Source organism: Dendrobates tinctorius, unplaced genomic scaffold (genome assembly GCF_039654945.1).
Source record: "Dendrobates tinctorius isolate UK_male_01 unplaced genomic scaffold, ASM3965494v1 ptg000010l, whole genome shotgun sequence".
Taxonomy (NCBI): domain Eukaryota; kingdom Metazoa; phylum Chordata; class Amphibia; order Anura; family Dendrobatidae; genus Dendrobates; species Dendrobates tinctorius.
In genome coordinates, this window is record NW_027361678.1 from 12,013,819 (window position 1) to 12,262,500 (window position 248,682).

A 248,682-nucleotide genomic window follows, 5' to 3' on the forward strand; every position below is an offset into this window, starting at 1 on the left:
GCTGGAGACTTGTGGATAGGCTGGAGTGGGCTAGAGGCTTGTGTAAAGGCTAGAGGCTGAGGCAGGCTGGAGGCTTGTATACGTGCTGGAGGCAGAGGATTGGCATGAGATTGATCCAGGTCTATGATCAGTGCTGTCTCCTCGGTGTGAGCCATTACGGTACCAATACCAATGCAGTAGATGAGGCCCGTCCTGTAGGAATCGATGTGACGGCGTGAGTCGAGTGGCTGTACTTATACACATCCAGGCTAATCTGCACGTGGTGTGACGCTCGCATTCTCAGCGCTGCCATGTTGGTTACTAAATAACATCAGGGCATTACTGCCCTGACTGGTGTATGGGGCCCGGTGGGCAGAGGGGGCCCGCATTGGGCCCCATCTCATCTGCTTATCAGGCCCTACCGGCAGGCTAAACTGGGCCCTGGCTAGCTGTGCTACCGCAGTTCAACTCTATTGACGTGCGGGCCCGGGCCCGCACATCAATAGTTAACAGCCGCCAGCCAATCAGAGGCTGGCAGCTGATGTCAGCCACAGCGCACACGTTGCCAGCGTCTGACGTCATTGTCAGTCACCGGCAAGTGAGCGCTTCAGCTGCGTGGAGGGAGCTTCGCCGCAGCTTCGCTTTGGCCAGGTAAGAAGAACGTGTTTTTTTTCAATTGAAAGCGGCAATCCGGGGGCCCGGGGCAGAATGGAAATGTGGGCAGAATGTGAGACACGGGGCAGAATGGACATGGGGGCAGAATGTGAGACACGGGGGGCCGGGGGCAGAATGTGAGACACGGTGGCAGAATGTGAGACACGGGGACAGAATGGACATGGGGCAGAATGTGAGACACGTGGGGCCGGGGGCAGAATGTGAGACACGGGGGCAGAATGGACATGGGGGCAGAATGTGAGACACGAGGGCAGAATGTGAGACATGGGGTAGAATGTGAGACACGGGGGCAGAATGTGAGACATGGGGCAGAATGCGAGACACGGGGCAGAATGGACATGGGGCAGAATATGAGACATGGGACAGAATGTGAGACACGGGGGCAGAATGTGAGACACGGGGGGCCGGGGGCAGAATGTGAGACACAGGGGGGCCGGGGGCAGAATGCGAGACACGGAGGCAGAATGGACATGGGGGCAGAGTGTGAGACACGGGGGCAGAATGGACATGGGGCAGAATGTGAGACACGGGGGCAGAATGGACATGGGGCAGAATGTGAGACACAGGGGCAGAATGGACATGGGGCAGAATGTGAGACACGGGGGGCCAAGGGCAGAATGTGAGACACGGCAGAATGGACATGGGGGCAGAATGTGAGACACGGGGGCAGAATTTAGACATGGGGGCAGAATGTGAGACATGGTGGAAGAATGTGACAGTGAGACACAGGAGGGGCAGAATGTGAGACACGGGGGCAGAATGTGACACACGGCAGAATGGACATGGGGCAGAATGTGAGACACGGGGGGCCAAGGGCAGAATGTGAGACACGGCAGAATGGACATGGGGGCAGAATGTGAGACACGGGGGCAGAATTTAGACATGGGGGCAGAATGTGAGACATGGTGGAAGAATGTGACAGTGAGACACAGGAGGGGCAGAATGTGAGACACGGGGGCAGAATGTGACACACGGCAGAATGGACATGGGGCAGAATGTGAGACATGGGGGCAGAATGTGACAGTGAGACACAGGAGGGGCAGAATGGACACGGGGCAGAATGTGAGACACGGGGCAGAATGGACATGGGGCAGATTGTGAGACATGGCAGCAGAATGTGAGACACGGGGGTCGGGGCAGAATGTGAGACATGGGGGCAGAATGTGACAGTGAGACACAGGAGGGGGCAGAATGGATACGGGGGCAGAATGTGACAGTGAGACAGGAGGGGGCAGAATGAACATGGGGCAGAATGTGAGATACGGGGGCAGAATGTGACAGTGAGACACAGGAGGGGGCATAATGTGACAGTAAGACACAGGAGGGGGCAGAATGTGACAGTGAGACACAGGAGAGGGCAGGTTGCGAGACACATGGTGCAGGATCATGGGGCAGGATCGGGAGATGATAAGGGGGCAGAATGGATACTCATGAGGGCAGGATGAGAGAAAATATGGCTGGAGCCAGGAATGAGACACACGGGGGCCAGGATGGGGGATATTATTACCGTAGGGGCTAATTAAGGGATATTATTACCGCAGTGATGTATTTTATTTTTTGAGGATACTGTTTTAAATGGGGGGAGGTCATGTTACTGCTGTTCAGAGCGACACTATGTCGCCTTTTTAACTTCATCTGGTGTAGTGTAGAAGTTGGGAAAAAATTAAGTAATGTGTTCTGCAAGCGGAGGTCTAGGTAACTGTGTTATTTCCTGTAGAAACGAGCCCTAGCTGGAAGATGTGATGGCGGTCTGTGCTGGATGAAAGATGAAAAGCGAAGCTGAAGGACTTCACCTAGAGACGTCACTGGTGAGTCAGTGTGTTACCTGTACACTGACACTATACACTATATACAGAGATCACTGTATTACCTGTGCACTGACACTATACACTATATACAGATTTCTTGTGTACAATGTCACCAGTGATCACTGTATTACCTGTACACTGGCACTATATACAGAGGTCCTGTGCATAATGTCACCGCTGATCACTGTATTACCTGTACACTGACACTGCATATAAAGTACAGATCTCCTGTGTATAATGTCACTTATGGTGGTAGTATTATTTTTTTTTATTAATGATCAGTATTGTAGTATTCAGTCATCATGTGGTGGTAATATGGTGTCTGGTCATGGTGCGGTGGTATTTGTCCCTTGTATGTGCTATTATTCTGTCACTGTGGTGGTAATATGTGGTCTGGTCATGGTGTGGCTGTATTTGTTCCTTGTATGTGGTATTATAGGTCACTATGTGGTGGTATTATGTTGTCTGGACATGGTGCGGTGGTATTTGTCCCTTTGGATGTGATAATATTGCTCCTTTTAAAAATTGAAAAATAAATAAAAAATATACCTAAATTGTATTGGATATTTTAACAAATGTTTAATAGGTTAGAGTAGAATAGGGCCTGGCCAAAAGAGTTTACCTTGTCGTGGTGGCAGATTTAAAAAATCTTTTGGCCAAAACAAGAGCTGCTGGCTATGTGTGTGATCTGGAGATGGGAACTGTTAATGTGTGATTGGTGAGAAGTGGAGTTTTTCCAAGAGAGAGTGGACAGTTCGAGGGGTGGAGCCTGGGTGGAGTCTCAAGGGGGCCCCGAAAATGTTGCCAGTATGGGGCCCTGAAATTCCTTGTGGCAGCCCTGGCCCCCTCTGTTCCTCCACATGGTTATAGCGCTGATTATATGCCTTAACAAGGAAATAGTACCCAATCTGTGCCTCCACAAGGAAATAGTGCCCAATCTGTGCCTCCACAAGGAAATAATGCCCCCTTCTGTGCCTCCACTTGGTAATAGTGCCTCCACATGGTAATAGTGTCCCCTCTAGGTCTCCACATGATAATAGTGCTCTCTCTGTCTACACATGGTAATAGTGCCCCTTCTGTGCCCCCACATGGTAATAGTGCTTTCAAAACCTCCACATGGTAATAGTGCCTCCTATATGCCTCCACATGGTAATAGTGCCTCCAAATAATAATAGCACCCCCTTTGTGCCTCCACATGGTAATAGTGCCCCTCTGTGCCTCCACAAGGAAATAGCATCCCACCTGTGCCTCAACATGGTAATAGCACCCACTCAGTGCCTCCACAAAGAGATAGTGCCCCTTCTGTGCCCCAAAAGGAAATAGTGCATCCTCTGTGCCTCCACATTGTAATAGTGCTCCCTCTGTGTATTCACATTGTAATAGTGTCCCCTCTGTGCCTCCATATGGTAATATTGCCCCCTAAGTGCTTCCACATGGTAATGGTGCCCCCTATGTGCTTCCACATGGTAATAGTGCTCCCTCTGTGCCAACACATAGTAAGAGTCCCCTCTGTGCTTCCACATGGTAGTAGTGCCCCCTCTATGCTTCCACATGGTAATATTGCCCCCCTCTGTGCGTCCACACGGTAAAAGTGCCCTCAGTGCCTCCACATGGTAAAAGTGCCCTCAGTGCCTCCACATGGTAAAAGTGCCCTCTGTGCCTCTACATGGTCATAGTGCCCCTCTTTGCCTCGACATGGTCACAGTGCCCCCTTAATGCTTCCACATGGTCATAGTGCCCCCTCTATGCCTCCACATGGTAATAATGCTCCCCTGTGCTTTCACGTGGTAATAGTGCCCTTCTGTGCTACTACATGGTAACAGTGCCCCTCTGTGCTTTCACGTGGTAATAGTGCGCCTTCTGTGCTTCCACATGGTAATAGTGCCACTGCCATGTCTCCACATGGTAATAGTGCTATCTGTGCTTCCACATGGTAATAGTGCTCCCTCTGTGCCAACACATAGTAAGAGTCCCCTCTGTGCTTCCACATGGTAGTAGTGCCCCCTCTATGCTTCCACATGGTAATATTTCCCCCCTCTGTGCGTCCACACGGTAAAAGTGCCCTCAGTGCCTCCACATGGTAAAAGTGCCCTCAGTGCTTCCACATAGTAAAAGTGCCCTCTGTGCCTCTACATGGTCATAGTGCCCCTCTTTGCCTCGACATGGTCACAGTGCCCCCTTAGTGCTTCCACATGGTCATAGTGCCCCCTCTATGCCTCCACATGGTAATAATTCTCCCCTGTGCTTTCACGTGGTAATAGTGCCCCTCTGTGCTACTACATGGTAACAGTGCCCCTCTGTGCTTTCACGTGATAATAGTGCGCCTTCTGTGCTTTCACATGGTAATAGTGCCACTGCCATGTCTCCACATGGTAATAGTGCTATCTGTGCTTCCACATGGTAATAGTACCCCATCTGTGCTTCCACATGGTAATAGTGCCCTCTCTGTTCTTCCACATGGTAAAAGTGCCCTCTCTGTGCCTCTATATGGTAATAATGCTCCCCTGTGCTTTCACGTGGTAATAGTGCCCCTCTGTGCTACTACATGGTAACAGTGCCCCTCTGTGCTTTCACGTGGTAATAGTGCGCCTTCTGTGCTTTCACATGGTAATAGTGCCACTGCCATGTCTCCACATGGTAATAGTGCTATCTGTGCTTCCACATGGTAATAGTGCCCTCTCTGTTCTTCCACATGGTAAAAGTGCCCTCTCTGTGCCTCTATATGGTAATAGTGCTCCATCTGTGCCTCCACAAGGAAATAATGCCCCCTCTGTGCCTCCACATAGCAACAGTGCTCCATCTGTGCTTTCACATGGTAATACTGCCCTATCTTTGCTTCCACATGGTAATAGTGCCCTCTTTGTGCTTCCACATGGTAAGGGTATGTGCACACGTTGTGGATTGCTGTGCGGAATTTTCCGCACAGAATCTGCATATTTTGGCAGAATCCGCAGGTCAAAATCCGCACATTTTTATGCGGATTTGGCATGCGTTTTTACACCTACGGATTCCTATAATGAAATGGGTGTAAAAACGCTGCAGAATCCGCACAAAGAATCACTAGCCAATCTGCAACGGATCCGCAGCGGCAAATCCGCTGTGGATCCGCAACGTGTGCACATACCCTTATAGTGCCCCTCCGTGCCTCTGTAACAAGGTGACACGGGGTGGTAGTCGTGAGCGAGTTCACTAAGCAACAGTCCGTGAGCACCCCAACACCTTGCACATGAAAAGACAAGGGAGGTCCCAGTCCTGCAGTACAGTCAGTTACCTCCATCACACGTTCACTTTGGTTGCAGGGGACCACATCTCAGAAAACATCACAAGCCACAGTTCTGTTCCAACGGTAAAACTTTACTGAACACAGTGCAAATAAGACAATTTTTCTTGTACATTCCCTGCAGCCTCGGTATGTCACATGCCACTGACTCGTATCCTAGTCCCGAACCCCGTATTTCTTCTGGGGTCGATCCCGCAAAGCCAGTGTCCATCCACGCTGCCTGTGAGCCTACAGCAGCTGTTTTCCCCTCAATGGAGGGAATCCTCTGTCCTTGCTATGGTGCATGACTATTGACTCGCCCTGGGCAAGGCTGCCCAGGCTCTGCTATGAAGGCAGGAAGTCCTTTCCCTAAGTTCAGAGTCTTTGCACTGTCCCCCTTTTAACTCCTCCCAACTGGTTAACCCTTAGTACTCTATCCCTAAGCTAACGAATAAATTTTATGTTACAGTATTAAACATCACATACAACAGCATTGGAAAACCGCACCTTACATCAATAAGACATTAAGAAACCGCACGTAATGCAGGTGCTCATTATTCAGGAGAGAGAAAGCAATTGAGGGTCCTTGACACCTCCTTACACTTCCACATGGTAATAGTGCCCTCTGTGCCTCCACATGGTCATAACGCCCCCTCTGTGCTTTCATGTGGTAATAGTGTCCCCTCTGTGCTTCCATGTGGTAATATTGCCCCCTCTGTGCCTCCACATGGTAATATTGCTCTCTGTGCCTCCACATGGTAATAGTGCCTTGTGCCTCCACATGGTAAAAGTGCCACTTCTGTGCTTCCACAAGGAAATAGTGCTCCAACTGTGTCTCCACAAGGATATAATTATAATGCCCCCTCTGTGCCTCCACATAGTTATAGTGCCCCTTCTGTGTTTCAACATGGTAATACTGCCACATCTGTGCTTCCACATAGTAATAATGCCCTCTTTGTGCATCCACTTGGTAATAGTGCCCTCTGTGCCTCCACATTGTCATAGTACCCCCTCTGTTCCTACACATGGCAATAGTACCCTCTGTGCCTCCACATATTCATAGTACCCCCTCTGTTCCTACACATGGCAATAGTGCCCTCTGTGCCTCCACATTGTCATAGTACCCCCACTGTTACTACACATGGCAATAGTATCCTCTGTGCCTCCACATGTTCATAGTACCCCCTCTGTTCCTACACATGGCAATAGTGCCCTCTGTGCCACCACATGGTAATAGTGCCCTCTGTACCTCCACATAATAGTGCCCCCTGTGCCTCCACATGTTTATAGTACCCCCTCTGTTCTTACACATGGAAATAGTGCCCTTTGTGCCTCCACACGGTAATAGTGCCTTCTGTGCCTCCACACGGTAATAGTGCCCTCTGTGTCTCCACACGGTAATAGTGCCCACTGTGCCTCCACATGGTAATAGTGCCCCCTGTGCCTCAACATGATAATAGTACCCACTATGTGTCTCCACAAGGAAACAATGCCCACTATGTGCCTCCACACATTAAAAGTGCCTCTTCTGTGTTACCTCACAGTTATAGTGCTTTCACATGGTAATACTGTACCCTCTGTGCCTTCACATGGTGACAGTGCCCTCTTTGTGCTTCCATATATTAATAGTGCCCCCTCTATTCCTCCATATGGTAAAAGTGCCCTCAGTGCCTCCACATGGTAATAGTGCCCCCTCTGTGCCCCCACATGGTAATAGTGCCCCCTCTGTGCTTCCATATGGTAATATTGCCCCCTCTATTCCCCCACATGGTAATAGTGCCCCCTCTGTGCTTCCATATGGTAATATTGCCTCCTCTATTCTCCCACATGGAAATAGTGCTCCCTCTGTGCTTCCATATGATAATAGTGCCCCCTCTGTGCTTCCATATGGTAATATTGCCTCCTCTATTCTCCCACATGGAAATAGTGCTCCCTCTGTGCTTCCATATGGTAATAGTGCCCCCTCTGTGCTTCTATATGGTAATATTGCCACCTCTATTTCTCCACATATTAATAGTGCCCCCTATGTGCTTCCATATGCTAATAGTGCCCCCTCTGTGACCCCACATGGTGACAGTGCCATCTTTGTGCCCCCACATGGTAACACTTTATCTACAGAATATTAAAGGGGTTATTCATACTCAGGGCTGGCGTTAGGGGCAGCTCCCAGTGATGTGCCACTAGCTGGGGGCCCTTGTGAGGTAGGGGGGCCCGCCTGCCGCCAGCGCCGACTCCCTCCACCGCTACATTGAACTATATCGGGACTGCCGGTACAGTTCAAAGCAATGATGGACGAGAGAGCGTCAGCTGACGCCCCCTCTCTCATCATTCCCGCTCTGCCTCTGACACAGTGGGTGCGCGATGACGTCATTGCGCTCTCACTGTGTGCCAGGCAGAGCAGGCTGAGACAGGAGCCAGGAGCAGCGCGGGCACGAGGAGAAGGTGAGGTGTTTTTTTTTTAATATATCAGTGTGAGTACTGGACTGTGGGGCAATTTGGGGGGGCTATAGACCATGCTGGGTTATATACCATGTGGTGCTGGGCTGTATACCATGCTGGCCTATATACCATGCTGGGCTATATACTAAGCTGGGCTATATACTATGCTGGGCTATATACCATGTGGTGTTGGGCTATATACTATGCTGGGCTATATACCATGTGGTGCTGGGCTATATACTATGCTGGGCTATATACCATGCTGGTCTATATACCATGCTGGGCTATATACTATGCTGGGCAATATACCATGTAGTACTGGGCTATATACCATGCTGGGTTATATACCATGCTGGGCTGTATACTATGCTGGGCTGTATACTATGCTGGGCTATATACTGTGCTGGGCTATATACCATGCTGGGTTATATACCATGTGGTGCTGGGCTATATACCATATGATGCTGGGCTATATACCACGTGGTACTGGGCTATATACCATGCTGGACTATATACCATGTGGTGCTGGGCTATATACCATGGTGGGCTGTGCTATATACCATGTGGTACTGTGCCATATACCATGTGCTGCTGTGCTATATATCGTGTGGTCCTGTGCTATATACCATGTGGTGCTGGCCTATATACCATGCTGGGCTATGTACCATGTGGTGCTGGGCTATATACTAAGCTGGGCTATATACTATGCTGGGCTATATACTATTCTGGGCTATATACCATGTGGTGCTGGGCTATAGACCATGTGGTGCTGGGCTATATACTATGCTGGGCTATATACTATGCTGGGCTATATACCATGCTAGGCTATATACCATGCTGGACAATATACCATGTAGTACTGGGCTATATACCATGCTGAGTTATATACCATGCTGGGCTGTATACTATGCTGGGCTATATACCATGCTGGGCTATATACCATGCTGGGTTATATACCACGTGGTGCTGGGCTATATACCATATGGTGCTTGGCTATATACCATGCTGGGCTATATACCATGTGGTGCTGGGCTATATACCATGGTGGACTGTGCTATATACCATGTGGTACTTTGCTATATACCATGTGGTTCTGGGCTATATACTATGCGGCTGTGTTATATACCAAGGGGGGTACATTTTATGCTATACTCTATGGGGGAGGCTGTGTTATATAATATGGGGGATTACATTATATTCTATGGGGAGGTGGGCTGTATTATATTCTATTTGGGGCTACATTATATTCTATGGGGGGGCGTATTACATTTAATATATTCTATGGGGGTGATTGCATCATACTCTATGAGGGGGCTACATTATACTATATGAGGAGGCGACATTGTATTCTATGGGGGCTGCATTATATTCTGTGGGGGGCTAGATTATATTGTATGGGGGCTTTATTATATTCTATGGGGGCTGCATTATACTATATGATGAGGGCTACATTGTATTCTATGGAGGGGCTACATTATACTCTGTGAGGGGGTTGCCATATATTCTATGGAGGGGCTGCATTATTTTCTATGGGAGGGTTACATTATATTCTGTGTAGTGGCTGTATTATACTCTGAGGGGTGGTTGCATTATGCTCTAAGGGGTGGCTGCATTATACTATAAGAAGGGGCTGCATTATATTCTATGGGGGTTACATTATATTGTATGGCGGGGCTGCATTATACTCTGTGGCGTGGCTGCATTATGCTATATGTGGGCTGCATTATACTGTATCGAGGACAATGGGGAATATATTATATGAAGAACTATGGGGTGCATTATACTATGGGAAGTGAATTGTACTACATGGATGACTATGGTGGTGCATTATACTATATGGAGCACTATGAGGAGTGTATTATACTATATTGAGGACTATGGGGAGTGTATTATACTATAGGGAGGACTATAGGGAGTGTATTATACAATATGGAGGACTATGGGGGACATTATACTATATGGAGGACTATGGGGGACATTATATTATATGGTGGACTATGGGGTGTAAACTGTAGATGTGCTGCTGATAACATGATACTGTATGGTGATCTGTTAGTGATCCATTAGTGATTGTTCTGTCCCCATCATTCTTTCTCAGATGGTGGAACGAGGCCGGGAAACAAGTGTTGAACGACTTCAATTTTGTCAATCACATTCATTTAGCGGCCTGAACTCAGCGCATGCAAATACAATCGAAATGCTTCTGAGTGATGTGCAATATGTTAGCATTTGGGGCCCCATTTTAAACTTTGCCTAAAACCGGCTTTGTTCATACTTTGGGTGCTCTCACAAAGTCGCCTTTCAGTTTGCACCCCATTTTCTAGTTTTCCTTCCTCTATGTGCCCTCCACTTAGTGATACCTGACTTTTTATTTTTTCTGGACAGCTGATCAAGAATCACGGACAGACAATATTTTTAGGGACAAATTGGAAAACTGCAATAAGTGATTATCAGTGATCTGTGACAACAGCCCAGAATTCTGATCAAAGACATCAGCTGCAGTCACTGGAATCTGTAAAATGATGAGAATTACAGTCAGGATAATCCGTACACATTTATTCAGCCTAAAAAAAATCACGGACGCCTGAAATGTTTTCATGGACAGTGCCTTATTTTAACGGACTCTTCTGGATTTTCTGGACGGTTGACCATCCTGCTTCCTGGTCCAACTCCTCGAACACATGACTTCTCTCTCCTCCCACGGTCTGCAATCTGCACTCCGAAAACGCAGTCATCATCGCAAAGTGAAGTCATCAAGCAATGTAGCTCCAGGACCTGAGAAAGGCGTCTGCTCTCTACTGCCATCAGATGGTGAAATAGGAGCACTGCACACATACTGTAGAAGAGAAGAGCAGAGCACATTTTAAAGAAGTCCTGCTCTCTGCTGCCATGATGTGGTGAGATATGAGCACAGCACACATTATAGAATACTGTAGATGATCGGCGTTATCGGCAGAAGTAAAATTTGGTAAAAAAAAAATGTTCCATGTCGCTAGTGGAAAAAAATAGGTATTAGACCTACTGGTAATTATGTTTCCAGGAGTCCATCCTGACAGCACCATGGAGGATGTCCTCCTCCTCCTTACAGGTACAGGAAAGCAAACAGAGAGATTGAAAGGTCCCGTCCCACCCACTTTCCCTCAGTGATTTAATGAGCACCACAGGGTGGATAATGCAAATAACACTTTAATGACAAAATCGTATTACAGCATATGACATACAGTTGTGGCCAAAAGTATTGACACCCCTGCAATTCTGTCAGATAATACTCAGTTTCTTCCTGAAAATGATTGCAAACACAAATTCTTTGGTATTATTATCTTCATTTAATTTGTCTTAAATGAAAAAACACAAAAGAGAATGAAGCAAAAAGCAAAACATTGATCATTTCACACAAAACTCCAAAAATGGGCCAGACAAAAGTATTGGCACCCTCAGCCTAATACTTGGTTGCACAACCTTTAGCCAAAATAACTGCGACCAACCGCTTCTGGTAACCATCAATGAGTTTCTTACAATGCTCTGCTGGAATCCTCCGACTGAAACAGGTTCTTTCTGCCCTGGTCCTGGTTGTCTGCTGGGATCTCACCTTCCTCTTCTGGATCGGAGTCCAGCAAGTTGGACCCCTCGTCAGAGCTTGGTTCGGACTCCCCTGGCTCTGCCTCCCACCTTGCGTGCTTGCGGCTGGGCCCTGGGCTGGGAGGCTGCTGTCGTGAGAGGCTGGATATGGAGGCCTGAACTTCCTCACGTATCAGGGATCTCATCTCTGAGAGGAGGGATCGCTGCTCATCTCTTATGACCCTTGATGTACAGGGTCCACAGAGGGTTTTGCCATGGGTGTCTGGCAGTTTTACGCGGCATACAGGGCATCTGATAGATTTTGCTGAGGTCTTGCCGGAGTCTTTAGTTGCGGTTGGGGGGCTGCTGGGGTTCCCTTATCCCCTCCGTCTGCTGGAGCCTCTGATTCCATTGCCGCCGTATCTCCTGTGATTACAGCCAGTCGCTCTCTGCCACGGAGCGCGCTGAAAGTTCAAAGCCGGCATCCGTGACGTCACCCTGGAACGCCTCCACCCGGAAGCCCAGCTGCCTGTGGGGACCGAGCTCCATACCGTGTTCACCGCCTCAGGGGTCCGACGGTCTGATGTCCAGAGCCGAGAGCCTCCCACCGGGAGGAGCGGCTCATCCAGGAGCGTTGTCCTACTCACTGGCCTTTTGGGCAGAGGGACTCCCCACCGGGAAGTTTCGGCCCTGGGCTTCTTGACAGGGGGAAGGATTGGACTGGCCGCACGATCCCCCTGAGCCCTCCGGTAAGCTCTGCGCAGAGATCTCTCGTGTGTCCCTCCATGCAGGGACAGGAAAAACACTGAGGGAAAGTGGTTGGGACGGGACCTTTTAACCTCTGGTGTGCTTTCCTGTCCCGTAAGGAGGAGGATGTCCCTCCATGGTGTTGTCAGGTGGATGTCCTGGAAAGATTGTTCTCAGTAGGAGAAACAAAATAATAATCTTGTAATTATGAGACCTTTTAATGGCAATCAGATAAAATAAGTGACGTCACACAGCAGAGCTTCACCAGGCGTCAGGTACAACGAAGTATCTGAAGAAACCCAAGTATATAGACAAAAAGGGCAGAGAAATAAACTGAGCTCCGATAAGTGGAGTGAAAGTTTTATTGTCCCAATATCCATGTAAGATCAGAGACCTGATGCCTTGGCTGTGCATATCACCGCCCAGATACTGTACATGACGCGGGTCGCTGTGATAAGTAATCACCTCCAGGTATTGTACAGGACATTGGTCACTGCACAGTAGTAATAACACCCCCAGGTACTGTATATGATGGAGGTCACTGTGCAGAAGTAATCACCCCCCAGTTACTGTACATGATGGGGGTCACTGTGCAGAAGTAATCACCCACCAGGTACTATACATGATGGGAGTCACTGTGCATAAGTATTCACCCCTATATACCGTACATGATGGGAGCCACTCTGCAGAAGTAATCAACCCCTGGTACTGTACATGACAGGGGTCACTGTACAGTAATAATCACCCCCCAGGTACTGTAGATGATGAGGATCACTGTATAGAAGTATTCACCCCCAGTTACTGTACATGATGGGGATCACTGTGCAGAAGTAATCATTCCCAGGTACTATACATGATTGGAGTCACTGCAGAAGTAATCAACCCCTGATACTGTACATGACAGGGGTCACTACCGCAATAATCACCCCCCAGGTACTGTACTTGATGGGGGTGACTATACAGAAGTAATTACCCCCCAGGTACTGTACTGGATAGGAGTCACCGTACAGAAGTAATCATCCCCCCCAGATACTTTGTATGATGGGAGTCACTGTGCAGAAGTAATCTCCCCCCAGGTACTGTAGTCTACAGATGGGGGTCACTGTAAAAACGTAATCACCCCCCAGTTACTGTACATGATGGGGGTCATTGTACAGAAGTATTCACTCCCAAGGTACTGAATATGATGGGAGTCACTGTGCATAACTAATCAACCCCAAGTACTGTACATTATGGGGGGTCAGTGTGCAGAAGTAATCACCTCCTGGCACTGTACATGTCAGGGTCACTGTACCGTAGTAATAACACCCCCAGGTACTGTACATGATGGGGGCACTGAACAGAAGCACTCACCCCCCCCCCTGAGTACTGTACATGATGGGGTCATTGTACAGAATTAATCATCCCCCAGGTAAGGTAAATGATGGGGATCACTGTGCAGAAGTAATCATCCCCCGGTACTGTACATATTGGCGGCCACTGTACAGTAGTAATAACACCCCAAGTACTGTATATCATGGGGTTATTGTGCAGATGTAATCACCTCCCAGGTACTGTATATGATGGGGATCACTGTACAGAAGTAAACACCCTCCTTCCCAAGTCTTGTAGATAATGGGGGTCGATGTTGTGAGAATAGGATTTATCTATCTTGACCAACAATAATTAGGGGGCACCACAGGACAATAGTAATAGGATCCACCCGAGGCCTATAAAGACATTAAGTATACACTAAAGAAAAAAGTTATAAGCCATATTGAAGGGGATCACCAAACAATATAAAGATGACAAAATAATTTTTATTGGATACAAAAAACACACGACAACAACAAACATTAAAAAGTCACACATGTGACATAAACAGAACAATAAAGCTCATAATAGAGCTACAGCCATAAACCTGTGACGTGTAAAAATTGATTACATACCTGTGCATATAAGTATATAAACAGCACACCACCTGACATGTAAGAAAAAGAGGAGGTTAAACATAAAGATGTTGGTGGAACCACAGCAAACAACTGATATCAAGCAAGCTGCACATAGCTTAAACACACATGGCAAGTTGAGATACTCACTTAAGAAATGCATTTAAGAGCTTACCCAGGTTATCACCCAAATGAGGCTGAAAGTCCATGTGAGCGCACCCCGATGAAGCCACCATGATAGGCGACACGCGTCAGGCATTTCTTTCAGCCTGAATTGTTGGTAAAATATTTGAAGGGTTTCTGAGGGATGTTATTCTGGATTATCTCAATGAGAATAACATGGGTTTATGAGGAATTGCTCCTGTCAAGAGGCGGTAAAGAGATGAAGAGGTAAGCTATAGACTGGACCAAGGTGAGTCATTGGACGTGGTTTCGCTTGATTTTTCCAAAGCGTTTGATACTGTGCCACACAAGAGGTTGGCACACAAAATAAGAATGCTGGGTCTGGGGGAAAATGTGTGTAAATGGGTAAGTAACTGGCTTAGTGATAGAAAGCAGAGGGTGGTTATAAATGGTATAGTCTCTAACTGGGTCACTGTGACCAGTGGGGCACAGCAGGGGTCGGAGTTGGGACCTATTCTCTTCAACACATTTATTAACAATCTGGTAGAAGGTTTACACAGTAAAATATCGTGTGGTACAGTAAAGGGTGTTTTACTAGATAGGAGCTACATTTCTCCCAGCAGATTAATGTTTGGCCGGGTTTTTCCCTAAAGACAGGACCTGCGATGATGTCATGGTCACGTGATCAGCCCATGTGATGTCTACCTCACCGGTGGGAGGGGTTAGGCCCTATGTAATGGAGGTTGGTGTTTGGCACATGGTGAGTGTGTGTCTGGATGTTACAGGAACTTGGCTGGACTTAGCCAGAACTTGTATACAGGATCCCCGTGCTGCAGGACTACAGCAGCAAGACTCTCAACAACCCTGGGAATGGCACCTGGTGGATGCCGCAGGACCTGGCAGCCGCTTAGTTAAGCCCGTCCCGTGCAAGGGGTGAGTCTGGGACCAGTGGTTCTCCAAGCAGGAGTACATTTATGTTTTTCCCTTATGTTCTGTTAACCTGCTGTTTGCAAAGTGACATTAAACCACTGAAATTAGACTTTGAGCCTGTGTGTAGCCTCGTTACTGCAGCCCTGCCATTACCTACCAGAGCGAATCCCTACACTGGATATTTGGATAAGTTGGAAAGGTTATACACATGGGAAGAAGGAATCAATGTCACCATTACACACTGAACGGGAAACCACTGGGTAAATCTGACATGGAGAAGGACTTGGGGATCCTAGTTAATGATAAACGAACCTGGAGCAGCCAGTGCCAGGCAGCGGCTGCCAAGGCAAACAGGATCATGGGGTGCATTGAAAGAGGTCTGGATACACGTGATGAGAGCAATATACTGCCTCTATTAAAATTCCTGGTTAGACCGCACATGGAGTACTGTGTACAGTTTTGGGCACCGATGCTCAGGAAGGATATAACGGAACTAGAGCAAGTACAATGGAGGGCGACAAAATTAATAAAGGAGATGGGGGAACTACAATACCCAGAGAGATTAGAAAAATTAGGATTATTTAGTCTAGAAAAAAGATGACTGAGGGGTGATCTAGTAACCATGTATAAGTATATAAGGGGACAATACAAATATCTCTCCGAGGATCTGTTTATACCAAGGAAGGTGATGGTCACAAGGCGTTCTCTGCATCTGGAGAAGAGAAGGTTTTTCCACCAACATAGAAGAGGATTCTTTACTGTTAGGGCAGAATCTGGAATTCCTTGCCTGAGGAGGTGGTGATGGCGAACTCAGTCAAGGGGTTCAAGAGAGGGCTGGATGTCTTCCTGGAGTGTAACAATATTGTATCTTACAGTGATTAGGTTCTTTATAAGGATATAGATCTGTGAATTTATTCTGATGAAATATAGGTTGAACTGGATGGACAAATGTCTTTTTTCAGCCTTGCAAACTATGTTACTATGTCACCTGTAGACTGAAACTATATACAGAGCTCCTGTGTATGTCCACTGGTGATCCCTGTTTTACCTGTATACTGACACTGTTATGATTAGGTAACTGCAGAGGATAGCAGGGGAATAGGCTAGGCAACCAGAGAGGTTGGTAGCTTAGCGGATTGCAGTCCCCTAAACTGACAACACAACTAGAATTAGCCGTGGGACGTACCTACGATGCTCTAGACGCCTCAGCACAGCCAAAGAATTTAACTAAGCCTAAAGAGAGAAAGGGGAAAGCTAAACTGCCCCGGAGTAGAACCCCAAAGGAATAGATAGCCCCCGAACATATATTGCCGGTGATACAAGATGAGGCACAAAACACAGGTAGAAAATAGAGTAAGCAAATGATGGGGCCCAAACTGTCTAGATAGAACAGGACAGGAAAGGATACTGTCTGCAATCACGCAAAAAACCCTAAGAAAAATCCAACACGTCTGATAAGCAAAAATACTGAGGCCACACGACCTCTCCCCCACTAAATCAGAATTCTGGTGTGAACTGGACGCAAAACAAAAGATACTGATACAACAGGGGATTAGAAATACTGAAAAGACTGACATGAGCTGTGGCATATGGAACAGAGACCAGCACAGGTTCCAGCAGGGAACAAGGCTGAACTCACAACAGCAAAGCAAAAATCATAGAAAAGCAAAAATGGATCAAATACAAAAAGATTCAAGCAGACAAATAACTTATCTGAAAGATGCAGGACAAAGCAGGAGGCAAGCAGACTTCCAAAATGCTCAGGAAGAAAACCAAATCACCGGCAACAACTGAGGGAAGATTGCTCACTTAAATCTCTCCAGTCTGTAACACCTGACCTCCAATCATCATCCTCAGGTGATTGACTTCTGTCAGCCAGACCAGCTCCATTACCAGCAGCAACCAGCAGAGGGAGCCCAAACTCAGAAGCCAGGTCAAAAGTGTTGACAACATGACACTATATACAGAGCTCCTGTGTATAATGTCACTGATGATCACTGTATTAGCTGTACACTGACACTACATAAAGAGATCGTGTGTATGATGTCACTGGTGACCCCTGTGTTACCTGTATACTGACACTATATACAGAGCTCCTGTGTATAATGTCACTGGTGATCCCTGTATTACCTGTACACTATATACAGAGCTCACATGTATAATTTTAGAACTGACCTCTGTGTTACTTGCATACTGACACTATATGAAGAGCTCCTGTGTATGTCACTAGTGATCACTGTAATATGTTTACACTGACACTATATACAGAGCTCCGGTGTAGAATTTCACTGGTTACCCATGCTATTGTAATGCTAGAGGGAACCTGAGTTAGAGAGTGGACCCTCTGGATCGCAGATCCGGAGCCCCAGGGTCGAGCACACCAGGTGAAGACCGACCCCTATACAGGGACCGTTTGGGGCAGGACCACAGAGGACGGAGGCGCGACAGCCGGAACCAAGAGGGACGGCTCCACGGACAGAAGGACAGGGAAGGCAATGGTACGAAGAACGAGCAGGGACCAGAGGCGCAGGACAGAACCAATACGGAAGACAGGCACGTGGAAAGACCTAGGTGGACTGGAGACGGAGGACGGCACCGGGGATGGAAGACAGCGCCCAGGCAGGCTGGGAGGGAAGGGAGCAGGAGACAGGGAGTGACAGGGAGAGTCAGGCGGAAAGCGGTTAAGCTACAGGAGAACTGTAGAGGCCAGAGGGTGCAGGAAAACTACACAATCATCAGGCGTCCTCCTAACTGCGAGGACGCCTGAAGTACAGCAACCCCCGGATGTGCGTCACCCAAGCCCGCCCCTCAGCGCCGCCCATCGCAGGGGAGACCCAAGTCCGCCCCTCAGCGCCGCCCATCGCAGGAGAGAGAGAGCGGAAGGCGGCGAGCGCGAACCAGGGGGCGGGAACCAGGAGCCGACGTAAGGAGGAATTGACGGCGGGCGCGTGACCGGGCGGGAGCGCGCAGGTGAGGGGACGCTGCAGCGGCCGCCGCAGCAGAAGGGGCATCGGCGGGCATAACCGCCGATGTCACAGTACCCCTCCCCTTACGGCGTCCCTTACCGAGATTGGCCAAAAACTTTTTTAGAATGCGAGGGGCGTTGATATTCTCCCGAGGCTCCCAGGACCTCTCCTCGGGGCCAAAACCCACCCAATCGATAAGAAAAAGGGTCTTACCCCGGGCTTTTTTTCATAGCCAAGATGTCCTTGACCTCGAAGACGTTATCCGAGATGGCAGGAGAAGGAGGGACGATGGAAACTGGTTGGAACCGATTCAGGACTACGGGTTTCAGGAGCGAGACATGGAAAGCGTTGGGCACCCGGAGCGAAGCAGGCAACCTCAGTTTGTAAGCCACGGCATTAATACGTCCAATCACTTCAAACGGTCCAATGTACCGAGGACTCAGCTTGTAAGAGGGAACTCTCAGACGGATATGTCGAGTTGAAAGCCAGACCTTGTCACCTGGATGGTACGGGGGTACGTCCTTCCGTCTTTTGTCTGCATGCTTCTTGATTCGGTCGTTGGCACTTTTGAGCGCATCCCTGGTCTCTCTCCAAATCTGCGAGAATTCTTTAGCAAGAGAATCGGCTGCGGGTACCTCAGTAGAGGTGGAAAAAGGCAACGGAATACCTGGGTTTTGACCGGTTACCACAAAAAAAGGTGACCTGGTGGTAGATTCACTGGGATGATTATTGTGCGAGAATTCAGCCCAAGGTAAGAGCGCAACCCAGTCGTCTTGATGAGCGTTGGTGAAGTGACGTAGGAAGGTGGTTAACCCCTGATTAATTCGCTCCACTTGCCCGTTGGTCTGAGGATGATATGCGGAGGAAAAGTCGAGAGATGTACCCATAAGCCGGCAGAGTGCCCTCCAGAAGCGGGAGGTGAACTGGACCCCCCGATCCGACAGAATCCGCTGAGGAAGACCATGCAGCCTGAAGACCTGGTGGATGAAGATCTCAGCTAACTTCGGGGCGGACGGTAGTCCCGATAAGGGAATGAAATGGGCCATCTTGGAAAAGCGATCTGCCACGACTAAGATGGTGGTACATCCGGCCGAGCGGGGCAAGTCAGTCACAAAGTCCATGGCGATCTGTTGCCAGGGGGCCTCAGGAACTGGCAAAGGGTGAAGAAGACCGGCGGGCAAAGTCCTAGCCACCTTATTCTGGGCACAGATTGTGCAAGAGGCCACGTAGTCCATCACATCCTGGCGAAGCGTGGGCCACCAATAATACCGGGAAAGCAGTAAGAGAGTCTTCTTGGTCCCAACGTGTCCAGCAATTTTGGAGGAATGTCCCCAGCACAACACCTCTATACGTTTGCCTGGAGGGACGAAGGTCTTACCAGGCGGAGGGGTAGCAAAATTCACAGGAGCCACGGTGATCATCCTAGAAGGCTCGATGATACAGGATGGGACTTCCTCCCTCTCTGAAGACTGCAACGACCTGGAAAGGGCATCGGCCTTGATGTTCCTATTACCCGGTCGGAAGTGAAGTTGGAAGTCAAAGCGGGAAAAAAACAGGGCCCACCTGGCTTGCCGGGCATTGAGCCTTTGGGCGGATTGCAGATAGGCCAGGTTTTTATGGTCTGTGAGGATGGTAAAGGGATGTACAGCTCCTTCGAGTAAATACCGCCATTCAGTTAAGGCCATCTTAATGGCCAGTAATTCACGGTCTCCAATGGAGTAGTTGCACTCCGCCGGTGAAAAGACTTTAGAGAAGAAGCCGCATGGAACCAGCCGTCCGGACGAAGCCTGCTGGGACAGGACCGCCCCAGCTCCAGTGGAGGAGGCATCCACTTCCAGGACAAAGGGTCTGCTGGTCACAGGCCGATGCAAAATGGGTGCTGAGGCAAAAGAACGTTTCAGAGTTTGGAAAGCGTTTTCCGCTTCAGGGGACCAGCTGTTGGGCTTCGTTCCTTTACGGGTCAGATCCGTGATGGGTTTGGTAACCGTAGAAAAGTGAGGCACAAACTGACGGTAATAGTTTGCGAACCCAAGAAACCGCTGGATGGCCTTAATCCCCACTGGACGAGGCCACTTGAGTACCGCACCGAGTTTTTCGGGATCCATGCTTAGACCGGAGTCGGTGACGACATATCCCAAGAAGGGTAGTGACGACTGCTCAAAAAGGCATTTCTCGATCTTGGCGTAGAGTTGGTTCTCTCGAAGACGGTGCAAGACCAAGCGTACACTCTTGCGATGAGAGGGCAGATCGGGGGAGAAAACGAGGATGTCGTCCAGGTAGATGACAACACAAGAATAGAGTAGATCCCGGAATACCTCATTGATAAATTCTTGGAACACAGCGGGGGCATTGCAAAGGCCGAATGGCATGACTAGGTATTCATAATGCCCGTCACGGGTATTGAAGGCCGTCTTCCACTCGTCCCCAGCACAGATTCGGACCAAATTGTAGGCTCCCCGCAGGTCTAACTTCGTGAAGATCCGGGCTCCTCTCAGCCGGTCAAAAAGCTCCGGAATCAACGGAAGAGGGTAACGATTCTTGATGGTGATTTTGTTCAGGCCCCGGTAATCAATGCAAGGCCGCAGTGATCCATCTTTCTTCCGGACGAAGAAAAAACCCGCGCCTGCAGGAGAGGACTTTCGGATAAACCCCTTGGACAGATTTTCGTGGATATATTCCGTCATGGCAGCGGTCTCGGCTGGAGAGAGAGGGTATGTTCTACCTCTGGGAGGAACCGCTCCAGGAATCAGGTCGATGGGGCAGTCATAAGGCCGGTGCGGAGGCAGGGAATCCGCCTCTTTCTTGCAGAAAACATCAGCATAGGCGTGATATGGCACAGGAAGACCAGGGAGGTCTGTAGGCTTGCGCTGAGGATGGGGACGGACCAGGGTACGTAAACAGCTTACATGGCAGGCGTGCCCCCAGCGCAGGATCTCTCCGGAGCGCCAGTCGATAACAGGCTCATGCCGCCTAAGCCAAGGTAGCCCCAAAAGAATGGCGTGGGATAACTGAGGCAGGACATAAAAGGCAATCTTTTCAGAGTGAAGTGCGCCAACTTGCAGGTTTACTTCAGTGGTTACCGTGGTGATGAGCCCAGGAAGAGGTTTGCCGTCAACGGAGGTGATTGCTCGAGGATTACTTAGGACGACCACGGGAATCTGGAGTCTGTCAACCTCCTCCTGGTGGATGAAGTTGCCTGCCGCGCCCGAGTCCACATACGCCTCCACAGAGCTACGCCCCCGACCTGAAATAAGTAGAGCTGAAACAGTAAGTGGAAGAGAGGGGGTCGAATCACCTAGGGGGCCCTCTCCTACCTGGCCTAGGCGGATGCGTTTCCCGGTCTCTCAGGACAAGTGCGTATGAAGTGATTGGCCCCTCCACAATAGAGACAGAGTCCCTTGGTCATTCTCTCCCTACGCCGTTGTTCAGACAGCTTGATGCGATCAACTTGCATGGGCTCAGGGGCGGTGTTACTAGGGAGGGCAACGGTGCGCGGAATAGGAGCTTGGTATAACCTAAAGGGCCTCCTCTCCCTAGCTGACTCTCGGGCGCGCTCCTGAAAACGCAGGTCAATACGAGTAGCCAGGGAGATGAGATCCTCCAGGGTGGTGGGGAGGTCACGCCCGGCCAACTCGTCTTTGATTTTACCAGAAAGTCCTCTCCAAAACGCACCAACCAGGGCTTCATTATTCCACCCCAGCTCCGAGGACAAGGTCCGAAAACGGATGGCGTATTGCCCTACCGTAAGGGACCCCTGGCTGAGGTTAAAAAGGGCCTCTGTGGAGGAAGCAAGGCGTCCAGGTTCATCAAAAACCTTACGGAATGTCTCCAAAAAACACTGGATGTTGGTCACCACCGGGTCATCCCTCTCCCATAATGGATTCACCCAAGCCAACGCCTCCCCCTCTAGGTGGGAGATAATAAAGGCCACTTTAGCACGGTCCGTAGGATACTGTTGGGGCGAAAGATCAAAGTGCAACCTGCACTGATTTAAAAATCCCCTACACAATTTTGGGTCCCCACAGTACCTGGGCGGTTTACCGAGACGGGGGGGGGGAGAAGAGACGGTGTCCCGGGCTAGGGTGGAAGCGGCCGCAGAGGACTGCAAAGAAAGCAGCCGATCATCCACGGACGCCATATACCCCAAAATGTGAGACTGTGCATCGCGCTGTTGTGCGAGCTCCTGCTGGAGACTGACTAAGAGAGGTGCGTGTGCTGGGTCTGCGGTCTGAAGAGCGGAGAGCCGGGTGTCCATGGACTTCATGAATGACATGATACGGGTCTGATTTTCTCTAAGGAAGAGTAGTTCCTTTTGAGTGGCAGCCGCGGCACCGGCGGGGTCCATGGCCTGATGATACTGTAATGCTAGAGGGAACCTGAGTTAGAGAGTGGACCCTCTGGATCGCGGATCCGGAGCCCCAGGGTCGAGCACACCAGGTGAAGACCGACCCCTATACAGGGACCGTTTGGGGCAGGACCACAGAGGACGGAGGCGCGACAGCCGGAACCAAGAGGGACGGCTCCACGGACAGAAGGACAGGGAAGGCAATGGTACGAAGAACGAGCAGGGACCAGAGGCGCAGGACAGAACCAATACGGAAGACAGGCACGTGGAAAGACCTAGGTGGACTGGAGACGGAGGACGGCACCGGGGATGGAAGACAGCGCCCAGGCAGGCTGGGAGGGAAGGGAGCAGGAGACAGGGAGCGACAGGGAGAGTCAGGCGGAAAGCGGTTAAGCTACAGGAGAACTGTAGAGGCCAGAGGGTGCAGGAAAACTACACAATCATCAGGCGTCCTCCTAACTGCGAGGACGCCTGAAGTACAGCAACCCCCGGATGTGCGTCACCCAAGCCCGCCCCTCAGCGCCGCCCATCGCAGGGGAGACCCAAGTCCGCCCCTCAGCGCCGCCCATCGCAGGAGAGAGAGAGCGGAAGGCGGCGAGCGCGAACCAGGGGGCAGGAACCAGGAGCCGACGTAAGGAGGAATTGACGGCGGGCGCGTGACCGGGCGGGAGCGCGCAGGTGAGGGGACGCTGCAGCGGCCGCCGCAGAAGGGGCATCGGCGGGCATAACCGCCGATGTCACAGCTATCTGTATATTCACACTATATACAGTGCTCCTCCTGTGTATAATGTCACTAGTGATCCCTGTATTATCTGTACACTATATACCATATAAAGAGCTCCTGTGTATAATGTCACTTTTGATTCCTGAATTACCTGGACAGTATATACAGAATTCCTCTGTATAATTTTACTAGTGACCCCTGTGTTACCTGCATAGTGACACTATATAAAGAGCTCCTGTGTATAATGTCACTGGTGATCACTGTATTACCTGTACACTATATACAGAGCTACTGTGTATAATTTCCCTGGTTTCCTATATTACCTGTAGACTGACACTGTATACAGAAATCCTATGTATAGTGTCACCGGTGATACATGTATTACCTGTTCACTGACACTATATAAAGAGCTCTTGCGTATAAAGTCACTGGTAAGCCCTGTATTGCCTGTACACTGACACTATATATAGAACTCCTGTGTATAATGTCACTGGTGATCACTGTATTATCTGTAAACTGACACTATATACAGAGCTCCTGTGCATAATGTCACTGGTGATCACTGTATTACCTGTACACTTCACACTATATACAAAACTCCAGTCTATAATGTCAATTGTGATCACTGTATTACCTGTACACTTCACACTATATACAGAGCTCCTGTGTATAATGTCACTGGTGATGACCGTATTACCTGTACACTGACACTATATACAGAGCTCCTGTGTATGTCATTGGTGATCAGTGTATTACCTGTACACTATATACAGAGCTTCTGTGTATAATTTCACTAGTGATCCCTGTATTACCTGTACACTTACACTATATACAGAGCTCCTGTCTATATGTCACTAGTGATCACCGTATTACCTGTACACTGACACTATATACAGAGCTCCTGTGTATAATGTCACTGGTGATCCCTGTACACTTCACACTATATACAGAGCTCCTGTGTATAATGTCATTGGTGATCAGTGTAATAATACTTTATTTTTTATATAGCTAACATATTCCGCAGCGCTTTACAGTTTGCACACATTTTCATCACTGTCCCTGATGGGGCTCACAATCTAAATTCCCTATCAGTATGTTTTTTGGAGTGTGGGAGGAAACCGGAGTGCCCGGAGGAAACCCACGCAAACACGGGGAGAACATACAAACTCCTTGCAGATGTTGTCCTTGGTGGGACTCGAACCCAGGACTCCAGCGCTGCAAGGCTGCAGCGCTAACCACTGAGCCACCGTGCTGCCCGGTGTATTACCTGTACACTATATACAGAGCTTCTGTGTATAATTTCACTAATGATCCCTGTATTACCTGTACACTTACACTATATACAGAGCTCCTGTCTATATGTCACTAGTGATCACCGTATTACCTGTACACTGACACTATATACAGAGCTCCTGTGTATAATGTCACTGGTGATCAGTGTATTACCTGTACGCTATATACAGAGCTCCTGTGTATAATTTTACTTGTGATCCCTGTATTACCTGTACACTGACACTATATACAGAGCTCCTGTCTATAAAGTCACTGGTGATCACTGTATTACCTGTACACTGACACTAAACACTCTATACTATGCAGTAATACAGTGTAATAGTAATTGCCTCCAAGTACTATAAATGATGGGTTCACCATACAGAACTAATCACTCTCAGGTACTGCCGTCTATAGATGATGGGGGCTATTATAGAAATCTTAAAATAATCTTAGATAGCTTAATATTATAGAATCTTATATTAATCTTTAATAGCTCAATATAATAGAATCATCTATAAAGTCTATATTCATTATTTTGCTGACATGTAAGATTTTCTTGTGTGGTAATGTATTTTTCCAGAATGTCTGTGTGGGGTGTTCAAGGCCAGGAAATGTTCTTACTTCAAGACATGTGGATGATTTACTAAAACAATGTACTAATTGAAAATATAATAAACTTGTGATGAAAAGTTTCTCTTGTAGCAATGGAAATGTTTGAAATGTATGTAACTTGTATCCTTCTATGTTTATTATAAAAATAGATGTAACCCCAAAAGAGGGAGACACTCTGCTATATCCCTTCTAAGGTGATTTTTGTTTCTGAGCTGTCTCCTCATATATGAGAAATAAATCTGGGTGTTGATTCGACCTCAGTCGTTTCCGGCCATTTCATTCCATGGAAAGGAGATTTTCCTGATAGGTGCCACTGTGTAAAAGTAATAAAACCCCTGGTACTGTACATGTTGGTGTCAATGTGCAGAAGTAATCAGCCTCATCCATCTGTCGTTCTCTTCAGTATTTCACCCGCAGACTAATGGGCAAACTGAACGGTTTAACCCCTTAAGCCCCAAGGGTGGTTTGCACATTCATGACCGGGCCAATTTTTACAATTCTGACCACTGTCCCTTTATGAGGTTATAACTCTGAAACGCTTCCATGGATCCCAGTGATTCTGACATTGTTTTCTCGTGACATATTGTTCTTCATGTTAGTGGTAAAATTTCATTCATATAACTTGTGTTTATTTGTGAAAAAAATGGAAATTTGGCGAAAATTTTGAAAATGTCGCAATTTTCCAAATTTGAATTTTTATGCCCTTAAATCACAGAGATACGGCACACAAGAAAACTTAATAAATAACATTTCCCACATGTTTACTTTACATCAGCACAATTTTGGAACCAAAATTTTTTTTTTTGTTAGGAAGTTATAAGGGTTAAAAATTGACCAGCGATTTCTCATTTTTGCAACACCATTTTATTTTTACGGACCACATCACATTTGAAGCCACTTTGAGGGGTCTATATGATAGAAAATACCCAAAAGTGACACCATTCTAAAAACTGAACCCCTTAAGGTGCTCAAAACCACATTCAAGAAGTTTATTAACCCTTTAGGTGCGTCACAGGAATTTTTTGAATATTTTAAAAAAAATGAACATTTAACTTTTTTTCACAAAAAAAAACTTCAGGTTCAATTTTTTTTATTTTACCAAGGGTAACAGGAGAAATTGGACTGCAAAAGTTATTGTGCAATTTGTCCTGAGTACGCTGATACCTGATATTTGGGGGGGGGCCGCTGTTTCGGCGCATGGCAGACCTCAGAAGGGAAGGAGCGCCGTTTGACTTTTTCAATGCAAAATTGGCTGGAATTCAGATCGGACGCCATGTCGCGTTTGGAGAGCCCCTGATGTACCTAAACAGTGGAAACCCCCCACAAGTGACCCCATTTTGGAAACTAGACGCCCCCAAGGAACTTATCTAGATATGTGGTGAGAACTTTGAACCCACAAGGGCTTCACAGAAGTTTATAATGTACAGCAGTACAATTAAAAAATCATATTTTTTCCACAAAAATGATCTTTTCACCCCTAATTTTTATTTTTCCAAGGGTAACAGGACCCTAAAAGTTATTGTGCAATTTGTCCTGAGTACGTTGATACACCATATGTGGGTGTAAATGACTATTTGGTCGCATGGCAGAGCTCGGAAGGGAAGCAGCGCCATTTGATGTTTTTGGCTGGAATTGAGATCGGACACCATGTCGCGATTGGAAAAACCCTGATGTACCAAAACAGTGAAAACCCCCCACAAATGACACCATTTTGGAAACTAGACCCCCCAAGGAACTTATCTAGATGTGTGGTGAGAACTTGACCCCCCAAGGGCTTCACAGAAGTTTATAAACATACAGCCGTACAATTAAAAAATCATATTTTTTCCACAAAAATGATCTTTTCACCCTCAATTCTTATTTTTCCAAGGGTAACAGGACCCTAAAAGATATTGTGCAATTTGTCCTGAGTACACTGATACCCCATATGTGGGTGTAAATGACTATTTGGGCGCATGGCAGAGCTCGGAAGGGAAGCAGCGCCATTTGACGTTTTTGGCTGGAATTGAGATCGGACACCATATCGCGTTTGGAAAGCCACTGATGTACCAAAACAGTAGAAACCCCCCACAAATGACACCATTTTGGAAACTAGACCCCCCAAGGAACTTATGTAGATGTGTGGTGAGCACTTTGAACTCCCCAGTGCTTCACAGTAGTTTATAACGCCCGGGTGTGAAAATAAAAAAATCGTATTTTTTCCACAAACATGATCTTTTAGTCAACAATTTTTTTATTTTCCCAAGGGTACAAGGAGAAATTGGACCCCAAAAGTTGTTGTCCAATTTGTCCTGAGTACGCTGATACCTCATATGGGGGAGAAAACTACTGTATGGGCACACGTCGAGGCTCGGAAGGGAAGTAGTGACGTTTTGGAATGCAGACTTTGAGGGAATGTTCTGCGGGTGTCATGTTGCTTTTGGAGAGCCCCTGATGTACCTAAACAGTGGAAACCCCCCACAAGTGACCCCATTTTGGAAACTAGACCCTTTAAGGAACTTATCTAGATGTGTGGTGAACACTTTGGACCCCCAGTGCTTCACAGAAGTTTAAAATGACTGGGCGCGAAAATAAAAATATCGTATTTTTTCAACAAACATCATCTTTTAGTCTCCATTTTTTTTATTTTCCCAAGGGTAACAGGAGAAATTGGACCCCAAAAGTTGTTGACCAATTTGTCCTGAGTACCCTGATACCTCATATGTGGGAGAAAACTACTGTATGGGGACACGTTGGGGCTTGGAAGGGAAGTAGTGACGTTTTGGAATGCAGATTTTGATGGATTGGTCTGCGGGTGTCATGTACGTTTGTAGAGCCCCTGATGTACCTAAACTATTGAAACTCCCCACAAGTGACCCCATTTTGGAAACTAGACCCCCCACGGAACTTATCTAGATGTGTGGTGAGCACTTTGAACCCCCAAGTGCTTCACAGAAGTTTATAAAATAAAAAAATCATTTTTTTCCACAAAAATGATATTTTTGTCCCCAATTTTTTATTTTCCTAAGGGTAACAGGAGAAATTGGACCCCAAAAGTTGTTTTGCAATTTGTCCTGAGTATGCTGATACCTTATATGTGGGGGTAAAACACTGTTTGGGCGCATGGCAGAGCTTGGAAGGGAAGGAGCACCATTTGACTTTTTCAACGCAGAATTGGCTGAAATTGAGATCAGACGCCATGTTGCATTTGGAGAGCCCCTGATGTGCCCAAACAGTGGAACCCCCCCAATTATAACTCCAACCCTAACCCCAACACACCCCTAACCCTAATCTCAGCCCTAACCCTAGCCCTAACCCTAGCCCTCACCCTAACCCTAGCCCTAACCCTAGCCCTAACCCTAACCCTAATGGGAAAATGGAAATAAATACATTTTTTTTATTTTATTACTTTTCCCTAACTAAGGGGGTGATAACGGGGGGTTTGATTTACTATTTATGGCAGTTTTTATGTTTGGCAGCTGTCACATGCTAAAAGACGCTTTTTATTGTAAAAATAGTTTTTGCATCACCACATATTGAGAGCTATAATTTTTCCGTATTTTGAGCCACCGAGTCATGTGAGGTCTTATTCTTTGCGGGACGAGTTGACGTTTTTATTGGTACCATTTTCGGGCACGTGACTTTTTTTATTGCTTTTTATTCCGATTTTTGGGACGCAGAATGAACAAAAACCAGCGTTTCATGAATTTCTTTTGGGGGAGTGCGTTTACACCGTTCCGCGTGCTGTTAAATTAATAAAGCAGTTTTATTCTTCGGGTCAGTACGGTTACAGCGATACCTCATTTAGGTCTTTTTTTATGTTTTGGCGCTTTTATGCAATGAAAACTATTTTATATAAAAAATAATTATTTTTGCATCGCTTTATTCTGCGAGATATAACTTTTTTATTTTTTTGCGGATGACGTTGTATGGCGGCTAGTTTTTTGCGGGACAAGCTGATGTTTTCAGCGGTACCATGGATATTTATATGCGTCTTTTTGATCGCGCGTTATAGAACTTTTTGTTCGGTGGTATGATAATAAATCATTATTTTTTGCTTCGTTTTTTATTTTTATTTTTTAAGGGGTTCGCTAAAGGGGTTTACTAATGGGACAATTTTATAGGGCGGGTCGTTACGGACGCGGCAATACCAAATATGTGTACTTTTATTGTTTTTTTGCTTTTTATTTTCAAAAAATGAATTTATTGGGGAATTTTTTTTTTTTTACTAATTTATTTAGCGATTTTTAAAAAAATTATTTTTACACTTTTTTTTTTTTAACTTTATTACATTGTCCCAGGTGGGATATCACTGTCCGGTGACAGATCGCTGATCTGTCACATCACAGATCACTGTGACAGATCAGCGATCTGTCACAGGCACTGCTGCAGACTTCCTCATGCCTGCGCTTTGCAGGCAGTGAGGAAGTCAGCTCCCTACAGGCCCCCGAAGGTCCCCATCGCCATCTTGGATCTGGGAGCCTGTAGGGAAAGAGCCCCCAGCAGCAGCGCTGCACATTGCGCTGCTGTGGGGGGCTCAGGGAAGCACGGAGGGAGCCCCCTCCCTGCCGATGCTTCCCTTTAACCCCTTCACTACCAAGGGTGGTTTGCACGTTAACTCCCGGGCCAATTTTTACAATTCTGACCACTGTACCTTTATGAGGTCATAACTCTGAAACGCTTTCATTGATCCCGGTAATTCTGACATTGTTTTCTCGTGACATATTGTACTTCATGTTAGTGGTAAAATTGCATTCATATAACTTGCGTTTATTTGTGAAAAAAACGGAAATTTGGCGAAAATTTTGAAAATTTCGCAATTTTCCAACTTTGAATTTTTATGCCCTTAAATCACAGCGATACAGCACACAAAAAACTTAATACATAACATTTCCCACATGTTTACTTTACATCAGCACAATTTTGGAACCAAAATTTTTTTTTGTTAGGAAGTTATAAGGGTTAAAAATTGACCAGCGATTTCTCATTTTTGCAACACCATTTTATTTTTAGGGACCACTTCACATTTGAAGCCACTTTGAGGGGTCTATATGATAGAAAATACCCAAAAGTGACACCATTCTAAAAACTGCACCCCTTAAGGTGCTTAAAACCACATTCAAGAAGTTTATTAACCCTTTAGGTGCGTCACAGGAATTTTTTGAATATTAAAAAAAAAATGAACATTTAACTTTTTTTCACAAAAAAAAATACTTCAGGTTCAATTTTCTTTATTTTACCAAGGGTAACAGGAGAAATTGGACTGCAAAAGTTATTGTGCAATTTGTCCTGAGTACGCTGATACCTGATATGTGGGGGGGAACCACTGTTTCGGCGCATGGCAGACCTCAGTAGGGAAGGAGCGCCGTTTGACTTTTTCAATGCAAAATTGGCTGGAATTCAGATCGGACGCCATGTCGCGTTTGGAGAGCCCCTGATGTACCTAAACAGTGGAAACCCCCCAAGTGACCCCATTTTGGAAACTAGACCCCCCAAGGAACTTATCTAGATATGTGGTGAGAACTTTGAACCCACAAGGGCTTCACAGAAGTTTATAACGTACAGCGGCACAATTAAAAAATCATATTTTTTCCACAAAAATGATCTTTTCACCCCCAATTTTTATTTTTCCAAGGGTAACAGGACCCTAAAAGTTATTGTGCAATTTGTCCTGAGTACGCTGATACCCCATATGTGGGTGTAAATGACTATTCGGGCGCATAGCAGAGCTTGGAAGGGAAGCAGCGCCATTTGACGTTTTTGGCTAGAATTGAGATCGGACACCATGTCGCGATTGGAAAACCCCTGATGTACCAAAACAGTGGAAACCCCCACAAATGACACCATTTTGGAATCTAGACCCCCTAAGGAACTTATCTAGATGTGTGGTGAGAACTTTGAACCCCCAAGGGCTTCACAGAAGTTTATAACGTACAGCAGTACAATTAAAAAATCATATTTTTTCCACAAAAATGATCTTTTCACCCTCAATTCTTATTTTTCCAAAAGTAACAGGACCCTAAAAGATATTGTGCAATTTATCCTGAGTACGCTGATACCCCACATGTGGGTGTAAACCACTATTTGGGCGCATGGCAGAGCTCGGAAGGGAAGCAGCGCCATTTGACGTTTTTGGCTGGAATTGAGATCGGACACCATGTCGCGTTAGGAAAGCCCCTGATGTACCAAAACAGTAGAAACCCCCCACAAATGACACCATTTTGGAAACTAGACCCCCCGAGGAACTTATCTAGATGTGTGGTGAGCACTTTGAACCCCCCAGTGCTTCACTGAAGTTTATAACGTCCGGGCGTGAAAATAAAAAAATCGTATTTTTTCCACAAACATGATCTTTTAGTCCCCATTTTTTTATTTTCCCAAGGGTAACAGGAGAAATTGGACTCCAAAAGTTGTTGTCCAATTTGTCCTGAGTACGCTGATACCTCATATGTGGGAGAAAACTACTGTATGGGCACACGTCGGGGCTCGGAAGGGAAGTAGTGACGTTTTGGAATGCAGACTTTGATGGATTGGTCTGCGGGTGTCATGTGCGTTTGGTGAGCCCCTGATGTACCTAAACAGTGGAAACCCCCCACAAGTGACCCCATTTTGGAAACTAGACCCCCTAATGAACTTATCTAGATGTGTGGTGAGCACTTTGAACCCCCCAGTGCTTCACAGAAGTTTATAACGACCGGGCGTGAAAATAAAAATATCGTATTTTTTCAACAAACATCATCTTTTAGTCCCCATTTTTTTTAGTTTCCCAAGGGTAACAGGAGAAATTGGACCCCAAAAGTTGTTGTCCAATTTGTCCTGAGTACGCTGATACCTCATATGTGGGAGAAAACTACTGTATGGGCACACGTCAGGGCTCGGAAGGGAAGTAGTGACGTTTTGGAATGCAGACTTTGATGGATTGGTATGCGGGTGTCATGTGCGTTTGGAGAGCCCCTGATGTACCTAAACTATTGAAACTCCCCACAAGTGACCCCATTTTGGAAACTAGACCCCCCACGGAGCTTATCTAGATGTGTGGAGAGCACTTTGAACCCCCAAGTGCTTCACAGAAGTTTATAACGCCTGGGCGTGAAAATAAAAAAAACATTTTTTTCCGCAAAATTATATTTTTGCCCCCAATTTTTTATTTTCCTAAGGGTAACAGGAGAAATTGGACCCCAAAAGTTGTTTTGTAATTTGTCCTGAGTAGGCTGATACCCTACATGTGGGGGTAAAACACTGTTTGGGCACATGGCAGAGCTTGGAAGGGAAGGAGCACCATTTGACTTTTTCAATGCAGAATTGGCTGGAATTGAGATCAGACGCCATGTTGCCTTTGGAGAGCACCTGATGTGCCCAAACAGTGGAAACCCCCAATTATAACTCCAACCCTAACCTCAACACACCCCTAACCCTAATCTGAGCCCTAGCCCTAACCCTAGCCCTAACCCTAGCCCTAACCCTAGCCCTAACCCTAGCCCTAACTCTAACCCTAGCATAACCCTAACCCTAGCGGGAAAATGGAAATAAATACATTTTCTTTTAGTTTGATTATTTTTCCCTAACTAAGGGGGTGATAACGGGGAGTTTGATTTACGATTTATGGCGGTTTTTATGTTTGGCGGCTGTCGCACGCTAAAAGACGCTTTTTATTGTAAAAATAGTTTTTGCATCACCACATATTGTGAGCTATAATTTTTCCGTATTTTGACCCACCGAGTCATGTGAGGTCTTATTTTTTGCGGGACGAGTTGACGTTTTTATTGGTACCATTTTCGGGCATGTGACATTTTTTGATCGCTTTTTATTCCGATTTTTGGGACGCAGAATGAACAAAAACCAGCGTTTCATGAATTTCTTTTGGGGGGTGCGTTTACACCGTTCCGCGTGCGGTAAAATTGATAACGCGTTTTTATTCTTCGGGTCAGTACGGTTACAGTAATACCTCATTTAGGTCGTTTTTTTATGTTTTGTCGGTTTTTTGCAATGAAAACAATTTTATATAAAAAATAAATATTTTTGTATCGCTTTATTCTGCGAGCTATAACTTTTTTATTTTTTTGCGGATGATGCTGTATGGCGGCTCGTTTTTTGCGGGACAAGATGACGTTTTCAGCGGTACCATGCATGTTTTTATGCATCTTTTTGATCGCGCATTATTGCACTTTTTGTTCGGTGGTATGATAATAAATCATTATTTTTTGCTTCGTTTTTTATTTTTATTTTTTAAGGGGTTCGCTAAAGGGGTTAACTAATGGGACAGTTTTATAGGGCAGGTCATTACGGACGCGGCGATACCAAATATGTGTACTTTTATTGTTTTTGGTTTTTTTTATTTTGAAAAAATGGATTTATTGGGGAATTTTTTTTTTTTTTTTAATAATTTATTTAGCGATTTTTTTTTAATTATTTTTAACACTTTTTTTTTTTTTTTTTTTACTTTATTACCTTGTCCCAGGTGGGACATCACTGTCCTGTGACAGATCGCTGATCTGTCACATCACAGATCACTGTGACAGATCAGCGATCTGTCACAGGCACTGCTGCAGACTTCCTCATGCCTGCGCTTTGCAGGCAGTGAGGAAGTCAGCTCCCTGCAGGCCCCCGTCGCCATCTTGGATCAGGGGGCCTGTAGGGAAAGAGCCCCCCGCAGCAGCGCTGCACATTGCGCTGCCGTGGGGGGCTCAGGGAAGCACGGAGGGAGCCCCCTCCCTGCCGATGCTTCCCTTTAACCCCCGGTACACCGCGATCGCGTTTGATCGCGGTGTGCAAGGGGTTAATGTGTCGGGGGCGGTCCGTGACCGCCCCTGACACATTGTGCCGGGTGTCAGCTATGATAGTTAGCTGACACTCGGCCGCGATCAGTGGCGCTCACCACGTGGGCGCCGCTGATCGCGATGACGTAATATTCCGTCCATGGTAATTAGGTCCATGGTCACATGGACGGAATATTACGTCAATTGTAGGTAAGGGGTTAACCCCCGGTACACCGCGATCGTGTTTGATTGCGGTGTACAAGGGGTTAACGTGTCGGGGGCGGTCCGTGACCACCCCTGACACATTGTACCGGTTGTCAGCTGTGATAATCAGCTGACACCCGGCCGCGATCAGCGGCGCTCACCACGTGAGCACCGCTGATCGCTATGACGTACTATCCTGTCTCTGGGAATTAAGTCCCAGGGCACATGGACGGGATAGTACGTCTCATGGCAGAAAGGGGTTAACCAGAACCTTGAGACTTATCTGAGGTGTTTTGTGTCTGAGAATCAGGTGGATTGAGTTACCTACTTATCTCTAGCAGAATTTGCGGTAAATAATCGTTGTCATGAGTTTATTGGTAAGTCCCCATTTTTCGGGGCATACGGGTTTCATCTTCAGTTCAGCTCCTTAAATAGGAATCGTTCCTCTGGAATACATGACGAGGAACGATTTTCATCATCTATTACGTCTGTGTGGCAAGGGCTTATTGATAATTTGAGGAAGATGGGGTCCAAATCAGGGGTGGACACTGACAGCTTGAGGCCTCTGTGCAAGTAATGTGTCTGGGCCCCCCTCCTTTCAGGGCGACAAAACTATATATATAGCCACACACACACATACATGTATAGTCCCTTATTATACAGTGCCCTCTCTTGTTATGTACTTTTCTAGTGGAGGAGCTGATGGCCTGGTCATCTGGTCACCGGCCGCTCTATCAGCAGTCATTTTATATCTAAAAAGAGAGGTCGCTGTGAATAACAAAATTAACAAGAATACACTATGTAAGAGACAGCACTGTTCATAACAGCAGAGGAAGCTATATAATAAGGGACAGCATCATATATACCTAGAGAGGATGGTACATAAGGAACGGTGTTATACATAATAAAAGAGGAAACTATGTCACTAAGGATGGTGTTATACAGTTGTGGCCAAAAGTATTGACAACCCTGCAATTCTGTCAGATAATACTCAGTTTCTTCCTGAAAATGATTGCAAACACAAATTCTTTGGTATTATTATCTTCATTTAATTTGTCTTAAATGAAAAAACACAAAAGAGAATGAAGCAAAAAGCAAAACATTGATCATTTCACACAAAACTCCAAAAATGGGCCAGACAAAAGTATTGGTACCCTCAGCCTAATACTTGGTTGCACAACCTTTAGCCAAAATAACTGCGACCAACCGCTTCCGGTAACCATCAATGAGTTTCTTACAATGCTCTGCTGTAATTTTAGACCATTCTTCTTTGGCAAACTGCTCCAGGTCCCTGATATTAGATGGGTGCCTTCTCCAAACTGCCATTTTTAGATCTCTCCACAGGTGTTCTATGGGATTCAGGTCTGGACTCATTGCTGGCCACCTTAGAAGTCTCCAGTGCTTTCTCTCAAACCATTTTCTAGTGCTTTTTGAAGTGTGTTTTGGGTCATTGTCCTGCTGGAAGACCCATGACCTCTGAGGGAGACCCAGCTTTCTCACACTGGGCCCTACATTATGCTGCAAAATTTGTTGGTAGTCTTCAGACTTCATAATGCCATGCACACGGTCAAGCAGTCCAGTGCCAGAGGCAGCAAAGCAACTCCAAAACATCAGGGAACCTCCACCATGTTTTACTGTAGGAACCGTGTTCTTTTCTTTGAGTGCCTCTTTTTTTCTCCTGTAAACTCTATGTTTATGCCTTTCCCCAAAAAGCTCTACTTTTGTCTCCTCTGACCAGAGAACATTCTTCCAAAACGTTTTAGGCTTTTTCAGGTAAGTTTTGGCAAACTCCAGCCTGGCTTTTTTATGTCTCGGGGTAAGAAGTGGGGTCTTCCTGGGTCTCCTACCATACAGTCCCTTTTCATTCAGACGCCGGCGGATAGTACGGGTTGACACTGTTGTACCCTCGGACTGCAGGGCAGCTTGAACTTGTTTGGATGTTAGTCGAGGTTCTTTATCCAACATCCGCACAATCTTGCGTTGAAATCTCTTGTCAATTTTTCTTTTCCGCCCACATCTAGGGAGGTTAGCCACAGTGCCATGGGCTTTAAACTTCTTGATGACACTGCGCACGGTAGACACAGGAACATTCAGGTCTTTGGAGATGGACTTGTAGCCTTGAGATTGCTCATGCTTCCTCACAATTTGGTTTCTCAAGTCCTCAGACAGTTCTTTGGTCTTCTTTCTTTTCTCCATGCTCAATGTGGTACACACAAGGACACAGGACAGAGGTTGAGTCAACTTTAATCCATGACAACTGGCTGCAAGTGTGATTTAGTTATTGCCAACACCTGTTAGGTGCCACAGGTAAGTTACAGGTGCTGTTAATTACACAAATTAGAGAAGCATCACATGATTTTTCGAACAGTGCCAATACTTTTGTCCACCCTCTTTGTTATGTTTGGTGTGGAATTATATCCAATTTGGCTTTAGGACAATTTTTTTTGTGTCTTTTCATTTAAGACAAATTAAATAAAGATAATAATACCAAAGAATTTGTGTCTGCAATCATTTTCAGGAAGAAACTGAGTATTATCTGACAGAACTGCAGAGGTGTCAATACTTTTGGCCACAACTGTACATAAGTATGTCATATACTAAGGGACTGTGTTATACATAATAAGTACGTACAATCATGGGCAGACATACCGCATGTGTGGCTGCATCGGGGCCCGGAGGTGGAGGGGGGCCCCTGCAGGGCGGCTAATAATGAGGGCAATCTGGCCTTTTTATCTGGCCCCGAGGCTCCAGGGGGACCCTGGCCAGATTGCCCTCATGTGCAGCAGGCAGGGAGAGATCCCTGCAGCTCCACTGCCTACAAGAGAAAATGGCAGAGGAGCAGAGCTGCAGCGATCTGTCCTGCTTCCTGTCCACGCTTCCTGTCTCTCTCACACAGACAGCAGCGCCGCTGGATGATGTCATCATTCAGCAACCGGCTGTGCCAGAGAGAGGAAGCTGCCGACGATGGGAGAGCGTGCAGAGAGGTGTGAGGTGTGGATAGGTGCTGTGTGTGTTTTGTGTTATTTATACGTACGTGTGTTGTGTGTGTGTGTAGAGTGGTGGTGTGTGCATGCATGAGTGCGTAGCGCTGCAGGGAAATGTGCAGAGGTGAATGGTGCTGTGTGTGTGTAGGTGGGGGAGAGGGCAAAGATGAGGGTGGAGGTGATGGGGAGAAGGCAATGATGGGGTGGAGAATGCAATGATGGGGGTCATGGGGAGGAGGGGGGTTAATTTCTGCACAGTGATCCCCATCATCTACAGACTACAGTATATGGGGGTGATTACTTCTGCACAGTGACCCCTATCATCTACAGACCAGTACCTGGGGGGTTATTACTTCAGCACAGTGACCCCCATCATCTACAGACTAAAGTACATCGGGGGTTTTAACTTCTGCGCAGTGACTCCCATCATCTACAGACTACAGCACCTGGGGGGTTAATTTCTGCACAGTGACCCCATCTACAAACTACAGTACCTTGAGGGGAGTACTTCTGCACAGTGACCCCATCATCTACAGACTACAGCACCTGGGGGTGATTACTTCTGCAGTGACCCCATCATCTGCAGACTACAGTACCTGGGGGGTTATAACTTCTGCACAGTGACCCCCATCATCTACAGACTACAGTAGCTAGGGGGTTATTACTTCAGCACAGTGACCTCCATCATCCACAAACTACAATGCCTGGGGGTGACTACTTTTGCACAGTGACACCCATCATCTACAGACTACAGTACCTAGGGGAGTTATTACTTCTGCACAGTGACCCCCATCATCTACAGACTACAGTACATTGGGGGTGATTACTTCTGCACAGTGACCCCCATCTACAGACTACAGTACCTTGAGGGGAGTACTTCTGCAAGGTGACCCCCATCATCTACAGACTACAGCACCTAGGGGTGATTACTTCTGCACAGTGACCCCCATCATCTGCAGATTACAGTACCTGGGGGGTTTCTTACTTCTGCACAGTGACCTCCATCATCTACAGACTACAGTTCCTGGGGGGGGGTTATTACTTCTGCACAGTGACCCCCTCATCTACAGACTACAGGGGTAAGGGGGAACTACAATACCCAGAGAGATTAGCAAAATTAGGATTATTTAGTCTAGAAAAAAGACGACTGAGGGGCGATCTAATAACCTTGTATAAGTATACTAGATGGAGGCCTGATGCTATCGCATCCGGAGGGCGGTAATGTCACGATGGGGGAAGGCTTTGCAGCGTTGAGAATCTCTCCCTCGATGTGCTCACCCACCTATCCACTCTCTCTTTCCCCATGTGCTGACTTCTCCCATCTGTGCTCTCTTCTTTGACCTGTCTACCCCATGTGCTATCCCCCTTGCCTGTGAGTGTATGTGTGAGAATGTGTGAGTGAGTCTGAGTGTGTCTGAATGTGTGAGTGTGTGTGACTGTGTGGTCCATACGGCGTATAGAGTGTGTGTGTGTATGTGGTGCGACGGTGTTCCGCTGGTGGTATTGCGCAATAGGCTGGTACCAGCAGCAGTTTACATATTGAGACACCCTTCACTTGGGTGTCATAATATGGCGGTCAGTGAACTTCCTCCACTTGGAATTCTGGGATACGGTGACATCTGAACAGAACAGGAAATGAAAACATTACAAGGCAATTATATAAATAGATAAAGTGACAATACAAATATCTCTGCGAGGATCTGTTTATAGCAAGGAAGGTGACGGTCACAAGGAGGCATTCTCTGCGTCTGGAGGAGAGGAGGTTTTTCCACCAACATAGAAGAGGATTCTTTACTGTTAGGGCAGTGAGAATCTGGAATTCCTTGCCTGAGGAGGTGGTGAGGGCAAACTCAGTCAAGGGGTTCAAGAGAGGCCTGGATGTCTTCCTGGAGCGTAACAATATTGTATCTTACAGTTATTGTTAGGTTCTTTAGAAGGACGTAGATCTGGGGATTTATTCTGACGGAATATAGGCTGAACTGGATGGACAAATTGTTAGGCGTCAGGTTCCTCCAGCGGCTCAGCAGGAATCCAGAGCCTCACATTCTGCAGTTTCTCATTGTCTACCGCAGAGGAGATTGCTCAGCAGTCTCAGTGTCTCAGACGCTCTGCCCAGACCTGCTCTGTGGGTCTGGCTGTTGCTGCCACCTTTGGATCAGCAATAGCAATGCAGGCTGTTTTGCAGCAAAACGCTCCAGAGGCTAAGTCCTCTCGTCACGCTACCGGGCATGCTCACGAGACGATCTCCCATTGGAGATAAAGACTCACATGCTCAGGTCCTTTTCCTGATCTCATTGGTCCATCTCAGAGATCTGGAAGGTCCCGGAAGTGCAAGGCTATAAAAGGTCCGCATGGCCGCTCGGCCATGCGCTAGTATAGTCTCTAGTTGCTACTGTGTGAGTGGTGATGACTGCATGAACCTGTGAATGACTCATTAAGATCCCCTCCCTCTGATATAACGAGTGTGTAAAGGGACTTAGCTATAGAGTCAGCGCCAGCCAGTGGCAAGCTTCAAACCACAACAGCATCCTCCACAGTGCGCCAGCTATCAGGCATTGTCGACTAGCGGCAGCGTCTGTCGCCGCACTGCAGTCAGCAGCTCCTCTCGGCGTCTGCAGTTGCGACGCCGCACGCACGGTAGGTCTAGACAGACTCTGACCCTCTGCCTAGGGTTCAGCTCCTGTGACCTTATACTGTCCGTGCACTTCTCTGAGACCTGTGAGTCCAACAGGCTCAGCATTTATGCTAATACCTTAGGCGTCTCTGTGAAGCTAACAGAGTACGCTCAGCGCACACCGGGTGACGTGCAACCCGCGTGCAATAATACCGCCATCGCCATATTTAGTGTCCGCCATTATTTAGCAGCAATGTTAACACCTTCTGCACGGTGGACCCCGAGCGGCGAACGCACTTTATTATTTATTTAGTGTGTTCCGCCGTTCCTAACATTATACTAGAGCCAGGGTCTCCCGTGTGTCCATGTCCACGCTGACAATTTCCCGCCTCCCGTTGCCCGATAAATTTTCTGGTGACAGCGCCACTTGTAGGGGTTTCGTGAGCCAGTGCTCTATCCAGCTCGAGTTACTGGCCGCGCGATTCCCTACAGAGCAGGCTAAGGTGGTGTTTATCGTCTCCCTCCTGTCAGGCAGTGCGTTGGAATGGGCTACGCCACTATGGGAGTGTGTTGACCTTGTGGTACTGAGCGCTGCTCAGTTTCTGAAATCACTAAAGCAGGTCTTTTTAGGGCCCAGGGTCACTCACGACACCTCTCTCCAAGTTATTTGCTTTAACACAGGGATCCCTGTCGGTCAGTCAGTACGCCGTCCGTTTCCGGACACTGGCTTCCGAGCTCGAGTGGCCTGATAAAGCACTCAGCCCTGTGTTCTGGAGAGGGTTGGCTGAGCATGTCAAAGATGCTTTATCTACCAGGGAGGTTCCCGTAAGCCTAGAGGAATTGAATGCGATTTCCACCTGTATTGACCTCCGTTTTACGGAGCACGGACTGGAGTGTACTCAATCCAGACAGAAGCTTGGGTTGGCGCCCGACTTCTCTGAATTGCTTGAACCCCCTGATCTGGAAGTTATACCTCCTGAGCCCATGGATGTGTCTCGTACCGGTCCCAAACCACGTCCGGCACAGGGCTCCACATGCTGTTACCTGTGTCGACAGTCTGGCCACCTGGCTAACAGGTGTCCGCAGCGATCGAAAAAACGTTCGCCTCCAGTAGTAGTAGGTGGGGATCTACCTAATATGAAAACTTTCTCCTCCAAACTGGTGTTCCGAGGGACGTTAGACAGTGGAGCTTCCACCTGGGAGGTAGAGGTCACGGTGGACTCTGGGGCATAAGGAAATTTTATGTCTTCGGCCTTCGCCCAAAAGCAGACTATTCCACTGGTGCCACTCCCTCACCCCATGACCGTCAGGGTGGTCAACGGATCTACTTAAACAATCTCAGATTACCCACCAGACAGCCCCCCTGGGGTTTTTAATCTCCCCATCTCATCACGAGACGTTGTCCCTGCTCAATCATGCCAAAGGGCATCGACCAAGTGCTTCTCGAACTTCCCTGGCTCCGTTGCCATTCCCCTCATATAGAGTGGTCCTCGGGGAGTATACTGGGCTGGAACAAGGACTGTGTGGGAAGGTGCATGGGGGGCAGTGTCCAAGTAGCCTCTGCGGTGGTGCCCACGGGTCTTTCCGCGCCCTCCACTGGGAATCTGAGGTCCACGGTTACGGCCGCCCTTGAATCTGTGCCAAGACCTTTGTCCCACCACACCTGCGGTCCAAGGTTCTCGCGTGGGCACACGCGTCCAGGATGGGTGGTCACTTTGGTTACAAGCGGACCACAAAACTCCTGGCAAGGTCTTATTGGTGGTCGCACAGGGTTCAGGACACTAAAAAATACATTCAAGCATGCGCCTCTTGTGCTCGGAGCAGCTCTAAGCAGAGGCTGGCTGGGTTACTGTCTCCCTTGCCGGTGGTAGACCGGACAATGGAGGCTCGTGACTGTTTGCGTCGCACCCCGCATGTCGCTCAAACCTCTAAAGAGAGAATGAAGACACCCGCTGACACATATCGGTGCCCCGCTCCAACTTTTGCTCCTGGCGACTTTGCCATTCCTAACGCCTTCCATGTGTCCCTTCTCAAACCTGCTCACATGTCCCAGTTTTCCGAGCCATCTGCCGGGACATCAGACTTGTCTTCGGACGAGTCTGAGGCCTATGCCTCTATGGGACACAAGGTGGTACGTGGCAAAAAAATTTATTTGGATTGGAAGGAGGGGGCCATTGTTAGGCATCGGGTTCCTGCAGCAGCTCAGCGGAATCCAGAGCCTCAAATTCTGCAGTCTCTCATTGTCTATCGATCGCAGAGGAGATTGCACAGCAGTCTCAGCGTCCCAGACGCTCTGCCCAGACCTGCTCTGTGGGTCTGGCTGTTGCTGCCACCTTTGGATCAGCAATAGCAATGCAGGCTGCTTTGCAGCAAAACGCTCCAGAGGCTAAGTCCTCTCGTTGCGCTACTGGGCATGCTCATGAGACGATCTCCCATTGGAGATCGGGAGTCACATGCTCAGGTCCTTCTCCTGATCTCATTGGTCCATCTCAGAGATATGGAAGGTCCCGGAAGCTCACGGCTATAAAATGTCCGCATGGCCACTCGGCCATGCGCTAGTATAGTATCTAGTTGCTACTGTGTGAATGATGATGGATGCATGAACCTGCGAATGACTCATTAAGATCCCCTCCCTCTGATATAACGAGTGAGGGACTTAGCTATAGAGTCAGCGCCAGCCAGTGGCAAGCTACTAGCCACATTAGCATCCTCCACAGTGCTAGCATCTGACAGTGCGCCTGCTTCCGGGCATTGTCGACTAGCGGCAGCGTCTGTCGCCGCGCTGCAGTCAGCAGCTCCTCTTGGCGTCCGCAGTTGCGACGCCGCACGCACGGTAGGTCTAGACGGACTCTGACCCTCTGCCTAGGGCCCAGCTCCTGTGACCTTATACTGTGCGTGCACTTCTCTGAGACCTGTGAGTCCAACAGGCTCAGCACTTATGTTAATACCTTAGGCGTCTCTGTGAAGCTAACAGAGTACAGTCAGCGCACAACGGGTGACGTGCAACCCGCGTGCAATAATACCGCCATATTTAGTGTCTGCCATTATTTAGCAGCAGTGTTAATACCTTCTGCACAGTGGACCCCGAGCGGCGAACGCACTTTATTATTTATTTATTTAGCGCGTTCCGCCGTTCCTAACACATGGTTTTTTGGCCTTGCTAACTATGTTACCTGGGGGTGATTATTTCTGCACAGCGACCTCCATCCAGTTACGGACTGGGGCTGGAATTCAGCCCTGGCATTTGAAATCACACAGGTCCATGATGTCCCCGTCCCCAAGCATCAGATGGGATATATCACTACTAATATTACCATGGATGGAGGAAAGCAAGATTTACTTCAAGACCAATATTTCTAATGATACCCGTGGCCTGCCGCGGTAAGTAACTGAGTAAGCAACTTTGTGCTCCATCACAACTCTTAACAGTGTGTGTCTTGAGAACACTGATTCTGTTAACAGCGTAGCAATCAAAGCAGCCCACGACCAGACAGGCCTGCCAGATGGCCAGTCCGGCCCTGCCTCCATCTTCTACAGACTATGGTACTTGTAGGGGCTATTACTTCTGCACAGTGACCCCCATCATCTACAGACTAAGGTACTTGTGGGGGTTATTACTTCTGCACAGTGACCTCCATCATCTACAGACTATGGTACCTGTGGGGGCTATTACTTCTGCACAGTGACCCCCATCATCTACAGACTAAGGTACTTGTGGGGGTTATTACTTCGGCATAGTGATCCCCATCATCTACAGACTACAGTACCTGGGGGGGATTACTTCTGTACAGACACCCCATCGTGCACAGTACATGGGGGTGATTACTTCTGTACAGTGACTCCATTATCTACTGTACCTGGGGGTGGTTACTTCTGCACAATGACTCACATCATCTACAGTACCTGGGGTGATTACTTCTTTATAGTGATCTACCATTATCTACAGTACACTGGAGGTGATAACTTCTGTACAGCTACCCCCATCATCGGTCGCCATGACACAGATACAGGACCTGAGGGGTGATTACTTCTGTACAGTGACCCCATTATGTACAGTACCTGGGGGATGATTACTTCTGTACAGTGACCCCCCCCCCACTGTTATCGGGTGTCCTAGGACCGGGGGCTCCTTCCTGTCCCTGCCACTAAAGGGCTCTTTAGCTCGCCCTGTCTCCATGATCACTTCTGATGGTGAAGAGGCCGGGGCCTTAGCTCCTGAATCCACCTTCAGTCTGTACCCTTCCCCCACCCAGAGAAGAGGGGAGTAGTAGTGTACTGGAATAGACCAACCAGACTAACAAGGTAAGGAGTACAAGGATAAAGGAAAATACCAATCATACACATATAGTCACACAAACAACAGAGATATAAATCCCAGATCTACATCCTTCTAAAGAACCTAATCACTGTAAGATACAATATTGTTACGCTCCAGGAAGACATCCAGGCCTCTCTTGAACCCTTCGATTGAGTTCGCCATCACCACCTCCTCAGGCAGGGAATTCCAGATTCTCACTGCCCTAACAGTAAAGAATCCTCTTCTATGTTGGTGGAAAAACCTTTTCTCTTCCAGACGCAGAGAATGCCCCCTTGTGACCGTCACCTTCCTTGCTATAAACAGATCCTCGGAGAGATATTTGTATTGTCCCCTTATATACTTATACATGGTTATTATATGGCTAAATAATCTTAATTTTGCTAATCTCTCTGGGTATTGTAGTTCCCCCATCCCCTTACCCCCTGTAGTCTGTAGATGATGGGGGTCACTGTGCAGAGGTAATCACCCCCAAGTATAGTAGATGATGGGGGTCACTGTGCAGAAGTAATCACCCCCAGATGCTGTAGTCTGTAGCTGATGAGGGTCACTGTGCAGAAGTAATCATCCCCAGGTACTGTAGTATGTAGATGATGGGTGTCATTGTGCAGAAGTAATCACCCCCCCCAGGTGCAGATGATAGGGTCACTGTACAGAAGCAATCACCCTCTCGCACTGAGGACCCTTCTTACACAGCTATGTAGCTTCCATCTCCAGTAGAACCACATGTTCCAGCATGTCTCCTCAGCTCGAGCTCCCCTATCCTCTCCGCACTGTTCGGGCTCCCGCTCGCTCTGGCATCTGAAGGGTTAACAGACTCCTTTCCCTCTCGGCCCTGAGCACTACGACTTCCAGCAACCCCCGCGCAGCCCCGCCCCCTTGACGCGCTTCTCTCGCGAGGCTTCCCGCCCCCGTGACCTGCTGGCTGCGTCTCGGCGCTCGGTGTCCGTATATAAAGGAGAAGCAGAAGCGAGGAGGCAGCACCGGGGGCCGGGGAGGCTACTGCGGGACATGGCGACCGCGGCCAACGCCAACCCCGTGGTAAGAGCCCCGTGTAGTGCGGCTCAGCCGGTCCCTGAGGTGTAGAGTCCGGTGGTGGTCGGGGCCCCGGTGTGCTCGGCTCCCCCGTGTTCCCGCCATTCTCCGGGTGTGTGGGGGGTTCCGGGGACCACGGCTGTGTCAGCACTCACTGGGGTCCTGTGCTGAGGGGCACACTACTCCTGGATACGGGCCCCCCAGCGCTGAGTCCGGGGCCACTGTCGCCTCTGGGGTCTCCTGCCCTCATCAGGTCCAGGGGTCGTTACATATGTAATGAATGCTGGAATCTGCTGCTCGACATCACAGCCCTGGGGATCCCGAGCCTTCTCTGACTGTAGTGGGGATCTGTGTCCCCTCACTATAGGGGCCCCTCAATGGTCTGTGGGGCTCGGTGACCCCCTTCCTCGGTATTGTAGCCCCTCTATAACTTGTGGAGCTCAGTGTCCCCCCTCAGTATTGTAGCCCCTCTACAATTTGTGGAGCTCAGTGTCCCCCCTCAGTATTGTAGCCCCTCTACAATTTGTGGAGCTCAGTGTCCCCCCCCCCCCCCCCTCAGTATTGTAGCCCCTCTATAATTTGTGGAGCTCAGTGTCCCCCCCCCCCCCCCCCCCTCCTCAGTATTGTAGCCCCTCCATAATTTGTGGAGCTCAGTGTCCCCCCCCCCCCCTCCTCAGTATTGTAGCCCCTCCATAATTTGTGGAGCTCAGTGTCCCCCCCCCCCCCCTCCTCCTCCTCAGTATTGTAGCCCCTCTACAATTTGTGGAGCTTAGTCTCTCTCCCCCCCCCCCCTCAGTATTGTAGCCCCTCTACAATTTGTGGAGCTCAGTGTCTCCCCCCCCCCCCCCCTCAGTATTGTAGCCCCTCTATAATTTGTGGAGTTCAGTGTCCCCCCTCAGTATTGTAGCCCCTCTACAATTTGTGGAGCTCAGTGTCCCCCCCCCCCTCAGTATTGTAGCCCCTCTACAATTTGTGGAGCTCAGTGTCCCCCCCCCCCCCCCCCCCTCAGTATTGTAGCCCCTCTATAATTTGTGGAGCTCAGTGTCCCCCCCCCCCCCCCCCCCTCCTCAGTATTGTAGCCCCTCCATAATTTGTGGAGCTCAGTGTCCCCCCCCCCCCCCCCCTCCTCAGTATTGTAGCCCCTCCATAATTTGTGGAGCTCAGTGTCCCCCCCCCCCCCTCAGTATTGTAGCCCCTCTACAATTTGTGGAGCTCAGTGTCCCCCCCCCCCCCTCCTCCTCCTCAGTATTGTAGCCCCTCTACAATTTGTGGAGCTTAGTCTCTCTCCCCCCCCCCCCCTCAGTATTGTAGCCCCTCTACAATTTGTGGAGCTCAGTGTCTCCCCCCCCCCCCCCCTCAGTATTGTAGCCCCTCTATAATTTGTGGAGTTCAGTGTCCCCCCTCAGTATTGTAGCCCCTCCATAATTTGTGGAGCTCAGTGTCCCCCCTCCTTAGTATTGTAGCCCCTCTACAATTTGTGGAGCTCAGTGTTGTAGCTCCTCTGTAATTTGTGGAGCTCAGTGTGTTCCCCCCCCCCCCCCCCCCCCCAGTATTGTGGCCCCTCTATAACTTGTGGGGCCCAGTGTCCATCTCAGTATTGTAGCCCCTCTATAATTTGTGGAGTTCAGTGTCCCCCTTCTCAGTATAGTGAAGCTCAGTGTCCCCCAGCCTTCCTGTATTGGTGACCCTCTAACTTGTGTAGCTGTTTCCCCCCTCCTCAGTATTGGGGCCCCTCTATAACTTGTGGAGCTCAGTGTCCCATCCCTCCCAGTATTGGGGACCCTCTAACTTGTGAAGCTCAGTGTCCCCCCTCCTCAGTATTGGGGCCCTTCTATAACTTGTGGCGCTCAGTGTGTCCCCGCCTCAGTATTGGAGCCCCACTAGAGTTGTCGAGCTCAGTGTCTTTCCCCCCCCCCCCTTTTTAGTATTGGGGCCTCTCCATAACTTGTGAAGCTGTGTCCCCCCTCCTCAGTATTGGAGCCCCACTAGAACTTGTGGCGCTCAGTGTCTCTTCTCCCCCCCCCCCCCCCTTCCAGTATTGGGGACCCTCTAACTTGTGAAGCTCAGAAGCCCCCTTTCTCAGTATTGTATTGGGGCCCCTCTACAACTTGTGGGGCTTAGTTTCCCCTTCCTCAGTATTGAAGCCCCTCCATGACTTGTGGGTCTCGGTGTCCCCAGTGCTGTAGTGATGGGCAGTCCAGCTCTTTTTGGATCCTAAGGCCTGTTTCACACATCAGTTTTTTGAAATCCGTCAAAATCCGCCGTTGTGCAAAAAAAAAAAAAAAAAAACGGATCCGCCATTTTGCTTGGCGGATCCGTTTTTTTTCCCATAGTTGCATTACCGGCGGATCTTGACGGATGGCCATTCGTTGGATCCGTTTTTTTGCGGATCCGCCAAAAATGTGGCGTCCACCGACATTCCTGAACGGACCATGCAACGTTTTTTCGGCGTCCGGATCCGCATGTGACATTGCGCATGCCCGGAGGATTTGGCTCGCTCGGAAATTTAACCCTAAACTCTTCTGGCGGCGAAAAAATTTTCGCTGTCGTTAAAATAACGGTCCGGTGACAAACGTTGTCATCAGTCCAAGAAAGGATCCGTTGTCCGCCATTTTTGCGGATTTTAACTGAAGCAAAAAACTGATGTGTGAAACAGTCCTAAGTGGATCCCTATTAAATATGTGTTCACAATAGGTGAACACATATAAGCTGACTTTAATGTGGTTGAAACTCCACCCACTTGCTGTTGACCAATTCAATTGATGAGTGGGTGGAATTTTATTGTGGTGGGCAGAGTTGCATCTGCTGAACACTGAGTTTATGCCCAGTGAGAGCCTGTCAGAGAATTTAGTGGCTCTCACTCGGTGCCCTTCGTTCACTGCATGGAGCCGTCTCTTTGTACCAGATCCTCTGCTCATCACTAGTCTGTTGTTGTAATCAAACATTCTGTGACACTGTCTCCTGTCTCCACCTTTTCGTCCCTCCTCCTTGTGATACTTTTGGTCGCTCCTCCTTTTAATTCTTTGGGTTTCTCTCCTCCTTTTGATACTTAGGCTATATGCACACACTGCGGTTTTTGCTGCGGATTTGCTGCGGTTTTGGCCGCAGCAGTTCTGCAGACAGTGTACAGTAGCATGTTATCCTATGGGATTTACATTCTGCTCTGCACATGCTGCGGAATTTTAACTGTGGAAAAGCTGCGGTTTTGAATCCGCAGAAAGAATTGACACAACATGGTAACATAGTTTTGAAGGCTGAAGGAAGACCTTATGTCCATCTAGTTCAGCCTATTTTTAGTGCAGCTGTTCTGCATTGCTGATCCTGGGGAAGGCAAAAAACCCACAGAGTAGAAGCCAATTTTCTCCATAGGGAAAAAAAAAATTCCTTCCCCCTAAGCTGGGTCAACCATCTACCTATAATCTGTTATTCGTAACCTTCTATACTGTTACAAGAAAAGCATCCATTCCTTTCTTAAATTCATTCACTGAGTTGGCCATCACCACTTCCTCAGGAAGAGAATTCCAGAGCCTCACTGCTCTTACCGTGAAGAACCCTCTTCTATGCTGGTGCAGAAACTGTCTTTCCTCCAAACGAAGAGAATGCCCCCTTGTTCTTGTCACAGTCCTTGTTACAAACAGTTCATTGGAGAGATCTCTGTATTGCCCTCTGATATACTTGTACATATATATTAGGTCTCCCCTAAGTCTTCTCTTTTCTAGAAGACTTATATAGGGAAATTGAGGACATGTCAATTCTTTTCTGCAGATTCTGCTGAGGTTTACCATCTCCTCCATTGTAGAGATGATAAACCGCAGGGAAAACCACAAGCCAATCTGCAGGTAAAACTGCAGGTCATTTTACCTGCAGTTCCACAGATAAAAAATCCGCAGACCAATCCGCAGCGTGTGCACATAGCCTTAGGGTCTCTCTCTTCCTCCTCCTTCTGATACTTTGGGTCTCTCTCCTCATCCTCCTGATTTTCTTTGGGTTTGTCCTCCTCCTGTCCCTTGCCTGCCTCTATATACACAGCTGAGGGGGAGGGGATGAGTCTTGCCAACATCAGCTCCCCTCCTCCTGTACATATATAGTGTGTTCTTGTCCTTGTGTACTGCAGTGATGGAGGGAATCTCCTGAGTAACAGCCTGGGGAGGGGGAACAGACTGGGCCACATCCCTAAGATGTAAAAGGAAGAATATTTAAATGGCCCTAAAAGTCAGAGTTTAGTGACTTCTAGTATATCTTGTAATGGTTGGCGTAGCGCCACATGCAACCTGCTGCTGCAGAACCTCTTGATCACAACATTATGAGCTCATGTCTGTCACTATTGGACTGCAGTTTTGGGGTGATCTGGGCAGGTTAGTGCAGCCCTTGCTCTGTTGATTGGTGGGCTCTCTGCTCACAGCGATTTAACTCCAGGATGCCACTTCTGGGGACTTATGAAGGGTGTAGAGGAGATGCTGGAGAGGCTGCCATGCTGGGTACAGTTCTAGGAAGGGCCTCTTTGTCACCCGACCCCCCCCCCCCCCCCATCTCTCTTCCCTGCTGTCTTGGGCTATGTGCCCACGGTGAGCATTTGTTGCATTTTTGACACTGTGTATCTCATTGTCACACTCTTACTGTTTCAATAAAGTGTATGGAATTTAAAGAGCTCTCCAGCCCCTGTGCCCCTTATTAACGCTACGTAAACTCACCTGTGCTGTGCGTTTCCAATCCGCCACATCAATGTCTCTGACTGGTATGTTTTCTGTGTAATTTCTCCATAGACTTACATTAGATGCGGAAAATCTGCAGCAAGAAAATACACATTCGTTTTAGTGTGTTTCTGCAGTGGAAACGTGTAATCTGCACTGAAGCAGAATGCACCTAGTATGTTAACTTTCTGTCAAAGCAAAAAAGCAAGTGCAGCTAAAGCTGATCGTGGGGACGTGGCCTGGTGACAAGATGTGACTATCCACAGTGGCTGGATGCTCCTCATTCTCATCGGCTCCTTCTGCATGGCTTTATAGGCCAACACATTGGCAACGGCAGCTGCTGGGGAGACTGGAGATCCACGATTAATATGGCAACAGATCGAACGACTTGTGGGGGCTGAGGGTTCACTAAAGTTATGTCCAGCCAATCCCGAGATATAATCTCGGCCACAATGTATTGGACTGTCGACACTGGATGCAATTGTAACGTTCCGAATCTCTGATGTCAAATATCAGATGTTTTGAACACTGTGTTAGGAGCATGGGATTTGATGGTGCCGGGGCACTAGTGATGTATGTACTAAAATTGGCACCGCCATGTTGTCAGGTACCATCCCTATGGTAGATGGTGTGGAAAGTGCTGCGGTGCCTCAGCCAGGACTGTGGAGTTGGTGCAAAATGGAGCACCTCTTATCATATATAATACATTGGGTGCAGTAGAACAATGCAGGATGTGCTGTAAATGTTTCCATAATAATTTGGCAAGTTATGAAATATCCTATAAATGTCTTTTCTGCTCGGGACCTCTGCTTTTAGTTGAGATGAATCTGTGCTGCACTTTATGCACACGCTCAGTAGTGACCATGGCGTTGGAGTCAGGGAAACTGAGGAGTTGGAGGTTTGGCTTACTGACTCCTGGCTGCAATTATGCACATGCTTAGTTTGAATGGGGCTGTGGAGTGGGAGGTTTGGCTTACTGGCTCTGCACAGCCTTTCATGCAGGGTTGTGTTCTTGTAGTACTTGGTGCAGCTGGGGATGCGGCCACCTCATTGCATCGTATATGCTAATCTGAGCTCTCTCTTGTGTCGCAGCCTAAACTGTACCGCTCGGTGATCGAGGACGTTATCAATGACGTGCGGGAGCTGTTTCTGGATGAGGGTGTGGACGAGCAGGTCCTGGTGGAGCTGAAGACAGTGAGTACCATACCCCACCCCTCTGCACTGTCCCTGCTGCCGCTCTGACACCTCTTCTCTTCCAGCTGTGGGAGAATAAACTGATGCAGTCCAAGGCTGTGGACGGCTTCCACTCCGAGGAGCAGCAGCTTCTGCTCCAGTCCCAGCAGCAACAGCAGCAGCACCACGTCCAGGTGCACCAGCATCCGCCGCCGACCGCCACTCACCAGGCGCAGCAGGTCCTCATCCCGGCCACGCACCAAGGTTTGATTGCAGCGCCAAAGTGGGGAGTGTTCAGTCTCATGGCGACCCAATCTGCCGCCATCATAGCTCTAATGGGCTGGCATGCAGCTTTCCTTTAAAGGGGATCTGTCACCCTTTTTATCCCCTATTAGCTGCTGGCATAGACATCGGGGGCTTATCTACAGCATTCTGTAATGCTGTAGATAAGCCCCGGATGTAACCTGAAAGAGAAGAAAAACACGTTATATTGTACTCACCGAGGTGGGCGGTCCGGTCCGATGGGTGTTGCGGTCCAGTCCGGCGCCTCCCTTCATGTGATGACGTCCTCTTCTCCCATCCTGAAATGGCTCCGGCGCAGGCGCATTGCTCTACCCTGTTGAGGGCAGAGCAGAATTCTGCAGTGCGCAGGCGCCAGACCTCTTCCGACGCCTGCGCACTGCGGGACTCTGCCCTCAACAGGGCAGAGCAGTGCACCTGCGCCGGAGCCATTACAGGATGGGAGAAGAGGACGTCATCGCATGAAGAAGGGAGGCGCTGGACGGGACGGCGACACCCATCGGACTGGACCGCCCACCTCGGTGAGTATAATATAACGTGTTTTTCTTCTTTCAGGTTACATCGGAGGCTTATCTACAGCATTACAGAATGCTGTAGATAAGCCCCCGATGTCTATGCCAGCAGCTGCAAAGCCAAAAAAAAGGGTGATAGATTCCCTTTAAGACAGTGACGCCACCATAGACAGGAGAATCTGAAGATAAAACTGCAAAAGAGTCAGAGTCCTGTATTTATAAGAGCCCCCTACTTCTGGTCATCACATCTTTCTTCTCTCTGATTTCAGCTTCTCAGCAGCAGGTTCTGATCCCGAGCAATGATTCCAAACTGATCCAGCACATGGCCCCACAAGGAATGGTACGGGGTCCTCTTGGACCTGGGGGGTGTTGCTGATATATTCTTGAGGGGGTAAAAGCTACAATCTGTTTCCTTTTACAGAGTGCGGCAGCCACCGCGGCTACACTGGCCCTACCTGCAGGAGTCACCCCTGTCCAGCAGCTCATTACCAACTCTGGTAAGTCTGGGTGTGGGGCAACGTCGGCACATGGGAATCCTGAAACCCGCTACACATACAAACCAGTAGTGTATATGGCACTTGGGGACCAGGGTACAGACTTCACGTTGAGGCCCAGAGGTTCAGGTTATGCTACTGCTGAGGATTTGTCCTGCTGCTTGGTTATGGGGGGTCTCAGAGGGTGGGTGGTGATGTACTACTTACATTTCTGCTTACTCCTTCACTCTCAGTTTAGTTTTGGCTCGCTAGCAACCAGGGAAGCTCCTTACATGCAGTCAATATCTGTTACAAGCGTCTACTATAAACTTTGACTTCATCTAACCTCTGGCGCCATCAAAAATCCTATGGATAAGGTTCTCAGGGATCCTCTCTCTGCTCAATGATGAGGCTTCGTATAAGTGGAACCTCCTAAAGTAGCTAAAATCTTTGTTGCACAAGACAGGAGCCCTTCGGGTGTCTTGGTCTATGTGAGTCCGATAAACCACCATGTGTGATTTATTCCCACGGTTTAATGGGTTTAGTATATGTTCCACTTGTCCCTCCAGCATCTCGTCATTGTCATGATCCTTTTTGAGGGCTCGAATCTCGCTCTTCTCTAGTCTGTCAGTGTCCGGTTTGCCCATCTGGTGGTCGCCTCTGCCATCGTTGTGCCAGTCTGTTACTTTCCAGTTCTTCCCACAGGTCAGCTCCTGCAGGTGGTCCGAGCCCCCAATGGCGCCCAGTATATCATTCAGCAACAGCAGCCCATGGTCCTGCAGCAGCAAGTAATCCCCCAAATGCAGCCTGGAGGGGTACAAGCCCCCGTCATCCAGCAGGTGAGTAGCTTTTTACGGTAGTGGCTTCCATGACTTCCAAATATTATGGGGGGTATGGCTTTTGTGACCCACCTGTCTTTCAGGTTCTAACTCCCCTGCCCGGTGGCCTCTCACAGCAGACCGGTGTCATCATACAGCCGCAGCAGATCCTCTTCACAGGCAACAAACCCCAAGTCATCCCAACCACCGTCGCTGCACCACAAGTGCCATCGCAGGGGCAACTCTCTGTGGCAAATGCCCAACAGCAACAGCAAGGGCAGCAGCAAGCGCCTCTCGTCCTGCAGGTGGATGGTGCCGGAGACACCTCTTCTGAGGAAGATGAAGACGAGGATGAAGATTATGATGATGAAGAGGAGGAGGATAAGGAAAAGGACGGAGAGGATGGCCAAGTGGAAGAGGTAATCTCAATGCATAAGGCGGCATCCCTTAGGCTGGTGGCATGCTGGTAGTTGTAGTTACAGAACGCACTAGTCTATACACTCAGATCTAGTGATTTCTGTTTCCTCCCACAGGAGCCGCTGAACAGTGAGGACGACGTGAGCGATGAGGAGGGGCAGGAGCTGTTCGACACGGAGAATGTTGTCGTGTGTCAATACGATAAGGTGAGACACCTTAGTAGTGTCACCGGATGCTGCTCCAGTCCAATAGCTAAAACCAGGACATCTGTCACAGCGGTTCACACACTTGTGATCCACTGCAGTGAATTGAACCCTCTCTGAAACATCTGTTGCTGCACCCCGAGATTGCGATTTATTCAGAGGCCCTTATAATGAAGGCTCAATGTGTGCAGCATTAACAAAACAATTAGGTCCTACATCTGTGCTCATGTCGTAAGGACTTGTCATGTGCACCCCGCAGGTTGTCAGAATGTGCCATATGCAGTGTGGCCACTAGGTGGCAGCCTTGTAGAGATAGTTAGCTGTGCACTGTAGCCTCCTGACACTGTGAGCAATGTCTGGCCGTGGCCTAACTACCACCACTGAGACATATGGAGGCCGGACACACTGAATCATGACAGAGGGTCCACCTCTCCGCCGTTGTTGTCGGATCTGATCACGGTCCTGTGCTCTCGGTTGAAGGTGCTTGATATTGATTGCAGATACAGGTTTTTGTAGTTGGCGAGCCTGTGGTCGGAGGTAGCCCATCGCGGACCCCAGGTATCCTCTGCTAATTTCTCCACTCTTCTCCACGTTTCAGATTCACAGAAGTAAAAACAAGTGGAAGTTTCATCTCAAAGATGGAATCATGAACCTGAACGGTCGTGACTTTGTCTTCTCCAAAGCCATTGGTGATGCTGAGTGGTGAGCCTCCTTCGGCCCTGTGCAGGGTTGTTAGGGGGTCAGTGACATTTAGAGAAGAAAACCCAGCTAAATAACTGGTTAATTTTAAAACTGCACCCAAAGTCTGGGAATTTACCCCCTTTCCTGGCGTCAGTGACAATAGACTTACGCTGCATCTCCGTGTGCACCTGAATGTCATGGGACTGATCGCATGGAGTGACGCCGGCCATGGATGGCCACGTGCAGCCCTTGTTTTATTCCCCTTTCCATGTTATATAAGTTTGATCTTCTGGAAAGTTTTACTTAAAAGGTTGTACTAAGTGTTTTTATCGGGGAACACTGACACCTCTGCCCTCATAGGTACCTGATACAACCTCTTCTTTTACCGCCTCTTCCCTGTGCCGCAATCAGCCATGATGTGATGCCTAAATGTCAGGTTCAGCTCTGAGTGTCTTCACATCCTGCCCTCTATTCTGTTTTATTCTTCTGCTTCATCATTAACTGTGCGGCTAACTGCTCCATGACCTGTGCCCCCCACACTGCATTGGGCTTTGTGGGGGCTCCTCTCGGGCACGTCCGTGGCTGGCTGCCTTACTCACCCTCACTCCTAGCAATGGTGATACATAGGGGGCTCCATGTTTGTACTGCCTTGTGTCTAGTGCCTAAAATCACGCAAGCAAGATGCTGAGTGTTAAATGAAAGCTGCGCCTCCTCCTGGCTGCTGGCGAGGTTGCAGTCTTATGCATTTCTGTTTTGTATTGGAATCCTGTGTCTTTCAGCCTGTTGTATGGGGTGATGATTGCAGATGAGTGATCTGGATGTGGGACCCCAATGTATACTTGCTGCCTTACACAGCACATTAATACTATGGGCGGAGCTCTGGATCATGGCCTCGCCCTCTTGGCTATAATCAGACCCTATATGTGGCAGTGACGGAACAGCTTTTGATAAATGTGAAACCCTTTGTACTCAGCTGCTCGGGGGCTGGGATCTCTTTTATATCGGGACAGGTGGTTGCTCCCCTGTCACCTGCTGTTGTAAGTACAGTGCTGTGGAGGGGGGACGCTATTTATTATGTCTGTCTGTAAATGCTGTACAATGGCAGATGAGGCCGCTTTCTTTTAATGCCACGCTTTAGATTCCTCATTAGGAAACTTATTTGATTCTCTTACGTTTTAATATTTTACCTTTGCAAAATCCTTTAATTAAAAGTTATTTTAAAAACTTTATTTTCTGTGTGATGATGCCCCAGGGGGCCTGTGCGTGCTGTAGGTATATTGCCATAGCTAGAAATCGCCTCCTTCTCTCATCTGCAGATTGGAGATGATTCAGAACCAGGTTGTAGAACCTAGTCTGCTGATTTCTGACGGACGCCGTGGCTCGCCCTCTGTGTCACGCTGCCGGGATCATCAGAAATCTGTCCCCCATGGTACAATGATGTACTGCTGTCCGTAGGTGGTCCGTGTGGTGTGTGTAGTCTTTTTTTTTTTTTTTTTTGGTTTTTTTTTTTTTTTTTTTTTTTTTCAGTGTGACACATTCCGTTGCTTGGGGGGGCAGGCATACGGTTAGTGTTGTTCTCAAATGGTGAGTTAAACTCCTCATTGTCACTTGTTCTCCCTGTGATCACAGAGACCATTCAACGATGATGGGAGTTGAGGTCAGCCCCTACTGTGTGTGCGTGTGTATGTGTATATATAATGTGTGTATGTATATACATACAGCTCTGGCAAAAATTAAGAGACCATGGCAAAATTTTCAGTTTGTCTGATTTTTCTCTGTGTGTCTGTGTGTATATGTATATATAATTTTTTTTTTTTTTTGAGTAAAATGTAAATTGCTCTTTTATTCTATAAACTACTGATATGTTTTCGAATGTCCAAGCACTAAATTTTGTATTTTCAGAAAATGAGAAATGGTCAAAACAACACAAAAATGCAATGCTTGCAGACTTCAAATAATGCTAAGTAAACAAGTTCATAAATCATTTAGAAACAACAATACTAATGTTTTAACTCGGGAAGAGTTCAGAAAACAATATTTTGTGGAATAACTATGATTTTTAATCACAGCTTTCATGCGTCTTGGCATGCTGTCCACCAGTCTTTCACGCTGCTTTTGGGTGACTTTATGCCACTCCTGGTACAAAAATTTAAGCAGTTCTTGTTTGATGGCTTGTGACTATCCATCTTCCTCTTGATTACATTCCAGAGGTTTTCAATGGAGTTCAGGTCTGGAGATTGGGCTGGCCATGACAGAGATTTGATGTGGTGGTCCTTCATCCACACATTGACCTAGTTGTGTGGCATGGCACATTGTCCTGCTGGAAAAACCAGTTCTCGGCGTTGGGGAACATTGCCTGAGCAGAAGGAATCAGCTGTTTTTCCAGGATAACCTTGTATGCGGCTTGATTCATACGTCCTTTGCAAAGATTAACCTTCCCAATTCCAGCCTTGCTGTAGCATCCCCAGATCATCACCGATCCTCCACCAAATTTCACATTAGGTGCAAGACACTGTGGCTTGTACGCCTCTTCAGGTCTCTGTCTAACCATTAGATGACCAGGTGTTGGGCAAAGCTGAAAATTTGACTCATCAGAGAAGATTACTTTACTCCAATCCTCTGTGGTCCAATCCTTATGGTTTTTGTTTTTTTTCAAACTTCAGCCTGGCTCTCCTTTTGCTTCTCATTGACGAAATACTTTTTTTTCTAGCTTTACATGACTTGAGCCCTGCCTCTAGGAGCCTGTTACCAACTGTTCTTGCCGTGCACTTCACCCCAGCTGCCATTTGCTCTTCTTTTTATAGGTCACTTGATGTCCATCCTGCGATTGCTGAGTGACATTCGAATAAGATGACTGTTATCCCAGTCAGTGGAGAGTCATTTTCGCCCTCTGCTGGTCTGTAGCTTTCTTTTCCCCAATGTCTCATGCTTGACCTTGTTGTAATGGACTGCCGTCTTAGAAATTTTAAGGCTGGAGGGCAACATGACGCTCATTTTATCCCTCTGCTTGTAAAGCCAGAACTGAGCCGCCCTTTTCCTCACTGAAGACTTTTCTTTTCAACTCCTTTGGCTTGGTTAAGTTTTTTTTTTTTTTTTTTTGTTTTTTTTTTTCATTCCTATTAATAATAATAAAAATAATCTTTATATAGCGCCAACATATTCCGCAGCGCTTTACAGTTTAACACAAGTCATAAGTAACAACGTTAACAATACAATAATTAAAGCAAAATAAGATGAAATAAGACGACCCTGCTCTTGAGAGCTTCCAATCTACAATGAGGTGAGGGAGATAGAGTACAGGTGTGTATTTACAATGAAGGTCCAGCCATCTTGAGGGAGTGAAGGATGGATGGAGAGAGTGAATGGGCTACACACGCACACTTAAGGGGGTTTTACACTAAGCGATATCGCTAGCAATGTCGCTAAAACGTCACCGCTTTTGTGACGTTATAGCGATATTGCTAGCGATATCGCTATGTGTGATACTTGCCTCCGACCGGCTCCCCCGCTGTCCATCGATGATCGCGCGAGAATGTCCGGCTCCATTTCTCGTCGTCTGCTTCCTGCTGTGACTACGAGCGACGCGTGGAGGCGGGCGGGAGGACATCAGGATCGCTGTGTGTGAAAGGTGAGTATCGTGCGCTGCGTCGCTGCTGCATCGCTGTGAGATCTTTCTGTATGAAAGCTCACTAGCGATCATTTAGCGATGCACCAGCGATCCTGACCGGGTCGGATCGCTGGTGCATCGCTAAATGTAAAAGGGCCTTTACACATAGAATGACTTTGATTAGTGAACGTGATAAGCCGCTCTGAACAAATGTGTTTTGAGGGAGCGCCTAAAACTATGCAAATTGTGGTTAGTTCTAATTTCTTCGGGTAGAGCATTCCAGAGGATAGGAGCAGCACGGGAGAAGTCTTGGAGTCGGGAGTGGGAGGTACGGATTAGTGCAGAGGTTAGTCGAAAGTCGTTTGCAGAGCGCAGCGATCGGCTAGGCCGATAGACAGAAATGAGGGAGGAGATGTAGGGGGGGTGCCGTACCATGGAGAGCTTTGTGGGTGAGAACAAGTACTTTGAATTGGATCCTATAATGAATGGGCAGCCAGTGTAATGACTGACGAAGAGCGGACGCGTCCAAGTACCGATTAGCCAGATGGACGACCCTGGCTGCTGCATTAAGTATGGACTGGAAAGGGGATAGTCGAGTGACAGGGAGGCCAATTAATAGAGCGTTGCAGTAATCCAGGTGGGAGTGGATCAATGCTACAGTGAGGGTTTTTGTTTCCATGGTGAGAAAAGGGCGGATTCTAGAGATGTTCTTTAGGTGTAAGCGGCAAGAGCGGGCAAGAGATTGTATATGGGATGTGAAGGAGAGATTGGTGTCAAACATAACACCCAGACAGCGTGCCTGCTGCCGGGGTGTTGTTGTGGTACCACCCACGGAGAGGGAAATGTCAGATTTAGGGAGGTTAGTAGATGGGGGAAGTTGAGTTTCAGATAGAGAGTGGACATGATATTGGAGACTGGACAGACAGTCACTGGCGTTCTTTAGTACAGCGGGGGTAAGGTCGAAGGAAGACGTATATAGTTGTGTGTCATCAGCATAAAGATGGTACCGAAACCCAAATCTGCTGATGGTCTGTCCAATTGGGGCTGTGTAGAGAGAGAAGAGAAGGGGGCCAAGGACTGAGCCCTGAGGTACCCCGACAGCAAGAGGAAGATTAAGTGGAGCCAGAGAACAAAACACTGAAGGAACGGTCAGAGAGATAGGAAGAGAACCAGGAGAGAGCAGTGTCCTTAATGCCTAGTGACTGGAGCCTAGAGAGTAGGAGATGGTGGTCAACAGTATAGAAAGCTGCAGATAGGTCAAGAAGAATGAGCAAAGAGTGGTCACCGTTATGTTTTGCTGTCAGAAGGTCATTGGTCACTTTGAGTGCAGTTTCAGCCGAATGTAGGGGGCGGAAGCCGGACTGTGAAGGGTCTAGAAGGGAGTGAGTGGAGAGGTAACGGGTAAGGCGGGAGTAAACTAGGCGCTCCAAAAGTTTAGAGATGAAGGGGAGATTGGAGACTGGTCTGTAGTTTGTGCAGGATGGGTCGAGAGCGGGTTTCTTTAGTAATGGAGTAACGATGGCGTGTTTGAAGGAGGATGGGAAAATGCCCGAGGAGAGTGAGAGATTAAAGATTGTAGTTAGGTGGGTTGAGACGACTGGAGAGACTGGAGGAGATGTAAGGGAATAGGGTCGGTAGTGCATGTAGTCGGACGAGAAGAAGAGAGGAATCTGGAGACTTCTTCTGTGATAGGATCAAATGTGGAAAGTGAGCCAGGGGAGATGCAGAAAGGGATGGAAGTCACAGCACTTGGTGGTTGGGAGCAGATTTCCTGATGGATATTATCTTTTTTTTTTTTTTTTTTTTTTTTTTTTTACTTTTGGGATATTACTAGCACTTGTTCTGCCATCCAGCTTGTCCTATTGCAAGAGGATTGTGAACACCACAGCACGGTTTTTTTTTATACTTTCCTTTGTGAAATAAGTTTTGGTTCAGGTGCTCACCTAATTAGAAACACATTAAGTAGAATGAGGTGTACTCTGGTTGGAATTCAATTGACGCTGGAATGTAATGGCTGTCAGACATGTAGAAAAGCTGATTTTTATAAAACTGTGCAGTGGTCTCTTAATTTTTGCCAGAGCTGTGTATATATAGTGTGCATTAAATAATTAGGGAGGAAAAAAAACACAGCATGGGGTTCCCCTTCATTTTCCTAACTGAGGGAAAGCTGACCGCCGGAAGAAAATTAAATATTCTGGCAAGGGGCCAATAGCCATAAGGTTCCCAGGCTATTAATATCTGCTCACAGCTGTTTGCTTAGCCTTTACTGGTTATTATAGGGGGTACGCCTACACTCCTAAAAAAGAAAATTATGTGGGGTCACCTCTATGTGAATGTCGGCGTTTAGCCACCCCATAAATGGTGCATCCATTAGATGCGCCAAATCTCTGTTAATAAAGACAGAGTAAAGTCATTTTAATTGAAATAAGGACTTTACTCCCCACCCAACCCTCATTTACCTATTTATTCACAAAAAATAAAAAAGCAAAGTTATACTCGCTTGCCAATAATCCATTAATGCCCATTTCCCACAATGATATGGATGGCTCGGTGAGCAGTAGCATCAATAATGCGACAGCTCACCACACCGTCCGGAACTCACTAAGCATAAGTGCTGCCTATAACCGGCGGTAACCTTAATGACGTCACCGCCGGTCACACGCAGCCTCATTCTCACGCTCCGCTTAGTATGTTCCTACTTGAGTGGTCGCATCACTGATGTGACTTCTCACCAAACCATCCAAATCCTTGTGTGATATTGGGCATTAATGGATTATGTGGGACAAGTGAATGCTGAGTGCCAGATATGGCACATCAAATGGATGCGCCATTTCTGGGGTGGTGGAAGGCTGATGTTCTCTGGGTGGGGGGGGGTATTCATGGCCTTGTCCCAGCCTATTATCAGCCCATGGCTGTCTGTTTTTAGTATTTGTTAGTTAGTAAATATATGGAGTGACCCCATGTGTTTTGTTTTTTTGTTTGTTTTTTTTTTTGGGTGCCCTCCCTCTAATGACCACTGAAGGCTACGCAAACAGGTGTGAGCTGATATTAATAGCCTGGGAACATTTGTGGCTATTGGCTCCTTCTAAGGCTGAGTTCACACGTGGCGTGTTTTTCGCGTTTCCGCGGCGGTTTTAACCGCGAAAAATAAGCATCCCATGCATTCCTATGGGATTCCGCAATGCTGTGCTAATGCTGCGGTTTTTACCGCTGCGGAATCGCTTCGCGGTAAAAACCGCAGCATGCTCATTAATTTTGCGGAATCGCGGCGATCCCGCACCCATAGGAATGCATTGTTCCGCTTACTTCCCGCATGTGGCTGTGCACAACATGCGGAAAGTAAGCAGAACATTTGCGGATGGTACCCACGGTCCGGAGGAGAGGAGACTGTCCTCCGGGCTTTGGGTACCATATCCCTGTAAAAAATAGAATTTAAAATAAAAAATATTGTTATTCTTACCTTCCGGCGTCCCGCACAGCCTTCCCGCCTCTCTCCACGCTCTCGTTCCCAGTAATCCTTTGAGAAAATGCCCGCGATGGCGTCCGTTCTCGCGGGATCGCGGGCATTTTCGCAAAGGATTACTGGGAACGGCTGCGCGGGACGTCGGAAGGTAAGAATAACACCATTTTTTATTTTTTTTTACATTTTATCTTTTACTACTGATGCTGCATAGGCGGCCTCAGTAGTAAAAAGTTGGTCACACTTGTCAAACACTATGTTTGACGAGTGTGACCAACCTGTCAATCAGTTCTCCAAGCGATGCTACAGATCGCTTGGGAAAACGCTAGCATTTTGCAAGCTAAATACGCTTGCAAAATGCTATTTTTTTCGCGGGAATTTAAAATGCGATTTTCCCGCGGAATGGAATTTCGGAATTCTCGCGGTAATTTCCGCGAGAGTTCCGGTACGTGTGCACATAGCTGGGGATGATTTTAATATTCTTAGGCTGTCAGTTTTCCCTCAGCTGGTTATGAAAATTTAAAGGGACTCTATACCGTCTTTTACTTATTTAAACAATAAATACAAGTACAGAAATATATAAGCACGTGAAACGCTGATTAGAAATCACGCTGATCTATTTCTATCTGTTATGTTCCTCATCGCTATCTCTATCTTTTAATATACATAACTTTCTATTCTATGTTGGATTTCACACCATACTTGTCACACTGACATATTACGGACCACTGATGTCCCAGTACTGGTGTTTTTTTTTTTTTTTGTTTTTTTTTTCTAGAATCAAGAGGAAGGGGGTTCCAGCATCCACCTTGTATAATAAAGTTAAATAGGACTTTTAATAATTCCTTTATTTTAATGCTAACAAGAGGACTAAAAGTTCACCTTGAATCGTGCTGACATATGTCCTCCATTTCTTCTCCCCCCTCCTCCTCCTTTTTTTTTTTTTTAATATATTTGACCATGTTCCCTTTTTTTACTTTAATTTTATTAACGTACGTTTTAACCCTATTATATGAGGCGGATGCTGGAACCCCCTACCTCTTTTTGTCTGTTCCCAGGCTGGAGTCACTGCAACGCATATTGTGATGGAGGCTACATTCCCACACTTGGTGAGCTGAATAAATCTCTCCACTGCCCTGTTGTTTTTTTTTTTTTCTTTTCCCCCCAGAGGTACCAGGACGTTTGAAGGAGGCCTAATATAGAGGCTATGAAGTTACGTAGCATCCTGCTGTGGCCCTTGTCCCTACCATCCTGGCGGTTCACCTGTGTACTCATGACTGAGCACCCATAACAGTGGCATTGGACTGTGTGGCTAGGCTGTGCACCTTGTGGCTTGGCTGTGCAGTGCTGCCATAGCGGTGGCTCTGGGCTGTCCTACCCTTGGTTGTGGCCTTGGGCCCTTCACATCTTGTGTCTCAGTAGAGCCAGTACAGAAGTGTGTAGGGTGGGGTATGGCGCCTGGCCTCACTCAGTGGCTCCTCCATATTTTGTAACCTGGTTTTATTTCCTGGTTGTGTGGTGCGAGCTGTGCCAGTGTCACCATGATGGTTGGTGCTATATGGGTGATTTCTCTAGGGCAGTGATGTTAACCCTGTCTGGGAGCGGTGACGGAGGTGGTCCCATCTTCCTAGTTATGCTGTGACACTGGGGGCCATAGTATTCTGAGAATTCCTCCCTCACTATAGAGACCATTCATGGCACTTGCTGACTTTCCTCCTCATCCTTAGCTGCTTTCTTTCTGTTGAACCAGACGAGTCGCTGTAGACCTCGGGCCTCTGCGCACCCGGGGGGACCCACTGAGAGCTCCTTGCCCACGAGAGCCTCTCGGCTCTTTTTTTTTTTTTTTTTTTTTCTTTTCTTCTCCTGTTCTTGTGCAGACAATGCAGCCGGTTAAATTTAGAAATTCTCCTTTATAAGGCTGTGCTCCCATCAACCCCCATATGGATCTTTAACCCCCTCAGTCCTAGAACATGCCGTTGTCTTGATGTGATTGAACCCCAGTAGCGGCGGCAGAATTTCAGATAGATGGCCTCATGTAAACTGAGGGCGACTCGTGACTACTTGTCCCGATTCACACTGGCTACTGCTGCGATACTTGCTCCCCAACCTCCTGCGATGGCTGGGGGGCAGGCATTTACATTTTGATGTATTCACCGCTGATGTTACTTTACTGTATACTGTTGCTTGTAGTCATCGTGGGTTGTGAAGGGGTTAAACAGACCTAAACAGACCTGGATGGCTTGTTGAGCGCTGGAGGTGACGCCCTGATCCCTGCGTGACGTCACCGGGACACTCGCACCTCACTTGCCCAGAACACTGGCAGGAGCTATCACAACAAGCCCTTGGTGTGACCCAGGAACCTGCGCCATGACCACGCACCATCCTGCTGCCGTCCGCCTCCGGGATGCCTCATATTCACACATGACACTGATTTATTGTCAGGGAAATGATGAAATCGCTCCAGATGTTTCTCACAGCGGAGCTACCACATTGTCCTGCCCAGAACCATCAATACCTGTTACCATAGCAACAATTGGCACACTCCTGTCTCCAGGGTTACTGCTGACACATTGTGATACAGTTCTCAACATCACTTCTAGCACAGGATATTCAGATAGGGCCTTGTGTGTAGTGACTATAGGTGGCACGGCGTATGGGGGATATTACACCTGTACCCACTCCGATCGGTGACGCTAGATGTAGTGCAATTATATTACAGAAGATCATCGTATAAAACCTATATGAAATGTATGTAACCAGAAGAATAGTGAGTTCAGCTCTGGAGTATAATACAGGATGTAATGGGATCAGTAATATACAGTTGAAACCAAAAGTTTACATCAGGGCCGGACTGGGACAAAAAAAGCAGCTCTGTCGCACAAACCCCACCAGCCCATAAACTATAACACTGCTCACCTAGTGAATTTTGCTTTACTTGGTCATGCCCCTCACTCTCCTAAAAGGAGATATTTGAAGAACCACATGTGACTGGCGCCACAGTGCATATGATCGATCACAGCTGCATTTACATGGTGCTCTACAGAACTCCGATTTTCAGGAACATAGGGGTCCCAGCAGTCAGATCTCCAGCAATTGGAAAGTTATCCCCTATCCAGAGGAGAAGGGGATTACTTGCGATAATCCATGTAAACAGCGTTTCCAATATTTTATTTTTATTTGGCCATTGTAATATTCAAAATACTAAACCATTATTGACCCTCCCAAAGTCCAATGTCGCCTCTTTGACAACAGGATAGGTGAAGTGGTACTGTGCAGTGCATACAGGGCTGGCTCTAGGTTTTTGTGGGCCGCGGGGGGGGGGGGGGAAGTCTCAGTTGGCCCCTTAAACACATACCACAATTCATAATGCACAGATACAGCAGAGAAATATAGGTATTCACTGCCAAAGATTTCACTTCTTGCATTACAAGAGCGATAACTATTGTACATTCTACAAAAGGTCATAAATCAGACAGTATAGTCCTCCATACATTATTATGGGCACCACATGGTGCTCCCTACAGAATAACATGCCCCATATATTGCTCCATACAGTATAATGAGCCCCATATATTGCTCAATACAGTATTTTGGGTACCACATAGTGCTCCATACAGTATAATGAGCCCCACATATTGCTCCATACAGTATTATGGGTACCGTATATTGCTCCATGCAGTATAATGAGCCCCATATAATACTCCATACAGTATGAGCACCATACCTTGCTTCATACAGAATGGGCCCCATATAGTGCTCCATACAGAATATAATGGGCCCCATATAATGCGCTATACAGTATATGATGGGCCCATATATTGCTCCAAACAGAATGGGCCCCCATATAATGCTCCATATATATTTGGCCCCATATGCGGCTCCATATATAATTGACCCCATATGATGCTCCAGTATATAATGGGCCCCATATTATTCTTCATATAATGCTCCAGTGTATGATGGGTCCCATATAATGCTTCAATGTATGATGGGCCCCATGTGATGCTCAAAACATTGAAAAAAAAACTGAAATCCTCACCTTTCCTCGCTGGCCACTGCTCTGCTCTGGACTTCTCAACATCAGCGTCTTCCGGCTCTCTGCACTGTGACTGTTCAGGCAGAGGGCGCACAGATGTAACGTCAGTGCACCCTCTGACTTGAATCGTCACAGTCAGAAGATGCTGCAGCGGAGGAGCGGAAAAGAGGTAAGCATCGCAAGTGCTGGGGCCCTGAGCAAGCGGGGAGGGGTGGACTCTTTATTAGCCCATATGGCAACATTTCAGTTCCACAGCAGCGAAAAGTTATGTTATAGATGTGAAACGTTGCCACATGGGCCAATAACGAGTCCGACGCTTTTTTCACAACTTATTGGAGTGATATATATTTATACACACACACACAATAAGACCAGATACTGAGAATTAGAGAATTACCCCATGTATACAGGAGAAGTATACACAGCATACATGGCTCCATAATATATACAGTCATGGCCAAAAGTTTTGAGAATGACACAAATATTAATTTTTACAAAGTCTACTGCTTAATTTTTTCTAATGGCAATTTGCATATACTCCAGAATGTTATAAAGAGTGATCAGCTTAACAGCAATTACTTGCAAAGTAAATATTTGCCTAGAAAATTAACTTTAGCCCCCAAAACACATTTCAACATCATTGCAGCCCTGCCTTAAAAGGACCAGCTAACATCATTTCAGTGATTGCTCCATTAACACAGGTGTGGGTGTTGATGAGGACAGGGCTGGAGATCAATCTGTCATGATTAAGTAAGAATGACACCACTGGACACTTTAAAAGGAGGCTGGTGCTTGGCATCATTGTTTCTCTTCTGTTAACCATGGTGATCTCTAAAGAAACACGTGCAGTCATCATAGCACTGCACAAAAATGGCCTAACAGGGAAGAGTATCGCAGCTAGAAAGATTGCACCTCAGTCAACAATCTATCGCATCATCAAGAACTTCAAGGAGGTTCCCTTGTTGCCAAAAAGGCTCCAGGGCGCCCAAGAAAGACCAGCAAGCGCCAGGACCGTCTCTTAAAAGTTTCAGCTGCGGGATCGGGCTACCAGCAGTGCAGAGCTTGCTCAGGAATGGCAGCAGGCAGGTGTGAGTGCATCTGCACGCACTGTGAGGCGGAGACTCTAGGAGCAAGGCCTGGTCTCAAGGAGGGCAGCAAAGAAGCCACTTCTCTCCAGAAAAAACATCATGGACAGACTGATATTCTGCAAGAGGTACAGGGAGTGGACTGCTGAGGACTGGGGTAATGTCATTTTCTCTGATGAATCCCCTTTTCGATTGTTTGGGACATCTGGAAAACGGCTTATTCAGAGAAGACCAGGTGAGCGCTACCACCAGTCTTGTCTCATGCCAACTGTCAAGCATCCTGAAACCATTCATGTGTGGGGTGGCTTCTCAGCCAAGGGAATGGACTCTCTCTTAGTCTTGCCTAAAAACACAGCCATGAATAAAGAATGGTACCAGAATGTCCTCCAAGAGCAACTTCTCCCAACTGTCCAAGAGCAGTTTGGCGATCAACAATGCCTTTTTCAACATGATGGAGCACCTTGCCATAAAGCAAATGTGATAACTAAATGGCTCAGGGAACAAAACATAGAGATTTTGGGACCATGGCCTGGAAACTCCCCAGATCTTAATCCCATTGAGAACTTGTGGTCAATCATCAAGAGACAGGTGGACAAACAAAAACCTTCAAATTCAGACAAAATAAAAGCATTGATTTTGCAAGAATGGACTGCTATCAGTCAGGATTTGATCCAGAAGTTGATTGAGAGCATGCCAGGGAGAATTGCTGAGGTCCTGAAAAAGAAGGGTCAACACTGCAAATATTGACTTGCTGCATTAACTCATTCTAACTGTCAATATAACCTTTTGTTACTCATAATATGATTGCAATTATATTTCTGTATGTGATAAAAACATCTGACAAACACACATAAAAACCAGAGGGCAGCAGATCATGTGAAAATATAATATTTGTGTCATTCTCAAAACTTTTGGCCATGACTGTACTGTGGTAAGGAATGTAGAGTGGAGCTGTGTATATACACAGCTCAAAAAAATAAAGGGAGCACTTAAACAACAGAATATAACTCCAAGTAGATCAAACTTCTGTGAAATCAAACTGTCCACTTTGAAAGCAACACAGATTGACAATCAATTTCACATGCTGTTGTCCAAATGGAATAGACAACAGATGGAAATTATTGGCAATTATCAAGACACCCTCAGTAAAGGAGTGGTTCTGCAGGTGGGGGCCACAGACCACATCTCAGTACCATTGTTTTCTGGCTGATATTTTGGTCACTTGAATGTTGGTTGTGCTTTCACACTTGTGGTAGCATGAGAAGACGGACCCTACAACCCACACAAGTGGCTCAGGTAGTGCAGCTCATCCAGGATGGCACATCAATGCGAGCTGTGGCAAGAAGGTTTGCTGTGTCTGTCAGCATAGTGTCCAGAGGCTGGAAGCGCTACCAGGAGACAGGCCAGTACACCAGGAGACGTGGAGGGGGCCGTAGGAGGGCAACAACCCAGCAGCAGGAACGCTACCTCAGCCTTTGTGCAAGGAGAAACAGAAGGAGCACTGCCAGAGCCCTGCAAAATGACCTCCAGCAGGGCACAAATGTGCATGTGTCTGCACAAAACGGTTAGAAAGCGACTCCATGAGGATGGTCTGAGTGCCCGATGTCCACAGATGGGGGTTGAGAAAGCTTAGCGCATAAAATGGCCAATTTAGGTGTACCTGGAAGCCATGTTAACCTTCTGACTGAGCACTCCACCTTTTAAAGGCTGTCTTTTAATCACAGCAGGGCCACCACCCCTCCACAGAGCTATAGATTTCAGTCTAAGGAGAGGATTTACATAGGTTCCCATACAGATGAAGACTTAGACTAAAGTGAGAATTGGCATTAGGTTAGGGTCCTGGAAAACAAGAAATGCCTTAACATGGATTTCAGGTACACATAAATTGGCCATTTTATGTGCTAAGCTTTCTCAATTTTTCATATTTCTAATGCAGTGATGTAATTCATATTTCATGTTTGCATGCTATGGCGCTACAGTGTGCTTGTTTGAGTGTATATGAGTTGGTGACTCTAGGTTAAGCACCTGTTCACACTTAGTTTATGCTTGGATGTGACAGTCAGTTTTTTTTAAATCTCCCAAGTGTAAGGCTAGCTTCAGACTAGCGCATTTTACATGCAGCGCACGGCGCAGCTAAGCCCCGCCCCGTCCGGTCACTTCCTCCTACTATCGCACACGGCTGCATGCGATCTGCGCACCCTATCTCTAGCATAGGGTGCGCAGGCCGTGCACTAGTAGGATTTTTGCGTGCGCTGCGCACTTTTGAAGGTGCGCCGAACGCACCATGTTGCATTTTGGTGCGCTCGGCGCACCTTCAAAAGTGCGCAGCGCACGCAAAAATCCTACTAGCTCATGGTCTGCACACCCTATGCTAAAGATAGGGTGCGCAGATCGCATGCAGCCGTGTGCGATAGTAGGATGAAATGACGGGGCGGGCAGGGGGCGGGGCTTAGCGGCGCTGCATGTAAAATGTGCTAGTCTGAAGCTAGCCTAAGACATATGAAAGCCCGCATAGAGTTTTCTAAAAAAAAAAAACACATGAAGGACTCCCAGACTATGAGAAATAAGATTATCCGATCTGATGAGACAAAGAACTTTTTGATGATAATTTAAGTGGTATGAGTGGAGAAAACCAAGCACTGCTCATCACCTGCCCAATACAATTCCAACCATGAAACATGGTGGTGGCAGCATCATGCTTTGGGGATGTTTTTCAGCTGCAGGGACAGGACGACTTGTTGCAATGGAAGGAAACATGATTGTGACCAAGTACAGAGATATCCTGGATGAAAACCTCTTTCAGCCTGCTCTGGACCTCAGACTTGGCTGAAGGTTCACCTTCCAACAAGACAATGACCCTAAGCACCCAGCTAAAATAACAAAGGAGTGGCTTCAGAACAACTCTGTGACCATTCTTGACTGGCCCAGCCAGAGCCCTGACCTAAACCCAATTAAGCATCTCTGGAGAGACCTGAAAATTGCTGTCCACCAACATTCACCATCCAACCTGACGGAACTGGAGAGGTTCTGCAAGGTAGAATGGCAGAGGATCCCCAAATCCAGGTGTGAAAAACTTGTTGCATCATTCCCAAGAAGACTCATGGCTGTACTAGTTCAAAAGGGTGCTTCTGCTCAATACTGAGCAAAGGGTCTGAATACGTATGACCATGTGATATTTCAGTTTTTCTTTTTTAATAAATTTGCAAAAATTTCTACATTTCTGTTTTTGTCAGTCAAGATGGGGTGCAGAGTGTACATTAATGAGAAAAAATGAACTTTTCTGAATTTACCAAATGGCTGCAATGAAACAGTGAAAAATTTAAAGGGGTCTGAATACTTTCCACACCCACTGTAGGTACACAGTGACTGCACCAGCAGAATAGTGAGTGCAGCTTTGGAGTGTAACACACAATAAGTAATGTATGTATACAGTGATTTTGTTCTGGATGTACCATGGATGCTCCACCCACATACACTTTGTGACCTTAGATGGAGCATCACTCATACATAGAAGCTGTGGGATTTTAGTTATTAAAAATGTTGCCTACTTACTAAAGGGGCTGTAAAGAATAATAAATGACTGTTTTCTTAATAAGTTGCTGCTGTCACAGATTGTCTAGTGTTTTAGTCAAACCCTGTTCAATTCAGTGGTGTAGAGCTACAATACCAGACACATCCTCTGGGTAGGTGTGGCACTGCCATGTTTTCTAACCCAATACAGCCCCTTTGGGCTAGTTTCACACTAGCGTTTTTTAGCGCTGCGCTTCGTGCGCAATAGAATTGCATCATGCATTTTGTATGCGTTTGCTTTTTTTAGGCGCATGCGTTTTAACAAGTTTCTAGCCATGTTAACGCTTAAAACGCATGCGATTTTAAACGCAGGCGTGCATGCGCATGCCTGCGTTCCCATAGACTGTAATGTGATTTTTTTTTTTCGCATTCCGTGCGCAAGCGGTTTTTTGAGACCGTTCGGATGGACCAAAAATGCAACAGGTTGCGTCCTCCGCGCCTAGGCGCACACTACAAAAAAACACATGCGCACGAAAATGCATACGCTAGACCATGCGCCTCCATGTTAAAAATAGGGGCGCAGGACGCATACGAAGCGCAGCGCTAAAGAACGCTAGTGTGAAACCAGCCTTAGTGACATTTCACATGTAATTACATTGGAAAATATTACTGAGCCTCAGATAGTGGTTATGTCGTGACAGTAGAATGGCGATGCAGCTTTGGTGGGGAGTGGAGTATAAGAGGGTGAAGGAAGTATCTGAGGAGATAATGGGCACATAGGTGGATTCACTATGTAAGGCCGGGGTGACATGATCATATACAGTAAGACAGTTGAGTGCTATCTGATGTTTTATCAGACAGCTCTTCGCCTAGTGTTATTTTATGGGGCAGCTCTGGCCCCAGCCCACCGGCAATCTGGCCCCTGCACTCTGAGCCAAGCGCACGGACACTCTGATCACACTCGCTCAGAGCTGGAGCCGAGTGTCAATAGTATACCGCATTCGATGCTGTACGCTCGTCTGATTCCAGCGTGATGCAGATTGTAGCAGTGCGCCGGAGGCAGACATAGTAGTAAAGACGAGTCCTGACCATGTGATTGCTGGTGATTCTGATTTCACGTCTCGGGCATCTGTTCTGCATTTGATGCTTGAGGTATAAAGTTCTGTTTATCTGGCGCAGATTGCTGTCGTCTCTGGATCTGAGTGTCAGCGAGCGCTCCAACGTTTCACGGGATGCTCTGTATTTTCAGTGATTTAAAGCTTTTATATATTTTTTCTTGTCAAACACGAAATGTTGACTTAGAATCTGGTTGAGTTTGATTCCTTGAGGATTTATTATGTATTATTTCCCCTTTGCTCGCACTGCTTCATTTCCAGGAACCGTCTGCAGGTGACACCCTGCTCCTTCGAGCGGACGCTTCCACTGCTTTTGAGACGTCTTCAAGATGTGCGGAATAATAACATCAAATATCCCTTTTTCCAAAGGAAAAGTGGAAAAGGAAAAACCCTCTTGTTTGTGCAACTGAAATTTTATCTTCTGCGTCTGTTGCCCCCAATCCCGTGACGAGCACGGATGGTTAAAGGGGAAAAAGCAGAAACCAAGTGAATGGGGTTTATTTTTAGTCGCTTTCTATGCGGTTACACAAAATATTTACAGGAGGCACCACAACTTCACTTTCCACCATTACAATGTTCTGTGTGCGGAGCCAGCATCGGTCTCTCAAATCAGACCCAGGATCCAGCTACAGTTATATGAACTTGGTCTGTACCCTAAATCTAAGAGACCACATTGTTTATTAACAAAAAAAGACATCTCCCTGGGAAAACCGCCAAGATGCGGCTCAACGTAAATTCTTGCATGATGGATTGTTGATTGATTTCTGCTTCTGAAAAAGCTGGGTGACAATCCCTATGGTCGAATTAAAGGGATTCTCTGCAATGAAAGGTCAGAGGCACTGATTACGTTGCCTGGACGGCCGGCGGGTATTGTGCACCTATCCTATTAATTAGAGCAGGAATCCTGGCAGGTACCTGTCCAAACACGGTGAATAGAGTCTCGCCTGCTGCTGTTGACCGAGGCACCAGAGAATCCCTTTAACCTGACCTTGTCGTACAAGCATGATAGTCACTAGATGTAAAATGTGTCACTATCTTTCTGTATGTGGGGAAATCCTCTCTATGTTCTGGTCAGTGATGGGACCGATCTTATACAAGTCCATGTGCCGAGGGTGACTAAACCATGGGGTTAATAGTTAGTGGTCACTTGTTCGCACCATGGGTTCCCTGTCCAGTCTCTGCCGGTGGTCAGATGAGGTGGCTGAAGATGCTACAAAACAGTCATGCATCTGTCCTCCAGGAGAGCGCCTTGTGACATCGACGCTACTTGGTTCTCTTTAAGGAAATCTGAAATATTTGCCAAGGTCTGCCCTGTGCCCCCGATGCTCCTCTGCCCATACGAGCCGCCGCTGCTGTTCTTAGTAGAAACTGTCTGTCCACGATAAACTTGTGCCTGATACTCACAGACGCCAAACTTACTGAGAAGGATAAAGACGTCTCTCCGGAAAGTCTTGGTAAATATGGCATAGAGAAAAGGATTGGCGCAGGAGTTCAGCGGGTAGAACAAGACCAGAAGGATTTTCGAGTTGGAAACCGTGATGAGCGGCTTGTTCATAATGGCAGACAAGGCATAGAAGGAAATGGGTGCCATACAAAGGAAATCGGTGAAGATTAGGACCGCCATGCGCTTGGCGATCTTCGTGTCTTTGTCTCCGGACTTGTAATGAGGGTTTCGTACAGTGATGTAAATCTTAATGTAGCAGGCGCAGATGATGATGAATGCCGTGATGTTGAGCATTAAGACCAAGATGATGTAGGCCTGCGCGAGTGTGGTCTCCGTATCCATTGGTAAACAGATGCTGACCTTGATGTAACTGCTAATCCCAACCAATGGTAGGGCTGCCAGAAAGAAGCAAAAAGCCCACCCGCCCAGCATGATGAAGGCTGCGTGTCTGAGGCGGATCTTACGATCCAAGCGCATGGCAAATGTGATGGCGTACCAGCGCTCCAACGTTATCACAGTGAGAGTATACACCGAGAGCTCGCTGGCGAACACCGTGAAGAATCCAGCTGTGTTACACCCTGGCCCTGTCTGCCAGTTAATGGCGTAGTTATAGTACTCAGAGCGGGTGTGAAGGTCTTCAGAGGCAATGAGAAGCAGGTAGATGCCCATGCAGAAGTCTGCAAATGCCAGGTTGCACATAAGGAAGCGTGGCACAGTCAGCTTGTAATGGCTAGTGATGAGAATCAGCAAGACGAATGCGTTACCCAGGATGGCCAAGAGATTCACAAACCAGACCACGATCCTCAGGAAATCGTAGCCCATGATGTCTTCACAAGGGTTAAACTCGTCCGGCGTGGGCGTGCACACCAGTTTCTCGCCACCATCACAAATATCATACACATCGTAGCTCTTAAAAACCGTGGCGTGCTGCTCCTGTGCGTTCTTGATTTCCTGTCCAAATCCAACCTCTTCATCCCCCTGATCCTCAAAGAAGACTGAGAAATGACTGCTGCTGTGAAAAGTTGTAGATTTCATGTTTTCTGTCTGGTCTGGATCTCCATCTATGTAGTCTTGGTAATATGGGCCATTCCCTACAAAGGTTCTGACGGAGCGTTTCTGGTGGCTGCTCTGCAGGTAAGACTGGTTACATAAGAAGGACTCCAGGTCGCTGCGGAGGGAACCAGACAGACAATCAGCGAATTGTGGAGCAAATGTCAAGAGCACAAAAATAATTTTGCAACATGGTGACCAAACAGTCAACAGCAGCATCGCAGCTCCCAGGGAAATGTGCGTAACGTGAACTGTGTAATTGTGAGATGTGCCCAGGTGGCAATCAATGCGAGTGGCACAAATCACTGCAGCACAAAGGACCTGAGCTTTCCCTGATGATTTTAGCTTTGTCTATGGCTACATTGTCATTTGGCGAATGTGGACCGTTCACCAACAGACGGGCAAAGAACTAATGCGGGAAAGGGGTAAGCAGTCGTCCCAGATCTCCATGGGATTTTACTAGCTGCTGTTTGCCGTTGGTTATACGAAATGTCATTGGGCCGTCTCCCTCGTCGTTTACACTCTTCCGCATATTACTTTTATTTAGGGATTCATTATCTTGTCATTTAGTTTTGCTATATTTTCAATTAAAGGAAAATTTATGAAGTGGCATTACCAACCCAAGTCTTAAAGGGGTTGTACCATTTTGTCTATTTTTAGGCTCAATTATGAGCGCAGAGTCGTCATCACCGCTGCAGTCTTCGTTGTTTGGCTGCGCTCTGTTAACATGACATCACCACGACAGCCAATCACTTAGCTCAGCAGCTCTGCCAGTGTAGATGTTTGAAGCCACTGAGCCCAGAGATTAGCTGCAGCGCTGTAGACATGACATCATCTCTAGGGCCAATCAACGACGACCACAGTAAAATGCGACTGGTTATTAAGATGTGCACACTGTCATGAGTTTTGTGCATCCCCAACTGTCCAAGCACCAGAAAATCAGGTGGGGATGATAAATTCCCACCAAAGGCTCTTAAAAGACTGCAGAACATCTCATTTTTAGTGATGAAGCATTCTGTACATATAACTGGACCAGGCTACTAATGTGGGTGTCTCCACGCACTGAATTGGCCGGTGCGGACAGAACCAGGCTACTAATGTGGGTGTCTCCACGCACTGAATTGGCTGGTGCGGACAGAGCCAGGCTACTAATGTGGGTGTCTCCACGCACTGAATTGGCCGGTGCGGACAGAACCAGGCTACTAATGTGGGTGTCTCCACGCACTGAATTGGCCGGTGCGGACAGAACCAGGCTACTAATGTGGGTGTCTCCACGCACTGAATTGGCCGGTGCGGACAGAACCAGGCTACTAATGTGGGTGTCTCCACGCACTGAATTGGCCGGTGCGGACAGAACCAGGCTACTAATGTGGGTGTCTCCACGCACTGACGTAGCTGGTGAGAACGAGACCAGGCTATTAATGTGGGTGTCTCCACACATTGACTTGTCCGGTGAGGACAGAACCAGGATATTAATGTGGGTGTTTCCACACACTGACATGGCTAGTGGGAGCAGGACCAGGATATAAATGTGGGCAGGGTCGGACTGATGCTCCGGTGGGCCCCAGCTCCTGCCTCCTTCATTAGTCCCTGCCCTGCATGTCAATAGTGTCTACAACTGACCGGCAGTGCTGTGTGCAGATGTCAGGCGCACTGGGGACTGGGCACAACTCCTAGACTAGCTGCAAACTCCCCTCATTCAGCTGAGAGCACTGTGCCAGCCAATTCCACATCATCCTATAAATCCCAGCAATGACGTCGCTGGGCTGCTCTGTGTGCACAGGACCTGTGAAGAGTTCACAGGAGGGGAGGAGTCAGGGGTCACATGATCAGGGGCCTCCGTGGATGCAGGACTCTGCTGTGCTGGTTGTAATGGTGCTGGATGAGGGGAAGTTTAGGTGTGGGGTCAGGAGGGGTTTACCGTGTGAATGTAGCAGAGCTGTGTGTGTAGGAGGTGTGCGAAGCAGAGCCATGTGTTTACGAAGTGTGCGGAGCAGAGCCGTGTGTATATGGAGCGGAGCCGTGTGCGTACGAAGTGTACGGAGCAGAGCCACGTGTGTATGGAGCGGAGCCACAAGTGTATGGGGTGTACGGAGTGGAGCCGTGTGTGTGCACGAGGCATACAAAGCGGAACCGTGTGTATGAGGTGTGCGGAGCCGTGCGTGTACAAGGTGTATGGTGGGGAGCATTCATACCTCCCAACCATCCCGGATCCATCAGGACTGTCCCGATTTTTGGTCTGCCCCACTGTTCCTACTGGGAGCTTACTTTTCCTGCGAACACAGGAGTACATGGCGGAGCCCCGAGGAGCACTTTAAAACTCGCACGTGACGTTCCACCGGAAGTGACGTGCTGGAAGCTAACCGGAAATTAGGTAATTTCGGGAGGAGATTGTGACGGAACGATGTAGGCACTTCAGGAAATGCTTCAGATCCCTCACCGTATCCACCTCCGACAGCGAGATTGCCTTGGAATCGGGGATGCCGGCCATGTGAGCGGATCATGATATGTCCTGCACCAGGAGGCTCAGGTGGGTATTACAATGGGAGCAGGGCTGCTATAGTGTCTTTATAGAATCTTTCTTTCTCTCTTTGTTCTTTCTCTCTAATCTTTTTCTTTCTCTCTTTCTTTCTCTGTTTCTTTCTCGCTCTCTCTGTTCTTTCCCTCTAATCTTTTTCTCTCTGTACTTTCTCTCTCTCTAATCTTTCTTTTTTGTTTCTCTTTTTCTTTCTTTCTCTCTGTTCTTTCTTTTCCCTCTTTCTTTCTTTCTCTCTGTTCTTTCTCCGCTTTCTTTCTCTCTCTCTGTTCTTTCTTTTTCTCTCTAATCTTTCTCTGTTCTTTCTTCCCCTCTTTCTTTCTCGCTCTGTTTTCTTCTTTCTCTGTTCTTTCTTTCCCTCTCTGTTCTTTCTTTCTCTCTGTTCTTTCTTTCCCTTCTTTCTCTGTTTTCTGCTTTCTCTCTGTTCTTTCTTTCTCTCTGTTCTTTCTTTCCTCTCTTTCTTTCTCTCCCCCTCTGTTCTTTCTTTCTGTTCTTTCTTTCCCCTCTTTCTTTCTCTCTGTTCTTTCTTACTCTCTGTTCTTTTTTTCTCTCAGTTCTTTCTTTCCCCTCTTTCACTATCTCTCTGTTCTTTCTTTCTCTCTATCTCTGTTCTTTATTTCCCCTTTCTTTCGTTCCCCTTTTTTTTCTCTCTGTTTTCTTCTTTCTCTCTCTCTGTTCTTTTCTCTCTAATCTTTCTTTTTCTCTCTCTGTTCTATATTTCTTTCTTTCTCTATTCTTTCTTTCCACTCTTTCTTTCTCTGTTCTTTCTTTCCCCTCTTTCTTTCTCTGTTTTCTTTCCCCTTTCTCTCTCTGTTTTCTTTCTTTCTCTGTTTTCTTTCTCTGCCCCTGTTCTTTCTTTCTCTGTTCTTTCTTTCCCCTCTTTCTCTCTGTTCATTCTTTCCTCTCTTTCTCTCTCTGTTCTTTCTTTATCTCTCTAATCTTTTTCTTTCTGTTTTTTCTTTCTCTCTGTTTTTTTTTCTCTCTGTTCTTTCTTTTTCTCCCTGTTCTTTCTCTCTGTTATTTCTTCCCCTCTTTCTTTCTCTCTCTGTTCTTTCTCTCGCTAACCTTTCTTTCTCTCTGTTCTATATTTCTTTCTCTGTTCTTGCTTTCTTCTTTCTTTGTTCTTTCTTTCGCTATCTCTGTTCTTTCCCCTTTCTGTTCTTTCTCTCTTTCTTTCTCTGTTCTTTCTTTCCCCTCTTTCTTTCTCTCTGTTCGTTCTTTCTTTCTCTGTTCTTTCTTTCTCTCCCCCCTCTGTTCTTTCTTTCTCTTTCTTTCTCTCTGTTCTTTATTTCCCCTCTTTCTTTCCCCTTTCTCTCTCTGTTCTTTCTTTCCCCTTTCCTTTGTTTCTCTCTAATCTTTTTCTTTCTGTTTTTTCTTTCTCTCTGTTCTTTCTTTCTCTCCCTGTTCTTTCTCGCTCTGTTCTTTCCCCTCTTTCTCTCTCTTTTCTTTCTTTCTCTCTAATCTTTTTGTCTCTGTTCTATATTTCTTTCTTTCTCTGTTCTTCCTTTCTCTGTTCTTTCTTTCTCCTCTTTCTTTCTCTCTCTGTTCGTTCTTTCTCTGTCCGTTCTTTCTCTGTTCTTTCTTTCTCTCCCTGATCTTTCTTTGTCTCTGTTCTATATTTCTTTCTTTCTGTTATTTCTTTCCCCTTTTTTTCGCTCTCTGCTTTCTTTCCCCTCTTTCTTTCTCTCTGTTCGTTCTTTCTTTCTCTCTTTGTTCTTTCTTTCTCTCCCCCTCTGTTCTTTCTTTTTCTTTCTCTCTGTTCTTTCTTTTTCTTTTTTTCTCTCTGTTCTTTCTTTCTCCCTGTTCTTTCTTTCCACTCTTTCTCTCTCTGTTCTTTCTTTTTCTCTCTAATCTTTTTCTTTCTCTGTTTTCTCTTTGTTTTCGTTCTCTCCCTGTTCTTTCTCTCTCTGTTCTTTCTTCCCCTCTTTCTTTCTCTCTCTGTGTTTTCTTCTTTCTCTGTTGTGAGTTCATTTTTCCCTTCACCGTTGAGGTCTGATGAACTCCCTCCTCTGGTGAAGGAAGGTAGTGAGGCTGATTACCAAACACCTGGGCAGCTAGATGATGACTGGGTGGCTGGAATTGAGGACAGGATATAAGGCAGCAGACCCCCTTCTGCCTTGCTGGTGATCCTGCTGGATTCTTGGAGACCAGTCTGATTACTGCGTCTCAAAGCCAAGTTTTTCTGCTCTGCTTTGTACACTTCAGTTTTGTTTTTGTTTTGCCTTGTTTTTTGGGAGTTCTGCCATCCCTGGCCGGGGGTGAGCTGAATTCCATTTTTGTCTCTGATCTGTTGATCTTTTGCTCAGTCTTCAGAATATACCTGAGTGCTGATATAGTCTTTTGAAGCCTAGCGACTTCAGGGCCTGTTTTTCCTATCAGTCGGTTGGCACATTTTGGATAGGGTTTTTGCGGATGGCAGACAGCGGCTTTCCTATCATGTCCTATTTAGTTAGCTTGGGCCCCATCATTTGCTCAACCTATCTTTCTATCTGTGTTAGTGTTTTCATCTTGCTTCACCGTCATTATATGTTGGGGGCTGCCTATTGCTTTGGGGTCTGCTCTGAGGCAGTTTAGTTTTTCCCTTTCTGTCTTTAGGCTATGTAGTTCTCCGGCTGTGATCGAGGGGTCTAGGGCACCGTAGGAACCCCCCACAGCTACTGCTAGTTGTGGATAGGTTCAGGGGTCTGCAATCCGATAGCTGCCAACCTCTCTGGTTTTTCTGGACTTAGCTAGTATTTTGTTTTTTCCTCCTTCGGTGACTCATCATAACATTTCTCTTTCTGTTCTTTCTCTCTCTAACCTTTTTCTCTCTGTTTACATTTCTTTCTTTCTCTGTTCTTTCTTTCTCCGTTCTTTCTTTCCCCTTTCTCTCTGTTCTTTCTCTGTTCTTTTCCCTCTTTTTTCACTCTCTGCTCTTTATTTCTTTCCCCTCTCTTTCTCTGTTCTTTCTTTCTCTCTGTTCTTTCTTTCTCTCCCCCTCTGTTCTTTCTTTCTTTCTCTCTGTTCTTTCTTTCTCCTTTCTTTCTTTTTTCCTCTCTGTTCTTTCTTTCTCCCTGATCTTTCTTCTCTTTCCTTTGTTTCTCTCTAATCTTTTTCTTTCTGTTTTTTCTTTCTCTCTCTGTTCTTTCTTTCTCCCTGTTCTTTCTCTCTCTGTTCTTTCTTCCCCTCTTTCTTTCTCTGTTTTCTTCTTTCTCTCTCTGTTCTTTCTTTCTCTCCCTAATCTTTCTTTGTCTCTGTTCTATATTTCTTTCTTTCTCTTCTTTCTCTCTCTGTTCTTTCCCCTTTCTTTCTCTGTTCTTTCTCTCTATTCTTTCTTTCCCCTTTCTTTCTCTCTCTGTTCTTTCTTTCTCTCCCTAATCTTTCTTTGGCTCTGTTCTATATATGTTTTTTTCTCTGTTCTTTCTTTCCCCTTTTTTTTTGCTCTCTGCTCTTTCTTTCCCCTCTTTCTTTCTTTCTGTTTGTTCTTTCTTTCTCTGTTCTTTCTTTCTTTCCCCCTCTGTTCTTTCTTTCTTTCTCTCTGTTCTTTCTTTCCCTTCTTTCTTTTTTTCTCTGTTCTTTCTCCCTGTTCTTTCTTTCCTCTCTTTCCTTTGTTTCTCGCTAATCTTTTTCTTTCTTTTTCTTTCTCTCCCTGTTCTTTCTCTCTCTGTTCTTTCTTCCCCTTTCTTTCTCTCTGTGTTTTCCCCTTTCTTTCTCTCTGTTCGTTCTTTCTTTCTCTGTCCATTCTTTCTGTTTTTACTTTCTTTCCCCTCTTTCTTTCTCTCTCTGTTCTTTCTTTCTCTCCCTAATCTTTCTTTGTCTCTGTTCTATATTTCTTTTTTTCTCTGTTCTTTCTTTCCCCTCTTTTTTTTTTGCTCTCTGCTCTCTTTCTTTCCCCTCTTTCTTTCTTTCTGTTCGTTCTTTCTTTCTCTGTTCTTTCTTTCTCTCCCCCTCTGTTCTTTCTTTCTTTCTCTCTGTTCTTTTTTCCCTTCTTTTTTTTCTCTGTTCTTTCTTTCCTCTCTTTCCTTTGTTTCTCGCTAATCTTTTTCTTTCTTTTTCTTTCTCTACCTGTTCTTTCTCTCTCTGTTCTTTCTTCCCCTCTTTCTTTCTCTCTGTGTTTTCTTTCTCTCTGTTCTTTCTTTCTATCCCTAATCTTTCTTTGTCTCTGTTCTATATTTCTTTCTCTGTTCTTTCTTTCCCCTTTCCCTCTGTTCTTTCTATCTTTCTTTCTCTGTTCTTTCTTTCCCCTTTTTTTTTCTCTCTCTGCTCTTTTATTTCCCCTCTTTCTCTGTTTGTTCTTTCTTTCTCTCCCCCTCTGTTCTTTCTTTCTTTCTTTCTCGCTGTTCTTTCTTTCCCCTCTTTCTTTCTTTTTTCTCTTTCTGTTCTTTATTTTCCCTCTTTCCTTTGTTTCTCTTTAATCTTTTTCTTTGTCTGTTCTTTCTTTCTCTCTGTTCTTTCTTTCTCTCTGTTCTTTCTTTCTCTCTGTTCTTTCTTTCTCTCTGTTCTTTCTTTCTCTCCGTTCTTTCTTCCCCTCTTTCTTTCCCCTCCTTTCTCTCTGTTTTCTTCTTTCTCTCTGTTCTTTCTTTCTCTCCCTAATCTTTCTTTGTCTCTGTTCTATATTTATTTCTTTCTCTGTTCTTTCTTTCCCCTTTCTTTCTCTCTGTTCTTTCTTTCCCCTCTTTCTTTCTGTTCGTTCTTTCTCTCTCTGTTCTTTCTTTCTCTCCCTAATATTTCTTTGTCTCTGTTCTATATTTCTTTCTTTCTCTGTTCCTTCTTTCCCCTTTTTTCGCTCTCTGCTTTCTTTCTTTCCCCTCTTTTTCTCTCTGTTCGTTCTTTCTTTCTCTCTCTCTGTTCTTTCTCTCCCCCTCTGTTCTTTCATTCTCTCTGTTCTGTCTTTCCCCTTTCTTTTTCCTCTCTGTTCTTTCTTTCTCCCTTTTCTTTCTTTCCCCTCTTTCTCGCTGTTCTTTGCTTCTCTCTCTCACTGTTCTTTCTTTTTCTCTCTAGTCTTTTTCTTTGTTTTTTCTTTCTCTCCCTGTACTTTCTCTGTTCTTTCTTTCCCTCTTTCTTTCTCTCTCTGTTCTTTTTTTCTCTCTCTAACCTTTCTTTCTCTCTGTTCTATATTTCTTTCTCTCTCTGTTCTTTCTTTCTCTCCCTGTTCTTTCTCTCTCTGTTCTTTCTTCCCCTCTTTCTTTCTCTGTTTTCTTTCTCTCTGTTCTTTTTCTCTCCCTAATCTTTCTTTGTCTCTGTTCTATATTTATTTCTTTCTCTTTTCTTTCTTTCCCCTCTTTCTCTCTGTTCGTTCTTTCTTTTTCTGTTCTTTATTTCTCTCTCTCTGTTCTTTCTTTCCTTCCTTTTTTCTCTCTCTGTTCTTTCTTTCTCCCTGTTCTTTCTTTCCCCTCTTTCCTTTGTTTCTCTGTAATTTTTTTCTTTCTCCCTGTTTTTTCTTTCTCCCTGTTTTTTCTTTCTCCCTGTTTTTTCTTTCTCCCTGTTTTTTCTTTCTCCCTGTTTTTTCTTTCTCCCTGTTTTTTCTTTCTCCCTGTTTTCTTTCTCCCTGTTTTCTTTCTCCCTGTTTTCTTTCTCCCTGTTTTCTTTCTCCCTGTTTTTTCTTTCTCCCTGTTTTTTCTTTCTCCCTGTTTTTTCTTCCCCTCTTTCTTTCCCCTCTTTCTTTCTCTGTGCTTTCTTCTTTCTCTGTTCTTTGTTTCTCTCTCTAATCTTTCTTTGTCTCTTCTATATTTTTTCTTTCTCTGTTCTTTCCCCTTTTTTTCTCTCTGTTCTTTCTCTCTGTTCTTTCTTTCCCCTCTCTCTTTCTCTCTCTATTCATTCTTTCTCTGTCCGTTCTTTCTCTGTTATTTCTTTCTTTCCCCTTTCTTTCTCTCTGTTCTTTCTCTCTCTATTCTTTCTCACTCAGTTCTTTCTCTCTCTGTTCTTTCTTTCATTCTCTCTGTTCTTTCTTTCCCCTCTTTCTTTCTCTCTCTCTGTTCTTTCTTTCCCCTCTTTCTTTCTCTCTCTCTGTTCTTTCTTTCCCTCTCTCTGTTCTTTCTTTCCCCTCTTTCTCTCTCTCTGTTCTTTCCTTCCCCTCTTTTTTCTCTCTCTCTGTTCTTTCTTTCTGTCTCTGTTTTCTTTTTTCACAATCTGTTTTCTTTTTTCTTTTCCTCAGTACCAGTCAGTGTGCCCACAATGATAGCCACTGTGCCCTCAGTACCAGTCAGTGTGATAAGCAGTCCTAAATGGGTGTGGTTGGGGTATGTACATGGGTGTGACTAGTTGTGAATGGGTGTGGTTGAGGCGTGGTCTAAAATTTGCAGCAGTGTGCCGCAACCTGTCCCTCTTTCCCTTCTTCAAAAGTTAGGAGGTATGATGGTGGGCCCCAAGAATGATTTTTCTCTGGTGGGCCCAAGGTACTCCAGTCCGACGCTGAATGTGAGTGTCTCCACGCACTGACATGGCTGGTGAGGACAGGACCAGGCTATAAATTTAGGTGTCTCCACACACTGACGTGGCCGCTGCGGACCGGCGCAGCCCAGAATGGCGACGTTACAAACCTCTTCTTTTTGGTCCAGTTGGTAAAAGCACAACAGTGACTGGGGTAGGACAGTTCGGCTGTCGCCAGGTGCACAAAGGTATTTAGTGGGGGCAACTTCTTCAGGTACCAGGTGCTCTCTGCCTTTAGATGCTTCAGGTACTTCAAGCCTTTGGTGGGCAATGAGGAAACTGCCGTCCTGGAGATGTCCCTGGATGAACAGATACAAAAAAAACTGAAGTGACGTAGCCTGACCCCACCTATTAGTCTAGCCACACCCACTTGCCCAGTTATGTGGAAACATTAAGAGGGTGGACAGACACCAAGATAAGGGCCTGATCTGACCTGGTCTCTGCTGTATGGTGGTTACACCTTAGCAAAGTGCATTCTGGGAGTGACCCCAGCCATCTGATCATGGTCAGGGAACTTTTATTGTAGTGTGATTGTGTGGCAGGGGATGGACTTCACCAATCCCAATATTGTGCACTAAAACACTTAGGAAAGCCTCACTCACAAGGTTGTGGGTCCTGAGACGACCCCCATAAAAACTTCTCTGTGGAGCCCACCCAGCTGTTCATTGTTGTGCAGATCCCTAGAAGAGAGGAGAGAAGGGTTCAGATGCTGGAGCTGCTTGTGGTTTAGGCACAGTCTCCCGCAGGAGGAGTGTTACTGGGTGTTACCAGCTGGCTCTCGCTTCACACAACTTGTTAAAACACATGAGGAGGTTTTCCAACATTTTGTGCCGGTGACGGAGCCCATAGCCAAGACTTGTGACAGACATCGGACAAGAACCCGCACATAATCGTGCCATCTCTTGGCAATGAGTGTACCGTCTGGATGGCTAATCTCCAGAGCCCAGCACAAAAGGGGTTACCTGGCTCAGCAGCAGCGGAGAATTGCTTAGCGTGGGAAGAAGGAAACTTGCAAAACCCCAGCAGCCTGGCAAGTGGATCTCACAATCCTTTCCCTGCGTTTTAATGAGCCACCTACACCCCGTCCCTCCCTGAGATCTGCAGTGTGCAAAATGTCTAGTGTTCTTAGGCTAAAAAAATAAAAACGCCAGAGCTGAGGTTCTGTTATTAACCTCCACCCTTATAATGTGGGTGCCAGAGGTGACCATAGAGTGAGAGCCATTACTGTGAATGGATGGGAAAACAAGGGGTCAACAAGTGCATCATGGGAGACACATCAGCAAGATGACTATATCATAGAAAAAACGACCTGAAATAGTTTTTATTAGATGTACATTAAAAGGACAAAAATCTTCCATAAAAAAAAAAACAGACAACATACACATAGAAAAAAGTAATAGAAAAAAAGTAGACAAAATAGGATATCGCTACCAATACCCTGGGCTATACCCTGTACTCCTGCCAACCTGCCAGCGGAGGTTGGCACCCTAGGGGAGGCGATGGTGGTGCCCCCGCTCATCGGCGGCTCTCCCTGATACCCTAGATGGCCCTACTGTAGGGAAAAATGAAGGTGTGTAAATATGGTCACCCGGGCAACATATATAGCCTCTGCGCCAGTACCTGGTACATATGTGGTAGTCAATTATTTGACACCTGGCAGAGTTAATCTGAGCAGTGATGGAGTAAGGAGTAACTTATGGATAATAGGCATATAGCAATGTGAGTGAACCTCTAGCTCAGTTCCTAGCTAGTTTAGCTCTACATGCATCCTGAGATACAGCGGAGGTTGACACCCTAAACTAAGCGTCAATGGCGCCCCCGCTCATCGGCGGCGGCCCGTACTATCCCTTTCAAGGCTCTACTGTCTGATAGAGTAAGGACCCCACACTATGGTACTTGGTAGAGGGAAGTAGGTGGCAAAGATGATAAAGAAAGATATACTTTATATGCATTGGGGTATCTCACCAACCATGCCCAATTAACATGAGAGAAATGTGTGATACACTAATAGGTAGCAAGAAAAATAATCAACATCAGCATGATGACCAACAATACCGTAAACATATTCCCGTCCTGGAGTCACAGCAATCACTCCATGGTTATAGCGCCTCATGGACGCTCGCCACCAATATAGACGCTGGATTTCTTCCAGCTCTGATATAAAATCTACTCAGTAATCCAACAAGTCATTCATAGTTCTCCATGGGAATCCATTGCCCCCAACTACTAAGGAGTGCAGGTGAAAAAGACCTACAGGTGCTTCTCACAAGATTAGAATATCATCAAAAAGTTAACTTATTTCAGTTCTTCAACACGAAAAGTGAAACTCATATATTATATAGAGTCATTACAAACAGAGAGATCTATTTTACGTGTTTATTTCTGTTAATGTTGATGATTATGGCTTACAGCCAATGAAAACCCAAAAGTCATTATCTCAGTAAATTAGAATACTTTATAACACCAGCTTGAAAAATTATTTTAAAATCCGAAATGTTGGCCTACTGAAATGTATGTTCAGTAAATTTACTCAATACTTGGTCGGGGCTCCTTTTGCATCAATTACTGCATCAATGCGGCGTGGCGTGGCATGGAGGCGATCAGCCTGTGACACTGCGGAGGTGTTATGGAAGCCCAGTTTGCTTTGATAGCAGCATTCAGCTCGTTCGATTGTTGGGTTTGGTGTCTCTCATCTTCCTCCTGACAATACTCCATAGATTCTCTATGGGGTGTGGTACAGTAAAGGGTATTTTACTGGATGGAAGATATGTTTCTCCCAGCAGATTAATGTTTGGCCGGGTTTTTCCTTAAAGACGGGACCTGCGATGATGTCAGGGTCACGTGATCAGCCCATGTGGTGTCTACCTTACTGGTGGGAGGGGTTAGGCCCTATGTAATGGAGGTTGGTGATTGCCACAGTGTGAGTGTGTTTCTGGAAGCTACAGGAACTTGTGTTGACTCAGCCTGAACCTTGGATATAGGATTCCCGTGCTGCAGGACTATCGCAGCAAGACTCGGAAGAACCCCGGGAATGGCACCTGGCGGATGCCGCAGGACCTGGCAGCCGCTTAATTACGCCCGTCCCGTGAAAGGGGTGAGTCTGGGACCAGTGGTTCTCCAAGCTGGAGTATGTGTTTGATTTCCCTTACGTTTTGTTAAGCTCCTGGTTACTGAGTGACATTAAAACCACTGAAATTGGACTTTACGCCTGTGTGTTGCTTCGTTACTGCCGCCCAGCTATTGCCAACCAGAGCGAATCCCTACAGGGGTTAAAGCGAACCTGTCACCTGTTTTGGCCGCTATAAGATATGTCCGCCGCCTTTCAGGGCTTATCTGCAGCATTCTATAATGCTGTAGATAAGCCCCGATCCAACCTGCAAGATAATAAAACTAAGTTTTATTATACCCACCCGGGGGGGTCCAGTCCGATGGGTGTCGCAGGTCCGGGTCCGATGCCACCCTCCTGCTTGCTTCATCACTCCCCGACATCGCGCTCCTATGCAGGCGTACTTACAGTGGGGCAAAAAAGTATTTAGTCAGTCAGCAATAGTGAAAGTTCCACCACTTAAAAAGATGAGAGGCGTCTGTAATTTACATCATAGGTAGACCTCAACTATGGGAGACAAACTGAGAAAAAAAAATCCAGAAAATCACATTGTCTGTTTTTTTTTTCATTTTATTTGCATATTATGGTGGAAAATAAGTATTTGGTCAGAAACAAGCAATCAAGATTTCTGGCTCTCACAGACCTGTAACTTCTTCTTTAAGAGTCTCCTCTTTCCTCCACTCATTACCTGTAGTAATGGCACCTGTTTAAACTTGTTATCAGTATAAAAAGACACCTGTGCACACCCTCAAACAGTCTGACTCCAAACTCCACTATGGTGAAGACCAAAGAGCTGTCAAAGGACACCAGAAACAAAATTGTAGCCCTGCACCAGGCTGGGAAGACTGAATCTGCAATAGCCAACCAGCTTGGAGTGAAGAAATCAACTGTGGGAGCAATAATTAGAAAATGGAAGACATACAAGACCACTGATAATCTCCCTCGATCTGGTGCTCCACGCAAAATTCCACCCCGTGGGGTCAGAATGATCACAAGAACGGTGAGCAAAAATCCCAGAACCACGCGGGGGGACCTAGTGAATGAACTGCAGAGAGCTGGGACCAATGTAACAAGGCCTACCATAAGTAACACACTACGCCACCATGGACTCAGATCCTGCAGTGCCAGACGTGTCCCACTGCTTAAGCCTGTACATGTCCGGGCCCGTCTGAAGTTTGCTAGAGAGCATTTGGATGATCCAGAGGAGTTTTGGGAGAATGTCCTATGGTCTGATGAAACCAAACTGGAACTGTTTGGTAGAAACACAACTTGTCGTGTTTGGAGGAAAAAGAATACTGAGTTGCATCCATCAAACACCATACCTACTGTAAAGCATGGTGGTGGAAACATCATGCTTTGGGGCTGTTTCTCTGCAAAGGGGCCAGGACGACTGATCCGGGTACATGAAAGAATGAATGGGGCCATGTATCGTGAGATTTTGAGTGCAAACCTCCTTCCATCAGCAAGGGCATTGAAGATGAAACGTGGCTGGGTCTTTTAACATGACAATGATCCAAAGCACACCGCCAGGGCAACGAAGGAGTGGCTTCGTAAGAAGCATTTCAAGGTCCTGGAGTGGCCTAGCCAGTCTCCAGATCTCAACCCTATAGAAAACCTTTGGAGGGAGTTGAAAGTCCGTGTTGCCAAGCGAAAAGCCAAAAACATCACTGCTCTAGAGGAGATCTGCATGGAGGAATGGGTCAACATACCAACATCAGTGTGTGGCAACCTTGTGAAGACTTACAGAAAACGTTTGACCTCTGTCATTGCCAACAAAGGATATATCACAAAGTATTGAGATGAAATTTTGTTTCTGACCAAATACTTATTTTCCACCATAATATGCAAATAAAATGAAAAAAAAAACAGACAATGTGATTTTCTGGATTTTTTTTTCCTCAGTTTGTCTCCCATAGTTGAGGTCTACCTATGATGTAAATTACAGACGCCTCTCATCTTTTTAAGTGGTGGAACTTGCACTATTTCTGACTGACTAAATACTTTTTTGCCCCACTGTATCTGCCCTGTTGAGGGCAGAGCAATGAATTGCAGGTCGCAGGCGCCGGGAAAGGTCAGAGAGGCCCAGTGCCTGCGCACTACCGTATTCTGTTCTCAACAGGGTAGATAAGTATGCCTGCTGCGTGATGCCAGAGAGCAACAAAGAAGCAGGAGGGCGGCATCGCAGGAATGCTGTATATGAGCCCTGAAAGGCAGTGGCTGCATCTTATAGCAGCCAAAACAGGTGACAGGTTCCCTTTAAGGTCAGGCGAGTTTGCTGGCCAATCAAGCACTGTGATACTGTTGTTTTTACACCAGGTATTGGAACTTTTGGCAGTGTGGACAGGTGCCAAGTCCTGCTGGAGAATGAAACTTTCATCTCCAAAAAGCTTGTTGGCAGAGGGAAGCATGAAGGGCTCTAAAATTTCCTGGTAGATGACTGCGCTGACTTTGGTCTTGATAAAACACAGTGAACCTACACCAGCAGATGACATGGCTCCCCAAACCATCACTGATTGTGGAAACTTCACACTAGACCTCAAGCAGCTTGGACTGTGGCCTCTCCACTCTTCCTCCAGACTCTGGGACCTTGATGTCCAAATGAAATGCCAAATTTACTTTCATCTGAAAACAACACCTTGGACCACAGAGCAACAGTCCAGTTCTTTTTTCTCCTTGGCCCAGGTAAGACGCTTCTGGCGTTGTCTATTGGTCATGAGTGGCTTGACACAAGGAATGCGACACTTGTAGCCCATGTCCTGTATACGTCTGTTTGTGGTTGTTCTTGAAGCAATGACTCCAGCAGCAGTCCACTCCTTGTCAATTTCCCCCAAATTTTTGAATGGGCTTTTCTTAACAATCCTTTCAAGGCTGCGGTTATCCCGGTTGCTTGTACGTCTTTTTCTACCACACTTTTTCCTTCCACTTAACTTTCCATTAATATGCTTGGATACAGCACTCTGTGAACAACCAGATTTTTTAGCAATGACCTTTTGTGGCATACCCTCCCTGTGGAGTGTGTCAATGACTGCCTTCTGGACATCTGTCAAGTGAGCAGTCTTCCCCATGATTCTGGAGCTACTGAAACAGACTAGGTGACCTTTTTAAACGCTTAGGCAGCCTTTGCAGGTGTTTTTTGGTAATTATTCTAATTTACTGAGATAATGACTTTTGAGTTTCAATGACTGTAAGCCATAGTCATCAACATTAACAGAAATAAACACTTGAAATAGATCACTCTATTTGTAATGATTCTATATAATGAGCTTCACTTTTTGTATTGAAGAACTGAAATAAATTAACTTTTTGTGAGAAGCACCTGTATGTCCATCACGGTCAACAAAAGAATGAATGCAAGGCGTGGGGATCAACCATAGAACTTTCTCTGTGCTGATTAATCCATACGAAGGAAAATAACCTTTGATGGCTGAGTCAACTCGGTCTGCGGGAGGTAATACAGAACAGCACTTTAACCCCTTTCCGACATAGGGTGTACATTTACGCCGATGTCGGAATTCCTACCTTTGATGTGGGCTCCGGTGGTAAGCCCAAATCTTTTCCGGGACATGTCAGCTGTTTTGAACAGCTAACATGTGCCCGCAATAGCCGCGGGTTGAATAGCGATCCACCCGCTGCTATTAACTAGTTAAATGCCGCTTCCGGCATTCGCGTCGGAAATACGCACACCGCGACCTGTGTTACATGATCGCAGGTCACCAGTGTGACGACAGCCCGAGGTCTCCTGGAGTGCCGGCTTGCTGTGAGCACCACCCAGTGCTCGATGCTTATAGCAAGTCAGTAATTCAGCTACATAGAGGCGAACTGATCATCGCCTCTATGTAGCTGAGCTGATTGAGTTGTGGCAACTTCTAGTCTCCCATGGAGACTATTGAAGAATGCCAAAAGTAAAAAGAAAATATAAAAGTTCTAATTACCCCCCTTTCGGCCCATTCAAAATAAAACAATAAAAAAATCAAACATACTCATATTTAGAATCGCCCGATCTAGGAATTAAAAAAAAGGATTAACCTGATCGCTTAACGGCGTAGCAAGAAAAAAAATCAAAACACCTGAATTACGTTTTTTTTGGTTGCTGCGACACTGCATTAAAATGCAATAATGGGCGATCAAAAGATCGTATCTGCACCAAAATGTTATCATTAAAAACATCAGTTCGGCACACAAAAAATGAGCCCTCACCCAACCCGAGATCACGAAAAATGGAAACGCTACGGGAATCGGAAAATGACGCCTTTTTTTAAACAAAGTTTTGAATTTTTTTTCACCACTTAGATAAAAAAGAACCTAGACATGTTTGGTATCTGTGAACTCGTAATGACCAGGAGAATCATAATGGCAGGTCAGTTTTAGCATTTCGTGAACCTAGCAAAAAATCCAAACAAAAAAATGGATGGGATTGCACTTTTTTTGCAATTTCACTGCACTTGGAATTTTTTTCCCGTTTTCTAGTACACAACATTGGTAAAACCAATGGTGTCGTTCACAAGTACATCTCGTCCGGCAAAAAACAATCCCTCACATGGCCATATTGAAGGAAAAATAAAAAAATTTATGGCTGTGGGAAGAAGGGAAGTGAAAAACAAAAAAACGCAAAACCGAATAAAGCTCCGGGGGTTAATGGGTTACAGACCAGTCCATATATTTGCATGGATCATTCATTGTACTTTGTTCTAACTACAGTAATTTATGTCCAGTAAGGCTTTTTGTAAGCAATTACCTGTTACTGCTGTGACCAGATTCTAATAACAACTGCTCTTACCATAGAGAACCAGATCTTGAGTGCCTACTATACAGATTTACTGCTTTTACAGTAACTGCCTCCTTAAGTTAGTGGGCAAAAAATTCACTTTTTACAGTAGACACCCAGCTCCTGAGGTGACAGCTCCAGATTCACATGCGGAAGAATGCTTATCCTCCGTGGAGATTGAACCTATTTTTCTCAAGATGAAGGGAACGCTGCTTGTCTTTTCTGTTAGTCATACACTTTATATAACCATTATCCAAAAGCTTATTCCATCTATCAGTCCGTACTCTATTCACACACTTGCTCGCTTCCAGCTATCTTTCCTAATTCACCCATACACACACATGCTCGCTTCCGGCTATCATACATGCTTGCTTCCATCTATTTTCCCCCTCGCTTCCAGCTATCCCTTATGATTCCCCCCTACATGCTCACTTCCAGCTATCTCATAAAACTCCTCAATACATGCTCACTTCTAGCTATCCCTCAAGACTCCCCTATACACGCTTCCTTCTATCTATCTCTCAAAACTCACCTATACATGCTCGCTTCCATCTATCCCTCATGGCTCCTCCATATATGCTTGCTTCCAGCTATTTTCCCCCTCACTTCCAGCTATCCCTTATGACTTCCCCCTACATGCTCATTCTCAGCTATCTCTTACAAATGCCCCATAAAAGCTAGCTTCCGGCAATTTGGACTCCCACATACACTCTTGATTCCGGCTATCCTTCACGACACACCCATCCACGCTTGCTTCCGGCTATACCTCACGACTCCCCCATACATGCTTGCTTCCGGCTATCCCTCATGACTCCCCCATACATGCTTGCTTCCGGTTATCCCTCACGACTCCCCCATGCACACTCGCTTCCGGCTATCCCTCATGACTCCCCCATACATGCTCGCTTCCGGCTATCCCTCATGACTCCCCCATACATGCTCGCTTCCGGTTATCCCTCACGACTCCCCCATGCACGCTCGCTTCCGGCTATCCCTCACGACTCCCCCATACACACTCGCTTCCGGCTATCCCTCACGACTCCCCCATACACACTCGCTTCCAGCTATCCCTCATGACTCCCCCATATATGCTCGCTTCCGGCTATCCCTTTCCACTCCACCATACACGCTCGCTTCTAGCTATCCCTCACGACTCCCTCATACATGCTAAATAAGGAAGCGAAACAGCATCCAGTCCAGGTGAAAAATTGTATCAAAAATTTATTCTGCCAGTACAAAATACAACGTTTCGGCCATATTGTGGCCTTTTTCAAGTATAACATAGCAGCACAAATGGTGGCCTTTTATAGTGTGGCACAGCCAATCACCATTTCGGTAACACCCATCACAGAAAATCCATACATAAAATACATATAAATACATCCATCAGATACATATATATTCAATAGCACAGTTTATCCAATCGTTAACAATAATGGTCATATTTATATTAGAAATATTGCAAAAGCATTTCATACATAAACAACAATCCCCAAATCAGCCCACCAATGATCATGATGCATCAAAGGTATCCATAGCAATAACGCACCAATCACTTGCCGTAATACATATCCATATATAAACCGCCAATCCCTAATCACATAGTAGTGGCGCCAACCCCAATGGACCAATCATGTGAGGACTCACAAATCCCTATATCGGCAGAGTTCCCTCTCCCTGTATGACAACATCAGCCAGAGCCAGGCTGTATCAGGAGCGCAGTCTAATGACGCGCACCACCAGGTCACGGCGCGCGCGCCGCCCATCCCCGCAGGTCCGGTCACGTGACGTCTCCGTCACAGAGCACCGTGCATGCGCGGTGCTATGCAAGGGATCAGCCACACGAACCGCCCACCGGGGAGGACCGCGCACGCGCAGAGGACCAGAGCACGCGCTCACACACCACACTCCCTCACACACCACACTCCCTCACAAGCCCGCGCATGCGCTGATTGACAAAAACCAGGGTACTACCATACTTGAATAAATGAGTCCACGCAGATAGGCCAAAATGCTCCCAAACAACGCAGCATATAAAAGACATTTGGAATCAAGGAACCATATCCATAGTAACTTTAATAATATTCCATACTTTACGAAAATCGCATACGTTGCATATTATACAAGGAGCAAAACTGGGATAATTACAAAAAAGAAAAAAAGGAAAAAAGGGCACGGGGAATGACAGGCAAGAAATAACGGCAAAAATTCATAAAGGACAGCATCCTCTTCGTAATTCAGGACTGATTGGTCCATTGGGGTTGGCGCCACTACTATGTGATTAGGGATTGGCGGTTTATATATGGATATGTATTACTGCAAGTGATTGGTGCGTTATTTCTATGGATACCTTTGATGCATCATGATCATTGGTGGGCTGATTTGGGGATTGTTGTTTATGTATGAAATGCTTTTGCAATATTTCTAATATAAATATGACCATTATTGTTAAAGATTGGATAAACTGTGCTATTGAATATATATGTATCTGATGGATGTATTTATATGTATTTTATGTATGGATTTTCTGTGATGGGTGTTACCGAAATGGTGATTGGCTGTGCCACACTATAAAAGGCCACCATTTGTGCTGCTATGTTATACTTGAAAAAGGCCACAATATGGCCGAAACGTTGTATTTTGTACTGGCAGAATAAATTTTTGATACAATTTTTCACCTGGACTGGATGCTGTTCCTCTTCCTTATTTGGACTATTGTTCATTTGGGTCCATGAACCTTTGAACTGGCATCCACCCCTCCGTTGTGCTGTCAGCTGCTCTTTGCTGTCCCTCATACATGCTATCTTAAGCCCAGCATTCTAATGTTCTGATTAGAGAGATGGAAGTTAGCTACTGTTAAAGGCCCCGTCACACTAAGCGACTTACCAGTGATCCCGACACCGATATGAAGGTGTCAGGATCGCTGGTAAATCGCTATGTGATCGCTGGTGAGCTGTCACACAGACAGCTTCACCAGTGATCAGCACAGCGATGCCGAGCGCCCGGCATCGCTGGCCATCCTGTAAAAAATAGAATCAAAATAAAAAATATAGTTATTCTCACCTTCCGATGTCGCGTTCAGCCATCCCGCCTCTCTCCACGCTCCGGTCCCAGTGATCCTTTGCGAGAATGACCGCGAGATGTCACGGTCTCGCGGGATAACAAAGTCTCGCGGTCATTCGTGCAAAGGATCACTGGGACCGGAGCGTGGAGAGAGGCGGGATGGCTGAACGGGACATCGGAAGGTGAGAATAACTATATTTTTTATTTTTTGAATTATTTTTTACAGCTGATCGCTGGTCTCCCGCCTGTCACACACAGCGATGCGTGCTGGCCAGCGGGAGACCAGCGACCAAAGAAATGTCCAGAGGTTTCTTCCAGCGATCAGCGATACCGGCAGGGGGGCCGCTCGCTGATCGCTGTCACACACAGCGATCTCGCTGGTGAGACCGCTGTTATGTCACAAAAGTTGTGACTCAGCAGCGATCTCGCTACCGAGATTGCTTAGTGAGACGGGGCCTTTAGACCTCTCTTTCCCCTTCATCTTCTCTGACAAGGATCAAGTATGTTGAAAACACTAAATCTTTCTTTTGCCTGCTGTCTGCTCTTCAAATAGTCTGGAGGTCTTGATGCGCTTAGATGAGGTGCAGGCTGGTAGACATTTAATCTAGGGTGGGCACCACATATGAGTGAAAGGAACTGGTCTCTTCATGGAGGAAATCATCATAAATGGGGCATTATAATGCGTATGGCTATAAAGATATCTCATGATCCTGAGCTGGGAGAATGGGGTACAATTATTGGTGCCGCTTGAGCGTCTGCCCTCCTACGCTCTGGACGGACGCATTTTCCTTGCCAGCAGATCTGCAGATGTTTGCTTAGTACCACTTAAACGTGCAGCAAGGGTCAGGAAAGGTATTAGTGGCAAGCAGGAAATATCCGATCCCTTACACCCAGGCACAAGACAGACTAACATCCCGATAATCTCCCTTATAACCGTTGCCGCACACACAGGGAATTCGAGACCGGCCACTCCTCTATAAACATGCGGAGATTTCTTCACCCCATGTGAGGACACTGCTTGCAGTGTGTGTGTTATTACAGCCGCTATCATTGTACATTCCTAAATAATCTTGATTTGTATCTTGCTTTATACTCCAGTCAGGTCCAAAGCTGCATGCACAATTTTACTGGTTTTCAGTTAACACTCAAGTTGGGAACTTTGCATCTTGTTGCTGACACCTGCTGGATGACTGTTAAAGCACTAGAAGAGTCAGACCCATGGGATTGATACCTGGACTGAGAGATTAAATTATTGTAACAGGTCACAGCCATAAGAGTGAGACACGTCTGATAGGAAATTAGACTGTGAGCTCCTGGGACCAGTCAGGGAGTCAGGCAGAGAAGAATATTTGAGAGATGCTGAGCTGTCACACCAGATAGGAGGCTTCACTCAAGCCTACTCCACCATTTCAGAGATCTCGCAGTAGCTCATATCTAGGGTTAATGCTTCTGCAGACTATCTGGTAAGTCTTATGGCTGCAAACACTGTATGATTACTGTGGGGTGACATTGGAGCAGTTGAATAATAATTCATTTTAACACATTCTCCCCTGCCAGTTGTGCCAGGTCTGGTAACATGACTCACGTACAAGACCTTCAGCAAGTCTTCATAGGTGCGCAGCATTGTGTTGCGTGCGCAGCGTTGTGTCAGGTGCGCAACGTTGCGTCGGAGGCCCTTGTAACTGCTGAGGCCGCTGGGGGTCAGTTAGTACTCACACGACAGTTAGGTTGGTGCCGTTGAACGCATGGCTCTGCAGCTGGGTAAATCCGTTGTTGTAGAGTTTACTGAAGAGACAGAAGAGGAATGAATGTGATAGAAAAGCAAGAGATCAATAGAGGATCAGTGATCGCTACTCACAGGGTCAGGAATCCACTGGACAGACCCTGGAAAGCATTGGTGGGCACAAGCACCATGTTCGGATTATCAGCAATCTCCCTGCAGAGACAAAGAACACAAGTGAACTACAAGTCTCACAGAGCAAGATGGACTACCCCCTGTGCTACAGGGGACAACCAGCCGGGTGGTGCGGGCGTCACATCTGTACGTGACCCTATAGGGCCCACTGTGAATGCCTTATGTGTGTGTAAGGGGGTGAGATAGAATTACCTCCTTGCTTCTCTTTCTCTATTTGTCTTTGGTCTGTTAATGTTTACATATTGCTAATGTTGATAATGTCTATGATGAATGCTTGCGGTGGTACTGCTACATAGGAACATGTATTACTGCGTGCATTCCTTGGTACTGCCACATTTATATATATATATATACAGTCATATGTAAAAGTTTGGGCACCCCTATTAATGTTAACCTTTTTTCTTTATAACAATTTTGGTTTTTGCAACAGGTATCTCAGTTTCATATATCTAATAACTGATGGACTCAGTTATATTTCTGGATTCAAATGAGGTTTATTGTACTAACAGAAAATGTGCAATCTGCATTTAAACAAAATTTGACCGGTGCAAAAGTATGGGCACCCTTATCATTTTCTTGATTTAAACACTCCTAACTACTTTTTACTGACTTCCTGAAGCACTAAATTGATTATTCAACATAACTTTTCAGGGGAAGGATACAAAAAGTTGTCTCAGAGATTTAACCTGTCAGTTTCCACTGTGAGGAACATAGTAAGGAAATGGAAGAACACAGGTACAGTTCTTGTTAAGCCCAGAAGTGGCAGGCCAAGAAAAATATCAGAAAGGCAGAGAAGAAGAATGGTGAGAACAGTCAAGGACAATCCACAGACCACCTCCAAAGACCTGCAGCATCATCTTGCTGCAGATGGGGTCACTGTGCATCGGTCAACAATACAGCGCACTTTGCACAAGGAGAAGCTGTATGGGAGAGTGATGCGAAAGAAGCCGTTTCTGCAAGCACGCCACAAACAGAGTCGCCTGAGGTATGCAAAAGCACATTAGAACAAGCCAGTTACATTTTGGAAGAAGGTCCTGTGGACTGATGAAACAAAGATTGAGTTGTTTGGTCATACAAAAAGGCGTTATGCATGCGCTGTATTGTTGCACAGTGACACCATCTGCAGCAAGATGATGCTGCAGGACTTTGGAGGTGGTCTGTGGATTGTCCTTGACTGTTCTCACCATTCTTCTTCTCTGCCTTTCTGATATTTTTCTTGGCCTGCCACTTCTGGGCTTAACAAGAACTGTACCTATGTTCCTCACAGTGGAAACTGACAGGTTAAATCTCTGAGACAACTTTTTGTATCCTTCCCCTGAAAAGCTATGTTGAATAATCTTTGTTTTCAGATCATTTGAGAGTTGTTTTGAGGAGCCCATGATGCCACTCTTCATAGGAGAATCAAATAGGAGAACTACTTGCGAGTGGCCACTTTAAATACCTTTTCTCATGATTTGATACACCTGGCTATGAAGTTCAAAGCTCAATGAGGTTACAAAACCAATTTAGTGCTTCAGGAAGTCAGTAAAAAGTAGTTAGGAGTGTTCAAATCAAGAAAATGATAAGGGTGCCCATACTTTTACACCGGTCAAATTTTGTTTAAATGCAGATTGCACATTTTCTGTTAGTACAATAAACCTCATTTGAATCCAGAAATATAACTGAGTCCATCAGTTATTAGATATATGAAACTGAAATAGCTGTTGCAAAAACCAAAATTGTTATAAAGAAAAAAGGTTAACATTAATAGGGGTGCCCAAACTTTTACATATGACTGTATATATATATATATATATATACTATATATATATATATATATATATATATTTATGTGTGTGTGTGACAAATTAAATGAAGATAATAATACCAAAGAATTTGTGTTTGCAATCATTTTCAGGAAGAAACTGAGTATTATCTGACAAAATTGCAGGGGTGTCAATACTTTTGGCCACAACTGTATATAGTTCTTATACAAAGGGTAAGTGTAGTTCTGTTGTGGGCTACTAGATGGGGGCATACTAGCGGGCCTTGTAGGTATAGTTTATAGGATGTTCATAGAGGGTTAAGTGTAGGCGGAGCTGCCGAGATGTAAGGCTGTGTGCACAGGCTGCGGATTCCGCTGCGTTTCCGCAGCGGTTTTGGCCGCTGCGGACACGCAGCAGTTTTAGCTGCGGTGTACAGTACCATTCATTTGAATGGGAAAAAAAAAAACGCTGTGCCGACGCTGCGGAAAAAACCGCGCGGATTTGCTGCGGTTTTGAATCCGCAGAAAGAATTGCATGTCAATTCTTTCTGCGGAAACCGCTGCGGGTTCCTATCTCCACCATTGTGGAGATAGTGAATCCGCAGGACCAAACCGCAGGCAAAACCGCAGATAATCCGCAGGTCTTTGGACCTGCGGATTATCTGTGGTTTTTGCAAAATCCGTGCGGATTAATCCGCAGCGGATTCCGCAGCGTGTGCACGTAGCCTAAGAGAGAAGTTTCTAGGAAGTTAGGTCAGATGGGGCCAGGGTGCCCAAGTGTCCACATGAGCTATAGGCCTAGACAGCTCGGCAGCCATGTAACGTTAAAGTGCTGCAGCCCACGTTACCCACAGCCACTGTGTGTCATAGCAGTGGGCCAGTGCAGGAAAGGAAAGATGTGGCGACTCATCACCAGGGCAGATGCTTTTAGGGCAGGAGTTGGTTGGACTGAGGAGATGAAGCAAGTTGGAGCTTCGACGAGTTCGGTACAGATGGGCCGGATGCTTTACCAGAGGCCATCAAACCTGGTGAGTGATGATGTTGAGTCTGAGGCAAAACAGGCAGAAGGAAGGTCAGGCCGAGAAGGAACTGGGGAGCAGTCTAGGACAGTTCGGTCCAGGTGTGTACTGCACAGAAGTGACAGCCAAGCAGGGAAAGATGAGGAACCAAGTGAATATCATGATGTGCCAACTGTGGATGTCACGTGTGAAGTATTAAGTAAAAAGAGTGTTCAAGTTAACCTGAACTGTGTATCCGTTAATGGGGGTTGCCTCAAGAAGCAACCATCATCGCCTGGGAAGTGCCCAGGGAAATCTGGATTTGGAGATGCAGGTATGCTGAAGAGAAGAATACAGTTTTGTGTAGGGGAAGGACTGGACATTGATGTTACAGTATCTACAGTCATGTCCCTCCCTTACATGTGCAATGAGGCCATGTCATTAGAAGAGGAGCAGATGAGGATCTCCCTACAACTCTATGAAGAGATGGGTCCGCAGCATCGCGCTACCCCCACATTAGTGCAGACCTGAATATACCATTCACCAAGGAAGCACTGGCGACTTCACTTTAGGGGTGATTGGTGAATGAGAGGCATCCCCTTCTGTGTAACAATGTAACAGCTGTGCTATGTGACTTACACAAAGACACCGCCGACCAGAGAGTGGATTTGGCTTAAATCAGGGAACATGGAGAGGCCGGTGTTCAAAATCCCTCTGGAAACAAAAGAGAAGACATTCAGGGTGACAGCACGGTTCCCCACATTCACGTTGGCCCAAAACTGCACTGCAAACAAATAAAGGGACGGGAAAAGCAAAATGCTTCTGTCCTACGTCCAGACCCGAGAAGGTGGAAACATCTGTGCTGCAGGAGTAGAAAGAATTTGATTTAAAGAAAACAATCATTTGGGTAGAGAAGGCTTCCAAGACAGGTTCAGGCTTCCTCTGCGTCCTTTTATAGCGAAGGAAGAATGATGGAGGCGTAGTCCAGCCAGTGCTTAATGTCTGGTAGAGGTGATGGTGCACCCACCTCTGCAGCCCCATCCCGAGCACTCACAGGTAATTCAGCAACGGCAGCTCCTGGAACGTCCCGTACTCGATACTCTTCAGATTCATAAGACTTCGGATTTCTCTGCAACAAAACAAAATGAAAATGGTTTTCATCAGGAGCAAGAGACGCCATGCGTCAGTTGGAGATATGAGGTGCGGCGTGCCTCAAATACTGATTAACACAAGATCGGTCAGACTCCATGTCTGGTTCTCTCCCAGGAGGGGGTTAAACAGGGAAGTGGGTGATGGCTTTTAACCCAGTCCATGTGTGCTTTGATAAGGAAGTTATCAGCATGATGTCAGCGGGCGTAGCACAGCGCATGATTTGGCTTCTCCTGCTCAGCCTGAACGGGTCAGCAGCTTCGGCATTGGCCTGAGCGCCTAGAAATGTGCGTCAGCCACTGACAGGCACTGGCCCCTCACTCTACCATCAGTGACAAGAAAGCTCTGCCAGCAGGGGGCGTCAGAGCTTCCAACATAAACCTCTACCCAGCACAGTACCTGAGAGATAGAGGCTAGCAAGAAACCATGGGGTCCCTCTCCACAAGGAACATCAACAGCAACAGCCTTAAAAGATTAGGATTATTTTGATCACCTTTATTCAGACAAATAATAGTGATAACGCACACGGTGATATCACACTACAGGGATAATGCACACGGTGATATCACACTACAGGGATGTGATGAACAAAGCAGGATTTAGTGCTCCAATGTTGAATAGCAAGGCCTTTTAGTATGATAATGAAATAAGGCCCAAAACAGAACTTCAAAGATTGAGAAGGAGCCACGCCAGAATGGGGCAGGAAGGGGCCTGGGGGCTTCAATTAGAATATACCTGTCAGCTAGACATAGAAATACACATCCATTGTGTCTCCCAGCCTCCCCGACTCCATCCTAGGATCATGGATTATGAGCACATCTTTCGAGTTATGGACTCATGGAAAATATCCGAGTGACCCTGAGGAAATTGCTCATCTGGCAGTGTAACTCCTGAGTCGATGAGGGCTCTGGGACCTGAGATATAGAGATTGGCCTTCCACAGCGACCCAATGGGGCCATGTTTGCTCTCCACACGACAGGCAAAACAAACCGCATTCACTGGTACCTCTCATGTCCTGATCCGATCATGCTGTTGAAAGTTACCCCCTTTCTTAGATATTGGGAATAAGTTCTGCAGGGAGCTACAGGGTGGAGATTATTAGCCCACCCTCTGACAGAGGGGGGGGTCCTAGTGTGATTAAGAACTCTCACAGAAGAACCAGACGATGATGATCTAAGAAGGAACTGGGAACAGATCTGCCAAGGGGAGCAGCGGCCCATGCTTTGGGGTCTGTCCGGCAACCAAGATTCTTGTACCTGTGGACTGCAGAGCTCCCGGCACCCACATGCAACCTACAATCGGGTAAATTGACCTCCAGCTTAACCCCTTCACTACCAAGGGTGGTTTGCACGTTAACTCCAGGGCCAATTTTTACAATTCTGACCACTGTCCTTTTATTAGGGCATAACTCTGGAACGCTTCCATGGATCCTGGTGATTCTGAAATTGTTTTCTCGTAACATATTGTACTTCATGTTAGTGGTAAAATTTAATTCATATAACTTGAACGTTTATTTGTGAAAAAAATGGAAATTTGGAGAAAATTTTGAAAATTTCGCAATTTTCCACCTTTGAATTTTTATGCCCTTAAATCACAGAGATACGGCACACAAAAAACTTAATAAGTAACATTTCCCACATGTTTACTTTACATCAGCACAATTTTGGAACCAAAATTTTTTTTTGTTAGGAAGTTATAAGGGTTAAAAGTTGACCAGTGATTTCTCATTTTTGCAACACCATTTTATTTTTACGGACCACATCACATTTGAAGCCACTTGAGGGGTCTATATAATAGAAAATACCCAAAAGTGACACCATTCTAAAAACTGCACCCCTTAAGGTGATCAAAACAACATTCAAGGAGTTTATTAACTCTTCAAGTGCTTCACAGGAATTTTTTGAATATTTAAAAAAAAATGAACATTTAACTTTTTTTCACAAAAAAAATACTTCAGGTTTAATTTTTTTTATTTTACCAAGGGTAACAGGAGAAATTGGACTGCAAAAATTATTGTGCAATTTGTCCTGAGTACGCTGATACCTGATATGTGGGGGGAACCACTGTTTCGGCGCATGGCAGAGCTCAGAAGGGAAGGAGCGCCGTTTGACTTTTACAATGCAAAATTGGCTGGAATTCAGATCGGACGCCATGTCACGTTTGGAGAGCCCCTGATGTACCTAAACAGTGGAAACCCCCCACAAGTGACCCCATTTTGGAAACTAGACCCCCCAAGGAACTTATCTAGATATGTGGTGAGAACTTTGAACCCACAAGGGCTTCACAGAAGTTTATAACGTACAGCGGTACAATTAAAAAAATCATATTTTTTCCACAAAATCATCTTTTTACCCCCAATTTTTATTTTCCCAAGGGTAACAGGACCCTAAAAGTTATTGTGCAATTTGTCCTGAGTACGCTGATACCCCATGTGTGGGGGCAGACCACTATTTGGGCGCATGGCAAAGCTCGGAAGGGAAGCAGCGCCATTTGACGATTTTGGCTGGAATTGAGATCGGACACCATGTCGCGTTTGGAAAGCCCCTGATGTACCAAAACAGTGGAATCCCCCCACAAATGACACCATTTTGGAAACTAGACCCCCCAAGGAACTTATCTAGATGTGTGGTAAGCACTTTGAACCCCCAAGGGCTTCACAGAAGTTTATAACGCCCAGGCGTGAAAATAAAAAAATCATTTTTTTCCCACAAAAATTATATTTTTGCCCCCAATTTTTTAATTTCCTAAGGGCAACAGGAGAAATTGGACCCCAAAAGAGCTTGGAAGGGAAGGACCACCATTTGACTTTTTCAACGCAGAATTGGTTGGAATTAAGATCAGACGCCATGTTGCGTTTGGAGAGCACCTGATGTGCGCAAATAGTGGAAACCCCCAATTCTAACTCCAACCCTAACCCCAACACAGCCCTAACCCTAACCCTAGCCCTAACCCTAACGGGAAAGTGGAAATAAATACATTTTTTTAATTTTATTAATTTTCCATAACTAAGGGGGTGATAACGGGGGGTTTGATTTACTATTTATGGCGGGTTTTTATGTTTGGCAGCTGTCACACGCTAAAAGACGCTTTTTATTGTAAAAATAGTTTTTGCATCACCACATATTGAGAGCTATAATTTGTCCATATTTTCACCCACCGAGTCATGTGAGGTCTTATTTTTTGCGGGACGAGTTGACGTTTTTATTGGTACCATTTTCGGGCACGTGACATTTTTTGATTGCTTTTTATTTTGTTTTTTGGGACGCAGAATTTACAAAACCAGCGTTTCATGAATTTCTTTTGGGTGGTGCGTTTACGCCGTTCTGCGTGCGATAAAATTGATAAAGCGGTTTTATTCTTCGGGTCAGTACGGTTACAGCGATACCTCATTTGTGTCTTTTTTTATGTTTTGGCACTTTTTTGCAATGAAAACAATTTTATATAAAAAATAATTATTTTTGCATCGCTTTATTCTGCGAGCTATAACTTTTTTATTTTTTCTCTGATGACGCTGTGTGGTGGCTCATTTTTTGCGGGACAAGATGACGTTTTCAGCGGTACCATGGATATTTATATGCGTCTTTTTGATCGCGCGTTATTGCACTTTTTGTTCGGCGGTATGATAATAAATCATTATTTTTTGCTTCGTTTTTTATTTTTATTTTTTAAGGGGTTCGCTTAAGGGGTTAACTAATGGGACAGTTTTATAGGGCGGGTCGTTACGGACGCGGCGATACCAAATACGTGACAGCAATCTGTCACAGGCAGTGTGCAGGTTTCCTCCTTGCCTGCGCTTTGCAGGCACTGAGGAAGCCAGCTACCTGCAGGCCCCCGGAGGTCCCCGTCGCCATATTGGATCCGGGGACCTGCAGGAAAGGAGACCCCCGCAGCAGCGCTGCACATTGCGCTGCCGTGGGGGGCTCAGCGAAGCACGGAGGGAGCCCCCTCCTTGCCGATGCTTCCCTTTAACCCCCGGTACACCGCGATCGTGTTTGATCCCGGTGTACAAGGGGTTAACGTGTCGGGGGCGGTCCGTGACCGCCCCTGACACATTGTGCCGGGTGTCAGCTATGATAATTAGCTGACACCCGGTCGCGATAAGCAGCGCTCACCACGTGGGCGCCGCTTATCGCTATGACGTAATATTCTGTCCATGGTAATCAGGGCCCAGGGCACATGGACGGAATATTACGTCCAATGAAGGAAAGGGGTTAATATCTCTAATTCTTGTACCCTTATTGTTATATTTTACTCTGACTGAAAATCCATTGTAATTCCATTGTATAGCTTACTGTATATTTCTGTAATTATCTAGCGCGCCCTTAAGGCAATTAAACCATAAAATTAATCTTGGGCTGATGCTTTTACTCTGATTACGAATCTTAGAATATCCAGCGGGTAACAGGACACCCTCCCTGGCAGCCATTTGCTCTAGGTGCAGTTCCCTTACTGACCTGAGAGACAAAGGGGACGCCGGAGAGCTGTGCCTGTGTACTTACGTCACATTGGTGACTTGGGAGGAACGGGTCCTGTTCCTCCACAAGGGATAATACACAAGGTGATATCACACTACAGGGATAATGCACACGGAGATATCACACTACAGGGATAATGCACACGGAGATATCACACCACAGGGATAATGCACACGGAGCTATCACACCACAGGGATAATGCACACCGTGACATCACACTTCAGGAATAACGCACACAGCAATGTCACACTACAGGAATAACGCCCACTGTGATATGAAACTAAAGGGATAATGCACACCGTGATATCAAACTACAGGGATAATGCACACCATGATACGCACATATTCCACATGAGTGCATGGAGGGAGGACTTGGAGCTGCTATGAGATGAATCCAAATTAGACGAGCCAATTCACATGTGGAGGGTGCACGTCCAAGCTAGTTAGCATAGCGGAATCAGGAAAAAAGGAGATTGACGGCACTCCAGGAATAATTATATGTGATTTAACCCATTAATTTGTCTCTCAGAGGCTTTTTCTCTTTTTGTTTTTTGCACATGTATTTTTCATGATTGTGTTTTTTTCTTAATCTCTTACGTTTCTGGCAAAAATGCTTGTTACTCTGGTATTGTCAAACATTTGTGAACTTTCACCATGGCAGTTTTGCATTTTTTACATTTTGCAGATTTTTTGCTTCTGAAAAAGTGTTAAATCCTGCACATGGAGGTGTCAAACAAGAAAATGCTTTTCATGCGAGAAGTTTTTTTTTTTTGTGGATTCTGAAACTCAATATCAGATTCCCCCTGGGTATGAACTTTAAAAATGATTCATTGTATTTTTATTGAGTTGTTATACATGCGATTTATTTTTGTTGATGAATGAACTGCTATACATCCATTGATCTGTTCTACATGCGATTTAACCCATTAATTTGCCTTTCAGGTGCTTTCTCGCTTTGTCTATTGCACATGTGTTTTCATGATTGTGTGTTTTTTCATTGGTTAATTTATGTGTATATAATTGTGGCTGTACCAGTTTTATGTATCCTATGACTAAAAGTGCACACCAGGCACTCGAAACGCGTCAGGAACTTGATTTTAATATGGCTTAATTTGCCACAATAAAATTTTTTTTTTCTTTATTCCTGGAGTGCCGTCAATCTCCTTTTTTCCTGATTCCACATGAGTAGAAGCATTCATGCTGCATTTACACATGTAAACACTCACACTGACAGCCATAGACACATGCTACATGAGTAAAAGCATTCATACTATGTGATTCCAATGAAACCCAGAGGATCCAATTACTATAATGAGATAGCAGAGTTACTCTGGCCTCTGTTCAGCGTTGTCCTTCTTTTCAGAGGTGCAAAAAACTGGTCGACCACGCTTTTATGCACGCCTAAAAAGACGAACATTGCCGGATCACAGGTCAGATGGCGTCCGCATAAAAAGTGGAAAAAAGTGAGGTTTAGTGATGAGAACACTTTCAAGTTGGTCAGGGGAGGCTCACAGATTGTGCGTTGTCCGAGTATCGTGTCACGGTGTGACCCAAAATATACGGTTAAGACTGCAAACACCTTGACAGTGTGAGGTGCGGGGAGCATTCAGTGGAAGCATGCCGGCAGGTTTGTGCTAGCTTCACAAGACCGGAAAGATGAAAACAAGCATATACATTCATATTTTGGAAGAACATTTGCTAAATTTTTGGTTCATTCATCAGTGTGATTAATTTATGCATGATGGAGCCCCTGCCCACAAAGCCTAGGCTGTGAAAACATTTCTCAATGACCAAAACATTAACATTTTAGAGGGGCCAGGTAATTACCCGAACCTTAACCCCATAGAAAATGCCTGGAATTTAATGAAAAAAAAAGGTTCAAGAGACACGAGTCGTCAACATCAACGATCTAAAGGAGCCTCTGAGCCGGCAACATCAACGATCTAAAGAAGGCATTGAGCCGGCAACATCAACGATCTAAAAGAGCCGCTGAGTCGGCAACATCAACGATCTATAGGAGGCCCTGAGCTGGCAACCTCAACGATCTAAAGGAGACCCTGAGCCGGCAACATCAACGATCTAAAGGAGTGTTAGGAATCTGGTTTCTACCATGCCTTTGCAGGAATCCAGATTCTCACATTTATCTCCAGAGGCTAAGTCCTTTGTGCCATCTCCTGAGCATGCTCACAGGACGAGCTCCCACTGGAGTTCAGGAGTCAGGTGCTCAGGTCTTGCTCCGGATCCTATTGGCTCCTTTTGGAGATCTGGAGATTTCCGGCAGGTCTCGTACGCTATAAAAAGTGCGCATGGCCGTTCCGCCATGCGCTAGTATTTTCATACGGCTGCTGTATGTATGGTGATGGATGCTTGGACTGGTGACTGACTTATTAAGAACCCCTTTCCTCTGATAATACGTCTGTGTGAGTGTTTGGGCATCAGCCAGTATTAGCGCCAGCGCGCTCAAGCTTCATCTTTGCCAGCAGCTAGCGTCCTGCATCGCGCTTGCAGCATAGCGGTGCTTTCTCTGCGGCTCAGTTCACGCCGCGCTGCGGTTGCAGCCTGTCGTGTGTTCGCAGTTGCGACGTTCCGCATCCTATTTTTACGGTAGGTCTAGAAGGAGTAGTCCTGGTGTTTAAGGCTACTTCTGTGACCTTTAATACCGTATCTGCATCGCTGGAAGTCTGTGACCCTGTACAAACTCAGCGTTATTTATGCTTTTGTTTGCAGCTCTGTGCATATAACAGAGTCTGCTTCAGTGCACTGGGTGCGGCTAAAACCCTGTGCACATTACCGCCTTAGTGCTCTGCCTCTTTTAGCAGTGGTTATTCTATCCACCGCACGGTGGACCCCGAGTGGCGAAGACACTTTATTTATTTATTTTTTATTTAGTGTCTTCCGCCACTCATAACAAGGAGATGCTGAGCTGGCAACATCAACGATCTAAAGGAGACGTTGAGCCGGCAACATCAACGATCTAAAGGAGGCCCTGAGCCTGCGACATCAACGATCTAAAGGAGGCATTGAGCAGGCAACATCAACGATCTAAAGGAGATCCTGAGCCTGCAACATCAATGATCTAAGTGAGACCCTGAGTCGGCAATATCAACAATCTAAAGGAGGCGCTGACCAGTCAACAACTAAAGTAGGCTCTGAGCTGGCAACATTAACGATCTAAAGGAGGCCCTGAGTCAGCAACATCAACGTTCTAAAGGAGGCCCTGAGCCGGCAACATCAATGATCTAAATGAGGCCCTAAGCCAGCAACATCATCAATCTGAAGGAGGAGCTGAGGCGACAGGGACATAGGATAATTGAACTATACATGTCTGTTAATATTTTGATTACACATTGTACCAAGCCAGCTATTTTGTTGACTTGCAAATCAGAGAAGGAACAACAATGCAAGTTGATTACGTGCTCAAATAATGATAAACTCATCCCACCCACCCTCGACCTTTGGATGATGACCTGAGCCACAGATGCTGGTATAAAAAGGGATTTCTAGTCTTCTGCAAAGAGAGAGAAGAAATAAAATCAGAGTGACTTGACAGAACAACTGCCAGGACACCATAGCTCCATCATGAGGGTCACAAATTTGGCTATACAGGATGCCAGCTTAGGGGATCATGGTCACGGCTGAAAGAATACAGATCTGCTCTATTAACCATCATTTAACTCATGGACATGTTTGGAGAAGCCAGGAGTTGGACCCACCAGTTCACTGTGCCCCATAGATATGTTTGGGGAAGCCAGGATCGGGACCCACCAGTTAACTGGCTCCATGGAGACGTTCAGTGAAGCAGGGTTTTGACCCTCCGGTCACCTAGCCTTGTACCTCAATGGACTATCAGCTTTGGAAGGAGGGGAGAAGGATTGAGAGCATTCACATAGTGTCCTAGACCTGCTTAAGGTTGCAGGATATCACTGGAGGGTGCCAATCCAGCTGGTGAGCACAACCATGACAGTGGAAAACGAGAGGATATTTTTCAGACCATCAGAGTCATTAATAAATTCACCCACTTAATTATAGTTAAGAAGCACTTCTTTTTGGATAAACAACTTAAATTCTACTATATCTCATTTTATTGCTCATGATACATCTTTTTCGCCCAAGGAACATAGTGCTGTACTAACCATGTTATCCTTGCAAGATAAGGAGAATCATGTACATTTCATTAATGACATCACCATTGTCCCCAGAAATCCTACCTACTACCCAGTAAAATCTAGGGTTCCATGGTTAGATCTGTTCCAGTCCCTGGTGGAGTGCGACTTAAAGGAACTGCATCAACGATCCTGCTCCTCACGCTCCTTCAAAAATATGAGTAAAATTGAATTTCAAGCAATAAGTGATCTGCAGGCTAATCCTAATTTCACTATGCAAAAATCAGACAAGGGAGGTTGTATCACTGCTCTTGATACTATGCTGTATATCAAACTTGCCAATGATATTCTCAGGGACACCCTTACATGCAGATCCCGACTATTTGACCCTACTCATTACCCTCATCAAGCAATGTAGATAATAATGAGTATCAGTGTAGAGGTCATAGATAGTAAAATCCAGTGATGGCTTTTACCTGACCACCTGATATTACCGATCTTCAATTGACTACCCAAAACCCACAAGGTGTTATTTCCACCTCCCCTACAACCGATCATTTCGGGGCTGGGTTCTCTCAGTGAGAATCTCAGCCAGTGGTTAAATGAACACTTACAACCACTTGTTATCAGGACCCCAGGTTATCTAAAGGACACAACCACAGTCCTAAAGGTTTTTGATACCTTTCTGTGGTGTGATGATTTCCTTTTTATAACCTGCGATGTCATCAGTTTATATTCCACCATTGTTCATTCTTTAGCGGTCACTGCCATCCACTATCACCTTGACAGGTACAACGCCTATTCATCTCATCTCAAAAACTTTTTTCTTTCAGTTTTAGAATTTCTGTGGAAACATTTTTTTTAGTTTTAATTCTTATTTTTTCCTTCAAATACTAGGTGCCCCAATCGGCTCAACATTTTCCCAATCTTTTGCAATTTTGTACATGTCATGGTGGGAGGAGAATTTTCATTTTTACAGAAAACAATCCTTATTTACCATTCCATCAAATGGTTTGGCAGATATGTGAACGACCTTCTCCTTATTTTGGAAAGGTTCTACATCTAATTTTGACGGTTTGGGATCTTACCTTAATACCAGTTAATTAAACTTCCGGTTGGCAACCGTCCAGACAAGTCTCCTTCCTGGACATTAATTTAGTGGATAATCCTCTGAGGCATAATGAGGAAACATCCCGCTTCAGGAAGCCTGTTTATGGTGATACCATCCTACTATCTTCCAGCTCCCATCCCCGCCACACCACACAGGCTATCCCGTCCGGTGAGTTCACTACTGACAATGGCCAGACAAGGTCTCACACTCGGTAATATGTTGTCCCCCAGTATGCTAAAACAACCTCTTCCTAAGTCTCCCTGGCTCACTACTAAAGGTTTCTACAAATGCACAGGATACAGATGTAATGTCTGCTCCTATGCATTGGACAAGAGACACAGTCATTTACCATTCCTTCCAATATCCATTACAATATCAACTCCTTTATGAACTGTGACTCCAAATACGTGGTGCATTGCATTGTGTTGCATGCAAATTGAACTATATTGGATGCACAACCAGAAAGATCAAAACAAGAATTGCTGAGCATATAGCTAATATCACCAATAAAAATGGCTCGTATTCAGGTGCATGCAAACATTTTGTCTCAGTTCACAAAGGCGACCTTACACACTTTGCGTCTTTTGCTTTAGAAAAAGTACATTATCCTAAACGTGAAGGTAATTGGCAAAGAGAGCTCACCCTAAGCGAGGCACACTGGACTCTATGTTTGAATACTAAATTTCCCAATATGATGAATCACGGGAACGATCTGTTTAGTGTAAATCATGTTTTATTCAATGAATGAGTAAGCAATATAGAAATAAAATCATGTCTTCTAACAATAACATGACCCAGTATAGTCTTAAGACAAGTAGTAGGACAATAGGTAGTTACATAGTTAATATAAACAAATTATCAAATTACTCCCTGTGGGTAGAGATAAGGGGAGGGGGGAAAAATAATAAATTACTGATAGGGGTTTGTTATAAGTCTCCAAAAATAATGGAAGCAACAGAGAATATTCTCATAAAGCAAATAGATGAAGCTGCGACTCAAGGAGAAGTCATTATTATGGGGGACTTCAACTACCCTGAAATACATTGGGGAACCGAAACCTACAGTTCCAGCAAAGGTAATGGGTTTCTGACAACTATGAGAGACAATTACCTTTCTCAACTGTTTCAGGACCCAACAAGAGGGTGGGCACTGCTAGACCTAATGTTAACCAACAGGCCAGACCGCATATCAAATGTAAGGGTTGAGGGTCACTTGGGTAATAGTGATCACAAATTAATAAGTTTTCATGTATCCTTTAATAAGATGTGTAGTAGAGGGGTTACAAGGACTCTAAACTTCAGGAAGGCAAATTTCCAACGGATGAGAGATGATCTTGGTGCAATTAACTGGGGCGATATCCTGAGACATAAAAATACAGAAAGAAAATGGGAGACGTTTATTAGCGTCCTGAATAGGACCTGTGCACAATATATACCGTATGGGAATAAACCTGCTAGAAATAGGAGGAAACCACTATGGCTAAATAGAGCTGTAAGGGGTGCTATAAGAGATAAAAATAAAGCATTTAGAGAATTAAAGCAAGTAGGTAGTGATGAGGCATTAAATAAATACAGAAAATTAACTAAATTCTGTAAAAAGCAAATCAAGACAGCAAAGATTGAGACAGAGAGACTCATTGCCAGAGAAAGTAAAAATAATCCCAAAATATTCTTTAACTACATAAATAGTAAGAAGCTAAAAAATGATAGTGTTGGCCCCCTTAAAAATAGTCTGGGTGAAATGGTGGATGAGGATGAGGAAAAAGCCTCATCCAGAAGCACCCTTGACCAAGTAGCTCCCCTCACCCTCAGAACCTCCAAACACAGAGTGAAACAGCCCTGGCTCACATCGCAAACCCGATTTCTCCAGCGATGCTCTAGGTGTGCTGAACGCTTATGGAGGAAAACACACACACCAGAAGACTTCATACACTTCAAATTTATGTTAAGGACATATAACTCTGCCCTTCACCTCGCCAAACAGACCTACTTCACCACCCTGATCTCCTCACTATCCAACAACCCCAAGAAACTTTTTGACACCTTTCACTCCCTCCTCAGGCCAAAAGCACAAGCCCCTATCACAGACATTTGCGCTGATGACCTGGCCTCCCACTTTATAGAGAAAATAGACAATATCCGTCAGGAAATCTGCTCCCAATCACCAAGTTCAGTGACTCCCATCCCTCCCTGCATTTCCCCTGGCTCACTCTCCACATTTGCTCCCATCACAGAAGAAGAAGTCTCCAGGCTCCTCTCCTCTTCTCGTCCAACTACATGCACAACCGACCCCATTCCCTCACATCTCCTCCAGTCTCTCTCCCCAGTCGTCACAACTCACCTAACTACAATCTTTAATCTCTCCCTCTCCTCTGGCATTTTCCCCTCCTCCTTCAAACACTCTATCATTACTCCATTACTAAAGAAACCCACCCTTGACCCATCCTGCACAAACAACTACAGACCAGTCTCCAATCTCCCCTTCATCTCTAAACTCTTGGAGCGCCTGATATACTCACGCCTTACCCGTTACCTCTCCACTCACTCCCTCCTAGACCCTTCACAGTCCGGTTTCCGCCCCCTACATTCGACAGAAACTGCACTCATCAAAGTGACCAATGACCTTCTGACAGCAAAACGTAATGGTGACCATTCTCTGCTCATTCTTCTCGACCTTTCTGCAGCTTTCGACACTGTTGACCATCCTCTCCTACTCTCTAGGCTCCAGTCACTAGGCATTAAGGACACTGCTCTTTCCTGGTTCTCCTCCTATCTTTCCGACCGCTCCTTCAGTGTTCTGTTTTCTGGCTCCACTTCATCTCCTCTTCCTCTCACTGTTGGGGTACCTCAGGGCTCAGTCCTTGGCCCCCTTCTCTTCTCTCTCTATACAGCCCCAATTGGACAGACCATCAGCAGATTTGGCTTTCAGTACCATCTTTATGCTGATGACACACAACTGTACACATCATCCCCTGACCTTACCTCCGCTGTACTACAGAACGCCACTGACTGTCTGTCTGCAGTCTCCAACATCATGTCTGCTCTCTATCTGAAACTCAACCTCTCCAAAACTGAACTTCTTCTGCTCCCACCATCTACTAACCTCCCTAAATCTGACATTTCCCTCTCTGTGGGTGGCACCATAATAACACCCCGACAGCAGGTGCGCTGTCTGGGTGTTATGTTCGACTCCGATCTCTCCTTCACCTCCCATATACAATCTCTTGCCCGCTCATGCCGCTTACACCTAAAGAACATCTCTAGAATCCGCCCTTTTCTCACCATGGAAACAACAAAAACTCTCACTGTCGCCCTGATCCACTCCCGCCTAGACTACTGTAATGCTCTATTAATTGGCCTCCCTCTCACTCGACTCTCCCCTCTCCAGTCTATCCTTAATGCAGCAGCCAGGGTTGTCCATCTGGCTAATCGTTTCTCAGACGCGTCCGCTCTTCGCCAGTCGTTACACTGGCTGCCAATTCATTACAGGGTACAATTCAAAGTACTTGTTCTCACCCACAAAGCTCTCCACAGTGCGGCACCCCCTTACATCTCCTCCCTCATTTCTGTCTATCGGCCTAACCGACCGCTGCGCTCTGCAAATGACTTTCGACTAACCTCTGCCCTAATCCGTACCTCCCACTCCCGACTCCAAGACTTCTCCCGTGCTGCGCCAATCCTCTGGAATGCTCTACCCCAAAATATTAGGACCATCCACAATTTGCATAGTTTTAGGCGCTCGCTCAAAACACATTTGTTCAAAGCGGCCTATCACATTCAGTAATCAAAGTCATGTTTGTGTGTGTGTAGCCCATTCACTATCTCCATCTAACCCCCACCCCCTGAAGATGGCTGGACCGTCATTGTAAATACATCATTGTAAATACAAACCTGTGCTTTGTATCCCCCCCCACCTCATTGTAGATTGTAAGCTCCACGAGCAGGGTCGTCTTATTTCGCTTTAATTATTGTATTGTTAACGTTGTTACTTATGACTGTTGTGTTTGAAACTGTTCAACTGTAAAGCGCTGCGGAATATGTTGGCGCTATATAAATAAAGATTATTATTATTTATTATTATTATTATTATTATTATTATTAAAAAGCCAATATGCTAAATAACTTTTTTTCATCAGTATTTACACAAGAAAATCCCATGACAGATAACATGATCAGGGATAAAAATTCTCCATTAAATGTCACCTGTTTAACCCAGCAGGAAGTACGGCGGCGTCTAAAAATCACTAAAATTGACAAATCCCCAGGCCCGGATGGGATACACCCCCGAGTACTGCAGGAATTAAGCACAGTCATAGATAGACCATTATTTTTAATCTTTAAAGATTCCATAATAACAGGGTCTGTACCACAGGACTGGCGTATAGCAAATGTGGTGCCAATATTCAAAAAGGGGACAAAAACTGAACTTGGAAATTATAGGCCAGTAAGTTTAACCTCAACTGTGGGCAAAATCCTGGAGGGTTTTCTAAGAGATACTATACTGGAGTATCTGCAGAAGAATAACCTCATGACCCAATATCAACATGGGTTTACAAGGGACCGTTCCTGTCATACTAATCTGATAAGCTTTTATGAAGAGGTAAGTTCCGGACTGGACCAAGGGAATGCAGTGGACGTGGTGTACATGGACTTTTCAAAAGCTTTTGATACGGTACCACACAAAAGGTTGATACATAAAATGAGAACAATGGGGATAGGGGAAAATATGTGTAGGTGGGTTAAGAGCTGGCTCAGGGATAGGAAACAAAGGGTGGTTAATAATGGAGCACAATCGGACTGGGTCACGGTTAGCAGTGGGGTACCACAGGGGTCAGTTTTGGGCCCACTTCTTTTTAACATACTGTATTTATTAATGACCTTGTAGGTGGCTTAGAGAGTAGAATTTCAATATTTGCAGATGACACTAAACTCTGCAGGGTAATCAATACAGAGGAGGACAATTTTATATTACAGGAGGATTTATGTAAACTAGAAGCTTGGGCTGATAAATGGCAAATGAGCTTTAATGGGGATAAATGTAAGGTCATGCACTTGGGTAGAACAAACAAGATGTATAATTATGTGCTTAATTGTAAAACACTGGGCAAAACTGTCACTGAAAAAGACCTGGGTGTATGGGTGGACGACAAACTCACATTCAGTGGCCAGTGTCAGGCAGCTTCTGCAAAGGCAAATAAAATAATGGGATGCATTAAAAGAGGCATAGATGTTCATGAGGAGAACATAATTTTACCTCTATATAAGTCACTAGTGTGACCACACTTAGAATACTGAGTACAGTTCTGGTCTCCGGTGTATAAGAAAGACATAGCTGAACTGGAGCGGGTGCAGAGAAGAGCGACCAAGGTTATTAGGGAACTAGGGGGTCTGCAATACCAAGACAGGTTATTACACCTGGGGTTATTTAGTGTGGAAAATCGAAGGCTTAGGGGTGATCTTATTACAATGTATAAATATATGCGGGGACAATACCAAGACCTTTCTAATGATCTTTTTACTCTTAGACCTGTGACAGGGACAAGGGGGCATCCTCTACGTCTGGAGGAAAGAAGGTTTAAGCAAACTCACAGATGCGGATTCTTGACTGTAAGAGCAGTGAGACTATGGAACTCTCTGCCACATGATGTTGTAATGAGTGATTCCCTACTAAAATTTAAGAAGGGACTGGATGCCTTTCTTGAAAAGTATAATATTACAGGGTATATACACTAGTTTCCTTAATATTGCGTTGATCCAGGGAGCTAGTCTGATTGCCGTATGTGGAGTCGGGAAGGAATTTTTTTCCCTTATGTGAAGCTTACTGTTTGCCACATGGGTTTTTTTTTGCCTTCCTCTGGATCAACATGTTAGGGCAAGTTAGGATAGGATATGGGTTGTACTAGATGGACTTAAAGTCTTCCTTCAACCTTAATAACTATGTTACTATGTTCTGCTTAATGGCACTTGTTAATAGTAATATCAGTACAACCAGAAGGAGATATTCATAGTCATAATAACAACTAGATTATTCACAGTAATAAAATTGAAATATAAAGAACATATTTTATAAAGAAAATATTATAAAGAAAGAGAAAAGAGGGGAAGGTAGAAGAGGAAAAGGGAATAGAGACAGAAAAGGTTATAAGGGGAAGAGGATGAGATATCTGGATCCCCCTCTCGAGTTTGTCTGAGTCCCCCATCTTGGAATGCAAGAGGGAGGATGTAGAAGTATGTAGATCCATACCAAACTTAGAGACAGGTCGAGTCAAATACCCCTTGTCTGACCCAGAGAATATCCAAATCCACCCCAAAAGTTAGTTAAGATCCAGAAATCTAGATGTCTAATTCTGGAGTCTCCCTAAACGCTATCCAAGGAGCCAAAGTACTATAAATTTTATCAAAGTCACCTGTAGTTTGTTTTATCAACTGCTCCATTCTGTAAATGTCGTTGAGTTCTACAAATTAAGCGTGTGAAGGGTACTTTTCTTGCTTCCAAAACCGAGGTTTTAAGTTCCTAGTAGCTGTAAGGAAGTGTCTGAGAATACTCCTTTTAAACCTAGAAATCGACATATTGCATAGGGACAAGAGAGCCAATTCCACTGTGGGCTTAAGCTTGTGTATAGATAACTTATTATAAAGATCAAAAATTGACAACCATAGGTTCTTTACAGTTGGACAATCCCACCATGTATGGACATACGATCCTTTTTCTTTTAAGCATCTCCAACATGTATCCGGGATCACTGGGAACATGGGATGTACCATGGATGGGCATCTGTGCCACTTTGATAAGACCTTGTAGCTCCTCTCCTGTGACACCGAGCACAACGATGCCCTAAATATAAATAGAAGGATCCTGTCTCTTTCCTCTTGATTTAGAGATCTCCCAAGATCACATTCCCAATTTGAGAAAATAATGGGAAATTATGTGTTGGTGTTTGGCTCTTTTGAAACAGATTATACAGCAAAGAGACCGTGTGGACTGGAGGATCCCTGTTGTGAATTCCTTGGCTCAGATTTCTGAGCCGAAGCTCCCCCTGCTCCCTCCGGTGGTTACTGGAGGTAGTGGAGCTGGCTAGATTGACAGAGGCCTGCCACCTGATGATGATGACGATTGGAGATCTCGGGTTACTGATTGGAGTATTTAAGTTTGCAGACTTCCTGCAGTCCCTGCTGGTGATTGCTTTCCTGTGCATTCAGAGGTCTGATGTCTCCTGCCCTGATCCTGCATTTGTTCAGCTAAGTGGTTCATTTGCTAATCCTTTGCATCTGATCTGCTTTTTGTCTCTCTCTGCTTGTTGCGGGTTCAGCTTGCTCCTCTGGGGGCTGTGCTGGACCACTGCTCCATATGTTACAGCATGTGTCAGTTTGTTCAGTCCCCTGTTATATTGGTCTCTTTTGCTTTGCTCCCAGTTCATACCGGAGTGCTGATATAGTGGGGGCGAAGTTGTGTGACTTCCGTGTTTTTTTGTACATCAGACGTGTTGGATTTTTCAGGGTTTTTGCATGATTGCAGACAGTGTCTTTCCTTTCCTGTCCTGTCTAGTCAGTTTGGGCTCCATCGTTTGCTCAGTGCATTTTTCTGCCTGCGTTTGTGTTTCATTTTGTCTCACCAACAATATATGTTTGGGGGCTATCTATTCCTTTTGGGGTCTGCTCCGGGGTAGTTTAGATTTTACCTTTCTTGCTTTAGGCTTAGTCAGCTCTCCGGCTGTGCCAAGGCATCTAGGGCATCGTAGGTACGCACCACGGCTACTGCTAATTGTGTGGATACGATCAGGGGTCTGCAATCCGCAAGTTACCAACCTCTCTGGTTTTCTGGTGGCTTGTGGCCTGTTTCTGCCATCCTCCTCAGTGACCAATTCATAGCAGAATCACCAGCCCTACTGTAGACTCTAGGGTACTCAAAGAAGGAAAGAATTGTAGAAAAAAAAAAAAAAGTGTCAGAATTTTTTTTTTTGTATATTTTTTCCTCTTTTTCTCTGAGGATGTAGGAGGATTTTTTGTCTAAATGGAGACTAAGCAATTGACCGATCATGTTGAGCAGCTCGCTGCTGAAGTGAGGGGAATTTCTGCCTATTTCACTCAATCATCTGCTGTTGAACCAAAATTTCCTACTCCTGATGTGTTTTTTGGGGATCGGTCTAAATTTTTGAATTTTAAGAATAATTGTAAACTATTTTTTGCTTTGAAGCCTAACTCATCGGGGAGCTCTGTGCAGCAGGTTAAAATTGACATCTCCCTGCTGCACGGTGATCCCCAGGATTGGGCTTTTTCTTTGACACCCGGAGATTCTATTCTGGCTAGTGTGGATGCATTTTTTCAAGCCCTGGGGTTGTTGTATGATGAACCTAATGCTATTGATCAAGCTGAGAAAAGCTTATTGGCATTAAACCAGGGTCAGGATTCTGCAGAGTTATATTGTCAAAAATTCTGAAAGTGGGCCGTCCTTACTAAATGGAATGATGATGCCCTAGCAGCTCTCTTTCGGAAGGGTCTGGCAGAAACCGTAAAAGATGTTATGGTGGGATTTCCTGTCCCCTCTGGTCTTGACGACTCTATGTCATTGGCCATTCAAATTGATTGGCGTTTACGTGAATCTACACGAGAGGCGGTGCCGCCTTTCGAACGAACTTCTGAACCCATGCTAAGCAATAGGGTTTTGTCTAGGGCACAACGTCGGGAGTTTAGAAGGTGTAATAAGTTGTTTTTTTTGTGGGGACGCCTCTCATACTATTTCTGTCTGCCCTAAACAAGAAAAGCGTTTTGCTCACACATTTGCGGTGGGTAGTGTACAGCCTAAGCTCCTTTTGGCGATTACCTTGATGTGCTCCTTGTCTACATTTTCCGCTAGGGCTTTTGTTGATTCAGGAGCAGCTCTGAATCTGATTGTAACAACCCTGCTGGCATCACTGCATGGCCTCCCATCCCCCGCACACCAACTTACTTTCTGCTTCAAGCCATGCTGTGAATTCTGTCTGTTGCCAGCTCTGTGCCTCTGCTCTCCATGTTTCCTGACTGTGTGTATAGGGGGGCGCCAGAACTCTCTGGTTCTTATGCAGTCAGGGTGCACCTGGCTAATGGGTCCCTGACCAATCACTTGGAGCCCTGGACTATTTAACCCTGCCACACCCACTGGAACATTGCCTGAGCAATGTCTAATCTCAGTTAGTATCTTGCTGCTGAGGAAGCCAGGCCCCGTTCTGTGTATTTCCTCCTCTGGAGGAGTGCTTCTTGTCTTGCCTTGTACCTTGTCTGCCTGCCAGGAGGCTGAGTGTCCTGGCCCTTGAGTCTTGGTTCCAGTACCCTGTCTGTACTCTGTCCTACCTTAATCTCCCTTTCTCTTTGTCCGTGGCTTCCTTCTCTGCTGTGTCTTTCCTTGTGTCCTCCCTGTCTGTGCATCTGCACCCTTGCAGCTCTGTCTGTGAATCTGCACCCTTGCAGCTCTATCTGCTCATCTGCACCCTTGCAGCTCTGTCTGTGTATCTGCACCCTTGCATCTCTATCTGTTCATCTGCACCCTTGCAGCTCTGTCTGTGAATCTGCACCCTTGCAGCTCTGTCTGCTCATCTGTGCACGGCTCCCTAGCCGCTCTGCCCACTTGGCTCCCTAGCCGCTCTGCCCGCTCGGCTCCCTAGCCGCTCTGCCCACTTGGCTCCCTAGCCGCTCTGCCCGCTCGGCTCCCTAGCCGCTCTGCCCGCTCCGCTCCCTAGCCGCACTGCCCACTCGGCTCCCTAGCCGCTCTGCCTGCCCAGCTCCCTAGCCGCTCTGCCTGCCCGGCTCCCTAGCCGCTCTGCCTGCCCAGCTCCCTAGCCGCTCTGCCTGCCCAGCTCCCTAGCCGCTCTGCCTGCCCGGCTCCCTTGGAGTCCAGCCTACTCCGCACTGCTGCGGCTCTGCCTACTCCGCACTCCTGCGGCTCCGCCTACCTGCACCTCCTGTGTGAACAGGTCCAAACCTGTTCCTTCATATTCCACTCCTTCTTGCCTATATTCATACCTGCACCTCCTGCGTGAACAGGTCCAAACCTGTTGTCTCATATACCACTCCTGCTTGCCCTGTGTCTCAAGCCGTCACCTACCTGCTCTGTGTCTCCAAGCCGTGCCCGCCTGTCCTGTGTCTCCAAGCTGTGCCCGCTAGCCCAGTGTCTCCAAGCTGTGCCCGCTTGCCCTGTGTCTCCAAGCCGTGCCCGCGTGCCCAGTGTCTCCAAGCCGTGCCCGCTTGCCCAGTGTCTCCAAGCCGTGCCCGCTTGCCTAGTGTCTCCAAGCCGTGCCCGCTTGCCCAGTGTCTCCAAGCCGTGCCCGCTTGCCCAGTGTCTCCAAGCTGTGTCTCCAAGCCGTGCCTGCCTGCCAGTGTACCAAGCCGTGCCTGCTTGCCCAGTGTCTCAGCCTGCCTGTTAGTCACACCTGTCCAAGTGACTTGTCCCCGAGTGGGATCAGCAGCCACAGCCAGACACCACCCTGGAGTGGCACCCGACAGCTACCTGCCGCACAAGCCTGACCTCACCAGAGGCTCCAGTGAAGACCGAGGTAGCTGTCGTAGTCACGCCCCTTCCAGGGTAGCCTGGTTTGTGGCACATTGAGGCAACAACCCCCCGGCTCACGCCATTCAGCCAAGGCGTGAGCGTGACACTGATGGATTTTGACTTTGCCAAACGTTGTGGTTTTCCTATGATATCCCTGCGGACACCTATCCTTCTGAGGGGCATTGATGCTACTCCTTTGGCGGAGAATAAACCCCAGTTTTGGACCCAGGTGATAATGCGGGTCGCCCCGGTCCACCAAGAGAATTGTAAATTTTTGGTGTTGCACAATTTGCATGATACTATTGTTCTGAGTTTTCCTTGGTTGCAAACCAAAAATCCTGTTTTGGATTGGAAATCTGTGTCTGTGGTGTGTTGGGGTTGTCAATGTGTTCTTAGTGACACTCCTGTTTTCTCCACCTCTCCCCAGTCTCATGATATTCCTGACTATTTGGCTGATTTTTCTGATGTATTTAGTGAGAGTAAGTCTGCGTCTTTGCCTCCTCATAGGAGTTATGACTGTGCAATTGAGTTAATGCCCGGGTGTAAATTTCCCAAGGGTCGGCTTTTCAACTTATCGGTACCTGAACATGATGCTATGCGATCTTAAATGAAGGAGTCGTTGGAGAAGGGTCATATCAGACCATCCTCTTCACCTATAGGTGCTGTTTTTTTATTTGTGGCCAAGAAAGATGGCTCATTAAGGCCATGTATTGACTATCGTTCCCTTAACAAAATCACTGTTAAATATCAGTACCCGTTACCCCTGATTTCTGATTTATTTTCCAGAGTTAAAAGTGCCTGTTAGTTTACCAAACTTGACCTGGGGGGGGGGGGGTAAAATTTTATTCGCATCAAGCACGGGGATGAATGAAAGACGGCGTTTAATACCCCGGAGGGACATTTTGAGTACCTGGTGATGCCTTTTGGGCTCATATGCCCCTTCTGTCTTCCAATCTTTTATGAACGATATTTTCTGGGACTTTGTGGATAAGTTTTTGATCATTTATCTGGATGATATTTTGATCTTTTCCAGTGATTGGGATTCTCATGTGGAACATGTCCGGACTGTGTTCCGGATTTTGAGGGAAAATACTGTTAATATGTTAAGGGATCGAAGTGTCTCTTTGGTGTACAGAGGATTTCGTTTTTGGGATTCATTTTGTCCCCGTCTGCTATTGAAATGGACCTGGCCATTTATGATTGGGTTCAGCCCACTTCTTTGAAGGCTCTCCAGAAGTTTTTGGGTTTTGCTAATTTCTACCGTAAATTTATAAGTAATTTTTCTGGTATTGTTAAACCACTGACTGATTTGACCATAAAAGGTGCGGATGTGGTGAATTGGTCTCCAGAGGCAGTCTCGGCATTTCAGGAGCTTAAGCGGAGATTCACTTCTGTTCCGGTTCTATGGCAACCTGATGTCTCACTCCCATTTCAGGTGGAGGTAGATGCTTCTGAGATTGATGCAGGAGCCGTTTTTTCCCAAAGAGATTCGGTAACTTCTAAGATGAATCCCTGTGCCTTCTTTTCTCGAAAATTTTCCCCATCTGAACGTAACTATGACGTGGGGAATCGGGAATGGTTGGCCATGAAATGGGTATTTGAAGAGTGGAGACATTGGTTGGAGGAAGCTAGACATCAAGTTGTGGTCATCACCGACCACAAGAATTTGATTTATCTTGAATCAGCCAAACAATTGAATCCTAGACAGGATAGGTGGGCCTTGTTTTTCACGCGTTTTGATTTTGTGGTCTCCTTTCTTCCGGGCACTAAGAATATTAAGGCGGACGCCCTTTCCAGCAGTTTCTTTGTGGATTCTCTTGATGTGACTGAGCCTACTACCATTCTAAATGAGGATGTAGTTCTTTCCGCCATCTCTCCTGATTTGAGACGTGCCCTGGAGGAATTTCAGGAGTAAAAACCTGAACGATGCCCTATGGGAAAATTGCATGTCCCTGACCAGTTCAGGAAAAGAGTAATGTCTGATATTCATTGCTCCGCGTTGGCTGGTTATCCAGGTATCATTGGTACCAGAGATTTGGTGAGTCGGTCTTTTTGGTGGCCTGCCTTATCTCGTGATGTCAGGAATTTTGTGCAGTCCTGAGGGACTTGTTCTCGGTCCAAGCCCTGTTCTCGTGCTAGTGGTTTGTTGATGTCCCTGCCAGTGCCCAGGAGGCCGTGGACCCATATCTCAATGGATTTTATCTCTGATCTTCCTGTCTCTCAGAGAATGACTGTTATTTGGGTGATCTGTGATAGATTTTCTAAGATGGTCCATCTTGTACCACTCCCAAAGTTGCCATCTTTTTCTGAGTTGGTGCCCGTGTTTTTACAACAAGTTGTTCGTCTGCACGGGATTCCTGAGAACATTGTGTCGGACAGAGGAATCCAGTTTGTTTCCAGATTTTGGAGAGCTTTTTGTTCCAAACTGGGAATTCAGTTGTCTTTCTCCTCTGCATTTCATCCTCAGACCAATGGGCAGACTGAGAGAACAAATCAGACTTTGGAGTCCTATTTGAGATGTTTCATATCTGCTGATCAGGATGATTGGGTCTCATTTTTGCCATTGGCCGAATTCGCACTCAACAATAGGGCTACTTCTGCCACTTTGATGTCTCATTTCTTTTGTAACTTTGGGTTTCATCCTCGATTTTCTTCGGGGCAGGTGGAAGCTTCTGCCTGCCCAGGTGTGGATTCTGTGGTAGAGAGAATGCAGCAGATTTGGGACCAAGTAGTGGATAAGTTGTCCTACTCTCAGGAAAAGGCCCAACAGTTTTCCAACCGGCATAGGACCATTGGTCCCCGGTTTAAAGTGGGTGATATGGTTTGGTTGTCCTCAAAAAATATTCCCATGAAGGTTGCATCTCCAAAATTCAAGCCAAGGATTATTGGACCTTATAAGATTCTGGAAATCCTTAACCCCATTTCTTTCCGTTTGGTTCTTCCAGTTACGTTTAAAATTCATAACGTTTTTCATAAATCTTTGTTGAAATGGTTTGTGGAGCCAGTAGTTCCCATGGCGGCGCCCCCTGACCCTGGTTGAGGGTAATTTGGTTGAGGGTAATTTGGAGTATGAGGTAGAGAAGATATTGGATTCTCGTCTGGCTAGACGGAGTCTTCAGTACTTGGTCAAGTGGAAGGGTTATGGCCAGGAGGATAATTCTTGGGTCTCTGCTGCTGACATCCATGCCAAGAGATTGATTCGTGCCTTTCACCGGGCCCATCCTGATCGGCCTGGTGGCCTGGATGAGGGTTCGGTGACCCTTCCTCAAGGGGGCTACTGTTGTGAATAAATTTGAATCAGATTTCTTAGTCGAAGCTCCCTCCGGTGGTTACTGGAGGTAGTGGAGCTGGCCAGATTGACAGAGGCCTGCCACCTAATGATGATGATGATGATGATGATGATTGGAGACCTGGGGTTACTGAGTGGAGTATTTAAGTTTGCAGATTTACTGCAGTCCCTGCTGGTGATTGCTTTCCTGTGCATTCAGAGGTCTGATGTCTCCTGCCCTGATCCTGCATTTGTTCAGCTAAGTGGTTCATTTGCTAATCCTTTGCATCTGATCTGCTTTTTGTCTCTCTCTGCTTGTTGCGGGTTCAGCTTGCTCCTCTGGGGGCTGTGCTGGACCACCACTCCATATGTTACAGCCTGTGTCAGTTTGTTCAGTCCCCTGTTATATTGGTCTCTTTTGCTTTGCTCCCAGTTCATACCGGAGTGCTGATATAGTGGGGGCGAAGTTGTGGTGCCCCCAGGAGTATGGTCGCCACAGTGGCATTACCTTCCTCTAGGGAGTGTGATATCATGCTTGGAAGCAATAAAGGGTCTCTCTGTCAGTTAAACACAACACACAGCACAGTTCCCACTCCAGGCCAGCAGAGGGAGCTCTGAACCAAAACTGGGGAGGAGCTGCTCTCTGGGGGCCAGGAAGGGGAAATTAGTTAGTTCGTGTGAGAAGAGCTGGAAGATTGAGCAGAGTTCAGGCTCACTTCTAGCTGTAGCGCATGATCTGGAGTCCGGTCTCCAAGGCTGTATGGATACTGATGTTCCTGCAGCAGAAACCGGAGGAATAGGAAGCTGTAAATGCTCTATTCCTACATAAGACTCGGAGGCACAACAGCAACGTGTGAGCCAGAAGAAGGAGGCTACGGCTACGGCTGTCTGCCATACGAGGGAGTTCTAAAAGAGAACAAGCAAGTGGAACTTCAGTGTAAGACATTACTGCAAGTACCTCAGATAAGCGCTAGAAAGGAGACTACACAACCCATCTGCATAGAGAGACAGTAGTTACAGTAGTTGCCATGGTCAGTCTTAGAGAGATTCCTAAGTTGCTTCCAAGCTGGCCAGCCTCTGTTCCATCTGTAATCTGGACCCTGGACTGCACTTACAAAGCACCTGTAAAGGTAACGGAAACTGCACCCTGTTGTGCCATTGCATTCTTCCTGCAAACCCTCCAGCACTGCTACATCTCTGTGCCAGACACTACACCCTCTTCCTCAACACCTATTACCACTGCCCTGGGACCACAGCTCTACCTGTGGGGAGCTATTACATCTTGCTGCCTTATACCATCTGTCCCAGAGGATCTGCCTGCAGCGTCGGCTTAACCACTTCATTGCCGATCACAGGTGGCGTCACGTATCATCCACTTATAAACTTTAACCAGCCACTCTTAACCCCTTTTACATGGACGCCCAGGGCCACGGACCGGGTCACCGCTACTGTGACACTTCCCTCTGAGATACCGGCCCGGTACCGAGTACCCCACTGCCCTGGCAAGCGATCCATTTTTGCATCACGAACATGATTTACGGAGCCCGGTGTCCCCGGGTCCTGTGTGCCAGAGCCTGTGTTGTGTGCCATAGACTATCTGCGCAATTGCCGCCATTACCCCGCCGCTTGGCACGCACGGGAAGCCAAAGGGGCAGGCCGTCGTGGGCAGAGCCAGCTGAAAAGCGCTAAAAGAGAAGTGCTGTGTGGGAAGAGGCCAGCGCGCGGGAGGTGAGAAGCAGAGGATGCAGTCCCAGCATCCCCCCGACCATCCAGCCTGCAGAGCAGCAGCCGGTAAGCCAGCGCAACCCAGGGCCTGGCCAAACGTTAACTAGGGGGGAGGAGAATGTCTGAGGCAAGAGCAGACGCAGCGGTGTGCGCCACCGCAACCCCACAGCGCCGCAGGATGCAGGGGCCAGCGCAGCTGCGGCACCAATGGCACTGCAGAATCCAGCAGCCAGCGCTGCCTCCAGAGCACCGCAAGAATCAGCGCCCACCGCAGCAGTCCCCATAATGCCGCTGTCCATGCCCCATATACCGGGTGCAGCCTGGTTACCGCAGTACTCAGGGGAGTCCCATACCCTGAGTGAATTTAAAGAGAGACTGTGCAGTTTGTTTGAGGTGTATCCTCTGTCTGAAAGCCAGAAAGTGAACATCCTTATTGGGCAGCTAACTGGTGCAGCGCAAAGGGAAGTAAAAGCCTGGCAGGACACTGATAAAGAGACTGATAAAAAGATCCTGGCTAAGCTAAGAAGCACCTTTGACACCCGCACTGCAGCTGAAATAAAAATGAGATTCTTTGGGTGTAAGCAGAGAGCGCACGACAGTATACGGGGCTATGCTCTTAACCTGCAGGAGGCGCTGCGAGCCATAAAGCAGATTGACCCAGACAGTGTGAAAGATGGAGACAGACTGTTAAAGGAGCAGTTTATTGAGGGACTCCTATCCAGTACCCACAGAGCACAGCTGCGCATCATAGCCCTACAAAACCATGACCTAGACTTTGCAGACTTCAAAGGGCTATCCGGGTGCTGCATGAACCAAATGTCAGCTGTCCAGCGCCCCCTAGGCGCCCAGCGATCACATACCACCAAGAAGCAGCATCTTTCCCTCCCAGCCCTGTGGGGGCTGATGCACAGAATCTGGATAATGATCCATCTACAGAACTGCGCCTTCAGGTCCAAGAGCTAGCCAAAAGTATGGCTGCACTTGCCAAAACAGTGCAGTCCATGCAGGTGTCCTTATAGGAGAAGATCCAGCTGTCCTCTAGTCCAGAGGATGTCCCGTGGCCACGGAAGAAGAGGATCCGACCACACCGAGGGAGAGACAATGATCGCTATGACCAGGACGGACGTCCCATCTGTCGTCGCTGCTGCAAGGCAGGCCACATCGCAAGATTCTGCCACCCTGGGGCAGAGGGCCAACCCCCAGGAGTAGGACCACAAGGCCCAAAGAACTGGCGAGCCAAGTATGTTGGAGGGCGACCGGTCCTCCCAGTGGTGACTGACGGCATCCCCATGAACCCTTTGCTGGACACTGGCTCTCAGGTGACAACTATGCCATATATCCTTTACAAGCGGTATTGGGCTGACTCTGAACTTACTTGCTGCCCAAGTGATGAACTTACAGTAGTTGCCATGGTCAGTCTTTGCCGCAAGTAGGATGTAAAGAGATTACCATTAAAGTGGGGCGAGTAGAGTTAAAATCTCAAGGTCTGATAGTTGTAGACATTGATCGACGAGAATGTAACCCAATGATGACCTTAGGTACTAATGTGATTGAAAATTGTCTTGCCGAGGTTATTGTTTTGTTGCAACAGGTAGCCGAGACTGCTGGTTCCAGTGAACAACGAGTCCTGCAGAAGGAGATCAAGGCCCTGATGCAAGACAGCAGGTAGAACTGTCTTTGGTTGAAATTGGCAGCGTCAGAGTGAGTGATTTTTTCCCCATTGTGATACCCCCCCAGATGTGAAATGTTAATTTGGTGTCGGGCAGCCATCGGCCTCAGAGGAAAAGATTACCAAACATTGGTAGAGCCAGTGTACTCTGATAGTAGGCCCACTGTCCTGACAGCCAGAGGGGTAGTTGATGTCCGCAAAGGGAGAGTACCTGTACGCCTCTTGAATTGTGGGGAAGAGGAGGCCACAATACCTCGGTATGCCACAGTTGCTAAGCTGCTTACCGTCAGTAACAACGCAATACAGGCAGCAGAGCCCTTGGTCTCGTCCGACCAGGCAGGGGATAATGGCTCTGTAAAGCAGCTGGAGGAGTGGTGTCAGCAACTGCAGGTGGGAACTGACTCCACCCCTTCATACCAAAAGAGTGGGGTTTACCGAGTCACTCAGGAGTATGAGCGGGTATTCAGTAAACACCCCCTAGACTTTGGGAAGGCAAAAGGGGTTCAACACCATATCCCCACTGGAGATCATCCACCCATTAAAGAAAGGTACCGGCCTAGACCCCCAACACAATATCAATGTGCCAAAAGTATGTTGCGGGAAATGAAGGAGGCTGGGGTGATCAGAGACAGTTGTAGCCCCTGGGCAGCTCCAATAGTCTTTGTGAAAAAGAAAGATGGTACCATGAGAATGTGTGTTGATTACAGAAAAATTAACAGCATGACACATAAGCATGCCTACCCATTACCCAGAATTGAAGAGTCATTAGCTACACTTAAAACTGCTAACTATTTTTCCACCTTCGATCTCACTAGTGGGTATTGGCAGGTTCCCGTGGCAGAGGCAGACAAGGAGAAAACAGCGTTTACCACACCAATGGGTCTCTGCGAGTTCAACTACATGCTGTTCGGGCTCTGCACCACCCCAGGGACATTTCAACGGGTAATGGAGTGCTGTCTTGGACACAAGAACTTCGAGACAGTCCTGTTGTACCTTGATGATGTCATTGCTTTCTCCAAGACTTATGAAGACCATCTGAAGCACCTGGCTGAGGTGTTTGAAGCCTTGTCCAACTTTTGCCTGAAAGTGAAGCCTTCCAAATGCCACCTCCTGAAGCCCAAGGTACAGTACCTCGGTCATGTAGTGAGTGCAGAAGGTGTGGCACTGGATCCTGACAAAGTCACTGTTATCCGGGACTGGCAGAAGCCCAGCAACCTCCATGAGGTACGTCAATTCCTCGGGTTAGTAGGCTACTACCGAAGGTTCATCAAAGGCTTCACTGAGATAGCCACACCTATGCAAAATCTTCTGATGGGCCAGCCCAAGAAAGCCAGAAAGAAGAGTCCTACATTTGAATGGAATGAGGAACTGGAGAGGTCCTTCACTCGACTGAAGATTGCTCTCACAGGAGATGAAGTTCTGGCCTACCCAGATTATGACCAACCATTTGTGTTGTATACTGATGCCAGCAACGTGGGACTGGGAGCAGTACTGTCACAGGTACAGAATGGCAAAGAAAGAGTGATCTCCTACGCCAGCAGGAAGCTTCGTCCCACTGAGAGGAACCCTGACAACTACAGTTCCTTCAAACTGGAGTTCCTCGCCATAGTCTGGGCTGTGACTGAATGATTCAAGCATTACCTAGCTTCAGCCAAGTTTGCCATCTTCATGGACAACAACCTGTTGACTCACTTGGAAACTGCAAGACTAGGTGCACTGGAGCAGCGATGGATGGCCTGGCTATCTAACTATGAATTCACCATCAAGTACCGAGTGGGGCACAAGAATGCTAATGCTGATGCGCTGTCCAGAATGCCCAATCTGCCAGATGCAGGAGAAGATCCTGAGGCACTTGAAGACAGAGTTACCTGCCTTCCACCGGCCAATTGTGGCCCAACGTGCCCAAGGAGTGAGAAACAGACGGTCTGTCGTGAAAGAGGCCACCCTAAATCCATTGCCTAATCATGACTGGGCAGAAACGCAGGATAATGACCCGCAGTCCGCCTGGTAAAGGAGTTACTGTCGCAAGCTGACTCACGCCCAAGTCCAGATGCTCCTGAAGAAACCCAGCAGTTGTGGAAGGAAAGAGGCAGGCTGTTCATTTATGAAGGAAAGCTGTGTCGGAGGAGTATCAATGCCCGCACTCATGAGTTGGTCTGGCAAGTGGTAGTCCCAAACAGGGAGGCATCAATGGTCTTGGAGGCATACCACAATGGAGCTGGACACTTCGGATGGAAGAAGTTGGAGGCCTTGCTACGGGAGAGATTCTACTGGGCTGGTATGAGGAAGGCCATTGAAATTTGGTGCCGGGAGTGTGGACAATGTAACCTGCGCAGGAAGGACCGTAACAGCCAGCGAGCTCCTTTGCAGCCAATAATAACTAAACAACCACTTGAGTTGGTGGCCCTGGACCATGTGAAGCTGGTCCCAAGTCGTTCAGGCTACATTTATGCTCTTACCATCGTTGACCACTGCTCGAGATTCCTGGTAGTCGTGCCTGTCAAAGATCAAACAGCCAGGACAGCAGCCAGAGCATTCCAACAGCACTTTTGTCGACCACACGGATATCCCGAGCGAGTGCTTACAGATCAAGGTCCAGCCTTTGAGGTGGAAGTGTTCCAGGAATTCTGTAACTTGTACGGTTGCAAAAAGATCAGGACAACACCGTACCATCCACAGACCAATGGCATGTGTGAAAAGATGATGTTACGGCCCCTGGCTCTGCCGTCTCAGCCCCCGGGCCCCCTGCCACGCTCCCTGTCAGGTCTCCCAGCGCGCGCGGTCATACTTACCGCGTCCGGCAGCCGCGCTCCTCCCAGCCCCAACGTCGGCTTCCTTCTCTGTGCGGCTCGCAGCTGGTGACGTCACCGCGGGTCTCGCGCATGCGCCATAGGCCTCGCCAAGGGATTCATTCGGAAGTCTTCGTCACCTGCGGGCGCCGGGTTCTTCTTTGTCAAAAAGAAGGACGGTTCTCTGCGCCCTTGTATCGACTATAGAGGATTGAACACCATCACTATCAAGAACCGGTACCCGCTCCCTCTTATCCCGGAGTTGTTTGACCGACTCAGAGGGGCCCGCATCTTCTCCAAATTGGACCTCAGGGGGGCGTACAACCTCATCCGCATCCGTGCCGGTGATGAATGGAAGACCGCCTTCAACACCCGTGACGGCCATTACGAGTACTTGGTGATGCCCTTCAGTCTGTGCAATGCCCCGGCGGTGTTCCAGGAGTTCGTCAACGAAATCTTTCGGGACCTCCTGTACTCCTGTGTCGTAGTATACCTGGATGACATCCTGGTCTTCTCCCCAGATCTTCCGTCCCACAGGAGTACCGTCCGCCTTGTTCTTCAGCGTCTTCGAGAGAATCATTTATATGCCAAAATGGAGAAGTGCCTGTTCGAGCAGACCTCCCTGCCTTTTCTGGGTTACATCGTCTCTGATGCCGGGCTGCAGATGGATCCTGAAAAACTCTCCGCCATTCTCAAGTGGCCTCGTCCAGTTGGCTTAAGAGCCATCCAACGTTTTTTGGGGTTCGCCAACTACTATCGGCAATTCATTCCGCATTTTTCCACACTCTCCAAACCGATCTCTGCCCTTACCCGTAAGGGGATTCCTACTAATTCTTGGACGCCCGAAGCCGAAGAGGCCTTCCAGTCGCTAAAACATGCGTTTTCCATGGCTCCCGTTTTGATCCGTCCAGAGAGCGACAAACCTTTTGTGCTGGAGGTGGACGCGTCCTCCACTGGCACCGGGGCTGTCTTATCCCAGAGAACTGGTTCGGGCCGCCTACGTCCCTGTGGTTTCTTCTCCAGAGCCTTCTCCCCAGCTGAGTATATCTACTCGATTGGCGACCGCGAGTTATTGGCCATCAAACTGGCATTGGAGGAGTGGTGTCACCTTCTGGAAGGAGCTGTCCACCCGTTTGTTGTTTATTCTGACCACAAGAATCTTGCCTACCTCCAGTCCGCCCAGAGGCTCAATCCTCGACAGTCTAGATGGTCCCTGTTTTTTGCTCGTTTTGATTTCGAGCTGCACTTTCGCCCCGAAGACAGGAACACTAAAGCCGATGCCCTATCCAGGGTCTTTCAGCCGTACGAATCGGGGGAGGAACCTTCCCATGTTATCGAGCCCACGAAGATAGTCACAGTGGCTCCGCTGACGTTGCTATCTCCACCCCCGGGCAAGACTCTTGTGCCAGAGAACGTCAGGAGGAGAGTTCTTCTATGGGGTCATTCCTCCAAAGTGGCTGGCCATGCCGGAATTAGGAAAACCTTGGCCCTCATAACACGGTATTACTGGTGGTCAGGTCTGGTGTCAGGTCTCCCAGCGCGTGCGGTCATACTTACCGCGTCCGGCAGCCGCGCTCCTCCCAGCACCGACGTCGGCTTCCTTCTCTGTGCGGCCCGCGGCTTGTGACGTCACCGCGGGTCTCGCGCATGCGCCGTAGGCCGCGGTCGGCTCTCCCCATCTGACCCGGCCTCCGGCGGCGCCCTGCCCTGATAGCGCCGCCGGGCCAATGGGAGTGCAGCGGCTGCTATATCAGGTCGCCCTCCCTTAATGGAGGCGCCTGACCGCTGTTGTTCATTCAGCACTTTTGGGTCCGTGCGCTCACCTGTCATCAGGTCCTTTGCGCTAATCTATCTCGTGTCCGTTCCTGTTCCTGTCCTGTGTCCGTTCCTGTTCCAGTCCTGAGTCCGTTCCAGTCCTGTGTCCGTTCCAGTTCCAGTCCTGTGTCCTCACCTGTTCCAGTCCGGTGTCCATTCCTGTTCCAGTCCGGTGTCCATTCCTGTTCCAGTCCTGTGTCCGTTCCAGTTCCAGTCCTGTGTCCGTTCCAGTTCCAGTCCTGTGTCCGTTCCAGTTCCAGTCCTGTGTCCGCACCTGTTCCAGTCCGGTGTCCGTTCCTGTTCCAGTCCGATGTCCGTTCCTGTTCCAGTCCTGTATCCATTCCAGTTCCAGTCCTGTGTCCGTTCCAGTTCCAGTCCTGTGTCCGTTCCAGTTCCAGTCCTGTGTCCGCACCTGTTCCAGTCCGGTGTCCGTTCCTGTTCCAGTCGTGGGTCCGTACCAGCTCCGGTCCTGGCTCTGTACCTGTTTCGGCCCAGTCTCCGTACCTGCTCCAGCACTGCCTACCCGACTCCGTACCTGCTGTCCATCACAAGCCGTACCAACCCGGGTTCCAGCTCGCGGTCCAGCTCCAGTCCAGTCTACCGAATCTATTCCAAGCCGCCCCTCTTGGTTCCGGCTACCGTGGCATTCGAACCCCCGGACCTGCACCTAACGGTCCCTGTATAGGGGTCGGCCACACCTGGTTGCTCGTTCGGGGTCCCTCGGTGCCGCGGTCCAGAGGGTCCACTCCGGAGAACTCCGCCCTGCCTAGTGCGGTGTCCCGAGTAACAGTGAGTAACAGATGAATCAAGTGGTGATCGACCTACTGAAGACCTTGCCTTTGGAAGAAAGGAATCTGTCGCCAGAGAAGTTGCCATATCTGGTAGACCTCTACAATCACATTCCTGTGAATTCCACCAACTGCACTCCAGCCTACCTAATGAGAGCGAGGCCTGGCAAGCTGCCTATTGATTTGGATATGGGAGTCCTGACACCTGAAGTGACCTCACCAGATGCTCACTGGGATACAGAACGGCAGCAACAGTACCGTAGAATACAAGAGTGCGTAGAAAAGAGTCTAGCTCAGGCGAGACAAAAACAGGAAAAGAACTACAATCAACATGCACCTGCAGTTCCCTTGTCACTAGGTCCTAAGTCCTAAAGAGGAAAAGAAGGATGCATAAATTGGATGACCAATGGGAAGCTGAACCCTACACCGTCTTACCATCAAACTTCGACAACACCAAAGTGTGCCTTATCAGTAAGGATGGAGGAGAAACCTCATCAGCAGTATCAAGGGATCATCTGAAACTGTGCCCTGACCAGCTAAAGGAAAGGATGGGAGAACAAAACAACCTTCAACCCATAGAAGAAGAAAAGGTCAACACTGTACTCGGAGAATTTCCTGCAAACTGGACAAGAATGTATCAAGCCATCGTAGTTCCTGTCCTAATCTTTCCCCAGCCTACTGCAACTGAAGTAGCAGAGACTCAAGACAACTCTGAAAATAAGGAAGTTCAGGCAGCGGATGCCACACCAGCAGTGGAGCCAGAGAATCCTCACCCTGCCAGTGGTGAATCTGTCATGCCCACAGTGAGTCTAAGAGTTCATAGACGGCTATTACCCAGTTTACCAACAGCAGTAACAGGCCCACTAAACCTAAATAGGCCATTAGAAGTACCCATGCTACGCAGATCTACCCGTAGTACCAAAGGTGAGATCCCAGTTAGGTATAGAGATTAAAGTGCAAATAGAAAATGTAAACTGTACCTAAATATGCAACCTTTTCAAGCTTATGTGCCTACAGAGCCTCTGTAAGACCTTTCGAACAATCTCAGTTTGTTTTGATGGACAATTGGACCACAGGACTATGTGTGCTCAAAACTCTACTTGTACATAGTTTACCAATTGCTCAGGAAATGGACCATGGACATTGACGCATGGACTAATCGTCATCAGGATTATTTTTGAGCTTTGGTTTTTGTAATTTTTCATTTTTTGAAATCTTGTTACATTTACAATTGTTCATTTGTTAATATTTTTTGCATGTTTTCTTCAGTCCGGGAGTACTGAATTGCACTAAGGGGGAATGTGGCGCCCCAGGAGTATGGTCGCCACAGTGGCATTACCTTCCTCTAGGGAGTGTGATGTCATGCTTGGAAGCAATAAAGGGTCTCTCTGTCAGTTAAACACAACACACAGCACAGTTCCCACTCCAGGCCAGCAGAGGGAGCTCTGAACCAAAACTGGGGAGGAGCTGCTCTCTGGGGGCCAGGAAGGGGAAATTAGTTAGTTCGTGTGAGGAGGAAATCATGTGTGGACGTGAGGAGAAGGGCTGGAAGATTGAGCAGAGTTCAGGCTCACTTCTAGCTGTAGCGCATGATCTGGAGTCCGGTCTCCAAGGTTGTACGGATACTGATGTTCCTGCAGCAGAAACCGGAGGAATAGGAAGCTGTAAATGCTCTGTTCCCACATAAGACTTGGAGGCACAACAGCAACGTGTGAGCCAGAAGAAGGAGGCTACGGCTGTCTGCCATACGGGGGAGTTCTAAAAGAGAAAAAGCAAGTGGAACTTCAGTGTAAGACAGTACTGCAAGTACCTCAGATAAGTGCTAGAAAGGAGACTACACAACCCATCTGCATAGAGAGATTCCGAAGTTGCTTCCAAGCTGGCCAGCCTCTGTTCCATCTGTAATCTGGACCCTGGACTGCACTTACAAAGCACAGTAAAGGTAACGGAAACTGCACCCTGTTGTGTCATTGCATTCTTCCTGCAAAGCCTCCAGCACTGCTACATCTCTGTGCCAGACACTACACCCTCTTCCTCAACACCTATTACCACTGCCCTGGGACCACAGCGCTACCTGTAGGGAGCTATTACATCTTGCTGCCTTATACCATCTGTCCCAGAGGATCTGCCTGCAGCATCGGCTTAACCCCTTCATTGCCGATCACCACAGGTGGCGTCACGTATCATCCACTTATAAACTTTAACCAGCCACTCTTAACCCCTTTTACATGGACGCCCAGGGCCACGGACCGGGTCACCGCTACTGTGACACTTCCCTCTGAGATACCGGCCCGGTACCGAGTACCCCACTGCCCTGGCGGGCGATCCAAAGTCGTGTGACTTCAGTGTTTTTTTGTACATCAGAAGTGTTGGATTTTTCAGGATTTTTGCGTGATTGCAGACAGTGTCTTTCCTTTCCTGTCCTGTCTAGTAAGTTTGGGCCCCATCGTTTGCGCAGTCTATTTTTCTGCCTGCGTTTGTGTTTCATCTTGTCTCACCGACAATATATGTTTGGGGGCTATCTATTCCTTTTGGGGTCTGCTCCGGGGCAGTTTAGATTTCACCTTTCTTGCTTTAGGCTTAGTTAGCTCTCCGGCTGTGCCGAGGCGTATAGGATCATCGTAGGTACGCTCCACGGCTACTGCTAGTTGTGTGGATAGGATCAAGGGTCTGCAATTCGCTTAGTTACCAACCTCTCTGGTTTTCTGTGGCTTAGCTTGGGATTGCTCTCCTCCTCGGTGACCCAATCATAACACCCCTCCATGTTTCACAGTAGGGACAATTTTCTTTTCTTGATGATTCATTTTTCCGCCTGTGAACATAGAGCTGATCTGCCTTGCCAAAAAGTTACATTTCTGTCTCATCTGTCCATAGAACATTCTTCCAGAAGCTTTGTGGCTTGTCAACATGTAGTTTGGCAAATTCCAGTCTGGCTTTTTTTTTTTTTTTTCAACAATGGTGTCCTCCTTGGTCGTCTCCCATGAAGTCCACTTTGGCTCATACAATGACGGATGGTGACACTCATGTTCCTTGAGCTTGAAGTTCACCTTTAATCTGTTTAGAAGTTTTTCTTGGCTCTTATGTTAACATTCGTATTATCCATCGCTTTGATTTGTCATCAATTTTCCTTCTGCGGCCACGTGCAGAGAGGTTGGCTACAGTCCCATGGATCTTAAATTTCTGAATAATATGTGCAGCTGTAGTCACAGGAACATCAAGCTGCTTGGAGATGGTCTTATAACTTTTACCTTTAACATGTCTGTCTATAATTTTCTTTCTAATCTCCTGAGACAATACTTTCCTTCACTTCCTCTGGTCCATGTTGAGTGTGATACACACCATGCCACCAAACAGCACAGTGAGGCTGTGTGCCCACGTAAGCGTTTTTTTCACATTTTTTAAGCATTTTTTACTGGCAAAAACGCTTAAAAATCGCTTAAAAGAAGCAGTTACCAACCTCTCTGGTTTTCTGGTGGCTTAGCCTGTTTCTGCCATCTTCGGTGACCCATTCATAACAGATCCCGCCGACAGATAGCTCCTCAAAGGGAGTTACAGGTCTAATGACATTGGTGTGTTTGGAAATGACACTTATGAAACTTTTTCATTGTTCCTAAAAAAACAGACCCCTGGAGGCGGTTCATCGCCCTGATATATTTCAGATAACGATTTCATGTTAGACTGGTTTAACTAATCATAGATGATAGGCTGTGAGTTCCTGTATTTATTCAAGATTGACTCTCTATGTAATCCCGCGGGTAAGGTAGGATTGTCATATATTGGGGTCAATGGACCGGGAGAGGTAGAAGTTGGAGGCCCCCTCCTCTTTGTTTAATGATTGAGATTATATTTCTAGATAGGAATGGTGGGATGACTCTTCTTTTCTCACCACCTTTTGCAGACCATAATGTTATTTGAGGGTCATGGCCAACGAGGTCACTATCCAGATTAGGGAACGATCTGTTTTAGGCTGGAGTCACACTAACCTGCGCAAAATACGCTCCGTATTTTACATGCGTAATACGGATCAATGACCACTAAATAGTGGTCCGTAGGTCATCCGTAAGCAAGGTGAGGTCGCGTATTTTGCGCATGTGTGTATCCGTATGTAATCCGTATGCAATCCGTATGGCGAGATTTTCTCCCAGCCTTGCAAAATGGACATTTAACGGTTTTGAGGCCTGCAAACAATTTAAATCATTAGCCTGCACCCTATTTAGACACTCAGAAACAGGTGGCTGCCTACATTCTGTACATTTGTCACCTTGCTTTCACGAGGTGTGTTGGTGTTCTTTGTGCAGCATGGCAGAGGGTCTGACATTCAATACAACCGAGCAGGTTCTCTTTACCTGGCTTTTGTCACGGCGCTTTGGCCAACCATATCCTGTGATAGTGGATCCGCAGAGGAGGAGACGCATGTGGGTACATCCACTTTTGAGGCAACGACTCACAAGAGGTCATTTTCACCGCCTCTATTCGTCTCTGCGGGAGCATCCAGTGAAATTTTACCAGTACTGTCGTATGAGCATTTCCACATTTGATCGCCTCTTGGAGACAGTGCGCCCTGGGATAACCTTTCAGGACACTAGGATGCGCAAAGCCATATCTGCAGAGGAGCGACTTCTACTCACAATACGGTATGTACTACACAACCACATTCTCTATGTTCATAATGTGTGTGTTAATTTATGTTTTTTGGCCTTCTTGGACAAAGTTTAATACCCTCATCTTACTCAAAATATGTTTCACCTGACACAGCAGAATGTTACATCTAATATGTACTGCATATCACTTAGTCATTGTGCCACCAAATATGTGTGTGTTGTTCTCTCTCATTTCCTACCAAGTTTGGTCGGCATGTAAATGATTTTTTTTTACTTTAGCCATTCTAACCTGTACTATTTCTGTTGTTCTACAGCTTCCTGTCCACTGGCCTGTCTTATGCCGCCCTCCACCATGAGTTTCTCATTGGAAAGTCCACCATTTCAGGCATAGTGAGTTCTACATGTGCAGAAATCTGGACAAGACTCCATCAGGTGGTCCTACCCGAGCCCAGGATGGAAGACTGGTTAAGGATTTCAAGGGACTTTGAGGAGGACTGCCAGTTTCCAAATTGTATTGGGGCCCTGGATGGCAAACATATCAGGGTGCGTAAGCCGCCGAACTCAGGCTCCCAATTCTTCAATTATAAGCAATACTTTTCTGTTGTATTATTGGCTCTGGTAGACCCTCAATATAAGTTTATAATTGTTGACATTGGGGCCTATGGAAGGACGGGAGACTCTAGAGTCTTCAATACTTCCATAATGGGTCGGCGGCTACGCACCAACCAGTTGGATCTACCACCACCACGCCAGCTACCAGGCTCCCCCGAACAATCAGTCCCTTATGTCCTTGTGGCAGATGAGGCCTTTCAGTTATCACGTAATGTCATGAGGCCATATCCCCGGCGCAACCTTGACCACAGGCGCAGAATTTTTAACTTGCGCCTATCACGTGCTAGGCGACTGGTGGAGTGTTCCTTTGGGATTCTTTCTGCCAAATGGCGAGTACTCCAGTCTGCCATTCAGTTGAGTGAACAAAATGTGAATGAAGTTGTCAAAGCCTGTGTTGTTCTGCATAACTTCACCAGGATACATGATTGTTCCTCCTCTGATGGTGTTGTGCGTAGGCCGGACAATGTGCGCAGGGTGAGACCACCTATCATCCCTCAACGTAGACCGCTCTCTGGCCTCAAAGTGCGTGATATATTCACGAATTACTTTATCTCACCTGAGGGGGCAACTTCTTGGCAAGAGAATGCTGTGTCTATGTTATAATTTGTTTTTTTTCAAAGTGTGTCTAAATATATATTACTCAAGCCTTTTTATGATTCTATGAGTGTTTCTTTGCATTGGTTGGTGTCTGTTAGTATGTTGTGAGGGATAGTGAGAAATCACACAGAGACGTTAACTAGAGTAGACAAATTTTTAGTTTTGCCTTTTTTTTTTGGGTTTTGCTTAAAGGCAAACATAATTTTGCCATAACACAAATTTGGCAATGGCCAAAATGACCCTTTGGGCCTTCTTTAACTTGGTGTAACATTAACATTACAGAAAAAAACTGCAACAAACATTATGCAATAACAACATTGCTGCATGCCTACATTAACCTTGATTAGGCAACAAAGGGTGAGCTCCATCACCTAAATAAAGTCAATAAGATAACACTCACATTTCCTCATAATGTTTTCCAATCATAGAAAGCTTCCACCATGACAGGCAAGGCTACCTCACATCTTTCACACAGATATTACCTGTCTGTAGAACAGACAATATTTAAGCATGCTATACTGGAAAGGATGAAAATACAAAACTCACTTGTTAAGACATAGAGAGAGCGTGATATTCTGTATGCTGGTCGCCTCAAATTGTTTTACTAGAGAATGCTAATAACAAAGTTGACTACTTAACTAAAGGCAAGCACGCCTTTCCTATGCATTAGCAAGTGATTAGTGTATTTTCATCCTTTCAGGTAACAGTATAGCGCATTTAAATATTCTCTTTTATACACACATGTAATATCTGTGTGAAAGGCGTGAGGTAGCGTTGCCTGTCATGATGGATTGTTTCATATGTTTGGAAAACATTGTTTAAAAATGTGAGTGTTAAATTATGTTCTAAATGTTGGTGAAGGAGAACACCTGTTTTTTTGACTAGATTAGAAGCACCAGTTAGCTGTTACTGGACATCTCCAAACTTTTGATTCATAAATCCTCATATGTAGGGGAAGGGGAACGGGGAGGAACAGCCTGTGGGTGCTGCTGGACATTGTGGCCAACATCGCCCTGTGTGGGGCCATACTGTTGCCCATGATGCTGTTGTTGTCCAGCCTCCTGGGCCTGTTGGTGATACTGGCCAGAGTAATAATGATGATGGTGAGGGGCTTCTTGTTGGCTCTGGTAGGCCCGTGGCTCATACCCACCAAGATAGCCAGATCGTCCCCAACCAGGTTGGGACCAGCCTCCAACACTGGGTGGGTACAAGTGGCCATATTGGTGGGGTTGGCTTGATGAAGACATTTGGGGCTGCGGAATAGAAGGATGGGTAGGGGGAGGAAGGGGTTCAGGTGTTGGCCCACGTATTAGGGGCTGTTCAGACCCTGCTTGAGCAAGCATCTGTGTGGATGGTCTCATGCGCATTAAATTTCTTGGTGAGAGCTGCCACCTCTCCAGAAATTCAAACACCTCATATGGGGTATTGGGGGGGTGCTTGCATCAAGCAGGATCTGAATACACCCCCTAATACGGAGCCTGACCTCACGGGTAAGGGCACGGAGATAAAGGGTGAGGCTACGTGCATAGGCCTCCTCACCATCATCTGTAGTGACTCTGGACAAGTAATTCAGCACCCCAGTGTCCACATTGGTCCTGCTCTCTTGAATGGTGACCTGGCGCCTTCTTCTTATTCGCCGTGATGCTAGAGCAGCCTGTGGGGAGGGCCTGATCAGGGCAGTTGGGCTGCTGCTCAAGTTGCCCATCTCTTCCAGGATGGGTGAGGTTGCAGCTGCAGACCGTCCTGGTGGTGTGTTGTGTAGGGCAGCCATTGTGTGTTCTGGTGATGCCTCCTCTTCAGCCATCCTTCTTGCAGGGGGAGAAGATGGGCCAGCCACCTCATCCCCTACAGGATCTATAATGGGCTCTGCCTCTGAGGCCGTTCCTCGATCCGTAAGGTTGGATTGAGTTCTGTTATGAAATAGAACAGAGGCAAAAATACATCAATATTTTTGTCCCTGTAAAGTATTTGTGTAATGTTTTTGTGTCATGTGGTGTGAGGTATGAACTTACGGTCTCAGAGCCAGAATTGGGGCGAGGAAGTTCAGCCGGTCATAGTATATATATTTGCGCTTGACATGGCCAGCATCCCCACTCCTGGACCGCTGCTGGCGTTCCCGGCGGTACTGGTCCCGGATGCTTCTCCACCGTTTCATCACATCTTCCACTGCAATGTGACAGGAAAGATTGTCAAAATCAGATATTTGAGAGGTCACATTTTCAAACAGTAGTCTAGGCATGGGGCCTTCTGGGGTGTGCGTTCTACCCATGGTGGCATATGTAATTGGGCCGATACCCAGGGTCTCATTAGCTACACTGAAACTAATTTTATTGGCTAGGAGGATGAGGAGCTTGTGGCCTAACCCCTAATTATGGCTGTGTGAAGCCACGTGTCACATCCTAATGTAACGGCCTCATGAGGCTAAGAAAAGTACATGCACAGGAAGGGGGGGGGGCTGATTGTAGATTCATTTTATAGCGCGCGCTAACGTTAATTATATTTTTATGGTTGCACTTACGAATTTTATGCTGCTCATCACGTGGTCTGTCACCAAAGTCATGGTACATCTGGCGACAGATACGCCTCCATGACGCCTCCTTTCTTGTGCGGTTCGCATAGTTTGCATCGCGTGGGTCCCATATTTCTGGACGCTCCTGCACCAGCACAATGAGCATCTCTACATTAATATATGTGGACGCCATGCTGCTGCTGTACTCCGTGGAGGCGTACTTCCTGGATGTCTGGAGCGCTTTTTGAGCTCATTTGCATGACTACGCTTCCTGATGATGGATTGGCCCATTTCCTGGTCACCAGCCAAAAGACCTGCGTATTGCTCGCAGGTCACACGTGTGTTCCGTGTGTACTGCGTATTTTTTGCGCACCCGTAGACTTGCATTGGTGTATTACGGGCGTAGTACGCTGACAATCGCAGCATGCTGCGAGTGGCACGGAGCGTAGGATACTGAGGAGAAATATACGGCTGGTGCGAGTGACCCCATAGAGAATCATTTGTCCGTGTCTAATGCGTGCTTTTTGCGCCTCTCACGCACCCGTATTCCTCGCCAGTGTGACTCCGGCCTTATATACATTAACGCCATCATATGTTGTGTTGTCGATAGCTCATCCAGCTGTTGCATCTTCAATTGACTCATTATTAGCCCCACACGATGATTGCTTCATTTCCCCTTTATATGTTTTCCCTTCATTTTGTTTTACATGCTATGACTAAGGCTGGTTTCACACTTGCGTTTTTTTGCGCTGCTTTTTAGCGCAAAAAAAGCATGTGTTTTTCCCCCTATACTTTAACATGGGTGCGCATATGTGCCCATACATATGCGCACGTACGCGTTTGTATGCGCATGCGTTTTTTTGCAGTGTGCGCTCGGGTGCACAAAATGCATCCTTTTGCATTTTTTGTGCGTCCGACTTGCCCCAAAAAAACGCATGTGCACGCAATGCGTTTTTTTTACAGCAAAACACCCATTAAAGTCTATGGGTGCGCATTGTAATGCGCACGTATGCGCAAAAAAAGCATGCGTTTTTAAAATAAAAAGCACACAAATGCATGATGCATTTTTTTCATGCGTCTGTGTGCGCAACAAAACGCGCAGCAAAAAAATGCAAGTGTGAAAGTAGCCTAAGAGCGCATCTGCTGCGCCAGAAACGCACTGTTTCTTTTAATCCTTTTACATGATTAATAAATTGAATTTTTACCTGGACAGCCGTGCTGGATTGAAGCCTCCCCTTTTCCACAGACTGTCAGCTTCCTAAGCTTACAATTACCTCCTCTCTGTGGGTGCCCGCCAAAAGTGGGGTGACCCCACATGTCTCCACAACGGGTTATTTAGAGGAGCTGGTTACCCTCAGAATTGGACTATGCAATGTGACAGGCCACCTCTGGATTGACTGCTGGCTGTTGTTTTTCGGGTGTGAAGGGACCAATATCCATGGATCTTCCCATTCTGATAGTATTACTTTTCTGCTGTCATGTGTACCTTGCTTGGTTATGTAGAATGAGAGAAGCCGGTGTTATTTTCTAACTATTCATTTATGCAGAATGAAGCTGTCTATATCCCCTATGCTGGGGCCATTTATTTCTGCTTCATAATAGGCATCATAGATTGTAATCCAGAGAAATTGTATAATAGTAATTGCCTCACCACATGTGCAAATGGACAGATAAATAGACAAAGTATCATCAGAGTAGAACACAGTTTATTAACTAACTAGATGTTGGCCCAATGTAGTTCATCAAATCCAATGTACAGTGTATGCCAAAGTATTCAAAATAGTGATAACAAATAGAAATAAAACTGATGTTTAGTTTCACATGTTTTATCCTAAAAGAGATGTCCACCTTTGGGGACATTTTTTTCTTACTTAAATATAAGTAATTGGGGCCAAAAAATAATTTTTGCTGTTTTGTGTGATTAAAAATGTTGCCCCCCCCAGTTGCCTCCTATAGGCTCTGTATTTCAGGGGCTATTGCTGACTGCAATAGGAGGGAATGAGGTTGGACACATTATCTCTCTTTTATCAGATGTGTTGAGGGCATGATTTTGTGGCTCTTACCATTATATCAGTAGGACAGGTTCTCCTCCGCACAGACGGCACCGCTCCGCAGTCCATACAATGGCTGCTGGTGGGTGAACATGTGACTAATGATTCTTGGCATCAATGCATGCATGTAAATAAGGAAAAAACAACCCCTTTAATGTACGCAGCGCTGTCCTCCTCATTGGTGGACAACCCCTTTAATGTACACAGCGCTGTCCTCCTCATTGGTGGACAACCCCTTTAATGTACACAGCGCTGTCCTCCTCATTGGTGGACAACCCCTTTAATGTACACAGCGCTGTCCTCCTCATTGGTGGACAACCCCTTTAATGTACACAGCGCTGTCCTCCTCATTGATGGACAACCCCTTTAATGTACACAGCGCTGTCCTCCTCATTGGTGGACAACCCCTTTAATCTACGCAGCGCTGTCCTCCTCATTGGTGGACAACCCCTTTAATGTACGCAGCGCTGTCCTCCTCATTGGTGGACAACCCCTTTAATCTACGCAGCGCTGTCCTCCTCATTGGTGGACAACCCCTTTAATGTACGCAGCGCTGTCCTCCTCATTGGTGGCCAACCCCTTTAATCTACGCAGCGCTGTCCTCATTGGTGGACAACCCCTTTAATGTACACAGCGCTGTCCTCCTCATTGGTGGACAACCCCTTTAATCTACGCAGCGCTGTCCTACTCATTGGTGGACAACCCCTTTAATGTACACAGCGCTGTCCTCCTCATTGGTGGCCAACCCCTTTAATGTACGCAGCGCTGTCCTCCTCATTGGTGGCCAACCCCTTTAATGTACACAGCGCTGTCCTCCTCATTGGTGGACAACCCCTTTAATGTACGCAGCGCTGTCCTCCTCATTGGTGGACAACCCCTTTAATGTACGCAGCGCTGTCCTCCTCATTGGTGAACAACCCCTTTAATGTACAAAGCGCTGTCCTCCTCATTGGTGGACAACCCCTTTAATGTACGCAGCGCTGTCCTCCTCATTGGTGGACAACCCCTTTAATGTACGCAGCGCTGTCCTCCTCATTGGTGGACAACCCCTTTAATGTACGCAGCGCTGTCCTCCTCATTGGTGGACAACCCCTTTAATGTACACAGCGCTGTCCTCCTCATTGGTGGACAACCCCTTTAATGTACGCAGCGCTGTCCTCCTCATTGGTGGCCAACCCCTTTAATGTACACAGCGCTGTCCTCCTCATTGGTGGACAACCCCTTTAATGTACGCAGCGCTGTCCTCCTCATTGGTGGACAACCCCTTTAATGTACGCAGCGCTGTCCTCCTCATTGGTGAACAACCCCTTTAATGTACAAAGCGCTGTCCTCCTCATTGGTGGACAACCCCTTTAATGTACGCAGCGCTGTCCTCCTCATTGGTGGACAACCCCTTTAATGTACGCAGCGCTGTCCTCCTCATTGGTGGACAACCCCTTTAATGTACGCAGCGCTGTCCTCCTCATTGGTGGACAACCCCTTTAATGTACGCAGCGCTGTCCTCCTCATTGGTGGACAACCCCTTTAATGTACGCAGCGCTGTCCTCCTCATTGGTGGACAACCCCTTTAATGTACACAGCGCTGTCCTCCTCATTGGTGGACAACCCCTTTAATGTACGCAGCGCTGTCCTCCTCATTGGTGGACTACCCCTTTAATGTACGCAGCGCTGTCCTCCTCATTGGTGGACAACCCCTTTACTGTACGCAGCGCTGTCCTCCTCATTGGTGGACAACCCCTTTAATGTACGCAGCGCTGTCCTCCTCATTGGTGGACAACCCCTTTAATGTACGCAGCGCTGTCCTCCTCATTGGTGGACAACCCCTTTAATGTACGCAGCGCTGTCCTCCTCATTGGTGGCCAACCCCTTTAATGTACGCAGCGCTGTCCTCCTCATTGGTGGACAACCCCTTTAATGTACACAGCGCTGTCCTCCTCATTGGTGGACAACCCCTTTACTGTACACAGCGCTGTCCTCCTCATTGGTGGACAACCCCTTTAATGTACGCAGCGCTGTCCTCCTCATTGGTGGACAACCCCTTTAATGTACGCAGCGCTGTCCTCCTCATTGGTGGACAACCCCTTTAATGTACGCAGCGCTGTCCTCCTCATTGGTGGCCAACCCCTTTAATGTACGCAGCGCTGTCCTCCTCATTGGTGGACAACCCCTTTAATGTACACAGCGCTGTCCTCCTCATTGGTGGACAACCCCTTTACTGTACACAGCGCTGTCCTCCTGTTTGTTGCAGACTTGTCCTGTGACTTTTCTATATTGCTAGATGGTGTCCCCAGAATGGTGGTTGTCTTGGGGGCCCCAGAATGGTTGTTCTCTGGGGTCCATGGAATAGTGTTCTCTGGGGTCCTATGTTCTCCGTCACTGCTCGGAGCTGTGTGCTGGCTGCTTGTTCGTCTTCATCTTCTCCATGTCACAGACAACGTTTCGATCTCCTTTTGTTGCGTTATTTCTGTGACTTGTGACAATTCTGACATTCCAATCTTTCCTTTCCTTTCCGCCATTTACCATATGGCGTTTTTATTTTGGTGGATCCGACTTCAAATATATTTATCTTTTCATATCTTTATTCTTAGAGAGAGATGATTATTTTTCTTACTTGTTCTGGCCTCAGGGGACTCGTCAGATCGCTTGTTCTCCATTGTGCAATGATGTTATATGGGGGGATTCGATGCCCCTGTCAGAGATTAGCAGCAGCGATCAGAGTTCAGCTGTGATTGCTGCTGTCACATGCAGGAGTCAGCTACTGAGCCCGCACACGTATGTTACATGCCAGGAAGGGGTTAAATGCATTTGATACATTCAGCACTCTGGTAATAATGGTGTCTTATAATACACAATAATAACACCTCCCGTCAGGGACTAAGGAGCCAGTGATGTGACCCTACAGACCTGAGACCCCGTTGTGGGAACACACTCACATCTCAGTGATCTTTCCAAGGCCCTGAAAGGCTCCAGACTCCATCCTCCTCAGCTCAGTGTCCAACGTTATAAAACTGCAGGAAACAAAAGGCATCATGTCACGTCCTGTAATACCGCACTATAGTGTGCAGGCGTGTGACACATAGGCCTATACAACTGGGCAGTATGAGATGAGTACATGGGGTTTAAGATGACTGCAGGGGCTAAGAGATAAGTACAGGAGGTATAATTTGAATGCAGGGGGTATGAGATGACCACAGGCGGTATAACATGGCCACAGGGGGTATGAGATGACTGCAGGGAGCATGAGATGACTATAGAGAGTGTGAGATGAGATGACTACAGGGGGTATAAAGTGATTATACAGTGTATGAGAGAACTACAAGGGGTAGAAAGTGACTGTAGGGGGTATGGAGTGAGTACAGAAGTCATATGATGACTATAGAGAGTATGAGATAACTACAAGGGGTATGAGATGATTACAGGGAGGAAAAAGTGACAGTAGAGGGGTATGAGATGACTGTAGTGGGTATGGGATGACTACAGGGGTTATGGGATGGCTATAGAGGGATATGAGATGACTACTGGAGGTAGAAAGTCATTATACAGTGTATGAGATGACTACAAGGGGTATACAGTGATTATAGGTGGTATGGAGTGAGTTCAGAAGCCATATGGTGACTGTAGAGGGCATGAGATGACTGCAGGGGGTATAGGATAACTACAGTTTGTATGGGATAACTACAGGAGGTATGAAATGACTGAAGGGGGTATGGGGTGACTACAGGGAGTATTTGATGACTACAGGGGGTATGAGATGACTGCAGGGGGTTTGAGAAGACTATAGAGGGGTGCTTGTGATGTCTATGGGAGTGCAATGAGAATATATAGGGTATAAGATAACTACGAGTGGTAGAAAGGGACTACAGAGGATATGACTATGGAGGGTATCAGATGACTACAGGCGGAAAAGGTGAATGAGATGACTATAGATGGGGTATGAGATGACTATAGAGGGGTATGAGATGACTGCAGGGGGTATGAAATGACTATAGATGGGGTATGAGATGACTATAGAGGGGTATGAGATGACTGCAGGGGGTATGAGATGACTATAGATGGGGTATGAGATGACTATAGAGGGGTATGAGATGACTGCAGGGGGTATGAGATGACTATAGATGGGGTATGAGATGACTATAGAGGGGTATGAGATGACTGCAGGGCGTATCGGATGACTACGTGGAGTATGAGATGACTCTGTATGGTATAAGATGACTACAGTAGTAAGAGATGACTTCAGGGGTATGAGATGACCATAGTTGGCATGAGATAAGTACAGGGGTATGAGTTTACTATTGGGGGTGTGAGAAGGTCACTGGTAAAATACTGGAGGGGTTGTGTGTCACTCAGGATGTTGGCCTCAGTTATATGAACCTGTAAAAATGCTCCAGCACACCAAGTGCTGAGAGCAGATAATCGACCCTGTTAAGGCCTGGGTTTTTAGGAACACCTGAAGAGTGGGTGGGAGGCTATTCACCATTTCTCTACCCAAGGGTGTTGTCCAGAAGCTAAATGTAGAGACTTTCGGCGCATTCAATGTTTTGTGTACTCTGGAGCAGAGCTGACCTCCGGAGCTGGACTCTTGGTAAATAGAACTGATTCCTGTGCAGGCGGACCCCGCAGTTATAAGGACCATAGTGAGTGCTGTTTTGTGTGTTTATGTCAAGAAGACTGGATATGTCTAATTACATTGTTTGCACTGGTTTATGCAGTTCTGTTTTAATAAACCAGTTGAAAATTTAAACCGAAACATTCCTGTGACGACCTCATAAAGCAGCTGAGTGAGCCGATCTACCACAGGATATGAGATGATTAGAGGTGTACAAATTGTGTACAGGGACACATCTTTGGATACATCTTTGCCTGCAGGGACTTGGGTTGTTCTAATCTCATTATTAAAAATATGTTGGAAATATTTCCCAGTTAAGGCCTCTTTCACACATCAGGTTTTCGCCGTCAGGCGCGATCCGGCGCTTTTGACAGAAACCGGATCCGGCAAAATGCAATGCCGGATCCGGTTTCCCCCCCATTGACTTGCATTTGCGCCGGATCGCGCCGGATTGGCCATGCGTTTCATCCGGTTTTCGCCGGATCCGGCAATGTGTCGCAATGTGTCGCGATCCGGCGTCTGGAAAAAACGTCTACTGTAACGTTTTTTGTCTCCGGCGAAAAAGCCGGACACGCCGGATCCGGCGCGTCCGGCTTTTTCACACAATGAAAGCCTATGAGCGCCGCAATGCGCCGGATCCGGCGAAAGCCGGATCCGGTTGCCGGTTCCGGTTTTTTTGGTCTGAGCATGCTCAGTAGCTCTGCCCACAGGAGATATATAAAAGCAAGACAATGGGACCCTCAGCCACACCCAACATGCCACCCAAGACAGCAACCAGGCGCAGGAGAAGGCAGCAGACATCTGCAGCAGCAGCACCATCAGCAACACCCCAAATGGAGCAGCATGCTGAACGGGAGGGGAGTCCAGAAGCAGATGAGAGACGGTAATTATCAAATCTCCCATTCCTCCAAACTAGGGCCATGGAATATCAAGATATTCATTGGCCCTTTGTTTCTCTTTATTCAACAGCCGCCAAAGAGATGCAGCAGCAGCACCATCAGCAACACCCCAAATGGAGCAGCATGCTGAACGGGAGGGGAGTCCAGAAGCAGATGAGAGACGGTAATTATCAAATCCCCCATTCCTCCAAACTAGGGCCATGGAATATCAAGATATTCATTGGCCCTTTGTTTCTCTTTATTCAACAGCCGCCAAAGAGATGCAGCAGCAGCAGCAGCAGAAATGGCATCACTGGCAGCAGCAATACCCACAGCCATGGAGTCTGGCCATCAACAGGACAGCACATCTTCTTCTGGGAGCCCTCCCTCGCATCGTCAGCGTTTGACGGTAAGTTTTTATTTCCAAAATCCATCATCTCTGTAATATATGTCTATTCATTGCCTTTTATTTCAAAACAGGAATCACAAGATGAAGAGGAGCTCCCAGAAGAAGAAGGAAGGGGTGGACAGACGCTTGGAGTGGGCTCACAATTCGTAAGTTTTTTGCATCAAACGCAGAAACACAACACACTACACACAACACATAGAAAACAATGTTCTGCAGACCACACACAGCAAACAAATGCCTACATCCAAACTCATAACATTTTTTGTTTTCTTCTCTAGTCTTCCCAATCTGGTGCTCGGCCAAGAGGTCCTCGCAGTGCCTCCCAGGGTCGTCGGCGACAGCAACGCGGCGGTCACCAGCGTGTAAGTATAAATATTTTTGCTTTGTTTTTTGGCACTTTTTATTTCATTTCTTTTGTGGAGGCTAATTATGTTATTTTTGTCTTTTTCTTTAACAGCCTTCACAGCGTGCTCCCGACTCTGACGGTGAGGATGGAGGGATTGATGTGGACCGCCTCATCGATCTCGTCAGAGAAAGGGAGCCGCTCTGGAATATGGCTGACCGCCGCCACGCTGACCTGATCATTACCCGACGACTCTGGGAGGAAATCTGTTCTCTCCTTGTGGGCCGCTGGGAGGACCTCGAAGCTCGGGACCAGATTAAAGAGCGTAAGTATATACAGTAACGGTTGCTTGATGTAAACCAGTGTTTCCCGAACTCCAGTCCTCGTGGTCCCCACGGATCATGTGTTCAGGATTTCTATTTACTATTGAAATCCTGAAAACATGACCCCTGGGGACCATGAGGACTGGAGTTTGTGAAACACTGATGTTGTATACTAACCACTCCTTTCTCGTTTCAGGGAACAGAATTGTGAATCGGTGGCGGTCTGTGAGGGATCGTTTCAAGAAGGAGTTCAATAAAGAGATGCGGGCCCCGAGTGGATCTGGAGGACGCAGGAGCAAGTACAAGTACGCACAAGCCCTGTCGTTCCTCCGGGAAACAATGCTCACCAGAAGGTAAATATTACACACCACATGTGAAAAAGATGTAACTTTTTTTTTTCAGCCAGGGCCATACCATGTCAGTATTTTAATTGTTTTTTTTTCTCTTTATTCCACAGCACGGTGAGCAGCACTCGGGAGCCTGCACGATTGGACCCTTCTGAGGCGATCCCTGAGGAGACCGGCACCGAGGGACACTTCGACCGCCCCGGTACATCTGCACCTTCCCTGCCTTCCCACACGTTCGACCCATCTGTCCCATCCACCAGCACAGGAGCATCGTGGCCGCCTACATTACATGAAGCTGCTGGTGAGGAGATCGCTTTCCCTTTACCCCACCCTTCTGCCCCTGCCGCCTCTAGTACACCTGCGGGTACTGGGCGGCAGCGGCAGAGGGGTCAGGAAAAGAGTTATGCGCAAGAGTTATTGCATCTGAATGCATCTTTCCAGAACTGTCTCAAAGTCTTGTCAGAGCAAATCTCCGCAGGCTTTCAGCAGATCAACTCCAGCATTCTGGAGGTGAAGACACTTCTGCAAACCATGCATTCAGAAGCAAGATCTTCGCCAAACCACACCTTTTTCAGGTCTGTTGTGGAGCGCATGGAAACGCTCTCTCCTGCCCAGCAGATGCATGTAATGCATTCGTGCCACGGTGCTCTACAGCAGGTTACCTCCCAACCTCCACCTCCCACCACTGTAGTTCCTCCACCTGCACCCCCTCCAGCCACTTTCCATCCTCCCCCTCCTATTACATCTGCACCCCCTCCAGCCACTTTTCATCCTCCCCCTCCTACTACATACCAGCAACCTGCCCAGTACCAGCAACCTCCCCAGTACCAGCAACCTCCCCAGTACCAGTCATCTCCCCACTTCCAGCAACCTGCCCCGTACCAAACTCCTTCCCCGTACCAAACTCCTTCCCCGTATCAAACTCCTTCCCCATACAACTTTCCATCAACATCATCTGCTCCTACAGTCCCTGCCCAACCCTCCACTCCACCACCCACCACCTCTTCTGCTTCCCACATGTCCACCCATTCTGTAGTTTTTTCCACACCTTCACCTCTAACTGTTCCTTCCCCACCACGATCCCAGTCCTCTCTCCACACACCCAGTGTCGAAGTGTCCCGCAGCCCCTCCAGCAGTATTTCCACCCCACAATACACAGATTTGTAATGTGTGTTTTTTAATAAAAATGCCCATTGGGTTTAAAACCTTTATTTAAAAAGTTTTTTGCACTTTAAAAACATTTTACAAAAAAAAAAAAAATTTTAAATAAAAGTTAAATTATCGTTTCACAATGGTTGTCTGTCTTTTCTTTCTGCGGCGAACTATGTTTAAAAAAAAGGTTAAATACAGGGTATTTCAAAGGTAAAAAGGTATTCAAAACCAGGTATAACTGTGGGTAAATTTGACCTTTTTGCCACAGTTGTGTTCCTGGTTGTGTTTGAAGCAAAGTATTTCACCTAAAAAGTTGTGTTTATTGTTGGTGATTTCCTAACAATGTACACAACTTTTGTTAAAAGGTGAAATACTTTGCATAAAACACAACCAGGTACACACCTGTGGCCTAAAGCTAAATATAGTAGACCATGACAAGATAGCCAACTTTGGTTGGCAAAGGTATATACTGTTGGTCCAGAAGGTACACAAGTTTGGTTAGGGCACAAATCTTTCACACTCTGTCATCCTGCCAGTGTACTCTGCCTTGAGGGGCCACAAGGGTCAATTTTAAAAACCGGATCCGGCGTAATCCCTCGAAAAAACGGATAGAAAAACGGATGAACCGGATGAGACGGATCCGGTTTTGTCTGTCAAGAACAAGACGGATCCGGCAGAAAACCGGATCCGGCACATCAGGTTTTACAAAACATTTGCCGGATCCGGCATTCCGGCACGACGCCGGATCGCGCCTGACGCCGAAAACCTGATGTGTGAAAGTGAGGGTGACGTATAATAATGGGGCAAATCCAAACCAAAAATAAAAAAAGAAGAATGACTACCCAGGGGCACTGTCACTCCAATTAATTATTAAAAAAATGTTTTTATTCAAACACTGCGTTCATAGAGCGAGCCGCTCTCGTCAGTAGTCTTATAGACCCTCCACCAGGTGCGGATATACAAATTCATTAATCATTTAATCCCATCTCTGCTGCCCTGTAGCTTCACAGCAATCATGTCCCATTGTCAATGCAGTGCATATTAACCTACACATGACACACGTGGTCAAAATTGTTGGTACCCCTCGTTTAATGACAGAAAAACCCACTATGGTGACAGAAATATCTTAAATCTGATAAAAGTAATAATAACTTAAAAATCTATGATAATGAACAAATGAAAGTCAGACATTGCTTTTCAACCATGCTTCCACAGAATTTAAAAAACTAAAACTCATGAAATAGGCCCGGACAGAAATGACGGTACCCTTAACGTAATATTTTGTTGCACAACCTTTGGAGGCAATCACTGCAATCAAATGATTCATGTAACTGTCAATGAGACTTCTGGCCCACTCCTCAAGAGCAAACTACTCTAGTTGTCTCATGTTTGAAAGTTGCTTTTTCCAGATGGCATGTTTCAGCTCTTTCCAAAGATTCTCAATAGGATTTAGGTCAGGGCTCATAGAAGGTCACTTCAGAATAGTCCAATGTTTTCCTCTTAGCCATTCTTGGGTGTTTTTAGCTGTGTGTCTTGGATCATTATCCTGTTGCAAGACCCATGACCTGCGACTGAGACCAAGCTTTCTGACACTGAGCAGCACATTTCTCTCTAGAATTCCTTGATAGTCTTGAGATTTCATTGTACCCTTCACAGATTCTAGACACCCTGTGTCAGTTGCAGCAAAGCAGCCCCAGAACATAACAGAGCCTCCTCTGTTGTGAATTCGCTTTCTCGCCTCTCTTCGGGTTATTACTGAAAGTAGTGGAGCTGGTCAGATTGACAGAGGGGTTGCGAGTTCTCTTTCTGGGCTCCCTCTGGTGGTTACTGGAGGTAATGGAGCTGATCTGATTAACAGAGGCTTGCCACCTGATAATGAGGACGATGATTGGAGATCTGGGGTTTCAGATTGGGATTTAAGACAGCCGACTCCCTCTATCTCTGCTGGTGATTTTCTTCTTGCCTCCTGAGCTCTGATGTTTCCAGCTCAGTCCCTGCATGTTCAGCGAAGTGTTTATTTGCTATTCTGTTTGCATTTGATCTGGTTTTGTTTATCTCAGTTTTGTGTGGGTCAGCCAGCTCCGGCTGGGGCTGTGCTGAATCACCGTCCATATGTTACTGCTTGTGCCAGTTTGTTTTTGTCAATTATTAGATTGGCCTCTTTTTGCTCTGCTTTCAGAATATACCAGAGTGCTGATATAGTGGGCGAAGTCATGCGACTTCAGTGTTTTTTGCATCAGACATGTTGGACCTTTTGCAGGGTTTTTTGCGTGATTGCAGACAGCGTCTTTCCTTTCCTATCTAGTCAGTGTGGGCCCCATCATTTGCTCATTCTATCTTCCTGCCTGCGTTTGTGTTTTCATCTTGTCTCACCGACAATATATGTTTGGGGGCTATCTATTCCTTTGGGGTCTGCTCTGGGGCAGTTTAGATTTCCCCTTTCTTGCTTTAGGCTTAGTTAGCTCTCCGGCTGTGCCGAGGTGTCTAGGATCATCGTAGGTACACTCCACGGCTACTGCTAGTTGTGTGGATAGGATCAGGGGTCTGCAATTCGCTTAGTTACCAACCTCTCTGGTTTTCTGTGGCTTAGCTTGGGATTGCTCTCCTCCTCAGTGACCCAATCATAAAACTCCTCCATGTTTCACAGTAGGGACAATTTTCTTTTCTTGATGTTTCATTTTTCCGCCTGTGAACATAGAGCTGATCTGCCTTGCCAAAAAATTACATTTCTGTCTCATCTGTCCATAGAACATTCTTCCAGAAGCTTTGTGGCTTGTCAACATGTAGTTTGGCAAATTCCAGTGTGACTTTTTTATGATTTTTTTTTCAACAATGGTGTCCTCCTTGGTCGTCTCCCATGAAGTCCACTTTGGCTCATACAATGACGGATGGTGACACTCATGTTCCTTGAGCTTGAAGTTCACCTTTAATCTGTTTAGAAGTTTTTCTTGGCTCTTATGTTAACATTCGTATTATTCATCGCTTTGATTTGTCATCAATTTTCCTTCTGCGGCTACGTCCAGGGAGGTTGGCTACAGTCCCATAAATCTTAAATTTCTGAATAATATGTGCAGCTGTAGTCACAGGAACATCAAGCTGCTTGGCGATGGTCTTATAACTTTTACCTTTAACATGTTTGTCTATAATTTTCTTTCTAATCTCCTGAGACAGCTCTTTCCTTCACTTCCTCTGGTCCATGTTGAGTGTGATACACACCATGCCACCAAACAGCACAGTGAGGCTGTGTGCCCACGTAAGCGTTTTTTTCTCGTTTTTTAAGCGTTTTTTTACCAACAAAAACGCTTAAAAATCGCCTAAAAGAAGCATCCCATTTATTTTAATGCATTTTGCACTTTTTGTGCATATTGATGCGTTTTTTCAGCGAAAAAACGATTTGCGGTAAAAAACGCAGCATGCTCATTAATTTTGCGGAAAAGTCCGCGTTTTTAGCTATTTTCTATGCGTCTGGGGACGCGCAGAAAAAAACGCGCGTTTTCTGGGAAGGAGTCCGGTTTTCATGCAGAAATTGTCTGCATATGTGGGCACATAGCCTGGGTATCTGTAGCCCTCTATACAGGCCACTCACTGATTCCAAGATTGTAGACACCTGTGATGCTAATTAGTGGACACACCTTGATGTAACATGTCCCTTTTGTCACATTATTTTCAGGGGTACCATCATTTCTGTCCAGGTTTATTTCATGAGTTTTATTTATTTTATTTTTTTATTTTAATTCTGTGGAAGCATGGTTGAAAAGCAATGTGTGACTTTCATTTGTTCATTTTCATAGATTTTTAGTTATTATTACTTTTGTCAGATTCAAGTTAATTCTGTCATTAAACGAGGGATACCAACAATTGTGACCACGTGTGTATACTTTGCTAGTGCAGTGCATATTACCCTATACCTTGCCGGTGCAGTGCATATTAGGCTGGAGTCACACTAACCTGCACAAAATACGGTCAGTATTTTACATGCGTAATACGGATGACAGACCCCTAAACAGTGCTCCGTATCTCATCCGTAATCAAGGTGTGGTCGCGTATTTTGCGCATGTCAGCATCCGTATGTAATCCGTATGGCATCCGTATGGTGAGATTTTCTCGCAGGCTTTCAAAATGGACATATAATGGAGCCCTATGACAGTTTTAATAAAGAAATGAAAGAATAGATATAGACACATAGAATGCATATATATATATATATATATATATATATATGTATTCTATGTGTCTATATCTATTCTTTCATTTCTTTATTAAAACTGTCAGTGTGAGTTTACTGTATAGCGCACTGAATTGCCGGCTTGGCTAAAAGACACCGGGTGCGTATTTCTCGCAGGTCACATGTGTGCTCCGTGTGTAATCCGTATTTTTTGCGCACCCATAGACTTGCATTGGCGTATTACGGGCGTACTACGCTGACAATCGCAGCATGCTGCGAGTGGCACGGAGCGTAGGATACTGAGGAGAAATATACGCCTGGTGCGAGGTACCCCATAGAGAATCATTGGTCTGTGTCTAATGCGTGCTTTTTGCGCCTCTCACGCACCCGTATTCCTCGCAAGTGTGACCCCGGCCTTACTGTAAAATACTTTGTATCAGGAAACTCTTTCCTGTGAACGTTGATGTAAATTGTTTTTTACATGACTTTATCCATTTACAACTCATACATTTCCTATTGCCACATGTAGAAGTTCCACTATTGGTAAATGAATTCCCTCCATATATACATTCTTATCCACGATAATTATTTTACTTTCTATTCTGACGAGGCGCTATCATATTCTTCAGATTCTTATTACCTCTGTAGACCACGTCTGCATCAGTAGGTAAATTGTTTGATAGAATTAGATCCCCCCTTAAAATAAACCAATGTTTTCTGAAGATTTCAAGGGGGAAGGCGTCAAGGATTTCAAGGGGGAGATTTATAGGAAAGGGATATCCCAAACAACTTATAAAAGATGCCTATGACAAAAACAGAAGACTGACACAGAATGACTGTTCAGCTCAGATTGCCATGAGAGCAGATAAAACGCTCTGTAAATAATTGGTTACAATTTAGTCTTGTGACAACTTTTAACAAATCCTATAAAAAAGTAGAAGAAGTCCTCAAAAAACATTGGTGCATATTAAGGAGGGAACCCATTCTTTCAAACAATTTGCCTACTGATCCAGTGGTGGTCTACAGACATAATAAGAATCTGAGGACTATGATAGCGCCTCGCCAGAATAGAAAGAATGTATACATGGAGGGTATTCATTTCACCAATAGTTGAACTTCTACATGTGGCAATGGGAAATGTAAGAGTATGTTTCCACGGGCCGTATTGCATCCGGATTTGCTGCGGATTGAACGTTGCCTACAGCTGCAACGTTTAATCCGCAGCGTCCAGATGTTACAGCATAGTGGAGGGGATTTTATGAAATCCTGTCTCCACTATGTGTCCTAATACGCGGGTGACACACCCACGAAACCGGACATGCGGCGCGTCTTTTTAGAACGCAGCATGTCTGTTTACCTTGCGGAGACTCGGTCTATGTATGCGATGCCGTGATTCCGGATGTGCTCAATGAGCACATGCAGTATCACCGCGTGTACAGAAGGGGACAGGGCTTTGGGCGGAGCGGGCTTTCCTCTCCGTCCAAAGCGCAAAGAATGCGCTACGTGTAAACTCACCCAGAGGGCATGTGCACACGTTGCGGATTCTGCTGCGGTGTACAGTACCATTTTAACCAATGGAATCTAAAAAAACGCTGTGCACATGCTGCAGAAAATTCCACACAGATTTGCTGCAGTTTATTTTCTGCAGCATGTCAATTCTTTGTGCGGAATCCGCAGCGTTTTTTACACCTGGTCCATTATAGAAATCCGCAGGTGTAAAAACGCAGGCGAAATCCGCAGTAAATCTGCACTAAATCCGCAGGTAAAACTGAGGTCATTTTACCTGCGGATTTAGCAAAATCCGCGCGGAAAAATCCGCAGGCAAATCAGCAACATGTGCACATACCCTAAGGTTTCCATGCGGTTTACAGTACCATGTAAACCTATGGAAAACCAAATCCGCTGGGCACATTCTGCGGAAAATTCAGCGCAGATTCGCTGTGGTTTATTTTCCGCAACATGTAACTTCTTTTTTGCGGAACCGCAGCGGCATTCTACGTTCCGGGACACTCTCTCTCTTTCTCTCTCTTTCTCTCTCTCATTGTCTCTCTCCAAAAAACAATTTACATCAATGGTCACAGGACAGTTGATGATACAAAGTATTTGACAGTGTCAGTGCTCATATGTGATTTATGTCATACAGTGTCGGTGCACATTGCAGTATGTGGGACCACGATGCCAATACATCTTAAGATGAACAAATAGAATTATGGATCACAGCCTATTGAGACATTGTTTTCATGTACACGGAAAAAATTCCAGTGACTTAGAGCTAACCATAATAGAACAGAGAGAGAAAATTGTTGGATTTTTACATTATGAATGTTAGTCCCTAAGGGGTTAAATGAATGCTTAGAGCAAGCAGACTAATATGCACTGCACCGGCAAGGTATAGGTTAATATCCACTGCACCGGTAAGGTATACAGCTCTGGAAAAAATGAAGAGACCACCACATAAAATCCCTGTCATAGCCAGCCCAATCTCTAGACCTGAACCCCATTGAAATCCTCTGGACTGTAATCAAGAGGAAGATGGATAGTCACAAGCCATCAAACAAAGAACTGCTTACATTTTTGTACCAGGAGTGGCATAAGGTCACCCAAAAGCAGTGTGAAAGACTGGTGGGAAGCATACCAAGACGCATGAAAGCTGTGATTAAAAATCATGGTTATTCCACAAAATATTGATTTCTGAACTCTTCCTGAGTTAAAACATTAATATTGTTGTTTCTAAATGATTATGAACTTGTTTTCTTAGCATTATTTGAGGTCTGCAAGCACTGTTGTTGTTTTTTTTTAAATTTTGACCATTTCTTCTTTTCAGAAATTAAACCCCCAAAATGTATTGCTTGGAAATTTGGAGACATGTTGTCATAAGTTTATAGACTAAAAGAACAATTTACATGTTACTCAAAAATATACCTATAGGGGCTCATACCCATTTGCGATTAAAAAAACGGTCCGTTTTCTGGATGTAAAAAAACGGACCAAAAATATGCAACTATTTTTGTACAGTCATTTACAGGTCCATTTACAGTGTTCTATAACAAAGAATAGTAATGTATTTGTAAAAAACGGACGGAAAACGGATGGTCCATTTTTTAATCGCACCCATTGACTTGCATTGGCGATTTTCAATCTCAGCATGCTGCGATTTTTTTCTGAGTCCGATTTTGGATGGGAAAAAAATCGCAAGTGAGATGTCACCCATTGACTAACATTGGTCAGAGTGCAATCCGATTTTTAATCGTCTTGCACTCGTCCGTTTTTCTCTCCAGTGAGTATGAGCCCTTAAGAGAAAAATCAGACTACCTGAACATTTGGAAGTGGTTTCTTAATTTTTGCCAGAGCTGTAGATTAATATGCACTGCACCGGCAAGGTATAGGTTAATATGCACTGCACTGGCAAGGTATAGGTTAATATGCACTACACCAGCAAGGCATAGGTTAATATTCTCTACATCGGCAAGGTATAGGTTAATATGGAAGACAAATTGAAAAGTAAGCCAGCTCACCAGCCACCTGTGCAGATCCTCGGAACCCCGTGCAGACAAACGTGGAAACGAACAAGGCAAGGAAGAATTGGTTCCAGCTGCGTATAAAATCCTTTTCTTCTTTATTGAAAAAACTTATTAAAATGCACAAATAGCTTATGCGCTCTCCGCAGGTGCCATAACAGACAGAGGCTACGCGTTTCGACCTTGTCGGTCTTTAACTAAGCCATGGATAAAGACCGACAAGGTCAAAACGCGTAGCCTCTGTCTGTTATGGCACCTGTGGAGAGCGCATAAGCTATTTGTGCATTTTAATACGTTTTTTCAATAAAGAAGAAAAGGATTTTATACGCAGCTGGAACCAATTCTTCCTTGCCTTATAGGTTAATATGCACTGCATCGGCAAGGTATAGGTTAATATGCACTAAACCAGCAAGGTATAGGTTAATATCCTCTGCACCAACAAGGTATAGATTAATATGCACTGCATCGGCAAGGTATAGGTTAATATGCACTGCATCGGCAAGGTATAGGTTAATATGCACTGCACTGGCAAGGTATAGGTTAATATGCACTGCATCTGCAAGATATACGTTAATATGCACTTCATCAGCAAGGTATAGGTTAATATGCACTACATTGGCAAGATATAGGTTAATATGCACTTCATCAGCAAGGTATAGGTTAATATGCTCTATATGTGTTTTCAACTATGCAAGCTTATATCTGGTAACCACCTCTTTCAATCTCTGCTCTGAATCAACTCCTCCATTCAATGTCAGCAAGCAGTTAATCCTGAATGCTCTATATGTGTTTTCAACTATGCAAGCTTATATCTGGTATATAGTTATTTCAACTTACTCTTCTTGTACCCTTATGTTGTGAGGTCAAGAAACTTTTCAAAGTGCTTTATGATCCATGTAGTGCTGAACATCTGTTTATCTGACCACAACATTTTATTGGGCCCTGCTGTCTCAATTTAGTTTGATTGATTAACGAGAAGAGAGAGAAAAAAAAAAAAATCCTTTGCCTCCTATATATTCAGACATAGTTTGGGGAAAGCATTTATGCAGGGGGCATTTATTTACACGTTATCGAAGTATAGTTTATCAAAGTACTGGCAGTTATAACATGGCAGTTGGGCAGGAGACAGGTAAGGCCTCTTTCACACATCAGGTTTTCGCCGTCAGGCGCGATCCGGCGCTTTTGACAGAAACCGGATCCGGCGAAATGCAATGCCGGATCCGGTTTCCCCCCCATTGACTTGCATTTGCGCCGGATCGCGCCGGATGGCCATGCGTTTCATCCGGTTTTCGCCGGATCCGGCAATGTGTCGCGATCCGGCGTCTGGAAAAAACGGCTACTGTAACGTTTTTTGTCTCCGGCGAAAAAGCCGGACACGCCGGATCCGGCGCGTCCGGCTTTTTCACACAATGAAAGCTTATGAGCGCCGCAATGCGCCGGATCCGGCGAAAGCCGGATCCGGCGACCGGATCCGGTTTTTTGGTCTGAGCATGCTCAGTAGCTCTGCCCACAGGAGATATATAAAAGCAAGACAATGGGACCCTCAGCCACACCCAACATGCCACCCAAGCCAAGAACCAGGAGCAGGAGAAGGCAGCAGACATCTGCAGCAGCAGCAGCAGCACCATCAGCACCACCACAAATGGAGCAGCAAATGGAACATGCTGAGGAGGGGAGTCCAGCAGCAGATGAGAGACGGTAATTATCAAATCCCCCATTCCTCCAAACTAGGGCCATGGAATATCAAGATATTCATTGGCCCTTTGTTTCTCTTTATTCAACAGCCGCCAAAGAGATGCAGCAGCAGCAGCAGCAGCAGAAATGGCATCACTGGCAGCAGCAACAGCAGCAGCAATACCCACAGCCATGGAGTCTGGCCATCAACAGGACAGCACATCTTCTTCTGGGAGCCCTCCCTCGCATCGTCAGCGTTTGACGGTAAGTTATTATTTCCAAAATCCATCATCTCTGTAATATATGTCTATTCATTGCCTTTTATTTCAAAACAGGAATCACAAGATGAAGAGGAGCTCCCAGAAGAAGAAGGAAGGGGTGGACAGACACCTGGAGTGGGCTCACAATTGGTAAGTTTTTTGCATCAAACGCAGAAACACAACATCACACTACACACAACACATAGAAAACAATGTTCTGCAGACCACACACAGCAAACAAATGCCTACATCCAAAGACATAACATTTTTTGTTTTCTACTCTAGTCTTCCCAATCTGGTGCTCGGCCAAGAGGTCCTCGCAGTGCCTCCCAGGGTCGTCGGTGACAGCAACGCGGCGGTCACCAGCGTGTAAGTATAAATATTTTTGCTTTTTTTTTTGCACTTTTTATTTCATTTCTTTTGTGGAGGCTAATTATGTTATTTTTGTCTTTTTCTTTAACAGCCTTCACAGTGTGCTCCCGACTCTGACGGTGAGGATGGAGGGATTGATGTGGACCGCCTCATCGATCTCGTCAAAGAAAGGGAGCCGCTCTGGAATATGGCTGACCGCCGCCACGCTGACCTGATCATTACCCGACGACTCTGGGAGGAAATCTGTTTGCTCCTTGTGGGCCGCTGGGAGGACCTCGATGTTCGGGCACAGATTAAAGAGCGTAAGTATATACAGTACCGGTTGCTTGATGTAAACCAGTGTTTCCCGAACTCCAGTCCTCGTGGTCCCCACGGATCATGTGTTCAGGATTTCTATTTACTATGGAAATCCTGAAAACATGACCCCTGGGGACCATGAGGACTGGAGTTTGTGAAACACTGATGTTGTATACTAACCACTCCTTTCTCGTTTCAGGGAACAGAATTGTGAATCGGTGGCGGTCTGTGAGGGATCGTTTCAAGAAGGAGTTCAATAAAGAGATGCGGGCCCCGAGTGGATCTGGAGGACGCAGGAGCAAGTACAAGTACGCACAAGCCCTGTCGTTCCTCCGGGAAACAATGCTCACCAGAAGGTAAATATTACACACCACATGTGAAAAAAATGTTAGATGTAACTTTTTTTTTTCAGCCAGGGCCATACCATGTCAGTATTTTAATTGTTTTTTTTTCTCTTTATTCCACAGCACGGTGAGCAGCACTCGGGAGCCTGCACGATTGGACCCTTCTGAGGCGATCCCTGAGGAGACCGGCACCGAGGGACACTTCGACCGCCCCGGTACATCTGCACCTTCCCTGCCTTCCCACACATTCGACCCATCTGTCCCATCCACCAGCACAGGAGCATCGTGGCCGCCTACATTACATGAAGCTGCTGGTGAGGAGATCGCTTTCCCTTTACCCCACCCTTCTGCCCCTGCCACCTCTAGTACACCTGCGGGTACTGGGCGGCAGCGGCAGAGGGGTCAGGAAAAGAGTTATGCGCAAGAGTTCTTGAATCTGAATGCATCTTTCCAGAACTGTCTAAAAGTCTTGTCAGAGCAAATCTCCGCAGGCTTTCAGCAGATCAACTCCAGCATTCTGGAGGTGAAGACACTTCTGCAAACCATGCATTCAGAAGCAAGATCTTCGCCAAACCACACCTTTTTCAGGTCTGTTGTGGAGCGCATGGCAACACTATCTCCTACCCAGCAGATGCATGTAATGCATTCGTGCCACGGTGCTCTACAGCAGGTTACCTCCCAACCTCCACCTCCCACCACTGTAGTTCCTCCACCTGCACCCCCTCCAGCCACTTTCCATCCTCCCCCTCCTATTACATCTGCACCCCCTCCAGCCACTTTCCATCCTCCCCCTCCTATTACATACCAGCAACCTCACCAGTACCAGCAACCTCCCCAGTACCAGACATCTCCCCACTTCCAGCAACCTGCCCCGTACCAAACTCCTTCCCCGTACCAAACTCCTTCCCCGTACCAAACTCCTTCCCCATACAACTTTCCATCAACATCATCTGCTCCTACAGTCCCTGCCCAACCCTCCACTCCACCGCCCACCACCTCTTCTGCCTCCCACATGTCCACCCATTCTGTAGCTTTTTCCACACCTTCACCTCTAACTGTTCCTTCCCCACCACGATCCCAGTCCTCTCTCCACACACCCAGTGTCGAAGTGTCCCGCAGCCCCTCCAGCAGTATTTCCACCCCACAGTACACAGATTTGTAATGTGTGTTTTTTGTAATAAAAATGCCCATTGGGTTTAAAACCTTTATTAAAAAAGTTTTTTGCACTTTAAAAACATTTTACAAAAAAAAAAAAAATTTTAAATAAAAGTTAAATTATCGTTTCACAATGGTTGTCTGTCATTTCTTTCTGCGGCGAACTATGTTTAAAAAAAAGGTTAAATACAGGGTATTTCAAAGGTAAAAAGGTATTCAAAACCAGGTATATAACTGTGGGTAAATTTTAGCTTTTTGCCACAGTTGTGTTCCTGGTTGTGTTTGAAGCAAAGTATTTCACCTAAAAAGTTGTGTTTATTGTTGGTGATTTCCTACCAATGTACACAACTTTTGTTAAAAGGTGAAATACTTTGCATAAAACACAACCAGGTACACACCTGTGGCCTAAAGGTAAAAATAGTAAGACCATGACAAGATAGCCAACTTTGGTTGGCAAAGGTATATACTGTTGGTCCAGAAGGTACACAAGTTTGGTTAGGGCACAAATCTTTCACACTCTGTCATCCCAGTGTACTCTGCCTTGAGGTGACATAAAGTATAGTGGAAAATTGTCCCTGAAACCGTCACAGAACTTCTAGTGGTAATATTTCCAATGACAACATCCATCTTCGCCAGTAACTTGCTCTTCTCTCCAACCTGCACTTTCTCCTCTACAACCTGTCAAAGAAGGGCTGTAGGAACACGCTATATCTAGTTTTCCAGTAGCCAATCCCGTTTGGAAGGCCACAAGGGTCAATTTTAAAAACCAGATCCGGCGTAATCCGTCGAAAAACGGATAGAAAAACGGATGAACCGGATGAGACGGATCCGGTTTTGTCTGTCAAGAACAAGACGGATCCGGCAGAAAACCGGATCCGGCACATCAGGTTTTACAAAACATTTGCCGGATCCAGCATTCCGGCACGACGCCGGATCGCGCCTGACGCCGAAAACCTGATGTGTGAAAGTAGCCTAAGACATTTATATACATTTACTCCCTGTACATTTGGACTACAACAAATATATACCATATGCATTTGTGTAATTTATATCCTGGCCGCTGCATTCACACACATCCACCGCCCTGGCATTAACTCTCTACACTCCTTCCATATCGGCCCCTCGCTCCTTTCCTCTCCTATGCATAGCACTCACGCTCTTTTCACATTGTTAAATTGCACAGATCCAGTCAGTCCCACCATTGAACATCAGAGACGCTCTCACAAATCACTTAACCATCTGCTCACTCTTTCTATCCTCCTTCTTCTAGTCGCAGGAGACATTGCTCCCAACCCTGGTCCCCCATGTTATAGAAAGTCAAACCCCCCAACTGCTACACTCAGAAACCCCTCTAATCTTATTAATATTCCCTGAATGCCATCTGTCTCTCTTAATTGTGCATGTTGGAATTCTCGCTCAGTGTGTAACAAACTCTCCTTCATTCATGACTTTTTTCTTTCTAATTCTCTTAACCTCCTGGCTCTTACTGAAACCTGGATCCAGCAGTCAGACACTACCGCTGCTGCTGCTGCTCTTTCATATGGTGGACTACATATACTTCTCTCATACCCCAAGATCAGACAATAGAGCAGGTGGAGGCGTTGGTCTGCTTTTATCACCAAAATGTACCTTTCAGGTTATCCCTGAACTACCCTCACTAGTCTTCCCTTCTTTTGAGGTCCATGCCGTCAGACTCTACACCCCCTTCTCCATGTGAGTGGTGGTGGTATATCATCCTCACGGCCCCTCCCATCAGTTCCTGGATCATTTTGCCACTTGGCTTCCACATTTTCTCTCCTCTGACATCCCTACCCTCATCATGGGAGATTTCAACATCCCCATTGCTCTTCCCTTCTCCCCATCTGCTACTCACCTTTTATCTCTAACCACCTCTTTGGCCTTTTGCAGCTTACTAATTCTCCAACGCATGAAGACGGAAACTCCCTCGACTTGGTCTTCTCTCGGCTTTGTGCAGTGGATGATTTCGCAAACTCCCCTCTCCCGCTCTCTAACCACAATCTTCTTTCATTCTCTATCAAGAACTGCCAGGCTGCTCAGGTCACCCCCCACTGTCCATACTTATAGAAACATACAGGCCATTAACACCCAGAAACTTACTAAGAACTTGCAGTCTTCATTGGCCCCTATCTCCTCCCTCTCATGTCCTGATTCTGCACTGAAGCATAACAATGAAACACTTCAAAGTGCCCTGGATTAATTTGCACCCACTATAAATAGAACACCACAACACAGACGGCGACAACCCTGGCACACCCTGCAAACACGTTTCCTGCAGCGGTGCTCGAGGTGTGCCGAACGTCGGTGGAGAAAATCAAATCTACACGAAGATTTCATCCATTATAAGTTTATGCTTCGAACATACAACACTGCCCTTCACCTCTCCAAACAAACCTATTTCAACACCCTCATCACCTCACTGTCCAATAACCCGAAACGTCTCTTTGACACTTTTCATTCTCTACTCAACCCAAGAGTACAGGCCCCAACCACGGAGCTCTGAGCTGACAATCTGGCCATCTTTCCTGGTTCTCCTATCTCTCTGACCGCTCCTTTACTGTATCTTTTTCCGGTTCCTCCTCCTCTCACCTTCCCCTTACTGTTGGGATTCCTCCAGGATCAGTCCTAGGCACCCTCCTCTTCTCCTTGTACACTGCCCCTATTGGTCAAACAATCAGTAGATTTGGTTTCCAGTACCATCTCTATGCTGATGACACCCAATTATACGCTTCTTCTCCTGACATCACGCCAGCCTTTCTAGAAAACACCGGCGATTGTCTAAACACTGTGTCTAATATCATGTCCTCATTATATCTGAAACTGAACCTGTCAAAGACTGAACTTCTTGTGTTTCCTCCCTCTACTAATGTAACTATACTCGACATTGCCATTCTGTGTATGGCTCCACTATTACTCCCCAGCAACATGCCCGCTGTCATGGGGTCATACTTGATTCCGAGCTTTCCTTTGCCCCCCACATTCGATCACTGGCTCGCTCTTGTCATCTGCACCTCAAAAACATTTCTAGAATTCGACCTTTTCTTACTTTTGAGTCTGCAAAAACTCTTACTGTTTCTCTTATTCATTCTCGTCTCGACTATTGTAACTCTCTTCTAATCGGTCTCCCTCTTACCAAACTCTCCCCTCTCCAATCTGTCTTGAATGCTGCAGCCAGGTTCATATTCCTCACCAATCGTTACACCAATGCCTCTACCTTGTGCCAGTCATTACACTGGCTACCCATCCACTCCAGAATTCAGTATAAACTTATTAGGCCGGGGTCACACTAACCGGCGCAAAATACGGTCCGTAGTTTACAGGTGTAATACGGATGAATGACCCCTAAATAGTGCTCCGTATGTCATCCGTAAGCAAGGTGTGGTTGCGTATTTTGCGCATGTCTGCATCCGTATGGCATCCGTATGGCGAGATTTTCTCGCCGCCTTGCAAAATGGACATATAATGGAGCCCTATGACAGGGTTTATAACAGAAACGAAATAATAGATATAGACACATAGAATGCATATATATATATATATATATATATATATATATATACACACATGTCATTGAGACACATATATATATATTTATATTTCACAGAGTTCTGCATAGCAGAATAGCCGCTAATTAAATTGTCGGCTTCTATCAAATCCTTCCCCAACCCGACATGAAATGACACATTGTTTACATTCAGTAAAGCATTTCATTTCATGTTTTTTTATATGTCCCTGACTAATAATTAGATGATGGTTTGTGTGCAAAATTTGGGAGTTGTAGTTGTTATTTAAAGGGGTTAATTCGTTTATAAAAAACTGTCAGTGTGAGTTTACTTTATCGCGCACTGAATTGCCGGCTTTTCTAAAAGACACCGGGTGCGTATTTCTCGCAAGTCACATGTGTGGCCCGTGTGTAATCCGTATTTTTAGCGCACCCATAGACTTTCATTGGCGTACTACGGGCGTAGTACGCTGACAATCGCAGCATGCTGGATTGGCACGGACTGTAGAATACTCCCGAGAAATATACGGCTGTTGGGAGCTGCCCCATAGAGAATCATTGGTCCATGTGTAATGCGTGCTTTTAGCGCCTCTCACTCATCCGTATTCCTCGCTAGTGTGACCCCGGCCTTACCCTCACCCACAAAGCCCTCCATGGCTCAGCACCACCCTACATCTCCTCCCTTGTTTCAGTATACCACCCTACCCGCGTCCTCCATTCTGCTGATGACCTGAGGTTAGCATCCTCAATAATCAGAACCTCCCACTCCCGTCTCTAAGACTTTACACGTGCTGCACCAATTCTTTGGAATGCACTTCCCAGGTCAATACGATTAGTCCCCAATCCCCACAATTTTAAGCGTGCCCTGAAAACGCATTTATTCAGACTGGCCTATCGCCTCAACACATTAACCTAATCTATCGCTGTGTGACACAGCCAAAAGTTTCACCATAACCAGGTTCCCCGCATCATGTTCCCACATGCTTTATGCATCCGTTAGGCCTCTGTGTCTGTACTGTTACACACTTAACATTATGGCTGGTCCATACAATCAGGGCAACTGTTACCACCCACCTTTCGTGTCTACCTCTTTCCTCATAGACTGTAAGCTTGCGAGCAGGGCCCTCATTCCTCTTGGTATTTGTTATAATCTATGTGATTATTGTTATGCTGTAATGTCTATTGTCTGTACAAATCCCCTCCGAAATGTAAAGTGCTGCGGAATATGTCAGCGCTATAGAAATAAAATGTATTATTATTATAATATGCACTGCATCGGCAAGGTATAGGTTAATATGCACTGCATCTGCAAGGTATAGGCTAATATGCACTGCATCTGCAAGGTATAGATTAATATGCATAGCACTGGCAAGGTATAGGTTAATATGCACTGCAATGACATTGGGATATGATTGCTGTGAAGCTACAGGGCAGCAGAGATGGGGTTAAATGATTAATGAAATTGTATACCCGCACCTAGAGGAGGGTCTATAAGACCACTGGTCAGTCTGATGTCTGTGTTATGTGTCCCTGATGAGGAGAGCGGCACTTTAAAAATGAGCTGTTTGAATAAAAACATTGTTTTTTTAATAATTAATTGGAGTGGTAGCGCTCCTGGGTCGTCATTCTTCTTTTTTTTGGGGGGGGGGTTTGGGTTTGTGTCTTCGCCCTCAGCGGGGTCTGATGATTGGGGCTGCAGTCTGCTGACATCAGAGTTGTGTCTGAGATTGCCTCTTCAGTATTGGGCTGGAGCCAGTCTGGGCGGATTCATACCAGGATCCCCTGTTTCTTTCTTTACACTTAATAATGGGGGGTGACATATAATAATGGGGAAAGGCATAATGGGGGTGACGTGTAATAATGACTCATAATTATGGTAGGGTGATGTGTAATAATGGGGAGACACGTACTGTACTGATGTGAGGGACACGTAATAATGGAGGGTGACGCCATGCGTAATTGGTGAGTGACATATTAATGGGGGAAATGTAATAATGAGGAGACTCGTACTATGGGGAGAAGCGTACTAATAGTGGGTGACATGTAATGGGGGTGGGTGACTTGTAATAATGGAGTGAGACTTGTAATAATGGGGGCATGATGGGTAAAAATGGGGTGGTGTAATAATGGGGTGATGTCTAATAAGGTGGAGACACTTAATAATATGGGTGGGGCGAGTGGTAACAGAGGAGTAACATGTAATAATGAGGGGGAACTTGTAATGGGGTGATGTGTAATAATAAGGGGTGACTTGTAATAATGGAGGGGACTTGTAATAACGGGAGATGTGTAATAATGGGGGACGTGTTATAATGAGGTGGTTGTGTAATAATGGGGAGATGTGTAATAATGGGAGTAATTGTAATAATGGGGAGACGTGTAATAATGGGGGACTTGTAATAATTGGGGGACGTGTAATAATGGGGGACTTGTAATAATTGGGGGACGTGTAATAACGGGGGACTTGTAGTAATGGGGATGTGCAATGGAGGACGTGTAAAATGAGGGGGACTTGTAATAATGGGAGGATGTCTAATAATGGGGGGATGTGTAATAATGTGGGGGTGAGATTATCCCTGGGAGTACACACTCTTCAAAATGACAGAGGCTTCTCTCTACCCATGCTGAACTCAGGAGCATGGGAAAATGCCAGTTTATTCTCCCACGCTCCTGAGTTCAGGCCGGCAGGGAGGGCAGACTCGGTGACGTCAGCGCTTGTCTCTGAAGCAAGCGCTGGCATCATCTCATTTATTCAGCAGTAGTTCACAGCCGGGGCGGTCGCATTTATCACCGCTCCTGGCTGTAAACTGTATATGGCCCAGATAGGGATTACAGAGTGGGACTGAACGCCAGACAGGTATGGTATATTGTTGTTTTTTTTTTTTTATTTCTTACAGGAGAACGAGGGCGTCGCTTGGATTAGCAGAAAAATAAAGATGGCAAACTGTGTTTATTGTTTTATTTCATTAAAAGACTTTATTCTGGCTATGTGTTTTTTAACCACTTAACTCTAGGATTAGTAATGGATAGGTGTCTTATTGACACCTCTCCATTACTAAGATGGGCTTGATGTCACTTTACAATAGAAAGGTGGCATCAACCCCTAACTACTACCCCATATGCCACCCACTACAGAGCAGTGAGAAGAGAGGGGCTAAGTGCCAGAATTGGCGCATCTTAGAGATGCGCCATTTCTAGGGTGGCTGGGGGCAGATGTTTGTAGCCGGGGGGGGAGGGCAATAACCATGGTCCCTTTCTATGCTATGAATATCTGCCCCCAGTCGCTGGCTTTCCCTCTCTGGCACAGAAAATTGCACGGGAGCCCACGCCATTTTTTTCCCCGAAAAGATTATTTTATTAAATACACACGTCCCATAATTTGCACACACACTACTCTAATTATATTGGTCACTGACATCTATAAATCTAACTATTCTGCATGTGTTTACTGTATGTAAATTATGTCTTCTATTCTGTCGGCTCCTGCATTGATTTTACAGAAGCCGATAAATGAATTATCGGCTATTCTTCTATGTATCTCTCTATGAAATATAAATACATATATATGTGTGTGTCACTGACATATACAGTGTGTGTATATATATATATATATATATATATATATATATATATATATACACACCTATTCTATCTGTTCTATTTTAACCTTTCAGTGTGATTTTACTGTATGCGGCATATGAATTGCCGGGTTTTCAAAGAACACCGGTGCGTAAAAACCGGAAAGCATTCGCATGGTGCAAGTGCTGTGCGATTTTTTTTTTTTTTTCTCGCACCCATTGACTTGCATTGGCGAGTCTTATCTGAAATACACAACAAAAGACAGCATGCTGTGATTTTTTATTCCGGCTGATTTCAGTTGAGAAAAAAATTGCAGATGAGATGTCACCCATTGAATAACATTGGTCCGAGTGCAATCCGATTTTTTTTATCGGATTGCACTCGTCCGTATTTCTCACAAGTGAGTATGAGCCCTAATGAGGAGGCTTATGAAGCTGCAGCACGTGGATTAGTTGCATCTCTCCATACTGTGTGGCTGGGATATCTGCTCTGTGTCTGTAGTGATATCATTGTTCTCTTATCTTCTCATCTATTATTAGTCAAAGTCAAAGATGCTATACGATTTTTACAGGATGAAAAGGATGAAGTGGTGTCACGGTGTTATAGCGACAGTGTGGAGCCAGAAGACCGCAGCGGCTGATTGCTCCAACTCCAGTGCTGAGAAGAAGCACTTCTCCTTCATTTTAAATGTGTTTATTTCTTCCGGCAGAACAGGGATTAATCGGCCATGTTGGAAATCCCTGTGATCACAGCTGAGCTCAGTTAGCCACTCCTTTCCCCTTTAGGGTGTGTGCACATGTAAGCAAAAACGCTTAAAAAATGCTTACAAGAAGCATCCCATTCATTTTAATGAATTCTGCACTTTTTGTGCATATTGATGCGTTTTTTCAGCGAAAAAAAAACGCATCGCGGTCAAAAACGCAGCATGCTCATTAATTTCGTGGAAAAATCTGCATTTCTAACTATATTCTATGAGACTGGGGATGTTCCGGAAAAAAACGCATAAAAAACGCGCAAAAATCGCGCATTTCCTGGAAAGGAGTCTGGTTTTTAGTCAGGAATTTTCACACAGGAAATTGCTTAAGTTGTAACTTAAAATGATCCACGTGTTGTAGTAAAAATTATACATACTAACGTTTCGGTCAATCAGACTTTCCTCAGTGAACTCCAAAAAAGTAACAAAATAGAAAAATGCTAAAAAATAATAAGAAAAAATAAAGTATATACAAAATGTAATATAAGGGTCAATATATGTGAACATTATGAGACACGAGAGTACATCCACATCATGAACAAAAACAAGAATAATACACAGAATGTGAATCCCATTCATCAGAGGCTTAAATAGCCTGTATGATATGTTTCTAGGGGACATAATCTGGCACACTATGAGTGAACATATACCCATATGAACTCATGGGCGGACATACTGTCGGTTCATCTGGTGCATTGCATGGGGGCCCAGAGGCTCCAGGAGGCCCCTGAAGGGCGGCTAATTAGGGCAATCTGGCCGGTTTCTCCTGACCCAAGGCTCCGGGGGGCCCCTGGCCAGATTGCCCTCATGTGTAGCGGCGGGCAGGGAGAGATCCCAACAGCTCCCCTGCCTGCAAGAGAAAACAGCAGGAGCGGAGCTGCAGGGATCCGTCCTGCCCGGCGCCAGCGCTTCCTGTGTCTCTGACACAGAGAGGAGCGCGCTGCTGAATGACGTCATCATTCAGCGGCGCGGCTGCTGTGCCAGAGAGACACAGGAAGCAGCCGGAGGGCGGAGGCAGTGATGCTGCGGAGCGGACATCATGTGAGGTACTGTCCTGCCTGTCACTGCTGCTGTGTGTGCGTGCACATGCGTGTGACTATGTATGTGTGTGTATGTATGTAGATGTAGTGTGTGTGTGTGTGTGTGTGTGTGTAGGTGGAGAAGGCCATGATGGAGGTGATGGAGAGAAGGCCATGATGGAGGTGATGGAGAGAAGGCCATGATGGAGGTGATGGGGAAAAGGCCATGATGGAGGTGATGGGGAGAAGGCCATGATGGAGGTGATGGGGAGAAGGCCATGATGGAGGTGATGGGGAAAAGGCCATGATGGAGGTGATGGGGAAAAGGCCATGATGGAGGTGATGGGGAGAAGGCCTTGATGGAGGTGATGGGGAAAAGGCCATGATGGAGGTGATGGGGAGAAGGCATTGATTTAGGTGATGGGGAGAAGGCCATGATGGAGGTGATGGGGAGAAGGCATTGATGGAGGTGATGGGGAGAAGGCCATGATGGAGGTGATGGGGAGAAGGCATTGATTTAAGGGGATGGGGAGAAGGCATTGATGGAGGTGATGGGGAGAAAGCCATGATGGAGGTGATGGGGAGAAGGCCTTGATGGAGGTGATGGGGAAAAGGCCATGATGGAGGTGATGGGGAGAAGGCATTGATTTAGGTGATTTAGGTAACACCTGTTAGGTGCCACAGGTAAGTTACAGGTGCTGTTAATTACACAAATTGGAGAAGCATCACATGATTTTTCGAACAGTGCCAATACTTTTGTCCACCCTCTTTTTTATGTTTGGTTTGGAATTATATCCACTTTGGCCTTAGGACAATTCTTTTTGTGTTTTTTCATTTAAGACAAATTAAATGAAGATAATAATACCAAAGAATTTGTGTTTGCAATCATTTTCAGGAAGAAACTGAGTATTATCTGACAGAATTGCAGGGGTGTCAATACTTTTGGCCACAACTGTATATTAGAGATATATATATATATATATATATATATAGCTTTGTCGCCATAAAAGGAAGGGGGCTCAGACACATATTTCTTGCACAGGGGCCCCAAGCTGTCAGTGTCCGCCCCTGTAGGAACTATGTATTTTTCCACTCCTTCTATATCTAGGATACCGGACAACAGTGTCTATACCACATACCTATTTTCTATTTGCAGTCGGGTAGGTTCCTTCCCTTCCATTTATCCATCCCCCCTCCTCACACTGTGAATTTCTGTATTTGGAACAGTGCACTACCATGGGATTCATATTTTGTGTATTAGTCTTGTTTTGGTCCATGATGTGGATGTACTCTCATAATTTTCTCATATATTGACCCTTATATTACATTTTGTATATACTTTATTTTTTCTTATTTATTATTATTATTTTTTATCATTATTTTTCTATTTTGTTACTTTTTTGTAGTTCTCTGAGGAAAGTCTGACTGAAAAGTTTGTATGTATAATTTTTACTACAACACGTGGATCATATTAAATTACAACTTAAACAATTTCCTGTGTGCCAAGTTTTACTTGTGCACCATTTAACAGTTGTGCTTACGTCTAAATATATTTCCCCGTTATAATCTGGGCTCTGTTACTAATCCTTGTCAGAGCAAGCATTTGCTGCGTGGCTAACGGAGGAAGAGGAGTTCTTATGAGAATTAGAGGCGTTAATAGTGACTGTTGCTTGGATTGTATGTGTGGTAATTCCTTATACTTCTCTATTATTCCCCTACCTCCACTCCCCGGTGCATTCCTCTGTTATATGTGAGTGAATATTTTGCATGCCTGAAGTTTTCTGTTAACCCTTGTTTGTGTTGCCTTGTTTGTTGGGTTGGTGCACTACAGTGCATAGTAGCGCCCCTCTTCCCTGGGTGGGGCAAGAGAACAGACGGAGGGCTAACTAAGGAGATAAGGCAAGGGTGAAGGTCCCGGCATCTTCACCTTCAGAAGTATCCCGGGGAGTCGGGCAAGCTAGGGCGCCCCCTAGTGTTAACGACAGGGAAGGAGCCCCTGGTCCCGGGTCACCCAACAGCTGTGTCGTGACAAGTGGTCAAAAATGATAAGAAGGCCGAACTTTTACAGTAGTGTTCAAAATAATAGCAGTCCAATATGATGAACCAAATTAATCAGTGTTTTTGGTATAAATTATATCACCACATGTCACACAATTTGCCAGTTGGTGCAGTAGATTGTAAGAAAACCACCAGACTCCGCCTTCATGATCTGCAGGTTTTTGAGTTTGTGTATTAGAATAATTAATTGAAAGGGGTAAGTGTTCAGAATAAGGGTGTGTGCACACGCTGCGGATTCTGCTGCGGATTCGCAGCGGTTTTGGCCCTGCGGATCCGCAGCAGTTTCTGCTGCAGTGTACAGTACCATAATATCCTATGGGAAATGGAAACCGCAGTGCAGACGGTGCAGATTTTTCAGCGTGGATTTGCTGCAGATTCTAATCCGCAGAAAGCATTGACATGTCAATTCTTTCTGCGGATTCCGCTGCGGTTTACCATTTCCTCCATTGTAGAGGTGATAAACCGCAGGGCAAAACCGCAGGCTAATCCGCAGATAAACCGCAGGTCTTTTGACCTGGGGATTTACCTGCGGATCTTGCAAAATCCACACAGATCAAGCGTGTGCACACACCCTAAGGGTATGTGCACACACTGCGGATCCGCAGCGGATTTGGCCCTGCGGATCCGCAGCAGAATTAGCTGCGTTGTACAGTACCATTATATCCTATGGAAACCGCAGTGCAGACGATGCGGAATTTTCCGCGCAGTTTTTGCTGCGGTTTCCAATCCGCAGAAAGAATTGACATGTCATTCTTTTCTGCGGATTCCGCTGCGGTTTGCCATCTCCTCCATTGTAGAGATGATAAACCGCAGGGCAAAACCGCAGGCTAATCTGCAGATAAACCACAGGTCTTTTGACCTGCGGATTTTGCAAAATCCGAGCGGAAAAATCCGCAGACCAATCTGCAGCGTGTGCACATAACCTAATAGCAGTGTGGAGATCAATCAGTGAAGTCAATCATTCTGTGAAGAAACAGGTGTGAATCAGGGGGCCCTTATCTAAGGGTGAAGTCAGGACATGGTGTACATCCATTTCCCCTTGAAAGCCTGAGAAATATGGGTCGTTCCAGACATTGTTCAGAAGAACAGAGTACTTTGATTAAAAAGTTGATTGTAGAAGGTGAAACTTATAAAGAAGTGCAGACAGTGATCGGCTGTTCAGCTAAAATGATCTCCAATGTGTGAGGTAGCACTGTCATTCACATAGGGGATCACTCGCTTGCAGCCACAAAAAACAGATCCGGCACGGGTTTTCCATAAAACAATCATAGTCCCTTCAGTTTATTCAGCATCATAAACCGTCAAAGCAACAGGAAACAGCATATAGTCAGCATAGCGTCCATTACAGAGTTCAGCTCTGTTATCCTGTAGTTATACAAGTTATGCACTGTTCAATGCGCAGGCTTTCTAGCCACCAAGTTATCTCACCCTGTCAGGGTTTCCTCATGCTGCTTCACCATGCTGCACACATTCATTCCCTCCAGGGAACTAACAGGCAGATGTCGCCATTACTCACAGCCACGTCACAGGCTGTTAGCCAGGAAGCCCCATCTCAGCGGGACCTTCCACACTGGACCAACCAGGTCCCAGCATTCACCACATGTGACCTACCCTGGCCACCATATATGGTCCGTAGCCACGCCCACCGGGTCACATGGCTATGACCTCATCACAGGTCCTTGACCCATTCACACACTCTTTGCAATAACGTCCTTAAACACAACCCCTGGTGGGTTTGTAGGTAACTGGATCCACACGTCTCCCCAGTTACCTGGAGACTTCTCCCTGACACATTGGCACAACACATCAGCAGTATCACTGCTGATCAAGACACACATCAGTCTCCATCTCAAGGCCACCCACCTTGAGATACATAATGGTCATTCATGACTCTGCCATTCATCCTCTCACCTGGGACATCCACACAGCGCCCCCTAGCGGACACAGTGATCATTACACCACATACCTCCCCCTCTGTTCAAACCTGTGGGGTTGAACACACAGCATAACCCCAGGATCTTGAGACTGGGCACTCACTACACCTTGCCCCCCAGGTCGAGAGAACCGTCTCCAACTGTTATACGGCCTCATTCCTATGTTAGGCCTCCCCCGCCCCCAGCCGTCAGATTATCGGCCCTGATCTTTGGCCCTCCAGTCACAGCCTGTCTGCGTCATCAGACACTGTTTAGTCACCACAGTCCTCTCCCTGTTTGTTCCGTTCCCCGACCAACTCCCCTGGTCACGTTGGTCATAAGTCTTAGTTACGCCCCCTGTCTGACCTGAGTCTGACTCATTCAGTGTCTCACAGGAACTACGGTCTCTCAATGTCATCCTGCCAGTCGAACTACCACTTGCTGACATTCTTTGGCCATCTGCCATGTCACTTCTTGGAGGAACCGTTCGGGTCCTTACATCTTGGGTTGAAGGCAGCCGCCACCTGGTATTCCGTACCTCTTCATTGATTCGCCAACAGTCCCGCCTCAACTGCTCAATCTCTTGCAGGTACCCCACTCGATACTCCACGAGCATTTGAAACTCTCTCAGGCTCTCCACGGAGCCAACCACTATGATGGGAGTCCTACCCACTTCACTGGATACCTGGTCTTTATCATCAGGAGGGATCCTCACCCTCACCACACCGGAGATATTGACAAGGTCTTGCATTACCTTCCCGAGTCTTCCAACGACTCTCCCAATCAGAGCTTTGGGTACCGGAACCACATCTTTCCGCAAACCCAGCCAATACATAGCCTCCTTCGCTAACTCTAGGCATCGAGCAGCTTTCATATTACTCCACCTGACCAGCTGTTTGGCATTGAGACATTGTAAATGCATCTTTCAGGACAGCTACCCGGTTTGCTGTATCTTCCCTGGCTGATATTATCATCAACTGCCGAGTCTCAGGTGGCCAGTGCACCTTACACTCCTTGACCGCCTCTTTGAAAGCCTCATGCACACCTTCCTCAGCACAGGCTTTTTGCATGTCTTCGGGTACCTCGATTACAGATTTGAAGGTCGTGGTCTTGCTATCTTCCAGGACAGGAGGCTCTGGCTTTACCACGGACACTTCCCTCCCTACAGTTGACCCGACCGGGTGACTGTCTTCTTCCGTTCGTTGCTCACCAACTTCACAAGATTTTACCTCTTCACAACCCTTTGCCAAGATGGATACTGGCAGTTCCGTCTTGTTATCATTTGCGCTCACCCGCGGTAAGTCTTCGTCCAACTTCCTCTCCTGCCGAAGATCTCTTACAGTTTCTTTGAAGTTCTTCCATCTCTTCCCTACGGGTCTTGTTCACACTTTGCCAGGTGGACAGGTGACCTCTGAGCTTCAAGACTTCTTCCTCGAGCTCCTCGACCCTGTGCTCGGCCGTTTGTCTCAGGGCTCTTTCTCGTTTAACATGTTCTTCCACCTCGTCTCTGAGGGCCTTATTCAGTCCTTGCCACGTTACCATGTGACCTTTGAGCTCAGAGACTTCTTTCTCTAGCTCCTCTAATCTGTGCTCCCTGTCTCTCTCAGAGCCACAGTCACCCACAGAGTCTGAGTCACCCCGACCTGCCTAGCAACCTCTCCAGTTACCCATTAACCGTGCGAATACTCCAGCCGTCTTCTCGACCAGGTCAACGTCAGTCCTGTCACGAGATGTCAGGTCCATCCGTTGGGCCGACGTACCCCTTTTCCAGGTCACTTCTACCTCTGACCTCTTCACGTCAGGAGCCGTCACCATCTTAGTATTGGTTAGCCCAACAGTAGGAACATCTCCACCCTCCTGGCATGTCATGAAACCTGACAAAGTCCCGGCCCCACTCCAAGGCATACACTAAGTCTGATGGTATACTGCCACCTTGGCACTCACTGCCTCCAAGCCCCTCAACCATTACTCTGTCTACCGCATAGTTGACCGTGACCCCATGTTTACAGTGAACCTGGACCATTTTCTCAGTCAGACAGAAAGTGAGAGGAGTTCCTACCAGAGTCACCTGACTCTTTGAGTCCAACCGTCCCGAGCTTCCTTTCCGGTGTAGCATCACGGTACACACTTACGGCCAGTCATCACCCGGAAAGAATAGCCCACATTCTGGAAATGACATACACGTACACTGCGGTTTCCCAGACATACCCACTGAGCCAACCAGTGCTGCCATTTCTTCAAACTTGGCCCCTTTCTGGACCACCACCCCAATTTGGGTCACCGCCTCCCTCTGGGACTCTACCCCCTTTTGGGCTTCCACCCCGATTTTGGTCACCGCCCCCCACTGGGACTCCACCCCCTTTTGGGCTACCATCCCTATTTGGGTCACCGCCCCCTTCCGGGACTTCCCCTTGTCCGTTATATCGGTCCTCTCAGACCACAGTTCACACCACACAGTTTATGTCTCTTACGATACCACACAAGTCCTTGTTAGCACCAACACAGCTCCTGCTGTCACCGAACGCCAACACCACCGGCTGCCGTTCACACACCGCTGCTGGTGTCGTCTTCGTAACCCCGCCGAGTTACCGGAAGCCGCTTGTCCCATTCGTAACCCCGCCGAGTTACAGGAAGCCGCTTGTCACCTTCTTGACTCCCACTGAGCCACCGCAGGCTGAGTGGAGAAAAGAAAAAAAAACACACCACACAAAACTCACGTGTCCTGTCTGTGTGCTATGCAGGACGTTCCGTATCCGCCTGAGACCGTCCAACACACAGGGTGCACCGGGTGCTATTCAGGGAGCAACCCTCCTCCCAGGGTCTCCCCACACACCAGCCTCACCAGGTCCAGGGCCTCGGCGGGTGCTCATCAGGACATCTGTCTCCACCTGAGACTGCCCAACACTCATGCCTCACCAGGTCCAAGGTCATACCATGTGCTCCAGGGAGACGACTCTTCTCCTAGAATCTCCCAACACTGACCCTCCAGGACCTTTCCTCACTGAACCCTCCAGGTACACCATCTTACTCACTGACCCAGGTCAGTACCACACGAACACCTGTCCGTTACCTGTGTCGGCCACACAGGTCATCGGGTACCTCTTCTCCACAGAGGCACCCTATCAATCACCAGTCTCTCTCTCTCTCTGACTCCTGTCAGCACATCACACGGCTTTCCAGACCGTCAGCCCACCTGGCTCAGCGTTGCCAGCACTGCAACATGTGCTGTTGGATGCTGTTGCCCTTAGCAACCAAACTTTGCAGTCCTCTTCCGTTGCTCCAGCAACAAGGCTACAACATTGCTCATAGCCTTCTCCACCAGTTGTGAGGTAGCGCTGTCATTCACATAGGGAATCACTCGCTTGCAGCCACAAAAAACAGACCCGGCACGGGTTTTCCATAAAACAATCATAGTCCGTTCGGTTTATTCAGCATCCATCATAAACCGTCAAAGCAACAGGAAACAGCATATAGTCAGCATAGCGTCCATTACAGAGTTCAGCTCTGTTATCCTGTAGTCATACAAGTTATGCACTGTTCAATGCGCAGGCTTTCTAGCCACCAAATTATCTCACCCTGTCAGGGTTTCCTCATGCTGCTTCACCATGCAGCCCAATGTTGCTTTGTTATTTTCTGTAAAGTAGTTAAAAATTATCTACATAACAGTGTGCAATGTTCCCAATACTGGAAATAAAAACTGGTATAAACACACTGCTATTATTTTGAACACTACTGTAATTTCCTATTTTGCATCTGTGGTAAAAGCAATTGTAAAATCAGCTGATCGTCACTCTGCCATCGAAGGAATAAAAGAATCAACTCTATCTATAAACAGAGAGATGGTGAGGAGGGAACACTTGGCGAATTAGCATGAATTTAAATTTCTTGGTCCAGGTGACTTACATCCTAGATACTGAAGAGTTAGCAGAGTTAAGCGCAGAACCACTAGCCATACTCTTTAAAAAAAAATCAGTGATCAATGAGTGGAACAGGCTGCCACGAGAGGTGGTGAGTTCTCCTTCAATGGAGGTCTTCAACAGAGGCTGGGGTGATGTGTATTGCGGGTCATGCGTAATAATGGGGCGGTGATATGTAATGGCGGTGATGTGTAATAATGGGAAAGAGGTGATGTGCAATAATGTGGGGTGATGTGATGTGTAATAGGTGTCATGCATAATAATGGGGGTAATGTGTAATAATGGGACGGTAATATGTAATGGGGGTGATGTGTAATAATGGGGGTCATGCGTAATACTGGGGCGTAATGAGGGAGCGACATGTAATAATGGGGGATGATATGTAATGAGGGAGTGACATGTAATAATGGGGGGGTGATATGTAATAATGGGGGGGATATGTAATGAGGGAGCGACATGTAATAATGGGGGATGATATGTAATAATGGGGGGGTGATATGTAATAATGGGGGGATATGTAATGAGGGAATGACATGTAATAATGGGAGGGTGATATGTAATAATGGGGGGGATATGTAATGAGGGAGTGACATGTAATAATGGGAGGGTGATATGTAATAATGTGCGGGATATGTAATGAGGGAGTGACATGTAATAATGGGAGGGTGATATGTAATAATGGGGGGGATATGTAATGAGGGAGTGACATGTAATAATGGGGGGTGATATGTAATAATGGGGGGATATGTAATGAGGGAGTGACATGTAATAATGGGAGGGTGATATGTAATAATGGGCGGGATATGTAATGAGGGAGTGACATGTAATAATGGGAGGGTGATATGTAATAATGGGGGGGATATGTAATGAGGGAGTGACATGTAATAATGGGGGGTGATATGTAATAATGGGGGGGATATGTAATGAGGGAGTGACATGTAATAATGGGAGGGTGATATGTAATAGGGATGGGGAGGTAACGTGTAATAATATTCCCCTGCCAGTTGTGGACTGCGGACAGTGCACTGGGGGGCTCATCATTGGGTGGCCCGGACCCCATACTTACATCCTGCTGATGTTTGGGACGTTGGTGAACGTTCCTCTAGGAATCACCGAGATTCTGGTCTCCACCAGACGCCTGCAGATGACAGAAATCAGTATTAGGTTACAGCTCCTTTTCTGGGACAGACAGTGAGCAGTTCGCCCATCATGGTGCCGCTCTCACATTCATTCCCTGCATTCATTGCTCACACAGTTGCAGAGCTTGTCACAGTGCGGAACAAGGACAGTGCGGGGACTTTGCTACACTTAGGGCCCTGCATGGGTCCCCCTTTATTTCCTCATCCACACGTGGATCCAGAGTCACTTTCCTGTGATCAGTCGATTCCCGTGCGGCGATCGTGTGATCAGGAATTATCTGAAGTGAGGGGGGATAAGCTGAGAGCTGCAGGGGGGACGGTGCCAGCAGCCGTGAAGCGAGAGAGCGGTGGCCGCGCAGGAATCGCTTCTAATTGAGGCAATTATACAACCCGGAGGTCGAATTTCAGGAAAAGAAAGATGAGGATCGGAGTAAACAGGAGCCAGGAAATTCCATCTGCATGAACGCACGCGAAAAACGGAGCGCAGAGTATGCGCGGCACCTGTCCTGCAGCGGGATGTACTGCTGTGTGCTCTGTATCACGCCATAGGCTAGGTGCACAGCTCAGCAGGAGACATCACACTGGATAAGATCAAATACACGGCTCAGCAGGAGGCATCACACTGGAAAAGATCAAATACACGGCTCAGCAGGAGGCATCACACTGGATAAGATCAAATACACGGCTCAGCAGGAGGCATCACACTGGATAAGATTAGATACATGGCTCAGCAGGAGGCATCACACTGGATAAGATTAGATACATGGCTCAGCAGAAGGCATTACACTGGATAAGATTAGATACACGGCTCAGCAGGAGGCATCACACTGGATAAGATTTGATACACGGCTCAGCAAGAGGCATCACACTGGATAAGATCAAATACATGGCTCAGCAGGAGGCATTACACTGGATAAGATTGGATACATGGCTCAGCAGGAGGCATCACACTGGATAAGATTAGATACGTGGCTCAGCAGGAGGCATTACACTGGATAAGATTAGATACACGGCTCAGCAGCAGGCATTACACTGGATAAGATTAGATACGTGGCTCAGCAGGAGGCATTACACTGGATAAGATTAGATACACGGCTCAGCAGCAGGCATTACACTGGATAAGATTAGATACGTGGCTCAGCAGGAGGCATCACACTGGATAAGATTAGATACGTGGCTCAGCAGGAGGCATTACACTGGATAAGATTAGATACACGGCTCAGCAGCAGGCATTAAACTGGATAAGATTTGATACACGGCTCAGCAGGAGGCATCACACTGGATAAGATCAAATACATGGCTCAGCAGGAGGCATTACACTGGATAAGATTAGATACACGGCTCAGCAGGAGGCATCACACTGGAGAAGATTAGATACGTGGCTCAGCAGGAGGCATCACACTGGATAAGATTAGATACAGGGCTCAGCAGGAGGCATTACACTGGATAAGATTAGATACACGGCTCAGCAGCAGGCATTACACTGGATAAGATTAGATACGTGGCTCAGCAGGAGGCATCACACTGGATAAGATCAAATACACGACTCAGCAGGAGGCATTACACTGGATAAGATTAGATACACGGCTCAGCAGGAGGCATCACACTGGATAAGATTAGATACGTGGCTCAGCAGGAGGCATCACACTGGATAAGATTAGATACGTGGCTCAGCAGGAGGCATTACACTGTATAAGATTAGATACATGGCTCAGCAGGAGCCATCACACTGTATAAGATTAGATACACGGTTCAGCAACAGGCATCACACTGGATAAGAACAAATACATGGCTCAGCAGGAGGCATTACACTGGATAAGATTAGATCAACGGTTTAGCAGGAGACATCACACTGGATAAGATTAGATACACGGCTCAACAGAAGGCATCACACTGGATAAGATTAGATACACGGCTCAGCAGGAGTTATCACACTGGATAACATTAGATACACGGCTCAGCAGGAGGCATCACACTGGATAAGATTAGATACACGGCTCAGCAGGAGGCATCACACTGGATAAGATTAGATACACTGCTCAGCAGGAGGCATCACACTGGATAACATTAGATACACGGCTCAGCAGGAAGCATCACACTGGATAAGATTAGATACACTGCTCAGCAGGAGGCATCACACTGGATAAGTTTAGATAGATGGCTCAGCAGGAGGCATCACACTGGATAAGATAAGATACACGGCTCAGCAGGAGTTATCACACTGGATAACATTAGATACACGGCTCAGCAGGAGGCATCACACTGGATAAGATTAGATACACGGCTCAGCAGGAGGCATCACACTGGATAAGATTAGATACGTGGCTCAGCAGGAGGCATCACACTGGATAAGATTAGATACACGGCTCAGCAGAAGGCATCACACTGGATAAGATTAGATACACGGCTCAGCAGGAGGCATCACACTGGATAAGATTAGATACACGGCTCAGCAGGACGCATCACACTGGATAACATTAGATACACGGCTCAGCAGGAGGCATCACACTGCTTAAGATTAGATACACGGCTCAGCAGGAGGCATCACACTGGATAAGATTAGATACACTGCTCAGCAGGAGGCATCACACTGGATAAGTTTAGATACATGGCTCAGCAGGAGGCATCACACTGGATAAGATTAGATACACGGCTCAGCAGGAGTTATCACACTGGATAACATTAGATACACGGCTCAGCAGGAGTCATCACACTGCTTAAGATTAGATACACGGCTCAGCAGGAGGCATCACACTGGATAAGATTAGATACACGGCTCAGCAGGAGGCATCATACTGGATAAGATTAGATACACGGCTCAGCAGGAGGCATCACACTGGATAAGATTAGATACACGGCTCAGCAGGAGTTATCACACTGGATAACATTAGATACACGGCTCAGCAGGAGGCATCACACTGGATAAGATTAGATACACGGCTCAGCAGAAGTTATCACACTGGATAACATTAGATACACGGCTCAGCAGGAGGCATCACACTGGATAAGATTAGATACACGGCTCAGCAGGAGGCATCACACTGGATAATATTAGATACACGGCTCAGCAGGAGGCATCACACTGGATAAGATTAGATACACGGCTCAGCAGGAGGCATCACACTGGATAAGATTAGATATACGGCTCAGCAGGAGGCATCACACTGGATAAGATTAGATACACGGCTCAGCCGGAGGCATCTCACTGGATAAGTTTAGATACATTGCTCAGCAGGAGGCATCATACTGGATAAGATTAGATACACGGCTCATCAGGAGGCATCACACTGGATAAGATTAGATACATGGCTCAGCAGGAGGCATCACACTGTATAAGATTAGATACATGGCTAAGGCCTGTTTCACACTTCAGTCTTTTTGTTTCAGTCACAATCCGTCAAAGTGTTGAAAATACGGATCCTGTGCAGATTGCAAAAAACTGATTCACCGGATCTGTCGAAGCAGCAGTTGCAGGATTTTTAAAGTAGCGGAATTCGAGAGAGAGAGAGAATTTTTATGTGCCAGAAAGGCTGTGGGGGTTCAATTAAATGAAGAGAATTTTTTTCTGGGCATGCTCAGTTTGAAAAAACGGAATCCAGCGACGGATCCTGCGCTCATAGGCTTCCATTATAGCCAATGACGGATGGCGCAGGATCCGTCACTGTCCGGCTTTTCGACGTACACAAAAACTTTACTTTGTCCATTGTCTCCGGACGACGGACAAAGAATTTATGATGGATCCGTCAAATGACGGCTGAAACGAACGGCCATCCGTCACAATCCGTTGCTAATCCAAATGTATGACAAAAAAATGGATCCAGCTGGCAAATTTGCTGGATCCGTTTTTTTCACATAACGACGGATTGTGACTGAAACAAAAAGACAGAAGTGTGAAAGGCAGGAGGCATCACACTGGATAAGATTAGATACACGGCTCAGCAGGAGCCATCACACTGGATAAGATTAGAAACACGGCTCAGCAGGACGCATCACACTGGATAAGATTAGATACACCGCTCAGCAGGAGGCATCACACTGGATAAGATTAGATACATGGCTCAGCAGGAGGCATCACACTGGATAAGATTAGATACACGGCTCAGCAGGAGGCATCACACTGGATAAGATTAGATACACTGCTCAGCAGGAGGCATCACACTGGATAACATTAGATACACGGCTCAGCAGGAAGCATCACACTGGATAAGATTAGATACACTGCTCAGCAGGAGGCATCACACTGGATAAGATAAGATACACGGCTCAGCAGGAGTTATCACACTGGATAACATTAGATACACGGCTCAGCAGGAGGCATCACACTGGATAAGATTAGATACACGGCTCAGCAGGAGGCATCACACTGGATAAGATTAGATACGTGGCTCAGCAGGAGGCATCACACTGGATAAGATTAGATACACGGCTCAGCAGAAGGCATCACACTGGATAAGATTAGATACACGGCTCAGCAGGAGGCATCACACTGGATAAGATTAGATACACGGCTCAGCAGGACGCATCACACTGGATAACATTAGATACACGGCTCAGCAGGAGGCATCACACTGCTTAAGATTAGATACACGGCTCAGCAGGAGGCATCACACTGGATAAGATTAGATACACTGCTCAGCAGGAGGCATCACACTGGATAAGTTTAGATACATGGCTCAGCAGGAGGCATCACACTGGATAAGATTAGATACACGGCTCAGCAGGAGTTATCACACTGGATAACATTAGATACACGGCTCAGCAGGAGTCATCACACTGCTTAAGATTAGATACACGGCTCAGCAGGAGGCATCACACTGGATAAGATTAGATACACGGCTCAGCAGGAGGCATCATACTGGATAAGATTAGATACACGGCTCAGCAGGAGGCATCACACTGGATAAGATTAGATACACGGCTCAGCAGGAGTTATCACACTGGATAACATTAGATACACGGCTCAGCAGGAGGCATCACACTGGATAAGATTAGATACACGGCTCAGCAGAAGTTATCACACTGGATAACATTAGATACACGGCTCAGCAGGAGGCATCACACTGGATAAGATTAGATACACGGCTCAGCAGGAGGCATCACACTGGATAATATTAGATACACGGCTCAGCAGGAGGCATCACACTGGATAAGATTAGATACACGGCTCAGCAGGAGGCATCACACTGGATAAGATTAGATATACGGCTCAGCAGGAGGCATCACACTGGATAAGATTAGATACACGGCTCAGCCGGAGGCATCTCACTGGATAAGTTTAGATACATTGCTCAGCAGGAGGCATCATACTGGATAAGATTAGATACACGGCTCATCAGGAGGCATCACACTGGATAAGATTAGATACATGGCTCAGCAGGAGGCATCACACTGTATAAGATTAGATACATGGCTAAGGCCTGTTTCACACTTCAGTCTTTTTGTTTCAGTCACAATCCGTCAAAGTGTTGAAAATACGGATCCTGTGCAGATTGCAAAAAACTGATTCACCGGATCTGTCGAAGCAGCAGTTGCAGGATTTTTAAAGTAGCGGAATTCGAGAGAGAGAGAGAATTTTTATGTGCCAGAAAGGCTGTGGGGGTTCAATTAAATGAAGAGAATTTTTTTCTGGGCATGCTCAGTTTGAAAAAACGGAATCCAGCGACGGATCCTGCGCTCATAGGCTTCCATTATAGCCAATGACGGATGGCGCAGGATCCGTCACTGTCCGGCTTTTCGACGTACACAAAAACTTTACTTTGTCCATTGTCTCCGGACGACGGACAAAGAATTTATGATGGATCCGTCAAATGACGGCTGAAACGAACGGCCATCCGTCACAATCCGTTGCTAATCCAAATGTATGACAAAAAAATGGATCCAGCTGGCAAATTTGCTGGATCCGTTTTTTTCACATAACGACGGATTGTGACTGAAACAAAAAGACAGAAGTGTGAAAGGCAGGAGGCATCACACTGGATAAGATTAGATACACGGCTCAGCAGGAGCCATCACACTGGATAAGATTAGAAACACGGCTCAGCAGGACGCATCACACTGGATAAGATTAGATACACCGCTCAGCAGGAGGCATCACACTGGATAAGATTAGATACATGGCTCAGCAGGAGGCATCACACTGGATAAGATTAGATACACGGCTCAGCAGGAGGCATCACACTGGATAAGATTAGATACACTGCTCAGCAGGAGGCATCACACTGGATAACATTAGATACACGGCTCAGCAGGAAGCATCACACTGGATAAGATTAGATACACTGCTCAGCAGGAGGCATCACACTGGATAAGATAAGATACACGGCTCAGCAGGAGTTATCACACTGGATAACATTAGATACACGGCTCAGCAGGAGGCATCACACTGGATAAGATTAGATACACGGCTCAGCAGGAGGCATCACACTGGATAAGATTAGATACGTGGCTCAGCAGGAGGCATCACACTGGATAAGATTAGATACACGGCTCAGCAGAAGGCATCACACTGGATAAGATTAGATACACGGCTCAGCAGGAGGCATCACACTGGATAAGATTAGATACACGGCTCAGCAGGACGCATCACACTGGATAACATTAGATACACGGCTCAGCAGGAGGCATCACACTGCTTAAGATTAGATACACGGCTCAGCAGGAGGCATCACACTGGATAAGATTAGATACACTGCTCAGCAGGAGGCATCACACTGGATAAGTTTAGATACATGGCTCAGCAGGAGGCATCACACTGGATAAGATTAGATACACGGCTCAGCAGGAGTTATCACACTGGATAACATTAGATACACGGCTCAGCAGGAGTCATCACACTGCTTAAGATTAGATACACGGCTCAGCAGGAGGCATCACACTGGATAAGATTAGATACACGGCTCAGCAGGAGGCATCATACTGGATAAGATTAGATACACGGCTCAGCAGGAGGCATCACACTGGATAAGATTAGATACACGGCTCAGCAGGAGTTATCACACTGGATAACATTAGATACACGGCTCAGCAGGAGGCATCACACTGGATAAGATTAGATACACGGCTCAGCAGAAGTTATCACACTGGATAACATTAGATACACGGCTCAGCAGGAGGCATCACACTGGATAAGATTAGATACACGGCTCAGCAGGAGGCATCACACTGGATAATATTAGATACACGGCTCAGCAGGAGGCATCACACTGGATAAGATTAGATACACGGCTCAGCAGGAGGCATCACACTGGATAAGATTAGATATACGGCTCAGCAGGAGGCATCACACTGGATAAGATTAGATACACGGCTCAGCCGGAGGCATCTCACTGGATAAGTTTAGATACATTGCTCAGCAGGAGGCATCATACTGGATAAGATTAGATACACGGCTCATCAGGAGGCATCACACTGGATAAGATTAGATACATGGCTCAGCAGGAGGCATCACACTGTATAAGATTAGATACATGGCTAAGGCCTGTTTCACACTTCAGTCTTTTTGTTTCAGTCACAATCCGTCAAAGTGTTGAAAATACGGATCCTGTGCAGATTGCAAAAAACTGATTCACCGGATCTGTCGAAGCAGCAGTTGCAGGATTTTTAAAGTAGCGGAATTCGAGAGAGAGAGAGAATTTTTATGTGCCAGAAAGGCTGTGGGGGTTCAATTAAATGAAGAGAATTTTTTTCTGGGCATGCTCAGTTTGAAAAAACGGAATCCAGCGACGGATCCTGCGCTCATAGGCTTCCATTATAGCCAATGACGGATGGCGCAGGATCCGTCACTGTCCGGCTTTTCGACGTACACAAAAACTTTACTTTGTCCATTGTCTCCGGACGACGAACAAAGAATTTATGATGGATCCGTCAAATGACGGCTGAAACGAACGGCCATCCGTCACAATCCGTTGCTAATCCAAATGTATGACAAAAAAATGGATCCAGCTGGCAAATTTGCTGGATCCGTTTTTTTCACATAACGACGGATTGTGACTGAAACAAAAAGACAGAAGTGTGAAAGGCAGGAGGCATCACACTGGATAAGATTAGATACACGGCTCAGCAGGAGCCATCACACTGGATAAGATTAGAAACACGGCTCAGCAGGACGCATCACACTGGATAAGATTAGATACACCGCTCAGCAGGAGGCATCACACTGGATAAGATTAGATACAGGGCTCAGCAGGAGGCATCACACTGGATAAGATTAGATACACGGCTCAGCAGGAGGCATTACACTGGATAAGATTAGATACACGGCTCAGCAGGAGGCATCACACTGGATAAGATTAGATACACGGCTCAGCAGGAGGCATCACACCGGATAAGATTAGATACACGGCTCAGCAGACGGCATCACACTGGATAAGATTAGATACACGGCTCAGCAGACGGCATCACACTGGATAAGATTAGATACACGGCTCAGCAGGACGCATCACACTGGATAAGATTAGATACACCGCTCAGCAGGAGGCATCACACTGGATAAGATTAGATACACGGCTCAGCAGACGGCATCACACTGGATAAGATTAGATACACGGCTCAGCAGGACCCATCACACTGGATAAGATTAGATACACCACTCAGCAGGAGGCATCACACTGGATAAGATTAGATACACCGCTCAGCAGGAGGCATCACACTGGATAAGATTAGATACAGGGCTCAGCAGGAGACATCACACTGGATAAGATTAGATACAGGGCTCAGCAGGAGGCATCACACTGGATAAGATTAGATACACGGCTCAGCAGGAGGCATCACACTGGATAAGATTAGATACACGGCTCAGCAGGAGGCATCACACTGGATAAGATTAGATACACGGCTCAGCAGGAGGCATCACACTGGATAAGATTAGATACACGGCTCAGCAGACGGCATCACACTGGATAAGATTAGATACACGGCTCAGCAGACGGCATCACACTGGATAAGATTAGATACACGGCTCAGCAGACGGCATCACACTGGATAAGATTAGAAACACGGCTCAGCAGGACGCATCACACTGGATAAGATTAGATACACCGCTCAGCAGGAGGCATCACACTGGATAAGATTAGATACAGGGCTCAGCAGGAGGCATCACACTGGATAAGATTAGATACATGGCTCAGCAGACGGCATCACACTGGATAAGATTAGATACACAGATCAGCAGGAGGCATCACACTGGATAAGATTAGATACACGGCTCAGCAGACGGCATCACACTGGATAAGATTAGATACACGGCTCAGCAGGAGGCATCACACTGGATAAGATTAGATACACGGCTTAGCAGACGGCATCACACTGGATAAGATTAGATACATAGATCAGCAGGAGGCATCACACTGGATAAGATTAGATACACAGCTCAGCAGGAGGCATCACACTGGATAAGATTAGATACACGGCTCAGCAGGAGGCATCACACTGGATAAGATTAGATACACGGATCAGCAGGAGGCATCACACTGGATAACATTAGATACACAGATCAGCAGGAGGCATCACACTGGATAAGATTAGATACACGGCTCAGCAGGACGCATCACACTGGATAAGATTAGATACACAGATCAGCAGGAGGCATCACACTGGATAAGATTAGATACACGGCTCAGCAGACGGCATCACACTGGATAAGATTAGATACACGGCTCAGCAGACGGCATCACACTGGATAAGATTAGATACACGGCTCAGCAGACGGCATCACACTGGATAAGATTAGATACACGGCTCAGCAGGAGGCATCACACTGGATAAGATTAGATACACGGCTCAGCAGGAGGCATCACACTGGATAAGATTAGATACACCTCTCAGCAGGAGGCATCACACTGGATAAGATTAGATACACCGCTCAGCAGGAGGCATCACACTGGATAAGATTAGATACATGGCTTAGCAGACAGCATCATACTGGATAAGATTAGATACACGGCTCAGCAGGAGGCATCACATTGGATAAGATTACATACACGGCTCAGAAGGAGGCATCACACTGGATAAGATTAGATACACCGCTCAGCAGGAGGCATCACACTGGATAAGATTAGATACATGGCTCAGCATGAGGCATCACACTGGATAAGATTAGATACACGGCTCAGCAGGAGGCATCACACTGGATAAGATTAGATACACCGCTCAGCAGGAGGCATCACACTGGATAAGATTAGATACACCGCTCAGCAGGAGGCATCACACTGGATAAGATTAGATACAGGGCTCAGCAGGAGGCATCACACTGGATAAGATTAGGTACACGGCTCAGCAGCAGGCATCACACTGGATAAGATTAGATACACGGCTCAGCAGGAGGCATCACACTGGATAAGATTAGATACACGGCTCAGCAGGAGGCATCACACTGGATAAGATTAGATACACGGCTCAGCAGGAGGCATCACACTGGATAAGATTAGATACACGGCTCAGCAGCAGGCATCACACTGGATAAGATTAGATACACGGCTCAGCAGGAGGCATCACACTGGATAAGATTAGATACACCGCTCAGCAGGAGGCATCACACTGGATAAGATTAGATACACGGCTCAGCAGGAGGCATCACACTGGATAAGATTAGATACACCGCTCAGCAGGAGGCATCACACTGGATAAGATTAGATACAGGGCTCAGCAGGAGGCATCACACTGGATAAGATTAGATACACAGATCAGCAGATGGAGTCACACAAGATAGGCTTAGATGCACAGATCAGCAGACAGTATCCCTCACAATAGGGTTAGAGACAGCATCTCAAGAGTCACACATGACAGGATTAGATACACAGACCAGAAGATGATCACAAATAATAGGATTAGATACAGCATTAGCTACAGTGTCAAATATGAGAAGCTTAGATACAGTAGATATAGGTGTTCGGCCTCTGCCAAGTTAAAGGGGCACAGACCATGAAATAGAATGAGCAATGCGCAGCATAGGCGGACGCACATAAGTGCGGCTGCGGGCAGGATGTGGGGGGCTCGCCTTGTGTCTCCCCCCAGACAATGCTCTTATTCAGGCCGCACAATACCCAGTCAGCCATGCAGCCAAATCAGCACAGCCCGACACAGAGAAATAAACAGTGGAGATGAGAGATGGCCGCAGAGACCGCCCCAAATCCCACCCCGAGAGGCGCCCTATACGAATAACCTGCAATGAGCCAGAACACGCTACCGGGAGAAGATCCACCATATGTACAGTCCGACATCCCATAATCTGGTTCTCACAGTCCAGCATCCCATAATCTGGTTCTCACAGTCCGACATCCCATAATCTGGCATCTCACAGTCCAGCATCCCATAATCTGGCATCTCACAGTCCAGCATCCCATAATCTGGTTCTCACAGTCCGACATCCCATAATCTGGCATCTCACAGTCCAGCATCCCATAATCTGGCATCTCACAGTCCAGCATCCCATAATCTGGTTCTCACAGTCCGACATCCCATAATCTGGTTCTCACAGTCCGACATCCCATAATCTGGTTCTCACAGTCCGACATCCCATAATCTGGTTCTCACAGTCCAGCATCCCATAATCTGGTTCTCACAGTCCGGCATCCCATAATCTGGTTCTCACAGTCCAGCATCCCATAATCTGGTTCTCACAGTCCAGCATCCCATAATCTGGGTCTCACAGTCCGGCATCCCATAATCTGGTTCTCACAGTCCAGCATCCCATAATCTGGTTCTCACAGTCCGGCATCCCATAATCTGGTTCTCACAGTCCGACATCCCATAATCTGGCATCTCACAGTCCGACATCCCATAATCTGGTTCTCACAGTCCGACATCCCATAATCTGGCATCTCACAGTCCGACATCCCATAATCTGGTTCTCACAGTCCAGCATCCCATAATCTGGTTCTCACAGTCCGACATCCCATAATCTGGCATCTCACAGTCCAGCATCCCATAATCTGGCATCTCACAGTCCAGCATCCCATAATCTGGTTCTCACAGTCCGACATCCCATAATCTGGTTCTCACAGTCCGACATCCCATAATCTGGTTCTCACAGTCCGACATCCCATAATCTGGTTCTCACAGTCCGGCATCCCATAATCTGGTTCTCACAGTCCAGCATCCCATAATCTGGTTCTCACAGTCCAGCATCCCATAATCTGGTTCTCACAGTCCGACATCCCATAATCTGGCATCTCACAGTCCAGCATCCCATAATCTGGTTCTCACAGTCCAGCATCCCATAATCTGGTTCTCACAGTCCGGCATCCCATAATCTGGTTCTCACAGTCCAGCATCCCATAATCTGGTTCTCACAGTCCGGCATCCCATAATCTGGTTCTCACAGTCCGGCATCCCATAATCTGGTTCTCACAGTCCGGCATCCCATAATCTGGTTCTCACAGTCCGGCATCCCATAATCTGGTTCTCACAGTCCGGCATCCCATAATCTGGTTCTCACAGTCCAGCATCCCATAATCTGGTTCTCACAGTCCGGCATCCCATAATCTGGTTCTCACAGTCCAGCATCCCATAATCTGGTTCTCACAGTCCAGCATCCCATAATCTGGTTCTCACAGTCCGGCATCCCATAATCTGGTTCTCACAGTCCAGCATCCCATAATCTGGTTCTCACAGTCCGGCATCCCATAATCTGGTTCTCACAGTCCAGCATCCCATAATCTGGTTCTCACAGTCCGGCATCCCATAATCTGGCATCTCACAGTCCGGCATCCCATAATCTGGTTCTCACAGTCCAGCATCCCATAATCTGGTTCTCACAGTCCGACATCCCATAATCTGGCATCTCACAGTCCAGCATCCCATAATCTGGCATCTCACAGTCCAGCATCCCATAATCTGGTTCTCACAGTCCGACATCCCATAATCTGGTTCTCACAGTCCGACATCCCATAATCTGGTTCTCACAGTCCAGCATCCCATAATCTGGTTCTCACAGTCCGACATCCCATAATCTGGCATCTCACAGTCCAGCATCCCATAATCTGGCATCTCACAGTCCAGCATCCCATAATCTGGTTCTCACAGTCCGACATCCCATAATCTGGTTCTCACAGTCTGACATCCCATAATCTGGTTCTCACAGTCCGACATCCCATAATCTGGTTCTCACAGTCCAGCATCCCATAATCTGGTTCTCACAGTCCGGCATCCCATAATCTGGTTCTCACAGTCCAGCATCCCATAATCTGGTTCTCACAGTCCAGCATCCCATAATCTGGTTTTCACAGTCCGGCATCCCATAATCTGGTTCTCACAGTCCAGCATCCCATAATCTGGTTCTCACAGTCCAGCATCCCATAATCTGGTTCTCACAGTCCGGCATCCCATAATCTGGTTCTCACAGTCCGACATCCCATAATCTGGTTCTCACAGTCCAGCATCCCATAATCTGGTTCTCACAGTCCGGCATCCCATAATCTGGTTCTCACAGTCCGACATCCCATAATCTGGCATCTCACAGTCCGACATCCCATAATCTGGTTCTCACAGTCCAGCATCCCATAATCTGGTTCTCACAGTCCGACATCCCATAATCTGGCATCTCACAGTCCAGCATCCCATAATCTGGCATCTCACAGTCCAGCATCCCATAATCTGGTTCTCACAGTCCGACATCCCATAATCTCGTTCTCACAGTCCGACATCCCATAATCTGGTTCTCACAGTCCGACATCCCATAATCTGGTTCTCACAGTCCGGCATCCCATAATCTGGTTCTCACAGTCCAGCATCCCATAATCTGGTTCTCACAGTCCGGCATCCCATAATCTGGTTCTCACAGTCCGGCATCCCATAATCTGGTTCTCACAGTCCAGCATCCCATAATCTGGTTCTCACAGTCCGGCATCCCATAATCTGGTTCTCACAGTCCAGCATCCCATAATCTGGTTCTCACAGTCCAGCATCCCATAATCTGGTTCTCACAGTCCAGCATCCCATAATCTGGTTCTCACAGTCCGACATCCCATAATCTGGTTCTCACAGTCCAGCATCCCATAATCTGGTTCTCTCAGTCCGGCATCCCATAATCTGGTTCTCACAGTCCAGCATCCCATAATCTGGCATCTCACAGTCCGGCATCCCATAATCTGGTTCTCACAGTCCGGCATCCCATAATCTGGTTCTCACAGTCCAGCATCCCATAATCTGGTTCTCACAGTCCAGCATCCCATAATCTGGTTCTCACAGTCCAGCATCCCATAATCTGGCATCTCACAGTCCGGCATCCCATAATCTGGTTCTCACAGTCCAGCATCCCATAATCTGGTTCTCACAGTCCAGCATCCCATAATCTGGCATCTCACAGTCCGGCATCCCATAATTTGACATTGCCCAGTGCAGCATCCCATAATCTGGCATCCCATATTCTAGCATCCTATAATCTGCCAAATCACAGTCTGGCATCTCATAGTCCAGGATCCCATAGTCCAGAATCTGACAGTCCAGCATTTCCGAATACTGCACTTCTATCATCCCTCTATGTTTGTGATACTCGTTACGGACGTCTGTGTCTACAGCAGGAGAGCACTTTCCAGCCTCAGAGGTCCCAGGGCCGTGGCCCTAGTCTTGCCTCTAGCCAGGGGCCACAGCTGATGGAGGCAATTAGATTGTGAGCTCCTCTAGTAAAGGATGATGGGAGAGATAAATGTTGCCGGATATGGAGATTAGATTGTGAGCTCCTGGGATCCAGGATGATGAGAGCGACACAATGTGTGTGGGACATAGAGCGTACATAGGGACAATGGGAGTGATCCTCTGTGCCTGATGATGGGATTATGTGTCCCTGGTGCCTGTGCCCTTTTCTCCTGGTACCACGCATCCACTGGTGTACACTGGCTCACTGCTGCCACCACATGGAGACCAATAGCACTACAAAAGCCGAGGAGCTGAATGATAAGTATGAGGCTGCCGTTCACACTATCGGTATTCGGTCGGTATTATTCATCAGTATTTATAACCAGGAGAAGAACAATCAGAGGGAAGTGTCATAGAAACTCATCACCATTTCTGCATTATCACCCTGTCATCATCTGCCGCCATCGCCTCCTCTGTGGCCTCCCTACTAACACTCTCCACCTCTCCAGTCGGTCCTTAAGGGGGATATATGGGACTTTAAAAAAGAAAAAAAAATTACCTAAGCACTAACAGCTAAGTAATTGCAGCTTGGTCTTCCCTGGCACAGAGTGGTCATGGATGTCGACAGAGCAGAGGCTTCTTTTCCATTCTGCTCTGTCAACGGTGCGGGACTTCCGAGATCATTCTGATTGACAGCCGGACCCTCACTGCCTAACTGGGGGAGCGGGCTATCAATCAGACTGACCTCTGAAGTCCCTCCCTGTCGCGTCTGCAGAAGGAACTGAATCCCCGGCAGAAGCGGTCCATGACCACTCTGTGCCAGGGAAGAACGGCGCCGGCCACAACAGGCAGGTAAACTGCAATTACTTATGTGTTATTGCTTTTTTAAAAAATTTTTTGGTGTTTTTAAAGTCTCGGATACCCCCTTTAACTCTGCTGCCCGACTTATCCACCTCTCTTCACTACTTTGCTTCTTCCCTCTGCAAATCCCTTCACTGGCTTCCAATTCCCCAACGTATCCTGGTCAGGTCAGACTACTAACACCGACCTACAAAGCCGTCCATAACCTGTCTCCTCCGTACATCTCTGAACTAATCTCCCGATATCTTCCCACATATAATCTCCGGTGCTCCCAAGACCTTCTCTCCTCCACACTAAAGGCCCCGTTACACATAACGTTGTCCCAGCGATCCCACCAATGATCCGACATGATGGGATTGCTGGGACATCGTTAGGCTGATCGCTGGTGAGCTGTCACAAGACAGTCCCTCCTGCGATCAGGACCAGCGACGCGGCTCCTGGATACCCACTGTTTACCTTGGAAACTGGCGTACATGTAGGTTTCCAAGGTAAACATCGGATATCTAAGAGCCGCGTGACTCCTGGATACCCGCTGTTTACCTTGGAAACCAGCGTCCAGCGTTGCTGATCACTGGTCTCTCGCTGCCACACGCAGCGAAGCACGCTGGCCAGCGGGAGACCAGCGATCAAAAAACGGCCCAGGCCGATCGAGCACGATCAGTGATACCCGGCAGGGGGGCCGGTCGCTGATCCCCGTCACACACAGCGATCTCACTGGCGAGATCTCTGCGGCGTCACAAAATCACGGGGCCTTTATACGTTCCTCACCCAATCGCCTCCAAGACTTCTCCCGAGTGTCCACCATCCTCTGGAATTCTTTGCCGCAACATGTCTGATTATCCACCACATTCAGATCCTTCAGATGGAACCTGAAAACCATCTCTTCAATAAAGCTCCAGGCTGCAATAACCCTGCTGGCACCTCACCACCACCTGAGCTGCCTCCTCCCCACCACCGAAGCAGTCTCCTCCCTGCCACTAGAGCTGTCTCTTCCCCGTCAATGGAGCTGCCTCCTCCCCTCCCAGCCACTGTAGCTGCCTCCTCACCCCCACCGGAGCTGCCTCTTCCCCGCCACCAGAGCTGCCTCCTCCCCGCCACTGGAGCTGCCGTCTCCCCGCCACTGGAGCCCAATCCTCTCCGCTACCGGAGCTGCCGCCTCACCGCCTCCCTGCTACCGGAGCTGCCGCCTCACCGCCAGCGGAGCTGCCTCCTCCCCATTAATGGAGCTGACTCCTCCCCAACATCGGAGCTGCCTCCCCAACATCGGAGCTGCCGCCTCCTCAACACCGGAGCTGCCTTCTCCCCGCCAATGAAGCTGCCTCTGTTGTGAATTCGCTTTCTGGCCTCCCTCTGGTTACTACTGAAGGTAGTGGAGCTGGTCAAATTGACAGAGGGGTTGCGAGTTCTCTTTCTGGGCTCCTTCTTGTGGTTACTGGAGGTAATGGAGCTGATCTGATCAACAGAGGCTTGCCACCTGATAATGAAGACGACGATTGGAGATCTGGAGTTTCAGACTGGGATATAAGACAGCCGATTCCCTCTATCCCTGCTGGTGATTTTCTTCCTGCCTCCTGAGGTCTTAGTTTCCAGCTCAGTCCCTGCATTTTCAGCTAAGTGTTCGTTTGCTATTCTGTTTACATTTGATCTGGTTTTGTCTATCTCAGTTTTGTGTGGTCAGCCAGCTTTAGCTGGGGCTGTGCTGAGTCACCATCCATATGTTACTGCTTGTGCCAGTTTGTTTTTGTCCCTTATTAGATTGGCCTCTTTTTGCTCTGCTTTCAGAATATACCAGAGTGCTGATATAGTGGGCGAAGTCGTGCGACTTCAGTGTTTTTTGCATCAGACGTGTTGGACCTTTTGCAGGTTTTTTTGCGTGATTGCAGACAGCGTCTTTCCTTTCCTGTCCTGTCTAGTCAGTGTGGGCCCCATCATTTGCTCAGTCTATTTTCCTGCTTGTGTTTGTGTTTTCATCTTGTCTCACCGACAATATGTTTGGGGGCTATCTATTCCTTTGGGGTCTGCTCTGGGACAGTTTAGATTTCCCCTTTCTTGCTTTAGGCTTAGTTAGCTCTCCGGCTGTGCCGAGGAGTCTAGGATCATCGTAGGTACGCTCCATGGCTACTGCTAGTTGTGTGGATAGGATCAGGGGTCTGCAATCCGCTTAGTTACCAACCTCTCTGATTTTCTGTGGCTTAGCTTGGGCTTGCTCTCCTCGGTGACCCAATCATAACATGCTTCCTTCCCCACCACCGGAACTGTTGTTTCCACGCCACCGTAGCTGCCGCTTCCGAAGCTGACACCTCCCCGCCACCGGTGCTGCCTCCTCCCCGCTACCAGAGCGGTCTCCTCCCCGCACCCTGAGCTGTGTCCTCCCTGCCACCGTAGCTACCGCCTCCCTGCCACTGGAGCAGCCACCTCCCCACCACCGAAGCAGCTGCCTCCTCCCCGGCACCGGAGCTGTCTCCTCCCCAGCACCAGAGCTGCCACCTCACCACCATCGGAGCTGCCTACTGTCTGCTTCCCCACCATCCTGTGGGCTGTAAGCCATGAGGGTCGGGCCCTCTCCCCCTGTATCCATCTGTCAGTGAGTGTTAGTTTACTCTAAGTGATATCTGTGCCTTGTATGTAACCCTTCATGTGATGCATAATCACCCACTCCTGGTTACAAATACTGATGTAAAATACTGACCAAATACTGAACGTGTGAACGTTGCCCTAGAGGGAGGTGCAGAGACGAAATCCGACCTAATGTGGTCCCCCTTTCTGCTGACTGCATCCATCTCCAGAGCACAATCTCCCACCGAGAAGCTCCAGCATCACAGTGCATCATTCAGGAGTGAAGGTGACTGCGATATGATGTCGGCGCCATATTAGTTACCCCGGACCAGCTGTATGGCGGTGGAGGCAGATCAGCTCTGGGGCCCACGCCATGAGTATCGAGGGACGGCAGGCTGTTGGGAGACTCGTAGTCGCCAGACATGACTCCATTGTATCTGTGTTATTGAGCACAGAGACGCCCTGTGTCCGGTGAACACTCGCCCCTTCATGGAGCTCCAGGCATCAGGGAACAGGGAGGCTGTGTCCGAGCATCGGGCCGCCACCGCCGAGATATTACCCCACCTGTCCTGCTGCACATCAGAAGACCACAACTCCCATCATCCTATACATGAGCCAACCACTGATACAGTCCCAGCTCCCGGCACATCTCAACCAAGGAGAGTCTAATCCGCATCATCAAGGGAGGCTGGAATCAGCAAGAAAAAGACACAGTCAATGTCTGGTGAAAAGGGGGATACGCTCAGCCTGCGCAGTGTGATGGGTGATGCGCTCAGTCTGTGCAGTGCGATGAGTGATAAGCTTTGCCTGTGCAGTGTGATGAGGGATACGCTCAGCCTGTGCAGTATGATGGGGGATACAGTCAGCCTGTGTAGTGTGATGGGAGATATGCTTATCCTATGCAGTGCGATGGGAGATACGCTCAGCCTGTGCAATGTGATGAGGGATATGCTCAGCCTGTGCAGTGTGATGGGAGTTACACTTAGCCTATGCAGTGCGATAGGGATACACCCAGCCTGTGGAGTGTGATGTAGGATACTCTAAGCTTGTGCAGCGTGATGTGAGATACGCTTAGCCTGTGCAGTGCGATAGGGATACACTCAGCAGGTGGAGTGTGATGTAGGATACACTAAGCCTGTGCAGTGTGATGGGAGATACGCTTAGCTTGTGCAGTGCGATGGGGGTTACGCTTGGCCTGTCCAATGTGATATTGGATACGGTCAGCCTGTGCAGTGCGATGGAAGATATGCTCAGCCTGTGCAATGTGATGAGGGATACGCTCAGCCTGTGCAGTATAATGGGGGATACGCTCAGCCTGTGCAGTGCTATGGAGGATATGCTTAACCTATGCAGTGCGATGGGGGATATGCTCAGCCTGTGCAATGTGATGAGGGATACGCTCATCCTGTGCAATGTGATGAGGGATACGCTCAGCCTGTGCAGTGTAATGGGGGATACGCTCAGCCTGTGCAGTGCAATGGGGATACGCTCGGCCTGTGCAATGTGATGGGGATACACTCAGCCTGTGCAGTGAAATGGGGGATACGCTCAGCCTGTGCAGTGCAATGGGGATACGCTCGGCCTGTGCAATGTGATGGGGATACACTCAGCCTGTGCAGTGAAATGGGGGATACGCTCAGCCTGTGCAGAGCGATAGTGATACACTCAGCCAATCCAGTGTAATAGGGCATACTCTCAGCCTGTCCAGTGCGATGGTGGATACACTCAGCCTGTGCAGTGTAATGGGGGATACGCTCAGTCTGTGCAGTGCGATGGGAGATAAGCTTTGCCTGTGCAGTGTGATGAGGCATACGCTCAGCCTGTGCAGTATGATGGGGGATACACTCAGCCTGTGCAGTGCGATGGGAGATATGCTTAGCCTATGCAGTGCGATGGGAGATACGCTCAGCCTGTGCAATGTGATGAGGGATACACTAAGCCTGTGCAGCGTGATGGGAGATACGCTTAGCCTGTGCAGTGCGATGGGAGGTACGCTCAGCCTGTGCAATGTGATGAGGGATATGCTCAGCCTGTGCAGTGTGATGGGAGTTACGCTTAGCCTATGCAGTGTGATAGGGATACACTCAGCATGTGGAGTGTGATGTAGGATACACTAAGCCTGTGCAGCGTGATGGGAGATACGCTTAGCTTGTGCAGTGCGATGGGGGTTACGCTTGGCCTGTCCAATGTGATATTGGATACGGTCAGCCAGTGCAGTGCGATGGAAGATATGCTCAGCCTGTGCAATGTGATGAGGGATACGCTCAGCCTGTGCAGTGTAATGGGGGATACGCTCAGCCTGTGCAGTACTATGGAGGATATGCTTAACCTATGCAGTGCGATGGGGGATATGCTCAGCCTGTGCAATGTGATGAGGGATACGCTCATCCTGTGCAATGTGATGAGGGATACGCTCAGCCTGTGCAGTGTAATGGGGATACGCTCAGCCTGTGCAGTGCGATGAAGGATACGCTTAGCCTATGCAGTGCAATGGGGATACGCTCAGCCTGTGCCGTGAAATGGGGGATACGCTCAGCCGTGCAGTGCGATAGTGATACACTCAGCCTATCCAGTGTAATAGGGCACACTCTCAGCCTGTCCAGTGCGATGGGGGATACACTCAGCCTGTGCAGTGTAATGGGGGATACGCTCAGCCTTTGCTGTGTAATCGGGGATACGCTCTGCCTGTGCAGTGTGATGAGAGATATGCTTAGCCTACGCAGTGCGATGGGGGATACACTCAGTCTGGGGACTGTGATGTGGGATACGCTAAGCCTGTGCAGCACAATGGGAGACATGCTTAACCTATGCAGTGCGATGAGGGGTACACTTGGCCTGTGCAGTGTGATGGAGGACACGCTCAGCCTATGCAATTTGATGGGGAATACGCTCAGCCTGTGCAGTGTAATGGGGGATATGCTCAGCCCGTGCATTGTGATGAGGAACGCTCAGCCTGTGCAGTGTGATGGAGGAGATGCTCAGTCTGTGCAGTGCAGATATTGCAGATCAGCGGAGGGGCAGATCAGATTTTTTTACGTGAGTCCATACAGTAAATTCCTGCTTGTCGGCGGAGCTTGATGAAGCCGAGGGCTGCTAATTGCTGACTGTGTGCAGAGAAATGCCAGCAATCCCGAGACACGGCAGACACCATAGCAACTGCACACGTTTCTATACGTACAGTGTATTCTCCATCTACTCATGTACTGCAATGTCATTGTGATAGGGATAATGGGATTGGTAGAAAAATTAGATTACGAGCTTCTGGAGACATGAATGATAGGACTGATGTCATGTGTATTAAAATAGATTGTAAATTTTGGGGCTAAGCGATGATGAGAGCAGGGCTGCCACTAGGAATTTCGGGACCCTATACTGGCAAAATTTTCGGGGCCCCCTTGAGACTCCACCCAAGCTCCACCCTAGCCCCGCCTCCACCCCTTGAACTGCCCACAGTCACACTGCTCTCTTGGAAAAACTACACTTCTCACCAATCACACATTAAGGGTGTGTGCACACGCTGCGGACTGTGCTGCGGAATTTTCCGAGCGGATTTATGTAAATCCGCACGTAAAACCGCAGGTCAAAAGACCTGCGGTTTATCTGCAGATTTTCTGCGGTTTAGCCTGCGGGTTTCCCCTGCGGTTTGACAAAGAATTGACATGCTGCGGATATGAAACCGCAGCAAATCCGCACGGAAAATTCCGCACCGTGTGCACTGCGAATTTCATTTTCCATTGATTATAATGGTACTGTACACCGCAGCAGGTCCGCAGGACCAAATCCGCTGCGGATCAGCAGCAGAATCCGCAGCGTGTCCACACACCCTGAGGGTATGTGCACACACGATGCGGATGCTTCTGCAGTTCTGCAGCAGATTTGGCCCTGCAGAACTGCAAGTGATGTACAGTACCATTAAGGCTATGTAAAACAAAAACCGCTGTGCACATGCTGCAGATTTTTCCGCGCAGATTTGGTGCGGATTTAAAACTGCAGCATATCACTTATTTTGTGCAGTTCTGCTGCAGTTTTACTTCTGCTCCATTATAGAAATCCGCAGGTGAAAACCTGCAGGGGAAATCCCCACAAAAACTGCACTAAATCTGCAGGTAAAACACAGGTCATTTTACCTGCGGATTTAGCAAAATATGCGCGGAAAATTCCACAGCAGAATCTGCAAGGTGTGCACACACCCTAACAGTTCCCACCACTAGATCACACATATAGCCTGCAGCTTTAGTTTTGGACAAAAGATTTTTTAAGCCGCCATCACGACAAGGTAGACTCTTTTGGCTGGGCCCTACTCTAATCTAACCTATTAAACATTTCTTAAAATATCCAATACAATATATATATATCCACTGAAGCCTTGCAGCGCTGGAGTCCTGGGTTCGAATCCCACCAAGGACAACATCTGCAAGGAGTTTGTATGTTCTCCCCGTGTTTGCTCCGGGTACTCCGGTTTCCTCCCACATTCCAAAAACATACTGATAGGGAATTTAGATTGTGAGCCCTCACAGCAATAGAGGAACTGAACCTGTTAGGGTCGGCAGAACGCACCAGATATAAATAATAGAAGGTGCGTTCGCTGCCCGGGGTCCACCGTGCGATAGATGATAAGACCGCTGCTGGACAATGGCAGATACACCACTAGGTGAAGTACTGCGCTCGGGTTAACGTCACCCGAACGCTAAGAGCGGCTCTGTTCAGACACAGAGTCGCTTCACAGTAAATAACACAAAGACGCTGGCCCTGTTAGCCTCACAGGATAACCAGCGGGTGGCGTTGCAACCGCCAGTGGACACTGCTACTGCAGCGCGGCAATAACTATAGCCGCTGGACGACGGCACCGGAAAGCCGGACACCGCCGGACGCTACTGTGCAGTGCAGGAAGCACAGTGTCGCTAGGCTTGCCGCTAATGGGAGCTGACGATCACCAACACTCTGTCACCATTCGTAATATCAGAGGGAAGGGGTTTCTTAATAAGTCAGTCACCAGACACATGCATCCATCACCATTCACACTCATCATAATATGCTACCCTAGCGCATGGCCGAGCCGCCATGCGGGCTTTTTATAGCCATGCGCTTCCGGGACCTTCCAGTACCTTGGAAGGAACCAATCAGATCCGACGCAGGACCTGAGCACGTGACCTCTGCTCTCCAGTTAGAGGTCAAGTTGTGGGCATGCCCAGTAGCACGGCACGAGGACTTAGCCTCTGAAGCGGTTCCCTGCTGAGCAGGTTGCGCTACAATTGCTGCACCAGAGGTGGCAGCAACATCTAGGCTCACAGAACAAGTCTGAGCAGCACGCCTGGCTCGCCGTGATTGCTGAGCGGTCGGAGTGGAATGGGAGACCGCTGAATGTACGGCTCTGGATTCCTGCTGTGCAGAGCCAGAAATCTGACGCCTAACATTACCCCCTCTCCTAGGGCCACTGTGCTCAAAGGCTGCAATCAGGAGCGGTGTGTGGATGTTTTCCACCGGCTCCCAGGCTCGAGCCTCGGGCCCATGACCCTTCCAATCCACTAAATAAAATTTTTTGCCACGGACAAACCTGCGCCCTACGATGGCATTAACCTCAAACTCGTCAGACGATAAGTCTGACGACCCGGCCGATGACTCAGAAAACTGGGCCATGTGAAGTGGTTTGAGGAGGGACACATGAAACACGTCCAAAATGGCTAAATGTGGAGGAAGAGCCAGGCGATAGACCACCAAGCTAATTCGCTCGAGGACCTTGAAAGGTCCAATGTAACGCGGTGCGAACTTGGGGGACTTGACCCACAGTTTGATATTTCGGGTGGAGAGCCACACCATGTCGCCAGGGAGAAGCTTGGAGCGGGTCGCCGATGCGTGTTGGCGGACGCCCTCATCCTTTCCTTAGAAGCACGGATAGCATCCTGAGTGCGATCCCAAATGTCCCGGGCCTCCACTGCCTAGTCTGCCACCCTGGAGTCAGTGGAGGACACTGGCATCGGGACAGGGACGCGTGGATGTTGGCCGTAGTTTAGGAGAAAGGGCGTCTAACCAGTGGAATCAGCCACCGCATTGTTTAGGGCAAATTTGGCCCATGGTAGCAAGGATGCCCAGTCATCCTGCCTGGCAGAAACAAAATGCCGTAGGTAGGTGACCAAGGTCTGATTGGTTCTCTCGACCAATCCGTTCGTCTCGGGATGGTAAGCGGAGGACAGATTTAGCTCGATGCTGAGTAAGCTGCAGAGCTCCCTCCAAAACCGAGACACGAACTGGGGACCTCGATCACTAACGATTTTGTCCGGCATGCCATGTAAGCGGAATACGTGCTTGATGAACAAAGTGGCAAGACCACGAGCGGACGGCAATCGTGCGAGTGGCAGCAAATGCACCATTTTGGAAAAATGGTCGGTGACCACCAAGATGACCGTACTGCCACCAGACTTGGGCAGGCCAACCACGAAATCCATGCCAACCATCTCCCAAGGTCAATCTGCCACTGGCAGGGGATACAGCAGCCCCGCCGGCCTCTGTCTAGAGGGTCTGTTCCGAGCACAAGAGATGCATGCTTGCACGTATTCCTTAACATCTCGAGCCATATGTGGCCACCAATATGATCTTGCCAGGAGTTCGGTGGTCCGTTTATTACCAAAATGACCACCCACCCTGGAGGCATGTGCCCAGTCGAGGACCTCAGGACGTAGCTGAGGGGGCACCAAGGTCTTGCCTGGTGGCACTGACTCGAGAGCCACTGGAGCCACGGTCGTAAAACTCTCCGGCTGGAGGATTAACTTTCTTCTCTCCTGATAGGTAATGCAAGGTGAAGTGGAAGCGGGAGAAAAAGAGCGACCACCTGGCCTGACGAGAGTTCAGGCGTTGGGCCGTCTGTAGGTAGACCAGGTTTTTATGGTCCGTATAGACCTGGAAGGGAAACAGAGCTCCCTCCAGGAGATGTCTCCACTCTGAAAAGGCCAACTTCATGGCTAGCAGCTCCTTGCCCCGATGGAGTAATTTTTCTCCGCCGGTGCAAAGGTCTTTGAGAAGAAGAAGCAGGGATGCTTCCGACCTTGAGCATCCTTTTGGAAAAGGACTGCTCCTGCCCCGACAGAAGAGGCATCTACCTCCAGTATAAACGGTTTGTTCACATCGGGACGATGTAAAATGGGAGCGCCAGCAAAATGAGATTTTATAGCCGAGAAGGCCTTGGAGACCTGTTAGGTCCAAGCATTAGGGTTAGCTCCTTTCTTCGTGAGAACAACCAAAGGAGCAACCAGTGTGGAAAAGTGAGGTATAAACTGGCGGTAATAATTGACGAACCCTAAAAAGCGCTGCACCGCTTTGAGTGAATGAGGTTCTTGCCAATCCATTACCGCTTGCAATTTGGCAGGATCCATAGCCAACCCCTGGGCCGAGATGATATAGCCCAGGAACGGCAAGGACTCCTGCTCAAACTGGCACTTTTCCAGCTTGGCGAAAAGGGAGTTCGCCCGTAAACGGTCGAAGACCCTGCAGACGTCTCTTCCGTGAGTGGCCAAGTCTGGCGAAAAGATGAGAATGTCATCCAGATAGACCACTACCGAAGTAGAGAGCATGTCGCGGAAGACGTCGTTGACGAAATCCTGGAAGACAGCAAGCGCATTACAAAGGCCGAAGGGCATGACCAGATATTCATAGTGGCCATTCCTGGTATTAAAGGCTGTCTTCCACTCGTTTCCTCCGAGAATGCGGATCAGGTTGTATGCCGCCCGTAGATCTAGTTTCGTAAAGATCCGGGCCCCTCGCAACCTGTCAAACAGTTCAGAGATCAGCGGAAGAGGGTATTTATTTTTTACAGTTATGGCATTGAGACCTCTGTAGTCTATGCAGGGACGTAACTCTCCGCTCTTCTTCTGAACGAAGAAGTACCCTGCACCAGCCGGCAACACCGACTTTCTAATAAAACCCCTAGCCAGTTTCTCCTGGATATATTGTGACATAGCTTCTGTCTCGGGGAGTGATAGTGGATACACACAGCCTCTAGGAGGTTCCGTGCCTGGCATGAGGTCTATCGGGCAATCGTATGGACGGTGCGGCGGGATCGTCTCTGCAGATTTTTTGGAGAAGACGTCCGCGTACTGGTAGTAGGGTTTAGGTAGCGCGGAGAGATCTGCAGGCACTTCAGTGGAGGACACTTGAAGACTGCCCCTCAGACACCTTCCCTCACAGTCCTTGCTCCAGGCGAGTATCTTCCCTGTCGCCCACTCGATATGAGGAGAGTGGCAACGGAGCCAGGGAACCCCGAGAAGCAACGGATCGATGCCATCGGGCAAGATGAGCAGGAACAAAGTCTCACGATGAGAGGGTGAGATAAAGAGCCCAAGTGGGAGCTGTCTGATGGGTCACCTGAGAGGGTAACGGTGCTCCGTTAACCACCCTGATGGTCAGAGGCTGTGGTAATAGTACCAAGGGAATGGCGTGTTTCTGGGCGAAGGTAAAAGACATAAAGTTCCCCTCGGCCCGAAATCCACGGTAACCTCTGCCTCCCAGGTGGAGGACCCACTGTCTAAGATGCCCCAGAATACCGGTTTGGGTGAGAAGGGTTTCATATTGGACTGCCCACCACCTACGGCCACTGGACATGGACGTTTTTTCGCCCGCAGAGGACACGTGCTAGCCGGATGACCAAACTGTCGGCACTGAAAGCAACGTACAGAGCTTCGCATCGGCCGTGGCTTTGAGCCGGTGCGAGACACCTCCATAGGTTCGGAGGGTAACAGCTCCTGTGTGGGGTATGTTAGCGGCTCAGTGAATGTGGGAGCCAAGTGAACCTTACGTCTGGATTTTGCCCGTTCCAACCCGTGCTCCGTAAACCGGAGATCAATGCGGGTGGAGACGGCAATCAATTCCTCCAGACTTGCGGGAACCTCTCTGGTAGCTAGAGCGTCTTTAACGTGCTCAGCTAACCCTCTCCAAAACACCGGGACTAAAGCTTTGTCCGGCCACTCTAACTCGGAAGCCAATGTCCGGAACCGGACGGCATAATGGCTGACCGAGAGTGAGCCCTGTGTTAGGGATAGCAATTGCAGGGAGGTGTCGTGCGTGATCCGTGGCCCCAAAAAGACCTGCTTCAGGGCCGTGAGGAACTGAGCAGCACCCTGAACCACAGGATCATCACATTCCCACAACGGTGTAGCCCACTGTAATGCCCGGCCAGACAAAAGTGACACAATAAAGCCCACCTTAGCCCGCTCTGTAGGAAACCGTGCATCCAGTAACTCAAGCTGAATTGAGCACTGGCTCACGAATCCCCTACAGGTGGCGCTGTCACCCGAAAACTTGTCGAGAAGCGGGAGGCGAGTAATTGTCGTCGTGGGCAAAAGTGCGGGCACACGTGAGACAGCCTCAGCGACTGTCTGAGCGGCAGCTAGCGCAGTATTCGCAGCTGAGTCGCTCTCAATAGCCTCCAACCTGCTCTCCAGCTGCCGAATATAGCGCTGCAACTGCTGCACGTCTGCCATTACCAGCCAGACCCTGGCGCTAGTGTAATGTTAGGGTTGGCGGAATGCACAGATATAAATAATAGAAGGTGCGTTCGCCGCCCGGGGTCCACCATGCGGTAGATGATAAGACCGCTGCTGGACAATGGCAGATACACCACTAGGTGAAGTACTGCGTTCGGGTTAACGTCACCCGAACGCTAAGAGCGGCTCTGTTCAGACACAGAGTCGCTTCACAGTAAATAACACAAAGACGCTGGCCCTGTTAGCCTCACAGGATAACCAGCGGGTGGCGTTGCAACCGCAACCACCAATGGACGCTGCTACCACAGCGCGGCAATAACTATAGCCGCTGGACGACGGCGCCGGAAAGCCGTACACCGCCGGACGCTATTGTGCAGTGCAGGAAGCACAGTGGTGCTAGGCTTGCCACTAATGGGAGCTGACTATCACCAACACTCTGTCACCATTCGTAATATCAGAGGGAAGGGGTTTCTTAATAAGTCAGTCACCAGAACATGCATCCATCACCATTCACACTCAGCATAATATGCTACCCTAGCGCATGGCCGAGCCGCCATGCGGGCTTTTTATAGCCATGCGCTTCCGGGACCTTCCAGTACCCTGGAAGGAACCAATCAGATCCGACGCAGGACCTGACCACGTGACCTCTGCTCTCCAGTTAGAGGTCAAGTTGCGGGCATGCCCAGTAGCACGGCACGAGGACTTAGCCTCTGGAGCGGTTCCCTGCTGAGCAGGTTGCGCTACCATTGCTGCACCAGAGGTGGCAGCAACATCCAGGCTCACAGAACAAGTCTGAGCAGCACGCCTGGCTCGCCGTAATTGCTGAGCAGGGCCCTGAGAGGTCGGAGCGGAATGGGAGACCGCTGAATGTACGGCTCTGGATTCCTGCTTTGCAGAGCCAGAAATCCGACACCTAACAGAACCTACGTCTTGGACGCAGGTTTGGTTACTTCACCGGCAGAATCCTGCCGCTTGGGCCCAATGTACAGAAGAGACAGGACCTGATGCGGGCCTCCTCTGATTATTGGGCCCCATACGCCAGTCAGGGCAGTAATTCCCTGATGGCGGCCCTGGATGAGAGTAGTGATACACTGTTACAGATCTGATTGTGAGTGCCGGGGTCAGGGATGATCCAGTAGGTCACACTTGATGCTAGCCGTCGCACTGCTGAGCACACAGATGGCTGGGTATACTCTTCACCCGCCTCCTGGTCCTGGCAAGGGGAAACACAACAAAACCAAAAGACTGCAGCGCAACTACATGAACTAAGGTGAGCAGTGATAAACCGAGCACAGGCACCAAAGCATGCACCTCCTGAGAAGCACAGAACACTGACCGTAACTGCCCACCAGAACTGGAATAATCATCAACAATGGAGGAAATGGCAGGTTTATATCTGTCCCCTGCAGTCACTTGGACCATGCTGGGGCAATGCCACCTCTGTGCCGCAGATCAAAGACACCAGAGGAGTGGAGAGAAGACTTGAGGGATCTAACTGCCCTAGAAAGGTACAGTGTCCTGCACCAGCTGGCTGCAGCTAAAACCAGGGGACCCAGTGTCCCCACACAGCATAATTGCTGGGAGCAGCGTCCTGCCTCCTAGCAACATTAGGAGTGTATCTCCTAGAATTCAACATCTGGACAAAGCGAACACCCCCCGAAAGCTCTGCCCCTCGAAGGTGACACCCCCAATGGCCAGTGAAGGGCGTCGGGTGACCCGCCAGAGCCCACCCAGAAGTGCAAGGGGCCCGCTCAGGTACAGAGCTACCATTTCTGACGCACAGCCCTAAGTGTAGGTATATAGATCTGCTCCATTGACCATCACTTAACCCATGGAGACATTTAGATAAGCCAGGTTTTGACTCCCAAGTCACCTGGCCCCATAGAGAAGTTCGGAGAAGCCAATTTGGGTACCTACGGTCACCTGGCTCCATAAAGACTTAATAAGTAGCCAGGTTGGGACCACCTGGCCCTATGGAGACTTTTGGAGAAGCCAGGTTGGGACAATCAAGTCACCTGGCCTTGTACCTCAGTGGACTGTCAGCTTCCTAAGCTTGTCATTGCCTCCACTCTGTGGGTGTCACAGGTGGGTGTAGTCACTAATCAGCCCTGGAAGCCCTGAAGTCATGGCTACTCTAATCCCAGCAAGCCAGAGGAAGAGTGAGACTCTGCAATTTTGCACCATCTTGGGTATTGTGCTGGGACTGTTCTATGTGTTATTGTCTGTTTGGTGGTTCAATAAAGTATTTCTACACTTTTTTACGTTCACCCTGTGTTGTCTGAATACTATTCTGCCCAAGGGAAAGGAGAGGGTGCATTCAGTGGGATGAGCCCTGGTCCAGCCGGACCAGCGGACGAAAGCACCCACTGACCCTCGTGTTTTCACACCCTCCATGGATGAGATGCCCCCACACATTGTAAGTGGCCACCTCCTTGGGTGAAAAGCCCTTGCACATTGTGAGTGAGCCCCCTCCATGGATGAGAAGACAGCACACATTGTTAGTGTGCCCCTTCATGTCATGGGTTTACTGTAACAGAGAGGAGCCAGAAGACCACAGCATCTGATTTATCCTACTCCTGCACTGATTAGAAGCACTTCACCATCATTTTAAATCGTGCAGGTTTCTATTAGCAGTCACAATGAAAACAAAGTGAGACAGCCACAGGTGCTCGGAACTTCGACTTGATGGGACGTAAGGTATTCAGGAAAATGAAAGGAAGTCGTGCCAGCTCCTTAAAATTTATAGTCTTTATTGGTCCTTATTAAAACATAGCAAATAGCCAAAGAAACCCTTATATCACGTGGATGCAAACATAGCAAAAAAGGGGGTCTAGCGACGCGTTTCGATCTTGATGGGGCGAAATACTCTCCATCATTGGCAAATCTCACAATGGCCTTTTGGGAATGTAATTACATCTATTCGGAAGATAATCCAGTTGCTCATGATCTTATTTGGTATGGCAGATACATCGACGATATCCTCATAATATGGGGGCGATGTGTCTGCCATACCCAAATTTGTAAAGTATATTAATACCAATAATTTTAATATCTGTTTTCCGTTAAAAGACGTCTCCTCACGAATGTGGCATATTGGATTTATAATTTGGAAACTAGATATCCTAACAGCCTAAATAAGAGGAATGAAATTATGTCTCACTATTGAAGGAAATAAAATTTCCAATCTTATTTCCTTCTTTTTACATTTTAAACCTTTTCTTATTATACTTTAATGTTAAGTGTATAATATCATGCTCACAGCATGATGGTACAATGTATGAGTTTATGATCTGCATTTTATATATATATATATATATACACACTCACTGGCCACTTTATTAGGTACACCATGCTAGTAAGGGGTTGGACCCCCTTTTGCCTTCAGAACTGCCTCAATTCTTCGTGGCAGAGATTCAACAAGGTGCTGGAAGCATTCCTCAGAGATTTTGGACCATATTGACATGATGGCATCACACAGTTGGCGCAGATTTGTCGGCTGCACATCCCTGATGCGAATCTCCCGTTCCACCACATCCTAAAGATGCTCTATTGGATTGAGATCTGGTGACTGAGGAGGCCATTTGAGTACAGTAAACTCATTGTCATGTTCAAGAAACCAATCTGAGATGATTTGAGCTTTATGACATGGCGCATTATCCTGCTGAAAGTAGCCATAAGATGTTGGGTACATTGTGGTCATAAAGGGATGGACATGGTCAGCAACAATACTCAGGTAGGCTGTGGCGTTGCAACGATGCTCAATTGGTACCAAGGGGCCCAAAGAGTGCCCAGAAAAAATTCCCCACACCATGACACCACCACCACCAGCCTGAACCGTTGATACAAGGCAGGATGGATCCATGCTTTCATGTTGTTTACGCCAAATTCTGACCCTACCATCCGAATGTCGCAGCAGAAATCGAGACTCATCAGACCAGGCAACGTTTTTCCAATCTTCTACTGTCCAATTTCGATGAGCTTGTGCAAATTGTAGCCTCAGTTTCCTGTTCTTAGCTGAGAGGAGTGGTACCCAGTGTGGTCTTCTGCTGCTGTAGCCCATCTGCCTCAAAGTTCGACGCACTGTGCGTTCAGAGATGCTCTTCTGCCTACCTTGGTTGTAACGGGTGGCAATTTGAGTCACTGTTGCCTTTCTATCAGCTCGAACCAGTCTGCCCATTCTCCTCTGACCTCTGGCATCAACATGGCATTTCCGGCCACAGAACTGCCGCTCACTGGATTTTTTTTCTTTTTCGGACCATTCTCTGTAAACCCTAGAGATGGTTGTGCGTGAAAATCCCAGTAGATCAGCAGTTTCTGAAATTCTCAGACCAGCCCTTCTGGCACCAACAATCATGCCACGTTCAAAGGCACTCAAATCACCTTTCTTCCCCATACTGATGCTCGGTTTGAACTGCAGGAGATTGTCTTGACCATGTCTACATGCCTAAATGCACTGAGTTGCCGCCATGTGATTGGCTGATTAGAAATTAAGTCTTAACACACAGTTGGACAGGTGTACCTAATAAAGTGGCCAGTGAGTGTATATATATATATATATATATATATATATATATATATCTCTGGCAGGACCTGAAAAAGAATCACATGACAAATGAAATTTATCTGATAGGTCCATTGGCTTTATAAAGCCTTCGTGCTGGTACATTGATTTTAGCCGTGCCAAAGATCTCTTCAAGATCGAAACACATAACTAGACCCCTTTTTTGCTATGTTTGCATCCATCTGATATAAGGATTTTTTGGGCTATTTGCTATGTTTTAATAAGGACCAATTAAGACTATAAATTTTAAGGAGCTGGAACGACTTCCTTTCATTTTCTGTTAGCAGTGCAGGGGTTAATCTGTTCAGCTTAGAGTCTCTAAATTTTTCCAGGATTGATAGTCTCAGCTGTTCAGTATTGGCCTCTCTCCTCTTCTATATATATACAGTACTTGCCTCTAGAATTCTGAATTACCAGTATTAGTTCTGTACGGTGTTGTGCAGAGTGACAGAGTCGGTTGTTGGTAGAGGTGTTTTGAGTTTTGATCTGCGATTGTTGCTTGGTGTTTCTGCTATGTGCGACTCCTTTTCCTCTCCTATATTGTTTACCACCCTTTTCTCCCTGGTGTTCCATTCTTGTCTGTGAGTGCATACTTGTATGTTTGTTATTTTCATTTATCCCTGTGCATCATTCCTTGTTAGTTTGGGTGGGGGAGGGGGACAGATAAGGGCTGATTTAGGAGGTCAGCAAGGTAGGTGGCCCCAATGTCTTCATCATCAGAGGTAATCTGAAAAGCAGGGATAGCTAGGATGCCCTTAGCATTAGGCACAGGGAAGAAGCCCCTGGCCCTGGGTATTCGGACAACAGAGTTGTGGCACTCCATGGATGAGAAACTCTCGCATATTGTGTCAAGAAGCTAGCTAGCCTGTTACAATGTGTAATCACCATATTAACAAAAATCTATTATTCAATTACCTTGTGTCTCTGTCATCCAGGATAACAACACAATATGTTACAACAAACATCAATTCCAGAGTCACATTCAGGCTCATACGAATAATAGTCTGCCTTTCTTGACCAACCAAAGAACAAACACCTAAACTGAAAAGTCAACATAAAGATAAAAGTCTCTGTCTTGATGTACTGAAAATAGACGTCTAGATAATTAAGATTAAATGCTGTGTTAACACACCCCCATCCTCTTCAGCCCAATCCTTGCGCTTCCTGCTGAATGTTAGTCTATTAGTTTTTCTTAGAGTGAATCAGCTTATTTGTTGCCCTATTGACACCAGACAGCCTCTAAAAACCTTTGCCTCGCTGTTTGCAGATGTACTGACACCAGCCTGCTGCCATTCTAGAGCAAGCTCTGCACTAGACCTAAACTGAATCCTTTTTAGGAGATGTTACTGGCATTTACTGGACTTTCTTGGGTTCCTTTAAGTCTTCTTTATCGTAATTGAACTTGTATCTTTGAAGTTCTTGATAATTTGATTAATGGTTGATTTAGGGGCAATCTTGCTAGAAGCAATGCTCTTGCCTGTAAAGCCCTTTTGATTCAAAGCAATGATTAGTGCTCATGTTGCATCGGAGGTTAACAGAAGAAGAGAATGTTGTGACTCAGAAGTTGTGACTCAGCAGCGATCTCGCTACCGAGATTGCTTAGTGAGACGGGGCCTTTAGGCACCAGCGCTTGAGTAAAGCCACCAGGATACTCTTATAATCCAAACAGCATGACAGAGTGACATCAGCTGCCTTGTCCTTGGTAACACTTTCTCCTGAGCTAAGAAGATCTTTGACATAATTTAAGCTGGTCACCTTGTGGCAGGGATGAAGTTCAGTGACAATATTTTTTTGTTTTGAATACATTTTTATGGCGATGACTGCAATTTATTGTAAATCAACTGAAGACTCTCTGGAACAGTCTAAAATTAATTATAAAACCTGAAGCAGCAACATTGTGAAAAGCAAAACTGGTGTCAGTCTGAGAATTTCTGGCCACGACTGTACGATCTGTGGACTATTGTAGCAGTCGGGTACTTACAGGATCTCAGTGTTGAGCGGCAGCTGAGGCATGGTGAAGCGGTTCCTGCAGGTGACGCTGTGACTCGGCTCCTTCTCACATTTGCAGTTGTCCGGGCAGCTCCCGGTCGAGCCGTCTTCCAGGAGGAATAGGGACAATAGGAAGAGAGACAGATCCTGTCGCATCTCTGACACTGGCAGTCACATGAGGCGTTATAACAACGGCTCTTTACCCTGTAGATCAGAAGCACAGACAGACATTGTATCAGCACAGATCCTTGACTTCTCCTGTGCTGCACCTACACTCTGAATCATGTCTCCACCATTACACCTGCCCTGGAAATCGCAACACTTAGAAACATTTTACCTATGTAGCTCATGAGATACATCATACATCACAGGATTAGACTGTGTGGCTTAGCATCGCGCTCAATAGACTTAAACTGCTGTATCTAGTTGACAATATCACAAATGAAAGGATTAGATACAGCAGCTCAGCAGACAGTACCCCGGACATTATAAAACTGCTGCTCGCACTCCCTTGATGTTATAACGCTGTGGCTTGTACTCCCTGGATATTATAACGATATTGCTTGTACTCCCTGGATATTATAATGATGCGGCTTGCCTCCCTGGATATTATAACACTGCGGCTCGCACTCTCTGGATATTATAATGATGCGGCTTGCACTCCCTGGATATTATAAAACTGTGGCTCGCACTCCCTGGATATTATAACGCTGTGGCTCGCACTCACTGGATATTATAACGCTGCGGCTCGCACTCACGGCATATTATAACGCTGTGGCTCGCACTCACTGGATATTATAACGCTGCGGCTCGCACTCACTGCATATTATAACGAGGTGGCTCGCACTCACTGAATATTATAACGCTGAGGCTTGCACTCACTGGATATCATAACGATGTGGATCACACTCACTGGATATTATAATGATGCAGCCTCGCACTCCCTGGATATTACAATGCCGTGGCTCGCACTCGGTAACAATCCAGAAAAGAAGGAAGAACTGGAAGCATTTAAAGAGACCAGGATGGATGAACACAGAACTTATCAACTTGTTAAAAAGGAAAAAAAATGTATATCAAATAGAAAGAGGGAGGCATATCTAAAGAATATAATGCTGTCTGCAGGGAACGCAGGGCAAGCGTTAGAAGAGCTAAAGCCAGTAATGAGGTGAGGCTTGCAAGGGAGACTAAAAGCAGCAAAAATGGATTTTGGGGTATGTCAAAGCAAAAGAAAAGTCAAAGATGCTATAGGATTTTTACAGGATGAAATGGGTGAAGTGGTCAAAAATAATGTTGAGAAAGCCGAACTTTTAAATTCCTATTTTGCATCTTTGTTCTCTAAAAAAAAATGTAACATTAACTGATCCTCAGTGTCCTAAAAGAAATGAAAGAATCCACACTATGTATAAACAGAGAGGTGGTGAGAGAACATTGAGCCAATTTACATGAATTTAAATCTCCTTGTCCAGATGAATAACATCCTATGGTACTGAAAGAGTTAGTGGAGGAAACTGCAGAACTACTAGCCAGAACCTTTGAAAAATTCTGGAAAACAGGAGAAGTCCCAGAAGATTGGAGAAGGACAAATGTTGTCCCTATCTTCAAAAAGGAAAGAAGATGGAGCCAGGAAATTACAGGCCAGTGAGCCTTACTTCAATAACAGGAAAGATCTTTAAACAAGTTATTATACTGCATGTATGAGTACTTGGATAAGAATACAGTAATTAACCAGAGCCAGTATGGGTTTATAGCAAACAAGTCATGCCAGACTAATCTAATTTCCTTCTATGATGGACTCACTGACTGGGTGGATCTGGGGAATGTGGTAAATATAGTATATCTCGACTTCATCAAAGCATTTGATAAAGTATCTCATACTATCTCTCACAGGGTCCTACTCCAGTATTACACAATCAAACAGAGTGAGAGATGAGTGAACAGTCCCAAGAACCTTTATTACATGCAAACGGAAAGGTCCAAAAAACAATCCACCACATAAAGGGTAAAATAGTCCAGGAACACGGATATAGTCCAGTAACGAGATTAATGCCCTGGGAGATGAGAGTCACAATCCTCCACTTAAAGATCGATATGGCAGTGCGGCTCCAGATACTTCTCCACACAGGCTGCTCCAGCAGTATTTCCATGGCAATCCCGGTTTCTCCAAGTCTTTCTAGGGAGCTTGCCGTAGCCTCAGTATCCCACACAGGATCTATCCATTTGTCTGTCCTCATATAGAGAGAGAAAATTTCTCTTTACACCCAAATTTGTGTTTTAGGTCATCCTCCACAGGAGGCTTGTTTGAGTATTTAGTCAATATGCATAGTTTGTTCTCTGTTCTGCAAGTCAACAAGCCACAGAGTCCACACAATAGTTAATCAACATATTATCAGATATTGATTGTTCAATGATGTTGCATCCCTGTCTTGCAAAGAGAGCAGACAATTCTCTATAGCAGCTGATATAAGAGGCAAGCCGCAGCTATTCAAAAATATCAAAAACAACATTTTAAAACTCATGACAACAGTCTATGGTTCTTCACCTACTGAAAACAGACGTCTGGATAATTAACATGAAATTCTGTGTCATCACATTAGAGGGGATACACGGAATCAGACAGAGCAACAAGGCAACACTCCGAAAATCAGTAAAAATATGAATATAGACAGATTGATACCCTACACACCATATCACACCATCACGCTATCCTTCTTGAAAAAATGACCAAGTATGCGACTGACAAGGCTACAGTTAGGTGGATTCATAACTGGCTCAGTGATCGTAGTCAAAGAGTGGTAATAAATGGTTGCACATCCAATTGGAAGAGTATTTCAAGTGGGTACCACAAGGCTCTGCCCTGGCCACAGTGTTAGTCAACATTTTTTACAAATGATCTAGATAAGGGAACTGAAGGTAAACTCATCAAATTTGAGGATGATGCAAAGTTAGGAGGGATAGCTAACACTAGAGGAGAAAGGATTCAGAAGGATATAGTTAAGCTTGAACAATGGGCAGCGACTAATAGAATGGTACCTAACAGGGAGAAATGTAAGATTCTACATCTGGACAAGAAAAACAAAAATTACCGTACATCTACAGAATGGGAGAAATAGAACTAAGCAACAGCACGTGTGAAAAAGACTTGGCTCTCTAGACATTACTCTCCCTGGGTATTATAGTGCTCTTTGTGCACGCTCCCTGCATATTATAGGGCTGTGGCTCTCACTCCCTGGATATTATAGTGCTATGGCTCTCACTCCCTGGATATTATAGCGCTGTGGCTCTCACTCCCTGGATATTATAGCGCTATGGCTCTCACTCCCTGGATATTATAGCGCTGTGGCTCTCACTCCCTGGATATTATAGCGCTGTGGCTCTCACTCCCTGGATATTATAGCGCTATGGCTCACACTCCCTGGATATTATAGTGCTGTGGCTCACACTCCCTGGATATTATAGTGCTGCGGCTCACACTCCCTGGATATTATAGTGCTGCGGCTCTCACTCCCTGGATATTATAGCGCTGTGGCTCTCACTCCCTGGATATTATAGCGCTGTGGCTCTCACTCCCTGGATATTATAGCGCTATGGCTCTCACTCCCTGGATATTATAGTGCTGTGGCTCACACTCCCTGGATATTATAGTGCTGCGGCTCACACTCCCTGGATATTATAGTGCTGCGGCTCACACTCCCTGGATATTATAGTGCAGCTGCTCGCACTCCCTAGATATCAGAGAGCTGTAGCTAGCACTCCTTGGATATCATAGCGCTGTGGCTCACGTTCCATAGATATTATAGCGCTGACTGCACTCCCTGGATATTATAGCGCTGGCTGCACTCCCTGGATATTATAGTGCTGTGGCTCTCACTCCCTGGATATTATAGCCTATGGCTCTCACTCCCTGGATATTATAGCGCTGTGGCTCTCACTCCCTGGATATTATAGCGCTGTGGCTCTCACTCCCTAGATATTATAGTGCTGTGGCTCTCACTCCCTGGATATTATAGCGCTATGGCTCTCACTCCCTGGATATTATAGCGCTGTGGCTCTCACTCCCTGGATGTTATAGCGCTGTGGCTCTCACTCCCTGGATATTATAGTGCTGTGGCTCTCACTCCCTGGATATTATAGTGCTGCGGCTCACACTCCCTGGATATTATAGTGCAGTTGCTCGCACTCCCTAGATATCAGAGAGCTTTAGCTAGCACTCCTTGGATACTATAGCGCTGTGGCTCACGTTCCATAGATATAGCGCTGACTGCACTCCCTGGATATTATAGTGCTGACTGCACTCCCTGAATATTATAGCGCTGGCTGTGCTCCCTGGATATTATAGCGCTGGCTGCACTCCCCGGATATTATAGTGCTGACTGCACTCCCTGAATATTATAGCGCTGGCTGCACTCCCTGGATATTATAGCACTGGCTGCACTCCTTGGATATTATAGTGCTGGCGGCACTCCTTGGATATTATAGCGCTGGCTGCATTTCCTGGATATTATAGCACTGGCTGCACTCCCTGGATATTATAGAACTGGCTGCATTTCCTGGATAATATAGCACTGTGGCTCTCACTCCCTGGATATTATAGCGCTGTGGCTCTCACTCCCTGGATAATATAGCGCTGTGGCTCTCACTCCCTAGATATTATAGCACTGTGGCTCGCGCTCCCTGGATAATATAGCGCTGTGGCTCTCACTCCCTGGGTAATATAGCGCTGTGGCTCTCAGTTCCTGGATAATATAGCGCTGTGGCTCTCACTCCCTAGATATTATAGCACTGTGGCTCGCGCTCCCTGGATAATATAGCGCTGTGGCTCTCACTCCCTGGGTAATATAGCGCTGTGGCTCTCAGTCCCTGGATAATATAGCGCTGTGGCTCTCACTCCCTGGGTATTATAGCGCTGTGGCTCGCGCTCCCTGGATAATATAGCGCTGTGGCTCTCACTCCCTGGGTAATATAGCGCTGTGGCTCTCAGTCCCTGGATAATATAGCGCTGTGGCTCTCACTCCCTGGATATTATAGCGCTGCGGCTCTCAGTCCCTGGATAACATAGCGCTGTGGCTCTCAGTCCCTGGATAATATAGGGCTGTGGCTCTCAGTCCCTGGATAATATAGCGCTGTGGCTCTCACTCCCTGGATATTATAGCGCTGTGGCTCTCAGTCCCTGGATAATATAGCGCTGTGGCTCTCAGTCCCTGGATAATATAGGGCTGTGGCTCTCAGTCCCTGGATAATATAGCGCTGTGGCTCTCACTCCCTGGATATTATAGCGCTGTGGCTCTCAGTCCCTGGATAATATAGCGCTGTGGCTCTCACTCCCTGGGTATTATAGCGCTGTGGCTCGCGCTCCCTGGATAATATAGCGCTGTGGCTCTCACTCCCTGGGTAATATAGCGCTGTGGCTCTCAGTCCCTGGATAATATAGCGCTGTGGCTCTCACTCCCTGGATATTATAGCGCTGTGGCTCTCACTCCCTGGGTATTATAGCGCTGTGGCTCTCAGTCCCTGGATAATATAGCGCTGTGGCTCTCAGTCCCTGGATAATATAGGGCTGTGGCTCTCACTCCCTGGATAATATAGCGCTATGGCTCTCACTCCCTGGATATTATAGCACTGTGACTTGCGCTCCTTGGCTATTATAGCGCTGTGACTAGCGCTCCCTGGATATTATAATGACGCGGCTTGCGCTCCTGAATATTATAACGCTGGCTGCACTCACATCTTATAACAGATCTGGGAGATAATTTCATGCTGTAACTTCCCCGTAACGAGAAGTTTGGTAAAGCCTTTGTGTGCAGTCTGTCTGAGCTGGGTAACACATTAGTAGGTGATGCTGATGGGGTGACCCCATATAATGGAGACGCCATCTGTGCGGAGACATTACACCGCAGGACGCGCTGTTCCCACAGAGAAGAGGAATTCTCTCTATTTCCTGACACAAGGCTCTTTCTCCCTTTGAAGCATGGTGGAGGCTGCTCCTGTCCTGATACACACCTGTACCTGCTCTGCTCCCGGTGCCCAGCGGTGCCAGCGGCACAGGACTCTGCTGCGGTCTGCCTCCCCTGGGGTGAGATGCTCTGCAGGTTGGGGGTCTTGTGAAATCTCAGCCTCTCTGAAGCTTCTTCAGGTTTCATTGCAGTTCTTCAAGTGCTGCTTCAAAACTCAAGTTGCGTTTTGCACATAAACACTCAGCTCCCCCTGCGCTGCCTGCGGGGAGGGGGTCCCAGACCAGCCAAGTGTCAGCCTCCCTGGCATCACAGCAGCTGAGCAGGACAGCAGCGCCATCTGCAGGTCGCAGCAGGAAGCGCACTATGGAATGGCAACATTATGGGGTCCATGTAGCCACTGACTTGGAGAAAAGTTCCTTGTTGCTGCTCACGGGACCCGGTCACTCACGTCCTTTCTCTGGCACAGCACAATGTTACTTTCCAAATTTCGATGTTTCAGATTAGTTCCTGAATATCATCCAAATGTGCTTCAACATCGCAGAGCAGCTGTGTGAGGACGCGGTCCGGAGGAGTAAGATGTCACCGCTCATCGCCAGGTGTCTGCAGCTACCGGACAAATGCTGCAACGTGCCGCCATAGTGTGCACAGTGTCATCACCGCCGCGTCTGCGACAGAGGAGGCAATGAGATGACAGGGCAGGAGGAGATGACAGGGCCGGGGGAGATGACAGGGCAGGGGGAGATGACAGGGCCGGGGGAGATGACAGGGCAGGAGGAGATGACAGGGCAGGGGGAGATGACAGGGCAGGGGGAGATGACAGGGCAGGAGGAGATGACAGGGCAGGAGGAGATGACAGGGCAGGGGGAGATGACAGGGCAGGGGGAGATGACAGGGCAGGAGGAGATGACAGGGCAGGAGGAGATGACAGGGCAGGGGGAGATGACAGGGCAGGGGGAGATGACAGGGCCGGGGGAGATGACAGGGCAGGAGGAGATGACAGGGCAGGGGGAGATGACAGGGCAGGGGGAGATGACAGGGCAGGAGGAGATGACAGGGCAGGAGGAGATGACAGGGCAGGGGGAGATGACAGGGCAGGGGGAGATGACAGGGCAGGGGGAGATGACAGGGGCAGGAGGAGATGACGGGGCAGGAGGAGATGACGGGGCAGGAGGAGATGACGGGGCAGGGGGAGATGACGGGGCAGGGGGAGATGACGGGGCAGGGGGAGATGACAGGGCAGGGGGAGATGACAGGGGCAGGGGGAGATGACGGGGCAGGGGGAGATGACAGGGCAGGGGGAGATGACAGGGGCAGGAGGAGATGACGGGGCAGGGGGAGATGACAGGGCAGGGGGAGATGACAGGGCAGGAGGAGATGACAGGGCAGGGGGAGATGACAGGGCAGAAGGAGATGACAGGGCAGAAGGAGATGAAAGGGGCAGAAGGAGATGACGGGGCAGGAGGAGATGACGGGGCAGGAGGAGATGACGGGGCAGGGGGAGATGACGGGGCAGGGGGAGATGACAGGGCAGGGGGAGATGACAGGGGCAGGAGGAGATGACGGGGCAGGAGGAGATGACAGGGCAGGGGGAGATGACAGGGCAGGGGGAGATGACAGGGCAGAAGGAGATGAAAGGGGCAGAAGGAGATGACGGGGCAGGAGGAGATGACGGGGCAGGAGGAGATGACGGGGCAGGGGGAGATGACAGGGCAGGGGGAGATGACAGGGCAGGGGGAGATGACAGGGGCAGGAGGAGATGACGGGGCAGGAGGAGATGACAGGGCAGGGGGAGATGACAGGGCAGGAGGAGATGACAGGGCAGGGGGAGATGACAGGGCAGAAGGAGATGACAGGGCAGAAGGAGATGACAGGGCAGAAGGAGATGAAAGGGGCAGAAGGAGATGACGGGGCAGGAGGAGATGACGGGGCAGGGGGAGATGACGGGGCAGAAGGAGATGGCGGGGCAGGGGGAGATGACAGGGCAGGGGGAGATGACGGGGCAGGGGGAGATGACGGGGCAGGAGGAGATGACGGGGCAGGGGGAGATGACGGGGCAGGAGGAGATGACGGGGCAGGAGGAGATGACAGGGCAGGGGGAGATGACAGGGCAGGGGGAGATGACAGGGCAGGAGGAGATGACAGGGCAGGGGGAGATGACAGGGCAGAAGGAGATGACAGGGCAGAAGGAGATGAAAGGGGCAGAAGGAGATGACGGGGCAGGAGGAGATGACGGGGCAGGGGGAGATGACGGGGCAGGAGGAGATGACGGGGCAGGGGGAGATGACAGGGGCAGAAGGAGATGACGGGGCAGGAGGAGATGACAGGGCAGGAGGAGATGACGGGGCAGGAGGAGATGACAGTGCAGGGGTAGATGACAGGGGCAGAAGGAGATGACGGGGCAGGAGGAGATGACGGGGCAGGAGGAGATGACGGGGCAGGAGGAGATGACAGGGCAGAAGGAGATGACAGGGCAGGAGGAGATGACAGGGCAGGGGGAGATGACAGGGGCAGAAGGAGATGGAAGGGGCAGAAGGAGATGAAAGGGGCAGAAGGAGATGAAAGGGCAGGAGAAGATGACAGGGCAGGGGGAGATGACAGGGCAGGAGGAGATGACAGGGCAGGGGGAGATGAGGGGGCAGAAGGAGACGACAGGGCAGGAGATGACAGGGCAGGGGGAGATGACAGGGCAGGAGGAGATGAAAGGTGCAGAAGGAGATGAGGGGGCAGAAGGAGACGACAGGGCAGGAGATGACAGGGCAGGGGGAGATGACAGGGCAGGAGGAGATGAAAGGTGCAGAAGGAGATGAGGGGGCAGAAGGAGACGACAGGGCAGGAGATGACAGGGCAGAAGGAGATGACAGGGCAGGAGAAGATGACAGGGCAGGAGAAGATGACAGGGCAGGAGGAGATGACAAAGCAGGAGGAGATGACAGGGGCAGAAGGAGATGGAAGGGGCAGAAGGAGATGAAAGGGGCAGAAGGAGATGAAAGGGCAGGAGAAGATGACAGGGCAGAAGGAGATGACAGGGCAGGAGGCGATAACAGGGGCAGAAGGAGATGGAAGGGGCAGAAGGAGATGAAAGGGGCAGAAGGAGATGAAAGGGCAGGAGAAGATGACAGGGCAGAAGGAGATGACAGGGGCAGGAGAAGATGACAGGGCAGGAGGAGATGACAAAGCAGGAGGAGATGACAGGGCAGGGGTAGATGACAGGGGCAGGAGGAGATGACAGGGCAGGAGGAGATGACGGGGCAGAAGGAGATGACAGGGCAGGAGGAGATGACAGGGCAGGAGGAGATAACAGGGGCAGGAGAAGATGACAGGGCAGAAGGAGATGACAGGGCAGGAGGAGATAACAGGGGCAGAAGGAGATGACAGGGCAGGAGATGACAGGGCAGGAGGAGATGACAGGGCAGAAGGAGATGACGGGGCAGGAGGAGATGACGGGGCAGGGGGAGATGACAGGGCAGGAGGAGATGACAGGGCAGGGGGAGATGACAGGGCAGGGGTAGATGACAGGGGCAGAAGGAGATGACGGGGCAGGAGGAGATGACGGGGCAGGAGGAGATGACGGGGCAGGAGGAGATGACGGGGCAGAAGGAGATGACGGGGCAGGAGGAGATGACGGGGCAGGGGGAGATGACAGGGGCAGAAGGAGATGGAAGGGGCAGAAGGAGATGAAAGGGGCAGAAGGAGATGAAAGGGCAGGAGAAGATGACAGGGCAGGGGGAGATGACATGGCAGGAGGAGATGACAGGGCAGGGGGAGATGACAGGGCAGGAGGAGATGAAAGGTGCAGAAGGAGATGAGGGGGCAGAAGGAGACGACAGGGCAGGAGATGACAGGGCAGGGGGAGATGACAGGGCAGGAGGAGATGAAAGGTGCAGAAGGAGATGAGGGGGCAGAAGGAGACGACAGGGCAGGAGATGACAGGGCAGAAGGAGATGACAGGGCAGGAGGAGATGAAAAGGGCAGAAGGAGATGACAGGGCAGGAGAAGATGACAGGGCAGAAGGAGATGACGGGGCAGGAGAAGATGACGGGGCAGGAGAAGATGACAGGGCAGGAGGAGATGACAAAGCAGGAGGAGATGACAGGGCAGGGGTAGATGACAGGGGCAGAAGGAGATGACGGGGCAGGAGGAGATGACAGGGCAGGAGGAGATGACGGGGCAGGAGGAGATGACAGGGCAGAAGGAGATGACAGGGCAGGAGGAGATGACAGGGGCAGGAGGAGATGACGGGGCAGGAGGAGATGACGGGGCAGGAGGAGATGACGGGGCAGGGGGAGATGACAGGGCAGGGGGAGATGACAGGGCAGGGGGAGATGACAGGGGCAGGAGGAGATGACGGGGCAGGAGGAGATGACGGGGCAGGAGGAGATGACGGGGCAGGAGGAGATGACAGGGCAGAAGGAGATGACAGGGCAGGAGGAGATGACAGGGCAGGGGGAGATGACAGGGGCAGAAGGAGATGGAAGGGGCAGAAGGAGATGAAAGGGGCAGAAGGAGATGAAAGGGCAGGAGAAGATGACAGGGCAGAAGGAGATGACAGGGCAGGAGGAGATAACAGGGGCAGAAAGAGATGGAAGGGGCAGAAGGAGATGAAAGGGGCAGAAGGAGATGAAAGGGCAGGAGAAGATGACAGGGCAGAAGGAGATGACAGGGGCAGGAGAAGATGACAGGGCAGGAGGAGATAACAGGGGCAGAAGGAGATGAAGGGGCAGGAGGAGATGACAGGGCAGGAGGAGATGACAGGGCAGGGGGAGATGACAGGGCAGGAGGAAATGAAAGGTGCAGAAGGAGATGAGGGGGCAGAAGGAGATGACAGGGCAGGAGATGACAGGGCAGAAGGAGATGACAGGGCAGGAGGAGATGAAAGGGGCAGAAGGAGATGACAGGGCAGGAGAAGATGACAGGGCAGAAGGAGATGACAGGGCAGGAGAAGATGACAGGGCAGGAGAAGATGACAGGGCAGGAGGAGATGACAGGGCAGGAGGAGATGACAGGGCAGGAGAAGATGACAGGGCAGAAGGAGATGACAGGGCAGGAGAAGATGACAGGGCAGGAGGAGATGAAAGGGGCAGAAGGAGATGACAGGGGCAGAAGGAGATGACAGGGCAGGAGAAGTTGACAGGGCAGGAGGAGAATACAAGGGCAGGAGGAGATGAAAGGGGCAGAAGGAGATGACAGGGGCAGAAGGAGATGACAGGGCAGGAGAAGACAGGGGCAGAAGGAGATGACAGGGCAGGAGAAGATGACAGGGCAGAAGGAGATGACAGGGCAGGAGGAGATGACAGGGGCAGAAGGAGAATACAAGGGCAGAAGGAGATAATTAGGAGGCAGAAGGAGATGACAGGGGCAGGAGGAGATGACAGGGAGAGCAGGAGAAGATGACAGGGCAGAAGGAGATGACAGGGCAGGAGGAGATGAAAGGGGCAGAAGGAGATGAAAGGGGCAGAAGGAGATGACAGGGCAGGAGAAGATGACAGGGCAGGAGAAGATGACAGGGCAGAAGGAGATGACAGGGCAGGAGAAGATGACAGGGCAGGAGGATATGACAGGGCAGGAGGAGATGACAGGGGCAGAAGGAGATGACAGGGCAGGAGATGATGACAGGGCAGGAGAAGATGACAGGGCAGGAGGAGTTGACAAGGCAGGAGGAGTTGACAAGGCAGGAGGAGATGACAGGGGCAGAAGGAGATGACAGGGCAGGAGGAGATGACAGGGCAGAAGGAGATGACAGGAGGCAAGGAGGAGATGACAGGGCAGGAGGAGATGACAGGGCAGGAGGTGATGACAGGGCAGGAGGAGATGACAGGAGGCAAGGAGGAGATGACAGGGGCAGAAGGAGAATACAAGGGCAGAAGGAGATGACTAGGAGGCAGAAGGAGATGACAGAGGGGCTGAAGGAGATTACTACGAGGCAGAAGGAGATGACAGGGGCAGGAGGAGATGACAGGGCAGACGGAGATGACAGGGCAGGAGAAGATGACAGGGCAGAAGGAGATGACAGGGCAGGAGGAGATGAAAGGGGCAGAAGGAGATGACAGGGCAGGAGAAGATGACAGGGCAGGAGGAGATGACAGGGCAGGAGGAGATGAAAGGGGCAGAAGGAGATGACAGGGGCAGAAGGAGATGGCAGAGGGGCTGAAGGAGATGTCAGAGGGGCAGAAGAAGATGACAGAGGGGCAGAAGGAAATGTCGGGGCAGGAGGAGATGACAGGGGCAGAAGGAGAATACAAGGGCAGAAGGAGATGACTAGGAGGCAGAAGGAGATGACAGGGGCAGGAGGAGATGACAGGGCAGAAGGAGATGACAGGGCAGGAGGAGATGACTAGGAGGCAGAAGGAGATGACTAGGAGGCAGAAGGAGATGACAGAGGGGCTGAAGGAGATGACAGAGGGGCAGAAGGAGATGACACAGGGGCAGAAGGAAATGACGGGGCAGGAGGAGATGACAGGGGCAGAAGGAGATGATAGAGGGACAGAAGGAGATGACAGAGGGGCAGAAGGAGATGACAGGGCACAGGGGGCACAACAGAAGGAGATGATGGGGGCAGTAGGAGATGTGGCAGAAGGAGATGATAGGGCAGGAGGAGATGACATGGGCAGAAGGAGATGACAGGGCAGGAGAAGATGACAGGGGCAGGAGGAGATGACGGGGAAAAGGAGATGATGGGGCAGAAGGAGATGACAGAGGGGCAGAAGGAGATGACGGGGCACAGGGGGCACATCAGAAGGAGATGATGGGGCAGTAGGAGATGTGGCAGGAGATGATGGGGCATGAGGAGATGACAGGGGCAGAAGGAGATGACAGCGCAGGAGGGGATGACAGGGGCAGGAGCAGATGACGGGCAAAAGGAGATGACAAGAGCAGAAGGAGAAGACAGAGGGGCTGAAGGAGATTACTAGGAGGCAGAAGGAGATGACGGGGCAGAAAGAGATGACAGGGCAGAAGGAGATGACAGAGGGGCTGAAGGAGATTACTAGGAGGCAGAAGGAGATGACTAGGAGGCAGAAGGAGATGACGGGGCACACGGGGCACATCAGAAGGAGATGATGGGGGCAGTAGGAGATGTGGCAGAAGGAGATGATGGGGCAGGAGGAGATGACAGGGCAGGAGGAGATGACAGGACAGGGGGAGATGACAGGGGCAGAAGGAGATGACAGGGCAGGAGGAGATGACAGGGCAGGAGGAGATGACAGGAAGCAAGGAGGAGATGACAGGGAAGAAAGAGATGACAAGGGACAGAAGATGACAGGGGCAGAAGGAGATGACAGGGGCAGGAGAAGATGACAGGGGCAGGAGGAGATGACAGGAGCAGGGGGAGATGACAGGCCCAGAAGGAGATGACAGGGCAGAAGGAGATGACAGGGGCAGAAGGAGATGACAGGGCAGGAGGAGATGATAGGGGCAGAAGGAGATGACAGGGGCAGAAAGAGATTACTAGGAGGCAGAAGGAGATGATGGGGCACAGGGGGCACATCAGAAGGAGATGATGGGGGGCAGTACGCGATGTGGCAGGAGATGACGGGCAGAAGGAGATATGACGGGGCAGAAGGAGATATGACGGAGGGCAGAAGGAGATATAACGGGGGCAGAAGGAGATATGAGGGGGCAGAAGGAGATATATATTGGGGCAGAAGGAGATATGACGTGGGGGGGCAGAAGGAGGCAGAAGGAGATATGATGGGGGCAGAAGGAGATGACAGGGCAGAAGGAGATGACTAGAAGGCAGAAAGAGAAGACGGGGCACAGGGGGCACATCAGAAGGAGATGATGGGGAGCAGTAGGAGATGTGGCAGAAGGAGATGATGGGGCAGGAGGAGATGACAGGGGCAGAAGGAGATATAACGGGGCAGAAGGAGATATGACGGAGGGCAGAAGGAAATTTAACAGGGGCAGAAGGAGATATGAGAGGGGCAGAAGGAGATATGATGGGGCAGAAGGAGATATGATGGGGCAGAAGGAGATATGACGTGGGGGGCAGAAGGAGGCAGAAGGAGATATGACGGGGGCAGAAGGAGATATGACAGGGGCAGAAGGAGATATGAAGGAGATATGATGGGGCAGAAGGAGATATAACAGGGCATAAGGAGATATGAGGGGGCAGAAGGATATATAACGGTGGGCAGAAGGAGATATGATGGGGGGTAGAAGGAGATAAGACGGGGCAGAAGGAGATATGATGTGGGGGGGCAGAAGGAGATATGATGGGGCAGAAGGAGATATGATGGGGCAGAAGGAGATATAACGGGGTAGAAGGAGATATGACGGGGCAGAAGGAGATATGACAGGGGCAGAAGGAGATATGACGGGGCAGAAGGAGATATAACGGGGGCAGAAGGAGATATAACAGAGGGCAGAAGGAGATGACAGGGCAGAAGGAGATATAACAGGGGGCAGAAGGAGATGACGGGGGCAGAAGGAGCTGATGGGGCCAGAAGGAGATGACAGGGCAGAAGGAACTGACGGGCAGAATGAGATGTCAGGGGAAGAAGGTGATGACGAGGGCAGAAGGAGATGACGGGTTAGTAGGAGATGTTGTGGCAGAAGGAGATGATGGAGGCAGAACGAGATGACAAGACGGGGCAGAAGGAGATGACGGTGGAAGAAGATGATGGGGAAAGAAAGAGATGATGGGGCAGAAGGAGATGATGGGGGCAGAAGGAGATCATGGGCCGAAGTAAATGTTGGGGGGCAGAAATAGATGACGGTGGGCAGAAGGAGATGACAGGGGCAGAAGGAATTGACGGGCAGAAGGAGATGTCAGGGGGAAGAAGGAGATGACAGGGGCAGAAGGAGATGACGGGGCAGAAGGAGATGATGGGAGCAGAAGGAGATGTCGGGGGCAGAAGGAGATGACAGGGGCAGAAGGAGATGATGGGAGCACAAGGAGATGACTAGGAGCCAGAAGGAGATGACGGGGTACACGGGGCACATCAGAAGGAGATGATGGGGGCAGTAGGAGATGTGGCAGAAGGAGATGATGGGGCAGGAGGAGATGACAGGGCAGGAGGAGATGACAGGACAGGGGGAGATGACAGGGGCAGGAGATGACAGGGCAGGAGGAGATGACAGGAAGCAAGGAGGAGATGACAGGAAGCAAGGAGGAGATGACAGGGAAGAAAGAGATGACAATTGACAGAAGATGACAGGAGCAGAAGGAGATGACAGGGGCAGGAGAAGATGACAGGGGCAGGAGGAGATGACAGGAGCAGGGGGAGATGACAGGCCCAGAAGGAGATGACAGGGCAGAAGGAGATGACAGGGGCAGAAGGAGATGACAGGGCAGGAGGAGATGATAGGTGCAGAAGGAGATGACAGGGCAGAAAGAGATGACGGGCAGAAAGAGATGACAGGGGCAGAAGGAGATGATAGGGGCAGAAGGAGATGACAGGGGCAGAAAGAGATTACTAGGAGGCAGAAGGAGATGATGGGGCACAGGGGGCACATCAGAAGGAGATGATGGGGGGCAGTACGCGATGTGGCAGGAGATGACGGGCAGAAGGAGATATGACGAGGCAGAAGGAGATATGACGGAGGGCAGAAGGAGATATAACGGGGGCAGAAGGAGATATGAGGGGGCAGAAGGAGATATATATTGGGGCAGAAGGAGATATGACGTGGGGGGGCAGAAGGAGGCAGAAGGAGATATGATGGGGGCAGAAGGAGATGACAGGGCAGAAGGAGATGACTAGAAGGCAGAAAGAGAAGACGGGGCACAGGGGGCACATCAGAAGGAGATGATGGGGAGCAGTAGGAGATGTGGCAGAAGGAGATGATGGGGCAGGAGGAGATGACAGGGGCAGAAGGAGATATAACGGGGCAGAAGGAGATATGACGGGGCAGAAGGAGATATGACAGGGGCAGAAGGAGATATGAAGGAGATATGATGGGGCAGAAGGAGATATAACAGGGCAGAAGGAGATATGAGGGGGCAGAAGGATATATAACGGTGGGCAGAAGGAGATATGATGGGGGTAGAAGGAGATATGACGGGGCAGAAGGAGATATGATGTGGGGGGCAGAAGGAGATATGATGGGGCAGGAGATATGATGGGGGCAGAAGGAGATATAACGGGGTAGAAGGAGATATGACAGGGCAGAAGGAGATATGATGGGGGCAGAAGGAGATATAACAGCGTAGAAGAAGATATGATGGGGGCAGAAGGAGATATGACAGGGGCAGAAGGAGATATGACGGGGCAGAAGGAGATATAACGGGGGCAGAAGGAGATATAACAGAGGGCAGAAGGAGATGACAGGGCAGAAGGAGATATAACAGGGGGCAGAAGGAGATGACGGGGACAGAAGGAGCTGACGGGGCCAGAAGGAGATGACGGGGCAGAAGGAACTGACGGGCAGAATGAGATGTCGGGGGAAGAAGGTGATGACGAGGGCAGAAGGAGATGACGGGGTAGTAGGAGATGTTGTGGCAGAAGGAGATGATGGAGGCAGAACGAGATGACAAGACGGGGCAGAAGGAGATGACGGTGGAAGAAGATGATGGGGAAAGAAAGAGATGATGGGGCAGAAGGAGATGATGGGGGCAGAAGGAGATGATGGGCCGAAGTAAATGTTGGGGGGCAGAAATAGATGACGGTGGGCAGAAGGAGATGACAGGGGCAGAAGGAATTGACGGGCAGAAGGAGATGTCAGGGGGAAGAAGGAGATGACAGGGGCAGAAGGAGATGACGGGGCAGAAGGACATGATGGGAGCAGGAGATGTCGGGGGCAGAAGGAGATGATGGGAGCACAAGGAGATGACAGGGGCAGAAGGAGATGACAGGGAAGAAAGAGATGACAATTGACAGAAGATGACAGGGGCAGAAGGAGATGACAGGGGCAGGAGAAGATGACAGGGGCAGGAGGAGATGACAGGAGCAGGGGGAGATGACAGGCCCAGAAGGAGATGACAGGGCAGAAGGAGATGACAGGGGCAGAAGGAGATGACAGGGCAGGAGGAGATGATAGGTGCAGAAGGAGATGACAGGGCAGAAAGAGATGACGGGCAGAAAGAGATGACAGGGGCAGAAGGAGATGATAGGGGCAGAAGGAGATGACAGGGGCAGAAAGAGATTACTAGGAGGCAGAAGGAGATGATGGGGCACAGGGGGCACATCAGAAGGAGATGATGGGGGGCAGTACGCGATGTGGCAGGAGATGACGGGCAGAAGGAGATATGACGAGGCAGAAGGAGATATGACGGAGGGCAGAAGGAGATATAACGGGGGCAGAAGGAGATATGAGGGGGCAGAAGGAGATATATATTGGGGCAGAAGGAGATATGACGTGGGGGGGCAGAAGGAGGCAGAAGGAGATATGATGGGGGCAGAAGGAGATGACAGGGCAGAAGGAGATGACTAGAAGGCAGAAAGAGAAGACGGGGCACAGGGGGCACATCAGAAGGAGATGATGGGGAGCAGTAGGAGATGTGGCAGAAGGAGATGATGGGGCAGGAGGAGATGACAGGGGCAGAAGGAGATATAACGGGGCAGAAGGAGATATGACGGGGCAGAAGGAGATATGACAGGGGCAGAAGGAGATATGAAGGAGATATGATGGGGGCAGAAGGAGATATAACAGGGCAGAAGGAGATATGAGGGGGCAGAAGGATATATAACGGTGGGCAGAAGGAGATATGATGGGGGTAGAAGGAGATAAGACGGGGCAGAAGGAGATATGATGTGGGGGGGCAGAAGGAGATATGATGGGGCAGAAGGAGATATGATGGGGGCAGAAGGAGATATAACGGGGTAGAAGGAGATATGACGGGGCAGAAGGAGATATGATGGGGGCAGAAGGAGATATAACAGCGTAGAAGAAGATATGATGGGGGCAGAAGGAGATATGACAGGGGCAGAAGGAGATATGACGGGGCAGAAGGAGATATAACAGCGTAGAAGAAGATATAACGGGGGCAGAAGGAGATATAACAGAGGGCAGAAGGAGATGACAGGGCAGAAGGAGATATAACAGGGGGCAGAAGGAGATGACGGGGACAGAAGGAGCTGACGGGGCCAGAAGGAGATGACGGGGCAGAAGGAACTGACGGGCAGAATGAGATGTCGGGGGAAGAAGGTGATGACGAGGGCAGAAGGAGATGACGGGGTAGTAGGAGATGTTGTGGCAGAAGGAGATGATGGAGGCAGAACGAGATGACAAGACGGGGCAGAAGGAGATGACGGTGGAAGAAGATGATGGGGAAAGAAAGAGATGATGGGGCAGAAGGAGATGATGGGGGCAGAAGGAGATGATGGGCCGAAGTAAATGTTGGGGGGCAGAAATAGATGACGGTGGGCAGAAGGAGATGACAGGGGCAGAAGGAATTGACGGGCAGAAGGAGATGTCAGGGGGAAGAAGGAGATGACAGGGGCAGAAGGAGATGACGGGGCAGAAGGACATGATGGGAGCAGGAGATGTCGGGGGCAGAAGGAGATGACAGCGGCAGAAGGAGATGATGGGAGCACAAGGAGATGACAGGGGCAGAAGGAGATGACAGGGCAGAAGGAGATGACGGTGGGCAGAAGGAGATGACAGGGACAGAAGATAACAGGGGCAGAAGGAGATGATGGGTGCACAAGGAGATGACGGGAGCAGAAGGAGATGACGTGCCAGCGGAACTGACAGGCAGAAGTTAATGTCGGGGCAGAAGTAGATGACGGTGGGCAGAAGGAGATGACGTAGCAGAAGGTGATGATGGGAACTAAAGGAGATATGACGGTGCAGAAGTAGATGACGGTGGGCAGAAGGAGATGACGTAGCAGAAGGTGATGATGGGAACAGAAGGAGATATGATGGTGCAGAAGTAGATGACGGTTGGCAGAAAGAGATGACTGGGGCAGTAGGAGATGTGGCAGAAGGAGATGATAGGGGGGGGGCAGAAGGAGATGATAGGGGGCAGAAGGAGATGATGGGACAGAAGGAGATGACGGGGAAGAAGGAGATGACGGGGGACGAAGGAGATGACGGGGAAGAAAGAGATAATGGGACAGAAGGAGATGATGGAGCAGAAGGAGATAACGGGGCAGAAGGAGATATGATGGGGCAGAAGGAGACATAACGGGGGCCAGAAGGAGATGACGGGGCAAAAGGAGATATGACGGGGTCACAAATAGATGATGGGGGCAGAACGAGATGACGGAGCTGAAGGAGATAATGGGTCAGAAGGAGATGTCGGGGGGTAGAAGGAGATATGACGGGGGCAGAAGGAGATATAACAGGGGGCAGAAGGAGATGACAGGGCAGAAGAAGATATGACGGGGCAGACGGAGATATGACGAGGGGCAGAGGGAGATGACGGGGCAGAAGGAACTGATGGGCACAGGCACATGGGGCAGAAGGAGATGACAGGATAGAAAGAGATGACGGGGCAGAAGGCGATGACATGCAAAGGCACAAAGGGTAGAAGGAGATGACAGGGCAGAAGCCGATGATGGGGCAGAAGGACATGACGGGGGGCAGAAGTAGATGACGGAGGGGCAGAAGGAAATGATGGGGCACAGGCACAGGGAGTAGAAGGAGAAGATGGGGGCAGGATATGACTGGGCAGAAGGAGATGACAGGGGCACAGGGGGCAGAGGGAGATGAAAGGAGCAGAAGGAACTGACGATCACAGGCACAAGGGGCAGAAGGAGACGATGGGGCAGAAGGAGCTGATGGAGGTCAGAAGGAGATGATGGAGGTCAGAAGGCGGTGACGGGGCAGAAGGAGATGACAGATGGCAGAAGGAGATTTGGGGGGGCAGAAGGAGATATGACGGGGGTCAGAAAGAGATGATGGGGGCAGAAGGAGATGACAGAGCAGAAGGAGTTATCGGGCCAGAAGAAGTTATCGGGGCAGAAGGAGTTATGGGGCAGAAGATGTCGGGGGGCAGAAGGAGATATGACAGGGGGCAGAAGGAGATATGACGGGGGGCAGAAAGAGATGACGGAGGGCAGAAGGAGATGACAGGAGGCCGAAGGAGATGACAGGGCAAAAGGAGATGATGGGGTAGAAGGTGATGACAGGGGGCAGAAGGAGATGACAGGCGCACAGGCACAAGGGGTAGAATGAGATTACTGGGGGCAGAAGGAGATAACAGGAGCAGAAGGAACTGACGGGCACAGGCACATGGGACAGAAGGAGATGACGGGATAGAAGGAGATGACGGGCAAAAGCCGGTGATGGGGTAAAAATAGACGACGGAGGGCAGAAGGAAATGATGGGGTACAGGGAGTAGAAGGAGTAGATGGGGGCAGGAGATGAATGGGCAGAACAAGAAGACAGGGGCATTAGGAGATGACAGTGGCACAGGCACAGGGGGCAGAAGGAGATGACAGGAGCAGAAGGAAATGACGGGAAGAAGGAGATGACGGAGGTCAGAAGGAGATGACGGAGGTCAGAAGGAGGTGATGGGGCAGAAGCAGATGACAGGGCAGAAGGAGATGACAGGGGGCAGAAGATGACATGAGGAAGAAGATATGAAATGGGGCATGGGTACAGGGGACAGAAGGAGATGAATGGGGCAGAAGGAGTTGACGGGGCAGAAGGACATGATGGGGCAAAAAGAGAAGACAGAGGCAAAAGGAGGTGGCTGGGGCAGAAGGAGGTGGCTGGGGCAGAAGAAGGTGGCTGGGGCAGAAGGAGATGATGGGGCAGAAGGAGATGACAGGGGCAGAAGGAGATGATGGAGTAAAAGGAACTGACAGGTGCACAAACTCAGAGGGCAGAAGATATTGATAGGTGCAAATAGTGGGGACTGCAAAGTGGCACTACACAGAGGGGGCTTACTGTTTCCACAGATGATGCATGATGGTCCTGACAAGAGACATCAGCATAATCTGAAAATAAGGATCCATGTGCAAAGACTTAGGGTATGGATGCTGTGTACATTCGCCGTGTCCAACCCGCAGCGGCCAGATGTTACAGCATTATGGATGGGATTTCTAGAAATCCTATGTCCACTATGCATACTACGACGCCCGCGGATCACCTGCGGAGACGGACATGTGTTGCGTCTTTCCAGACCACACCGGCCCGGTACCGAGTACCCTGCTGCCCTGGGTGTGCGAGGTCGACCCATGTGAACATAGCCGGAGTCTGTGTTCATAGTGAGTTTTTCCTCAAGATACGCCCTCTGTGGAGTATTTGGAGATTTTAACTTCATTAAATAGTTTTTAGAGTCCTGGAAAGTGTTTTTTTACCTGCAGCAATTTTTGCTTTGTTAGTACAGTGTTCAAACTGCGTCAACCCTTCAAGAGCCGCGGCACAGAGTTGACACGACTTTCTTTTCCCACCAGGCATATTCTAAGACTGAAGAGAAAGAAATGCTGAAAACCCTGAAGATGTGAACGGCAACGAGGCCCCAATAAGGGGCCGTGAAGGTTCAGAGTCATGGGGTTTTCAGGTGGTTTCTTTTCAACAGGTCCACTTCAACAAAAAACACTGACAGTGTGCACAGACCCTTGGGGGGAGATTTTCACTGTGAATGTAGGAGCAGATCGGCCGCACAGACCGTGAGGAGGACACGTCTGTCCATTCAGCGCCTGCAGGTGAGTAGTGGCCGAAGGCACCACAGGATGGCACCATGAGGGGATGCAGTCTGGGGGGCTCTGATGAGGGTCTGCCACATGGCATTGGATCTGAGCTGTTCCATGCCGGTGTGACATCACGCTCTGCAGTCAATTGCTAATAGTTATGTGGGTGGAGCCTTCCTTGGAGGTAGTCCTGCAATCTGTCATTGTCAGTGCAGCGGGGGCTTTGGAAGGCGCTCGGCCCCCCGCTGGGTAACACAGCACCAAGTAACCTCACACCCTGTCTTATGTTCTCTATGTAACTTGTAGTCACTTCACATGTTATAGCAGAAGAAAAGATATCTCCCGTGTTCATGCCTGAGTATAAGGGGACAGATGGTCAATATGGCAGCTAATGCCGCATCTGCAAGTGTAGAGATATACAGGAATGTGGGATGCAGTCACGCACGGGGAGGCAGAGCAAGGGTTAAACAGGTTTATTTACAGGGGAATGTACTCCACGCAGGGAGGGACGGATTGTAGGGTGACGGTCAGGAATGAGGCAGAACTGGGAGAGTGGAGTAAGTTCAGGGTTCCAGCGGTGGAACCGGCAACAGCGGTGCAGGTAGTCTCTACGGAGTCTTTGACAGGTGGGAATCCAACGGTGGCACCGACAACAGCGGTGCAGGTCGTCTCATTGCAGTCTCCATGTGGCAGGCAGATTTCCCATGCCTTCCTATATCTGGCACGGTACTGAGTCCAATGTGAGATGCCGCCGGAGCGAGCCCTTGCTCCACAACGTATAACAATTCTGGTCTATTAGGACCGGGCCTAGCCTGGCGTCTCTCCTGATGTTTAGTCAGCGGTACTGTCAGAGACTTCAGTATGGAAGCTGTCAGGACAGAGGGCAGAGGTCTGTCTGCGAGTCGCCTACCAGCGGGATGTCTCACTGCAGGGGGTCTGTCGGGTTGTACTGCACTCACAAGGTACTCTGCCGGGTCCGGACAGCATAGGCCGCAGCTGCGGGCTGGAGCCGAGCTGCGGGGGCCGCAGGCAGCAGCAGTCAGGCCGCAACTGCGGGCTGGAGTGAAGCGGCGGCCGTGAGCGGCAGCGGATGGACCGCACCTGCGGGGTGGAGTTGGGCGGTGGCTGCCACGGGCAGGTGTGGTCGGGCCACACCAGCGGGGTGGAGCCGGGCAGTGTCTCTCCGTTGGACAGCTCGGTGCCGTCTCCCTTCTGTTAGCGGTGAGTCTCCCCTCAGTCTCTCCTGTCGCTGCTCTGCTCTCCTTGCTGTGGTTCTGGCTCTCGCTCTGGCTCTCTGGCGCCCTCTAGCTTCCTCGCTTCTCCTCTCTTGCTGCGTCGACTGACTCCTGCTGGCATCCTCAGCCCCTTTTATAGTAGCTCCTTCCCCAACCTTTCTAGAAGTTTCTGCTGTCTGTCCCCCAATTGTGTCCCCCGGAAGCAGTCTCCCTAGGAACCTTGGTGATGGCCCCTTGGTTCCAGCCCGGATACACAGCGGGGACTCCTCCTCCTACACTCCCCCATCCTGTATTCCTGTATGCTCGCAAGTTCTCAGGCAAGGGCTTGGGGAGGCCTGGGTTGGTGTCTCGAGACGAAAGTTTCCTTTGCCATACGAACTGATCCTGTTCGTAGCGTTCGGGGGGTTAGCCAGCTGTTGACCGCTCGGAGTAGATCGCCCGCCAGGGCAGTGGGGTCCGTTGATTTCAATGGGAAGTGGCACGGTAGCGGTGACCCGGTCCGTGGCCCTGGGTGTCCATGTAAAAGGAAATAGTGTGGCTGATGATTAAAGTTTATAAGTGGATGATTCGTGACGCCACCTGTGGTGTTCGGCAATGAAGATGTTAAGCCGACGCTGCAGACAGATCCTCTGGGACAGATGGTGTGGTGCAGCAATGATGTTGTGGCCCTCTACAGGTAGGGCTGTAGTCCCAGGGCAGTGTAGATGGGGAGATAGTGAGGAGAGCGTAATGGTGCAGTGTTAAGCACAGAGATGTAGCAGTGCTGAGTGGGTTAGCGCAGGAATAAGTGGAGGACACCAGGGCATGTAGTTCCAAAGCTTTACTCACAGTCTGTTGTGCATACAGGTGCCCGCCTCGGTGCTGTGTCCTCCAGGTCAGGGGCTCAGCCAACCTCCAGGCAAGATGAAGTACTCCGTTCCAACACTCCGCCAACATATGCCTTCTCTGAACGTCTCCTTTCTAGCGCTTGTAATGAAGCACTTGTGGTTGTATGTTAAACCCAAGTTCCTCCTTTAAGATGTTCCTTTGAACTATAATTGTACGGCAGACAGCTGTAGCCTGCTCCGGGGACTACTTACTACCAAGTCCCGGCTCACTCACGTTGCAGTTGTGCCCCCAAGTCTTGTGTGGGAATAAAGTGGTGACAACTTCTATTCCTCCGGTGTCTGCTGCAGGACCATTAGTATCCATACAACCTCGGGGACTGGACCCCGGCCATGCGCTTAGAACTTGAGAAAGGGCCCTGCTCTGACCCTAGTCCTTAGTTCTCTTCTTCTCCTTACGTTCCGTACAAATCTTTCTTCCTTATGGAGAATCAGGCTTTCTATATCTCTTTCCAGTGCCAGCAGCTCCAGGTCACAGGAGGCTGCTGCAGCACTTCCTTCCATCCATCCCACTCAGGGGATCTTCTCTCACCGACTGACCTAGTCCTAATCATCTCCCGCTCTCTTGTGCAACTAAGCTCCACCCACCTCCCAGCACTCTTCGTGTTCCAAGCAGGGAGCCACCAAAGGTGCTTTGCTGCACTACTATGTTGTGTGGGATGCAGGTGTTGGAGTATGGTCAGGTGTCTCCACCTTACCTGGATGGTGGGGTACCACACCTCAAGAGGAGGTGCAGTACCTCTGTGGAGACCTTGACCCTCAGGGGCGCCACAGGAGCGTCTTGGTTCGACTGTGGTGGAGTCTTCTGGGGTGGTGGAAGGTGGCGGGCCGGTCGGGCCTGGTGGGTCGACTGGGTATGCTGCGATATTATTCCTTGAAGTGTCCGTTTGTACTGCTGGGAGGTCTTCCTCGTTGTCCTCATCCCATGCTGCTGGCAGAGGTTCTGAGACCTGAGGTGTGGGTCTCGGGTCGTGTAGGGTCGGTGGAAGTACAGGGCCGTAACATATTACGGTGCACAGTACGGGTATGGAGATCCCTGTCTTGCTCAGGTTGTATTTCGTACACTGGCCCGTCAGGGCTTACTGTCATGTCACCGTCAGACTTGGGGCCTGCTGTTCCGGTCGCAGCCACTAGGAGGCGCCGGACCGCCACTTCGCCGTCAGACTCGGGGACGGCTGTTCCTGCCTCGGCCACTGGGAGGCACCGTGGTTCTATTACGTCGCCGTCAGACTCAGGGCCTATGGTCCCGGCTTTGGCCACTAGGAGGTCTGTCACGTCACCGTTAGATTCGGGGCCTGCTGTTCCTGCCTCAGCCACTGGGAGGCACCGTGGTTCACCCGTGAGTTATGGTGGTGACAGAGAAGGGGCTCCTGCGCAGGCATCTGGTGGGCGCAGGCTCCGCCCCTCTGTCAGTCATCAGGCGGTTACTGCATCACCATCTAGCCTGGTCCTGGGGCGGTCCTAATGACATCACCAGTCCAGGAACCTGTGAGGGATGACCTGATCCCTCAAATACCTTGAGACTGGTCTGGCAAGCCACCGGATATATTCTTGGTTCCCCTGTGTGAATTGCTACAGCTAACTTTGACCTCAGCCTGGATTTCTGACCATTCTATTGCCTGCCGATTTTGTACTTCTGCCTCCCTCCTGGTTTATGACTCTGACCTTGGCCTGGATTTCTGACTCTGCTTCTGCCTAACGATTTTGTACTTCTGCCGCCCTCCTGGTTTATGACTCTGACCTTGGCCTGGATTTCTGCTTCTGTCTGCTGTTTTTGTACCGTTGCCGCCCGACTGCTTTAGACTTGGATCCCACTACGTTTTTGGTCCTGTATTGGAACACCTCACTGGCGACCGTCCTGCTCTGGTCCACTGCTCTTGTTCAGACAGCACCTCGTGGGCTCTGCTATAATTCCAGATCCCGGTAAAGGGTATCAGGGTTGCTCGGGGTGTTGACTTACTGCAGCCCAGACTCGCAGACGGATGTCACATTATATCCTGCCACAACATAAGCTGCTTTTGTGTATGTCTATCTTTTATAAAAGCGCTCACCTGAACATTTTTTTTTCCCTTCTTCTCCTGCCTGAGCTAATCTCCTGCCCTAACACCTGCTGCAGTGCACAACCTGAAGGAACACTCCCATCTTCCTATACCAGCATGCTGCAGCCTGGAGACTTCAAGGAAAATGCTGGGTGTCGGAAATCCACATTCCTGGAACATCGGCCCCTGGGCAGCTCTGGTCAAAACTGCCCGGGGGATCAGGTATTTCCCGCAAATGCGGCTAAACTTTTGTTACCTATTTCTCTCTCGTTTGCTAAGAAACGTTTGTGTGTAAAGGCATATGTGGATTGTGGTTCTGCAGGCAACCTTATGGATTTTTTGTTTGCTAGGAGCCTTGGTGTACCTCTGCTAAGGCTTAAGGCCCCTATTCAAACCACTGCGATTAATGGTACATCTATTATCCAGGGTGGGGTGGAATTTGTCACTGCAGAAATTACTCTGTCAGTGGGGACATTACACACCGAACAGATGTCATTTTTTGTTATTCACAATTTATCACATCCAGTTGTGTTAGGCATGCCATGGTTGCACCAGCATAATCCTATTATTGATTGGCATCTAGGTGATATCGTGCGCTGGAGTCCACAGTGTCAGAGTAATTGTATGTCACTGTCAGTAAATCAAATTAAAATTAAAACACCCTTTATACCATATGCATTCAGAGACTATGAGGATGTCTTTTCCATAGTGGAGTCTGAGAAATTACCTCCTCATAGAGAGTACGATTGTCCTATAGATTTGGTCCCAGGTTCCCGTTTCCCTAAGGGGAGAATATTTAGCTCTCTGGTCCAGAGCGTGTAGCCATGAATGACTACATAGCAGACAGCCTACGAAAAGGCTTTATTAGACCCTCCACCTCACCTGTAGGGGCTGGGTTTTTCTTTGTAGAAAAAAAAAATGGTGGACTCAGACCTTGCATTGATTATCGGGACCTGAACGCTATTACTGTAAAGAATCAGTATCCGCTTCCACTCATCCCTGATCTTTTTAATCAGCTACACACGCGCAACATGTTCGTACTGTGCTCCAGAGACTTCGAGAACATTCCCTATTTGCCAAGCTTGAAAAGTGTGTTTTTATGGCTGAGGAGGTACAATTTTTGGGGTACATGATTTCTGCTAAGGGGTTCCGCATGGATCCTGCCAAGATCCGACCCATTAGTGAATGGGTGCAACCTAAAACTCTAAAAGTGCTGCAGCGGTTTTTGGGCTTTACAAATTACTACCGAAAATTTATCAAAGGCTTCTCAGAGATCGCCAAACCGCTCACGGACATGACCTGGAAGGGGGCAGACGTGGTTAATTGGAAGCCTGAGGCACTTCGGGCGTTTTCTGTTTTAAAAGATTGTTTTTCTGCCAATCCGATTGTAACGGGGTCTACCCAAGCTGGGGTACCTCTTTCAGCACCACCCCGTGTTTTCGGAGGTCCACTCTGCGTTGGCTGGAGTCTGAATGAATGACGCTGGCTGTAATTCTCTGTTTACATGGGCGCATATAAAAGATCACTGCTTCGCCATGTATTTCCAGTCTGACAACACTTTACTCACAGGACACAGAATATATCAGACAGATACAGAGGGCCGGCCAATAGAAAAGCGGCAGGCCAGACATACATTACAAAAGCCTCAGGTGGCCGGAGCCTGCCGATGTTTACTGTGGAAATTACAAAGGTGGGGGGAGGGCGGACAAAAGGGGAATGCTGATGCATTAGGGACATGCATCTCACATAGAACCTATCATACATCCATATAACTGCACAACATATTCTGGGTGCTAAGTGGTTCTGTAACACGTAACACGGCTCCACTTTTCAGTGACGCGATCGGCATACACAGTCTGATCCTCAACGGATCGGTTTGGGGATGACCAAAGTTTATGGGGTTGGTACAAGTTCCGTTTGTCGACTTAGTCCATCGGCGTTACCGTTTTGTTTGCCGGGTCTGTGGTGGATGGTGAAGTCCAGAGGTTGTAGGGCTAAACTCCACCGCAGCAATCTGGCGTTGTCTCCGGAGACCCGATTAAGCCAGACTAGGGGATTATGGTCCGTTAGGAGGGAAAACTGTCGTCCATACAAATATGGTTGCAACTTCTTGAGTGCCCATACTACTGCCAGGCACTCCTTCTCGATGGCTGCATAGCTTACTTCACGGGGCAGTAGTTTCCGACTCAGGTAAGCTACCGGATGTTCTTGGCCGTCCGGCCCGACTTGGCTCAGTACTACCCCCAATCCAAACATAGAAGCGTCTGTGTGAACCAGGAAACGTTTAGTTGGATCGGGTGCGGCCAATACAGGGGTATTGGCGAGGGCGTCCTTTAGTTGGCGGAAGGCTTCCTCACACTCTGAGGTCCAGGTTACCTGGCGGGGTTGGTTCTTACGGGTCAAATCAGTGAGGGGCTTGGCTACGCTGCTGTAATTGGGAACGAATTTCCTGTAATACCCCGCTGTCCCTAGAAACGCCATGACCTGGGTTTTAGTGCGTGGGATGGGCCATTTGGCTATGGCCTCAATCTTGGCTGGTTCTGGTCGGTGTTTCCCACTTCCCACCCAATGCCCTAAATACTGAACCTCTGCTTTGCCCACGTGACACTTGTTTGGGTTCAGGGTGATTCCGGCCTGGTGGATCCTGTCCAATACTGTCTCTAGGTGATTTAGATGCTCTTCCCATGTCGCACTGTAGATGGCGATGTCGTCCAGGTAGGCACAAGCATAGTCCTGGAGACCATCCAGAAGCCGGTCAGCCAGCCTTTGGAAGGTCGCCGGGGCATTCTTCATCCCGAATGGCATAACTCGAAACTGGAATAAGCCGAACGGGGTGACAAATGCCGACTTGGTAATAGCGCCAGGACTAAGGGGAATCTGACAGTAGCCTTTGCATAGATCGATGGTGGTCAAATACTTTGCCCCCGCCAGCCGGTCTAACAACTCATCCACACGCGGCATGGGGTATGCATCCGTCACTGTTTTCTCATTGAGCTTACGATAGTCTACACAAAACCATGTAGTTCCATCCTTCTTGGGCACTAACACTACGGGGGATGCCCAGGGACTATCTGACTCTTCAATGACCCCTAAACGCAACATCTCTTGTATCTCTTGTCGCATCCCCTCTCGTACAGACTCAGGGACGCGGAAGGGGTTTTGTCGCAGGGGGGTCTGATCCTGGGTCTCAACCTTGTGTTGTGCCAGGCAAGTGTACCCCGGTCTCTCTGAAAACATCCTCTGTCGCAGCCTCAACAACGCCTCCGCCTGCTGTCTCTCCCGGGGGCCTAGGTCTTCACCCAAGTGTACCTGGTCCCATGTTTTATACTGAGTCCTTTCCCCTAAGACATCTGGCAAGGGAAGTCCGGCTAAATCCTCTGCTTCAGGTGTACAGATGGCCACTACCTCTTCAGGGCGCTCCCGGTAGGGCTTCAGCATATTCACATGGAACATGCGGATAACCCTGGGGTCGTCACAATCGGCGACATTATAGGTTGTGTCGGCTATTTTCCTCACTACCTGGTAGGGCCCCTGCCATGCAGCTTGAAACTTATTCTGCTTAGTGAGCTCTAACACCAGGACCTTCTGTCCTATTTCCAAAGTGCGCTCTCTGGCCCTCCGATCGTACCATATGCGCTGGCGCCGCTGGGTCGCCTGCATGTTCTCACGTACAGCCTGAGTCAGCTCTTGTAGGCGGTCCCGGAATTCCAGCACATAGGGTACAATAGGTACCCCTTCTATGAGGCCCTCCCCTTCCCAGTGTTTGAGCACTAAGTCTAGGGGTCCCCTTACCCGTCTCCCGTATACCAGCTCGAACAGGGAGAACCCCGTGGATTCTTGGGGCACCTCCCGATAGGCAAACAGGAGGTGTGGCAAGAATTTCTCCCAGTCCCTGTAGGTCCTGGTAAAAGTCGCAATGAGCTGTTTTAATGTCCCGTTAAAGCGTTCACACAACCCATTGGTTTGCGGGTGGTACGGGGCGCTTCTAATGGACTATACGCCGCACAGCTCCCACAGTTGGTTGGTCACCTCTGCTGTAACTGGGTACCCTGGTCCGAGATAATCTCCCGGGGAAATCCAACCCGTGAGAACACCTGGAGCATGGCGGCCGCCACCGTCTCTGCCAGTATGTTTAGGTAACCACCTCTGGATACGTGTGGCATAATCTACCACTGTCAACATATACTTTTTCCCGGACGGACTGGGTTTGGCTAACGGCCCTATCAGATCGACCGCTACTCGGCTAAATGGTTCCTCCACAATGGGGAGGGGGCGTAATTTGGCCTTGCATCGATCCCCCCTCTTGCCAATGCGCTGACAACTGTCACAGGTCTGGCAGTACTGACAAACATCATAGGTTACCCCCGGCCAAAAGAAGTTTTGTGTCAGACGATGCCTGGTGCGACTGACGCCGAAGTGCCCGGCCAAGGGTATATCATGAGAGATTCGCAGTAGGTCCTGCCTATACTTCTTGGAAACTACCAGCTGTTGTTTTATAGTGGGGCTCGTCCCTGTGTGGTGCTGCTCTGTGATCCGGTAGAGGAGTCCCTGCTTCCATACAAACTGTTCCCCTTCCAGTACTCCTCTCCCCTCCTGTGCCTTCCCACGATATCCCTCTAATGAAGGATCCTCAAGTAACTCCCTCTTAAATTCATCTGGGGTGGCCCAAGAAATGTGTCTGGCTATGGGAATACGTAAATATACCAAGTATGACTAGGACACATGGTAATAGTCATTACATATAATTAGTTTAAGTCCCCATGTGTCCACTCGGATTAGTTATGCCTATCATCAAATATAACATATCGAACGGAAAAGAACGATGATTAAAAGGCTTTTATCACTAATGTAAGAGAAACTTTATTATTTAGAACCACAGATAAAATATTACATATCACCAATTAGGGGATTAAGGGGAAGTAAACATACACATATGTATAATGTGATTACACATCTAAAAAGACGCACATAACCAGCACCTGAAGGTATAACCTATACACCTCCAATTATATGACTATCCACAATTAACAATTTTGCTGAAAAATAGTACATCAATCTCAAAGTGGACACTACAATATTATGTCCTCATATCCTACAGCCAATTTAGAAAATTCATATTGAATGACTATTATATCATGCCTCCACCACCGAGAAACTAACCGCTATATATACAAAGGGCGTAATCACTTATAATAATAAACCTTATATGGTGTGGTACCTAGATGTAGCCACTATCCTGGCTAATCACCCATAATGTTATCTACAATACCGCCAGCAAGTGGCCACTAGACATGCCGTAGTGATTATCACCAGCAATAGCCGCTGTGTACAAAAAATCACTTCACACCATAATGGCCATTATCAGCAATGGCCGCCACATATATAGATTACGGTCCATATTAAATTAATTATTACCGGCAGTGGTGGTCAGGAGGTGAACAGGTTCCTGGGTAGCGCGTCCGCCCCGACGCGCGTTTCGGACCTGCCTTTTTCAAGGGGCCTGACCGGTATGTACACCAGCGTCCTTAACCCTTTCGCGCCTGAGCCTGTTTTTGCCTTCGTGACCAGGCCAATTTTTTCAATTCTGACCAGTGTCACTTTATGAGGCCATAACTCTAGAACGCTTCAAGGGATCCTGCTGATTCTGACATTGTTTTCTCATGACATATTGTACTTCAGGATAGTGGTAAAATTTCTTAGATATGAACTGCGCTTATATGTTAAAAAAATCAAAATTTGGCAAAAATTTTGAAAATTTTGCAATTTTCAAACTTTTAATTTTTATGCCCTTAAATCAGAGAGTGATATCGCACAAAATAGTTAATAAATAACATTTCCCACATGTCTACTTTACATCTGCACAATTTTGGAAACATTTTTTTATTTTTTTTGGAAGTTATAAGGGTTAAAAGTTGACCAGCGATTTCTCATTTTTACAACAAAATTTACAACACCATTTTTTTTAGGGACCACCTCACATTTGAAGTGAGTTTGGGGGTCAATATGACAGAAAATACCCAAAAGTGACACCATTCTAAAAACTGCACCTCTCAATGTACTCAAAACCACATTCAAGAAGTTTATTAACCCTTCAGGTGCTTCACATGAATGAATGGAATGTGGAAGGAAAAAATAAACATTTAACTTTTTTTCACAAACATTTTACTTCAGAACCATTTTTTTTATTTTCACAAGTGTAAAAACAGAAAATGAACCACAAAATTTTTTGTGCAATTTCTCCCAAATACGCCGATACCCCGTATGTGGGGCTAAACCACTGTTTGAGCACACGGCAGAGCTCAGAAAGGAAGGAGTGCCGTTTGACTTTTTCAATGCAGAATTGGCTGGAATTGAGATAGGATGCCATGTCGCATTTGGAGAGCCCCTAATGTGCCTAAACAGTGGAAACCCCATTTTGGAAACTAGACCCCTTAAAGAACTTATCTAGATGTGTCGTGAGCACTTTGAACCCCCAAGTGCTTCACAGAAGTTTATAACGTAGAGCCATGAAAATAAAAAATCATTTTTGTTCCACAAACATGATCTTTTAGCCCCCAATTTTTTATTTTCACAAGGGTAACAGGAGAAATTGGACCCCAAAAGTTGTTGTCCAATTTGTCCTGAGTACACTGGTACCCCATATGTGGAAGAAAACTACTGTTTGGGCACACGGTGGGGATCGGAAGGGAAGTAGTGACGTTTTGGAATGCAGACTTTGATGGAATGGTCTGCGGGTGTCATGTCGCGTTTGCAGAGGCCCTGATGTGCCTAAACAGTGGAAATCCTCCACAAGTGACCCCTTTTTGGAAACTAGACCCCCCCAAGGAACTTATCTAGATGTGTGGTGAGCACTTTGAACCCCCAAGTGTTTCACTAAAGTTTATAATGTAGAGCCATGAAAATAAAAAAATCATTTTTTTTCCACAAAAAATGATCTTTTAGCTCCCAATTTTTATTTTCACAAGGGTAACAGGAGAAATTGGACCCTAAGAGTTGTTGTCCAATTTGTCCTGAGTACGCTGGTACCCCACATGTGGGGGGGGACCACTGTTTGGGCACACGGTGGGGCTCGGAAGGGAAGTAGTGACGTTCTGGAATGCAGACTTTGATGGAATGGTCTGCGGGCGTCATATTGCATTTACAGAGCCCCTGATGTACCTAAACAGTGGAAACCCCCAATTCGAATTCCAACCCTAACCCCAACACACCCCTAGCCCTAACCCTAGCCCTAACCCTAGCCTGCCTACCTGCTTTTTTTTTCTTTACTTTTTTTTTTATTTTTGTGTTTTTTATTTTTTGTATTTTTGACTCATAGTAACGCCACTTCTCCTCTGATCTCACACTGGCAGATGATCAGAGGAGAAGCAGCGTTACTATGTGACAAGATCGCTGCCCGGCACATAGTAACGCCACTTCTCCTCTGATCTCACACTGACAGATGATCAGAGGAGAAGCAGCGTTACTGTGTGACAAGATCGCTGCCTGACACAGCTGTGCCAGGCAGCGATCAGCTGTGCCAGGCAGCGATTTAGTCACACTGTAACGCTGCTTCACCTCTGCTCATCTGTCAGCATGAGCTCAGAGGAGAAGTCGCGTTATAATGAGGGAGATCGCCGGGAAACAAGCAGCTTTCCCAGCGAGCTCTCTCATTGGCTGCTGTGACGCGACGTCATCAGGACCTGAACCAATCAGGTCTCGATGACGTCGGGGGTCCCAGCATGCATTGTGCACCGGGATCCCCGCGTTATAAGGTATGAGGGGGTCCCGGGGGGCACAAAACCGCCGACAGTAGATAAACGTCGGCGCTGCACAAAGCCCAGCAAGCGCCAACGTTTATCTACTGTGGGCGGTCGCGAAGAGGTTAAATAGTGTGCCCGGACGCTGCGAGGTCGGCGTTACCGGAAGTGATGTCAGCGGCCCGGAAGTGACGCGCTCTGTCACCGAGGCAACCACAACACCAGTCAGCACCGGCGTCACACAGTGGGAGTGGCCGGGGCGGGCCCACCCCACCATGTAGAGACGCCACATGCGGACAGGGGCAGCGGTGACAAGGGGACAGGCGCGTACAGGGCCGCTGGCATCAACCCACAACTACACGGAAAACATACAAAAAGCATATTTATTATAATATATACATACTATCAATTATACAAAGGACCAACAAACATCTATAAGGATACTACCATATATATTTTTTATGAGATATAACAGCTATTACACCATAAACAATAATCATTGCATACCATTATTAACCTAAGGATATATATAATATAAACATCCTGATCTTTAGACTTCTTCATTTCTTGGCAACAATTGTTCACCCACAAGGGGCTAGATTATCTATGATAGTGGCTACATCTAGGTACCACACCATCAGCGTCGGACTGGAACACCTTGGGCCCACCAGAGAAAATCATTCTTGGGGCCCACTATGTAGCTGCATAGAGTTAAATACCAGACCACCAATTATGCGGTAAATCACGCTAATATCCGGGTATAATATAAGGTTGTACATGTCTTAATTATGTAGCAGGAGTTGGGGTAGCCCCCTCATAGAATATAAAGCAGCCCCCTCACATAGTATAATGCAGCCATCTCATAGAATATAATGCAGCCATCTCATAGAATATAATACTGCCCCCCTCATAGGGTATAATACTGCCCCCCTCATAGGGAATAATGCACCCCCTCATAGGGTATAATGCACCCCCTCATAGGGTATAATGCACCCCCTCATAGGGTATAATGCTATATAGATATAGAGTTAGATAGATATAGATAGAAAGATAGATGTAGAAATAGATAGATATAGAGATAGATAGTAGATAATGGATAGAAAGTAGATAATGGATAGATATAGATAGAAAGATTCATAGAGATAGATAGAGATAGATATAAAGATAGATATAGATAGATAGATAGATAGATCGATAGGTAGATAGATATAGAGATAGATAGAAAATAGATAATAGATAGATAGATAGATAGATATAGAGATAGATAGCTATAGATAGAAAGATATAGAGATATATAGATATATAGATAGAGATAGATAATAATAGATAGAGATATACAGATATAATAATAATAATAATATAGACATATATAGATAGATAGAGATAAATATATATAGATAGATGGCTATAAATAA

The 248,682-nt window shown here is 47.6% G+C and overlaps 2 protein-coding genes across 4 annotated transcripts; one reads left to right on the forward strand and one right to left on the reverse strand.

Annotated features, from left to right (window-relative positions):
* Nucleotides 1-45,104: 45,104 nt before the first annotated feature.
* GTF2A1 (general transcription factor IIA subunit 1) lies at nucleotides 45,105-55,752 on the forward strand. 2 transcript variants are annotated; one of them, XM_073587033.1, is made up of 9 exons: nucleotides 45,105-45,261; nucleotides 51,039-51,140; nucleotides 51,206-51,383; nucleotides 52,201-52,271; nucleotides 52,353-52,428; nucleotides 53,110-53,243; nucleotides 53,327-53,641; nucleotides 53,756-53,845; nucleotides 54,441-55,752. In XM_073587033.1, exons 1-9 carry the CDS (start codon nucleotides 45,232-45,234, stop codon nucleotides 54,546-54,548), a joined length of 1,104 nt encoding a protein of 367 aa, XP_073443134.1. In that variant the 5' UTR covers nucleotides 45,105-45,231; the 3' UTR covers nucleotides 54,549-55,752. The 2 variants fall into 2 exon arrangements, with proteins under 2 accessions (XP_073443134.1, XP_073443137.1); XM_073587036.1 differs by having other exon boundaries at nucleotides 45,250-45,367.
* A 16,066-nt stretch (nucleotides 55,753-71,818) lies between these two features.
* On the reverse strand, nucleotides 71,819-220,460 carry TSHR (thyroid stimulating hormone receptor). Of its 2 annotated transcripts, XM_073587044.1 has the most exons (11): nucleotides 219,902-220,460; nucleotides 213,894-214,105; nucleotides 179,818-179,889; nucleotides 145,082-145,156; nucleotides 99,420-99,494; nucleotides 99,005-99,079; nucleotides 95,567-95,644; nucleotides 95,425-95,493; nucleotides 83,377-83,454; nucleotides 82,885-83,073; nucleotides 71,819-73,948 (listed from the first exon to the last, which is right to left on the reverse strand). In XM_073587044.1, the coding sequence occupies exons 2-11, from the start codon at nucleotides 214,055-214,057 to the stop codon at nucleotides 72,547-72,549; spliced, it is 2,277 nt and encodes a 758-aa protein (XP_073443145.1). In that variant the 5' UTR covers nucleotides 214,058-214,105; nucleotides 219,902-220,460; the 3' UTR covers nucleotides 71,819-72,546. The 2 variants fall into 2 exon arrangements, with proteins under 2 accessions (XP_073443145.1, XP_073443148.1); XM_073587047.1 differs by lacking the exons at nucleotides 213,894-214,105; nucleotides 219,902-220,460 and adding an exon at nucleotides 180,003-180,460.
* Between the last annotated feature and the right edge of the window lie 28,222 nt (nucleotides 220,461-248,682).

What these genes read in the sequence shown, in the direction of transcription:
- GTF2A1 (XM_073587033.1), top strand. Translation starts at nt 45,232, where the DNA reads ATGGCGACCGCGGCCAACGCCAACCCCGTG. An exon ending in ACATGGCCCCACAAGGAATG is followed by an intron (nt 52,272 to 52,352) that starts GTACGGGGTCCT and finishes TTCCTTTTACAG; the next exon opens with AGTGCGGCAGCCACCGCGGC. An exon ending in GCAGCTCATTACCAACTCTG is followed by an intron (nt 52,429 to 53,109) that starts GTAAGTCTGGGT and finishes TTCTTCCCACAG; the next exon opens with GTCAGCTCCTGCAGGTGGTC.
- TSHR (XM_073587044.1), bottom strand. Translation starts at nt 214,057, where the DNA reads ATGCGACAGGATCTGTCTCTCTTCCTATTGTCCCTATTCCTCCTGGAA. An exon ending in CCGCTCAACACTGAGATCCT is followed by an intron (nt 179,890 to 213,893) that starts GTAAGTACCCGA and finishes TGTCATCTGCAG; the next exon opens with GCGTCTGGTGGAGACCAGAA. An exon ending in CTTGGAAAGATCACTGAGAT is followed by an intron (nt 99,495 to 145,081) that starts GTGAGTGTGTTC and finishes GTTTTGTTGCAG; the next exon opens with AGAAATCCGAAGTCTTATGA.